Raw genomic sequence first — 288358 nt, 5'->3', positions numbered from 1 at the left:
GCCGGGTGACTTCGCCACCCCTGTCATTCCTCTCTGGCCCTCAGATAATGGGCTTCTATTATGTCGACCAGTGTGTAATCGCCCAGACTCACAGACCACTAAGATTGCTTTTCTTCCCCCCATCGTGGGCCTGTAATGCTCCACGCGCTGCACATCTCACATCTGTCTCTCACATCCGTCAGATTATACCGTACAGTTGGTCGTTGCTAATGCATACTGTGAGACAGCACAGAGAGGAAAACTTCTGGGTTTCCAACGTGTCTGAAGTAACTGTGACCTGTTGTGGTTACCCAGCTCTTTCCAATACTGTTTCTACTGTGCTAAAATTAAAGGGTGAGTCCAAGATGTGAGGAAACACAGTTCAACAGCTAATGAGAGGACTGATAATCATTTTCTTTCTGTGCATTCTGTAGCCTAGCCTGGTTCCAGACATCTGAATCGCTGCCCACATCTCAAGTAGTGTTTCAAGTAGGTCTGGTGCTCATTAACGGTTGTTTCCTTGCTTGGAAAAACAACAGAGCCAATCAGACTTTTGTAGGAATGGAGATGTTATCTCTCTGTGAAGGAGCCAGTAAAAAGGCAGCAGAAAATTGAAATGGAAACAGGTGGATGAGACCCAGTACAGGTTGTTGTAAAACTGACTGGCAGAAAATTCTTAAATTACTCTTGAACTGGCATATTTTCTCCAATTAACTACTGCTAACGACTGCTACAGCAACTTCCATGCCAACAGAAAATGATGCTGGTGGGAAGGATGCATCACCCACAGTAAATTGCATTCAAAGCTACATAGAGCTTAAAGAAATAGAAGATATAGCTCAGCTTAGCACATAGAGTAGAACCATGGAGAAAATGCTAGCTTTGCTTTATCAATATTAAAGGAAAATGCCTACAACTTCATATCCTGTAACCCAACATACACTCTTATTATTTTAGCTCTGTTTTGGTCTCCACCGACTCCTGAGAAAAACATATGAATCTTTAGTGGCTAAATGCTAGTTCCTACCCCTATTGACGTCTACAGCAACTTCCATGCCAACAACAAAAAATTATAATGGAGGAAATAATGCATCACCCACAATGACTTGGTTGAGACAAATGATAAAGTGAGTAGTAAATTGCATTTTAGTCTGATTATCAGGCTACACAGAGCCTAAAGAAATGTCAGAGATAAGCCTAGCTTAGCACACAGAGTGGAAGCATGCAGAAAAGGTTAGCCTAGCTGCATCAGCAATCAAACAATATATCCATATGACAACCCAGCTCAACAAACTTTCTTATTTTAATTGCATTTCTGGCAAGAAAAAACACAATGATCATTGTTAGCTATGACTATGAAGCCAACTGGGATCACCACAAAAACTGACCAAAAATTTAATTCCATGAAGCACCATCAAAGATTGTGTAAAGTAACAATAAATGTGTGCTCTGAGTTTGCCACACCACAGAAACATGGGTTATTAACCACCCGGCCATTTTTTTTTTAAATCTAAGTATAGAAAATAAGGTCTCATAATCATGAAAAAATTAGCAGTTTTCAAACATCAAATGTCAAACACCACTACGACCTGAAAACAACCTGAAACATGGACGCTCCGTCTAGCAGTTTTATTGGACATGTCCAGACATGTTTAAGCCACCAGAGCCAGAGGACGAAGACAGGATGTTATTTTTTTCTTCTGTGTCTGGTTGTTGGAACTGAAGTGAGCTAAAGTGAACTGCTGGACTGATTTGGACTGAGAGAGTCGCTGATGGTACATTTGTTACTGACCGTTATGGAAGGTGAAGGGAGGGGAGGCGGTTTTGTTCGTGTGTCAGTTTGTGGGCTTATGTAGTATTGTGGGATCATGGCTCTGGCACGTCACCAAGCCATGTTTCAGGTCCACCCAAAAAATGCTGAACACAGAAATCGGGAATAACTCTACAATTCAGTATCACACAGTTCTCAGTGATTTCCCATGTTTAACTGCTTGTTTACCTTACACAATCTTTAAAAGACATTTTAGTGACAACTGCAAGTGACAAATAATGAGCTGACATATGCTAAATATATACTAAATATGCTAAAAATCCTCCACAGAACCGAGGGGAACTCCAGCGCTGATGATAATTCTCTGTGGGTTCGTCACTATGAGCGACTCCTTTTACATTACACAAAGTAACTTGATCAATTGTTTATATAGAAAAATTGATTAGTGCAGCTTTAAGTTGTATCAGATTTTCGCGGTGATATACTGGGATCCAAAGTTCTACCAGACACCAAGCTGCACACTCGACAGGCAAATTTAATGGTTTCAGAATCCATCAGTTGATGGAGAACAGAGTTGCTGAGTCGACCCAGAACAATGTTTTGTCTTGATCAGTGGTAAAAAGTCTGAGTCAGTCTGTCTGCTCCGTCAGCTGAGAGGGTCTGATAGACACATTACAGACGTTCCTGACAAAAAAGGAAAAGTTCAAATGATCATTAAATTATGGGTGTCTTTCAAGTGTCAGGCCAAGAGAACTGCGTTTTATCCTCACTGTCTCTACACAGAGAACAGAGGCTGGGAGGAGAAAAGACTCAGCATATCGGAGGGCTGTGATTGGTCAGGAGTTTGCTGGGACCTGAGAGACATTGGAGACATATATTTTGGGGGTATATTGTTGTTCATAATGTTACAGCTTGGCTCAAAGTTGCAACAAAAGGAGGGAGTCAGCACACAGAAAGATCAATTATCTGGATATTTTATTGTAAACCCAAAGAAATGTGGGAAAAAAGGGGATGAATCTGTAATCAGTAATGTAATGCATGTGTGGGTGTATAGGAATGTATGTAAGAGTGCTGAAATAAGGATTCAAACCCAAAACTGAAAGGATGAGACGGCCATGAGGAATGGTGGCAGCAGCCCAGCCAGAGAGAAAGAATCAAAGGAGAGCAGCCCTTTTATGCCCTCTGGCTCCTCCCAGCTCTCAGGTGCAACCAGTCTCACTGACGACCCACCCAGTCTCTGGGTGAACAAAAAAAGACACATGGGTGGGCCGTCACAATAACAATGAATTGTAGGGGATCAGAAAGGCATTCAGAGTCTTTCTTTATCTTGAAAATGGTTAGCAGGTAAAACAGAGCTAAAAACTGGACAAGTTAAATCCTGACCGATGGTTTATGATCAGACTACACAAATATGAATCCTCTTTATTAGAGAGAATTATGAGACGGCTCCATAGCCACAACAATATCTCACACAGTGGATGTGTGGGGAAATGCAACCGTATCAATCATCTCGTATCATATTTCTCAGTCTGTAATATATTTTTTTCCCATGAGCCTTTGAGGTCTTGGTTGGGTTATGCTGGGTGTGAAAGTTCATTTTTGACTTTGTGAACAATAGATCAGTGGCCTTCACCAGTATATCAAGTTTGCATTCACTGATCAAGGCTTTGGGATGTTGCTGAAAGCCAGTAGGCCAAAGAAGAAAAGACGTTTTTATTCTGTTAAAAGTTTTTATTTTATATTGCAGCTCAGGGGAATCTGTGTAATTTCTTGCTGTATCTTGTCAAAGTCAGTCTGAAAACTCTTGAACATTTTACGTTGTTTTCTTTGTGTTTGTAAAAGAAGTGTATTTATATTTGGTCTGCCCAGTTCCCCAAAACCTATAGCTTTGCCACCACATTTAACTACTCTGAATATTATCAATAGTTTTTGCACTGCAACTACCTTTTGCTACTCAGCTATTGTGTGTAAATGAGTATGAAATGGGTATTTTGTAATGGAGTAACATTTATTACAAATGTTTTCCTCAACCCCATCACCAGACAACAAAACAACAAAAACACTGGACCATTCTGCAGGACCCCAGATTATATTCAGTACCACAGTTTTTAAAATGAAATTTTTCAAATGAAATGCATTTAATTTGTTTTCTAACTACTTGATCTTGCAATCAAATATCTATTTGTAGGCCACTACGACCTTTGGAAAAACATTATAGTCATTGTAAGTAAAATATAGGTATGATTAGCGTTCTGCACCCTAAAGAACTGATATTGGCTATAAAGTGCAACAGCTGGCACGCCTTTGGAACAGTGCTGCCTGTGCAACCAGGCAATCAAACGTGATTAACAGAGGAAAAAAATGGATTCATGCAGATGTTGAGCTCTGTCTCTCTCTCTTAAAAACAAGTAAATACATCAAACTATCATAACATGGGTGGCACAAGAGAGGAGCGCATGCAAGGTGCGCTGTACCCTAGGAAAGCAATGGTTTTGCAGGCAACAGATTCCTAGAAACGCTTCTTGGTGTGACTGCCTGCTAACACTTGTTTATGGTGAGGGAAATGTTTACATGTGATTAATAAAAACACAAACGTTAAGACCATAAGATATGATTGACAGGTGTAAATTCAATTTGAGAGATTTTTAGAGATTATGTTTGAGTTTTTTATTCATTCACTGTAATTTGTTATGTCATACAGCAGACTACTGCGATGTACAGTATGTGATAATGAATTTTATAGCATATTTTTTCATTTCAAGGTATCAGGTAGCTCCTTCAGATGGAGATATGCTTGGATTTCAGGCTAATCCAATCCTGGCTGATGTCCAGTTGGGAAAATACAGCGGATGAAATGGGACTCAACAGGGACGTGCTCCACCACAACAACACACATCAAGATGTCGCACTTGACAAGCAGACCAGGACGCAACATGCAAGACTCCAGCAGGATGTTTTATATTTTATCATTATCTTATTGTACTCTGATTTGCATATATATTGTATGTTGTGTGTGCATGTGTAGCATAAAGGAACTCTCATTTCATTGTGTAACAGTGTTGTGTAATGATAATAAATGACCTTAATGTTTCTTTTAACGCTAAGATACTGTTCCAATATTCCCAATTCAGCCAAGAAAGTCAAGAGTTCATCACTCTGACCATTACTTGCAGCACCCCCATAAGGCCTATCATCATTTTATCACATGCTTAAACACAGTGCCAAGTGCATCATCTCTGCAGGTTTCACATTTTACAGACAGTCCAGTGGTCTTCGTCCAAAATAACTGCTCCCTGTTAATTCCACCGAGGGAGACTGCATCTACATGTTCAACACGATTAAGGATTCATTTTTCATATGAATTGCTCCTAATCTGTGCGACTCCTCTGTTTAACATTAATTGGCTCATTAAATCACTGCCAGCAGGCTGACACCAGTGTGAGATTAATAAGCTCCATGTCTGTGGTGTGGAGAAATCCTCACAGGTTCGGTGCAGCAGCTGCAGTTTGGCCGTGGCGAAGGGTCGTGAGATAGATGAGGAACGCAGCTAAGAAGAACGCCTCCAAATTAAACAAAACTTTTAAGCACAATCACACACTTCTGGAGGAAGAAGAAAGAGTGAGGTCAGAGAAATATTCTTCTTTTCAACAAATGAATCCCTGGTTGGTGCTAAAAATAGCCAGGAGAGCAGCACATCAGTCTACAAGGAAGCAGATTAGCTGCTATATTAGTCACTGGGTCTCCACAACAGTCACACAAGTACCTCTGATTGCTTTGGTTTCCTCCCCCGGAAAATTACTGAAAGCCTGCAACAGTGAGTAGGAACACTGGATTACTTTACAGGGCTGCACAACATAAGCTGATGAAAGAGCACTGCTTCACTATCTTAAACTGTCACTCTTTCATATAGAGGACAAAATATTAAAATTATGATCCTCATTTATGACAATCTGTCAAGATGGGGTTTGCAATGTAAAAATTACTTTATAGAGATTGCTTTCATTGCATATTTTTTTTGCAGTTTTCTTAGCTTGAGACTTTGATCACATTGCAGAATTGCCTGTGTTAACATGTGGAGGCATGAAGTTGGAAAGAAGTTGGCAACAAAAGTCTGATGAGAGATGCTGTTGGTTGCATTGTGGGATATGTACGATTCTCCTCCTTTATAGTTTGACCCACAGAAGAGAAAACTGCAGTTAAGCCACTCTTGTCACTTCATTGCCTTTTTAAAATAACTTTCTGGCACAGTATTGGATCCTACTTAAAGGGGAGGGACTACTTTGTGTCTGCAGATAATTACTCATCTGTGCAGACAAAAATGACCTGTGGAGTTCCCCAAGGCTCCGTTCTGGGGCCTCTTCTGTTCAATAGTTCCATGCTCCCACAGGCTCAGATAATGGAAAACAACAATATATGGTACCATAAATATGCAGACAAAACACAAATTTACATGAGCATATCACTGCCAGAATTTTCTTCAAAACAAAGATCAGAGCAACACAACCCTGGGAAACTTGGCATACATTCATCTAGGGGCTTTCAGGGCTTGGTCGCACATGCATATACTAAACAACACAAAAACTGATGCTCCCAATAGCTAGCTAGCTATGGGAAACACCAATATATGGTACCACAGATATGGAGACAACACAGAAATTTACCTAACCACATCACCACCAGAATTTTTTTCAAATAAACAAAGATCAACACTACCACAGACAACTTGACATATACTCGTCTAGAGAGGGACTCTGCAATCTGCTGCTCTTTAGCTCTCCTCCAGTGGCTCCCTGTGGCTTTGAATAATGTTTTTTTTTACATTTTAATTTTAATTTATCATTTTCATTTATCAAAAAATTGAGAAAACTCAAAATTTTAAGGCAACATACTGCAATAGTTTTTTTTTAGTTTTGAGCCCAACTCAAACTCTTAAGTTTAGAGAAAGTTTTACCAACTACTAATCTTTTGTTGAGATACTTTACTGTTTTATTTAGATAAACTTAAATTTTCTAATTGAGTTTTAGAGGCACCCAAAAATTATATTTAAAACTGATTCCTCTTCTTAAACTCAAAGATTCAAGTTTATTCATTCATTCATTCATTTTCTGTAACCGCTTAGTCCGTAAGGGTCGCAGGGCTGCTGGAGCCTATCCCAGCTGACACTGGGCGAGAGGTGGGGTACACCCTGGACAAGTCGCCAGTTCATCGCAGGGCTCAAGTTTATCTAAAGAAAAAAAAACAAACATCGCAACTGAAGATGGTAGATCGGCAAAACTTTTTAAAGTTTATTTTAAAAGTTAAAAAGTTGGAGTTATGCTCAAAGATTTATTGCAGTACATTGCCTTGAAATTTTACATTGTCTGAACTGATTTTTTATGCTGTAAAGTGATTCTTGCATCCTCCAACTATAATAATATGTAGCTGATACAACAGACAGATCTTTTTTTGGTCAAAAATAGCTCCTCTGATCTCAAAGGTTGCAGGTTCCACTGGTCTAGGGACGTCCCATGCAAACATTAAATAACAAGAAAATTTAGTGTTTGGCTGCCAGGCCAAAACTAAAAGATAAAGTCTTCTCACTCTCATTGGTCTGTCACTGCTTTTCCTTACAACAATAACTCGAAACAAAACTTTTGGAAAATGGAAAAGGGGGAAAGTCAAGTCCTCTCCACAAAGCAACCAAACAAACAGGCCTCCTCCAGCTGCTCCCCATCCTCTCATTGTATTACATTAGTACACCCCTTTCAAACTACCACCTGCTGTGTGACCAGGTAAGCCCCACCCCGTAGCCTGACAGCCATACAGGACAGCCAATTGGGAGATGGTGTGCCTTGACAGGACCCAAGGAGAACGATTCAAAGTCAGTGTTAAATGGTAATATTAAAAACCAAAAACCAAGACAGAAATCTTGGCATAGACATGGATTCAGACATGAATTTCAACAGCCACATTAAATAGACAGTTCACCCAAAAATGAAAATTCAGTCATTATCTGCTCATCCTCATATAGATTGAATGTCAGGTTCATTTTGTTAGTCCACAAAACACTGCTGGAGTTTCACAGGAAAACACTGTTGCAGAATCTCTCAAACAATGGAAGTAAATGGTGACCAGTTTTCAAATGTAAAAAAACAACAGAATAAAAACATAAAATCCCTCCATACTGCTTGTCTGGCATAATCCAAGTCTCCCACAGTCCTGACATGCCAATTGCACACCGTCATAACACACACACACACACACACACAGTTCAGACAGTGTGCATGAGCGTGTTAATGTGTCTCCAAGCTAAGGATCTACAGTGAAGAATCAGGCTAAAAACATGATGTAAATAAGATTTTGTAATCAGTTTGGCATGTTGAGTTTTAGGAGACTTGGATTACATCAGATGAGCAGTATGGAGGCATTATATGTTTTTATTCTTTTGTTTTTTATGTTTGTAAACCAGTCACCATCCACTACCACTGTTTTCCTCTGAAAGTCAGCAGTGATTTGTGGACTAATAAATAAACCAGACCTTCAATCAACATGAAAATAAATGGATAATGGCTAAATTTTCATTTTGGGTGAACTATCTCTTAGAGATAGTTGTATAATCAGCCTACAACCACGTGAAGGATAGATCAAAAATTAAAGGACTGTTCTGTTCCCTGGAAAGGCTTCAACTCTAAAAGACACAGTAAATACTTTGTCCATGAGGAACAAACAGCTGGTTACAGCCAGCACTGCTTGAATGTTAGTGGCTGAAGGAGAATGCACTGTTTGGTCAGACATGAAGTGTTAGTGCGCAGTTAGAGTGGAATCACACTGGTAGAACCATCCCATAATTACTACTGTGCTCATAACCAATCTGTTTACTGTGATTACATTTGCATATTTCCATAATGGTGGCTGGTTTACAAAAACAAGACCAAACCGCCATCCAGTGCACTGCAAGAATAATGTGGTGCAAAATGCATTTGCATTTCTACTTTAGCATGAAGCACAATCATGTTTCTGGCTCAAATAATCTCTGATCAAAATCAGTGGAAATGTTTCTCTTTAGTGTCACGTGGGTGCTTTTAAAATCTTCTCTCTGTGGTTTAGTTTGTTCTGCTGCACGCTTCACATACATAGCACAGTGTGTTTTATACCAACATATTCATAATGCATAAATTAGCATCAAAACACACATCCTGAGGCAAGAAGGGAAAGTTTGGAATGGAGAAAGTGTGAGTGCCTGTTCTGTACATCGAACAAGTGTGACATTTACCATTTCCATTCAGAAATTCAGGTGTGGACCCCCATCTACTGTAGGTAATAGACTCACTATGAATTAGTACCATACAGTCCACTTCAAGTAATCAGAACTATCCCTTTAAGGTTAAGTGAGCCTTTGGGAAAATGCAGTGCTGCTTGAAGCAAAAAGCGTGTCAGTGATTGAGAGCTTTTAATCAGACAGTGACAGAAACACTTTCTCTAAGGGTTCTCCTGACAACCGCATGTCATTTATCATACTTTGCACTTCTAAGTGTACTTCATAGAGTGTATTTGAAATAGTTTTGTGAATAATGTCTTAATCAGAATGTTATGAATGGTAAGAAGCTGCTGCCTGTCCAATCCCAGTGAGACTGTTATTCCAAGAGTTTGATATTTAATCTGTTGAGTTTACAGACAAATAATTCCAGTTTAAATTGGGTTTAAGCCTGGATGATTTTTTTAAATGATTCCTGATATGTGGCATAAATAACAGATCTTTTGGAACCAATGTATTTTTAGTCATGTTAGTGTTTTGTCTCAAGGGATGACAATGTTGGTCCAGAGTAAAATAACTCCAAAACTATGGGATGGATTGGCACAAAATTGGCTATAAACATCCCTGGTTTCTAAATGATGAAGCCTACCAACTTTGGTGACAGCCTGACTTTTCATCCAGTGCTAAAAGCAGGTTGGAATTTATTTTTATTTTTTTTACGAAATACCTCTATTTTCCATAAATGCTATTGGACGCTTTTCACTGTTGTCACACCTAAAACCAAGCTGCCAGTAGTCCCTTCTATACGCTGGCCGACAAGGGCAAACGCGCTGCACATACAAAAACAAGTTACAGATACAGACACGCTCTGCTGAGCTTCCACCTGAGAGACGGACAATGGACAGATCAACCTATGTTATGGAGCAGATGAGGGAGTGAGTGAGAAGAAGAAAGATATGGTTGGAGGAAAGTTGGAGTCGGGAGAGGCCACATAAAAAGGCATGTATTCTTTTTTTTTCTTTCTTTTTTAAATTTATTTCTGTTTTTTGATACGTTTATTGTCTTTCAAAGTAATACATCACCACCAATGATCTAGAATTAAGACAACAAGGTATCTCAGCAGAAAGGTGGAGGATCGATGGAGTCACATTCAGCCTATCTGGCTAATGAAATACTAGTGTGGCCTGATGTGAACAGAGTGTGGATAAAACTGAAAAAAAGAGAACATGTTCTGATAGGTCTGGAAGAAAGCACCCAACACCTTTATGATCTACAGCTCCAAAGCTGCAGTTCAGACATGGTTAGAGTTGTCTCTGCTGCCATCACCCACCAAAGACATCAAGATAAAAACAGCTTGGTTGTGGAGCTGACATGCTGACATTGAGAGGAGCTGCAGGTCTGAAGCGGCCGTGCGGAGCTGCTGGCGTTGCGGCACAGCGATTGGACGTGCCTCCTTAAACCTGCTTCACTAATGTAGCTCCCTTAGTCTCGAGGAGCAGAGTGGAAAATCCAAAGTGACTGGAATTATGTAAAGTAACACACTACCAGCTTTTTATAGAAAGGGACCGCCTCCCGTCGGCATGGTAACGGGCCGCCATAATTGGTCCCCCCATTTCTGGTGGTGGTGAACCGAGGCATTCCTCCCTGCGCTGTCTTGCCTGTGTGGTTCTGGATAATCGAGGTGGTGACAGAGAGGTGAACAAATGTGGCTTGGGCTACACACAGGCTAATCAACAGACACACACACACACACACACACACACATTTGGCTTTCACCTACTCATTGTTAATAGCATCCTCTCCTTTATCCTCTCTGTTTCCACGTAGCTTTACCATTTGGCCTGCTTGTCTAATGGCATCAGCTGTAAATTGCCATTTATCCGGATAATTAGGATACAAAAAAAAATTGTATTCCATTATAGTTACAGAATAAAAATAATCAGATTACAGATACATTTAATAAAAAATACTACTGAACAAATGCTTCACTGGGTGGAAATGTCAACATTATTTTGTCTTTAAATCAGAAAACAGGAAGAACATCACAGCACAGCGACAGTTCTGCCTTCAGCTGTGAAAATACTTTTAAAGAAACATTTATAGGTAGGGATAACCGCTAACATTAGCTACACAGACCAACTGCTCATGTTAGCTTCACAGGCCAAATGCTAATGTTAGCTACACAGAGTTAACGTTAACTACACAGACCAACCATTAACACACTACACACACTACGTGCTAACTTTCGCTACACAGAAATCCAGTTAGCTAGCTAAACTGTCAATACCACTAATACTACTACTACTAATACTACTGAGAAATATTTTGGGACTGCAGGTGGTGATGCTGGCGACCAGGATGGTTTCTGGGTAAAAACAAACAAACTTTGAGTGCAGTTGTGCACAACAAAGGAAGTAGTATCTGGACAAACAGTTAATAAACCTAACAACAAACATAAATGTTATCCATCCATCATTCATAACTGTATTTCCTGATGGGTTGCTGGGGGCTGGAGTCTATCCCAGCTGACATAGGGTGAGAGGTGGGGTTCACCCTGGACAAGTCGCCAGTTCATTGCAGGGCTGACACATAGATCACTCACGCTCACATTCAAATTTACGGGTAATTTAGAGTTATCAATTAATCTATCATGCTGCATGTCTTTGGACAGTGGGGGGAAGCCGGTTTACCCGGGGAGAACCCACGAAGACACGAGGAGAACATGCAGACCACAAACAGAAAGGTCCTGCTCCTGCCACAAACTCTCTGAACTCAGAACCTACTTGCTGTGAGGCGACAGTGTGAACCACTGCACCACTGTGCTGCCCTAAATATTATATTAAGCTAAATAATGTCACCATATTTATTATTGAGGTAATCCAAAAGTAATGCAAAGTAGTACTGTGATACTTGGATTAGGTTATTGACAACAGTTTTTGACAGGTAATTAGTAATTCTGTCAGAATCTGTCCTTCCCAGCTCTCATAGTCTCCTTTTCATCCACCCGTGACATGTTTTTACTGCTCTTTGGAACAACTGGAAACCTCAAAGTGTCCCAAATTTCTTTTTCTGCCCTCACATGTGACACAAATTTGATGTTTTCTAACTGACTTGAGCATCAAAGTCTCTTTTCTGTGTGTTGATCTGGGCCACATCTTGGAAATCCTCACGTCAATGCGACTGACCCACATGTATTTTTAACACTCACATTGCACAGTGCATTTGTTGGCGTTGCCATGACGATAAGTAAATCTTTATCCACCTGAGACAGCTGTCGTAATGTTGGCTCCATGGAGGACGATGAGACGCGTGAATGGGATGAAAGGCAAACAGAGGTTTGATTGGTATTTGGGGAGACGTGCCAGCTCAGTTAAACTGGAAATGTGAAGGAGACGAGGGGGGAAGAGGCTGAGCCGCAGAAACAGATGTGATGTCTTCTGTTATTGTCACTCGCCGTTAGGACGCTGCTGTCAGGTTGAATTGTCACCAGATATGGATCACAACAGGAAATAGTGATGAATAAGGTGTGAGCACAGTCTTGTTCACGTTTACTCTCCTTCCACTGCACGTGCCTGAGTCTAACATTGATTTAAACAAAGGGAACAAAAACCTCCTCACACACACACACACACACACACACACACACACACACACACACACACACACACACACACACACACAGCCTATACATCAGAGGTACACACATTCTTTACTCAAGCAACAGTACAGATAAAGACCAGTCTGGTAAAAGGAGAAATACTGATTGAACTTCTATACTGAATTCACAGTAAAAAAAAAAAAAAAAAAAAGTAAAGGCTCTGAAATGTACTCAAAGTATAAAAGTAAAAAGTTTCTCTCTCAAGGTTTTGTTACCTCATTTTTCACCTTGTTACCTCTTTTTTTTGTCTTGTTACTGTTGTTACTGTTTCTGTCTTATGTCATGTTTTGGGGTTTTTTTGTAAATTTTGTGGGCCTTTTTCTTGTTACGTCTTTTTTGTCTTATGTCATTTTTTGTCTTGTTACCTAATTTTTCATTTTGTTCCTTTTTTTTGTTGTGTGATGTCATTTTTGTCTTGTCATTGTTTTGTTATGTCTTTTTCGAGTCATGCCATTTTTTGTTTTGTTGTAGCTTTTTCACTTGTTATGTCACCATTTGTTTCTTGTTACGTCATTTGTTTTCCTTCTTGTTATGTCATTTTTCATTTTGTTGTGTCTTTTAGTGTTGTTACATATTTTTTTTATTTTGTTACATCATTTCTTCCATCTTGTTACATACTTTTTCATTTTATTATGTAATTTTTTTGCCTTGTTACATTATTTTACTCTTGTTACGCCACTTTTGGTCATTACGTATTTTTCTTCTTGTTACGTTTTTTACATTGATTTTTGTGGTGTTACATCTTTTTCATCTTGTTATGTCTTTTTGTCCTGTTTTGTCTTTTACATTATTTTTCGTCTTGTTATGTCATTTCCCATTTTGTTCCATCTTTCTCATCTTGTTACAGATGTGTGTGACATGCCATTTTGGAAATATGAGGAGTAGAAAGTAGTAAGCAAGCATTTGTACTTAGTTACCTCCCACCTCTGATACACACACACACACACACACACACTCATGCAAGTGACAAGGATCTTGCTTCTTGTACATCCTGTACCTGAAAATTTCACACAAACGCTGTCGTCAAACCCTCATCGTCTCTTCAATCCCATCTGCCAGCAGCTCTGTGTCTGCACACGCTCATCACTGCTGCACAGAGCACTTGATAACTCAACACTGATACAACACAGTCTATTTATCTGCACTGACAAGATAATATGCAGGACTATGAAGCCTCAGAGTGTCATTCAGCATTTAAAAACAACAGTGTGTAAAGTGAGGTTCCAGACACTTCTGAATCATCGTGCTCCATCACTGACAGGTGGTGATTTGTTCATTTTTAACAGGAGGGACGCTCCAATGGGAGCAACAGCTGCCTGTACACACTGTCACTTTGATCATGACGGTGACACTATTCTACAGGGTATATAGACCGGCTTTAAAGTTTAAAATAAAATGTGTAAATCAAGATTTAAAATTAAGTAAAATTAAAAACTACTATTACTTCAGGAAATCCAGGTTTATTGTTGCAAACCAAAATGAAATTTAATCAACATGGAGTTTCTTACTTACCCAAATTAAAAAATAAAGAATAGAATTAAAATAAATAAATAAATAAATAAATAAATAAATAAATAAACTGAGTGCTGTTGGGACCTAGTGAGTATAAAAGAGGGGGAAAACCTGTTCTGTATTCCTTATCAAAATATTACATTGTCTGCTAAAAAGTTAACAAAAAAAAAAACCATTGTTTCCAGCTAGCCAAAAAGTAAACAAAACAATTTTTACTACCTAGCTAGAAAGTTAAGAAAACATTACTTTATTTACTAAATAGCTAATAAGTTATTAAAAAAAATAGAAATATTATTTGCTAGATAGCTACAAACTTTACAAAATGTTGTTTGCTAGCTACCTCAAAAGTTAAATAAACATTACATTGTTTGTTGCTTCCTAGTTAGCTAAACAATTAAAAAAAAAACATTAAATTGTTGTCTTGGAAGCAAAAAAGGAAAAAAACAACAACAAACAAACAAACAAAAAACCCCCACTAAATGATTTCCTAGCAAGCAAACAAGTTAAAAAACATTATTTGCGAGATCGCTACCAAAGTTTGCAGAATGTTACACTGTTTGCTAGCTACCTTGTTTGTTAACTAGCTAAAAAGTTAACAAAACATTACGTTGTTTGCTAGCTAGCCACTCATGATGGCTCCTTTGAGAAAAAAATCTGTTGGTTGAATTAATGGAGCAATGTGGCCAAATAATAGAAGATTAAACTTCTTTAACAAATCAGCTAGAGTGAAAGAAAGAAAAGACAACTAAAACAACTGGATTATGTTTTTCTCTTAAATTTGTTTGAGGAATTCACTTATTTTGCTTAGTCCATCTTAAAAAGTCAGTCATGTTAAAAGTTAAACCTCCTCAAGTATCAGTTTAAGTTAATAATGGATCACATTTTTAACTGGAGTTGCTGCAACAGAATTAAATCTGGGATTAGAATGAAAACTATACTAAGATGTTTAAATGTTCATTTTCTTACTCAATTTTAAGCCAATTTACAAGTTTGGTGAAACATAATTTAAAGTTAAAAAATGATTTTTATCAGGTTTAGTATAAAATTCAGTATTTATTGTACATAGTTTAGAGAATATTATAGATTGAACACAAAACTGACTGAGAGAAAAAGGTGCAATTACAAATCCATCTGCTGCTTCAGCACCATGGACAGCTCCATCATCAACACACAGCACAGTAAGGCTTCTGGTATTTCAGCTGCAGACTCTTAACTTGAACAGTCTCAGGAAACACTGAACAACCTCTCTGCTCCTGAACTCTCACTGCTTCTGAGGGATGAAGACGGGGGTGGCAGGTCAACAAAGCGGGATGAATTTGGACTTTTTTGCCAACAACAGGGATGGCATCCCTCCTCATTCGCCTTCAAATCACCTACTGGGAACAGTGATCCATGAGTGGAATTTTCAGAAGTATAAAAGGGGAAGCACTGCATTTTTTTTTTCACGCTCAGAGTTCAAGTATATACAGTATAGTGCACTTGGAAATATGGAGAAATTTATTCTGTTGGCCCGTCTCCACATGGCACAATCCTGCGTTGACCTGAAGTCTGAACAGTGCATGTTCTGGTCAAGTTCAGCAGTACTAAAACATCAACATAAAGAAATCTTTGGTGCAGATAAAATACAAATTAAAAATGTAAACACCTGCAACCAAACACCTTCGAAGGCTGCAGCCGAGCGCTCTATAATAATGGATTTATTCTAAGCAGGTGTTAAGCAGTGTTGTCAAAATACTAACTTAACTGTCAAGATTATTTCACACTTCAGATGAAGACCTTCTTCAATCCTCATTATATCACTGACTGGATGTTAAGCCTTCGCGCTGTATCAAATAAGTGAGAGCAGGCGTTACAGACGTCTTTACAAGTGACAGGAGAGCATGTGACCTACTGCAACAACCCAGGCTTTAAATAGCTGAATCTGTTTGTTGAGGTTACAGACGGGTTGACTTCACAGCCCACTTATGAGTTATTATTAAAAACTAGTGTTTTTATAGTTGATTTTCGGTTGTCAAGATGCAGTCAAAGGTTTGTTGTTGCATCTTAGTCGCCAAGGAATTTCTCCACTCTTACAATATATATATATATAGTTCGATAATAAAGATCTATAGTAAACAGAACTCCCTCTGCACAGCCAGTCTCAGTGATCAGGTGCTCAACATAAACCACCGCACATTGATTTTATTAGGAGGATTTATTGTTCGCTCCTAATAAAATCACAGTAACTCAGTTTGGTGTGTGGTGGTTCATGTTGATGTTTTTACCAAAGATATATAGTGTAAAAAAAAAAAAAAAGAAAGTTATGTTTGTCCATGCTAAACAGGTCCCTGTCAAGAGAACCCAACCTCCGCTGTTAGACCACCCAACATTACCCCCTCGCATCACCCGACTAAATCTGGTCTGTCATCGCCTTAAAATTAGGTAGCATTTAGTCTGCCCGATTTGGTCCAAATGTAGGCCAAAAATAGTTGGTGGAACAGACATTGAACATTGTTTTCACCTTTCACTTTCAACTAAAATCACACATAGATGGACGTCCTTAAATATTGTCTTTCCAATGACATGAAAAAGACATCTCTTGATTTTTCCCATTCAACCAAACTCAAACGTTTCTTAGATGACTGGCGCTGAATTTGGTGAAAGTGTATCACCATTATATGGAAAAAAAAAAAAAGTTTTCAGGTTTTCCCTCGGATGTCCTCTGGTGTTTATCACAGTTTCATTTAACAGTGCAGCTAACATTAGCGGCTCTGTTGCTGGTGTCTATTCCAGCACTGCTTCCCCCCAAAAACTCTGTAAATCACAGAGCAGGTGGAGGACATCAGGGGAGAAAATCAGGAAACATTTTCTCCATAAAATACGATCCACATTTCTTCTTCGGTTGAGTTTTATTGCAGCCGGCATCAAACAATAGGCCTATACCTGAACCATCTCTGCATCCAGTTTCCAGTCTGCTGCGGAGGTGCCTCCAATATTTATTTTCACAATCTAACATCTCAGGTTTTTACTGTTCTATTATCACCACTGCTAAGAAATGGGACAAAACTGTGTTTTGAGGGTTTTGATTATTACTCTTCAATTATTCTGGAAAATATATTTTAAAAGATCAAACTCTTGGCTATTAAACATTGTAACATGCCAGCCTCTTAGTGTTTTTTTTTTTATTTAAGTTGCTTATTTTTTGAAGTTGTTCAGAGTTCTTATCAAAATACAAATTTTTAAACCACAATTTTTATTTAGCTTTGATTTAGAAGGGCTACAGAGTTGACATGAGACACATCTGATAGAAATATTATTGAATGAATTTACAGAAAAATAAAAAAGTTTACCAGAGCTTGAGCTGTATTCGCACCTTTTTAAACCAGGAAGTGAGACAAGGTATACTTAGGGTATAGCTAACCCTTTTTATGCCTGATTAAATCATGTTTTTGTAAAAACTCTGACAGAATCTGACTCTGATGATTATGATAGCACATTTTTTTCTGTGTTTTCTGACACAGATCGAGTTTTGAAATGAAAAAAATTTAAGTGAACCAAAACATTTCATAAATCACATATATTTCACACATCTAAATCCTTAAAATCCTTTTTAGTAAGGCATAATTTGTCCCAATGCTCAAGAATAGGAGATAATCAAATTTCGAACTGTTGGCTGGCAGCCTTAAAACACATAAGATTTTCTTCTGTACGTGAAAAGTTAGCGGCTAAGCTCTGTGCTCAAGGTCAATCCAAGGCCAGCAGAGTTTGAATGAGATTTTCTATTTCAAGCATGAGTCCCAGTAAATGTCACTGTCTTCCAGGTGTCAGATGATGTCTTTTTGCTTCTTGCCTTTTCATTATTACCTTTTCAGACACCCTGAGTGCGACTGAGGGGTTGATGGTGCACAGCAGCAGCGGCGGCGCCGGCTGACGCTCGCTGAATGGAGCTGTGTGATAGCTGGAGTCATTTGGAGTTTAGCAGTGACAGTATCGTCACAGTCGACAAGCTCGCCGCCGATCATCCGGCAGACATCAAAGGCAGAAATGAACTGCGTTGACAGGCTGCTCACTGTCTTTCAGACTCTGCTGATTTGGAGGAGAGTGAAGAGCATTACAGCTTCGATTCTTATCAGCACCGCTGCCAGTCTGCAGACTTTATTGATAGGCGGACCTGTTTTCATTCCCACTCCTGGCAAAGGTCAAAGGTCAGGGTCAGTGTGACTTGCTTTTTTTCTGGTTTAATAATCAGATGACCTGTAACCTTCTTAATAAAAATCATTACATTGTATGAGCTGTTAAATGTAACACTGCTACAGGCTTTTCTCTGCTTTGTCAGGACCATCTTGTTGCTAGGAAACATCCAAATAGATTTTTGACCCTGTTCATCACTTTGTTGCTGCGAGCGTTTTCTTATCTGTATTGTCCAAAATGTGTCTGTCTGCTTTTGTTAAGCCTGTCTCACACGCTCCCTGCATCAGTGATAACTGATGTGTTCCTGGATTACCAACTGCCCCGAGTCCGCTGTGTGTCAGCTGGTTTGACATAATTCGATCAATTGCAAAAATATGTGTCATTAAAGCACCTGAAGTAGCCAAAGGGCCTGCATGATCTGGAGCGTGCTCTTGTAAAGATAGCCATCTAAAAATCTAGCTTTAAAGGTCCAATGTGTAAGATTTAAGGGGCTTTATTGGCAGTTTATGGAAGAAATGGAAAGTAACATTCATAAATATGTTTTAATTGGTGTATAACCACATGAAAATATGATTTGTTGTGTTTCATTACCTTAGATTTAGCTGTTTAAAGCTTCTCCTACATGCTTGGAGGGGAAATAAGTTGCTATCCTAAGTCCCACCCATTTTTGCTCTGTGCTTCAATTCAAGCTTGGTAACTGGTGGAACTGTCAACTGCCTGGTTTCCTGTTTTTCTTGGGCTGACTTTCTTAACACTAGCTAACCAGCTAGTTCATGACTGATGATGTAGATTAATTAGCTAGTCAGCTAGTGTTTTGCTAACATTCATGCTGTGTACAAATTGAATTTGTGGATGAATGTGGGTTGTGAATTATGACATAGTAAACTCAGATCTTACAGAAAATGCTGCTTTCACAATGTCATGAATACAACATGAGGAGGGTGTTTATGTGGACTCATGCCGCGAACACGGTCAACACGACCCCATTTGTACCAGTTGTAATTAGCTAACAAGCCATTGATGTAGATTAACTACCTAGTTATCTAGCATTTTGCTAAAATTAGCTATCAAATGTAGCTACGTAGCTAACCACTGATGTAGATGAGTTAGCTAGCTAGCTAGCATTTTGCTAAGACTAGCTAATTTAATATGTGATCTTTTTACAGGTCCCATCTTTAAACATCTTATATAACATGGCTTTGTTAAATACTGGTCTGTTATTCTGTATAACAGACTGTTGCTATGAACAACATTGCTATGGACATAGTTCTGGTCATTGACTCTGTAAGAGCAATAAATTTATTTTAAAAACCATACAATGATTTTAAAATCAATATTTTGTGTCAAATTATTTCTTTTTGGTACATAACCATGAAATATATCTGGGATAATGTACAGTGAATAGTTCATTATTATGAAATAAATCTCTTCAGGAAGATTCAGGACCCCTTTGCTTCTAATTGGGCTCCTGCATCACCTTGTCAGGGTTTATTTCTCAATTATTGTCCGCTTATACCTTATTTTACCATCTTCAAAATGTGTTCATTTCTTTAAACATGGACAAACCTAGCACATAGCATATCTAAGTGCAGGATAGATGAAAGGAGAAATCTGACCGAGGTTCTGCTGGATGCCAAGCTTGTTATTGGAGTACAAAGCAAAAGGGGCGGTACTTAGGAAAGTTCAGTTAATGAAGGTGCCAAGTGTATTCAATAGATCAAAGCAACTCATCCAGGTACTCTGCTCCTGTGTCATGATTCCACTCCTCTTTGGGTGAAAACAACTGCTCCAATTTGACTGGCGGTCAAAAAAAAATTCCTAAGTCTTTGCCAGTTTAAATATATGAAATAAGAAAACTGTATCAATTATGAGCTATTCCGAGCCTTTGCCGATAAACAATTAGGATCAATGTTGCATCAAAAAAAAAAAACTCCACCTGGTGGTCAGAGGAGGTAAAACCTGATATATTCAAGTATCTTACTGAATCTCCAGGTGATGTATTTCTAACATCTGTCACTTTTTAAGAAACTATTGTGTTGTTTTAGTTGTTTGTCCATTGTGGCATTATGGTAAACATTGCATTACATAACATTAACATGCATTTGAATAACACTTGTCTTCTTTATTTGGCGCTGACACTTTAACAGCACTTGTTTTCACGCAAAATGTGGCGCGTTTGAGAGAAGTGATGTGTTGCTGCTCTGATCCATGGTGTGCACTGCACCTGATAGATACTTGAGAGCGTATAGTGTTTCACAGCTTATTTTTACCCCGGGCCTCCAAGCATGTTAATTTGGCCATGGTTCTATATATTCTCTCTTACTCACACACAAAATTAGATTTGTTCTGTCACTGTATAATTAACCAGCCTTTATCTGTGTTAATGCTGTTTGTTTTACTGCAGGGATACAGGTGTTGTGCAACAAAGACTACAACATTTACATCCTTTTCTACATGCACTAATTTAAAATAACTGGGGCCTGATGTATAAATGTTGCATATGTGTTTCCATTTCCCACACATTAACTGGTATTTATTATAAAATAGCATATGGTCAGATTGTGCTCAACTGCAGGCACACACAGCTCTTTAGAAGCAGCTCAGTGTGATAATGGTGAAGTGGAAAAGAAAAAATAAGTTGAGAAGCTGAATCTAATATGTGGTGTTACTCTTCTAGGTCAATAGCGACTTTTTTTCCCTCAAAAAGAACAATAAAAGAACATTAACACAAGAGAAAAACATGCAAATATTGTCATAGAATAGAATTAACAAGCCGACTTAAACTCTGTGGTATCTTATTTCCTGTGTATGTGTATAAAAATCCAACACTTCCACCTACGAACATGAGCACACGTTAGGACGGTGACCTTGCTTCCCCTTCCCTCCTCCTCAGTCCTCTCCTCTCTCCTCTCCAGATTGTTTACCTCCTATCAGCGCCTTGCAAAACTGTAGAGTTGTAATCTCAGGTTTTTTTTTTTTTTTCATTTCCTATTTGGCTTGAAGGCTGCCGTTGCATGACTGATGAACGCCGACTCCGAGCAGCGCAATAAGGATGCATGATGCAAATGACACGGCTGCTCCAGAACGTCGTGACGTCTTAATGTCTTTACCTCGTGGCATTTTCCATCCCAACATGTTTTTGTGATTCTGCATGTGTTCCTTTACAGCTGTGTATTAACGACGTCTTAAGGTAATGGATTGAATTCAGGAGGAGAGACACTTTTCACAGCGACAGATCATTTGTATGGTTTCACTCCTGACCTTGTGGAGCAGGAATGAGGTGTGCCGCAGATCCTCCTTGGGGCTTCGTGCAGGGGCTCCATCACAGTCGTGTCCATAATTATGGTAAACATCACTCTGTCGTGCAATATCACAACATGACACTGAGTCACATCAGTGGCAGATGTATTATCTTTGCAGGATGGATGGCCTCTCAGCCTGCACCTCCAGCCAGCACACATATTTTTTAACACTTTCACTGATGAATCCACCACCGGAGCTGTTAACGCCCTCTGTGCCAGGGGCAAACTCAGGCTGTTCGAGGAACAGGGGCGAAAAAAATAATAAGGGCACCAGCTGTATGCAGCGGGCCACCAGCCCACAGTGGATTTAGGGCCTGTATATAATACATTTGAAAGAAAGATGCTAAATGGCCCAGTTTTGCTACTGTTATCGTGGTGAGGAGGTGACATAGGCACAATGAAAGATTTTTTTTGTACTCATGTTTACATTTTTGGAATAACAGAAGCAAAAATAATACAGATATACTGGTTCATATTTTCTATGTACGGTTTTAGTGCATACCCTCTACACCCCTTCCTCCTGACTCCTGTACTTAACCCCACTGACACATATTCACACAGAAAATATTGTGGAGTGAAGCTTTTTTGCACTGAAAAACATTCTGTTATTAGGAGCACAACATGTTGCAATGCATCATGGGATGGAGCATGATGCCATGGAAATGGAGGAGAATAACCTCTGGCCCTATGTGGGGCAACAATCTAATGCTGCAGGACTGCAGACATGCATCAATCTGATTCAAAGACATTTCTCATGAGCTGTTTGGGGTGTGCACTCATTTCATTTTCATTTTCATTTTCATTTTCATTCAATAACCACCATGAGACACTAAAATGTTTTATCCTAAACCAGACTGATAAAAGTCTTTCATGGTCAGCAATCCATCAAAGATTCATCACTCCCTTTGAATGAAGAAACTATTTTAAAGCAGTGAAAACAATTAATAACATGTGAAAACCTAACTAAATGTAAAAATGTAATGTTCTTGTGGTCAGGAGGAGGCTATATGAAGTTAGTATTTCAGTTAACACCAGTGTTTTATTCTAACTTTGGCTATGGCATCATCCGTTTTTCTAAAAGCCTGCAGGGAGACTTGAAGCTCTGGGACTATAATCCCTGCTCTTTGTGAATTTTAAAGAAGTTGTTGGGCTTGTGGAATATGAATCAATCAACATTTGCAAATGCTTTGATTTGATTTTTGGAATACTGTTTTCTTCTTTTAGTCTTCATTTTCAATACGAGTCTTGCTATGAGGTTTAGGTCTGGACTGGAGTCCACTGATGGCCCTTTTCCACCAAATTAGCTCTGGTTCTTGGACCGAATCCATTCAGGATTCTTGCTATCTAGCGAACCAGGCTGTGTTTACACCAGTTTTAAAAGGAACAATTGTAATGAGGGATTATCAACATTGGCCGGTAGCTATTTTCTGGGTTCCTGACCAATTGATTTTTGGTGGAATTCTCAGAACAGTTTAAAAATAGGTGCTTGCACCAGAACGGGACCAGTTCCAAGAGTGTTGTGTTGAGAGTTGGACCAACAATGAACTATAGGAAGATGGTACAGATAGAAAATGGACTTGCCACCAGTATTTGAAGCCACCACTAAAAAAAGAATATAGCACTGACAGTCCTCAATGGGGCCTTCGTCAAATGTAGCATAGAGTTAATCTGGAGGTAGAGTCCTGCACTGGGTCAGGTACAACAACAAAAACAGCCAGTAGAGAATATCTAATTGTGGATAATACATCATTGAAGGTCAAGTTGCACATTTGGGAAGATTTCGGTGCACTCAAAGACTGTAAGAATAATTTTGTCAGTGGCTTTGCAGCTTGTAAAAAGTTTCAGAAAGTATTTGCTTTTGATAGTTGTAAGCCAGGCTCATTGACACTAGAAACACGTCGAATAGCTGTAGGAGCTGCACCGAAACACAAGTGAGGATAAGAATAAGGATACTGACATAATTCACTCATCGGATATTGGAACCGATTGGTACTAATCAAATATAAAAGTATAGTATACAGTATTCTAATGATTTTCTTATTGTTTCATCTATAAATTGCCAGTCAAAATAAGAGACAATTTTTAATTTCCTCCGATTAACAGAATAACTGGATTAATTTTCTGTCTATTGACGGAATCATCACAGAAGATATGAGTTGAGGACAAAAAATGTCATCTCATCATCTACAATACAGCCTATTAAAAAAAAAAATCAAATCAAATGCCCTTTAGTCTTACCACACCATACCAGGAGAAATGAAAATTGTGAGATAGTATTAGAGGGCTGCTGTCTTTTCTTTTTTTCTCAAATCTGTGTCTCCCCTTTTATTGTCTTTTGTTTTTCTTAAAACAGTTTTATTAAAACCATTACTCACTTTTAGACCCTAGATAGAGTCTGGGTTAACGATTCTGCTCTCCATATTCCCCTGTTCCCTTTTAATGTTGTCTTCACCAGGCCGCACTCACAAAACACGTCCCTCATCTTCGACACAAGCAAAACAAATGAAGGAAAATTAAATCACTCAGAGAGTCACTGCATGAGGAACGAGTAACAACGGTGTGCATGTTGATATCCACCCTGTGGATGTCCTGCTGCTTGGCCTAAGTCTTCAACTCTGATGTGAGATCGGCGAGCAGAGTAATAGTGGAGGCAGCCGGTAGAACGGAGCGGCTGCTAAATGTTGTGAGGCGAACTGTTAGGGATAATAATGATCTATCGGGCTCGCTCGTCACATGGAAGCTCCAGGTAATGAAGCAGAGAGATTTAAAGAAGACCTTCAGATGACTTCCACAGCAGGAGACCTGCTGTAATGGAGCTAGATTGAGTAATAAAACAAAAGCCTGTGTGGTGGCGGCCATGGCGGCATTTGCAGTGTGTGTGTTGATTGTTTTTTCTGAGTAATGGCAGCTACTACACTTACTACACACAACATTCAGTACATTATCAACACTGCCATTACCTGCGGTGGTAAGATTGTTTTTAACTGTCTTTAACCTGCGCAGGAAGCTGCAGGTGTCTTTCACTGCGAGCGTAGAGGCAATAAAGACGAGCAGCGATGATACAAAACAATTATTAATATGACTGAAAAAAGCAGGCAAGCGCTATAAATGGAAGCGTTTGTACGTCAGAGCATTTGGAAACACCAGGGCTGTTTCTACAAGAAAGAAAAGGCTGGCAAGCTGGTAGATCATTACAGGTGGATTTTTACTGCCTCGTGAATCTAATATATCTACGAGGGGCATTAAGAAAGAATGATAAATACACCATGTGCTAGGCCTGAACAATCGATCGCTTTTAAAGTCCACATGAAACTGCCTCAGCATGTTTATGTGTTTCTTGTAAAAGCAGGCAGTTAGAGAGGGACTTGTTGCAGTTTTGAAGATGTAAGGAGTAGAGAGCGCAGATATCAGTGTTAAAATGTGCGTAAAAGTCAAAATTACTTAGGTACAGTAACTAAGTATTTGGAGTTCCCACCTCTGGCTAATGGCAGACAGCAGCTTTTTCCAAAAACATTTTCTCTATAAAACATGATTCAGTCATTGAGTTTATGCACATTATAAAGTTGTGCTTTTGTACAATAACATTAATCATACTGCTGCTAGCTAATTAACTGATGAATCTTAGCCTTAGCTATGCACTGCTAAAAGCTGAACACTGATTGACAGGTTGGTTCTAGCCTACATAAGCATGCATCATATTTTATTTCATAGGAAGAAAACATGACAGGATTTTCCATGATTGATATAAAAATACAAAGAAATGGCACAATGTGACTGGAGATGTAATGCAAAAGGGTAAAAAGACATTTTTCATTTTATCTAAACTTACTGTGTGTGATATTTTGAAATCACAGGAGTTATAATTACATTTATAACTATAGAATTATAATTTACATAATCAGCAGTGCATTCAACTGATGAAAGTCGAAGCCAGCAACTGTTGCTAACTAACTGAAATCTGCAAATTTCCTCAGCTCTAGTTAATTAACTGCAATAATGTGAGCAGGTACAGCAACAAAAAAGAAACTCTTTGCTGCTGACTGGGTAATTTGCTCTCCGCATGCTGGTGTCTGCAGCGATTTTCTCATTAGATCTGCTGACTTTTAAGACCTCTTCGGTGACTGTAGTTCAAAAAAGAGCCTTGTGACAAATCCAGTGACTTAGTGTGCAGACAAGTTACTCTCGCTTGAAGTGAGTCACCACTACTCCTCAGTAGATGTGCAGTGATCCTGCTCACTGTGGGAGCAGGTTTCTGGACTGTGTTCTGTTTCCAACACACCAGATCAGTTATAGAGCAAGAGTTAGTTTATTCCAGTTTGCTATAGCTATTGTAAAAAGTTTACCATATTAGAGCTGAAATCAGAGATAAGGACAGAAATCTGCATCTGCCCAGAATTGTGACTATAAGCCCCGCGGCCCCACGATTAAACACACATGATCACTCATTTGTCGCTCAGTTCTCAACTGGCTCAGCGCCTGTGCTGCTGTAGCTGTTGATGTGTTTCCATGGTGATGAGGCGCCTAGCATTGCCACTATTAAAAGTAATACTTTAAACTTACTAAAACTTTTTATGAGCGGCACTGAAGACATTTTTCTCAGTCTTATGCCCCAAAAAAGATAAAGAAGTGATGATAGTACAGAACATGCTTTAAATTCCTTAGATATAGTTATGCATCTGCATGAGAGACTTGAGATTTAACATGGACTTGCTAAAATGACTTGTGAGCATCTCTGCATGATACCAGCTTGAATATTTTTTTTTCTTGTTATCTATTATGAGACATCACTTTCTGTGCTGGTGTTTTGAGCCAGCAGGTAGCCTGGCAGTTGTCCGGTGTTTGATGACAGACAGCTCGTGAACACATGTTGTCAGAATCTCCCAGCTGAAGCGCGTCAATATCAACATTTTAGCTAATCTGCTTAAAAGCTCTTGATCAGAGCCTCCAGGATTCAGAGTCGTGAGGCAGTCTGTCCTGTCAGTGAGGCTAACTTTAACGTTAGCTTAAGCAGATCAAGCGGTCGTCAGTCCAACTTCAAATATTGTCACAACATATAAATAACAAATATTAGTAAGTGATATTAAGCCTGCCACTCATGTAACATCCTCATAAATGTGTCCTAAATTTGTCCAGTTTGATATGGAAATGTAGGCAGATTTTTCTGAGTGATCTGAACCATGGCAACAACAACTGAATATTTTGATCTCATTCGATTTATTTAAAAAATGATTATGCTTGATATAAACCTTATTAAAAATATGCAGACTACAAATACAGGCCTGGCGTTCAATTTATACAATAAAATCTCAATTTAATTCAATTATATCAAATCAGACATTTTCCCTCAAATCGGTCGGCCCTGCCTCGTGCTGAGATTTGTGGTACGAGTGTCACTTACAGGTCACTGTAGTTAAAGGGAGCAGCATGAAATGAGTTTAGAAATAGCATCGCTGGGCGTTAAGAACCCGGACAGGCGGGTAATCAGGTTATATTGCACGCACAAGGAGAAATTTCTTTGCTCCAGTGTAAAACAAAGTCACAGTACAAGATTATTAGATAATAACACAATTATCTCACACACCATATATAGCTTTCTCTGTCACACATGCAGATGGCTCTCTTTGACCTCTTTGTCCTTATGCAGAGGACACATTATAATAGGCCTTGTCCTTCTTGCGGATATTTCAAAGAGCTAGTCTCAATTGGACAACAGCTACCTCATTTTGTAGTTCCAATCAAAACCAACTGCTGACCTGATTGATATGTGGGGGCCCCTGCATCAGAGAGATGGGGAAGGAGGGGCCTCCCTGCACTGTATTATTAAAATATTCCGGCGGGACGGACATGGGAAAGCTGCTCAGTTTTCCACTGAGCCTGGACCAGATTTGAGGGCTGAATCAATGCTGCAGTCTGAGTTTGAATACTTCAGTAATCCAAAGTGCTGCGTCATGTTTTTTTCTGTCTCTGTTAGCGAACAACTGCACGTCCAGAAAGTTGATGCTGAGCAATGAATTACAATAAAATGCTAATGGATAATGCATTGTTATGAAGTTATGACTAAGAGAGCTTGAGCCCGGCTGCAACCAGAAAGACTCGAATAAATATTTTAAGCCACTTAGTGTCGGTTTCTTTGGTGCTTCCGCTTTCATAGCATCTTTCAAATTATTATGAGAGGATAATTTGGTTAAAAAGCTGGTGCTGCTATAATTTGACAAGACAACCAAGCTTATTTACCATGGCATTCTAACTATTTTCTTGTGTGTGTCCATCATATTAAGTGTTTTTTAACCTTTTACATGACACTAAAAAATACAGAGAGAATCCAGTACAGAGATATTATACTCTAAATGTCAAATACAAGAAAAGTGAAACTAGATTCATTTGAAAACAAATGACAGTGAGCCTTTTTCTATTCCTCCATCTGTGAGATTTCGTAGATGATTATTGCTTTACCACTCTGCCCAGTCACGAGCGACCCCTGTGATTCTATCTGTTTCCACTGGCTGCTGATAGAGGTCAACAGAGGTCAGACAGATAAGGTGGTGGTGAATACATTTGTCACAAATCTGAATTTTAATCCTGAGAGAGTATCTGCTGCTCCGACGAGGGCGGGAGGTCATTCTGGAGGACGGGGGGCGCTTTGCAACCGGCGTCCGCTCTTCACTCGTTCTCTTCGGGTATTCAAAGAGAATATCTCTGCCCAAACCTGACAGGACACTACCTGAATTTACACTGTTTCAGTCTGTGTCAAAGACAGACATGGTTCCACGAATAAGGGCAAGGAATCAAATTTATTTTGTTCAATTCAGGTTTGGTTTTTTTTGTTTTCGTTTTTTTTAAGTAGACAGTGTAAAATATTGGAGTGTACGTGGATCTTTCATTTTAGAAACTTGTAATCAATCCTTTCAGGATTTTGCTGCAGCTTTTCTAAGAACGTTGCAATGCAACTGCAATGTTTTTAGGTGTTTTTTACAAAAGAAAGTTGCGACTTTGTTTTGTATAATTCGTTAAAATCTTGTTTTTACAGGGAAAATAAAACCGCACTATTGTCTGAGTGTTCTAAGTAACCTTACCAAAAAGGCTCTGGATTACAAAAACTTTATTAAGACATATTTTATGTGTAGATGACAAAGTGAACCTGGGGTTACAAAATTGTTAAAGTGAACAGTATCTGATATAAATGCAAAAAAAAAAAAAAAAAAAGAATAATCAAAATAATACTGAGTTGGATAATTGAGACGTGCATATTTGCACGGAGGACTCACAGGAAGCTACGACGACCGGTCAAAAAAATACAACTTGTGTTTTGAATTTTTTCACCCGAGTTTGTGATGCACAGAGACACAGAGAGGGTTGTGTCTTGAAGGGAACCAAAGACCTGTGAAAGATCGCGAGAGTCATCTCATGAGAGTTTTGCAAATCCGCATAAATATATCAGCGATTGCCATTTGCTGGAACGATGGTGGCTGGCTGGTAAATCCTCCTTGACTACCAATAATCAGTATCAGCCCTGAAATAATAATAATAATAATAATAATAATAATAATAATAATAATAATATCACCTGACTGACTGCTTTGTCCAGATGGACAATAGTCATAATTACTATGGCCACTAGAGGGCTTTGTCACTTGAATATAAATGTTTTTAGCCATCTGTTGAACCCACTGATGTTATCTCGCTAATTTACTCTTTTGATTCACTGTGACCACTGTTACATTACCTTCCCAGCACTAAACAGCAGACATTAGAAATGACGAAAGAGTGAATTACATCCTGTGTGTTCACAAACTCGGCTCCAAATGAATGCTAATCTTGCTCCAAATCTGCAAAGACGTTTGGCAAGTGTTTGATCTGTAATTAATGCACAGAAATCATAAATCTAGTGAAACAGATGGATGTTGCTTCACAAAAGAGGCCAAATTCTTTTAGAAAATGTTTAAAAAGAGGTTAGAAATCCCGTGAAAACTCTTGGGCTTGGGTTTGGGCTTGATTTTCTTTTTGGTCACACTGAACCTCTAAGACCCAGATGGCCGAAATAAGATGGTGGAAAAGGTCACTGAGGCATTTGAAGTAACACAGAGACGTGTTATTATTTCAGCTTGGAGGGAAGAAATGAAAAAACAAACAAAACAAAAAAAACACCACTGATGACAGTGCCACAAAACCAGCCATTATCTCCACTAAATCCTCCCAGTGAGACCCGCTGTGCGTACTGGTCGTTACCATGCCAGCCACAGCAAGGAGGAGCAGTGACATCATCAGGTCGTCCATTTGCCTTGTGGGAAACCCCTGCAGCCCCCTCAACAGATCAATTTGGTTGGCCCCTTGAGGCACGGCTCACTGAGCGCACAACGCACCCACTCCCCGCCTCCACCTGTCATCATTTGCATTTTGATGGCTCTCCGCCTGTGATGACTACTGATTTCTATCAAGGTCAAAGCTGCAACACCTGAAGAAGACGGGGGCAGAGAGGAAGAGGAGAAATCGGCGCTGATGGTGATGGAAGAGGATGGGAGGGGACGCAGATAGGGCCGTGACGAGGCCGATTGGACGGGCGAAATCGAGAGCGAGCAGAGACGAGGAAAGATGAAACAGAGGGGTAAACGAGTGGGAGGGAGCACAGCCGCTGAACAATGGATCCACACCGTGTGCAGCGCCGACCCAATAATGGCATGTGATTGAAAAAGATGCCCGGTATAATAGCTGTTTTTGATGACTCAGACGATGGAGACAGCGACGCGATGTGTGAGGTGGTGTGTGGGTCATGGCTGGGGGTGCTGCCTTTTATTTTGCTCCAGTTAGAGAAATACTGCAACTTCAGAAAGTAACACCAACTCATACACTAAATAAATATTAACTTATCCATATTTATAATAATAAACACAGAAACTTTGAGGAGAAAGACTGTATGTTAACACTTATCAATGTAAATTCTGTCACCAATATCAGAGTTTGACATTAACCATGGCCAGATATAACCTGATACAACAGATGGTTTGTTACACAGAATCTGTAAAGTCATCCTCAGAAACTGTTTGGAAAAGGGCAAGCACTTTCAAAAACCACTTGGCAGGTGATTGGATGAACCATCTGTCTACCACGTCTAACATGAGCTAACTTCAACCAATCAGATCAAAAAACTGTGTGACGTAGTAGGGGAGTTACCTTGTGAGGCAGAGAGATTCACAAGATCACACAAGAATTCTTTGGTTCTGCGTAACAGACAATTCGGGATGTCCGGTTACTAAACTGCTAATGCAATCCGTACAGAAGAACCAGAAACACAAAGGATGGTGATTTGCGCCGTGCTGAGGTTACAGCATCTACTCCTTTTAGAAGATAATCTATGATTTCTCATGACTTAACAGACACAAACTCATTCTGCAAACATTTAACATAGTTCATTATTAGTTTTAGCTCCATGCAGAGTGAATAAACGTGAGGTTTCCCCAGGTAATGCTCGTCTGCCTTAACGACGCAGTTAACACATTTTTACTGCTGATTTGTTAAAACAGAGTTCAACTGAATGAAACGTGATGCTGAATTTAGCAGAAGACCTCAGTAAGATACAGAGTCTGTTTTACCAGCTAATAATGGTTTTCTGTGGTAGATGTTCTTACCAGGATGTGAGGAGATTCATTTCATTCAACCGTTTATTACGGGCCTGGGTCACACAACGTCCAAGACGAACAAAGTCAGATGAAGAACCTTCTGAGAGTACAACATATACTATAAAGGGTAAAGGAGTCTTAACATGTGCTACACATCAACCTGCCTATTTCCTAAGATATCTCTTGCTAGGGGTAACCTGAACCATTATCTGATCAGTGGGCTCTTCCTGACACCATGGCCCCCTACTACCTGGGTCCTAATCAATAATATAAGGCACATATGGTTTTACCTAAAAGCTAGCATAGAAAGAAAAACATTCTAACAACCAGGTATTAAACATGATCGGTATCTGACAAATAATAATGATGCATGTGACTTTTGCATTCATTCTTATATGATAGGGGAGACCTGGGATGGTAGTAACATTTTTTTTGTTTGTGCTAGATCTCTCACCCTTTGATACTGGCATATTTGTCTGCAACAAAGAAAACTCTACTGGACTTCTACTATACAATCACAGATTATATAGTTACAACCTACCCCACAACTGGGGTGTGTTGTAACACTAGCTGGGGAAAGATGAAACAAGGACAGGTAATTCGCTGATTTAAGATCCACACTAACCAAATTATGAAAGAACTTTAAGGATAATGAATAAATAGTTTTGAATAAACTGAACAATTAAAAGTGACCAAATAGAAGTGACGACTAAAATTAGAGACTAAAATTATGTCTAAAATCTACAATAATTAGTAGTTAACGTGACATTTTCTAATGAGTGTTGTGTAAGGGGGATAAATCAACATTTTTTATACTAACACTGTTCCAAAATGACCACATGCATACAGACGAACCTACAGAGGATTAGCACCAAACTCTGTAGCTCTGTGGTGATTTTAGCCTCTTTTAGCTTGTTGTTTTTGTCATTTCATAACCCCACAAATTTATAGTATGGTTCAGTTTTATTTTTCACATGCAGTGGGCAGGAGTAACAACTGAGTTACATTTGTTAGGTGGCTTGAACGGGATGACTGTTTTCTACCAGTATGTCAGGACTTGCTTGCTATGTCAGCTTGATTGAGTTTGAGTTCATGAATCTATATGAATATGTGAATAGACTTAAAGTACAATATAATAAGAACTCAGTTATAAAGTTATTTTGTAATACAGGGAAAAACGCAAAGGGCGTGAAATGAGAGAAGTCCATTGGCGTCATCAATGACCTTGATACAGAGTGAGAGTCCAGGAGGATCTGTCAACAGACGCAGGGAGTGAAAAATGGTCCTGTTCACATCATACACACACACACACACACACACACACACACATACAAACCCACACACACACACACATACACACACCACAACCTCCTGCATGTGTGTGATGCTATGGTGCACCGATGCACTTATCACCAAGAAACACACACATACAGCTGTCAGTGTGTGTCGTCTCTGGAGGATAACACTCACTGCTGTGATCAGCATCAAAGCATGTGAAGTTCAGAAGCACTGATAGGATGTGTTGGCCTGACATGTGACTGTTGTTGTTTACTATCCATTCTTTTTCTTTTACAATGGTAGTAGGAATCCAGGCAGCACAGTGGAAATAAAGTGTCATCTGCATAGAAGAGTATTTTCATCTGTCATTATTGATCTACTGTAAATTACTTTTGCTATGAAGTAGGGCTGCAACTAATGATTATTTTCATTGTTGATTAATCTATCAATTATCTTCTCGATTAATTGATTAACTGACTTTGTGACAAATTTGTCAAGTTACAAGATTTAAATCCAACATTCACTCCATCTAATTTTAATTTATTTAAAAAATAAATCTTTTGCACATTTATTTTATCTTTGTCAGTTTTTACCTAATGTAATTATTTTTTCTTTATTTTATTTTGAAAACTTAAAAAAAACGGCTTTATCAAATGATTTAGCAAACTTATCAAGTTGCTCCATGAATTTGGCCAAAATACGTTTTTAAATGGACAAGAAATTAGTTTCTCTGCTGAGACATCATGAGTAGCCTTAGTAGGCTAACTAACTTTTAGCTAGCTCAAAAATGACACTTTTGTTTTCTTTTTAGCAAATGTTAGCTACAAAACAATATAATGTTGTACCTTTTTAGCTACTTACAGTGGAACTTTTGGTTGACTTTTTTATCTAATCTTATATAGCAAACACTAATTTTTTAACCTTTTAGCAAACCTTAGCTAGCAAACAAGTAATCTTTTGTTAATTTTTAGCTAAAACAAACAAACACTGTAACTTTTGGCTAACTTTTTAACAAATGTTAGCTAGCAATTAATTTTAATTTATATATATGTGCACATATATATATATATATATATATAACTTTATTGTTGATAACATTATTTTTTAAGTCTTTCCTGATCCAAAGATGACTTCTTCAGAAAGAAGAAAACAGAAAATATTTATATTTAAGAAGCTAAAATCAGATAATTTACTTTTTTCTTAAAATATGACCCAAATGGATTAATCCATTACCAAAATAGTTGGTGATTAATTGAGTAATCGACTTTGCATTGATTACTGGATTAATCATTGCTCTACTCTGAAGACAAAGTTTGTTTCTGTTTCCTTCTCTACTAAAACTACTTCATTGTATTTTATAGAAGTGAACACTTTATTCCCCATTAATTTATTTTTCAGGATCTGAAAGTGAGGCCTGTGTTTTGAAGAGTGAGCCATCAAAACTACACTCCTACTATCCAACTCATATTTTCTCATAGCACCACAGACATTTAAAATACTCCAATACTTTATTTTTCTCTCCCTTTCCATCTTTGACAAATAGCCAGTAAAATGTTCAAACAGATGTGGCAGAGGGCACAAAGGCTCTTTTCTAGACACAAGACTGGACAGAACGGAGCTGAGGACAAGTCACTGAGCATAAGTGACGGTGATGTGTGGTGTCATCTTCTGTCCTGCTGTATTTCAGACAGATGTCAGCGTAAAAGCAAGGAACCCAGACCTCATGTCTCGGTTTGTATCCACTCAAGAGAAACAGACACAACCGCCGCAGAAATACAGACTGTTTGCTTGTACACCTGTCTACTTTACAACCAAGCTAAGTATGCTACAAATATGGTTTATAACAAGTTTCTGTGGCGTGATAATGGTAAAATGGTAAAATGCAGTCTGGAGGAAGGATCAGAATGAACCTAGGCACTACCTGTTTTATCCCTTTGAAAAGGGGTGTCGTCACACCCTGATTGGCCGACAGGGGAATGCACCAAGCTGCTCTCAATAACTAATTAGTAGCAGTCTCCACACCCTGCACAGAAGGTGTTTGGAATAACCCTCCAATCAACTGGGGGCAACTTTAACATTCATGAATTAGAGAAAAGGGAAAATGACAGCAAAAACCACGAAATCCTGTTGAGATCCTTCTTCATGCAACCAGAGTTGTGCAACAACACTATCATCTTGTAAATCTAAACTGAAAACATTCTTTTTTTTCTTGTACCTTTCAGTAGGTACAAGATCTTAACTTTCATTTCATTTTATTTCATTTTATTTTTTCATTTTAGTCACACTCTTCTATCCCAAATCCTTTTATATTCTTATTAATCAGCTGTTGGTTTAATCTATTTATTCTTTTCTTCCTTTTAAATGGTTTTAATTCTCATGTCTTGTTATTTTACTGGTGGATTGCTGGTCCTAATTTATTTTATTGTGTATCTTACCTAGTTTTAACTCCAGTATTTTATGCATCTGTTCTTGTGGTGGCAACTCTCTGTGCAGCACATTGTGCGTCCACCTTCGAGAGCCGCCATTGTTTGTTTCAAACAAGTCGCTTCCATGGACGCCTCTCGCTCGTCGTCACACCTAAAACCACGGCTGTAGCTGCCAGTAGCCCCTTGGATGAGAAGTGAAATGTCTTCAAGAGCCTGTCCAGGTCCAGCTGTCTACGATAACCCTGAGTGAACACCAAGTCCTGGATGACTGGATCAGTGAAAAATACTTAATATGTTCAAACTAAATTTATTTCTTTTATTTACCTGAGTCAATTGAACAATAAACATTTTTTTTATTCTTTGAGTTGATTAAATTGTTTGAGGCAATTTGTTTCCTCAAACAGTTTGAGTTGATCCAAGCCCACTCCATTATTTTCATCAGTTTAACACATACACACACACACATTAGGTGAGACGTCATCCACGTTGGTGTATCTGTGTGTTTTATTCTGCTGTTGCGTCTCCGGCGCTGCTGTTTAATCATTTATCGTTCCCTGTTGTACTCGATCGGAGACCCGCAATTATGTTTGTCAGTAGTGAATTTTAATACCAATCCTACTTTCATCTAAATTTCCCTTACGTAACCCTTTTCATATCCTCTGCTGCTTTGTCCTGAGAGTGTGCCCTGTTGCCATGGTGATCTATGAGGGGATGGATGCTGTTTGAAGGGCAAATGGGGGGCAAAGGCCCGGCAAACGGCCTGAATTAGGAACACAGCTGACTGTTTCCCTGTGGAGATCGACCCCGCAGCTCTCCTTCTGTCCTCCCCTTCCTCTCTCCTCATTCACACACACACACACAAACACACACTGAGTAGTCTAAAACTACACCTTCATGGTCCTAAAATAGAGACACCTACTTGGGCAATGGAGAAACAAAAAGAGGCATCTGAGGGCAGGTTTTCACCAAAGACGAATTGCCTTCCTCTGTGGAGAAAAAGGAGGCCAGGCGAGATTAGGACGAGGTAAGCCCGGTCATCCCCCCCCCACCTCCTCCCTCCTCTGTCCTCCCACAACTCGACTGAGGCTGGAGCTTCTCAATGGCACACAAAAAACTTCTCCTCCAGAATGGATCTTTGTGTCGCAGAAATTTTAGGTATTTGAAGTTTTTACAGGTCATCATTAACAGGGGTAAAAAAAAACCTTTTATAAATGAACTGTATAACATATCTCAGCAATATGTATGTTGGGAATTATCTTTAGTAAACTTGAACTGCATGGTCTGAAGAAATTATGGTGCTGACATGCTAACAGGGCGCAGAATTACTGTGGGACAGTGGACAATGACGACACCCTTGTCTTTTAAACCAGATCAAACTAATGTCCAACATAGCAAGTTATGAATAAGTCATATCTAGACTCTCAGGACACCAGGAGCCGAGTGCACCAGCTGGGCATACGCCTGCATGTAACATCACATCCTACTTAGATCGGAAAGTCACAACCAGTTTAAAATAAAGACGAGTGCACCAGTTAGACTTAAGCCCTGTGTGTGTTCCGCCTGGGTGTAACTTTTACGACTAGTGTGGAGCAGACGCAAGTTGGAAACACAGACTTGTATCCACGGTAATTTTAACGGAATCACACAGCCAGAAAAGAGAAACAAGGATAGCAGTGCATCTTATTTACAGGACGGTTAACAAGAGGGCATTCAGAAGAGGAAGAGTCATCCATGACAGGACAATTCTGCTTGATACATATTCAGAAAGTGATAGAGAGATTTCATTTTAGCAGACAAGCGCTGTTTAAGTTAATTAAAGTGCTCTCCCCTCAACTGCAGCATCTGTCTGACAGAAGCATGGAGCTGCAGGTGCTGACTGTGCTCAGTTTTATGCCAACAGAGCCTTTCAAAATACTATGGGAGACACGATAAATGCATGATAATGCTTTGTGTAGAAGTGTGTTGCTTGGCAACAATCATCAATTCACTTGTACTCATGTGGACGCGCATTGTAAGACCAGGCACAGCCATGACTGTCGTCAGTCAGGCTCAGTGCGCTTGATGTAAATTCGAATCACAACGTCGGACGTAGTTAAGTCCAGCGTAAGAGTCAAGACCTTCTTAGCTCCAGGATTCATTCTTGGATTCTTGGATGCCCAAGGACTGATCTCACACATCATGTAAAACTGCTGTTAATTTATGCATAAGTACATATGTTTTATTCTGTTTCTTTCTTTGGTGTTCTTGTTTCTCTATTCTTCTTTTCTTAATGTTTATTTATTTACTTTTTAAAATCTGTTATGCTGTCAATGTAGGCTGATGAATGTAAGCTTTGGTTCAGTTCTGTTGTATATTGATATCCTCACTGTCTTTTCCTTTTTTTGCCATGGAGATATATGGAGGGTTAGATGGGTGAGAGGTATTCACAGTATGAAAATGTCTTCAGAAATGTCCTGCAAAGTTCATGTTATTTAAAAAAAACAAAAAAGTTTTGACTGGACATCTCCTATTATTTGCTTTCTTTTCCAAATATACTTTACATGACTCAATCTGTGTTTCATTTTTGTATTTTTTGGTTTTTAGTTGTGTAAAAGAAGACATTACATTGCATTACATATATTATAATCACATTTGTGTAACTAAAAGAACTAGAATTTGGTTCCATGACACTTCATCACAGCAACTGGAACTTTTAATATTATAACAATATAAACTGCTCAATTATTTATGTCTAAGTAAACATTAAAAGTCATAGTTCAAGTCCATCTTAAAAGGACTGGAAAAAATCTGAATATAAGTCCACTGGTGGACAGATTACTCTCTCCTGTTTGCCAGCTGTGTTGACACACTTCAGCCATCCGTGACATTAAATTACAGACATCAGAGCCTACAAAATGTTGTTCGTGTCCTAGTTGTAATTACTTATAGGCCTTGTTTTTTTCCCAGTTGGCAGCTCGTATTAATGCTCAATCTGCCATGACTGGTATGCAGCATTAGTACAGAGCAACCACAGCTCTTGGTCCTGATTGGCTGACGGAAACAGGCAATCAGGATCAATTTAAAGGGCACAGTGTAGCCTTTAGCCAGCGTCACGACATTTGTTGTAATTGCTTCAGACCATGGTTGGACTAACCTGCATGGGGTGCAACGGGCCTTATGAACCATAGCAGTGGTTTTGGGGTCCAGGAACCAACAGGGTCCTTGAGTGAGCTGTAACGGGTCTCCTGCAAAATGAAGAGCAGAATATTTTAACTTTTATCACATTTTTTTGGAAGTTGGAATACAAAGGGAAGACATAGGATCGGCTGTTTTTATTGATTGTAATTTATAGTGATCTTATGATCCTGTATCATTAATTTTGTTGAGTTGTATACTTATATTATCCCTCATGTTACAATTGTCAAAGCCAGAGAAATCTGTAATTTATTCAAGGTAACAGTGCATTTCCCACTAGCCGCTAGTTGCTATGACTGCTGGGAAGACATGGGATATGTTGGAAACATCACATACAAAGGAAGGATGTTTGAGAACATCACTAAACATAACATGAATCAAACTTTAATTACATTATTATTGTAATTATAGTAATTATTCTATTGCGGGGTTCCTTGACATGAAAAAGTTTGGGAACCCCTGAACTATGGACCCCTAGTACAACCCTCTACCAACACTCTGTGTGTATTGTGTATGTGTGTGTATGTACTTTAAACTCGTTGATGCAGTGTGAGTGTGTCGTTTCTGTTGACCTGTTGAATGTGAGTCCAACACTCACTCTCCTTTTAGCTCTGGTTTTGGTCTCCGCCACCAAAATACCTGGGTCTTTTGCCACTAAAGGCTCCACATTGTTCACCAGCTAGTCGTTAACTTTGTCTGTCTGCTGTTTGCTGCTGATGAACAGGAAGTATAAAGTGGGTTTTTCGAGCCTCATCAGTAAAAACAGCTGAGCATGAGCGTAATGTTGTGGGCTGTAAAACCAAAACTGTGAGCTGAAAGACTGTGGACAGAGAAGAAGAAGTGAAGAGTCGAGGTATAATTCTCTGTTGGTTTGTCTCTACAAACAACCCCTTTTACATCACATATAGTGATCTGAGCCATAGTTGTTATAAAACTGATTGATTATAGCATCTTTAAACTACCAATCACATCTGTGCACACATCAGACACATTTTCTTCTCATCCCATCATGCTGGGATCTTCCCTGGCCCCAGGTTTATGGTGTATCAGTAATCTTGTGCTATTAGATTAAACAGTAATTCATTGAGCAATATAATCAGGTTCTTGAAATTAAATTTTGACACAGGGCTCCTCTACAAGACAAGGGCTCCAAATTAGGTAATGATGTAGGACCTACTGCACCTTAAGACCCTACAATTTCAGCTGATTGTGCATCAGTGGTGCGTATTTCCAAACAAATCTAAATTAATCAAACTACCATAATTCAGTTGCCATAAAGTGAACTGTAAGAACAAAAAAGTTGAGAAAACTCAAAATTTCAAGGCAAAACTACTTTGAGCCCAACTCAAAGTAGTTTTACCAGCTACTGAAATTTTGTTGAGATAATTTACTTTTCTTATTTAGATAAACTTAAAGTAAAGTAAATGTTAAAATGTATAAATTTCAATTATCATCATTTAATTTTTCTGGCACTAAAAAAGACAAATTAGGTAATCGGGTAAATCAGGTGACCAATTTTTGATGGTTTGCTTCTAAATCTTACAGATTCAAGTTTATCTAAAGTTTATTTCAAAACTTAAGAGTCTAAGTTTGGCTCAGAACTCAAAAATCTATTGCAGTGCGTTGCCTTGAAATTTTAAGTCGTCTCAACATGTTTTTTTCACAGTGTAAAACTTGGGCTTTTAGGACCACTTGGGCTCTGGGACCTGGGGCAGTTGCCCAGATGGTAATTCAGCTTTTTGCTCAGACTGCAGGTCCTCAAGTCCCAGGGCCAGTTGTTTTGTAAGAGGATCACATTTGAACCAGGACAAAAGAGACAAAATTCAAGCTTTAACAATTTTTATCTCAGTATATTATCTAACATCGGACAAAAAAGCAACATAAAATACCAGGATACCAGTAATAATTTATCATTATTGTAAATTAAATAGGATCGCAGAAGATATTGCCAATTGATGGGCTGATGATGGCCATTTGGAAAATTTTAACATATTGCCCAACTCTACCTGCAATTGCTACACATTAATCCTTTAAATGAGGGAATCTGCAACTTTCTTTTAAGGACAGTTCAAAATAGGGGATGCCAAACTGGCCATTTGGATAGTTAATTTTAGAGAGGGTATTACAGCCTCACTCTGGGGCATCTACTGCACAGGTCTTACGCTGTGGTATAACTCCTGCCCTGTATTCTAACCTAACTTGAATTCTTCAAACAGCCCTTTAAGTCCTGCAACAGGAGGAAGTACAGCTCAGTTGTGTTGGGGGGCGGACAAAACCAGCCATCAAAAACCATCTGCCAGGTTTTATTTTGCACACACTGACCAGGTGTGTGGGCTCCACTCAATAAGCACTGTGTTTACTCAGCAGTCATAAACACCAACTGCTCGGCTGGCGCTTAAAACAATTCTCCTCCCGATCAGACAGTGTTTCCATCAACTGATAAAAACAAAACTTTCTTCAATTCATTTGGGAAAAACTCTTTACAAAGTGATTTACAGTACACTCAGTAAAATTTGTCCAAATATGTACCTAAATCAGTGGGAGGAGACTTTTTTTTTACCGTTAAGAGTAAATACAGCAGCATGTGACCATTCTGACCAGTATAAAGGTCTACTCGCTGTTTATTTAATGGTTTATTTGTGCCAAATCTACTCTTAGAATTATATGTCAGGCATGGTCAACCATGTATGTAATAGAAAGGGTTTGAAGAAAATTGGGTCCAGCAGAATGAAGAGTGCAGCCTGAAGGTCATCCTAACCTCTGCTCACCATTCTTCTAACAGAGAAATGCATTTTAGCATGTGTGCAGGTGTGATTGTGTGTGAGTTTGAGGTAAAAAGCACTTCTGTGTTAGCTGGTATGAAGTGTTATTTTGTCATATGAACTCATACTTGGAGATGAGCGTCGTCTCAGACCCTGGTATGGTGCCAACGCACAGCCAGGGGTCCCGAGGCGAGATTAAGATGTTTGCTGGAGGGAAAAGGAGACCCTGAAGTAACACTCACATGGTGGAGGGGAGGAGATGTCTGAGTGTATGTGAGTGTATCCAAAGGAATTTACAAGTGAGCCTCCTCTGTCTCTGCTCTTTCTCTTTCTCCTATTACATCGTCTGTTTTTAATGTACAAATTATTGCTATTAATATTATAAATTACAACAGAAATGACCTGAATGCTGACTATATGATGCTGTCTCACACACATGCATATGATGCATTTCTTTCTTTATCATTATTGACATTTTGGGGTGCTCTACAGCCACATTTGTCTGTGGATTATGCGCAGGAAAACCAGAAATAGTGACTATTAACCCTCAAAACATAATGCCACTTTTGTCTCACTGATTTTTTTTTAAACATGTATTCCTAGTGGTGTTTTAAAAAAAAAGGGAGTGTGCATGAGAGTAAGTTCTGTTAAGACAAGGTGTGGAAGTTCAAACCGAGCATCAGAATGGGGAAGAAAGGTAATTTAAGTGGCATGGTAGTTGGTGCCAGACAGGCTGGTCTGAGTGTTTCAGAAACTGCTGATCTGCTGGGTTTTCAGGCACAGCCATCTCTACGGTTTACAGAGCATGGTCTGAAAAAGAGAAAATATCCAGTGAGCGGCAGTTCTCTGATGTCAGAGGTCAGAGTAGAACGGCCAGACTGGTTCGAGATAATAGAAAGGCAACAGTAACTCAAATAGCCACTTGTTACAGCCAAGATATGCAGAAGACCATCTCTGAACAATGTGTTGAACCATGAAGCAGATCCTGTCAGCTAAGAACAGGCTACAGTTCACACAGGCTCACCAAAACTGGACAATAGAAGATTGGAAAAACATTGCCTGGTCTGATGAGTCTTGATTTCTGCTGCGACATTCAGATGTTAGGGTCAGAATTTGGTGTAAACAACATGAAAGCATGGATCCATCCTGCCTTGTATCAACGGTTCAGGCTGCTGATGGTGTTGTAATGGTGTGAGGGATATTTTCTTGGCAAACTTTGAGCCCCTTACTACCAACTGACCATCGTTTAAACTCCAAAGCCTACCTGAGTATTGTTGCTGACCATGTCCATCCCTTTATGACCACAGTGTACCCATCTTCTGATGGCTACTTCCAGCAAGAAAATACAACATGTCATGTCTCAAATAGTCTTAAACTGGTTTCTTGAACATGACATGAGTTCACTGTGCTCCAGTGGCCTCCACAGTCACCAGATTTCAGTCCAGTAAAGCACCTTTGGGATGTGGTGGAACAGGAGATCCACATCATGGATGTGCAGCCAACAAATCTGCAACAGCTGTGTGATGTTATCATGTCAATATGGACTAAAATCTCTGAAAAACGTTTCCAGCACCTTGGTGAATCTATGCCATGAAGAATTAAGGCACTTCTGAAGGCAAAAGGGGGTCCAACCCAGTGCCTAATAGATGGCTGGTGAGTGTATAATTAATAGTCAAACTGTCAGCAGTAATGCACATGTACATAATATGTACTTAATAGGCTGCTACATGTACATGCAGGTACAGGTTCAGGTGGAGAGAAGTGGACAATAAAACAATGTTTCCCTCGGTATAAAAAGACCGTCTTGTGTACTGTAAATGTGAGGCTTGCCAGCAAACATTATGCCAGATGGCTTCCTCCTGAAGCATAGCTTACCCATATGTGAATCCACAGTAATGACTCCCATCAGGTTAGCAGAGAGGAGAAAGGTTACATGCTCAGACATAGGCTTCAACTGATCTGAGAGAAACTGATGAGATTTATGTGAAATATTTGGATTATTATGGCTTGGATTGTGTTATTTTGAGGTATTATGTCCTGAAACAGTGAAATGAATCAACATTTCCAGAAAGGGTGACACCAAATATAGAAATACTTGATTAATATTCACCAGCAGGTTGTCAAATGAGATGATGAATTATATTTCTTCTTTTTAAATGATAAATTATGAGGACTGACGCTGTCTTTTAATCTGATTGATCAGTTCAGGTCAAATGTTTGATTGTCTCATTCGTCATTTCTAGCGGCAGACAAGGACGGTCATTTGTCCCGTGTCCTATCTCGATCTGTACCAACCCTCCACCAAATCTGCCAGCAGCCGTTTGGCTTCAGAAAGTCCGATTTCCACTGTGAGCGTGTGTTTGCATGGCAGGATGACTGGAAGGACTTCCATCACTAGATGAAAAGGCAGTATTTTCTATGGCTGAAGTTCTGCTGAAAGCTCCAAGGACGAACCTTTGTGCTGTGAGAGAAAATCTCGCCACCTTCAACTAAAGGTTAACAACGCAAATTCAATATGTCACGGTCTCCATGGAGGCAAGATAAAGACTTTTTTCAGGCATACAGTAGGTTCACTTTGACTACTGCATATTTTTCAAGCGTCTTTTCATCCTGCTAGATTGTCAGTTTGAGCAGAAAAGAACTCAGTAACCTTGCATTAATTGTTTTGTGATGAGTCCTATTTTAATTCTCTTAGAGTAAGTGAATACAAAAAGTTGTCTATGAAAACATGTGATTTTTGATCTCTGGAAGTCAAAAGAAACTGGATGTGCTGTTTTAAAAGATGTTTCACCACTTATCCAGGCATTATCACTTTTACACAAACTGTAGAATTGATCAGTCATTTCATCAGTCCTGCAAAAACTGATAAATTAACCAGTTCTAAAGAAATGATTGATGGATCATATGATCAAAGCCAGAGTCTCTATTTTACATGATCATCAGCAGTGGTTTAAAATGTAGATGTGTGAACTTGAATCAGAATCTGAACTCATTCCACGAGTCTGATGAGTTCAGAGTCAATTTGAAAACTGAAACATTAAGTGAAAGACCTTTTGTTGACACACAGCAGTTTTCTATTGTGGATAATTCAGAACTCCACTCAGGCTGAGGATGTTTGCTACATTATTTTATTATCATTTTTTTGGATTAAAAACACAAATGCACTGCAAAATCAAAATACATAAACAATCTCCATTGTGTTCTTTGGATGTTAAGAAATGCATCCACTAGAGGGCACTGGAGGATGCAAAGTTAGCGAATATGCGAATGCGAATAGAAGGCTCCATCCCTATCCATATGCATATACAATGTTAAGTATGAGCCTTGACACATCATACATCATCAGTCACTCGTGCCTAACCCTAATCAAGTAGTTTTTGTGCCTAAAACTAACCAAGTCCTTTTTTTCTGCATAAACCTCACCTTGTTTCTTGTGCATAACCCTAACCAAACTGCAAAACTGCATCCAATTCTGTGCTGGTCACATTCGTGCACATGCTCTGCACGATGGTCACATGATGCATGCAGCAGACACCGACCATAACGTCACACCCACCACAGCGCTGATCACAACAGCACACACTCAGACACATGCTCACATGGAGTCAGTGTTAGCGACAAACTCCAAGAACAAAATTAAGAGAAGACAGACAGTCTACAAAAAGACAGAGCAGCTGACAGTGTCACCAAACAGTGGAAACCTTCTAGCTCTTCAGGCTAATGTTAGCCACCAGCAGACTGCTGTTCACTGACTGACGGTCTTCTCATCCAGACTCGGTTAACTTCTGCTTCTGTTTTTTTCACTTCAAAGTTTTACTAAAGCAAACTGTCGCACTGCTTCAGTCTCCAGTTTGTTTACATCTGCTTTCACACGAGATCACGAGAAATCACGTCCCACACAATTTCACAAGATCATGTTCCCTCTAGTACATAACATTAATATAATAATATAACAAGGCTCGACTGCAATCTGGAGTCATTTAATAGTCAGTGTTTTATTATGAACATCCAGTTTTGCAAGAAAATTTGCAAAAATGTTTGTGAATGCTGTCAATTATAGTTCGTAGAAAGACTGAAAATCAGAATCTGCCAAAATCAGATTCGGCAGGTCAGACCCTTAAAGAACAAAAAAAAAATCGGAATCGACAAAGAAAATTGGAAACAGCACATCTCTAGTTAAAAGGCTTTCTGGCCGCGTCAGTTACAGTCACTTAAGGCTATCTTGTGCTTCAGTATCAGACACCGTGGATCAGTGAGAAATCATTGGTATGTGACAAGTTGGGGGGAACACGTGTTGGAGTCACATATGTGCTTTACAGTCTGACTGTAGCAAAGCAATGGTTTCACTCCACCTCTGTATAAATGTATCATGTTTCAAAAACTTTGCCGTGCTTAATATATTCAAAACTCTCAACCCAAGCCAAAAAGCACATTTCCAGTCTGATTTAAGAAAACTAGATTAAACCTCCTTCATTCATCTTTCATTTGCTCTCAAAAGCCGGAACAATCTTTGCAGCATTCAGAGTGCAACTACCTCAGCGGTCAGTAGCCAGTTTGAGTTTCTGTTTTGTTTGTTTGTTTGTTTGTTTTTTTTCAAATCCTTCAGAGCAGAGTCATGATTGCGTACACAGAGGTTGGTTTCTCTGCTTTTGAGATGCCACCATTTTAGCACTGCAATTCACCTCTGTGCCTGTTGCCAAGCAACTCCTGACACTTTGGGGATGCGGAGTGAATGCAGGAGCTGCTGTGGTTATTTCCACGTTGTTTTGCACCGTGCACCTCGGGTTTTCATGCCATCCACACGCACTTAATTATGCTCAGCCTATAGAAATCCATAACAATTCACATGTTTGGGTGAATTTACCAGAAAACTGTGGGGATGAAATAGCTGGAGCTGCTTGAACATCACTGTAGAGATGATGCAGCAACAGACTTTTAGCAACCTCTTATGCATCCAATTTTTTATTTACGTCATACACATTCAGTTGAAAGTACACTTCTGATTCTCTATGCTCTGTGGCTACAACCGCAACCCTCACCGCATTAAATGAGTATACACAGTATTTCTCAGTGTATACCATATATCACTGGTAACAGCTACTACTATTATTTTGGTAGATTCGAATCATTATTTTGAGATTCCAAGACATTATTTTGAAAAAAATTCTAATTATAATGACTTACAGGATCTTCTTTTTTCCATCATTTTGGCAGAAATTGGCTACCATGCGGACAGATGTTTGGAGATGAGTGTGTAACATGGATCTATCTGTGTGGTTCTCACTGTTAACTGACTCCAGTCTGCAGTGTAGTTCATACACTTCACTGATACAAGAAAGAAATATAGAAAAACTTTGCAATCAAAGTTTTATATCACGTCAACACATCTGTCCATATTTGAACACACTCTCTGCTGCTGATGATGTGAATGCTGTCAGCTCCCGCTGAGTGAACAACACTCACCTTCGTAAACTGTTCACCGTTCACCGAAAACACAAGCATGTACAATGAATGCCGCTCTTTTTGGCGCGTTTATGCACAACACTACACCTCTGGTTATGAAGCGTCTGCAGTGGAGAGAAGTGGGTCATTTGATAAAGCTGGGAAAGAAAGGCAGAGTACATTTCCAGGTGGCCTGGAAATACATTTTTAAAAGGGTTTTTAAGGAGTCTCATTCAAATTCTCATTCTCCTTGTCTACTCCATAAAATACTTAAAGTTTAAAATATTCTACTCGACACGGTTGTCCAATCCACATCTGCACTGTCTCAAATCTAACATCCCTTTCCAGCCTCTTTCTCTGCATGAACATCCCTCAAAGGTCACTATTTTAACACTCATTATGTTCTGTTCCTCATGTTTCTGTGTCTCTTTCTCCACCTGCACTACAGGAGTGTTATTCCTGTTCAGGAGTCACTTGTTGGCCTGGCACAGCTTCACTCTGTAAAACACGGCTGCCTACGAGCTGCGTGCGTAGCGGCTGCATTTACCCTCTCTGGCAGCTTGATGGATGTAGCGCCGGCCCGCTGCCGCTTTAAATACTTCAACTACGTCTGCTCGAGAATTCTGCTGGAAAGGATGGACATGCTCCCCGCATGGTGTGCCTGAGGTGGAGGGGAGGGATCGCTGTGTGTACTACAGTTACGTTAGCTTTCTGTCTTTTTCTTGTTTTCCTTCTTACATTCTGTGAACTGACGGTTTTATCTCTGTTCAGACAAAAGCATTATGCAAGACTTCGCTGTAAAGATGCACCTGTTTATTCAGCCTGGATCTACAATAGATGAAAGGCCCACATGAGGAACCTTACTGAGAACTGCAGATTGACAATATTTGTTTACAGCAGCTTGATGTCAAACAGTATTTTTTATGTTCTCTTAAATACGAGCCTTCGAAACTCATTTTTTGACAACCAAGCTTGTGAATGCACACAACTTAAAGGATTAGTTAAATGTTTTGGGAAATGCTTATTCACTTCCCTGCTGAGAGTCAGATGAAAAGATTGATAACAATCTCATATCTGTACATCAAATAGAATCAATCCAGAAAGAAAACCCCTGCATCTTGTACAGTTTTCTTTTTTACAATGTTTTCGCAAAGTAGATCACTCATTCTTGAGAACTGGGACTGAACCATATATTTTTTTTCACAGCATAATCGCTAATCAAAATACACATTTTTAAACCATAATTCTTATTTACCATTGATTTATAAGGGCTATGGAGTTGACATGTTATAGTTGAGACACATCTGACAGAAATATGATTTAATGAATTTGTCTAAAAAATTAAATCTTACCAGTGCTTCAGCAGTATTCCCACCATTTTTCAACCAGGAAGTGAGACAGGGGTCCTTGGGGGATACCCTTTTTATGCCTGATTAAATCATTTTTTTTGCACAAATCTGACAGAGCTGACGAAAAATCTGCACACAACTTTAAACAAACAACATTTTCATAACTAAATTGATTGTAAAACAAAGATAATTATACAGCACATTTTTATACCTTTGTTGTCAGTAGATAACATTTAACAATTTTAAATAGTTTGAAGTTATGAAATTTTGTCTGGAACAAAGCTGTTTTCTGTATTACAGAGCAGGTTTAGAAATTAAAAATATTAAATCAAACCGAAACATTTCATAAATTACATATATGTCTTAAATATAAATCATTAAATAATACATTTTCACCAAAAAGTTGGAATTTGAGTGTTGCTGTTGTTGTAACTGTTGTTCAACATTTGTGTGTTCAGGATTTTTTCTGCTGACCTGAAACATCGGTGACGTGCCGGAGCCATGCTCCCCTGACACCACATAAACCCCATGAATTGACTCAGGAACATCCTGAACATCCTCTGTCTCTGGTGGCTCAAACATGTCTGGACGTGTTCAATAAAGCTGCTAGACGGAGCGTCCATGTTTCAGGCGGTTTTCAGGTCGTAGTGGCGTTTGACACTGAGACAGCGGAGTGGACACGAGGAGAGAAAACTTTGCGATTAAGAATTCTTCTCACGCTTTCTGCTCTCAAACTTTCCAAAATGATTTACTGATGTTAACAGGGAGGTTACTGACTCCACGGTGGTCACAAAGACACTAAATTCTTTTGACAATGTGTGTGTGGAGAGAATCAATGTGGAGGGTAAGAAGGTTATGAAGGAACCAGTTTTTTCTCTGGTGCATCAGATCCTGTTAAAGAGTAGTTGTAGTGAAAACCAATAAATGTGTGTTCTGAGTTTGTCACACCACAGAAACATGTGTTATTAACCACCAGCCAAATTTTAATGATTGCTAAAATTTACATAAAATTAGGTCTCAAAATTTTAAGAAAATGAGCAGTTTTTCCTGCTCTGAAATGCTAGGGGTGTGTTTGAGCCATCAGAGCCAGGGGACGGTGACAGGATAGTATTGTTTTTTCCTTCTCTGCTGGGTTGTTGGCACTGAAGTGAGCTGTAGTGAACTGCTGGGCTGGTTTGGACTGAGAGAGTCGCTGAAGATACGTTCGTAACTGACCATGTCAGTTTGTGGGACTTATAGAAGACCATGGCTCCAACACATCACAAAGTCATGTTTCAGGTCCAACCAAAAGACCCTGAACAACAGTATACTGGTCTAACTCCACAGTTCAGTAGTTTTAAGCAACTATTTTCTAACATGTATAATGTGTCTGGAAGGAAAACTCCTTTTCCTTTACAGAAGCTTTAATGTTGGCCACAAAGAGATTTTAATTCCTTAGACTTCTTGGTTTTGTGCTCTTTGCCAGATTAGTGCAGCTAACATCAAAATCACTGAAATATTGAAGAGTCTCTTCAGTTCTGTGGTATTTTTTAGGCTGGGTTCTTTTTTAAATGCCTGTTTGCAGAGAGGTTTAAATTTCAATCATTGCTCCTCTCTGCGTTGCTGTCCATGCTTAGCTGTTGTCACGATTTTTTAAACTGTCCTGTGAAATTATTCCTGTGATAATCCAGTGAGCTTTAAATGGGTTTGATTATCTTAAGAAGGAGCCTGATCCACAGAGGAGCATTTAATCATCCTTCAGGTTTTTTATGGCCAATTGACTCTCTGATGAATTAACTTTTCAGGTAGGTCAGAGGTCAAATATGTCATTAGATTTTTTGTCAAACACTGTACATGTTTCAGTATGATACAGTGTCAAAATGCTGAACTTAGAGTGAATAGTTTTACATTTAATGATGCACAACGTCTCTTTTCCTTCAGTCTCAACCAGACAGAAATACATCTGAAAAGGTCTTGGCCCTCAGGAGCATCTTTGTGAAGGAGGTGAAACCAAAGCTGACAGATTGAATTTAGGATTTCTCTGTACAAATAAGGCCTGTTTGACCCTGAAGGTAACAAAGGAAAATTGTCTCTCTGACTGTGGCAGGAAAGCAGGCAGAGCAGAAATGATCAGATCTGGTACTAAATGATTCAGAATCTTCTTAATGATAAAGACGAAAAGAAAGGTCAAGGGTCAACGAAGGATTTATTCTGTTAGGGATGTTACTGTCATTAAACTTATGAAGAGTCTCCTGGCTCCCAAAACTGCTCAGTTCCCTTTTTTACATGGTCACATCATTGGAAAATGAATATTTACTCACTTTATAGAGGCTTTGCAGTTACACCAGAAATCTCCTAGCAACTACATCTGGCATAAAGAAGGTCCAGCTAACAGCTGACTGTGAGAAATGAATGGAAAATTTTATAAGGTAGAGGCTCTGACTGTTTCTCACTCCTGTCTCAGTTAAGTCTTTTGCACAAACAGTTAGTCCAAAATCCATTATCTTATTTGTTGCTAAGATTCACAATACAAAACAAAATGCATTCATCGAGCAGTAAGGATGATTTTGTGGTCTTGAAAGTAGAGTTGATTCGATCCTGAGATCTCACCCACTGAAAGAGTGTGGCGTGACGCACAACAAATCTAACTTGAGCTGGCCTTAACTTTATTCAGCACTCATCGACAATGTAGTGGGCCACATTTGGCTTTTGTGGTGCTGTGTCCTTGGTAATGTGACCCTTCGCTAGTGCTTTAATCACGCCTGAAAAGTTGAGCCTGTCAAGTCCCAATGCAGACAAAATTCTCAGTCAAAAACTGACGCAAACCCAACCCTCATTAGCATATTTGAACCCAAACCCGATTACAGCCCAACATTTTTCTTTACAAGCTTCCCTTTGTGCCCCAAACAGTAGGAGCTGACAAGTATTGGTAGTGGTGGTGGAGGGGGGTTGTTAAAATAAATAAATAAGCATAGTACAGCCCAAACCCGATGTCAGTTTGTGAAATTTGTGAGAAATAAGGCCTAGCCCGACCCAACCCAAACCCCTCGGGTACTGTCATTACCCGTCAGGTCCTGTTAGGTTCAGGCACAGATTTCAAGCTCTAGCATATGCTAAGGTAGACACACACACACTTCATGAGTTTAATAGGTTGGAATGCAAAAAAATGCCTTTAGGGTATGGATTTGGGATTAAGATTAGGTTTAAATTAGGGTTAACATGAAATGTCTTTCTCTCGCTCTTCCAGATATAATGTAGTGTTTCCCCTACCATTGTTTTGGGGGTCCTTTGATCCTTTTTCAAGTAGGGAACAAAATGATGATTACAACTTTCTCATACTACAGCTAAATGGTACACTAAAATATGTTTCTGAAAACATTTTAAATGAGAAATAGGCAATGTAGTAACAGACACTTGATTAATTTCTGATCAGCGTTGCCTAGTTTGACAGTTTTATCTCAGTTTTGGGAGCCTGAGGCATCATGCTGGATGGATCTGCTGAGTGGACGCGACCGGATAAACCTACAAGCAATCAGAGCAGCTGAATGTGTGACATGTAACTTTTCAAATCTTGATCAGTAACACTCTTCCATCAATCATCGTAAAGAACCCACTCCATATTAAATGAACACTTGTGATCGGCTTGACTGGATACAAATGTGGTGGACTTCTGTCTGAGTGGAAGGGGGAGCGAGACGAACCTGCCAGGGCAAACGAAAACATGACCACGGTAGATTCGTCTGGTTCCAGGCAAGATCAAGACCCCAAGGTACACAAATTTCTTCAGCTGGGAAAGCGACTCACACCCTACGTGAACTGAGCAATCCAGTGTTTTCAGAAACACCCGTAGGTGCTCGCTCTCTTCCAAAAAAATTACCATGTAAAAATGAGTGTATTCATGCAGGCTTGAATTTGAATGTTTTCTATCACTGTATTATGCCACTGATGAGTCACATCCCTCTAACTCCAATTTGGTTGATTGCCATGTTTTCATTTCAACTGAACTGTTACATTCTCCTCTTGCAAAGTTGATGACCTCTTCTACACTCAAGCAGCCCTCTCAACCCCTCTCTGGATGAACTGAAAACACACTTGTGTTTCCCTTTGGCGCCTTAAAAGCTGACATTTTGAAGATAGGAGCCCCCCCCCCCCTTCCCTCCCCATCACCCAGACACCGGCAGGATGTGACGCCTGCCGAGATATTTCTGAGTTACATTCCTACCGCTATCATCCCACTCACACTCAGACGGACGCTTTCAGCTGTGAACGTGATGCCAGAGATACTCAGCACTCAGACGCTGGTAATCCAATGATGCTAATGAAACAAAGAGGCCTGCAGCACCTCAGGCCCAGAACCAGCCCCCCTCAGCTTATAGGAAATTGGGCGACCAAGTGGCCGTGGCAAAGATTTTGGATCTATTCATCTAATATTCATTTCCTTTCATTATGTGTTCAATCAAGCACAAAGGTTAAGACTTTGCTTTCCTTGCCTGCAGTGGTTCTATTACTCTTTTTTTTTAGCATGTTACTGGGCATTTTACCTGAATGAATTAAATCTAAAACTCAAGTTAAACAAGATGAAGCCATGAATCATCTGTTTGAGGGATCTCATTACACCAGTTGCCACTGCAGTTCAGCTGATTATCATTCAGAAAGGACAAACGCTGTGAACACAACAGGCAGGAATACACTCTGTTCTATGTGTCTAGTTTACCTGCAAGAGCACTGTGTATCTACATTGTTATGGGCCACATTTGATTAGTTATTACTCAAATGGAACCTACAATGTGTTTTTGCTGCTCTGGTGGTCACTTGTATGTCCAAAAAGATGACCAAAATGTGCAAAAGGTCTACAGGCAGCTTCTACTGGCTATCTTAAAATATCAATCAATTAAAAAACAAAAAAGTCACATTTTTGGAAACTCTTCTTGTCAAGACATATTAATCTATGATCTTAGGAGGTGCAGACTAGCTAACTAGCTGCTAGTTCTAGCTTTATATGCACTAAAGGTGGGAGAAAAAATGAATGGTTTTCTTTCTGCTAGAAAGAAAGTGGTTCCTACATGAAACTGCTCACAAAATCAATGAGTTATCTTGAGTAATAAGGAGTAATAAGGTGGGCTTAAGGCTTTTATCTCTTAAATTTACTACTTAACTTTCTCTTATTTAATTACAGTCAGGCTTGTTTCCTCCTTTGACTTAAAGTGAACAGTTTTCCTGAGCAGCAGCAACTGTGACCACAAGTGGCAATTACATGATAATGGCATATTGAATTTCCCTTAATTTCCCCAAATTCCCTTGAGTCAACTGCATTAAGGGCATCATCATTAGGGGATTTAACCGAGAGGCAGTGGGACCAGAAGAAGGAGACAACAAACATGTGTCTTGGTAAGGTACGTGTGTATTTAATTTAGTTTCTGTAGTAAAAAAAATACATTGAAATGTTTATGTCATATACTAAAACATAATTCAACATCAGCAAAAGAAGAGGACACTCATAATGTTCGCAAACTATTCCACCACACAGTTACATAGCAATATCTCACTAAAGTGTACTAACATGAGGCACAAAGTAAGGCTGCAGAAGCAAAACTCCAGAGTGCATTTTCTCAACTTTTTAGTCATAATCATGCTATTTCTTATTTCAGATGTTAAACAGTGTCGCATTAAAGATTTATTTAATGCAAAGTGCAAGACAGAGTGTCTCTTTTACTTTCAACTCAACAAACCTTTCCAGAGAAAATGTTCTGACCCTGACTCTTACTTCTACCTCTGATGGTAAATGATGACAACAAAGATGCTGAACCTTACTGAGGTTCAGATTAAATGCAGATGGAGTGTGTAAATGAGCTGCATGTTGTTTTAACGGGGTAAACCCGGGGTAAACGCACAACACCTCGGGCCGAGACCACAAACCTGATCTTCAACCTTCACACTTAAAATGGGTGTGTGTTGTCTGACAAAGCAGAACTTAAGTTTGGGAACCTCAAAGCGTTCTACGTCCAGATATGGTTTATTTTGTCTCACTAAGGTGGTCCAGCTTTGACTTTAATTTTAAAGTGTCTTGTTAATGCATTTATTATCATCATTAAAGACCCCCACTTCAAAAATCATGTTTTTAACCTTGTTAGCATCTCCATGTGGTGTTTTTCATGTGTTACAAGACATATCAGTAGCACAATAATCAGTAAACACCATGTCTGAGCATTGAAACTGCAGTGAGCAAGGGCAGGCTGGATATATGACATCATAAACCGAAGGAACCAATCCCATTAATGGAGGTTGTGGCGCTATACATACCATTAACGGCGATGCCCAGCCCACAGGAGATGCTGGGTGTAGCTAGTTACCATGATTAGCTAGCAAAACAGAGGAGAAGCCAGGTACAACTACTTAGGGGTTGGGGTGTGTGGAGAGGGTGGGAACTATTTGCATATTCATGAATCCTTGCATTACAAATGAAGGCAAGGTGTAGAGTTATGCGTAAGACATTTTAACAAGGTATTTTAACTTATTTGGCAAAAAAAGAGCATATCAGACACAATTTATTACTTATTACAAAGCATTTTTATATTGTTTCAAACATGACTGGAGGTGGACTTTAATTTAAGGCTTTTAAGACCAGATAGCAACCAGTGATTAAAAAAAACAATCAAACCATGAATGCAGGTAAAATTGCAAGGAGACTTTAAGTTGTGTGTGTATGTGTGAATCCTGCTGCATGCTCTGTAGGTACAGCTACACCCCTAGCTCTTCACAGACGCCCGTGTGAAAAATCCAGTGAGCGCTTTGAAGCTGAGAAATATCAACAGCAAAAATGCTAACCGGATTACCACCGGCCGACAACCGTGAGACGTGTAATACCGCAGGTGTTAGGCCTGGCATCTGCTTTAGCCACATACGTTAGTGGTTGAATACACGGAGTGAGGGGCTGATGCTGCAGGGGGTCAGGGATTCAGTTTTACACCAGAGACACCAATGCTGTAATACTGCTGTAAAGTGCTTTGGATTAAGGCGTTCTGTGCCTCTTGAAGAGCAGTATTTTGGAAGTGGGTGATGGAATTTGATTGCGTGTAAAAGACAGATTAAGATTAGAGTTGGCCAGCTATTTTAACATGGAGGCCGAGGAGAGATGGAAGCTGTACTGGTCAACCAATCAGAGAAATTCAGACTCAGGGAAGCTCAGGCAGGCTGCAGGATCACTGCAGGATCGCAAGACATGCCGAGATTGTAAACTGACAATAAAAAGCAGGGATGAGTCCTCCACCATAAATTGATCAGCTGATAATAACTGTCAGTTATCTGTCAATGTAAAGTTAAGCCTGTTGTCCTGAAAACAAAAGCCCACTGCTTTTAAAATACACACTCTGGAGGTTAGGTTTTATGATTCATAAACAGACACCATTACACCACACAAACAGACACTAATTCGGTGGACATCTGGCATTAACTGAACTCAAATTAACATGAAACAGGTAACCTGAAGCACTTACTCCATCTCAAAATAAAAATTTCAAAGGAGGACAACGCAGCTGTAGTTTAAGTAGTTTTAGTAATTTTGTGATTTATTATAGGTAAGTACAGATTTTTCCAATCCTGACTATAGCCCTGAAAAATATACTCAAAAGGAACAGTGCACCACTGGCCTGCAGTGCTATTTGTCCATCTTTATTTATTTATTTAATTATTTATTTATTTATTTTTACATTTTTTTGTTTGTATAGACCCTAGAGATGTCTAACCTGACACACCAGATGGTTTAACTGTTTGGAAAAGGGCACGCACATTCAAAAAACACAAGCTAACTTCACCTAATCAAACTATTGCCGTTCTCCTCAGGAGAAGACTGAAAACATCTTTTCCATGGAGAAAAGCCTCACCCTAACCCTCTTTTTTTCAATGAAGAAATACTCTGCAGTATCACAGTATCTACGCTAACCTCTTCAGGAGCTACCATTGACGAGTCGTTTCCATAGATGCTTTTCGCCGTCATCACACATATAAAACCACGCCCATAGCTGCCAGTAGTCCCTCCTAAGATGCTGACTGGCTGCACCACTTTTGGTACAGACACAAATGGATAACTTGAAGCCTGGATGATGTAATTTCGTGAATCCAGCTGCCTCGCAAGGTAAAGACATGTCTTTCCATTATAATGGGACTAAATGGCACTCTTGTGGTGCTCAAAGCATCAAAACAACACTTCTGAAAAATTCAAAACCAGTGTCTGTTGATGCCCTGGCACCTCAGTTGATAGAGCATTTGGCCAATGTACAGAGGCTGTGAGTCCTCACAAAAATATTAGAACTACTACTGGAAATACTTTAGAATTTAACAGAACTGCTTTCTTTCTGCTCGAAAGAAATAATTGAGATTATACAGGAGAGAGAGCAGACATCTCTACAGCTGTTAAGAAGAAAAGCTGTATTTTTGATTTAGGGGTGAACTGTCCCTTTAAGTAAAACAGTCCAACTGTCCATTTTTACTTTCCTAATTGAAACCAAACTTAGGAGGTTAATTAACTTTCCTTACACAAAAGAAAGTTCTCTCTAACTTGAGGCTAATTCGGGTGTCTGAGGGTGGCGACCCGTCTCACTATTCTTTTAAGGAAGTCAGAATACAGGGTCACGTTCAACGAAAGTCACCGGGCTGATAACGAGACAGGTGAAATTCCTTTTGTTAAGCAGGACCCCGGAGGTCCCCAGCTCTTAACTACATGTGGATTAATAAACTGATAAGCTTAATGAATCCTGACTATCGGAGCAGGTGAAAAGGGGCTAATGGAAGTAATTACCTTGCCTGATCTGTCCGTTGGAGGGCAAGCCGGTCCTAATTCAGACGATAAAACAAGGGATGAAACCCACTGGGAGGAATGGAAATGAAATTTGTCATTTGTAAAACATTATCCACACGGACACATTAGCTGCATGGATAAGTGAGCAGTTTATGAGGCGCTGAATGTAGATGAGCAATTTGACTTTGAGAACAACAAGGGTCAGGCTTTGTCTGCACTGTCCTGACTCTGAGCAGAGGATAGAGATCAGTACTGACCAGGCTGAGGGTGTAACAGATTACATGTAACAGGAGTATGTAATCTGGATACAAAAAAAGGTAACTGTATTCTACTAGTTACAGATACAAACGGCGTAATCAGATTACAGATGCATGAAGTAAAGATGGGTGTTATTAGTAGGATTACAATTCTAAAATAAAGAATTATATAGATATACTACCATGAACAGTGCACACAGCTGCTAATTCATTATCGTGGACTCTAGTGAAAAATGCTTCACTGGGTGGAAATTTCACCACAATAAACCTAACAAACATAAAACACTTAGAGCTGTAATGATGAATTTATTGTTAATAGATTATTGAATTAATCTGCATTTATTTTGACAGTCAATTAATCATTTTGAGGCATTTTTAATAAAAAAAAAAAGTCTAAATTCTCAGCTTTCAGTTTCTTAAATGTGAATATTTTCTGGTTTCTTTACTCCTCTCTGACAGTAAACTGAATATCTGACATTTGAGGATGTTATCTTCAACTTTGATCAACATTTTCACAATTTCTTGACATTTTGTGGACCAAATAACTAACACACTGATGGAGAAAATGGTCAACAGATTAATTGATGACAGGAAAGACGTACGTCCATGTGCTCCACATGTTTGGACCTGTTTTTCAGCTGACAAGACTGTGACAGGACTGAGTCAATTTTCAATTAAAAAAGTCAAAATTCTCTGATTTGAGCCTCTTAAATGTGAGTATTTTCTAATATTTTTCTTTCCTTTCCTCCTCTCTGACACTAAGCTGAATATATTTTATCTGTAGACAAAACAAGACATCTGAGGACGTCATTTTGAGCTTTAATCAATTTTTTTTTTTCATTCCCTGTCATTTCATGGACCAAACAACTAATTGATTAACTGAGAAAATAATCAACCAATTAATTGATGATGAAAATAATCATTAGCAGCAGTCCTAAATATTAAGCTAAACAATTTCACCATATTTTAAATTAAAGTAATCCGAAAGTAACAGAAAGTAATCAACTTACTTTGAAGATTTAAGATATTTATTGTCACACTGGTTATACAAAATAAAATATACAATACCAAATACAATAGTGACACATATACACCTAATATACAGCAAATAAATATCTTTAATATTGTGATACCTGGATTACATTACTGACTACATGTTTTAACAGGTAATTAGTGACTGTATTGGAATACATTTTTAAAGTAACCCTCCCAACACTGCCACTGACACACACACACATTACACATTTAGACAAAGCATTGACCGACTGCTTCGCCAATATTTTCTTGACCCATCTGAGTGTCACCGGTGTTCGTTTTGGATCAATACTGAGTCTCTATAGGACCTGTTAAATTGGGTGGCATGCTTGATTAACTCAAAGTGTCACTCAGAACAAAAGCCTAACCTACAAATGTGTGTGTGGTCAGTCCCTGTACAAATCAACACTGAATTCATTTTCCTTCAGGAACCATGTCCTTCACTGCCCTTCAGTCTCACTGTAATTGAAACACACGGGTGTAGCTCAGCCGAGCGCTAACACGCGGACCCGAGGGATTACGCGTTTACCTTCACCGGTTGGCTGATATTTGAAAGATGTGAAGGGTTGACAGCTTAACACCTCTGACATGAGCGGTGGCTGGTTGAACTAAATGGCTGGAGAGGCACTTCAGTCCCTGAACATGAAGACTGGAGTCTGCAGTGTCTCCGTGCATTATGCATAAAAGAGAAATGCACAGTAGTGCATCCAGTCACATGCTCTGAACTCTCAGACATACGGTACATGATGTTCTAATTAGACTTTGCAGCCTGAAGTTGCTGAGGCTCGTGTACGCACACACCAATTTGCATCATAATTGTCTCATCTGTCAGATCTATGAAGGCTCTGCCAGACCTCAGGCTGCAACTAACCATTATTGTCATAGTCGATTTATCAGCCAATTTTCTCAATTAAGTGGTTCATAGTTCTTTGCCTGTAAAATGTCAGAAAATGGTAAAAAAATGTCAATTAGTGTTTCCCAAATCTCAAAATGACCTGCTCACATGGCTTGTTTAGTCAAGATTTTTAGTTTACTGTCATGTAAAGAAGTAAAGAAGCCAAAATGTATTCAGGTTTAAGAAGATGGACTTGCAGAACTTTCACTTTTTCTTTCAAAATAAAAGTGTGTGAAATACGTCACTGATCACACTGTTTGTGACAATATTTTTTATCATTTGGACAACGCTGTGGATTCTTCCACACAGCATGGATGCAGGCAGGAAACCTGCATGAAGGCGACACAAACAAACATGGAGGAGAGTGAATCTGACACAGACACACAACACAGTAATTCTGAACAATTCAAAGACTCTGACCAGCCAAAACAAACAACGAGCTTGTACCTTGAAGTAGAGGCTACCTGCACTTTTTACTTCAGGTATGAAAACTCTGACATGGATCAGAAAACCACATATGCTGCTGATGAGTCAAACCATTAACCATCTTTTATATTTCATACATTGTTTTATTTTTTGTTACATGCTTTTTGCATCTGTGCACGAAATAAAATTTGTGTGATGTCGTCTATTTTTTCATTGAATTCATAGAAAATGTGATATATCGCAATATGTATGTATCTGGATATAAAATGTGCTACAGCCAGGTTCTTACATGGAAAACCAACAGAGGTTCCCAACCTCTCTACCTTTGACCCCCCCTACTTGTGCACACACACACACACACACACACAAACACCATTAGAATAAGTATTCATTCCAAAGCTTTCCAGTCAAAAAAATAAACTGAAAATAAAAGTAATTTGCCTCCATTCTTACCAGGTAAATATCTCTTCTCCAGTGAAAAGATTTTTAACAAACCAACAGAGCAGCTTACACACACTCATCCTCACCAAAAGAATATTAATGACTGATTATCACAGAAGTCATAGAGCAGGGTTTCTACAGGTCTTCAGAGAAAAAAAAATATTTATCATGGAAGAACTACAAAAAGAAACCAACATTGAACCAGTAAACGGTAATCAAAACTGTGCATATGCGTTTTTTGCCAGTGTGGATGTGAAACAGGCCTCAGAATTACATTCACAATAGTCTTAAAAAGTCTCGAACTTGATGAAACCTGCAGAAACCCTGCAGATGTGTGGCCAACTAAGTAAGTTGGTAGCCTTAGTAAATATTTTTGTACAGATTGTGATTTTAGTTCATGTGCAACTCTAATTTTGACATCCTCAGAGCAGACAAAGTCTTGGGATCCCCAAATGCAATGAGATCCAACACACTAGGATACACTGTGACGAAGAATAACGCAAACTATGGCAGCTAAAAGTCACTTGTTCATCTGGATAGAAATGCCAACACTGGTGTTAATAATGTAAAAGATTATAATACTGACTTTTTTTTCTGAAAATCTCAGATAAATACAGAATAAGTCTCACACTATTAGGCATTAAAGGGATGGCCAAATTAAGGTTGGGTTTAGTTTTGTGGTCCACAAAACACCGCTGGAATCTCCAAAACAAAACATAAAATGCCTCCTACATAAACCTGGTGTAATCCAGGTCTCCTAAAGCCCCAACATGCCATTCACTTGTGCATGTACACCATCATACCACAAACTTCAGTGCATGAACGTGAACGTGGCTCCAAGCTGAGGATGTACAGTGAAGATTCAGACTAAAAACATGGTGTTAATTGTTCAAGTCAACTTGACATGTCGGGGCTTTAGGAGACTTGGATTACACCAGATAAGCAGTATGGAGGCATTTTATGCAGTTGTTTCTTTTTTTACATTTTGAAACTGCTCACCTTTTACTTACTTACACAAAACTGAACCCAACCTTAAATAATAATAATAATAATAATTGACTTTTCATTTTTGGGTGACCTGCTCCTTTAAATTCCAACTTAAAAAAGTATTAAGTCACTTGATACCAAGAACATTCTAACTGTGGTGCTATCTTTTCCTCATTATTCACTCTCTCATTTTGATTTTTGATTCCATAACTTGTTTAACAGCTCCAGCGGCGGCGGAGGAAGAACTGAGGCGTGGAGCATCATTAACCATGCAAACTGCCTCACACTCACTTATGAAAGAAAAGCTGATGGAGCGTCCCTCTAACTGCGGCCGAATGTTATGGATAGCGGGCTGCTGGGGGGAAAATGAACGGCGGGCGTGGAGGTTGTTAAACACACAGACTGATTACTCTTTGACAACAACGTGACTAAAAGCACTTGATTCTCGGCTGCGTTAACAGCCCGTGTCGACAGGGCGGAGTGGATGGAGGGGGATTAAACTCAGATGGATGTTTTACAGCAAAGTACAGTACAGGGGCACGATTAGCTGCATTAAACTCGTAGTAACCAAGCAGGAAATCTCAGTGCGTGCAGGACATGATGGGGGTCATTATTGTATAGGTGTCAGGAATCGTTAAGAAAAGGTTGCACATTCAATTTATGACCCGCTGGTATGTCTGATTTTTGCAACAGAGAGACGGATGAATACACTTTCTCCACAGCTGGAGGACAAACAGTCATGTTTCATTCACAATGCAGCTCTGTAAGGAAAAGAAATATGTTTCCAGAGCGCTGCAGGTGAATAATGCTGCTTACTCAACCTGCAAAATTGTTTTCTGCCAAAGCAACCAGGCGGCAAAATGAAAAGTTTGACTCCAAAATCATTTGCATCTGTTTCAGGCAGGAAAAATAGCTACCTGACACTAATCAGTTGGTGTTGTCAAACTGCACATTATCTTCACAAAAGGCACAGCTCTCTGGATGAGTCTAATTTAAGTAGTAGGTGGATATTTCATTTTTGAATGGAACTGTTCATCCTGTAGTGCCTGCAAAGTCCAATTTTGTGTAATGTCACAGCCTCATCATGCTGTAAGTGCAGATGAAATTGCCCCACGATGAATTACACTCTGTGTTGACTCCGGAGACATTGTCATTGCTTTTTTTTCCCTGAGGGCCATGATGCTAATTCAGCCAAACATTTGTAACAGGAATATTCCCACATGAAAATCTGAATGACATACCTGCACTCACTCACCCGCCCTCTTTCCTCTTACACTTCAGCTCAGTCTGTAGGTGCTCAGTCTAAAATAGCACAGGTTATATAATGTCTTATGAGGGCTGTGGTCACATGTGACATTGTTTGTAGCGTACATGTTTGAGCTTTTCACTGGTGTGTTAGATTTCCTCAATGCCAAGATTTTGAGAACGTGGCAGCGCTCATGTTTTTTACAGTGCTGTATGTACTGGAGGTACAGGAGGTGCAATTCTTCAACATCGTCCTAGGTGATTGTTGACATAATAAACTTTTTGGTCAATAAATGTCAATAATTGTTTTAAGGATTATAGTGTAACTAATTATAAAGTGAGCAATCTCTATCTGTGTGACTGTCTGTATTTATGTTCTGCCAGATGGTGAGCTACAACAACTTTACTTTTTAGCTTGTGGCTTTTGAACCTCAAGTCTCAAAACAAAATTCTGTTATTTTCCTTGATATATTGTTCTCAAAATTTAAGAGATTAGAGTTTTCAATAAGATGTATGTTAGAATACACACACACACACACACACGTGCATGATTTTGTTACAGCTTGGCTCAAAGTTGCAACAAAAGGAGGGAGTCCACACACAAAAAGATCAATTATCTGGATATTTTATTGTAAAACCCAAAGAAATAATGTGGGGAAAGGGGATGAAGCTGTAATCAGTAATGTAATGCATGTGTGGGTGGATAGGGGTTTATGCATGAGTGCTGAAATAAGGATTCAAACCCAAACTAAAATGGTGAGACGGCCATGAGGAATGGTGGCAGCTGCCCAGCCAGAGAGACAGAAAGAGTCTAGGGAGAGCAGCCCTTTTTATGCCCTCTGACTCCTCCCAGCTCTCAGGTGCAACCAGTCTCACTGACGACCCACCCAGTCTCTGGGTGAACAAAACAAGACACATGGGTGGGCCGTCACAATATATATATTTGTCTTTATTTATTTTTCATTAACATTTGGGTGGGGACACACTTAATGTCCATGTCTGTGCTGAATGTGGTCACATGTTGCTGCAGTCGAGTGATTATATATAAGTTTATTCTGTCAGTCTACATTCAACATTATTGCCATTTTCTAGATTAAAACACTGAAAAACCAGTCATCTGACTGATTTAGCTGACAAAAACATCCGCAGTTTGCTCGAGCCATCAGGGTATACGCTCTTACAGGTCCTCAGAGCTCACTGCCCTGCATGCTTTAGATGTTTCTCTGCTCAAACACACCTGATTCACATGATCAGCTCGTCATGAAGCCTCTGCCTGAAGCCTGATAACGAGCTGATCACACTGGTATATGTAATTACTTCTCTGCATGATCAATTTATACTTCTCATTTCATGGTAATGCAACATATATTGATTTATTTCATGTTAAATTTTACATGCACAGAAGAAAATATTCTGTCCTTTAACCATAAATTCACTGATGTTCCCTTTAAGCCCACTTCACTGTGTTTCAATGGGGATTTTCACCCTTTTGACATTTGAACATTTTCCTCCCCTTCGTTTCCTCCCTGATTTTGACCTTAGCTGATAAATCAGCCACATTATTCAAATCATTTTAAGATTTTTCAACAAATAATGAAGTGGGCTTTTTTTTAGGACACCCATGGGCTTAAAGGGTAATTTTGATAATCCCATGACAGACTTTTGATACATTATGACAAAAAAACAATGATTGATTAGGCTTTCATTTTAAATAAAATGTTCTGTAAACTGGGGGCATTTTCCATACAGTTTTGCTCTAGCTGGCCCTCAAAGTGTGTTCAGATGCTGTAGGCAGGGCTTATATTTGTGTTACGGCAACTACATTTGGCAGTTGTCTAGATATGAAGTACTCTATTGGCATCAGTATCACTTTAAGGGTACAGGTATTGTAATTTTTTTTTTAAACGATACCCAGCCCTACTTGTCAACCAATCATGGGACGTATTCCTAACTTGTCATGTGTGGCAGCACTGATCCATAGATGTATTAACAGATTCATGTGCTGATCTAAAACACACCGAGATTGGAACTTCAAAATAAAACCTGCAGTGATGACAGTAAGGAGCTCAACCCCGCAGAAGGATCACATGACAGCGATACTGCGGTAATGTGGTTATCATCACAGCCCTGGTTCCAAATATCACGCTCATGATCTACAACCTTTTTAAACAGTTTAATTGAGGACTACCTTCTGCCAAAGCACACCTGCTAACTGTTAATGAAGTGAGGTGAAGAAACAGGGCTGGAAACAGGTGTTGATTATTATGAGTAACTGGGATATAATATATGGAAACAGATGTAGCTGTCAGGTTTGGGTGTTTTGAACACAACATTCAGGTCCATTCTAATGTGGTGAGTTAATGTCACTAAGTAAAAACATCAGTAAATCACACAGAAAACATCTGGATGGGAAACATGAACATCGTCTTTTGAGAAATAAATAAGTTTCTTATTTTGAGCTTACTGAAGTCTCATCCATTCTCCTAAACCAACCCCACCAAGATAAAAAAGGAGCAAAACCAAAGAAAAGCGGGACATCTTTTGCTCAGCTCATGTGTCTCAGATGTTTCTCCTTGACGACTGTATGGAGGAACATGACTTTAATTTAACCATGGAGACAAACAAGAGCTGATTATTTAAGACAAATTCAAGATCAGTGTAATCAGACAACAAAAAGGACATTTTAAGATCTTCAACTGGGCTCAAATTAGTCTCAGGCGGAGACAAGGCAAAGACTATTTCTCATTTATGTCTAAGAGACACAGGCTAGACAAAGACTTATTTTGAACTTTTCCTTTCCTCCACTCTAAAATACTCTAATATTTGTTTGTGTTTTTAGGTGAACTGCACCTTTACACCCACATTTACAAAGCACAATCTCTATCTTCATATTTTCCATTTTCACTTCTCAACAACATCATCTCTTTTTCACTTGTTAGCTGGCTAAACACTAATTAGATGTAGCTCGCAAGTTGTTGTTGAAGTTTGCGTTGCATAGCAACAACAGTGATGTAAGGCTCCTCGCAGCCTTTGAGCTCCTGCTCTCTGTGCTTCTAATGATGCTCACAGTTTTGCCTTGTGCTTGAGCAGAAAATAAAGCATCTGATCACAACACCAGCTTATCAGTAATGAGACCTGCCTATAAATGATGTGTATGAATTCATTTTTATTAGCAGAAAACAGACTAATCCCTCTCCTCTAATGGGGACTAAAAAGCAGCAAAAGCAGAGAATAGTTGCTGTTTATATATCAGATCAGATAAGCTTCCAGCCGTGCGTCCCTCGCTGTGCTCTGCTCCCCACCAGCAACAACAGAAGGCTAAAAGACTGCTAAATTGCCCAGTGATTGCTTTTTCGCTCCTCTGTCCTTTTCCATAAACGGGGTGTAAGTGTTCAGCGACACTCAGCTCTACCTGTCAGCTGTGGTCACTCCTCAGGCTCAAACTGGCTTTTTCTCTCCCTGCTTCCTGTTTGGCTGTTTGCTCAGACAGAAGCTGACAGGGAGAGTAAATGCCAGTCGGGCTAATATGTTAAAAGGTCTCTCACCCTGTGTCTCCGTCCCTCCCAGACTCTGAGGTCTTTGTTTGCTCGGGTTTCTCCTCCTCTGTCATTGTGTTTAGAGTTCCAGGACACCGTGGCCGGGGCACTGGAGGATTTACTAAATCAGGGGTTTGAAAGTTTTTGAAAATTAGCAGCTGTGTGGAGGGCAGAACAAAAAATGTGGCACAGATGCCAGGTGATCAGTAGAATCAATATGTAAAAGTTATGATTTTAAAACCATTATGTTGAATACTATTCATGCTATAATACCTTAGAGACAGTTTCAACAGACTCTGAGTCGCTCTGCAAAAGACAACTAAATATAACATAATGTTTGAGAGTTGATACCAGTCTTTCTTAAGCATATAAAGGTTGAATTTTTATGCTTATACTATTTTATTAATTATTGTGGTACATTTCTTTCTAAATGATCCTGGTGAAAACTGATCAGTGTGTTGCAGATGAGTTGAATATACACAGTTAACAGGTTAGTGATGTACACTAATGTCTGGAGGACGGTGTTTTTTGATGCTCGAGGTGCTTTAGTCAGGAATTTCAATTAAATTTTTAACACATAGTGGCTTTTAAGATCAACTTAACGCCAATTGAAAACCTTTATTTTGCTTAGTACCAGTGCTGTCAGACACACAACTAAATTATTTTCATTATCAAATGACTTAAAGATCATTTTCTCAATGAATAATGAATGTAAGAAAATAATGTAAAAGAAATATTCACTTTAATATTCAAGAATTAGCCAGTTAATGCCGGCTACTTTGATTACTGTTTCTGTCATTTTTCACACAAAAATGTCAAACGTTTGCTGGTCCGAGCTTCTTAAAATGTTAGGATTTACTGCTTCACTTTGTCATTATGACAGTGTATGAAGCATCTTTGAGTTTTGGACTGTTGGTTGGACAAAAGTGAAAAGGGAAGTGGCGATGAACTTTTTCACATTTTTTGGACATTTTATAAACTATTTGTAAATGAGGCCTAATTGTCACAATAATTTGCGGATTAATCAATAATGGAAATAACTGTTAGTTTACAGGTGCAACACAGAGAGACCAATAAAACACTGTTTTGTGTTTATCTTTAAGGGTCTGAAAAATCCACTTTACATTTCAGCACAACCAGAGGGATTTTAAACAAAACATCAAACAACACAAGTATCTTTTCCGTGTTTCTCCTGAAATCGACGAATCTCCTAACTTACCGGAAACCATTCATTCATTTAGAAAACAAACTTTCACTTCAGCGTTTTCACCACCTTCCTGCAAATAGATGTTAATTACTTTACTCACTTCCTCTGCGTTCACTTCTCTCGTTCTCCCCCTTACCCATCTTTATCCACGCACACAAACACATGAACAAAAAGCCTGACTCAGTGCCAGTTGGACAGAGCCCAGATCATTTGAAGGCTTTCTGTGAGGCAAAGTTGCCACTCTCAAAGCGATTATGTTTCATTACAGTGGAAATGGGAGAACAGGGTTTCCTGGCGCCTAAAGATCAATAATCCTACCTCCCCTCCTCCCCAGCATACACACACACACATACACACACTTAGAGCTGGTTTACTGTCGTGTCTGGATACTTGATATCTTCTTTATGAACACTGTGACTCTTCTCTGAGCTCAGAGGATGGTGATTATTGTTTATTCTTTGCTCTTTTCTTTAATCATTCATGTATTCGTCATCTCTTTTCATTATCATTACTCATGTGTTGATTTGATTTGTGCCTCCTGTGTATCCGTTGCGTTGTCATTAGGAGCTGGAGGCCTGAATGAGGAACAGCCTGGTTGGTCCAAAGGGCCACAGTGACTCAGGGTTTGTTTAGTTGCTGCTTGTGTCTCATTGTGTTTGTACTGATTGTAGGATGTAACCATCCTACATGTCCTACCAAAAAAAAACCCTGAAAAATGATTACAACTAACACTCTAATACTCTCACTGGTGACAGTTCATCCTTTTAGGATTTATATACATGAAACATGTAATTTATTACATGTTTTGATTTGTATTTTTTTTCTAAACTTTCTCTGTGCCAAATAAGAATTCACAACTACATGAAATTAAAAAATGCATTAAAAGCTTTCAAATTAAAAAATTAACAATACCTATTGAAAATCTATTCTTTATGAAAATGTTGGCCCTCTAAAGTTATGTCCCAGATTTCCATCAACTCATATCATAAATATGAGATTAAAAAAAGTTCAATATATGAGCTAAAAAGTCATAATTATATATAAAAAGTAGGGATGCACCAATGCCATTTTTTCAGACCGAGTACAAGTACATACAGTTGGGTTCTTGCTGATACTGAGTACCACAATGGTCACAATGGACTTTCAGAATTAAGTTTACTGTTACAAAATGGTGTCATATATGATGATTATTTCATTATCATTTACAGTTACTTTGACTAACATTTTAATCACACATTTAATTGTGTAATATTTAATTTTCTTCTTCATGTCCCTCTTGTATAAGAGCTAATTAGTTCCTACCTGTCATTGTTTAGGGAGGACAGGTATGAGTGTGGTACCATGTGTGCAACAGTATTGTTTACCTGCTGTGAATCCCAAAGAGTGAAGTTGCATGTCCTGTGCTGTCAGGACGTTTTGGTGAAGATTAAATACACATAGAGAAGTTGTAGCAGCTTATTATGGTATTGTGTTGGTATCAGGTGTGGGGTATTGGAGTAGTTTTATGAGTACAAGTACATGAGGACAGAATTGGGCTAATACCCGATGCTGGTATCGGTGTTGGTGCATCCCAAATAAAAAGTTATAATTACGAGCTAAAAAGTCAGAATTACGACATTAAAAGTCATAATTATGAGATAAAATCAAAATTATGAGATTAAAAGTCATATTTATAAGATAATATCTCAGTTTTTTTTACTTTTTTCTCAGCCCTGTCTCACTTCCTGGTTTTCAGAAAGGAAAACAAAATTCATTAACTAATATTGCTGAGATGTATCATAATAATGTTATGTAACATGACATGCTAACTCTGTAGCCCTTCTAAATCAAATTTAAATAAGAATTATGGTTTAAAAATGTGTAATTTCATTAGCATTAAGAGAACTCTGAGCAACTTTAAAAAATAAAAGAATTTTCCATCTGACAGAGTTAATAAAATTTAAATTTGATAATAAATGTCATCATTAGGAGGTAATAGCCTTAAGCCTTAACAGCATTAATATCAGTGTGGAAAACACATGTGCATAATGATGTTTTTATACAACATGAGTCATCAGATTTTCCATGAGATGAAGTGTTAACACATTATGTAATCTATAAAAACAATCTCTCTTAAAACAGCAGATTGTGCTCTGTGGTGTGGATCTGCAAGGTGAAAAAAGCGAGACAGTGAGACAACGAGGATAGAAAAACAAGGCACGTACTGTAACTTGGCCACATGATCAGGCTTCCAGTTAGTTTATGGCTGTTTGGCTGCATTTAAATCACAGCCATCTGAATTATTCACTGTTCCGGGGAGGGGGGAGAGGGGATGTGGGAGGCTTATCTGCTGTAATTAGTGCTGTTCTTTAACCCAGCATAAGGCTCCAACCACTATCGAGTACATTAGAATTTATCTCGCAAACCGCTCCTGGCAATAACCCAGCAGATAATTAAGAGCAGTAAAAATGGATTCTGTGAATTACAGCTCCCACACCTTTAATTCTATATTAAACAGCCATTTTCTAACCCGCTTTGCTCTTTATCTCCCAAACATGAGATGACTAATGCCGAGCTAGGAGCCTACAAAGTGTGTTCTGGTCCGATTGTTGAGAGCTGCATTTCATTATTAAAACACAAAGTGTAAAGAAACATGAATGTGGCATCTGTCATGTCGACAATAGGTTGCTGAAAGGATGTGCTGAAACTTTCATTTGGTTTAAGTGCTCGTCATCTTCTGCAGTTAGTGGAGACAAATTCTACTAAAGGTGACTGTGGCGGGATGACACACCTGTCAATCAAGCAAGAACACACCCAAATGTCATTATTATAATCAGCAGTAAGATGCACATTCAAAAATAATTAACTATAAGTAGATAACCAACAGTTCCATCAGAGATTCAGGTACGTTATGCTCAAGCAGAGATACAGAGCAGGCTACAGAGATTTAGTAAGTTCAGGGTTGCCAGGTCTGTGTGACAAACAGCTCAAATCAAGCCAATAACCAATAAAACACACCGGGAGCATAGAAGTATCATATGTGTGTGTTTATGTGAGCATGCAAGATTATTTTCATCCTTGAATAATCTGTCCATTATTTTCTCAACTACTGATACTCAATTAAAACTATTTCATTTTCAGCCACCATTCATCTCAACGATTAACGTTTGCCAAAACTCTGTTTGAGTTGGGTCCAAAACTCTGATCTATTGTAGTACTTTGCAATAAAATTTAGAGTCATCTCAGCTTTTCTTCACAGTGTAAAGTGATTCTTACATTTGCCGACTGTAAAAATATGTAGCCTATACACCAAATTTTAAGAAAAGTTTTAATATTTCATCAAATAAAATGTGCATTATTATTGCTCTAAATGTTGATGGTGACTGATGTTCTTGAGTCTCTATAAGCTACAGATACCAAATTATGGAAGCAAAACCTTTTATGGTAAAGAAAGAATTCAACAGCTGTGGCTCCAGGCATTTTTTTTTCTTCTTTGGCCAAAAATGTCTCTTTTGATTGTAAAGGTTGAAAACCCATCCCTGCACAGACACCAAAGGCTTTATAGACTTTTTCCACACAAGTGTTTTCCTCATGGATGATACACTGATTGCACCTGTTCAGTCCGACAGGAATTGCCGCCTGGCACAAACACAAAAAGAAAAAAATTCTACGGCATCTGGCTTTACAACCCGGCTGTGCAGCCCACTAAATATGTACAGTCTTGTTTCTCCTGCTGGCTCGGCCTGTGAATTCCTGCTTTACATTTGATGACATCACAGATGCTTAAATCATTTTTCTCATCTTAAGGAAAGTTTTTCAAATATAAAACTTCCATGGATCATAAATTCATAATAGAAGGAGTCATAATTGACCTTGTTTGTTGGTCAAAGTGTCCTTTCAACAGTTTTACAGACATCTCTTTCATAATTGTGGCTTATGGGAAAATGCTTTTTGAGTCTCAGGTCTACTTGGCCACTGGGGAAAAAAAAAAAAGGCAAAAGCAAAGCTGAGCAGCAGCGCCCTGTCTAGGTTTTCCCTCTCCGAAGGAAGAACCCTGTGCCAAAGCCTTCCAAAGGTTGGTACACTTCCTGTTTGTAAGAAACCCAAGTTTACAGGAAGAACTCGTGGAAGAACTTAAACCAGGAGCAGCTGAACCCCATTCATTCACATTCACTCTGTTCAGACTCTGGTTCTCCTTCTTTCTACCTGTTGTGTCGAGGGTTTCTGTCAGCCAACACTAATCCAGTCCTGCAGAGAAAAGACCACGCTTCAGAAATCTTTGTGAAAGAACACCAACCTCAAATGACACACAGGTTTAAATAAATGACACCAGGTCTGCAGAGTCAATGAACATACTACAGATTTCATAAAATTTCATCACACACCCAATTACAGTTGTCGAGTCTGGCGAAGGGAGAGCCGCCGACGCCGTGTTGGATTAACATTCATGTGCGGTCCATTACAGGAGCGCTGTGACAGCTTAATTGCCTGACACGGCTGAAAGGGTAGAATACCAAAACATGAAAAGAGTGAACTTGATAATTCAAAAATAATTCAATTCATTCAGTATTCATGCACGGTAAAAAGTGCCCAAACTGTATTTATTTACAATTTTTATAAATGCATCCACCCATAGCTGCGTCCCCCTGTGCATACAGATGAAGACTCCAACAGCCATTTTATTTATTTATAATGACACACAGCCCATTCTAGGTATTTGCTTTCTCATTTATTTGGAGTGTGCTGGATTTTAAATGTCTTCTGTTAATTACACGTCAGCTGAGAGTCAGTGACTGCGAGGAGATAAGCTGAGAATAGACGCTATCAGACACTTTCAGTGTTCTCTCAGTAATTTGGCGCCTGAATGCACCGCAGCACAAATAAACAACGAGAGGCAGAGACTCGTGGCGTTTAATGTTTTAGGCCAAATCCATTAAGAGGATGTCTGGCTACATTAGGACTTTACTTAAGCTGCAGCACAACAGTATTCAAACATACACTGGCTGTTAAATTTCAACAACTGGATGATAGAGAGGATTTCATGTTTTAGAAGATAAATAAACGTTTGTAGCCTTTAAACCATTTTTAGTTGCTTTTTGTGTCAGTTTTATTAATTTGAATAAATGAATGCATCTTCTGCAGATAGATAACAAAAATAAACATATGAAAGGAAATCTATAAAAGAACACAGAGACAGAACACTGTAAATACACTGTAGAAAACAGGTGAGATGACTTAAAATTTTAAGGCAACACATTGCAATAGATTTTATGAGTTTTGAGCCTAACTTCAAACTTCTGAAATAAATTTCAAAAGGTTTTACTGCCTATTATCGTTAGTTGAGATAATTTACTTTTTATCTTTTGATAAAGTTGAATCTTCACATTTTAGGACCTAAAAAAAAAAAAATCTAAATCTGGTCACAGTGAGCTGCAAACCAGATTCGTTCTTTTTCTTTTCAGTGCCTGAAAATTGAAGTAGTTTTATTGAAAATATTAAAATTTTAACATTTGCTTTCACTCACATGTTTTTTTTTTAAAATACAGTGTTTGAGTTTTGACAGATTTACGTTTATCTTACCTCAACTTTTTCCTTTTTTGCAGTGTAATCCTCATAACTAAAAAAAATGAACTGATGTAATCATTTATATGTTATCACTAATGATGGTCAGACAGTAGATGGTGACTGTCAGGCCTGCAGTCTGTAGCTCAGTTGTTGAATGTGGAATCAGTTCTTCTACTTTTATGAAAGTCTTTTTTTTTTTTTTTTTTTACATAAGTATCTCTACTTGTACTTGAACGTGTGTACTTCTGTCATGACATGAACCAGCAGGGAACACACAGGTGTTAGTGATGACACTAATTAAAGCTCTGCTACATGACATAGAAAGGAACCTGAATTAGAATCATTGATAACACCTGTGTTCACTATTTCATGTCAAAATGGCTGCTGTGAAAAAGGTCTACAGCAGTGTTTCCCAATCCTGGTCCTCAAGGACCCCTGTCCTGCATGTTTTAGATGTTTCTCTGCTCCAACACACCTGATTCAAATGATCAGGTTGTTGTCAGGCTTCTGCAGAGGCTTGATGATGAGCTGATCATTTGAATCAGGTGTGTTGGAGCAGAGAAACATCTAAAACAGTGAGCCCTGAGGACCAGGATTGGGAAACACTGGTCTACAGAGTCACAAGTAAGTATATGTATGACATAAAAATATCATTGTAGATACATTGATATGTCATAGCAGGAAATAACAAAAGTAATGACAGAATCAACAGCTCTGGATTCTTAAATAGGCTGATATTTACATCGAACTTGCAAACAAAGTAAACTCAGGTCCACCTGGGCTTTCCTTGCTATGACAAGTCAAATTCCTCCCTTGAATGTTTATAGTAACCAATAAAAAAATATTACAGCAGCTTCTACACACCTACAGTTGACCCACACAGGTGTTTTCAGTTATTAGCCTGACTGTCTCTCCTCCCCACTGTAGTTAGGGTCAAATAACTTTCACCTTCATCTTCATAGTATTACTTTAGTTTAGTTCCTGCTCCAAATGTCTGTAGTGACAAAGATCTATAGAAACAAATATGTCTCACCGTCACACACACAGTGATGACTTGTGTTTCCAAGTTAAAACAGCATTAAAATAAAGTTATCCAGTTCTTATAAGAAGGTCAAGCTGATTTACAAATGCTCCCAACAAGTGCAATCCAATCAGCAGCAGTGGACCCTGCATCTGTTGCTGCCAGATGTTGAGTGATGTCACCTTCATTGTACTGAGACAGCTGAGTCAGTCTTGGTGCCTGTTTGTCCTGGTGTCCAACCAAGCCTTCATCATAGACCGCCATTATACAAGAGACATCTGTAGAACCACTGACAGGACAACACCGACTGCAAACAAGGCCAGTTAAGATTCTTGTGGTGTGAATTTTTTAAATCATGAAAATTTTACATTTGTAAATATTCCAAGTTACATATGTCATTAGTTGTTAGAAGCCTGGTGAGGAACAAACATACAGTTTTTCACAAGAAACAACTAAACATTAAAGCTGCAAGCAGCGATGAACAGCCCTCACACCACTGGGTGCCTCAGGTGTGATCTTGTTACCAGTCGACCAATATTATCAATATCAATATACAGCATATACATGTGCCTATATGACAACTTTTTAAAATAGAGCTAATGCAGATTGTTTTTATTTGTTAGCTTCATATGCAGCATTTAATGTAAAGCGGGGTAGGCAACATATTTTTAGCATCACTGAGCAATAAATCCATAACAACCTCTCAGAATATTGTAGGTCAAGTGGTCTGAGAGAAAACTAGACTTTGACCAATCACAGATCATCTCAGAGACTGGGCGTTCCTATTGGTTCCTAAACTTTTGCTGCACAACACACTGCAGCTTTACTTCAGGTTTAATACATACATATATTTTGTTCCATTTGTGTTCTTTAGTTGTAGTGATTAAATCTGCAGTTTCAGTCACCTGATATCATTTTGGACAATAAATGTGTGTTTATATTCTATATTCTGTAAATTTCACAATAGCTGCAACAAATGATCGATTATTAAATTAATTGGCAACTATTTTGATAATTGATTAATCACTTTGAATCCTTTTTTATAAGAAAAAAATCCCACAATCTAATTCCAGCTCTTTAAATGTGAATATTTTCTGATTTCTTTAGAATAGAATTCATTTTGAATATAAAGCAAAACATGATATTTGAGGACGTCATCTTCAGCTGATCACCATTTTCTTTTTTAACATTTTGTGACATGTTATAGTCAAACAACTATTAACTGATTAATCAAGAAAATAATCAACAAAGTAACTGAAAATGACAATAACCATTAGTTGCAGTCCTAAATTAAATACCTAACTATAAAGAACTGATATTGTCTTTGTTTTTTACTCCTTAGTATCGCTACTGTCATTGGCACCAAACATCCAGTATTGATCAGCTCTGATCCCTAGTTTGAGCTTCTTCTCTATTATTTTTCAAACACTCACAAAACAGACAAAGCAGAAAGACAGAAAGGACAAATCTGAGTGTATTTTGGACAAGCGACTTCCATTGGAATTAGTGGGCGCCATCTGGAAGGGCATGTAGTTCTTCTAATAACAGAGTCATGATTGTGACCCTCTGCAGATTTACAGGCTCAGCTCGCCCCTTCAAAATTTAAAGTGTGCATAAACGCCTTTTTGGCTCAGATTTCCCTCCAGCCATTCTGAACAATATTAAAATATCAAGAGAGTAAAAAAGCTTGAGCGGTCAGGGGTTTGCTGGCTGCCGTGACGATGAGGGTAGAACTAGTCAACCTGTGCGAGATCACAAATCCACCGTGCTAAATTTAGTTTGCTGATGTGAGTGCTGCTCGCAACTCCTGATGCAACGGCGTGGACGGGCTTACCTTAGCCCGACTGGCTCATTAACACGCCGCTGGGTGCACGCAGCCTATGATCTCTCTCTGTGTAATGACACGGAGGCAGCTGAGCGGGATAAGAGGCTTCAGCTGATCAATGGGAATGTCTGACGTGAAATATTTAATACCCCCCTCTACCCCTGCTTATCAGCACCACTTTATGGCTCAGCATGCAGGGGGTTCACCTCCTCAGTACACTGGAAAGCTCCGGGTACCTGACATTGGAAACTGTCCAGTCTCTCTGCTCAATAAGCTGTAAATCTTTCACCGGTCGGTCAGCCAATGATATCACTTTCTGTTTAGCAGAGGCATTTAAAAGTGATTCTGGCAGCCGTACAGTATGCAAATCCTCTGAAAGTGAGAGGAGCTCCAGGAGGAGGTTCATGTTTGAATTACACACTGAGGTAATGATCTGACAGCTGACACACCCATCTTCACTGAACACACACTTCCCTGATCATAATGGTCTCATTCTGTCTCCGTCTATTTATTTCTCATCTGTGTTTATAGTCTCAGTGACACCTCGGTCAGCTGCTGGCAGGATCTGCTGCCAGCACAGCGCCGGTAAATTTATTTTATAGAATTTAAAATAAATTTGTGTTTGTGTTTGAGCCGCACTCTTTGGGAAATGAATGGGATGTGTCAAGGATCATACAACAGGGAGAAAAGATAATAATAATTACTGATCATTTTAATGACCTAGCAGCATGGAAGCTAAGCAATGTACTGCTGTGGACAGGGTCAGCAACAAAAGATGTTTTGGCCACTTTAAAGGGTCAACCTAAAAAAAAACATTGGTTTAACTGTACACTATATTTAGAATATTTTCACAACTTTACTTTGCTGTCAGACAGACTTTTCTGATGGAAACCGCCGTTATACAAGTCAAATATTGCTCCCTCCCAACTAACCAAACTCCATTGGCGAAATCAGTCATTTTACTTTGCAGAACACAGGAGTTGCTGTTCTACTGCTGCTGCAATCAGTTAGTTTTTTTGTGTTATTGTGTGACTTTGTTGAATCCGAACTACCCTTTTAAAACACCAAAGTGACACAATAACACAAACAGTTAACAGACTGAGGCAGCGGTAGTCTGGCATGTCCCGTGTTCTGCGAGGTAAAATTACTGATTTCACCTATGGAGTTTGGTTTGTATGCAGAGAGCTCTACCTGGTTTATATAACAGCAGTTTCCTATCAGAAAAGGCTGTCTGACTGCAAAGTAACGCAGTGAAAATACTGATATTGATCAGATTATGACCTTTGTCTTATAATAAATAAAGTAAAATAAAAAATTTTCATCGTTTTTTTGGCCCTTTTTAATGAATCAATTTCATCACTGACTGCATCATTTTCTCACTGTTGGGTCACATGTCGATAGTGCAACTGAACAACACACCTGTTAAATGACTTGCTTTTTGCATGTCACACTTCATTACAAAGGGATATGATGTTGATGTGTATGTATTTGTTAAGTGCTTTCATGGCTATTTGCATTAAAGCCATAAAATTTAGACTATTTACTTTTTATTTTATTAACAATTCTTTTATCGCAAATGTCAGTTGCCAATACACATCACTATTGTTTTATTGCTGAGGTCTAACTTGTTACTTGTTACAAAAGGAAACAGTTGTCATGGGGTGTAATGGCAATGGCTTCTGTGTGTTCGTGTTGGAGACAAAGGGCGCTCTCACAAATGTCCTACTCCATTAAGAAGAGTGTCCCCCTCTCTCTTGAAACACAAAGTCAGAACATTATTTCCACTTGACAATATGGTCAGCGGAGGTTCTGGCTCATTTAAGCCTCAGGGGCCACACTGGGGCCAGCTGTTCTTTTAGAGCGGACAATAAATTGACCCTGAAACTAAGCGCTCATTTAAGCAGTGGTGTGATGCAGGGAAAAAAAACTGGGAAAGCAAAGTCAAGCAGGTCATCTAAAAAAAAAGAAAAACTGATATATTACGGACTCTAAGGCAAGGAGACAAACATACACTACCAGACCTTCCAACGTTTTTATTACGTTCACAAATCGTACACGTTAGAGCTAAAGTTGAGATAACGTACCTCTCAAATTACAGCTGTTTAAAGAAACATCGTAATTGCTACAGCTAAAAACCGCAGACAGTGAGTGAGAGGACAGGTTGCAAATTTTATTTCTGTGGTGTGAAAAATGTGGCCACCACCGTGATGGAAAAAACTAGAATCATCTGTTTTGGCTCTCGCTTAACATGGGAGTGAATGCGACAGTTGGTTGGACTTGTTGTCTTTTTGGACCTCGGTCAGCCAAAACCATTTGTCCATTTGCTTCGGCGGTCACACCTCTGCGACCGGCATGACTTGTCCTACAATCTGATGTATAATTTGTGTATGTAGACTGAACACTGTGGCCGCGAGTTAAAGAGAAAATGTCTAGATGATTTTACAGCTCCTCTCCACTCTAGCGATGACATCACCCACTCTAGCTCTAATGACTGTATGCAATACACATCCATTATAAACTGAAAATCTCTCAAAACTAAAACTGTGATTTCATTAAAATTGTTGTAGCCATGAAAATGCCGTTTCCTGTGAATAAAGGCCACAGTCTGGTGAACCGTTCAAACTTTGAATGACTTTTCTATGTTAAAGTATGGTGAAGCCACATGGCATCAAAGAGGGGCGATTTTTGAGTGTCTTTCACAAAAATCCCATTCACTTTGAATGGGAAATTTTTCACAATTTTTTGCATTTTTTGTGGAAACAGTTTAAACGAATTGTTAACAAAAGTTATAGCACACTTGTCCTGAATTTTCCACGTTTTGATGTGCTTTTTGTGTACGTGCTCCCAACGGTGCGGGACTAGTTACGCGCCGAAACTCCGGCGGAAGAAAAATAATACTTAGAAAAAGTATGGAGGATTATATATAGTGTGGCTCCTCAGGCACACTGAATTATGAAACATCTTTAATGTGGCTGAAGAGAACATTTGCATAGCAGTTCCTCCCTCCATCCCTCCTCCTGCAGCTAAATAAAGGATGAAAACTTGAAGTATGGAGGAGTACACACCAGTATCCCACATACTTACAGCAGTGAAGTGTTGGACAGGATGGCTGAAGGGCCAGTTTCCTGTGTGTGTGTGTGTGTGTGTGTGTGTGTGTGTGTGTGTGGACTCACTTCCTGTTGCAGTGTGAGTGTCTTTACAGTCCAGTCCTCATCTCATCTCTGCTCTTTTGTTGTTTAATGATTATTTTGTTGTTGTCTCCCAGAGCTGATGCTTTTATTTACAGCCCTTGTGTGTCCCGCCACTTAGCGTACGCTACTACATGCTGCTCTCGTGGCTGTCAATAAGGGGCTCCATGTCAGCGTGTGAGTAATTTAGAGCGTTCTCGTGGCTTTTTGAGTACGCACCTGGAACAAAGCCTGTAAACGGAGCCCCCACTCTACTGCCTGACTCACCGTGGCCTCGTCAGCGACGCCAGCCTCATTACATGGCACTTATCAGGATTTAAATGCCACGCCGCAGTGTGACAGCTCCAGAGCCCAGCGTCTTGCTTACACACTTAGAGTGTGTATAAATATACAAAGACTGGTGATCATCAGTGTCAGGTGTGCTTTTCTCAAAACAGTCAGAGGAGGCATCACTGTGTTAGTATACACAATTGTCCCGTCCCTGTCTCATATTAGTAATCCCTGTATTTTCACTAAGTTGGGGTTTTTTTTCATGTAAAATTTTTTGATGTGTTTTCTGATGATGTGACCATCCTGGACCCACAGGAGGATCTACAGAGGAGGCGAAGACATTAACCAGCTGGTGCCAGGGCAACAACCAACCTCTTAACAGTCACATGATCATGGACTCAAGAGATGATTGTGGAGTAAAGAGATTATCATGGACTAAAGAAATCGCAGACTGAAGAGATCAGGGACTAAACAGATGATCATGGACTAAAAAGAACACACTAAAACCTATTAGAAAATAACAACATTTAAGAATAAATGAACAAATTAATTCATTAAAAATTGCCATCTTGTGGCTTAAAACATACTTTTGCATGTAAATTCTCCCTGAGAGATTTAAAGTTCTGGTGTCAGGTTTATATAAAGTACCTGCTTTAAGGTGTGTCACCCATTTTTCTTCACAAAACATCAACTATTTAAAAGTTTGTAAAAGACCAAAACCACACATTCAGCTTTTTACATCTCCAGTGGGGGAATGTAACTAAGTACATTTACCCAATTACTTTACCTAAGTCTAATTTCAAATGACATCCATATTATATTACTTTATAGTTTTCTCCACTACATTTACCTGACAGGTACAGTTACTAGTTACTGACAGGGAATATTTTACTGCACAGTGATTACTTTTACTTTTCATACTGATAACAGCTGATAATGTTTACATACTTTTAAGGTTTGCATACTTTTTAAGGTTTTAAATGCATTTTCACAGTGTGGTATTAGTGTTTTTACTGAACTAAAGGATGTGAATAGTAGGCGCAGGCTGTACAACTTACAGCGAGAGTAAATGGGCCAAAAAAAAAGGGCCCCAACCCGGAAACACGTGACCTACCCGTAACTTTGGACATCGTAAAACATTATTACCAACACATTTTAGTGCAGAGTACACATTTTATTTACTAACTACACTATATTATCGCTGCTCATTCAAAGAAATATACATGATACATTTTCAAGTAATTAAGTCTTCTTCACTGAAGTTTTAGGATGTGTAGAGAGGTGGTATAGTGGTGATGCTGAGGTTGAAAGGATCAGCAGTCTGATACATACTTTTACACCAACTTTCATATATTTAAACACAACAATTCTTATTTTCATGTGATTATACACTAATAAAAACATGAATATTGTGCAAATAAATCCCTGTAAATCATATGGACTGGACTTTTGAATCAATTAGGTATATTTTTCATAATAGTTGATGTGAACAGAATATCATAAATGCATAGCCAGCCAGCTGCTTTTGACCATCACTGCGTCGCACAACAGCACAATAGAATTCCTGAAATTCAGTTGTGACTTTTGGTTTTCATGTGTCAGCCCAAGATTTTCAGTGGCCACCCCTATGAAAAGATTTCTGGGGGTGCCATTGAAATGTCTTTCTAAAGATTAATTATCAAAGATACATATTTTTTGTTTTTAAAGATCTTTCTCTTCAGCATTCAGCTCTGAGACAAAACGGTGCAACAACAGTAAAAAAAAACAAGTGTTTTTGAGTTCTCAGTGACCTGATCTCTTCTTTCACAGTAAATTTTCACCAAATTCACTCAACACATTCTTGCTCCAAACAGGAGGTGAAATTATGATTTTTTTTTTATAATACAGTAATGAATCTATAGTATGTTAGTGAAGTCAGTAGAATGAAATAAAAATATTGATAAAAAATAAAAAAAAAAGATAAAAAATATTGATGCTGTTCTGTACAAACACCTGTTAGGTTGATCTGGGAGAAATCTAAGTGAGAACCAAGAAGTTTCAAACAGCCTCTGATGCAATATTCATGTCACGAATTTGGTATTTTGGATTTTTCAGCAGCTGGTACCGTGCACCCCGCCCCCTCCCCAGGCAGAGAGGTGGAGGGTGGGTGGGCGGATGGAGGAAGAGGGAGGGGTAAGGAGAGGAAGAGAGAAAGAGAGGGGTCCTGTCCTGAAAAACACACTCCCGGCTCTGGCTGTTTACATCTCTTTGGCACGTCTGTGGCTGTTTCCATGGCGACGGGAGTAAAGATAGTTGGGATGTGTCAGAGATACAGTGCGCCGAGTGGTGCTGATTGCTGGACGTGAGTTGAAGAATGAACAGGGTACACAGGAAGTGGGAGAGGAGGGCGCCGGCTCTCCATTATCTCAGCCTGAACCTGTGGGAGAAATCGACGGCACACAAATCTTCTGTTTTTCAGCTCCGGCTGCTCTGTTTGCCTTCACTCTCACTGGGAAATGACATTTACAGCTGCAGCAGGCATGATGCTCAGGTTTAAATACACCTGTGTTATTTGAGTCAGTGATAAAGTGCAGCTACAACAACCAATACTCCACTTAAAGCGTTTTACTGAATGACTTTCTAATGTTAGGTAGGGGAGACCGGGGGCAATTGTAACATTTTTTACATTTTCCTTCATAACTGACAGACTACTTGAAATACATGAGTCATTGTTTGATACAAGCAACATGCATACGCATGCTAATTCATAATACAGAGGTGAAGTCACGCCCCTTCCAATGTGCCCCATGGGACCTAACTTCGGAAAAAATATGAATGGTGGTCTATAGCGAGAGACAAATAAGTTTTTGTTCCTGTTTGAATGGTGCCACGAATTGCACATATATTGTTTGTTCATTTAAAAGGTAATTTTACAAGGCTATTTGTGATAGGTTTTGTCAAAGTATAGTTTAGTTTTATGTGAAACCGCTCAGTGAATGATATCTATGTCATCAATACCTACAGTGATGTCCCTTGTAACGTTATCTTACCTGAAGTGTTTTATCCAGTGACTCCTGGTCCTTTTATCAGGTGGGAAGAGAAACACACAGGCATCGTAGCTTCAGCAGCTAATGTTAGCTTTGGGAGGGAAAAAATCATAATGTTACTCATGCAACTTCTGGGTGTGTTGTCTTTCTAATCACATATCTTCTTTGTCTTTTAAATTGACAAACATCGTGTGTAATTCCTGGCACATTTAAACATTTGTGAACTGAAGATATGACCATATAGGTTACTTTTACATGAAAAGGAAAAAGTTGACTGTGGTACCAAGTTTGCTCAACTGTTATTGGAGCTCAGAGCAAAAAGGTGTAGAACTTAGGAGTTGCCATTTGATAGATTTTAACCAATAAGGACAAGACAATAATGGAAGTATTAAAGTTAATGCAAGAAGTCCCTTCGTGGGGGCAATGGTAACACTGAAAAAATAAGTAATCTTAAAAATAAAAGCACACCTCAAAGTAATCTAATAATCTAATAATGTAGCTGTTTTCGTATACGGTTCAAATTCTTGTAGATGTCAGGTTCAAAGCAAAGTCTCTTGAGTTATATGTATTTTTTCATTTTAATTTAGCTGAATGTGTTATTTTCTAACAGAAAACTAGTCAACACAGACAAATGATTATCCTCTCTGTCCACAGGCAAAGAGAGAATCCTAATGAGCATGTGCACAGTAAGTGTCATCACTCTAGCTACTTTCTGATTGATGGAATTAAGCATGTTACAATTCCCCCCTGTTACAATTGACCCTTGTCTCCCCTATAGCAAGGGTCATTGTCATGTATAACTCTGAAATGCAACGTTCAAAGTTTTCATCCCTAATTCAAATGTGATCTCTGAACAACAAGACAATCTCTGTTGCTCTGAAGCCTGATGTTCCAGCATCTGGTTTGTATCTGTTGCTATGGGTGACGACACCACCCAGAACTGTAAAACAGCACAGCACTTGAATTTGCACTTCTTTAAATAAAATATTCTGTAATGGCTCCTGCATGTGTCTTGTTTCCACTGCAGGGGTGAGCAGGCAGGATTTTCAGAATTTGGTGATGACGGATCAACCAGTTTCTCTTCTGGTTGAAGTTTGGCAGAACAGACAAACTGCCTGGTTCAACAATTTCTTATAATGTCCTCGATTATATGGCTCCATTTTCCCTATAACTGCATTATAGGAAAAATGGAGACAGTGCCCAACTGACCAGGACTAATTTCTATTAACTGCTATCCTAACATTTTGTTGCCTTTTAACAAGTGAAACACAGGCGAGCTTACAATTCAAATGTTTCTCATGAAACTTAGAAATTTAAGGCAAACTAAACCCAGATATTCACCTGTTTGCCCTAAAGTAGGTCTAATTATATCTAGGTTTTCTTTCCCATTAAAACTACTAGAAAATTATTTAAAATTTTGGTTTCAAATTAAGACTTAACCATGTCCACACTGTCTGCAGGTTAGAAATGTCACATTTTAGGATGTCTAGGACCTTGAGTTCCATTGTCACTGCCATTTGGGCATGCCAGTGTTCCCAAAACCTTTTAAAAGGGACATCTTACCCCAAAATCCAAAATATATATTTTCCCTCATACTTATATATATTTATCCGTCTAAATACTTTTGGTGTGAGATGCAGAGATTTGGAGATATCAGCTGTAGAGATGTCTGCAGTCTCTTTACTATAATGGAACTAGATGGCATTCAGCTTGTGGTGCATAAAGCAGCAAAAAAGTCAAAAGTAATGTCTTTTTCCAGAAGTCACGACTCAAGATGATCCACAGAACAGTTTCATCTAAGAACTATTTTCTTTCTATCGTACTACACCAGCCAAAATGTGCATCTACTCATGGATGAGAGGCTGTTCATGGCAACATGGGATGTAAACATTAACATCAAGGTCTGTGGATTATCTAACCAGGTCATGATTTCTGGAAAGAGGAATATCTGTTGAGTTCCATTTAGTTCAATTATATTGAGGAGAATATGGTTAGAGGAAAAATGTTTTGGGTTGAACTGTACCTTTAAAGTATGAGATCAAAGTCTGGATTAGGCCTTGAAGTTCAGTCTTGGCCTCTGCAACAGTAGTAGCTTATCCAAGAGCTGTCACCTGCATCTCAGCAGCGAGTGGAGTTTGCTCAGTCGTCATGGAGATGGCTCAGTTTTCACTGCATGACGCAGGTATGAAACTCTGAACCCCTTCCACTGAGGCTGGGTTGAAAGCTGCGGAAAAAGCTTGTATATGACAGGATTTTTTTGTGAACTCATATTCTGTCTGTGTTGTCAAGTCATCGGTGTCAGGAAGAAAAGAGGTGAGACGAAGCAAAGACACAAACAGATCAGTTAAAAGATAAATAGTTTATGTGAGTCTCTCACATATCATTTACCTTTACTCTATACACATTGTTTTGAACGTGATATACAGTATGTCATCTTATTCTTCTTTTTTTTTTTTTTTACAACTTGACATAATGGTTTTTTTCAGCATGCACTTTAGAATGCCAACAAAAGGCTCCACAAATACAGACTTCAAACTAGAATTTTCCTCACAGTAAAACATACAAAACATGAACTCGGATCAAAAGCCTGACAGTTTGAGGACACGATGGAGAAGCACAGCATCAGACTACCATGACTGTTACAGGTAAAGAGCAATGTACTCAACATTAAGACACAAAAATACATGTTCTGATTCAAAAAAATAAACACCTTTTTTTTTTTCAAGTTACAACGTCATCCTAAAAATACACAAAGAACGGTAGGTAGGTACCCCTTTGTCAATTCAAAGAGTAAAGCAGCGTGTCGTACTACACGAGGAGGATTGTGGGTACAGGGTGACACTTGACAGCTAGCCAACAACAACTGTGCAGGTCGCAACCAACATGACAACCTGCCAGTCCGTTCCGTCAGCCTTTTTAGAGCTGCGTTTGCAAACTTTTTGTTTTAACGGGCTGCTGAAATCACAGTGTGCATCGGCGCTTTTTGTTTTTCGGGTGCTTATTGCAAATCCGATCTGATTGTTTGGGTACACGGGGGTTTGCTACTGTGCAGATGTAGCCATTCTAGAAGTCCCGCTTTATAACTTCTTTTAAAACTTCTGCTACACTTTTGCTCCGCCCCCCGCAAGAGGGGAAAAGTTTGGAAGAATCAAGTTATGCAGTTTTTTTTTTTTAGCCACCAGGAGTTATGAGGAATATTCAGGTAATTTGGTTTGTGAGGAGACAAACATCTGCAGCACTGACGCAGGGTAGTTGCATGTTCAAATGCACAGCTGGAGGGACTTCTACAACGGCGACTGCATCACAGGGGAGCTCTGTCTTGTTTCACGTTTTGTGCTAAAACTAACTGGAAGAGTGTCCACTCACTGCTATCCGCTGACCTGGCCTTTCAAACTGCAGATCTTTACCCTGCTGGAGTTTAAGGATACACACACACACGTTAACACACAGCAGAGCAATTAACCTACTGAAAATTACCAAGGGAAACGAAAGCAGAGATGACCATAATGTCACATTTATTCAACTTAGCACGTTTGTCTCTCTATACTGTATATACTGTATGTAGAAGTTCATATATGAATACACTCCATTTTTAGAACACAAAGTGCCTCAACTGATACATCTTAATACACTTATTGCGAGGAGGGATACCACAGCAAGAAAAGTGATTGAGTGTCACGGCGCGACTTAGCAACCAACCACCTTGTTATACCTGACTCGCCATCAAAAGACAGATGTGTGGACGGGGCCGCTTGGCCCAGATGTGCTGTGTTGTCTTATTTACAGGAGCAGTATCTATACAGATAGTCTCTTTTTAAGGACGTGTCCAGTTTTTTCTTTTTTTTTTTTTTCTCCACAGTTCCAAAACAGAAAGAGAAATCAGGTAAATGCTTATCAAAGTCCTCCCAGGATCTCCTCAAGTTCCCGTCCTGCTCGCTCACTGAGCCATCGGCTGGCCGGCTGTCAGTCAATGGTTTTTTTTGCGTGCCTCCTCGTCCATATTGTCCCGTAGGAGTGGCCTTATGGCTCCAAATGGCATCCTCCCACTGCAATAGGGTCCTCATACTGATGACTTATCCCAGCGTCATTCAAATAGGAAATGAATTGTCTAAATAAAATATAAACACATCTCTAAATATCAGAAATGCATAATCTCTCTTTGTTGAACATCATTTCAGAAGAGCGTGCCATGCACAGACTGGATATTTATCAATATATGCACAAAAGAATGAGAACATAGTAGAAATCTATGGTGCTCTTTCAGCATATATCCAGAGTTAGAAAAGCTCTGCTGTATATTGCAGTGAGTTTAAGTGGGGGTGATTCAATAATTTGGTGCGCAGGCAAAGAGGAATGTTTGCAAGAGCTCTTCTTTTTTAATTGTTTGACTTTTTGCCGAGCTATGTGTAAGATGCATCTAGCTGTGAGCCAGTTGCTAAGCAACCATCTGCTACTGGTATAGACATAGTGTAGGGATGGGTGAGGCACATCGCTGCATGGTTATGTCTGCTGGCCCACACCTGTTGGTGCACAGAGGCGATTTCTGACTGAAAAAGTGAATGAATAAATGACAAAGCTTCAGTTAAACATGAGGACTGTTCAGAGGGCGTTCAGGTTCGTCTGTCTGCTGTGGGGATTTGAGAGCAGTTAGTAGCCCTTGGTGATGTCTGATATGAGGTGTGAACTCTGCTGCTAAAAGAGCAGAAGTGGAAAAAGTGATGCATCAGTTGCAAACAAAACAAATCTGCTCTTGGGGTGCAAATTTTGAGGAACACTTTACAGTAAGGGTTCATAAATTATCATGAATTCATACATGACTTACTGCATACAAAACATGGACAATAAATAAATAAATGTACAATAATTAACAGTATCCCATTCATAATTTAATGTAAGAGCAATAAAGTAATTAATGCAACAACTAAGGTAAATCAGCCATCATGATTTCTGTGTTATTAGTGATGTTTATGTCCTCTTCAGTGCTGAGTCTGCAGTTAAAGGGATGGAGAAAAGCTGATCAGTCAGTCCTTGTGTGTTCTGATAAATTCCCAGCGTTGTGATAATGGTTAACTAAACATTACTTTTTCATTACTTCATCATCTATAACATATAACATATGATTCATGGCAGCATAATAGTCCCTTCCTAAGCCCCGCCCCTTTTTGCTCTGTGCTCCAATGACAGCTGAGCAAGGTTGGTACCTTGTGGAACCTCAGTCAACTCCTTTCTTTCCTGTTTCCTGTACTTAGACTCACTATGTACTGTGCCCTTCTAACTTGAAAAGAAAACCTTTTTTTTTTTTTGAAAATGGTTAAAATATGTGAAGCAACATGTATTGTTAACATCTTAATTCAACAAATGTTAGCACAACTCTAGCTAACTAGCTATCTAATCTAGCTTACATCAATCGTTAGCTAGCTGCATAAAACATGAGCTAGCTAGTTATGTCTGATAGCTAATGTTAGCAAAACCTGGGTAACTAACTAGTTGCTCTGCATCAATCGTTAGTTAGCTAGTTAGCCTCAGCCAACATTAAACTTAACATTTTACATGTATGTGTATATATATATACAGTATGTATGTATGTATGTATGTATCACCCAGCCACATCACATCTTGTAACCATCTTCAAAATTAGTTTTTCTCTTCAACATAGACAAGACTAGCACATAGAATATCTAAGATGTTGCTGTAAATGAATCATGAACTCAGCTTTCAGAAAACAGTTTATGAGGTTGTGAATAACAAGTGACAGCGGGGCTCATATGGACTCTTCTCGGGAACACAGTAAATATGAAGTGTATTCACATCTAAAGATAGCTCATGTTAGCAAAACACCAGCTAGCTGATCTACATCATTACTGCATCACTGCTAACATTAGCTAGCAATTTAGCCAGCATTTTGATAACATTAGCAAAATTAAGGTGTGGCCCTGTCGATTTTGTTGCTTGTGTGCAAAAAATAAAGAGAAAGTTAACTGAGGTACCAATTTTGCTCAGCTGTTATTGGAACACAGAGCCAAAAGGAGTGGACATTAGGAATGGTCATGCTTCTGCATACATTTTAATTTCTTAATAACATAAATTCTAAATGTACAGGACAGCTGACTTTAATTGAAGGGTCACAAATGTAATGATTCCAACACTTGAACACATGAGCACTGCTGTGACTGGTCAGTATTTTGCGCTGTTCCTTTTTGCCCTGTAGACTTACCTATGAAGAAGACATGAAGATCATTAATAATCAAGAAATGATGATGTCTAAAATACCTTAGTTGTTACATTAATTCATTTATTGTTCTTGTATTAAGTCCTGCATGAGATACTGTTAATTCTTGTACATTCCTGATAGTTCATGAAATCATGCATGAATGAATTCATGCTTTTTAATGTATTAAATCATGTATGAATTCATGGCAATTAATGCTCCCAAACTACAAAGCCAAAATTTACTTACTGCTGTATGAAGTGTTGCCCAAGATTTGTGTGATGATATCTGGTGGCACATGATGCAAAATGCATTTCTGCTTCTCGATGATGTCGACATTTGTTTACACTAATTACACTTATGTCTCAATATTAATGTGGTAATTATCCACTGATTAAAATGCTACAAGCAGCACCTTTAATGGTGCCATCAAGAGTGCACGCTTGTTTACTCTCATCTCTGCAACCACAAACAGGCATCTCTTCTACGGATTATTGAATAACCCCCTTTTTAGTACACACACACACACACACACACACATGATAACACAATCTTAATTCATGACCACAAAGGGTGAGAGCACTGCAATGTGACCCCACATGCTCGTTCAGAAGGTTACCTTTCCACCATGGCGGTGCCTCCCCTCAAGCCATTAAGATAGAACGCTGCTCTCTGCTTGTGTGAAACCAGTAAAGACAACCTCTTTGCAGTTATCTGTGAGTAAACAACCAGAGACACAACAGCACTTTGGTGGCACTCCGTCAAAGAAATTAAAAAAACATAAAGGAAGTGGGGAGAAATAGCAGCATACATGCAGAGAGAAACGAACACCCAGCTGGCATTCTGTGGTTTTTTGTCTCCTATAGTGGACTGTTGGTGAAGCCAATGGCGAAATGAGACACGATACAGGTCGAGTGCAGCCCCCTAAACCCCAGCATAATAACATTAAATTAAAAAATACTCATTCTCATATATATATACTGTAGATATACAGCATATATACATTTCCTTAAGCTCTCCTCACTGTCTGCCTCGTCCCTTCTCCCCTCGCAACATTGCTCGCAGACGATGGTTACAGGATGATCCATGCAAAAACATGAGCAGGCCTCGCAGGCAGCAGGTGAAGACAAATCCTCCATCCCTCCCGTCTCCATCCCAAAAATAAAGTAGCAAACCAAAGACAAAAGTCACAGTCGTATGAGGTTAAAAATGAAGTGACATCTCTCTTTCTTTTTTTTTTCTTTTGGAAGCACGTCTTTTTCAAGGTATCTAAATATAGCAACATCTAATATCCCTGATTATTAATGTGTCCTTTATTAAATGTTATGGCTGCTACTTCTGAAGCCACCAGTCAGAGTTCTTTTATTGCAAGTCTCAAAGTAGGACAATATCCGACTAAAGGGAACTCCAAGTGACACAGGAGGACTGACTAGTTACTTAAGGATGTAAGCTAAGCACATGTACCTTCAAGGGAAAAGGGGGAAGTGAGGAGTTGCTCAGGTTGCCCAAGACGCTAACATTAGTCTTAGCTACAAAGTTAAGTACTTATCCACTAGTCACAATATCTAGAAGAGTTCAGAAAGAATACCAAAGGGAGGTGGTTTGTTTGGGGGTAAGGATGTGGGGCCGGACGTCTCACAGGATGGAGGGGATGGGGGAGCGAGAGCGCCGCAGCGGGCAGGGCGATCCGTAGGGCGAGGTCACAGGAGACAACCTCAGGGCGTTACCGGCCATGCCCGCTATGTTGTTTAAGCTCCGGGATTTCTCATAGCCTTCAGATGAGGGGGCGACAGAGAGGTGGTGGTGGTTGGTGGAGGTGGTGGTGGTGGTTGTGGTGGTTGTGCAGGAACAGGACATGAACACACACAGGCAGGCAGGCAGGCAGGCACGCGGGCAGGCACGCAGGCAACGATCCGAGTCCGAGCCAGCCGAGTGAACCGAGACAAGACAGGAGACAGGAGTGAGACAGAGCAACAGTAACATACTGTATGGTGAGTGCATGCACAGCACATTTCCTGACAGAGACTGGAAGGCAGACTGGAGTCTGAGAAAAAAACCTCATTGGCTGAGTTAATCCTCAGTGGGTGGAGCCAAAGAACCACAGTTTTTATAGTTTTAGATGCATTCAATCTACATCAGAAACCCTACCTAATCAGAAAAGATACAGTACACCCTCACATTCATGCTCAGGAATGAGTTTAGTAGTAGTTATATGTAGGTTATAAGATATTTAAAATAGCACAAAAACAGTAAGGTTTCTTATTCTCTGCTCTCGACTACTTAATCTGAAAATGAGACATTCACATCACATCAGTCAGTCAGACTGTAATTATGAGCAGCTGAGTAGGAAAAGTCGTCTGCATCAGCCTTCTAGTTGTAAGTGTGAGTCAAGCTATGACTCACACATCATTCAGCAAAAATGTCAAATCCAGTATAAATTCTTATTCAGTCAATTCAGCTAATCAAAAGGAGCAAAATATGCCATTTACTTGTATCTGGTTCATGACATTAACAATTAGTGGCATTAAAAGCACACCTGAATGTGATTTGTTGTTGTATCTTTTGTTACAACTACAATTAAAATGTCCACTGTAAGAAAGGTCTGATTCAACCCAACTTAAAATGTTAAAAAGATGGCTGTGTTGTTATCCAACCAGGCTTCAGGGACTGTTATGAGCATAATGGGCAGCTACATTTCCCAGTGTTCAATGATATCCATAAAAACAGCATGGCTACAGGCTTTGTGTTGCATTAATGCCATAAATGTTTGCAGAATCAGATAGAAATTCCTCCCATTATTCCATCTTGGGAGCTCTGGTTATTCAAAGATATTTCCTCTGCTAGGTTCATTTACATCAGGTAAAGGGGAAATTAGCTAATATGCTGTTTTTGTTGCATTATGTAGAGCTCATAAACAAGCCAAACCAGATACAAACAAACATAGTCTAGCTCCTTTTAGCTGATATGAGAGCATTAGTGCTAATATTGGATTTTAATCAGAGGAAACTGTCAGCTTTAAAGACATTTTGCCTCTGGTTTTGTTGACACTTTAGCTACAGTGTTATTGTACTAACAACATGTTTTTTGCAATATAACAAGATATTTTCATGTTATTACTACATTCACACTTATCACCGTATATCAAGAAGCCTCTTATAACAAAATACTATTTATCTTGTAAAATGAAAAGTTTCATGTTACAATGACATAACTTATATTGTTATAATATTATAACAAGAAACTTTTTTATAACAATATACTATGGTTCTATTAGTATTTCACGTTACAAAGTGATAACCTATGATTATAAAATAAAACTTTTCACACTATAATGTTAGAACTTTTATTGGTATAACATGATGTAATAATATGTAACAATGTAAGTCACTGTGATAAGATAGAAGAGAAGATAGAATGTAGAAAGTATATTGTTATATCAAGAAACTTGTCTTGTTTTAATGTGATAAGTTTCTATGTTGTAACAACATAAAAATAATATTGTGTTATGACATGAAAAACATGTTATTATAACAAGAACCTTCTTATGTTATGGTGCCATACTCATCTGTTTTACTTTTTCCAGCGGGGCAGCAATATGCTGCTGTACTTCTGCAGGTCTTCTCACAAAGTCAAAAATATCAATACCTCTGACTTGGAATCACAATTATGACATAAGTGTTTTTTCCCCACTCAGCAGCTTGCAATTGTGATTTGATCTGACATTAGCAGTACTAAAGAATCTGTTTGCCATTTAATTTAGTTTCAGGATAGCCATAGTGGCCTATAGCTAGCTAGGTAAGACAGTTAGCTAACATGCTGATGTTCAAAAATGAATTAAATGGTTATGAATGAATGAAATAGTGAAATCACTTCTATTTCTGTTTTGACCAATTTCTACTTTGCCATTCAGCTAAAAACTAATCTTTGGCTCCACCCACCCACTCACTGAACCAACCAACCAATCAGACTGATTAACCCTCTTCTTCACTTACGAAATGCCTGTGTGATTAAAACTCCAATCTGCCAGAGTTAAGTTTGGAAAACTCTTAGAACTCTAAGAAATATTGTTATTGTTAAACTACTAGTAGTATAATAGAATCATATATTAGCAGTCATTCATCTCATGGCATCATCATTAGTATTTTCTTTCTATAAATCTTACTAATGTCTTTGAATAATGGTAAGTTTAAGAATGTTTGTATAAACTGCTCATTCATGTTGAGGCACACAGTCCAAATATATAGAAGTGTCAAATACATTAAAACTACTAACATGCACATGATGTATCAAATATAACTGCCTGTTTAAGTGGATTCAGTTTGTACATACTGATGATGATGAAGATGATTAAAAATACCTTATCATTGTTTGAAGTATTTGTACAGATTCACACTTTATAACAGCTCAAACTTGTAAAAATGCAGCATGTGATGCACACTGGCAAATCTGCATTCGGTCACTTGGTGCAAAATAAACAAGCAAGCCAAAGCAGCCAGATCTTTAATGGAGCATGCCAATCAGCTGGCGTAAACACTGATGAGGAACAGCTAATGGAAACTTGGCCTCATTACCATACTGCATACGGCACCATTTGTTTCACTGAGGAGGAGGGTGTAAATTAAACTGCCGCTGTTTCAGAAACCAGCCGAGCAAGCGGAACAAAGGGCGGCCTGGGCCTATGCCAACAGGTAGCAGGGACTAGAAAGGACCCAATGTTTTATGCATCGGTGTCAGCGTGGCGGCAACTGCAACCGCCGACCGAAGCAGCACAGAAATGAAGGCACAGCTGCTTGTACGCCTACGTGGAAAAAAAAGACTGGCGAGGTGCCGTGCTGCAAGGGAGACGACAATGACGGTTCCCTGGAGGATCTGGACCACATGTTCACTCTTAAAAATAAGGGTTCCAAAAGAGTTCCTCCTGAAGGGCTGAGGTTGTATGCAGAACCATTTGCTTCTGGAAAAAGTGTTCATCAAGGGTTCTTTGTAAGACTTGGGGTTCCATTATGAAACCTTTTCATCCAAAGAATCCTTTTTGGAAGAAAGAGTTTTTCAAGGTTTGTTGAAACAATGTAAGTCCCGCCCCTTTAGCTCTGTGATTAACTCAACGTTCTTCTTGCGTGTTTCCTGTACTTAGATATGCTATGTACTAGGTTTGTTTATGTTCATCATAATTTCTTGGCTATATAGTTACATCTGGTGGCTAATGTTAGCAAAATACTAGCTAGATAGCTAACAATTAATGTAGATTAGTTAGCTAGTGTTTTGCTAACATGAACATATATATATGTAGATGTCAAGTTAGACAAGTCGAACACATAGCATATGTAAATACAGAAAACAGGAAAGGAGAAAGTTTTCTGAGGTTCCAGAGTGGGCAGGAGGAAGTATCAACTGTAAAATAGATAACAATGTTGGATAATGATTTTTGCCTCATGAGTAGAATACACTATGAAGCTTTGTAGAACCCTTGTAAGACAAGAGAGTTATGGGCAAAACCCTTGTAAAATGTCTTTTTAGATACCCCATGAAACCCCTGGAATATAAAAGGGCTCTGGGTAGAACACACTGGAGGGCATGTTCCACCAAAATAGCTGTGGCTCTTGAACTGGTTCCGTCCAAGATTCTTGGAACTTTGGTGCTACCATTGTGAATCAGCCCGCATTTTCAGCTATTTTGAGTCAAACCATTGTAGTCAAGGATGTCATCAACAGAGGGGGCTACAAAAAACACAATAACTTGTAGAATATGACACACCTACTCAGGTTTCACCAAAGTGGGTGTGTCATACTCCATGGTTGTTGTGCATTTTGCAGCACCCTCTGTTGATGACATCCTTAATTACAATATTTCCATTCAAAACTGGTGGAAACACAGGCTGGTTCACTAGAAAAAGCACCAGGTCCAAGAAAGGAAACAGTTCAAGAACCAGAGCTAATTTGGTGAAAAAGGGTCTATAGGGGTTTCTAGGTATAACCCTCTGAAAGGGTCCCAGGTGGAAAAAGGTTCTTCCAGCAACCAAAAAGGGTTCTCCTATGGGGGCAAAGTGAAGAAACCTATGTAGTTCCAGCCAGCACGTTTATTTCTAAGAGTGTACAGTGGTTGAAACTGCAGGTCTATCTCAATACCCAGCTTGAAAACCATCAACACATTAGGGTTTTTTGTCTCATTCCAGAATGATGTATTATCTCATTAGAATTTTTGGGAAATAGGAGCTGAAATTCAATTAAAGAAAATCTTCAATTACAGAGTAGCACTCTCATGGTATGATAGCATTGCTCTGCGTGCTATAGAGTGAGTACAGTAGCACTATGAGGCTATAGAGCAATAACATTGAGAGCAGGACATTTAGATAGCCTCCTGGAGAGGCAGTTAACTTCTGATAGAAGGCAATTAGCCAGGGCTTAACGCTTCCACATTACAGTACAGATTAACACAACATTAATGCCTTAAGATGCCTGAGATAAAATGGAGGAATTAATCTAACAAACATGCTTTAGGCCTCACGTGGAGTCTAAATATTATCTCAGTGTGGACAAAGGAGACTGTAGCTAAAAGTATTTTACAGAAATATTGTCTTGCTGCAGGCAACAGCTATCAAATCAGCTGCAGCGTGACCTCATTTCCACTGTGTGAACTGCTCACTTTATACATTTTAGTTCACGACCTTTTCTGCTTTTGAAATCACACTGGAACAGCAACAAGTCTTTCTGGTAATTCAGCAGATGTGAACTTCATGACGACCTTTAGCTTGGGTCAAAGTGTTTGGAAGGTCGAGCCCTTTCTGAGTCTGACCTTTCCACCGCTACACTGAAGGTGATGGACAAATCTCACAGCAAAATTTGAAGACAAATTTTGTTAATGATGTTTCTCATTGGAAACAATGTGCTGTTTCACTAGCTAGTCAAGCTTCAAGGTTAGTAAACTTTGCCGGCAAAGTTTCAACATTGTCCAATCAGAAACAAGAATCAAGTCATCCTGGTGGTGCAACTAAAGCCATGGTCAACTCATAATGTTTAACCTGGTCAAATTGACTTCTTCATTGATATGTAACATTTAAATTCACAGCTACAACATTATAGCCTATAAGGGCTTGGAAGTGATGGTTTGCTAAACCTTCCCAAGTGGCAAATGGTAAATTATAGTTTAGCAACTGTAAGTAGGCACAGCAGGTCTGTCAAGCTTTGCATTTCTTTGCATGCTACAGTGCTGTGCATGGGGCCATGAGCGAGACTGAGACTCAGTATCTACAGAGTTTAGAAGCTCATGTTGTTTTGATCGCCTTTCTAAAACCAAAAATACAAGAACAAAAGTTTAAGGAATTAATTAACCTGTGTGTTTGTCTGTTCAAACGTAATATGCTAATATTAGCATGCCTGGCTAATTAGTTATTGACAGACATATCCTAAGATTATTTTTATTAGCTAAAAATATTATTTTGTTGGCTTACAGGTAGCATTAGAAAAGCCCTCTTTCAAGGCTGACACACTCACTAATTGAGAACTGGGACAATAATGGTCCCAGATGCTACTAGATCAGTGTTTTAATGTTAGCGGCTATGTCATTCTTTGCATTGGATTTGGTGAAGTTTACCTTTTCTCATGTACAAATGAAACATATTGTTGAATATACAACAATAAATGATGCATCTAATGTAACTTATTGTGTATTTATTTAGTTAACATCTAAACGGTTTTAGAAACATTTATCCTGCAACACAAGGACATTGCTGGTCTTTTATTTTAATTTCCCTTACATATTTGAGAGTTAGTATTATATGACGTGTGTAGACATTAAAAGTATGTTTAACAGCCTTTTCAATGTCTTTTGTTTATACGCGAGTCAGCTAGAAACATTTAAGGGGGAATTTGTATCTCTGAAAGCTGAATTCAGGAGGTGTCAGGCTTATTATTTATCACAACAGGTGTAAGAATATTTCTTTTCTTGACATTTTTTGAGTTTAAGGTTATTTATCAAATAATCACAGCTAACGGGGGGGGGGGACTAGGAAGGGATACCTCTCGCTTGCTGGCTAGCATGCTAACTTCAGTAGATAAGTCTGCAACACAATACACAGACATTTTGACAAAATCATGACTGTTTCTGTATCATACACTTTTGATAATATTGGTTAATTCTTTTGGTTTTTTTTTGAACGTTTTAAATTAAAATTCTGGTCATGGCCAGAAAATGAGTTTCAACTAATTTACAATTTTAATGTGAACTAGTGAGCTAGCTCAGAAATTCTGAGAAGTAAATCTACCATTATCATAGCAAAGTACATATGTGCTGTGCAATAAAGGAAAGATTGACAGGTGTTACGAAGGGGGCGGAGCTCAGCAAAAGGTCAATTACAAGACTTTTGTTCTGAAGAAAACTAAGCTCTACACATATGCATGATTTGTGTCTTTTTGTGTGCTTATGAAACTATTAGAGTTAAATATCATAAAAGACAGAACATATGTCAGATTCAGCTCACATGTTCTAGAGGTTATTTTATTTATTTAGAATGTAATGTGTATTAACTGGTGTTTAGCTCCAACAGTCTTTTTGCTAAGTCTGTCGGTTGCCATGTTACAAATGAAGAAGTCAAAATGTTTATGAGTTGATAAGATTAAAATCTACTTGAACCATTTTATTTCCTCTGATTCTGAGATATCTAAGATATTTGCTGGTGTATCATCACCGTAGGGGCAGATGATACACTGGGCAATTTGTTCGGGAGCTGTACAATAGATGGGCAATGAACCTGGCAACAGCCAAAAAAGTGAGACACAGGGTCAGAAATTTATTCAAGTGTTTCCAGGCAACAAGAAAACATGAATAAATTGTGAAGAAAGCAACAGTTCTGAGTCAGCTGCATGGACACTGTTGCCCCTCAGAATTGCTAAAAAAAAAGTTGTGCCGCGTGTCACGGAGGCTGAGAGCCACGACAGCAGATCCACAGGTTACGTTACCTGAGCTGACTAGGCCTGAACAAACAGCCTTCCCCCCTCCAGGGATGTTGGTGTCCCAGTCACTAAGGATATGGATCAGCTGATGAGGAGACTGATTTCTGTGCTTTTAAAGGGACAGTTCACCCCAAAATCAAAAATATATATTTTCCCCATGGTTTGTAGCACTATTTATCCATCTAGTTCTTTTTGGTGTGAGATGCAGAGTTTTGGAGATATTGGCCTTAGAGATGTCTGACTTCTCTCCAGTATAATAGGACAATACATCTGAAAAAATACATTTGAAAAAGTCAAGGTAATCCACAGACCTTGTTGTGAGCAGTTTCATGTAGGGACTAACGTCTGTCTGCAGTAGAATCACCCAGAACTACTTCCTTTCTTTTCTACTAGACAGCTGGTTTTGAATTTTTCCAATTTATATTTTTTTGTGCTTTCAGCACCACAAGCCAAGTGCCATTTTTCCCCATCATATTGGAGAGAAGGCAGGAATCTTTACTGCTGATATCTCCAAAGTTCTGCAGCTCACACCAAAACTATCCAGATGGATAAACAGCACTACAAGACAGAGGAAATATGTATTTTTGATTTGGGGGTGAACTGTCCCTTTAGGTGTTCTAATATCTGTATTTTTCATGGTAAAACATATCTAAGATATGAACTGCTCTGACATATTGCACATATACTTAAGAATATAGCCAGTGGTCACGGTAAATCCCTTTGAGATGAAACTTAAACCAGACTTACAAGTGATGACTAATGAAACAGTATTGACACACAATAGCAAGCACGACAAGACAAGAACATATTGCATGGTTTTTAAAAGACTCTACTCTTATGAAATGACTAACAGAGCAAATTCAACAATTTTTTAAAATACTTATTTAAAGTTTAATTAAATCCTTTTGAAGAGCAGTTAAATTTCCATGTGCGGTTACCTGTTTTCCGTAGCCCTCCGTCTGTGGGGCAGCTGTAGTCACTAGCAGCGAGCAGGAAGCACGTGCCCCCGCTCCGGCGGTCCTGTTCCCGGGTGCTGGACCTTCGCATGGGGACCCTCTCCTCTGGAGACATGGTCAGGTCACTGCCCCCGCTGCAGTCTGCTGACAGCACTGTGAGACAACAAACAGGTCAAGCTGAAATACTTTAACAGAGTTTCTTCTATTTATACCGTTTAGTCTGAAAAAATACATTTCAAGATTTAAAACCTGATCTTAAAACAGTAGATTTAGTAATAAAGTAATAAATGCTATGAACTTACCATACCATTAAAGCTTCAGTAGTGGCATAAATAGTTCCCTGATTTTCAACAGAGGTACTAAAAAATTAGATAACATGATAGTTATAATCACATCCCTTCCTTCTAAGATACAAGTTGCTGGGCAACTAAAAGTACTTCCCCACAGTCTGGCTTTTAACCTCGTGCAACTTTCATGTCAGGAACATTTCTCTGCAGCAACCTTCCACTGGTGGAGTTGGAGTTTGAGCTCTTCTTTAGTGTAATATTTCCACAGTTAATTCAAGCATGAAATATGATTTCTTATCCAGTTCAATTTAGACAGATGGCTTTTACTGTGATTTATGATTTTGGACTTGACCTGGTTAGTGGAGCGTACTGTTTCATTGTTACAGAGTGAGTGAAAAAATACCTCTGAGTTTAATTTAAATTATTTATTATTGCTTGTTGTAAAGAAAGTGCACAATCTCCTGAAATATACTAAATCTAAGAGATTAATTCTGATTCAAAAGGAAAATCAGCTTTCATCTTGGTGAAAAATACATAGTATACCACTAAGGTCAAGGAGGGAGCTTAAAGGGACACCCCAAAATCATAAAATACATATTTCTTCCCTGGCCTGTAGTGCTATTTATCTATGTAGATGTTTTTGGTTTGAGTGGCAGACTTTTTGGCCATAGAGATGTCTGCCTTCTCTCCAAGATAATAGAACTAAAGGGCACTCAGCTTGTGGTGCTCAAAGAACCAAAAAAATATATTTGAAAAATTCAAAACCACCGTCTCTTTCCAAAAATCATGACCGGGCTACTCAAGATAATCCACAGAAATTGTTATGAGCAATGTATGAATTCTTTTCTTTCCAACAGAACAGAAAGTAGTTCTGGTAGATTCTACAGCAGAGAGAAAGTAGTTCCTACATGAAGTAAATGAATGAATTTAGTCCAATTATATTTCAGAGAATCTGAATCAGAAATATTTTATTGATGTAGAGAAGGCAGACTATTTTTGATTTTGGGATGAACTGTCACTTTAAGCTGATCATGTAGTGGAATTTTAACCCACATCTCATCATCCTGTACCTTCATTTTCATTTGCACTTGCTAAGAATGAAAGTAAAAGTAACAGTAACACTTGATGTCAAGGGGTCTGCATAAGACTGACATGACACTGTCATGAACATGTCCAGGTACAATATGCAGGATTTATTGATTGTGGTTTATAAACGCACCATTCAAAGTCCGCCCCTCCTCCCCGGCTCAACAAATAAGAGAGAGGGAGAGAGAGCAGCGGTGGTAGACAGAGCTAGAGAGTGAATGAAGTGAGTGAGCAGTGTTAGTGAGAATAATAAAAACATTATTAATAAAACATTTTTTCTCAGTTTTCACTATGCATTTTTGATGGAGTCCTGACTTCACAACCTGCATGCTGTATTGGCTGTGGGCTACACACCAGCGTTAGAGTCAGCAGACAGTGTCAAATTTGCATTAAAAATGACATAATTGACTGAATGCCACATAATGACAACAGCCATAAATATTCATTAAGACTATTCATGTTCGTGACAGTGCCATGTCAGTCTTTTGCTAAATGATCGTCATAAATTTAAAGCATCACCCTGTAATATTTCACTATTTCCAAACAAAACCTTTTCTAACAATCTGACAGCATATGTTAAACCTACCTGCCACTGCTATACATGGTCTCTGGAGAGCAATGAATGGGAATTGTGCTTCCCAGTGGTGTACTGTCAGAGGTATACAGCATAAGCAGAGAAAGAGGGTTTGTGCGTGAGGGAATAGGGGAATCTCCAGAGGGGGGTGGAGGAGAGGAGAATCATAGTCACAACAGACATCAAACAGCCTCGACATAAAAAGCCTGTGCCAAATGTCACAAACACCACCGTGCAGGTCAAAGGTCAGGCGGTGTGTGGAGCTCCAGTGGACAAGAGAGAAGCATTGTTTTTTTGTTTTTTTTTTATGAGCCAATGAAAGATTTTATGCCAATAAAAATGTGTCATACTTACAAAATATGATACATATTTAATCCTTATTAGGTTGATATTGACATATTGACATTATTCTCAACAAAGTTCATCAAAAGACCAAAACCAGCAATGAATTTGTCCGACTAACCAATATTGTTTAGCTTTGTCTCTGTCCAAAAAACCATTAAAAGCATATAAAGGAGGCATACTGCTGCATTTGGACGACAGACTTCATCATTACAGTGAAGGAGGCCAGTGTAATACTCTCCTCTCAGCAGCACCAGGTTACTCTCCAGAGATTGAAAATGCAGTGGCAGTTTATCAACCAGCAACGTCCATTGTAATGATGGAATATGTCATGAATTACATCAGGGTGGCTCTTTTATGTGCATTTAATAGTTTTTGGATGACAATGGAGGGCATTACACTCAGGAATAATAGCAGTAGTAGCTTTGGCTACACACACAACACTGGTCAATAGGATTTATTCATTTTTTCTTTGGCTTTGTCATAGGACTGGCTGATAAAAACATAAAGATAAAATAACAGGACTGGTTTTTAAAGCTATTTAAAGCTTAATATTTAAAGCTAAGTCTGTTTGACCTACTTATTTACTGTTGCTCTGTCAAGCTTTCTGTTCTCTCACAGCACAGTCCACTCACACTGATAACAGATTTACTATTGAAATTCTTGGTTATTTTTGAAACAATCAGCTCATGATTTAAGACAGAGGTAGAAAAAAAGCAGGCTTCCAATGCAATGTCCATGCCACCTTGAATTTCTAGGACCAAAGTGTCACATGTAAGGCAGATGAAATTTATTTGAATTTTAAATGTTTTAATAGTTTTCCTTTTGTTCCTTTTGTTTCACAGTTTGAGCATGATGTTTTTTAGATGGCTAGGTTAAGCAAAGTGTATCCAATAACAGCTACTAATACAATAAAGGTATTAATAACAGCTTAGTTGTTTGAAAGAGGGAAAAAATGTATCAGACTGGTATTGGTATCAGCAGATACTCAAGGTTGCAGTACCGATATTCATGATCCTAGAGGCATCCAAGACTTGAGCTGAACTAAGGGAGGTAAACTAATGGAGGGGCGCATTTTTCCTAGCCCTGTCTGAGGGGAGGCTCACAGTCTCAGACTGTGAAAACCCCTGGGTTACTATGGTTTTCAAATTAAAGGTTTCATGTTAGCCTTAGATCATTTAGTCCCACATATACTAGAAGCTGGCATGCACTCTACCATGTGACTGAACATACCAGATAGGTTAAAAGGAACCTTAGACACTGAAACGTAAAGCATGAACCAATCTACAGAACACTGAAGGGAAAAGGAACCTTGCAGGCTGTATATTTTAAATGACCTCTAAGGAAATCACACAGGCGACTAAACCAGATTGATTCTGTTTGTGCATTCAGTTGAGACATGAATTATTCTATGCTTATAAAATATAAGATTCTCAGACCTAATAAACAAATAGACTGTGAGGAGCCCAGAGAGCGCACCTAGCCTCAGGAACGTCTGCTCTAGAATTCAAAGAAAGTCAGTACACAGGGGTTGACACTAATTTCCATCAATATCAGATGTGTAAGAGTAAATTACTGACACAGGCCCAGAGGGATAAACAGCCACCTACGGTCTGAACAACAAATAAACAGTCAAGTCACTCCTGGAAGAAAGACTTTGACACAAGGACTCTGAATTCTTATCAGCATGAGCTGCTTCACACAAACGTCTCCTACTCTCAGTACCTTTCTTACTGGCTTCCTCATCACTGTGGCAACCAGAGATGAAGACTGCAAAGGAGCTCAGTCTTGTGTGCTCTCGAGTCTCTAGGGGGAAACCATTTCTAGTCTCAGGGGGGAGTCTGTCAAATGGCCGCTGCTTTCTACCTGAGACGAAGTCCCTTATGGATTCTCACTGCTGTCTCTACATTTGGTGAAACCTGAACTTTACTACTGTTGGTTGCTCATAAGTTGCTTTCCCATTGTCTCCTTACACAGAGCAGTGTGACATCTATCTGTTTTACTAGCTTCATGTCTGTTTACTTCTTGTCAACTCTATAGTAACGTTACCTTCGCCTACAAATTGATTGATTTTTCATTATTATTGATTCCATTCAAGTTGGTCACTTCACTTTCCACAGTTAGCTTGGTACATATCGTTAGCAACATTTCTGTTTGTTTTGCATCCAGTGTTTTTGGGCATTTTGATAATCACCTCAGTGTCTGGATAACTGTTAGCAATGTTAGCTATCTATCTATCTAACTTTGTCATCAGGGGGGTTTCATTTTTCCTCTTCAATTATGCTGGAAAATCAAACTCTTGGCTAATAAACCTTGTACAGGCTCTACCAAATGTAGATGCCAGCTTCATTATGGAGTTTCTCAGCATAGTTGTAGTTACTTGCCATTTCATTATTAATTTTAAAATAGCTAAGAGTTCTCTACTACTCTCTTCTACTAATCAACATACAAAAACCACATTTCTTATTTAGCTTTGATTTAGAAGGGATACAGAGTTGATATGTTATGGCTGAAAGCTGATAGCAATATTATTTTATGAATTTGTCTAAAAGTATCAAGTCTACCAGTGCTTGAACAGTATTCCTGCCTTTTTCAACCCAGGAAGTGAGACGGGGTCCTTAGAGTATGGCTAAATCATGTTTCTGTAAAAATCTGATGTAGTTGACATAAATCTGAGGGACAACTTTAAAAGATCAATATTTTCTTTAAAAAAAACAAAAAACAAAAAACAAAAAACGATAGTAAAACAAAGATAATTATAATAGCACACCTATGTTAATAGTAGATATCATTAGTTTTAGATTTTGAAGGCTTTTAACACATTTTAAATTGTTTGTTTGTTCTGAAACTTTGTGTGGGACAAGGGTTTGTCTGGCAAAGAGCAAGTTTAGTAATTACGAAAATGAAAGCAAAACAAAAACATTTCATAAATTACATATAATCCATATGTATTGATTTGTAAAAGCATACATTTTCATCAAAAAATTGGATTTAGGTTGTTTAAGTTTAAGTAACTAATTTGATTTAAAAAAAAATCACTAACGTTGTTGACAAAAATTACATTACCATAACCCTGACAGGAAGTAAACAGAGGCACCGATGGTAAAACAGATACACATCACACTATACTGAAAGACTACAGCCTTGGTTAGGTGATATGGTCTTACCTGAGCGGTTGCGTTCTAGTACCCTGCTCCCTTTGACGTGGCACAGGTCGCCTTGAGTGCTGTTGCAGGTGGTGTTGAGATCAGCTTTGCAGTAGGTGGGGGACCCTCCCTGCACCGCCTGAGGGATGTGTTTCTTCCTCTTCTTGGGCAGCTTCTGCTTGGCCATGGCCAGCGAGTAGTACATCCCAAAGTTATTGACGATAACGGGCACGGGCATGGCTATCGTCAGCACGCCGGCCAAGGCGCACAGCGCGCCCACGACCATGCCTGACCAGGTCTCTGGATACATGTCGCCATACCCCAGTGTTGTCATGGTTACCACGGCCCACCAGAAGCCAATGGGGATGTTCTTGAACTTGGTGTGCAGGCTAGCGGTGGGGTCATTGGGCTTAGCGCCGATTCGTTCGGCATAGTAGATCATGGTTGCAAAAATTAACACTCCCAACGCCAGGAAGATGATGAGCAGCAGGAATTCATTGGTGCTGGCCCGTAATGTGTGGCCCAGCACCCTTAGCCCCACAAAATGACGTGTTAGCTTGAAGATACGCAGGATACGAACAAAGCGCACCACCCTGAGGAAACCCAACACATCCTTGGCAGCCTTCGAAGAAAGGCCACTTAGCCCTACCTCCAAGTAGAAAGGCAAGATAGCCACGAAGTCGATGATGTTGAGAACGCTCTTAACAAACTCCAACTTGACCGGGCAGAAGGTCACACGCACCAGGAACTCAATGGTGAACCAGAAGACACAAACACCCTCCACATAGGTGAGCGCAGGGTCAGTTTCAATCTCGTACTGCGGGCCTGAGTCCGGCACGCTGCTGTTCCGCACCAGCTCAGTCTTGTTGATGATGGTGTTGAAAGCCTCATGGGTCTCCAAGCAGAAGGTGGTGATGGAGACCAAGATGAAGAACAAAGACGCAAAGGCAATAAACTACAGAAAAGGGAAAGAGAGAGACAGAAGAACATGTGTTACATTTCTAATTGTTTGAACCTTGACATTCTGTACACTGGGCTCCGGATACAGAACATACACTGAGATCAGTCACTCATTTTCTCTTGAGGAAGAGACTGAACTCACACAAGTTTAATTAACTCACATCAATTTGAATGGACTCCAGAGAGAGAAGCAATCTATTAGCAAGAGCAACAAATAAACACACGCTTCCCTCTTTCTCCTGGTGGGAATGTAGCACAGGGATGCAGATGCAGTCAGATTCAATTTAATGCTGCGAGTATGTTGGGCAGTTGGCAGTAAAGCAGGCAAGAAAGTGGTTAACCTGACCAGGCAAACATAAGACTTCAGAATCAGATGGGAATTAAAACAAGGTGTCTATTTTTGTTCACTGTGCTTATTTTGTGCTTTAGTTTAAATCTTTTATGTATGTCTTTTATAAGATATTAATTAATGCCACATCTCCCTGTAGTTGCATTGTATGTAATGTCAGTGCATTGAAGAATTTACTTGTTTTTTGAATGTCATGCATTAAATATGTGTGTGTGTGCATGTGTGGTCAAATCTTAAGTTAATTACTCTTAGCAAGATGCTAGCTAATGATTTATGTAGATAAGCTAGCTAGTTGCCAAGTGTTTTACTAACATTAGCTAACAGATACAAGCTAGCTCATGATTGATAGGCTAGATTAGCTAGCTAGTAAGATAGCATGTTGCTAACCTTAGCTGACTTAAGATGTTACTATATATAGGTTGCTTAATATCTTTTAAGAATTATCAACATTTGGTTTCTTTTCAACATAGTTGAGTTTAGCACATAGCATGATAATCCGAGAAATGAGGAAGTTCACTGAGGTTCTGCAAGTTCCAAACTTGCTCCATTGTTATTGGAGCACATATTGAACAGTGGTGGGACTTTAGGAAGGGTCAATTTTTCCTTTCTTCCGGGGATAGGTACATATGAATGTACGGACAAATAAGGTAGAACCTCTGCTGTCAGTAGATGTGTATGCAGTTATGTGCAGTTAAATGTTAATAGCCTGTCAATACATTGGTTTTAGTGATGCTTTGCAGCTCTTTTCCAAAATGATCAATCAAATGAACTGGTCAGACAGTTCATTTGATTGATCATTTAAAGAGCATCTAAATAGACAAAGTTGGAAGGTGGAACATGGAGGGGGAATTCACCGTCCACAACCTGGCAAGCCAACTTTTGTCCTTGCAAATGTCGCATTTCTGATCTATAAAGGGCTAAATTATTTCTTAACCATTACTTACAATTCATATACTCCTTATAACAGTCAGAAAAGTTATAACCGATTCTCAGGTAACATATCATCTCGCTTTTTCTTTATGGGGAGAGAATGTAACCCCTGCATCAGATGGTCTTTGGCAGCAGACGTGAATGGCCTTCATAATCTGTGACAACTCTATACATTATTAATGAAGCCCCAGGAAAAAAAATAGTAAGCGTACCTTGATTCAAGATTATTTTGTCAAAAATCTATTGCCAAGGTCAAGAATGAACTTTCACACTCTGCTTCTTAGGTATTCATTGATTAGCAAAGTTCTGTCTGAGTAGTGACAGTTGCACAGTTACATATTTTTTTGTTATGTCAATCAAACACAATCGATGACAACTGTCCATCTGGCATGTTTGGCAGGGAACTCTGCGTCAAAACTGTGAAGCCGACTAAACGTTGTAAACCAATGTGCTGATGCTCTCCTGCAGGATATGGATAGTTCTCACCAGTACTAGCAGCATTCTGTCATCTCCAGCACTGCCTGTGATCATTTTTTTCTGTGTCTCAAATTAGAACACAACACAGGTGCTATTGGCTCCAAATGAAAGCCGTCTGTTCTCACTCGTCCCCCTTGTGTCTGGGCAGCCATGTCCACAGGCAAAGTCAGGCAGGGACAGGGACACTTAAATGGTCCTCTTGGGTTCTATTTGGTAACCCATTCATTCATATTTACTGCCAACACGAAGGAATGCACAGAAATTAAGACTTTTATAAGGACCAAAGATACTCACCAGCTTTAGGCGAGGTGATAGAGAATTGACAAGGTGACATCATGGAATATTCAATTTGTTACAGTGTTATTGGCAACAAGGGAAAGCAAGAGATGTGGACATGTGAGTGGTAGTGAGCTCAGGGACACTGAGATAAACAGATTAGAAATAGTTTGCAAAGCAGATACAAAAACCAGTTGCTAACCACCAATAAACCATGAAGGAGAAGAAGAAAAAGAAGAGGAAATAAGAAGAATAAGAAGAAACAAAACCTGCTGCCTTGGCCATCCATGAGAGACTAACGGTGAAGTGCATTCAGGATTTTTATCCCCAATGGACCCCAATAAGTCCTGCCCCTTTTTTCTCCTTTCTTATAAAAGTATATAGTTACACCTTAAGATAGATAATATCATCAAAATGCTAGCTATAACTAGCTTTACTGTGGATTATCTAGCTAGCTATCTAATGTTTGCTAGCTAACTTTTGAGTATTACTTTCACACCTCCCCCACCAACATCTTTTAACCATCTTCAAAACTTAACTTTTTTTCCAATAAAGACAATCTTAGAACATAGCATATCGAAGTGCAGGAAACAGAAAAGAGAACGTTGATCACGGTACCACGCTTTATCAACTTTTATTGGAGGAAGAGGCAGGATTTGGAAAGGATCAGTTTGGGCTCTATTCACGGAAACAGCTTGTTCTTCTCTCAGAGCAGAAAAAGCTAATCTGAGTTAAATTTCACAATTGTTGGCAACTCTTGTTAAATGCATTAACTTTTTCAAAAAAGGCAAAAACCACCTAAAACGAATGTAAAAACTTTTTGGCGCCACTGAGGTTTGAAGTTTGTTTTTTTTTTATCCATCAACCCTTTTCAAATGTGATACAATAAAGCATGGATAGAAATATGTAAAAGAAAACATGGCTAATGACGTTGCTTATACAATGTGTGGTCCAGAATGCATCAGTATAATGCACTACCTTCTAAGCCTGTTATTAATAGAAAGGTCTATTCCCAAAATCATATTAATAAGTAACTTTGATCTCTGGCTGGCTAAATGATAACATGTTGACACAGTGCAGCTGAATCTGTACGCTAACAGTATGAGATGATGAGTCATACAGATCCTGTTTTGTTTTGGTCTTCTTCTGCAAACTGTTTATGGAACCACCTGTCAGATGCAGAGCTCACATCCAGCTTTTCCGCTGCCCTGGAAGAGGCTCAGGCTCGATCTGCAAACATCCACGGCTTTTCTCCGAGAGCTAGACGGAGCAGATTTCCACACACGCAGCCTACTATGCTCCTTCTCCACCTTCCTCCCACAATCCCTCCACTGGTGCGCTCTGCCTACTGAGCTCTGAAGAAATCGTTTCACACCCTGCCTCGTTTTTGGATTGCATGACTCACAAGCTCTGAAAATATCATTGCCACTATTTGGGTCGCCCTGCTCCTGAACTGTGTGTGTGCATTCACTCAACCGCTGTTAGCATGCACTCTCATCATATATTATACATATGTCTTTATGGTTTTATAAGTGTGTGGGTTGGTCCTGCTCATTCACTGGCACGGTTTTAAAGACACGGCATGTTGCAAAATGACACTTTGATGCAGTTACTTTGCATCATTCAACTGTTACTCAGCACCACCAACTCTCTACATTCAATTCAATGAACTACACAGCATATGATAACACTGAACATGTTCCTCAATCTCTGAGCATCCTGATAAGACATTTTCCTTTTCACAAAATGTTCACACCCACTTCCACTTTTGACAAAAGTTTTGTCTTACTTTGCATGTCTTTTATAACTTGTTGTTTTCTCTTATTTTATCTGCTTTTGTCTCGGTCTCATGTCTACTTGCACTTGATAGGCGACATACAATAGTGATGTACTGAAATTTAGAGCATTGCAAGAATAAGAGGTTTTCATGTTTCCAGCTCTAACTTGGCTGGTGACTGTGCTGTTTGCTCTATTGAGGCTGCTGTTAATATAGAAATTGGAATTTGCTTCCTTTGTCTGATTGTGGATAAGGTTGATTTCCGTTACATGTTCTGTCCAAAACTAGACTCTACTTTTTAGTTTCCTGCATCAAATTCTACTTTAACAGTTTCTTGTGTTTCAGAAGAAGTCATGGATTCCAAGTTTTGCAAATTTACAATCAAAATCTAGCAAGTAACTGGCAAGGGTTTAATAACTACACAGCGCTTTCACACCCATACTGAGGAGGTAGGTAAAAAAGATTATATTTTCACAAAGCCTTTGTCATAACACTTTCTCACATTCGCTTCTGAGCCTGAAGAACTTCCACAATTTCAAAGTCTACCTTTGGAGGGCTAGACTGCTGAGCGCAACCAGGCCAAGCATCTCTGCTTTCACTAAAAGTGAATATATGTTCACTATTACTGTGCCACTGCAGTAATAGAGGGCTCACTGGAGAGCACAATACATAAATCATCAGTCTATATCAGTGGGAAATAGCCATTGAAAGCTTTTATTCTGAAGAACTAATGCCGTCTTCAGGTTGTCAGTTACTTATTTTTACATAGTGTTTCCTCAACATTCAAGTCCCATTCATGACTGCAAAGCATGGGCTTTTCTGTAAACCTTGATATTTCCAAGTTGTTGCTTACTAAAATCAAAGTGCCTCAGAAGTGAAAAAATATGGATGCCTCAGATTTAAATGACCTGTGTGTGGGACTGAGTGCCACCCAGCAGTGAGCTCGGACAAACACCCTGCATAGGGGTGAGTGATACAACCTAGAACTTATATCAGCATTTTTTGTGTTTTTTATTATATCAAGGTATTATAAAAATAAGGAATACTCCACTCAAAATATGATACTGTCTCTTCACTCTATTGGCACAATGTCCCATAATGTAGGTTAATGGGTAAACATAATGTGATTCATTCTCAGAGTTAGATAAGAACTGGATTAGAAATATCACTTTCTCTTGACTGTCCCTAAGGATTACAACATTAGTCCAACATCACCCCAGCCTGTGGGAATACAAAAGATGCTAGCCACAGTTTTTTGTATTATCATTCCATATCAACTTTTAGATCTTCTATTATCTTTCTATATATACTTTGACTGTACATGGCAGCCTCCATGTAAGAGGACCCAGTCCCTCTATAGATATAAAGGGCTCTTTCAAAGATGAAAAAAAAAAATTCTTGTTTTCAAATGATTATACACTAATGAAAACATATTCCATCTCTGCCATATACTGCTAATATATCGCTGTAAACTTTACACACTAGAACTTTAATGGACATATTATTACATTTTCAATGCAAGGTTTTTAACCCTCAAACAACCATCTCTGTAGTAAAGCCATCTATGACGTGAACACTCAGGTCGTAAGCATGGGACTCTTACCCGTCTCTACCATCCATTCCAAATCATGTACATGCAGCAAGACCAAAATTTGGTACTACTTTGTGTAGTTATTGACAAGAAATAGAAAGATTATGCACCGCATGACAGCAAAATAATCCCTGAAATGTGAGGTACTGTTGACAGCTTTGATTACAGTATTAACGGTGTTTCAGGGTGGATTTTGCAATTCTCCTCCTACTGCTTGACTCAACGTCCTGTCTGTCTTACCCTCTCTCTCTCTGTCTTTATCGCTGCCTCCTCGTCATGACGCTGGCTGAAACGAACAGCTGGACTACCTGAGCTGCTTCCTTTGACTGCTCAGATGCTGCGCAAACTAATGACAACCGTCGTCTCGTGCTGAGCTGTAATTTTGTTGCGTTCACGTCTGCAGAGTGAAGATATATCATCTTCTGAGTGCACACCGGCCTGTAACAGCTGAATCATGTCACATTAAATGCACACAAATGCATAGACAGTACACTAACGTGCAGGCACACACACTGATACCCCTGTCTATACACACACACACACACACACACACACAGCCTCACAAGGTTATTTATGACAGACATTAAAAATGCAAAGGCGATACTCTACCATGTGATTGCAACAGGCACATGCTTCTCGACATCCTGATTTCCAGCACACACCCTTCGCATGCTAAATAAGTCCTGTACTTTTATAAATCGCTCTTTGAAGGCAGCGGAGGGCGGATGTAGCACAGACAGTCCATCTCTGAACAATGCAGATCTAATTTAGCCCGAGGACTCGCCCCATTCTTCAGCCATCTTTTTCAGTACATTTAAGACCTTCAGCTTTAGAGTTTCTCGCTCATTGGCGCACAGCTGATAATGGCCGAAGTGGCTGTTGCCGAGGTCGAATATGTGACCTCTGTGTCTGACTGTAAACACGAGCTGAGAGTTGTGGGTATACAGGTTTTCAACAGAAATCATTACAGAGGCTGATTTCACTGATGACCACATCATCGTACATCAGTGGGGACAGGGTGGAATAGTTGACAGACTGTGGGTCCTCAGAGACTGTCTGTTTTTGTCAGGTGTTCTGTAAGAGCCCTGGAAATATAACTAACACCAGTGACAGCACCAGCATTTTTAGGTGACAATTAGAGCTGCAATGGCATGGTGAAAAAAATGAAAGTTGTAGTTTGAAAACTCCCGTCCTGTAAAAATAATTACAGCCTTTTATATTGGACCTCATTCAAGTAGCACAGATCCTTTAAGGATTAGGGCAGTGTCTAAGTCATTTCTAGATGGGAACCCTGGACCTGCAAAAGATCTTGCAAAAGTGATCATTTTAACCAAAACTATACTCTTTCTCAAATCTAATTCTGTCATTTTTCATTTATAAAGTAAAATTCTTCATTTTCCTTTTTTCTTTGAACTTAAAGATGAAGATGTGACAAAGACAAAGGCATATAATCTGTGAACTCCTTAGCTGCTAGTATAACAAGATAACTTCAGCTTCAGCTTGTTGGCTGAAATGAGTCGTATCCAGTAACCTCAGACCCACAAAAAATCTTGTATCCATGGTGATAAATCCAGCCCTAAACGTCTTCTGTGATTATAATCCATTTCTCTGCGTTGAAAACAGTTGTTGTTGTTAGCCGTTCACTGTTAGTCCCATGATGCCTTGGGTTGAGTCTGTCAGCCAATCAGTGGCTGTGTTCCTGACTTGTCCCGACTAGACAGGCTGCCATATTGTGGTCATCGTCACAGCCCTGGCAACTATGTCAGATGACACTTGTTTTGGACTGAGCACATCGAAGTCACCCCTTAAATTTCAAAGACACATTACCTTTTGCTAAGGGAAAAGTGTACATTTTTAACAGGATTTGTTCTTTCCAAGACAGTTGAATTGCAGACTGTAAAGAACACTCAGTCTCCATGGGCAACTAGCGGGGCATTATACTTACTGTGATTGAAATATCAAGGTGATTTTTTCTCTCCTTACAAGAAAGCATTTGCTGTTGTTCATTCTTATTCTCTATACACAACAACTGGGTAGATGATTCACAGTAAACACAGCAAACATTAAACCTTCATTTTGTTTTGCCAGGCTCTCTTTTAGCGTTATTTTATTGTGCTCCAGTTAAATGTTTTCATATCTGTGCAGCATCACATTAAGCTCAGAGTCCTATCAGTCACTCGACACCCACAGGAAGAGCAGGAAGTCTCCTGCAGGAAAGAATCAATCATAAACATGTTTCCTTAAGCACGTTATTATCACATCCATGCTGTGTTAGTCCTTGTTAGCAAGACTGTGTATCTTTTTAGATGTACTGTACAAACAGAGTGATTTATTAAGACTTCACAGATTCAGTCAGGACTCCAAACACTGATGGGATGTGATTGCTGTCATAGTCCTCAAGCAGGGAGGCTTTCCTCATAATCACATCATTTTTCACAGGAGGTCTCTGCCACACCCTGAAACTCTGCCTGTCCACACACAAGGAAAATGCCAAATCAAACAGCTTCGATCACACGATACCCCGATGGATTAAATCTGCCACTTTGCCCCGAGGAGGCAGAGCCGGCGGGCAAGGGTGCTGACACTGGAGCTATGCGGCTTCAAGTTGTAAGCCGTAACTGATACACCAGCATGGACGTGACATTAGCACACTAATGGAAAGGGTAAACTTAGCGGTCTGCAGGTTACAGTGGATAAATGGGCCTGTCACTTATCAATGATGTAGTCACTGGTCAGTTCATGTATGCTTTTCCTATTTTCTCAAACCTACAGCACATTATACAATGTATTCCATAAATCAAAAAGTCGGGTAGATCAACAAAACCTCCATTCTAGCACTATTTTTGCTAATCAAAAACTGCAATGGCCATTGAGTATAAAAAACCCCAAAACACACCACACTGTCATCTTACCAGGCACACACTGTGATACACTGTGAAACAACATCATAACCCAGCAGGCAAAAACAATATGATTTCAGTAAATTAATAAAGAGATACAAGATTTGGTAAGAGATTTGTTAGCCCTGAAGCTTAACCAGTCCAGGTATTTTGCCAACCAGCAAATATATCTAAAATGGAATCGAATATCAGAAACAAACCCTACTACATCTAACCATAAACCTTAATTTTATACAAACTGTTGGATAAAATGCGTGTCCACATAGTGAAAATCAAACTAAGTTCAGCCTGGTGTCCACCTGGCAGGGTCAAAAGACTTTGTCCTCTCATATCCTCACCTGATTTGGTTGATTTTGGTTACTTTTGCCACTTGTAAAAACTCAAGCTCCTGTTATGTCTGACACTACGATACACTTCTGTAAAAAAATTTTGGAATGCAAATATACAATGTGATCCAATCAGCATCACCTGCTGAGCAGAATCACACACATCCTGACACATCTTATCTTATTATGAGCTTTGGTACAAGATGATGGTCTGAACAGCCAGCTCAGTCCTTAAATACTGTATGTGACCTTTGTTGTGTAAATTCACACAGGCGCTTGGTCAAATTTCATAAAATTCTAGTTATTTCTTCCATTAGCTTAGGTGTGCTTTCTTTATTTCAGGCAAGATGGGATGCCCTCACTATCATACACTGTACACAAATCTGATTGCGTTTTGTTTTTTTCCAGGGTGTATACAAATCAGACGCAGTTCCACTACTAATTCACAGTTCATTTTCAGTTTACAAGGGCCATTATCAACGCATGCAGACCAAAATGCCTCTATATGCAACTGGATACACCTACAAAAAAATCAGAACAGCAAAATGTGTGACATAGAGCTGAATGGCACATGCAATTTGGGGCAGCACTGGCAGGGAAAAATGGCGGCCTAGTCACAAACTTTTCAAATTTTTGTTTAACAATACACTAAAATGTATTTCTAAAACTATCTGAGGCATGAAAGAATCAATACACGGATAAAACATTGATCAAATTTGACAGTTTTATCTGAGTTTCGTGAGCCTGGTTGGTTGTGTTCAAAACGTGTAATATCAATGATGTGACTTTTCAAATGTGGACCAATGGCACTCCATTGTCAGCTGTCAGACATCGTATCAAACCTGCCCCAAATTAAAGCTATTACAAGGAGTTTCCAATTGCTTATGAGACAGTCTCAGGTCAGTGCTGATGTCTTTATATGGCCTTTATAAGTAAACGCCTATTTGCAAGAAAATTGGCTATTTGGAAATAGGTATTCTTGATGTCTGCCACCAGGTCAGATTCTCCTTGAAATCAGATGATATGAGCCTATAATTAACTTTCCCAGGCAAAGATACACTGAATAGTGTTAGCTAGTTGAAATGTGGGAGACTTTAATTAAGATATTTTTTACTTCATGTTTTGTGTTTTTTTTCCATAGGGGCCTCCAAAATCAACAACATATAAAAATTCCTTGTAGTAGCTTTAAATAAACGGTTGTGATTGGCCTACAGACATCGAGGACGTGTCCGAACAGGAGGGTGGCCAGATTATATAGATACTGTATCTTCCAGAGGAAATGAAACATGATCACAGATCTGTCTGGTTCACAGGTTAACTCTAGTCCAGAGGGCAGTAAATTAGTTACAAAAACAGCTTTGTTAGTTAGCTAAAAAACCATCCATGAACTAACTCAACACATAGACAGCTCACATAAATGGACTACGAGACAAAGGGTTCGCTCATCTACATGGGCTCTCACTCATGCTAGACCCTGATCCTGTTGACTCTATTTACAGAGGCAAATTACTGCCACAGTTACACTTAGAGGGAATAAAGATTCTGTCCATATTGTGGGGATGGATGCATCTGCGCCTTTCCAGCACCAGGCCAGAATGTGCCCCCTGGGTGGTTTCTTGGATGCATTTACACTTCAGACAGCTATCTGATCTGCTCACCACGCATGAAGTGGCTACGTTTAAAGGGGGTATCAGATTAGCCAGAATTCATCTTTAAAGTGCCAATTCACCCATGCAAATAGCTTTGATTTATGTCCCCAGGTTGGCAGATATCCGTCTCTGAGATTTGTACATGCCACCCCAAAAGGATGGAGGTGAATGGAATTTTGATTCTGAAGCACAGCACTGAAAAAGCAACATGTTTTTGTAGACACGGTGTACTTGTTTGTGGAATTTTGAACAGACTTTACACAGTTAAAAAGTCTTCAGGAATAGTATTTTTCAGTTGGGATATACAGTTTATTATAGAAAGGGAGATTAGCTGCCAAACTGGAAAGTGATTTGTCATCTTGTAACTGCCAGAATGAATCTTAAATGGAACACCACCAGTACTTGAAATATTCTGTGGTATATCCTGGTAGCTCCCGTGCTCACTCACAAAGCTAAAAACAGAACAAACCTCACGGGTCACACGTTTTTTCCGTACATCCCTTCGTCTGTTGGCGCAGCAACACATTGGATGGGCAAACCTTGGCATCCTCCCACTGAAATACCCCCCCACACACACTCACACACCACCAGGCAGTCCATCACTCTGCTCACGCACTGTTTCAGAAACCGCCCTGCTGCCTTGGCCAATCGGAGCACTCGATGCCCCCACCTCCTTGGGACCGCCACCATCTGTTTGACGCTACGGGTGGAGGCTGCTCGCCCCGATCATAGCCTGAGACCACCACCATGATGCTGCTACGGTCCTCCGTAAGCCGCTGTGACATCATCAAGCTGAGGGGACCCCGGAGGTGCTGCTAACACACTCCGAGAGAATCTCTCTCTCACTCACACACACACACACACACACACACACACACACACACACACACACACACACACATCTACACTGACATAATTAAACCTGTGGGGTTTGGGGGTTTGAGCTCGTATGTGCTTTGCCTTCTGTTTCTGCATGATTGCCCAGTTCTAATTTCAATCTGGATTTAGGGCTTTTCCACTGTGTACACACATGAAGTCTGCAGACGTGTTAAACTGCACGTCCACATCAAGTTCACCGTGACAGCAGACAGCATGTTACACGTCACATGTGTGGAGAGTTAACCCACATTGAGGCTGAACACCCATATTTTAGCTCAGGTAGATATTACAGCAACTCTTTTAAATACAGTTCATAATTGTTACTAATTACATTATTAATGATTATAAAATAATTTACTACAGCTTGATAGTGCAGTTAAAAAGCCATTATTATTAAAACTTCTTGGTTGCTTTAGCTGCTGTTTATTCTGCTCAGGTTGCCAGCTTCTTTGTCTTTTTATGTGCTCTTTAATCCATCCTCTAATGGGAAGATTGACCAATGACCAAAGGCTGCAGGGCAACTGGACCAAAACATAGTAAGCATTGACAGACTGAGCAGATTGTTGTAAAAACCCTTAATGAACTGTTAAGCTTTGTAATTGCAGAATCATTAACTTTAATGACTTTTTGTTAATGACCTGCTAGAAAATACAACTGCAGACTTAATAGAAAGTGAGAAACTTATGAGTGTTCAGCACCAACATTTTTGGCTGCATTATTGCCACATAGGAAGGTCACAAACAGTCATTAGTAATGATTTATAACTGTTCTGCAAAGCATTCATAAGATTATTCATTAACCATTAATTAAAGCTGTTCTCATCAGTATTTTATATTATTAGTGGATTAAATAACTATGTGTAATGTAAAAGGAGCTGCTTGCAGTGAGAAAATAATCACCTCACTCTGCACTTAGAATACATAGAACCAATCACAATGTTTGTTTACAATAAATCCCTGTGTCACCAACATATCCTCATAGCTAACTGTGAGAATAGGTCGACTGTCCATGACTCCCAAAATCTTAATGGTACAGAGTACCTGCAGCAACAGGCTTAACAGACCTTAACTACGCTATCCAAGTCACGTGATATAACTCACATGACATTACACACAGTGTTTATGTTGTACCACAGTCGCACATTGGTCAGGTTTAGACACAAATATTACTTGGTTAGGGTTAAAATAACTACGTTACATATGTAATGTGATGGAAGTGACACAATGGACATAACATCCATAAAAAAATTTAGTTTAAGTTACTCAAAACTGTAATTAACTCTATGTTGACTTTTTGTTTCACACAGGACTACAATCCCGGTCTCCTGGGTCAAAGTCCTGTGCTTGTTTAAGACATCTATCAACCCCACGTGCTCCAAATTGCCCTTTATACTTCTCCTGTTATACTTACTGTGTCCACTAGGGGGCACCGCCCAAAAATAAATGGACATATCTTTCAGAATAAGCTGCTTCTACTTTTGAACTTGCACGTTTTTTTTTTTTTTGGTGAGGATGGGCTGGTGTCACATGCATACAATTTAATGGCAGACTCTTCGAAGTTGGGTGCACAAAATAAACCAAATAAGGACAAAACTGAGAGCGTGTCATCGTTTGGTCCATGAATTCCGCCTGGATAGTGCCCGGTTTTAGAGATATCTTTAGGGTAAGGTTAGTCCAATTGGTGGTAAAATACCACTGCTGTGTGGTAGCAAGATGCTAGCAACACAACTCAGTACGTACACGTACATAAAATGAACACAGCAGGAACTTCAAGTAGGTCAGACCACTGGGTTTAACTACATATCTTTAAACACTACTATAAGGGATGAAAATGACAGAAATAAACAGAGGTATCTGTTTCTGTTAGCATGGCGTCATGGTGATTCTGGTCTATAGAAAGCATGTTAGCATCTTTGAGCTCATTGTTGTGGTTTGGCTCATCTGGAGACCAGCTGGTGAAGCTAGTGGAGCATTTAGCAGTTAGCGAGATAGATATTTTCTCAGGAAATCAAAAAAAAGGTGCTAGAAGTAGAGCATGTATTGGACTTGGTCTACAAAAATGTGACTCTAAATGAAGGTTAATGTTGCTCTGTGTGTTCGGGAAGTGAGAATAATTGTTTGATAACACCTTAGCCTTAGTGAGTTATTGAGGTGATAATGTACTGCATGTATAATAGGGGACAGTTTGTTCTGCTGCCCCCAAGTCACCCAAAAGTATCATTGAATGCAACCTGAAGCCATTAAAAGCAACATATAAACCTTCTTTTAAACGCTGCCTGATTACAAAGTGGTACCAATCTTATATTTATGATGCAACACACACAACTAATCTGCATTCTTATGTATGCAAATTACATCAAGTTAAAGTTTTTTAAGGTAATGAAATAAAAACAAAATCATTCTTTACTGGAAAGATGAATTCCTCAATGTTGCTTAAAGGCGACATTTAGCCCTTATTTTCCAGTAAATTACCACGACATGACTGGATGTAGTGTGTGCATAAATAAGTCTGCACAGAGCTGGAGCTGTCCTCTCCATCTCTCTGTTTGTGTCTCTGTCTCCCACAGACACAGAGCTCAGCTCCAGCTGGAAGCAGAGACCCCCTGCAAGAGATATCCCTCCGTCTGTTGCTCTCTGTCTGTCACTCAGTAGTGTTGTGTCTCTTCAAAGCAACCCTCCACCCCCGCCACCTCCCTCCCTCCACACCACCACCACCAACCCACATTACTGACAACACACCAGGGAGTGACACTGATCACCTACATAATGACAGGAGCATCTCTCTCCCTCCGTCTCTCTTTATAAATCCACCCCTCCCTCCCTTCCTCCTCCTCTCCCTCTCTTCATGTTGCCTAGTAACCAACAGACCAAGGCTTGTAAACAAAAGTCAAATAGACTCCACAGCTGATTGTTTATGAGTTTTGGCAACCTGTGATCCCACCAGGTCAGAGGTTTTGGCAGCTGAATGGAGCTGATAAAAAAAAAAAGAAAGAAAAAAGAACTCCAACCAGCTTTGCTAACTTTAGCAGAGCATTTTACCCTGGCATGATGCTGTTGTACTCAGCTATCCGAGCACATCAACAGCCTTCTCCCTATGAGTAAAACTTCTTTATAGCGACAGTGCTGCACATGAATCTACAACTCCTTCTTTATGTCCATGTATAAACAGATATGCTGCTCAGTATGCTGATACAGAAGGGTTGTTCATATTTACAAAATCTGCAACACAATTTTGCATCATGTACTGATGTTCAGGGACAATGCTGATAACTGGTTGTATAAAAACACTTAAGGTTGCCCTTATTTTTTTCTTAAAGCATCCTTAAAAAACTGAGTTGCATAAAATCGCCATAAGAATTTCCTTTAGATGTATTAAGGGAAATCTCTTTAATCTTTAAGTTTTTTTCCCCACAACTACAACTTAAATATCCCCTTATGTGTTGCTAGAATGTCCTTAGCGACCATTTTTGTCTTTTAATTTTGAAGGGACCCCTAACAATCTCTTATAGATGAAATAATTTGAGGATAATCAGACAATGGTTGAATTTGTGGTGAGATAAGACGCATTCATCCGGACAGTGAAAACCGGGAGCCCCATGTAACTTTGAAATTAGCATTTACACCTTTGTAGCTGGCTCGCCAAACATTGACATAACTGTCTCATACATTAACATTATTGTTTTATTGAAATTGACCAGTTTTATGTTGATGTGTCTCTGTAATTGTTTTATTAAGATTATTTTTTGGCTTTTTCGCCATTATTCATAGGACAACTTCAGGCAGACAGTAAATAGGTTAACGGAAGGGGGAGGAGGCATGCAACAAAGGGGCACAGGTGGGACTTGAACCCACGGCCACAGAGGACCATCCGCCTCTGCACACACTCCATAAACCAAGCCGCGGGGGCGTCCATGCTGGGTTAAATAATTAGATTATGTGCTTCAAGTATATTCTTCAAGCATACATTACTTTTGTGACATTATACAACTTTTCACACAGGACATGAACCTTGGTCTCCTGCTTTTAAGTTCGGTATTAATTTGACCTACATCCAACCTACTTGTTCCATGTACAGACTTTCTCACTCTTTATACTACAACAAAAGTGTCTCATACAGCTGCTGAAGTTTACCTGAGTAAAGTATGAGTCACAGAGGGGGGTGACAAAATGTCAGCATGTGATGACTTGGGAATGAGAGCGAGCTGCGCTGACTGTAGTACTTTCACATAAAACTGAGTGATCCAAAGTTCAGCCTAACCTTAACCTGTTAATTAAAATTGGACAATTTTTAACTAAATTAATATTTTTCAGCATGATTTTCATCATTAATCAATGAGGTTACATTGTTTGCTAGCTAGCTAAAAAGGATGACAAAAAAAATTGTTTTTCATCATGAATTGGCAAAGCAGATACAATATATATTTGGTCCTTATACAGAATATTTATTATGTTTTTCATCCTTGTTTAGATTAAATTAAGTTTATGTGTATAATTAAATTAAATCAAGCAAATAATGTAATATAAATAAATAGGGAGAAGTGTTACATTTACATTTGAATTTATACTAATTTCTAAGGCCAGCATTCACCCAGATAACTTCCCTGTGGTGTGGCACTTGGCTATAGTAAAAAAAAAAAAAAAGTATCACAACATTCTTTGAAGAAAATATCGCCACTGCACTTGCAGTAGTCCACGCAGCACTTATATTTCCAAAACTGTATTTGGCAAAATGAAGTAGTGATATATGAATGTAAAGTTTGAATAAAATGCTTCAAACATGCTTGGAGTTGAACATACAGTAGTCTCCTCCCACTCACTTAACACATAGAATCAGGCTGATATCTGTGGTCACATGTATACAAACAGCTCCTTCTGTTGTCTTTGTCACCTGCAAGATTCTTAGACTCGAAGGAGGAGAGGTGATGAAAGCCACATGCACGCACACAGGCACGCAGACATGCACGCACACAGGCACGCACACAGGCACGCACACACGCACGCTCACACACATTTTATTAATAGCTTTAATTCCCCTGGGGGCAACCACTACATACAGCACTACCTACACACCACTGTCATTCAGAATCATTCACCGATCACACAGGAGAAAAAAATAACATTTTCTCCGCCGACAGTGGCATCAATATACCACAATGCAATGCAGAAAGATGTGCTGGTTTGAAACAACGTTAATTTGGAAATCACGGCTGGAAATGACTCCCTTTTTGCTTTTTCACTGACTCGACCTAATGCAATGTAAGTGTAGACAAAATACCACAATAAACAAGTCAATAACAGCTTCTTATTTTCTTTTTCACTTGTTTGACCTTTGAAGCGTGAATGAAGGGGAAAGTGGCTGACAGGTCCTTATGTTTATTTATGCTATTTTCTACTGCTGCTCTCATTGTAATTCACTCTGAATAGGACAGTCTGCTAAATACATACAACAGAAATGAAGTGTACTGAGGAGGAGAGCATAGCAATTTGATTTTCTAACTGGGTTGCACCAACAACAATCAATTTAATCCAAGATTAGTTCTAATCTTTAGCAAAGTTTAGCTAAACTAGTTTTAAAAAGATTAAATCCTGATTTAAAATTAAGCAGAGCTCTGCTGCACATTTAAAAACTAATCTTAGTTTAGTAAATGCAAGTTTATTGATGTAAACTGAAATTAAATCAAGTTTAATCAGAATGGAGATGCTTGTTTACCCAAATTAAAATAAATTAAAGCTGCAAGCAGCACACTGAATGGGTCTTCACACTCCTTGCACAATGGGCGTAGTGGCAGCTGTGGTGTTGTTGCTGGAGGTCAGTTGAAACCGCTCTGAATTTTCAGACAACGTTAATGAGTAAAATCTTATTTACTCTGTAGAGTATGTGAGTGCCTTAAAGTTACTAGAGAACGATACTGAACAGATGTGCCACACCTTAGCTGAATTCCAAACGAAACATAAAATTTACTTGGTCATATATGGGTGCAATGTTTCGTAAAAAAAAAAAAAATGTAATTTTTGCACAAAATCCAATTTGTCAAGCAAATTTCTTGTAATATATTTCACATCTTTTACAAGAAATTTGCTTGACAAATTTCTTGTAAAAGATTTGAAATATATTATTTATGATGTGAGCAATGATCCCACAGAATTCTGTGAAGATCAAAGCAAATTTTAACCCAATCTTGGTCTGCGTTTTGGGGCGCTATGGAAACTGCTGACCACACCTGAGCCTAATCAGTACAGAACTTTGCAAATTTTACGAGTTTTGACATCTGTGCCAATTTCAAGTCTCATTAGGCCCTCAAAAATGTATTGAAGACGTAGAAAAATAATGTTCTGTACCAAAACAATAGGTTTGCATTGTTGTCTTGCTAGCTAAAAAGTTAATAAAAAGTCACATTGCTCACTAGTTAAAATGTTTATGTTTGCTAGCTAGCTAGATTGCTAGCACAACATTACATTGTTTGCTAGCTAAAAAGCTAGCTGGCTCAGCAGAGAAGCTCTGATTTCTCCTTGTTGGCTGAATTAATGGAGCAATATGGCAGAATAATATAAGATTAAAAAACAGATGACAGCACAATAAGAAAAATACAGACTGCCTGACTGCAACTGGCAGACTATTTTAACAGATCAACTAGAGGGAAAGACATACAAACCACAAACCTCCTCAAGTGCAAATTTAAAGTTAATCCCAGATCACAGTTTAGATTGGAGTTTAAAGTTTTGAGGCAAAAGAATGAAATTAAGTCTGGCTTTCCCAGTAAAAACTAAACTGAGTTTTAAAGAGAGGTTTAAATGTAATCTTTCTTAAAAGTTTGGTGAAACATACTCTCAAGTTAAACCATGATTTAATCAGATTTAAAAATGAATTCTTGCTGGTGGCTTAGTTTCATATGTTGTGCATCCTGCAGGCAAACATATAGTATGTTATGTTTATGAATGTTGAAATCCTGACTAGAGTTTCAAGTTAACTTTTGTGGCTTGGAGTAAAGTTGGTGTTTGAAACGATGGACCTCCTAACAGGCCCTGTGGGCTCACAGAACCTCTTGATGATGCCTTCTGAGGAGTCCGGGCCATTAGCTCTACACACACCCAGCAGATCTGCTCAGACACGCTGTGTGATAACTGAGCCAGCCTGTAGGAGGAGGACGGTGAAGGCTGGGAAACAAGACATGATGTCTGTATTCGCAAGTTCTGTCACATTGAGCGAGCTCCCCGTTCTAAAATTAAACAGTGGTTAAATCAACATTATGCAGTGTAGTCAGCTGAATGGCTCATTTAAAGACCATCGTAACGCATACATAATTAAACCGCCAAGTAATTGATTTCCATCTCGGCCTTATTCTATAGAGACAAGGCTGAATGATATTTCTTTTATTAAATAAAGCAGGATAAAAATAAAGTGAGTGCCTGGGAGGACAGTGATGAGTCCCAGGGAATATCAGAGACTGTGAAGAAGAGGAGGCTAGTAATGAAATGCCCTACATTACAATCAAGTCCCCAAACAAAAGCATGTTTTTGTCGTACATGGGGCTGCACTTTTTCCCTTGATCAGCCGCAGCCATGGTAACGGCACCTTTTCCTTTCTTTTTTTTTTTTTTTTTTTTTTTTTTTTTTTTGACAGTTCAAGATGGTGAATCGCAAAGGGGAAGAAGAATGGGAGGCGGAGGGGAAAATGAACACTTTGGCAGGGAGAAGGGTTTCCCCTCTTTTTCTCGCTCCCCATCTCCCTTTCCCTGAACGTGACAAAAGAAGTTATTTGTTGTTTTTTAGCACAGACAGATGACAAAACAAGAGCGGGCTTTGCTGTCACTCACTCAGCCAAAAGGATGGGTTTCAGTAAATTGTTTTTGTCGCTAATTTAGAATAAACAACTGACAGAGGAGCAGGCGTCGCCGAAAACACGCGCCTGACTCCTAAGCAAAGAAAGAACAAAAACACTGAAGCGTTTCCACATGACAGGAGGATTTGCTGTTCCCCTCGTTCTCTCCGTCACCGTCTCCCCCGCTCTCTCACACACACACACACACAAACACACACACACTTCCTCCCCGTCCTCATTATACAGCTCACTGTGACATGACAGCCAGCTCACTCGGGGAACCCTTCTAAACCCATAGCTTTTGGCAACCAACCAGATGCCTGGGCTAAAAATAGCCTATCAAAAATTTCCAGGCGTTCTAATTTGAATAATTCATTGTCACTTTAAGTCGGCGGAGTCAGCGTTGGAGGGGAGGGAGGGGGAGCTGAGGTGCAGACAAATGAATCCCTGCAAGCCACAAGCCTTCATTTACACACACACACACACACACACACACACACACACACACACACACACACACACACACACACACACACTCAAAGGGTCAAGAGAAAGGCAGATTTTAAAATCCTGTTTTCCATTTAGCACAAAGCCAAGATGATACTGATATCCAAACAATATGGTAACCTCCAGCATTTTAAAGGGATAGTTCACCCAAAAATGAATTGGTGAATGGGTGAATTATCCCTCAGATATTCCTTTAAGGGACTTTTAGTTAAATTTTCACCAGTGCAGTTGCATAAGTAACGTATCAATGTATCGTTATATGTGAAACACAAATGTTTGTATCATATCCTACAAACATCTTACTATGAATTAATATGTTAAAGGAAAAAATTGTAATATATTTATTGTAATAAGTCATAAAGTTACCATGATGTGTCATCAGAGATTAAGGAAACATGCTAAGTTGAAATATTGGCTTCTCTGACATCTATTCTGTCTGTAAGTTGTGCTATTGTTTGGCCGTATCATATTAATCAGAGTTCAAATTAAAGCTGGATGTTGGCTGAATGTTTGCAGTGTCTGTTTACGATTTGTAAAAAATTATTAGTAAACTTTTAGAAGGAGTAGATGTTTATAATGGTTAAATTGTGCAAAATGTTAATGGAGTTTGGCAGGCAGTGACACAGGCAGTCCCTGAACTCAAAGTCTCAAAGTGTGTGGGCTTTTGTTTTCAGAATAACTTTACATCAGCAGACGATTGACAGTTATAATCAGCTGATCAACTTAACGCACTTTTCGACATGCAATTGTTACATACTGCTCCTTTAAAGTCTCTATTTGTGACATCATGACGTGGTTTGACATGGGTGACAATATATATAATATATATGAGGTTTTTGGTGTAGTAGGTATGGACAAGGTTTTCATCATGAAATTTAGGGCTGACCCAAATACTTTGAAGCCTCTGCTGTTGCCATGGTAATTGATGCATTCTTGTTGTTGATGTTTTGAAGAGAGGAAGGAGACGTTGTGTTGGATGCACTGAAAAAGTGTCCAAAGACTAATGAAGAACAAGAAAAGGAGCTCCTCTGTGGTGTTTAATTAGTGTCAGATTTATTGGGTTGTTAACACTTTCTGAGTGTTTATCATCCTTGCTGTCAAAGAGCTTGTCAGCCTATTAAGGTGCATGATGTATACGAATGTGTATGGTTTCTATTATTCAAACAGTCTGACCTGACGAAGCAGCAAGTGAAATTTAAATTATTATTAAATTATTAAAATTATTAAACCTTTGCAGCGAGTAAATTTGTCAGCCTTACTTTTTTCTTTGATATTGTTTGTGATAGCCATGCACCTAAGTGACGTGCATCTGCACATAACAGAAAGAAGATTCCTGCTCTGTGTGCACAAATACGGTCCTGTGAGCAGGAAGCTGTGAGTGAACGCATGTTCAAACGTCCCCACATGCTCGCAACTGCTCAACACACACTCGCTTCTGAAGCCGACTTTTGAGACTTGGAGACAGATGGAATAGACAGTTGCTGATGTCTCCCCTCCTGTCCTTGTCTTTCATAATTACTCATAATTACAATAACAGCACAGTATATGAGTAAATAATGACTGGAAGTGTGATAGCTTTTGTTGTCCCCAACTTCTTGAAGCTTAGAATGTATTAGGTAATTTTCATTGAAACCTCGAAGCCCCGAAAACGGAATTCAGGACTAGGGCTGTATGATATGATAAAATTATCATATCGTGATTATTTTGGCAGATATTGCGATCATTTTTGCACCACAGTTTTCACTTTCACAGAATCAAAAGTCATTATAATCATGATGATGTGGCATTTGTTGGGGTCTGTTTCAAATAAACATGCTGCCTGCAGAACAAAAATTTCTAGTCCTACACATCTCTGCAGCACTACAGTACTTCATCATAATGCTGTTTTTTCTCACATTTTTTTCATCATCAAAAAATTGCAGCTTCTGCGATGTGGATATTGCACTTGGTTACATTGCAACAATATTCCGATTAATTGTGCAGCCCTGTCTGGGGCAGACTTGATATTGCCTCCTTCAAAGGGGCACTCCATTGATTTTACACACACCTGTGGGAATTAAACTTATGATGTCATTTACAACAGCAATCAAACTGGAGGACTGGAGACAAATGTGGATATGGGAGAAACTAATAAAACCTGTCTGTAGAGAAGTGCAGGATCCAGCATTTTTGGCTCATAATAGGGACTAAAAGTGCATCACCTGGTTAAACTGGTTGGTAAGAGCATTGGTGATAACAAGTTAGGAAATTGTGTCCACCTGCCAAAATCCAGATGAAAGATGCTCTGAGTAGATGATACTGCTTATGTGAGTTGCATTCACTTATCAAAAGTATAAAAGTGAACTGCAAACTTTTTTGTCCTGGGTTTTGCCTTGCAGGTGAGGTACAGGCTGCCTTATGCTTTTTGGTGGATGAAAAAGTTCCCAATTTGTGATGTATTTATTCACAGATAATTCCCATAATAAGACGTTAGAACTGATCAACAATCAAAGATACTGTAGCAAAGGACAGAACTCTTTATAAATATGATAGTAGGGGTGTCACGATTCTCCAGCTTTCAACTTTAAGGTCACGTTTCGATTTCATTTTTTCAATTAAAACATTTCTTTTAGCACAGAGAGCAAAACCATCGTTTGATTATCAAGTTTTGATTGATAAAGATCAACAGATTATTGGTTTTATGCCCTGACAACTGTCAGAATGATATAACTATAATACGCTACACTGTGTTGTGTTGTAGGCGGGGGTGGTGAGAAAAAAAAAAAGAAAAAAGACTGGTTTAACTGCTGATTTTAATTACTGAAATTGAGAGCTCATTTTGATATTTTTTTTTAATTTAATACTGAAATTGTCACACTGGCAAAATTTATATAGATTATTTTTTAAGTATTAATTAAGTGCATGACTTTTTTTTCAAACACTTATAAAACATGACAATATTGAGGAAACTAGTGGACATTATAGGGTTAAAGCAACAATGATACAGCTATTTTTGTTGGATTTTTCTTACATACAACAATTTTTATAAAAAGTATGATAACCAAATTTATCATGATAATTATATAAATGCAGGGCATATATGATGTACAGTATAGTATATAATTCTTTGCAAGTCCCCCAACAGCTGAAGTAGCCCTTTAACAAAGATGTTCCTAAAAGAAAAGGCTCAAACAGTACTACTGAGAGCAGGGGTTCACTTAGTTCTCACCTGAGACCTGAGCTACATCCAGAGGCATGTCTAAACATTTCAAGCTACATGCTCTTGCTTCATTAATAATTAAAGCCAACACTGAGAAGCAGAGGTGTCCTTTTAAAAATCACCAACATTAAAAATGTCACATCTTTTGTAATGTTTTGGCCAACAAGGATGAGTAACATTCCTACTGACACTCCAGAAAGTGTGTCTAAAATATTAAATAAATAGTTTCTTGTCACTGCCATGGTCCTGTATAATTAAAGTCAAAATATTCCTCAGCTGTTGTTGCCTGTCAAACTTGCCCCGAAAACATGCCTGGCAGAAAACAAAGAAGTTAAGATGAAGATTAAAGTGAGCAGCGGGCAGACAGCATGTGCGCGCTTATCGTAACATCACTCAAAATAAAACAAAAGCTGTATTCAACCTCTCCAGTCAGACAAAAATACACCCGCTTGAAGATCCCGGGGAGACTGCGATACTAAATATAACCAACACGCCTCGTCTCTGCCATTCTCTTTCATGTGCTCATCTGCCCATCAATATTTCAGCGCTTTGCCTATAGCTCAGGCGTGCCGTTGACTCATGAAAGCTGATGTTTATGTGAGAACGTCTACAGTATAGCAGCATACATATTAGCGATGACTGAGCTGATGTGTTCAGAGATCTAAACAGTGTATCACCACTAGAACACGACAGGGCTGAGCAGAGGGCTGACGTTGATCTGACGGGCTTTCTGATTATGGTGGTTGGAAGGCATGAGGAGGTCTGAAACTGACAAAATGTAGACAGTTAATCAGTCAGTTCAAAAAGAAATATAATGCTTTACAATATTCCTTTTACTGTACCTCAAATTAATGGTCAAAAAAGAAAAAATCTTTTTTTTTTCCTCTTAACCCCCAATAAAATAAACTTAATTAATGTTACTCTTCTATTATTCATTGCATTTTCCATCTCAATTTTCCTAGTTTGCTTTGGTTTTGACACTTATTTAATCATTTATCTGTGCCTTTTTCCATGCCACATTTTGTTTACCACATTTCCAATTAAACACAATAAGATGGGCGTATTTCCATTGTGGTCTTTGATGAAGACAAGAGGTATGGAGTGCACATTTAACAATTCCTGCTCTGGCTGGTGTAGTTTTGTGATGATAAGCTTCTGTTGGGTTGTTAGCTAAAAAAGGGTGGCACCATGGATGTATTATAAATTCCCGAACTCAAATGTGGTCCCTATTCAGTCCAATAAAAATTAATTTAAAAAATGCACAGGACAATCTGTCTTTCACTTGCTTATTGCAATTTTCCATCTCCGTCATTTTCTTTTTATCTTTAGTCATTCAGTCATTTATACGTACACCATTTCTCTCACCACATTTCCAGTTTTTCAACGACAGAGGTGTATTTCCATTCAAACATAAGACAGGAGACATGCACTTGAAGATGAGGATAATGTTACAAAGGTAGAAGAATGGCATCTGTAAGCTTCTGTAAGCTAGCTAATTTTGTTAGCATTACCTTGCTGACTAAAAAGGCTTGAGCTACTATTATAAGCATTCACAATATACAGTGATGCTACAGCAGTGTGCCATGCACAGTACATATTAACAATATGTGCAGTGGTTGGTGCAGTTTTATGTTGAAAGTTAGCTTCTAACTTAGATCCAACTTGGATCAAAACTTCATAATAGAGTATAATTCAACTTGTTGAATTATGAGCGGTAGGGGCCACTGGGCAAAATTGGAAGCAAGGCGAGTGATAGTGCTGTATCCAGGTCTTATTATACATCCATGTCTGTCACCCAGTACGTCTAAGGCTCAAACACCTGATCAGATCAAAATGCTTTGCACTGGCTGTCCATTGTTTTCCAGTGGAGAGAGCAGTGGCACTCAACTAAGCGGCACTGCTACCCTCTGCGTGGCACACCGCTCAGGCCGCTGACCGCTGTATTCAAAGTTCAAATTATTTTAACTTTGACCTCATTTGCTGCTGACCTTTCAAAATGCAACCAATGAGATAACAGGTGTATGTGACAATGCAACCAGAAGAGACCACAGATGTGTGGAAGTGACACAAGCAGAGGAAATAGAGACTGATGGTCAAGTCTACAGAAAAAATGCAAGAGTTTCGCAAATCAAGGGTTCCCTTCCAGAAACAACTGAAGAAAATTGTTTCAGGTTCCCCAAACTCTGTAACACAACATAAAAATCAGATTAGGCTCTCGCTGGTAAACGTTACGCATGGCGAAATTTGAACAGTCAGGTCGGGCTATAAGATTTGTAGTTTATGAATTTATCTAAATCTAGAGCTAAAGGTAGCTCAGCTGTTTGTATACCAGGCAGACAGGACATAGCAGCTGTAGCTCTGTGCTCTGCCTCTCTGTGATCTACCTCACAGTGAGTCAAATTATAAAATTTCTTATCACGTGGAGGCCCCTTTAGCCACCAGTGTTTTCTGTCAAGCTAGCCACACAGGCCTCGAGATTGGTCTTCTGATATTATGGAAACATTAGTACAAACTGATTCTTTTATAGATATATAGATGTACAGAAAAAGCATGGCAGCCTGACACAAACAAAATCTCTCAAGCTTCTCCCACCCACTCAGCTTTTACAAATTGATACTAACTGCCAGTGATCAAAATGAACACATACTGGCGTCAAACAGTGTTACAAACTGACTTGACTAAATGTTGTAATGGTGACAGTGGTTACTGACTGCTACACGTTTTCCTCTGGGGGTTTAATTTAGTTGTATGTGCTCACTGCTGAGACCATTCACTACTACAAACCCTATAACTGTGACTTCCCCAGGACACATGCCAAATTACAGCCTGTACCATGAAGAACACAGAGGAAAACATCTGGGGGCTTCAAGCAGTAGACTTAGTGCTTGATAATCTGCTAGCTAGACCTTATTCCTGTTGTCTGTACACTTTGTCAAGACAGCTACAGTTTGTCTGATAGCTCTTTGTACTAGCTGTTTGTAGCCCACTGCTTCATATTTTGGAGGGATAATAAATGATAACTGGAAAATAATGAAAGTTCAATAGAATACTGGACACAAGTACACTGAGGCAACACAAACTTCCCTACACCAGTACACACACACAAGCCCCTTAACTAATCACTGCTCTGGACACATGGACATGCTCATCTCATTATTTATGCATAAGAATATTGTGAATGTGGAGAGGAAAATGGGAAATGTTGCATGAGAAAACAGGGAACACATAAATGATGAATAAATGAAAAAAAAAAGGAAAATAAACGAATTGAAAATGAAATGAGCAAGTCAGAGATAAACGGAGGAGTAAAATGAATTTGCTTTTGATTAATTTTATCAACTGGAAAGTATAAAGCTTTTTATTATCTAATAATATTATTTATGATGTACTTTCTGAATGTCTGAGACTGTGTTAATCAATTTTAGTTTGTTTTGGGGATTAGTGGTTGGTTTATTTTAGAGGTTTCAGGCCCCTCACTTCAATAAAAAAAACTCTGCAGCCTGTAGAAGCTGAAATGAAAAGTATCAAACAGCTGCAAATGTTGGACATATTTTCTGGTGGACTGTATCAACATTTGAAACTTTGACACCAACAGACAGACAGACAAGTTGTATCTCTTATCTTTCTTAAATGTGACAGTAGGATTGTAGCATCCATCCCTCACCCAAAAGCCACCCCAGTCTCTGAAGAAAGTTGCCATGCAAATCATCGCTAATCTTAATAGCCCAAAAGATGCCGTTACATACACCCACTTCCCACTGAGGATACTGACGGCCCATATTCCCTGTAAAAGATGCGACGCCTTTGATTCCGCGTTCAAATCCCGCTCCCAAATCCTCAGAGACTAAATGTGACATTAATCACATTTCAAGGCTGGGACACATCTGAGAGTCCGACATGATAATCTGAAACGGACGAGGATCAGAAAGACAAAGCTCCAGCGGAAGACGAGTTGCCTCATTTGACTTAACAGCCTCGATATTTCACTGGCCCATGACGTGTCTGATTCGGTGTGGCACAAAGCGCTCGGAGCTCGGCTGTCTCTTAAGTTGAGGAAGCACGGTTTGACAACAGGATCAGGAGCCGTTGTGTCGGTGGAGGTGGAGGAAGGCGGACATGTGAGGTGGTGTTTGCTGGAAGTGTGTGAAGCAGAAGGGTTCGGTTATTTCATATTTGTGTGATGTGTGTTATTCTAGGCTGATTCAACACCGACTGCTTCTGTCAGGAAAAATATTGACAAGTCGAACATCCAGGTGGCTCAGACGCACACTGTGAAAATCAGACATCCAAGGGGAATGTTGCTGGCATAAAAATCCCATCGCTCACTACTTTGGCTCCCTCATAAAAGCAAAACAAACCAAAATAGCATTGACGGATCATAGCAAGTGTCTCAGAAAATTATGTGAAATATGTCTTAATATGCACAAATAGAGTTTCACTATTACAGATGCTCCAAAAACATTTTCCATTCTTTCTTCCTAATATCAGCTCTGACACCTGAAACTGTGTATCAGCTGATACCGAGCACCGTTCCAACATCAGTCTGTTAAAACAACTTCTATACAGACCCATGGATGTGATGTGATTGCGAGCACTGTGTAAGGCCTGGCTCAAGGTAAAGACACTGCAACGTGTTTATGAGACATGAGTCTTCTTTTGAGTAGAGAACAGTCTCTCCCCCAGTCATCTGCAGTCATATGTGTTTCAGGTATGTACACAATTCCCAATAGGAACATGCGGTATTGTAGGATTATGTGACGTAACCTGACGTGCCAGATGGTTTGTTACACAGAACCATCTGGGAAGTCGTCCTTGGAAACTGTTCCGAAAAACGCAGGCTCTTTCACCAATGGATAAAAACTCATCAATCATCAGATCAATGAACCATATGATCAACAACCTGCAGCCGGTCTGCAAAAGAGAAAAGCAATCAGTGCCATTTTTCTCTTCTTTTAATGAAAAAATACTCTTCAGATGTGATAAAACTGATGCTATAGCCACACCTACGCTAACCTCTTCTCACTGTGTCACACCTAGTGTTAAACCATGCCAGTAGCTGCCAGTAGTTCCCCATATGATTGGTCCTGATTTAACCACTGTAGTTCAGACACAAGTGCATACTGTAACTTGGAGATTGTCACTCATATCACTCGTGATCTTGAGATCTTGCAAATCCAGCTGCCTCACATGTGATGCTAACTGGCTCAAAAAGACATTTTCTCATGCGCAATCAAAACAAAACATAAACTAAAGCCTGGTCATGTGTATGGGGAGCCAGCAGGAAGTCACATGGCTCAGCTAGAGGAAGTCTATGTGGGAAAAAATATGAAGCCCACGGACAAGTGAAAAACTGAGAAGCTATTTTGGTTTATGTACCTATTAAGCCACTTTCACGTGAATGAATAGGCAGCTATCTTGGACATGGTATTAACTCACTTAATACATTTATGAATGTAGCCGATGTTTGCATTACCCTGGAGAACTCGGGGTCGGGATCAGGAATAAAATTTGACAGTACATGTCTAGGATAATCAGGTCAGGTCTTAAAGAGATCTGTATGAGTTGGGTTGGGGTCTTTGTTTCAGGCCTGCATAGAACTGCTGCTTGTCTTGACCAGTGTTGGGGGTAACACACTCCTAAGTAACTTGTTAGAGTTCTCAGTTCAGTTCTGTGTTGTAACAAGTAACGTAACACTTTAGATTTACAATTCAAATACTTCGTTATTTTAGTTACATTTTCAAATAAGCAATCCGTTGACTGTATTTCCACCTCTGTAAGAACTAGTGCTGTCTGTACCTGTCACTGGAGAAGACTGTCAGAGAGACTGTTCTTCATCTGAGACAGAGGACAGACATCACAGAGAAGGCTATCTCAAGCTGGGTGTCGAGATGGATGTATTGAACATTCCCCCTGATCAAATCTGTCTTTGAGACAAGTCCAACACCATCCAGTGCACCTGTGGAGAGGCTTTTTAGTCTTGGAAGTCTCGTCAGAGGAACTATCCAGGGTTTAACTTGTGTAATACTGAACAATATGATACAATATGATAATAAACAGAGAATCAAAACAAAATAACATTGTTGTTCAATAATTTTACAATATTGTTCCAATATCAATATCTGGTTAAAAATATTGTGTAATTGGATTTTGTCCAAAGAGGTTTTCATTTTGGCAATGCAGGCATGATCTTACAAATTACTTTACTCAGCAGGTAACTGAGTAGGTAAATCTTACAGTAAGTTACTTTTAAAGGTAATGCTACTCAACACTGGTCTTGACATTTCAGTTGTAGGACTCATCTCATTTGGGTTGAGATATGATTTGGACTTGAATAACAGAACATTCACTGACTAAAACACCAGCAAGGTTCTTTATGTGCCAACATTTGCCAGATTTTGTTTATTTGTTCCCATTCTACAAAATTTTGTGAGTGTGTGTTCTGTCATGGGTATTTGTAAAAGAACACACTGCATATTAGTGCATTCAGCTTGCTAAAACACAGACTGGAGTGCTCCTTCCTCCTGTCATCCATTTGTAGATAAGTGGAGAGGAACATATGATTTGTGTGTGTGTGTCTGCGCGAGTGTGCGCCTGTGTGTGTGTGTGTGCGTCTGCGTCCGTGCTCGAGTGTAAAAATTGATGTCAGTATCCGGGCTTTTTTCTGTTGTGATTAAAAGCGTAGTTGGCAGGCATTTGCTCAGCCCTCCCAAGCTTTCCTGAATACATGAATACATTATTGTCATTTAAAAGAAACAAACATGCAATTATATGGAGAGTAGGAATAAAGGAGAGAAACAAGCCTAGTCAAACCGCTATACATACCCCCTTTGTGTGTGACCCAGTGCACACATGAAGACTCTGAGCACATACACACCACCTCCTGCTGACTTTCGCAGCTATTCCCTTCAATCACAGCCTGCTAGAAACAACATGCGCCGTCTCCAATAAATGAGCCTGTTATCTGTCACTTTGCTATTATTTGTGTTCTGACGAGCCTGCTCCAGATTTCATCGGCTTAATTTAGCCGGCACCAAAGTGGGTCACACACAAATAGCTGGGCTGGCAGGGTCCGAGGCAGAGCAGCAGTCTGGGTAAAAAGTTCTCCTCCCTCGTCGCGGTGCAGGTAGCACCAGACTATTGTAATTCAACCCCAACGTGAGCTGTGGATATAAATTATCCCAGTTTGCCGTCTACCGAGTCAGTGGGGCAGAAGGTGTTGTTCACCTCTGGGCTCTGATAAATAAACTATGGGGTGTGACGTCTCGCACAATGGTTCAAGGTCAAAGCTGATGGCTCTGGAATGGGAACGTGGTTTCATGCAATTTTGCGGTAGACTCATGAATTTCAGTGAAATAGAGCAAAACCTTCACTGTGCAGGAGATGTGAGACAGGTGCGTTAACTTAAAATGAGGATTTACATGGGAGGGACATGACTAGAAACTGGAAACAGTGTGACTGGGAAGTAAAGGGAGGGGATGTAAGGAGAGTGGAGGTCAGCTGGGTGGAAACACTTACCAACAACCCTGACAGTTTAATTACTGATTCGTGTAAAGAATTTTAACAGTTTGCCTGCTGTTCACTATAAATTTTACTATAAATTTGATATTCTGCAATTTATGACTTAATTGTGTCAGTGCGAAGGAAGTGTGCTACGTTGGTCATGTTCTCCGTCCTTCTTGAAATGAATTTTATATAATTTCAACATTCAGTCTGACATCATGGTTTTGTTAGGCAAATGCTACCAATTAGTCAGTAGCAAACAATGCTATTTGTACCCAGGTTGGAATAGTCAACATTGCTATTTACACCCAGATGTATAAAGCCTAGCCTAACAGAGATGAGCATCCAGGCGTCCATAGCAACAAAGCTATATGTAAGCAGGGTGGAACAGCCAACGTTGCTATTTACACCTGAATGTATATAGCCTTACATAACAGAGAAAAGCACCCAGGTGTCTGTAGCAACAATACTACTTGCACGCCGGGTGGAATACGGCCACATTGGCTATTTACACTTCCATGAAAGAGACAAACCATGATCTTTCACAAAACCTAACCATGTGGCTCTGTTTGCTTAAACCTCTCTACAGAAGCTTTGTTGCTCTTTATGGCTAAAGTAGGGTAAATAGCAGCTGTGTGACTATTTTCATTGCATGCAAACAGACCCTTCATATTTTTATCAGCAGTGAGTGACGTATCAATGGCTCTGTCATCATTTTTCTGTCCACGTGGAAGCTGTGACAGCGGTTGCTAGGAGCAGCTAACTTGAAGAAACATCAAATATTTCTGTCGCTGATAAACCAGTCTAAACTCCATGTCTACTTGCTCACTTCTTCTGGCACTTTCAACCATATCACAGTCCTCATCAGGAGAATGAGTCTACTCAGTTGCCAGGGAACTACATGTGTTCACACTTTCCATGACTGAGCACCTCCAGGAAAGAAACAGTTGAGCTTGACTACACAGTCTTGAAACAACAGATAACAAACAATTTCACATCAAGATCCACTAAGATAAGGTTTTGATCTGCCAAACATCATGTGTAAAGCTGTTGTGATGCCACCCATTGGTGTGTGGACTACTGTTCAGATGCCTGGAATTTCACATTATGGCCATCTTTTTTATTTATTTGTTTTTTTAGAGCCAGAAGTGACCATATTTGGATAAGAGCTGAGGAGGATAAACAATACTATGCCTCTACCCTGACTGGATCTGACTGAGAACCTGAGGAAACACTGTGATAGGGACTTGTTGATCACAAAGTAGCAGTGCCATAAAACATACTCTGCTTTATCATCTATTTTACTATAAATAGGACCATAATTTACAAAATGAACATCATGCTGTGTTCATGAACACTTGAAACTAGCGATTGAGACCATAAACACATTAGAAAACTGTTAACTGAAGTAATAAACCAAGTGAGAAGTAGCATCATTTTTTCATAGGCTTACATACAACCAGTCTTCTTTTTGCAGCCAGAGTAACCCCCTCCTGGCTGTTTTTTATTGCTGAATTTTACTGTACTTTCCCATTGTCTTCACTTTTCAGACACGGAAGCTCCATGCACAATTTATACTTTCTGTGGTCTCACATATAATGTATAATGTAAGAATTTCATGGTGAATAATTTATTCTTGAAGCTGTCCAGGGATCAAACCTGTGACTTCATGGACACTCTGTGGTTTCCATAAGATATACACAAGAAAACCTGGATTCTGTCATGATATTTTAGACCTAAAGTCAAACTCTGAATCCCATATGAACCTGCACACAATTAAGCAACTGTTACTGTTACTACATGTTTATATACGGCAGTACTTTGGCTGCTTTTATTTAGGATTTACACATGCACATGCCCTTTTATCTGTGAAGAATAGTGATGTTCCTAAAATACTGTCTGTGATTATTCATAATGTGAACTTTATCACTTTGCATGCTAAAAATCCCAAGGATCCAATCTGTAGGTGCGTTATCATTTTCACAGCAAAGAGCTCCAATCACTTGCTGTGTCTGTGTCTGATGAATTGAATCATGTTGAACAGTGGATCTCTCATTCTGCAAGACAAACTCATCACGCTGTGTCTGCTCCATTCACCGATTCCCACAGCAGATCAGCATTATTCAACATCTTCAGGGCCGTGGCTCGCGCCGAGAGACGAGGTAGGGAAAACCACTGTTGCTATGGCGATGAGGAACGTGTAAGTGGCGGCTGAGGAGCGCTGTGACAAAAGACAAGGCCAGATCCGACAACGCCTGCACCGATCGGCCCTGAGCTGAATGCTGATGTGTTTTGACATCACGACGTTCTCGAACCAACATTCAACCACAGAACTCGTACCTGAGACTCTGTACTTTCATGTCTGGCAGCACTCAGAGCTCATAACACACACTGAATGCAGCAGGCATTTACATGTTTAGACACTAGACACAGGGTGATATGACAGCCTGCACCAAAGTCAAAGTAAAGACAACTTCTGCAGTCTGTTGTTGCTGCCTTCAGTGATCTGTTATGATATAAAACATTGATGTGCAGATTTCAATGCCTTTAAGTTCTACATTTACTTATTTTTGACTTTTATCCAAAAAGTCATCAAAATAGCTCACTTCCAAAAATTGATCCAAACCCAAAATGACTGTTTGTAAAAGTCTGGTTAAATTTAGGAAACTACTTGAAGGTTTGGTAAAGATCATGGTCATGAAACCCTCATGGAATGTCGCTGTTACGGGTGTCACTGTCAGACATGTATGCTCAGCCGCCCACCTCGACCTCCTGCTGCTTTTGCAAGATCACGCTATCTGTCTTTGCATCTGAGACGTAACAGTCACTACTCACACAACCGCAGGACATCGCCTGTCAAGAAATAGTAAACACTCCCCACTGTGAGCTCTAGAAGGGTCTGCTATGTGCTGTCGTCTTTTTGTGTCCAGCTAATGTAGCTCAAGTTACGTTAGCAAATACTGACAACAAGTGTACAGTCCAAATTCAAAATACTGAATTTCTTGTCCCCGGATTTGAAGCTCGGGCAGGTTGTCAGGGACATGGAACCTACATGAGCACAACATAAGCACATTATACTTTGACAATAACACGTAACAAGGAGTCCTACACTGTAAGTCGACCAGCTAATGCATATTTTTGCAATTAATTTATTGTTGCAAATTATTAACCAGGTCATGTGGATTTTTTTTTTAGAATTATGTAAATGATATGTCATTGTAAAGCTAAGTGTGCTATCCCTCATTTTGTGTAGGTTAAATTAGGTTAAGTATTTTTTTTAATTGACTAATCTGGGTTGCAGGCAAGAGTAAACAAGCTGTCATCACTAGCCATGTTTGCATCTAATTGTGAATCTAAAGCAAACTTTTAAAATGTCATGCATTAGGCATGCTTCCAACAACTTGTTTTAAACAATTAAACTAGGCTATGCAAAGCATAGTTTCGTCAGAAGTTGGTGATAGGCAACCTAATGCATTGCTGTAAAAAACAGAGAACCAACTGTCAGTTGTCTTGGTGATGTATGAAAGAAAAATGGAGAGAGGTCTTCAGGACATCAACATCATCAGTCATTTGAGTTAAATGTTCGCTATGTTAGTTTCCATCTTCCATTAAGCGCATTCACTCTTTTTCAAAAAAGGCAAAAACCACCAAAAGTAAGAGTTGAACTGTGCTGTTTCCATCAACTTTTCCTAATGTGATACTTCAAAATGTGGTGATGGTAACACGGATACTGAGAGCATAAACCTGTGCAATATATGCCCTTTCACAAAACCTTTGTCACCAAAATTTACAGAGGATTTTGTTTGTGTACATGTTACATGCTGAAAATTGAAACATTAAAATACCAAAAATAACAGCTATAATCTAAAAAAACCTTTGTCGATGTATAAGATTTTAAGACAGATGTCTTTTTACATGCAAATCACTTCAAACACACTTACTAGTCTTTGCTGCTACCAGCTGCTTTAACAATAAATGTCAACTTTGGCTCCAGACTCCATTAAATCACTCTGATGTTCTGTAAGTGTTCCTTTTAGTTACAATGCAAGAAGTCCTGGATTGCAAATTTACTGATTTAGAATCATAAAACTTGCAGTCAGTGCCAGCTGGGTTTTATTTATTTCACAGCACTTTCATATTTACACCTTTGAGGTTGGACAAAAGCATTATGTTAATGTCATTTTACCCACCAAAGCTTGAGTCATAATCAGTTGTTTGAGACTGGATAACTTTCACTTTAACGTACTTCCTTCATCTGTTGGAGAAAGCACCTGCCGACTGTTATCAACCTGAGGATCCATGTTTTCACTGTCAGTGAAAATGTGTTCAGTTTGTCTCTGCCACCTCAGTAATGGCAGAGTCGCCAGAGAGCACAGCACATAAATCTGCCGCTGGATTACTCTGCAACCATAAACCCTTAGTCCGAGTAGCTGACTGACTTCATACAACTGTGACCACGTGTGTCGCAAAAGACCCGAGTTTATCTGCAGTTTCCTCATGTGGTCAAATGAAACGAGCTAAAAGGAAGTGTTCTCTATAATAGTGTCCTTTCCCAATCAGACTGATGAAACCACTCCAGCAGGACCTCTGTTATCGCCCTGTTCCCCTGTGTATCTGTCCCCAGCTGGACAGCAGGGAGGCCCCTGCTCCAGTCTGATTGCAGGGCAGAGCTGGCTCCTCTGCAACCCTCTCTCCCCCCTCAGGCAACTTGAAATTGCAGGTCCCACTTTGCTATTATGCTCAGCAAGATGGACGCCCACGGGCAGACTGTGAGTGAGTACAGCAGCATGCCATATAGAGTAGTGCGGCCAGTGATATAATCCCTCGTGGGATTTACTGTTGACCCACTAAAGGTCACAGAGAATGTAATACAGGCTGGCTATAGAGTGTCATGATGGGCTTGAGTTTCAATATTGATGCCTGGATGAAAATAGTGAAACAACTTCCAACATTTCTGTGTGTGTGTTGTTTGATATGCCTGACTCCTCGAGCCACACAGTAACATGATGAAATTAGAACACCATTCACAAGCCAAACTAACAAATACACAAATCTGAATGAGAAAATAAGGACACAGATTTGTAATCTCTCTTTATACATCAAACAAGTGAGGGTCTGGTGAGAACAACTGCTCAAGCCCAACTGTTCCACTGACATGAAAACAGATTTGTTTATAGCTCATCCTAACGATTACATCATACACATATGTGAACATATACAGTAATTAACTGAAAATAAACTTCTTCTTTTGAGTATGTATATGACAATGGTCATTCCTATGTTGCCAGGGTCCTATGCGCCTCAGTTCTACATATGTGCTCTCCCAGGGTCCTGTATTAGCCCAGAACATATGACCCTGGAAACATGAGACCCTGGGAAAATAGGACCACAGAAGCATAGTGCCCCATAACATAAAACCCTGGGAACATAGGAACATGGGAACAGAAGACCTTGGGATTGTATGACCCTAGGACGACATGACCCTGGGAACATAGGACCCTGGGAACCGAGGACTGTGGAACATAGGCCATCCCTTGCTGAGGCAAACTTCTTTGCTGTTGGTCAAGGCAGTGACTCTGACCCCTCAAACCAAAGCTGAACTTGATGCAAATAGCAGATGCAAATTTGTTGCCATGCCCCTTAATTTGCATATGTGGGACTAGGCTGTAAGACAGTCAGAACATAGAACTGTGGGAACATAGGACTGTGGGAACATAGAACAGTGGGAACATAAGCCCCATTGGAACACAAGAGTGTGTGAACATAGGATGGTGGGAACATATGACTTCAGAACCTAGGACTCTGGGAAAATAGGACCATGGGTACTTCAAACCCTGGGAACATGGCTATATTCCTTTCCTATGGTGGCCCTGGGATTTCAACAGAGGACGCTAAATAATGATAGATGCTGGCTGGACACAACTGAGATATGCTTGTTGTCAAACAAAAAAAACAACAAAAAAAAAACAACGCAAAATTCATGGCAAAAAAGAGAAAAGGCTGTATCTAGAGCAAGTGTTTAGTCTGTTTGTTCTGGGCTACTGTAGAAACATGGCGGTGAAACATGGCGGACTACATGGAAGAGGACTTGCGCCCTCTATAGATAAAAAAAGGCTCATTCTAAGGTAACACCACAATTCTTATTTTCAGTTGATTATACACGAATACATACTAAAACATACTTTCTGACATATTCTGCCAATGAATCCCCGTAAATCTTACACATTTGAACCTTTAAGTTGCAGTGTGCATTGACAGCAACTGTATATTCCTTCTATATTAGTGAACACTAGTGGGCTGCTCCTGCTCTCAGTCTTCGTGCTAAGCCAACACATCCATGCAGTCTTTTCATAGCGATGAAGCTAATACTGACGCTTCAACAGACTCCCAGTAAGACAACAAACAAGCCGACCACCCACAATGTCAAAATGATAAAGCCTTATTAGTATTAATGACTCCTAAATTGCTTGAAGAAAGTCATCACGTTACTGTAACCCCCTCTGTAGGGGTTTACTTTCCAACACTGGAAAGGTCACTTCAAATACATCACCTACAGTGGTTTGAAGGTGAGATAACCATTAGTAAGACCTGAATTTGACTGTCGACCACTATCAATCATATTTCCACGAAATTGGAATTTGATGTCTGTGCCAAATGGAGAAGACCTGCACTGATTCTACAAGTCTCCCGGGCTTGACAACCTTAACAATGAATAAATTCATGTATGATGTAGTCGCAGTCACGCTCCCCTCTCACCTCTACCACCTCCGGGGACACACACACACACACACACACACACACACACACAGAGGCAGACAGGAAACCTAGAAACCTGAATGTTAATGCAAATGAAGGTCGAGGCAGTGGTTTTTTATCAGCCCTGTGCTGGTCTGGGATCTCAGCCTTGTGACTGATGAGTGTCCCGCGGCTAAATGTGAAACACCACCTTTTCAATCTGACACAACTCGTTTCCTGTGTCACAGGGAAATATAGCATTCAGTTAGTCTCCACCCATGGGAGCTATGTGCAAAATAATTGGCCAAGAGATGAATTATTTATCTGTTGTGGTGTCTTAAAGCCTTGCACTGGAGCTGGAAATAATCATTTTAAGATATGACGGTTTTCCACTGTTATTCACCAGTTCACCACCTCGTGTCCATTCAAGTGGAGCAAAATTTCTGATCGTAAAGATGGAGATAAATGGATGTGGATGACTCTCAGCCAGCAATAATCCGATAATATCACTGTGAGTACATGTTTGGAAGAAGAATGTTGACAGCACTTATCATCGAGAGGCACAAATCAAACCAGCTTTTTCTGGTGAGATGACCTCCACTCGACAGTGCTGCTAATCTGTAATACTGTTGGATGTCTGATGCAACAACCGGGAGGTTTTCGCAGCAGTTTATTCTTCAAAAAAGATCAAAGCCTCACGTCTGTTGCCACTACAGTAAATCTATTTGTGGCTCGCCTGCTGAATTATTCATATCAGATGTGTATTCTGGTCCTGACTGATCACTTAGGTAACAGTGTCATGTTGAAACTCTCACTCGATTGTAGAGGTGCAGAGGTGAGACTTTATTTCAGATGCGCTATACAGTAAAATATTAATTAAATATAAACCATTAGGAGGCTTCATAACCAACCATATTAAACTTCATTATACATTTGTCTGTCTGTTTAGTAGGAAATCTCAAACACTCAAATTTGATGCTAATTTTTCCAAGAGTCTGGGACCAGGTGATTACATTTTGGTACAGATATCTATGAACTGATTATTACACATGCCACAAGGAGTTTTTTAACTGGTTATGAAACTGTTTCAGTCCAACACTGATGTCTCTATATGACCTACATAAGCAAACGAGGCCATCAGTCAGAAGATTGGCTATTTCTATATAGTTATTCTTAAAGACTGCCACCAGGAAGGATTCTCCGTGAAATCAGACGAAATGACTTACAGCATGCAGACTGGTGGAGTCTGTGTTTACATCTTCCCAGGCAGAGTTACTGTGAGAAATGTTTAAGTCGGTTTAAATGGAGCAGGAGGAGATTTTTATGTGAAGAATTTCATTTTTGGTGTTATATTTTGTGGTTATGATGGTGGAAACTAGGCCTCCTGCTTTTGTCTGCAGGCATCTTCAAAGTCAACATGATATTAAAGTTTCTCATGTTTATGTTGAGGCACATACTTGCTCAACTTCAGCATCTGCTCATGTCTGCTGGGGTCTGTGCAGGACACTTGCTGTGGACTGTTCAGCTAACCCTGTCTCCTATAAATTCTGTATGTACATTACTAAATTTTTTGTGTTGTCTAAATGTTGTGTTGAGGTGGTTCGGGTAGATGGTGGGTGTACAAAGTGATTCTGATGCCACAGTTCAGAGTTTGCGTCCAGACTCCTGCAACAAAACACTGGTTAAGGTCAGAAAATAGTGTGATATCCGGTACATTTATGTTATGAAAACACTTTGGTTAGGATTAGGGGAAAAAAATGTTATTTAGGAACATTTATGTTTAAAAAACTCTGGTTAGGACTAGGTAAATTTTGGGTACATTTACACTATAAAAACACTTTAGTTAGGGTTATGGAAATATCGTGATTTTGGGTAGGTTTAGGCAACAAAAGCACTTTGATTAAGTTGAAAGAAGAATCATCTTCTCGCTTCAATAAAATAATAAATAAATCTCATGTCTCTGACTTTTGAAGAATACTGTAGTCACAACAAATGGGAAGTGTATTGCCTGTTTTGGAGGAAAACAAATGAAATACATTCAGGGAACACTTTATTGACAACTTCAATTAATAGTTAACAATATATCCTAATTATGTTATAGAAAAATAATTCACGCATTATGTTTCCATAACAATGTATTAGTTGTATGTAAACACACTCTGTAGAAGACAGGGGTGACACCATTGTACTACAGACTACCATGCTGTTATTCTGAGGGCTCATTATATCCCGAAACCCCAATAATGCAAAAACTGTCCCACTGAACAGAAAGACCATTTGTCTGACAGTATGTTATCCTGATCAAATGGCTTTGAAGACCCATTGCTCCAAAAAAATATCTAATAGCTAGTTTCAAACATGTCAGATTGTTGATTTTGTTGGAACAGTCAAGACAACAAAAAGAATTTAGGTTCTTAAGATAACTAAGAGTTTTTGATCATCCAACTAAAACTCTCATTTTTAGTCTGACATTGGAAATTTGTTCGTGACATTTTAATCGCTTGAAATGTTGTACGATGTAAGGCCAGAAAGAGAGCCTATTAAGGGCAAAACCCCAAAAATTCAGTACCACGCACAGGGCCGGTGGTCGCTGAACTAACAACCACAGGGAGAGTGTGTAACACTGATGTGAGTGTATTAATCACCACACCCCCTGATCTATATTTGATTTCACCCGGCTCTTTTGCACTTCACACTGCTGAACCAAAATAGTCGGTGGAGATGCCCACACAGCCCGTGCGCCCAACAACGACCACTTTGCACTTGTTCGCTTGCACGATTAAAATAGGGCCCTTACTTATTTTACACTAGATCTAAATTTGGAATAACTCTCCATGGTTACAACTTATTTATGCTTAGGTGGCATGGCAGTGTGCCAGGAAGCTCTCTGGAATAAAATATACCATTAGTGCAATAATTATATTTCTGTCAGAAGGCTGATTAGATACAAATCCTCCGGGAGACAGAGACAGAGATAAAGAGACAGCGAGTGCAGGACAACTCGTGATGCTAAGAGGGAGGCATAAAGAATAGAACAGTGAAGGAAAAACAAGATAACAGAAATTATGAAAGAGGGGAGAGACAGAGACAGAGAAAGACGGGGAGTGCCGATAATGAATGTGGCTACTCGCTGTGGCTCACACGCTACAATCCTGACCATCCATCGTCCAACCATTCCTCGTTAAATAATACAGATAAGATGGAAAAGCTCTCATCGTCTACATCCATTTAGCCAAATCGCACTCTATTGTAGAAAAAAACGTGCTTAATGATTCATGAAGCAGCTCCCATTACTATCACACCAACTTCCAGAGAAATTGTGAGCAATGGAGAGGAGGCAGAGGAGTGGCTCCAAAGATCTGACTTTGATTAGAAGAAGACAAACAGAAAGCGGAGCAGGGCTGGAGTTCTGGTGGACAGGTGGACAAAAGTCCACACACCTAGTACGTGCCAGGTCACGGACTTGAATCATATTTTTGACCTTCAGTTTTCTTCTCTGCTGTGCCGTCCAACAGAGACACAGCGACAACCACACTCGCTGTGTTTTAAAGGTCGGAGGTCGGTCCCAAGCTTCAAATGTAATGTCACTGAAGTTTCTGGGCAGCATGGTGTCAGCGGTTCACCTGTGTGAGTAGAAGGGCGCTTCACACCGTGGTGAAACATTTGGAGTTTCTGATTGGTGGACATGTTGGGGGTACAAACAGCACAGTTACAGTAAAATCCCAACAGAGCTATGATGTATAGCTTAAGTCAGTGGTGCCCAACCCTGGTCCTCAGGGACCCCTGTCCTGCATGTTTTAGATGTTTCCCTGCTCCAACACACCTGATTCAAATCATCAGGTTGTTGTCAGCCTTCTGCAGAGGCTTGATGATGAGCTGATCATTTGAATCAGGTGTGTTGGAGCAGAGAAACATCTAAAACACGCAGGACAGAGGTCCTTGAGGACCAGGGTTGGGCACCACTGGCTTAAGTGTTTTAAACATTCAAACATTTCAAACATTTGAAAACATACATTTTCCATGTTCCCTCAGATTTGCTTGATGAAGACAGTTAATTAATATCTCTTGTTGCCACCTCAACCACCTCTGCTTCAGTTTAAAACCAACATTTTGTTTAATTTTGGCTGGGATGGAGGTGACCCTGGTTTCCCCTGTTTTAGGGGGTTTTACAAGCTAACAAAGCGAACTTCCTCTTAGGAGTAACATGAAACTGATACGCTCTTAGTAACGACACAAACTGATTTCAACATCACTTTAAGCTATTTCAGTGCCTCAACTCAAATACAATATTTCACATGCAAACAATTAACATTTACACTTGCAATTTCCAGCATAATCAGAGCACACTTAAATTTTCCTGACCAAGTGCAGCCCTTTCTAGTTTAACACCTACTGTGCTATATTGGGCAAAATCAAGAAAAACGACAAATAAAAAGCCAGAATTTCACATTTGAATAGATATGTTAAGACAGCATTGTGTTTCTCTTCAATTTTCTGTCAGCAGCTGGATGAAAATATTAATTTATCTGCAGGCTGATTGATCTCATTGGTGAGCACAGAATGCTGCAAACTTTTTCTAACACAGCAAAGCCCACAGAATCTTTAAAAAGCTATAAAAGGAAGGTGTCGGCTCCTCTCTGACTGACATTAACCTTTTCATGGCGATCATGCCAAACAGCCGACTGAGACAGCTTCCAGAGTGCAGCAATCACAATAATGGGATTTACTATTTCCAATATTAATCTTACATAATAAGGTTTGAAATTATGATAATCTGGATAAACAGTGAGCAAATCTGCATCAATTTCACTACAATGTGGCTCCTCATCAAATTAGCGTGTTCGCTCAACCTCATCATGCTGCCAGGCAACCTGCGCAGCACAAAGTGACATTTGGGAACAGCCAGTGTTCGGTGTGTGTTAGCGCTGTACCATGCAGACAGTCTGGCACGCACTTGTAGACAGACACACACGCCACCAGTAAGCACACACACGCACACAGTCTAGTACACTAAGCAGACGTGCATCCCACTGCTATACCCCGACTCACCCCCTCACTACCCAAACACGCACTGTCTCTGTCTCACACAAACACACACACACAGTCTGTGAGCTGCTTTTGCTGAAACACAGAGGAGCAGCCCCCAGCGGATAGATATCAACGCTAGGCATTATGGGTGAACCTATCTGCCGTTTCAGATCGAGTTAGGGCCAATTAGCCTGTAGGGAGTGAGAGGAGCCATCGCATAAGAAGCTGCTGAGAAGAACAGCACACAGAGGACGGAAGACGCCCTGCAGCAGTGATTAGAACAGAGACTACTTCACCACACCAACAACCCACCATAAAACTCAAACCCCCATCTTCTAACCTAAAAAACTGCAACTGAAAATAAAGATGTTACCCTGGAAAACTGTCATATAATGTCGATTTTGCTCACTGAGTATTACACCTCACAGAATCATAAATCTACCAACATGTAGAGCTGATCAAGGTTTGCATTTCCACCCTAAAACATGCTTTTCCATTAGACTTTAACTCCCTGCCTTTGTGCAAAACCTTCTGAAACCAACAATCTGACCAGCACACACAATCCATGCAGTCATGAGAAAGAATCTCTCTCAAGTCTCTTCTCTCTTGTTGACTGTACTGGTACGGTTTCTATCGATTGTTGTCATGCTATTGATTCTGTGCATCATAACAGCTGTATCTTTTGTCTCTGTAGTGCAGGCTCTGCTTGTATTCTCAAGGCTTTCATCACTGATTGTATTTTAAAAGCTTTTATTATTTTTAACGTCTGTACTGCCAGCCATCATCTGCCCTGGGGACCACAGATGAAAATTAGACTTTCTGGCTAATTCTGGCATATTTTCAGATATGTAAAAATGCACCGTCCCTGTCGAATAAAGTAATAAACTAAACTAAGCATCTAATTTAAAACACCTACTTCTGTCACTTTACCTGTGAATAGATGAGTGCAACACTATGAACACCTTAAGGGAGAGACTCATGCGCTCTTATCAACATTTGAAAGATCGTCACATCTCGTCCCTCTCTGTTAGAGAGGAGAAATTTCAAATGTGTAGAAACACTTTTGCCTGAGGACACTGTTGGATGACGCTTTGTACAAACTGGTTTCTCTAAAGCAGTCATAGTACGCAAATAGTTGAAACAGTTTGAGTCTTATCCTGGTTTTAATCATATCCAGGATTTGACATCTACATGGAACATGAGAAACCTGATTATTAATATCCCTGTTTGCATGATTCTAATATTATCCACGTTTGCCTATAGCAATGTTTGCTCCAGACCTTTCACCCGCTTCATTAGCAGATACAGTTTACTCACATGTCATACAGATGGTTTAGTGATTATCACTTGACCCAAGTATGGAACTTTACTCATGTCATGGCAGTAACTACTGTCTCTGTTCTAGGTTGGTGCAAGGACTGAACCAATGAAAGCCAAAGATGCAGCTGAAGGTTTTGGAAATTTAAAGGAGCTACATGTTTGAATTTTAGTTTTAATTATTCAAAAATTAGAAAAAATGTTCACAAGTTAATGTGACAAAACACCAGTTTTTACCACTGTGTTACAGAGCTATGAACTAGCATGCTAACTAGCTGGCCTCAGCCAGCCCAGTCCTGTAATACCATTTTGTGCCTCAAGATGTAGTAGTGAGCCTCTGTAGCGTCCAGTCTGCTCTTAATTCAGCATGACAGGATGAAGAGGTAGCGCCGGCCCCTAACCTCCTGTCAATCATGTTGAAGGTACTGCCCTCTGTTAGTCGATGAATGGAACATTAAATGCAGCGATGGCTGAAGATCTTGGCAAGCGGCCATCATCAGCACCACCAACAACCACTCCTGACAAGAAACCATGGCCGCAAAGAAAATATGTCAAAGAAACAGAAGTAAAACCTGAGATAACGTTGTTCCTTTTCACAGCTGGTGACTGCTCTTGACAATTAAAGGGGATGAAGTTTGATGCTGAACCCACAATGTTTCCTCTAGACTGATAAGTAAACATCTAATGTTGAATATTTAGCATTAAACAGGGGAGATATTCACAAAGCTTCATGGTACTTAGATTTGCTCCTAGTGATGAAATTCTGTTACCCTTCAAGTTAAGACCAAATCCTTTTTTCCTGCAGCATCTTATCCCTTAAGAGAGCTCCTATGGTGAAAAACTGTCTTTCAGCCACTTTCTCCTCTGCCTAGGAAACTCCTCAGCATATTAAATATCCCTGCTCCTTACAAAGAGAAAGGAGAAATACACTCCAAACACTGCATGTCAGCGAGTTAATGAGACACTACAGATTTGATCATGTGGGGATGATGTTTGTGGTCCATCTCATTAGAGATATGCTCACATAAAGATAATAATAAACTATATGTACATGCACTTTTCTTCATAAATTTACATAAAGTTTTACTTAAGGAAATAAAACCAGACAAGGCAGATAAATCGCCTTCCTGATGTGATAATGCATCAGAAATGAAAGTGATGACAACACCAAGATATTTTTTGAAAAATGCAGCAGTGATGACTTGGGTCTGTCCCAACCTTCATCAGCAGAGGGATCACACAAACAATTACAATATTCTGACACACTTCATATTCACTGGATGTCCACAACTCACAGGGTAACAAAAGGACATTCATGGACACAGTGGGCTTCCCCCATTAATAGCAAATATATTAACTACTAAAATTACCATCGTGTGTTACTAAAGACCAAATATCACCAATTTCACTGTCCATTCTATGACCATTATGACTTTTTTCTATTTTTCAACCAATCACACCTGTTGATAGCATGAGTCATACCTAGCAACGAGGTCAACCATACCTCCTTACTGAGATAAAAGTTCTTGTCCCTTCTTAGCTCAGAGTTGCTCTGAGAGTCACTCCAAAGCCAGGAGTCCATGCTAGAATTTTTCAGGCCAACTGTGGCTGTGGCTTTTTTCTTGCTACTATGGTCTTACTAAAACTGAGCTAAGCAAGCTAAAACATAAACTATATGCTGATACCACAAAAGATAGCAGTGTGTGCAGCTGCAGTTTGGTCAGATTTTGCATAGTTAGTAGTCGCTTCAATTGTAAAGACCCAGTAGTACTTCAACTGAATACATTCTATGCATATTCTGGTGATATTTTGTACCTTATTTTTTGAAGTATGAATGCTACAGGTGGCCAAAGCTCCTTTAAGTTGAAGACTGAATTAGTAAATGGACTTGGTAAGTAAATGGTAAATGGTTGTCTTTTAGTCTTGTCTTCACTGATTAATTATAACCTCACTTGAGATGAGGACAGACAGTTGTATCACAGTTTCTATCAGAGCACTAGCGCTAATATATTTAGGATGCTCAAAGCTGAGAGAGTGGCTTATCCAGCTATCTGAAACCAAAACATGACTGACTTTTAAATGTCCAGACAGGCGAATTTATTTTTAAGAGTGCGCTCCTCATGTTATGTGATAGTAAAGTATGTGTGTTTAATATGTTACGTCTTTCTGTGTAATATGGCAATATGTTGCTGTGTGGAAATAAAGCTTTGATTGAGGAGGAAAAAAACATGCTTGGTATTGTTTGGTGCAAGCAAAATTTGTATGTTTTTAAAATAACGATTGATCGATTAATTGATCATTAATGTCACCAGGAAAGTGCTCACAATTTCCAGACCTATTCTCACCTCTCTAACCAAACTCTCTAGCCTAAACTAGGCTAAACAAAATCTAATCTTTGTACTATATTTAAGTCGTGTGGTATCTCTTCTTTGCAGCTAAAATGCTACAATGTCCTTCAAATAAAAGAGTCATTTTTTCCACGTGGCCCCTTCAGAGTTCAGGATGAGGGAAGTGTGTTGCTCAGTAACACTTCAGCAGGACTGATACTGTACTGTAGTGTATCATGAACCAGCCAACGTCGGTGCAGTGTGTAGGGATCCACGCACACACAGCGAGGTGGAGGTGATCTAAGCAGCGAGGCAGGATGGATATAAACATCATTTGTTTTCCCTGAAGGTGACTGAGATAAGCAGCGCAGCGATGGATGGATGTGTGGAGTGAGAGGGCAGCCCTGTGGATTGATGTTGTGTTAACATGAAATGAATTGCCGGAGGGAGGGAAACTGTATGGTGTTCTGGGATGTGATAAGAGATCAAGCAGAGATGGAAGTTGAGGGCGCGTGTGTCAGCGTTTGTACGTATGTGTGTGGGTACACTTTATTGTTTGTGAATGAGCAGCTGGGAGAGTGAGTGGCGTGCTGTCACGGAGTATCTGAATGTGTCTCTGCTGCATTTATGTGGAAGTCAAGGGAGAGAAAGTAGTGACAGAGGAAGAAGTTAGAGAAAGAAAAAGTGAAAGAGAGTCAGAAAGAGAATGGCAAAAGAAGAAGTATTCTCACATTACCCAGCTTCCATCTGGGATCGTGGAGCTTTTTCTTTTTTTGCCTTTGACTCTCTCTCCCTGTCTAATCTTTCCCCCTCTGTCTGACTGTCTCTCCCTCCAGTGGGTCTGGGTATCACCTTCTGTAATGAAAGCACACACTTCCCCTGCTCCCCACTCCCCAACTTCTAAATGAGGCCTGGGATCTGCCAAGAAAACCATCGACATCCAACCCTCCCTCGACTCTCCGACTGGTTTGTGATTTCCAAATTCTCCGCTGCATCAAGGTCACTGCCATCCACGGCCAGAGACGGAGAGGGAGGGGGTGACAGAGGTCTGTGTGTGTGTGGCGTTACAATGACTGAGGAGATGCAAGACTGAGCAAGATAGACAGGACTTAATTGGCTTTTACTCATCTATTCTCCAGATCCATCCAGATCAGGGTGAAGGCTCTATCTCCAGTGGAGGCAGGGTTGAGGATAGAAAGAGCAGTATGCACATTTTACTTCACTTTATTTTATTAAACCTTTTTCATAACAAATTTCCATGTAACCCATTTACAAGAAAAATTCCTGTTGTTCTGACCAGACTTCACAGAACACAAAGACTTTGTTGAGACTGCAGACAAATCAGATCTGTTTCTCAAGTCAGATCTTTAAGACAGACTGTTCAGACTGTTACTTGCAAGTGATCCTCTCAAATTTGTGTCCAGACATCACAAACCTACGTGGGTTTCTGTGGTAACGATGTTCACTGGTCACACGGCTTTCTAACATGAAAGTCTGAACAGCCTGTGTAGAAGCCCTCCCCAAAATTGCCAGCACACACCACGGACTATTTTCTGTCTGTTGTTGTTTTTGTGTGTCACAGTTCAAGTGACGCAAAAGACACTTTGAAATCTAGCTCGAGCAGCCAGAGCATCCAGACTAAGACACACTGTCCAGGCTTTCGATAAAAAATGTGGATACAATAAGGATATGCCAAAAATGGATTTGGACTGGCAGTGTGAACAAGAAGTCTACACCTCTGTGAAGCTGTACCTTGACAAAGCAGAGCTTTGAGATAAATGCTAACATCCACATGTTAACACTACTCACAATGACAAGGAATGTCGTACAATCACCAGTGTTAACTGGCTTTGCTCTCTGGAAAACATGAATGGCATAGTGGTGGACTGGTCATCAGACCAATATCCAACATCCCTAAAGCCACACTGCTAGCATTACTAAAAAGCCATATGTTTATGTACGTTATGTAAAGCAGACTTCAACTTAATTTTCCCACAACACTGAGACACTGTGTCCAGCTAATGAGTCACAGATTGGGGAAATAGCACAGTAAATGGAAACAGGAGTGTTAGTAGTAACACAAGTTGGATCACATCCATGTGTAGTATAGCCAACAGTAGTGGGAATACTTGCAGTACTGGTAGTGGGTGCAGTGGTAGTTATCACAGAAAAAGTAGTAGTATTGATGGCACTAGTCATACTATTAGAAGTACATCCAACTTTGGCAGTACTAGCAGTATAGTCTGAATCAGCAGATGCTCACAGCAGGTAAGTCTGCCATTGGTCGCTTGACTCAAGCAGCTTCATGGCATCTGCCATCTATATTTTATATATATATATATAGATAGATAGATATAAAATTATATATATATGATATATATATAGATATATAATAATCTTAATGCCTACCTGAGCTCACCTACCGACGTGCAAATGTTCCACCAAAACAAGTTTCTCTCTCGACAGTATTTTGCAGCAGCACCGTTGCTGCATCCTGGGCTTAGGTCCACCCAAGAGGATTGATTAGTTTAAATAAATGCAAACAAGGCAGGACATTTTTCCTCTCTAGCAAAATGTGTATGTGTGGAGCCATATGAAGATCATGAGATGACACTGAAAGCCTGGTAAGTTGACCTTGAGTTCATAATGCTTTGTTCCAAGGTCAAGAAAACCTTTCAGGATCATGTCTTCCTTTACATCCGAAAAAAAATTGTCTAATGTATTGTATACTGGTAAATGTGTCATAGTGATATTTATTACAAATGATATCACCCATTGCTTGTAGAAGTAGTAGTAGTAGTAACAACACAAGGCAGAGTAGAAATCATAGTAGCACTACTTAGACTAATAGCAGTGAGTCACAGCAGTGGTAACAGTAAAACTAACAATTACAACAGCAGTAATGGTAGTAGTGGTGGCAGTCATAATTAGAGTATTTGAGCAGTAATAAAGGTGGTAGAACTAGGAGAAGGAGCAGTAATTGCAGTAGTGATAGTAGAAGTACTAGTTGTCAAAGCAGTGGTAACAGTAGTATATGTATAGTGCTTTGTAGCAGTAGCAGTAACAGGAGTGGTATGAGAGGACTCTGTTATAGAAAGTGATATTGCACCAGGTTCTATAGCAGTTCATAACATGATAAATGACCAGAGACGAATGGACTTTTTCATGTGTAAATGGTGACCAATGGGGCTGTCTGTCGGTGTGGAGTGGACGCTACGCTTCACCGCACCTGGAGTGAAAAACACCTCACACATCATTCACCTCCACCTCCCCTTGGTGTTCCTTCAATCACAGACAGTTCTTTAAAGCAGCCCCAGAGGGAGACGAGGGTTTGTTGTCACAGTGGCGGGTTAACAAAAGAGACAGGCTTTTCGATTGACTTGAAGAGTCCTGTGCTGTTTTAAATGAGTAGCATTATTGTGCTGCCCTTTAACGTTTGACCCACAGGGGCCTGAACTTCCTGAGGCAGAAAATTGGTCCGTGACTAAACAGTTACCCATAGCAACCGGGAGCTACGTTAGCAGGCACAGTGCTGCGCCTCACAAACATTTTAATTTGAACATTTTAATTAACAATGCACTCCGGTCCTAATGAGGAGAGCTGTATTTCATCCTGGTGAGAAGTGTTCCAGGTGGCGTGCATGCAGATATTTTCATCACAACACGTCATGATGCCAAACTCTATTATGATTGGTTAAGAACTCTGCATCCAACTCTTTAAACTTTTTGCAGTTTAATTGGAGTTTGCAGCCCATGTAAGTGCAACAGAGTATGATTTTCTAAATCTAAATCACTAAAACATAAATGTCAGATTTTAATATCAGTCCATTGGAGTCAAAGGGCCAAGCTTCCTCTCTATTTGCTCTAATGTGTTCATAATACTGACTAATTCTGTGGAAGATTTTTTTCCTTCTATAGCAGAGGCTAATGAACATAGACAGAATGAACAGTAAGTAAGCTCAGTGGTGTGAGCCAGGTACAGTAAGTTAAAAATCAATGAGAGGTATGCAGTAAGCAAGGCTAATGTCCTGGTCTGCCCCTCAGAGGGCCGTTTGAACTCCATTAACTCTCACTGCAATTACATTTGTACTTTTAATGATGTCAATAGATGTGGATTGTGGATTCATTACATTCAAATTGTTTTTCAAGTTAGAATTTTCCATCTCTAGTCATTAGAGCAACTGCATCTTAAAAGAATAGTTTAGTCTTTCGAGAAATGTTTATTTACTTTCTTGGTAACAGTTAGATGACAAGATCAATAATACTCTCATATTTGTCTGTTAAAGGTCCAGTTTATAAGATTTGGGGGGAGTTATTGCCAAAATATGGCAGAAATCAAATAAAATATTCCTAAGTGTGTTTTCATTAGTGTATAATTACCAGAAAATAAAAATGTTGTGTTTCCGTTACCTTAGAATTAACCCACTCCAATTAACACTTCCAAACACTGTGTCGTTTAGAGACGGCCTTTTGTGAGTTTTGTTTGCCACCATAGTTGTGTAGAAGAGGGTGAGCGGAGGTGTCTGCAAGCTCCAAGTGTCACTAAATCCCACACACTCCAATATGTAACTAAAGCTAGGAGAGACTTAGCTTAGCTTAGCATAACAAGCATAGCATGGCTATTAAAAAAAATCCACTTAACTAGCACCTCGAAAATCTCGACATGTTGCATTTTGTTTGGTGAATCTGTACAAAACAAAAGTGTTAAAAAAAAAAAAAACAAATTATGATTTTACAGGGTTTATCTGCTGTACTGTTTCTTGGCTGGTGACTTGTGGGAGTCTTTATGTTGTGCTTATTCTAAGTTAGCCCACAGTCTCCTGTCACCATCTAACAATATCTCACCTGACATGGGTGACAAGCTAGCAGGTGAATCCACAGGGTTCTTGTTGTTGTCGAGTAAGATGGCTACTTTGTACAACGTCAGCTAACAGCTTTGTGAAACCAAAAATATGTTTATACAATGCTTCTCAGATACTTTGGTGTCATGATTGTCCGCTCAAGAAGGCTTTGCTTGTGTGTGATCCACTTTTGTAGGAAACAAGATAACAAGCTTAGTTTACTGACATGTCAATAGGAAATGTAATAGGTCAAAATTACAAGGCTAATTATTTCAAATAATCTGTTGCACATTTAGACTGTAAATTTTGAATTTGAATCATTTGAACAGTTCGAATATTAACTTTCTTCCCCAGCATTATCTAGTTTGCGATGAAAATGCAAAGAAAAACACAAACATTTTGTTCCTTGAAAGGAAAATTTGGATCGAAATGCAGCTTAAGTGAATTTCTCAGTCCAAGGTGGCTTAAACGTTCAGCTTTAATAGTTGGTGTCACTAAAAGGGAGTACTTTCCATTGAGGTCAGAGTCCTGTGGAAACTTTTGATGGTGAGGTCAGCTGTCGTCAGTGTGTTATGTGGGTTATCCAGAATAATGGAGACACTGTTTCAACAAAGAGATGTCTTGTTTAAATACTGTGAGCTCCACAAACACTCCACAAAAATATCTGCACCAGAAAAGAAAAGATGTTTTTTTATATAAATTTAATTGTAATGCAACTTATAGTGCAAAAGTCCTTCCATCATCAAACTGTAAAGATTCTGTGGAACTGGAATAAATCATCAAAGTTACAAAAATAAATAAATAAAAATAAAAAATCTAGTGGAATACCTGCAAATTGTGGGACAAAAAGGAGAACATTTTCTGCCGGAGGCTCCTCATTCACCGTGGGGACTGAAGCCATTTTTATATACACTACTGTGCAATGCTCACAGGCACTATTAGACAGTTGGGAGAGCCATGTTCCTATGGTGGGGGATATTTATGTCTTTGTGTTTGGCGGACAATGCCTTAGGGCCATGTGTGGCAGGAAAAGATGAAGGAGACTCTGGAAGAAACGGAGAGCCTGGCTCCCCAATCTGGCCTGCGAAATAGTGGGCCCTCTGGTTCCAGTAGATTGGCTTGAGATGACTTGGCACTCCAAACAAAGCTATTTCCGTCTTTCAAGCTCGCTTACTTCATCCCGATGACAAATGACCAGCGCCTGACCTCCCGTGGCAGCCATTTTACACCTTAACTCAATTCATTAATGTTCTAAAAATACCTGCATTCAAACAACAGCGCACCTCCAGGGGTGTGAAGGTGGGGAAAACAGAGAAGCCACGTGAGCTGCACAACAAACACCTGAAAAAAGAGGATTTCTGGATATACATCCAGAACTCATGCTGTGTGTAGCAGGAAAACATAGCCAAACAGGCGCTCTCACAGGGATCTTTGGTGTTTCATGCGCCTGTGTGGCCGGGGAAGCAGAGCCACACTGTCTCGTTAAAAAGTGTGCAAAAGCTTTTCCCCTCAAAGGAGACTAAAGAACAGACTCTGCCAGCAGGATCAATGCCAGCCAGACTTGGAGCAAGACGGCCACACATCTCGTCTTACCCTGCTTAGTGAGGGGATATGTACCATTTCAGTGGGGATTATATGGGAGATAAAGAACACGGGGAGAGAATAATGAGGAGAGGAGGAAGCACAGAGGAGACAGCACAAACAAAGTGAATTTACACATCTGCCAGAACAGCTCAGTGGAAGTTTAAGATTGGTTTTGAATAATATGCTACAAACAAAGATAATAATGTGCTTACAGATGCTTGCAGGAGAAAATTGTCTAAATGACCCTTAATCTTAGAAAGGTTTCAGATGTTTCAATACACAAAATGACCATCACACATATAGTCTCAAGATACCAGACAATCTGAGATCGCACTGCTGACCGCAACCAAGTGTCCAGGTTCATCACTTTCTCATTGAACAAATACTCCCCAAGACAATGCTGAGGAAGGCAGGAAGATATTGCCTCTCGATACCCGCCAACTGGAGATCTTGCTGCTCACCGTCATCAGGTATCCAGCTTAATCATTTATTCACTGAGCAAATAATCTCCAAGACAACGCTGAGAAAGGTGGGAAGATATAATCTTGAGATAGCAAACAATCAGAGATCTCGCTTCTGACCAATTATCTCAGGAATTCTTGACTACCTTGCAAGGTAGTTGCTTTAGAGGTGGTGTGTACAGCCGCTAACAAACCTACACCCCTTACATTTTTTCACCTTACAGGAAACGATGCTTTACCCCTGCTGTCCTCAGTAGTAAACACACAATATCAATGCCTCAATATGTAGGGCCACTCTAAAGCCTTTGATAGAGTGCTGCAGGGATGACATATTTTTGTAGGCCAACCCGAAGTTAGCATCGCTCTGGTTCCTTCCATAGAAAGCCAATGGCATCTTTCAGTTGGACACTGGATTCGTTGAAAATAAGCTGTGTGGCATGACGTGGTCAGCGAGATAATCTTTACAAACCACTTGAATGATTTTGGAAGTGCAACTGCATATGGCAGAAAAAACAGCTATGCCATGATAAGCTAGGATTTTAACAAACTACACCTTGATGGCATGACTTCAGCATCCCCACCGCTCAGTTGCAAATGTTTGGTGTGACATTTAATGTCCCAGACATTCCATGTAGTCTCATTTAGCCACTTGCTAGCAACCTTTTTTAAGATACATATCTTCCAAATTCACAAGTGGGGCATTTACTGACATATTTTATGCTGTAGGATAAAACACATGACCCCTTATAGGTTATATTAACTACAGACCTTATTTCAAGCAAAAAAAACAAACTTCCTTAAGACTTCAAGACTCCTTCAACTCCTTTCTGGGTTTTAGGACTCATTCCTGCAGCACTCTATTGATTTGACAGTGGAGTTTTTTTAAACTCTGGGAGAGGCTGGGAGAATGCCCTCTGTTTCTGTTGAGTGAGGTGTTCAGAAATTGACTTGTGAGTTTTGGGAAGATACAGAAGAGAAGGTTCTAAAAAGTTCACAAGTGCTTAAGAGAAGTTGAAACTGTAATTATACTTGCGGTAAAATTGGGTCCACTTTATCCCAATGAGGCACCACCATCGCCCCAAAGACGGATGTTCTATGTATAGTCGTGCTGATAGAATATCCTGCTTATGGAAAAAGGTTGTGAATGTAGGCCAAAGTCAGGGAGACACAGAGCGTAGAGAGAACACCGGGAGACTTGCCTAGGCTTGAGCTGGTCCCCAGTGTGCCTGTGTTTTCCGCCCCGGTGTTCTTCCTGTTCCTGACTGATCACCCCTGCTTCCTCTACAGGTGAGACTGCCTGCCTGCTCTGCTGCTCTCTCCGGTACCTGAGCTGGGAATACGTGCTGACTGCAGAGCCGGGGAGCGGAGCGAGTTCCGAGAAATACGACTCAGACAACATGTGGCTGCAGCAGGGTATTAGAGAGCAATTCCGCACACAGTCATGGGTGAAACTAGTGGAACTAAACGAGATGGGACAGTTGCAGAGCGAGACAGGTCCTCTCTCCAGCCAATTTCCTCCTGAACTTTAACTTCCCATCTTCCCCCATTACCCTGACAGTTCTGACAAATCACTTTGCTAAAGGGCTACTTATGTCTTGCTTGCTTATAATAATTTACGTACATCTTGATTCAACTTTATCCTTTAATGTTCATACCAATTAAAAAGACCATGTTTTGCAGGTTTTAGTCCATTAATGTTAAATTAGGTTTTATTTCCACTACCGCAGTCCATTTTCCAAAGATGTCCTAAGTTTTCAGAGAGCTTCTCTACCTTGCAGAAAAAAGAAAATTACAGCAACTTAAAAGAAAATCATTTGAGATCAAAGACAGTAAGTATGAATTTGATTTGTTTCAAGCATACTGACTTTCATACTGCACTGAAATGGATTGACACCAATTGTACTGATAAAACTGTGACTGTCCAAACACATTCCAACAATACTAAGCATCACAGGCCTGTCATGTTTTGACATCTCAACTCAAAGATGGGCTGTAACAAGAGTGATGTAAATCCCTATACACAGATCTGCATATGAATGCATAATTTGTAAGGAAGCAAGATTTTGTTACCAGAAGTGTTCTGGTTTCCAATTGTTTTACTGTTTTGCTTTTTTCCCTAAATTCATCTGCATTCATATGCAGATATCTGTTTATAGAGATTAGGTGGCAACAGACAAACAATCTCAATTTGCTTATCGGACTGTAAGCGATGACTGGTGCACGGAAGAGGAGGTCTTGGCCCTGAAATCCTTCCTTCAGATATCTGCTGCCTACATCAGAAGTAGCCTTGGGCAGTATCAAGGCATTACGATATACCACGGTATTTAGAAATCTCAAAGGTATGATTTTCAGTCATTGTGAATAAAGTTATCTAAACATACTGTAAAAGTTGCAACTGTTTTTATTGGTGGAAAATAAAAATATAAAATGAAATGAATTTATTGAAACAGGGAACGTAGGGAACTTACTTAACTTACTTACTTAACTACAGTATTTTACAGGGTTACAGGTTGTCATGTACAATGCCAACAAATGCATTTTAAAGATACAGGTTTTGGATTTTCACATGGGCTGGTTGGTATTTTTAAAAGTCAGTAGGAGACAGCTAGCTCATGGAGTTATTGTTAGTTTGCTAGCTATCCAGACTTGACTGGGATTAGAGCATTGTCAGTTTAAGTAAATAGAGGTTTTGGAGTCAGTGTCTATCAATGCTGGTTTCAAAACACTTTGCACCTACATGCAATGTGTGTCTAACTATGTTCCCAATAAAGCTTGCTAGTTAGCAACAGCTAATAAATTCTGCCAGTAACAGTTGCTATTTCAGCTGGAAAAGCACCAGTCTAGAACTAAAATGAGAAGTCTGTTTTTGTCCTTGCCTGTCTTTAGTCAAGGATCCATCATTCCAAAAACTTTGGGAAAACAAACTTGTATTTGATGGACAAAAATGCAAAAGCTCTGTATTGTTTTAGGGGTTTCAGAAATAGAATTTTTGTCTATAATGAGTACCCGTTGGGGTAAGACCTTTAATTTTTGAGTTGCTTTTTATAGCTGATATGGTTTTGCAGCAACAAACTGCACTACAGTTTTCATTGGAAGAGGGCCAATATATGCTTTGCAATGTGTCTTAGTGACAGTTATTGGTGGCCAAACAACCTGGATGAAAGTCACAAGAATTCCATAAACTGAATAATCTGCTCTGAACATGCTTGATGCCAATAACAGACAGAAATTGCTCCATTAGATGAGCTTTTAGTTGCATCAAGGTTTGACCAAGTCTGTTTTCCAGGGGCATCAGAATTCCCTAGTGGCATCCCCACAGTTATTAATACTCACATTCACATACAGAAAGAGGACATCCCAGAATGCCTGGAATGCACCCAGCCTCCTCAATCCCAGACAAATTCATCCGTCTTGTCACAGCAGCGTACATTATTCTACCATTACGTGGCGACGGGTGCCTGTCCCAAATAAAAATTGATCCCACTGATGAGTAATCATCTTAGGCTTGTGGCTTTCTCCGTGTGACCGCTCAGCCCTTCTCCTGCTTTACTGAGGGCAATGCGTCCCCGGAAACTGCGGGGAGGGAATAATAGACACTGTCTTCCTTTTGTTCTTCCCCGGTTCCAGGCCTGTAGTTGACTACAAAGACAGGTGCCGCTGCACCAAGTGGAATCATTTGCGCTCTGTTGCCATTCAAAGCACTTAAACATGAGACTTTCCACTTTAACAGATATTGATTCAAACCTTTTTATTCATACAACTTTGGAAGGTGTGGAGGATCCACTCTTTACCTTAGGTTTGCTGAAACTTTGCTGAATTTTTATGCCCACAGAATCTGGATTGCTTTTGGATTGAAATGCCTAATGTGTTAGGAAACACTGACGGTTTGATTCCGGTAGATACCTAATTAGCTCTACTTAGCTAACTTATATCACTAGAATGACAAGACTTGTTTTTGTCACTTACAGGCCACCACATCAGAGTCCTGCACGAGGACCAGAACCAACCTGTTCCATGCAATAATCTCTTAGTTAAATCTGAACCAGCCTGGAACCATGAATAAAAGCCCTGTGACCCAACCTGCACCTGTGATTAAACACACATACAGTCACTCATTTGTGTCCACTTGTGCCAACACTTGTGTCCTGCAGCTGTTGATATGTTTCCATAGTGACAACAAGTAGCAAAGCCACAGACAATATTATTCTCACAGTGATTGCACAAAAATACTCCCAAACATCCGACTTGGCCTTCAATGATATATTGTCCACAATTTAGTATTCTCTACTGGCTATTTTTTGCTTTTATATCATCCATTTGAGCCAACAACGAGCCCTCATCGCTATCAGATCAAACAGGATGTAGAGTCAAAGGTTGTGTCGTAGGCTTTCACAATAAAATCCAATTTTCGTTTCGGATTTATAGAAATATATTTTTTTATCTGTTGCACAATGTTTTGCTGGTCACCCATTGGGTACCTTACTAACTACATGACTCTGCACAACATCTGATTGTGTTGTTCTGTTTTCAGTTCTTAATGGCTGTCAACACAGGTCAGTAAATCACTCATGGTTAACCCAACACCACTTTACAGTAATGTGCTTCTATTGTTTGACCTATAGGAGAATCTGACCCGCAGTACTGACACAGGCTAAATGCTGCCAAGGTGGGATTAAACAGAAAATGACCCTGAATGTAGTGGAAAGGCCAGAGAGCGAGTTTAGAAGCAGCTGACAGATGAGGATTCCAGGCATGAGATCGGGGTGAAGAAAGAAGTGTTACTTTGTAGTAGCACTTTGTACTTGGCACAAGTACACAGTGGCTCAGATGTGGTTCAGATCCGAGCCCTGTGGCTATCTCTCTCTGTCCCAATGACAAGAGCTCCTTGTGCCCCCATCCCTTCTCAAGCTTAAACTCCAAACCTATCCTCTCTATTGTATCCTCCTTTAAATAGAAAATCGAACTGAACTTGACCTCTAAGATAACTCTTGTGTTCACAGAGAGTTTGGTTTCAACGTGAAACATCCACTACTTGAGAAAATGATTACACAGTGGATATTCTTTTACAGAAAGTGAACGATGAGGGTAAGAAAATGATCATATTTTGCTTCCAATACCAAAGAGCTGAGTTCAAATATCAGGTAAGCTCAAAAAGTACAAATGCATTTAGCACTAACTGGCAAAAACTTAAGATTTTGATCCATCAATCTAATATGAATCCCACTTATTGAAAATCTCTATCTTTGAGCACAAATGGCTTTCAGTTGCAGATATCAACTCCAAACTTGAGGAAAGTGAAAGAAAACACTGGTTCAAATTTCCTGTCAGATCCAAAACGTAATCTCTGCTTGCCGTCCAACATGCCAGACAGGCTAATTGCAATGCGCCTCAAGCACTGATGCACTGATATCAATTCCTGCTTCCAACCAGATCTGATAACAAAACAAAACAAGTTGTCAAGAACAGGTGCGTCACTTGTCTCGTCACCAAACGTCTTGCAGATATTTCAAAACTGAGGGCCGTGGACGGTGTTATACATTTGAGAGCCATGTCTGCGTGACTGTGATCATGGGAACATCAGGTTGAGAGGGAACACAAGGCACCGTGGCAGCACATCGGGTCACTGGATTTGCGCCCTCCTCCATAATCACCTCTATTTGGAGGGGTTAAAAGAAGGGCCCATAAAACATGACCTTTTCCGAGGTTCTAATCGCTCTCCTCGTGGGCCAGGCGCCTTCCATTCCCAACATGACAGTTTTACAAGTCCCTTCTGACACCATCGCCTGTGTTCAGGGACACTAAACACGCATAAGTACAGAATAGCAAGTGATGGGGGAAAAAAAGGACGGAGAAGGATGAAGGGCGAGAGGAGTGTGCCCTGGAACATTGTCCAAGTCAGTATCAAGGAAGATCAAGAAGGACAGAGAGACGTCGATTAGAATCAAGTGTGCTTTAGTTAGTGAAAGGCTAGAGCAGATGTTGAAAGAACAACCTGCACCAACAGCAAAACATACTTTATATAGCCATTAATGGTTGTTTCTTAAATCCTCTTGTGAAACCGAGACTTTAATGTATCTAAAACAGGAAAAGCTGTCATAGCTTCTTAACCATATTGCACTATCCAATTGTATTTAACCCTCCTCTGTCAGAGTATGGATTGTGTTTTAGGCAGGCTGAAGGAAGGGTCACCACTGGTATCACACTTGGGTTAGGGTTTCTAGGGTCGTGATTGCTAGGCGTTTGGTTTTGAGTTGGACTGGACACGCCACAACAAAGACGCTGCAGGCAAAAGATTTTGAAGACAAAGACAGACAGAGAAAGTGAAGGTTATCTGCTACACCACCACACAACTGTTTGTGCTCACTTTTTAACTGAACATTCACAGGAAAGATCAAGCTGGCCGACTGTACCAACAGAGCCATGCCTGAGGCTCGCCTGGCAAGTTTGCCTCGTCTGCGTGAGCTGGTCGCAGGAGGCAAGAATGGTGACATGGCGGTGAGTCAACTACACACACATGCACACTAAAGATTAGGTAAAGTTACATTCAGCAAGCCAAGTTTAGATCACATTGTCACATTTAATGCAACACCCAGGGAGAGGCTCTGGGTTACAGCCTTTCTAGCCTTAGATTTACTTTTACCATGAGCTGGGTTAGCATCGCAGCCTAACACTGTGTGAACATAGTTTCATTTCATTCATTCACTGACGAGCCCGAACATGTTCCCGGCTGGCTAGCATGTTAGCAGTTGGCTCACTGACTACTATCTTACACCAAATAGCTCTGTGAGTATTCACTACATCACCAAGCCTCTAGAGGCACATATTTGTCGAAGACATACAGTTGATGTTTGCTGGTGACACTAATATTTTCAAGCACTGTCACCAAGGGCCACCAGAACCCTAAATTTGGTGGCTAAAGTACATTTCTGGTGCTCCAAAATGCAACTTAAAGTCTTATGTTGTCCACTTTTCCCATGAGCTGTGATTGTTTCCAATGAAAAACATGCCAGATTTTAGAGCTACTTGGGGAACCTGGTGGTACACACAGCAGTACATTATGTTCTTAAATGTGTCATTTTGGCCGCTTGCTAGTGGCTGCTTATATTCACTAAATATTTGTTGGTGTTTTGCTTTTTTCATAGTCTGTGTTTTGTGTTTCTGGTCAGTTTGAGTAGGCTTTAAACCTGTACTTAAGTAACAGTAACTAGCCAACGAATACTGTTTGCTGGAGGGGCCACCTACATAGAATATTGGGTGGCTCCAGAGTAACTTTTTGGGGCCACATGTATTTTACAAAGTTCTTGAACAATTTTGTGGAAAAGGTTTTGAGCATCTTGGGACCTTGAGTTTGAACAGGTGATGTCCTTAAGAAAGGCAGAGATGGATTTGATGGGCAGTATTTGAAGCACAGTAACTCCAAATCAGAGATCGATAGTAAAAAGCCCAAAAACAAAATGCGCCTTGGTGAAATAGAGAAAATGATGAGGTAAATGTCACAGAGGTTGAAGCAGAGAGGATTTTGCCTTGAGGACTTAGCTCTACTCGGGCCTAACTGGGTCTGTGGGTCCTCTTTTCTTACATTAGAGAGATGTTCCGATTCATCCCCGCTGCGTTCTCCCTGTCCTCTTGTACTACTTTACCATAACCTTTTAGACCTGCTCCCAGAATAGGTTCTTTATAAATAGCTCCCTGCCACACACACATACACACACCTGTGACCACACACATATTAGTCTATCATACTGTCTGAAGGACGTTATGCCCTGAGGAAGAAAACTTCATCCACATGCTTTGCTGATACATATACATATACATATACATATACACATACAGCTGCTATGACCTGATATGCATGGTGTTAAAGCAGAAGGCAGCTCAAGGCTTCTGCAAACCCGTCGGTCACAATGATTGACAGCTTCAACAGCAGCGTGAATGACACTAAAAAGCACATTTCCTCTGAGGAAAACCAGTAATATCTATGCAAATTCAGTGGTATTTTGATACACACGAGTAAGCCCATTAGCATGAATTCTACTGGAGTCTCACCTCAGCACTGGTATTACTTTAGCTCAGAGCAAGAACGTAACCTACATTTAAAATGCATGCACTCACAAGAAAACAGTTGGTTTTGTTTTGCACGACTGAGTGCAGCAGGTTTGGAAACTGGTCAACCTCAGGGTGAAATAAGAGGCCATTCGTTAGGTTGGAGCATCAACTGGACTCTTATATAAAATAATCTACCAAGAGTTGGAGTGTTTCAGATTGAAACCACTGATGAAACTACGGTAAGTTTCCTCAGATCCAATGAATTGCTTTAATATCTGCACTGATACTGACCTAAGTAAGCAGCTACTATGCGACTTCCCAATAATTACATTTTTTAAAACACGTGTACTGTGAAACTGTAAATTTTCTAATCTTTCTTGCTAAGAATTACTCTGTGGCTTCTGTGGTTGTTCTGATCCAATACCAGTATCAGAAATGCCTCTGACGCAGCCTAAAATGCTGGATCTGTTATCATCAAGTATGGGAGTCTAGCACCCAGCATGCCAGTTTTTTAAACCTGAGTCAAAAATGATAGGATTCATACAGTAGTATGCAGCTTTTTTAACATGCAGGTATTGAACTGGTATTCAGTATCATTTGAGACCCAAAATGTATTTTTTTTTTTTTTTTTTTTTTTTTTTTTAAACAAGAGGCCATTTTAAAATATTCTGCAAACAAAATTCTTAATTTTTAGGATACTATTAACAAAGATTAATGACAGAGAACAGTCCAGCGAACAAACTGTCAATACATCACATTAACAACTGTCTTTTTTACAACTTTTTGGGAAGTTAAAAAACTCTATGGTATTGTTTAGCATGTTGTTTGTGAGAAAAAAAAACAGGAATATGGATAGGTGAAGCAGTGAAGTTTGGCAAAAAAGTATGTAATTATTAGAGAAATTATGAGACTTTAAATTTTGGGGGAAAAGCACTGCTATGGAATCAGTACTCTGCACATGAACTACACACATGATACAATAACTATAGCAAATAAAAATGAGGTACAGCACTGAAGTGCTTAGCCAGACTTTGCTGCTTGTCCAGTGTTCTAAGGCTTGCATCTCATTGGTGGAGCTCAGAAGGTTAAATGGTGTTAGAGCTGGGGGATGCTGTGAAACAGTTGCTGGGCAAACACCCTTCATTTCTGGTCCTGGTCCTTTAACACTTGAGTATGTGGGCTGTTGGGTGTTAAGGGCGCTCAGGGCACTTCATTATATCCATTTTCTCCTGAGTAACTTTACATGTCACAACCCATAAACAACTCCATTATGCACAAATTTCAGAAAGCCTGGACTTTTCTGTGACTGTTGCCCTGAGAAACCTTTGGGGTTGAGTGTCTTACATAAGCAAACGAGCTATAAGGGGTTTTGAGAAGATTTAAAAAAGGGCAAACTGGGCAACAACGTGTTGACTTGGGAGTGTGTCCTCCTTTTGTTTCCTTTGGAGAACATTGTCAGTCAATCTCCTCAAAAAGTCTACAAGTCATGGTTAGGGTTGTTCTGATACTGATACCAGAATCAGAATATGCCTCAGATACAGTCTAAAATACTGGACTGGTTGTCGGCAAGTATGCAAGTCTATGCACCTGAAACGGGGCTGCTCCCCGGCAGCATCTCATATGGCCGATACACAAAGTTCAAGTATCAGAATCATATCAGGAAGGAAAAAAAATATATCAGAACATCTCCAGTGATACTCTTTTCCAAGAACTTTGGTACCCTTTGTTAGCTACACCAACAAACCAGGAATAACCACAGAAACGCCTTCCAAATGCCAGGGTTTACGGGCTCAAGGAGAGAGATGTTTACATGTGACAGCCTGCAGTTTCTCACAGTTGGAAAGCCGAGCATGACAAAATGGGCCGAGGTCAAACTGTAGATTGGACTGATGCACAAAATTAGAACAAAGGAGGCAGGAAGTCCATGATTTATTACAGAATCAAAGGTCTGTCTAATTTTAGACGCTTGCAAGTTTATGCACTGTATAAATGTTTAAGAGCCCTTATTGACATGTAATTGGACAGTGTAATTGTAATAAACCAGATGGAAAACAACTAAAATTGTTTAACTATGGATTACACCAAGACATTGATTGATAACCAGCAATATCATCAATGAAAACTGCACTAAAACACACAGTAATTCCATTATATCCATGTTATACTTCATACAGACCAGACTGAATCCAGAAAAACGGGATCTGGTCTGACAGATTCAACCGAACCCTTAGCTCTGGACTATAGTGACACTTCCATGACCACGTCTTAGCATTTGGGGGAAAAGAAGATTAATTAATTTAAATAAATAATTTATTTATTCCTCTTTTGTCTCAAAGGAAGTGTAACAAATAATGTGTGATCATTCAAAGGGTAATATTGACATTTTAAGATTTAAATTGCTGACAGTCATCTTAATATTCAAGCAGTTAGTGTTTCCCACAGAATTATATTCTTGCCAAGGTGGAAACACCTCCAAGACAACCTTTTGACTATAATGGGAAACTCAAACTGAGTCATACTTTGAGAGTTGGTAAGGCACTGATGACTCACCCCTCATACTCACTGGTAGGGAAACTCTGGGATAGATTTCACCTTTCAACAAACAAATATTGGCGACATTTTCAAAAAAACAAAGAAAAAACTTTCATTGCTTGTTTTGCTTATTGTCTGTTGGATTTGGACAGCCCTATCATGTCAGCAGCGAATGGACAACATCCAGTTTTTACTTAAATAAATGATCATTTACAAGGCAGTAGAGTTACTGAGATATGACACAGTAAGAAAAATCTATAAACCATGATACAAAGGGGAGAAATGTAGTAATCCATGAATGATTTATTATTTATAACAGCAGGACTCAGGAGGGATTATCTCATCTAAGGTCTCAATGTGATTCATCACCGTGTGATGTGTCGTCTGGCCACATTTAAAAGCAAAAGAGTGTTTCGGACAGTCTCTCCTTGAAGTCATTCATAGTGTTGCACTTGGCTGTGCACATGAAAAATGGCAAAAGTAGTTGTGAGAGCTTCAAAAGGAACTTCTTTCCACCATACTGTCGTTAGAAACAGGCTTTCAGATGCTTTTAAACAATCCCACATGCATTTTGTTTGAAGCATTCTGAAGCTTTTACACACCGGCTAGTCTTTGATCAAAATAAGAATGAGTATTGTTTTGATCTATTTTGGAGTTATTTCTTTTAGTTCTTCAAATACAAATGTTTTTTAGTTCATTAAGACTGGGCTGAGAACTGTGATAGGGCTACAATGTCAGAGCAGTGAGATTATCTGAACAAAAGTCACATCTGAGTCAGTCTTTCCAAGAGTGGAGGTAAAACCTATGGCCACTGCAGAATGTGTGAAACATGTGAAAGGCCATATCTAGAGCCAGCGTTTGACTTGTCTGTTCTGGGCCACTGTAGAAATATGGCAGTGCAACATGGCAGCCTCTGTGGAAGAGGACCCGCACCCTCCGTTACCTTTTCATGCTAAGTTAACAAAAACACAATGATTCTTATCTTCAGATGGTTATACGCTAATCAAAACAATATTTATGAGGATTATAATTGATATCTGACATATTCTCCAAACAAACCCCCATAAATCTTACACACTGGACATTTACAGAATACTCCACTGACTTAGCATTGCTCCGAAAACATTGTTGGACTCAAGATGGAGAGTTTTAAAAAAGGATCAAAATCAAAGCAGCTAAACCAGAGACATTTTTTATTCCATACATTTCTGGGACTACATTATCCACAATGCAACTTGAGCACTGACAGGTATATTATGCTAGTAGGGATTGACTGAGTCTTAAGCACAGATGAGGAGCAGGCAACCAATCATACATCAGATGGGGACTCATCACCCTAGTAACCAAGAATCCCCCAAACAAAAAAAAGGGAACCCAAAAAACAAAAGGGTAATGGCAGTCATAGGCTTTTTTAAGATACACTGCATAGATGCTTCATCCCAGTGCTTTGCAGTGCCCTGCCATCACCTTTCTGCCTGAAAACACAGGCCATGTCTGAAGATGTGTAACATAAATGGAGTTCCGCTTTAATATCCAGCTCTACAAAGAGTTCTGACTCAAAACAGACCTGTAAAAAACCCTGGCATGCATTAAAAATGAGCAACCTAACCCAAAAATGACCAAAGGACATTCAGACTCAGTCCAAATAGATCCCGAATACGATTAGGACTGACCCAAACACACCTAAATGTAGAGAAAACACAAACGCTGGTAGCAACACGATCAATCTGTCAATTAATGGGCAGTTGCAGTCATAAAAAGTAGCGAAACATGTAGCGTCTCCTGCCATTCAGTTCACAGTCTCCGTCTCGCATCTAAAAACATATTTTCTCCTGTTGTAATTAGGACACACCATGTTATCAGAGCTGATAGCCAGTCTGCTCAGATCCAGCGGGGGTTCATGAGAAATAATCTTGTTAGAACATCTCTGTATGGCAGCACCTTCACATTTACAGTCAACTGTCTACAGTATCTTTACTTGAACTGAGTGCTGTTTTAATCATTCATGCTAAGTCACTCTGGAAGTTAGTTTATATAAGAGCATCTGCCAAGTGTTGTTAATGTAAATGGAGTGTATATCTACTGTAAATGTGTGTGTGTAGCGGATATGCATGCCTACATGTCTGTCTGTTGCCGCGGGCGGTGCATTGACGTCGGTGTCATCATGTGATGGTGAGCGTGGAGAGCCAGAGCTGCACAGATGGTGTCAAGGCAGGGCTCCTCCAGTGTCACGGCCCCTGTGCCGTCTGCACTCACAGACAGGGAGCAAAAGATCAAAAGGGAGAGCAGAGACTCTTTGCATGATGGAGACAATGACTGGACTTACAAACACGTCTTTATTACACAAGGGTAGTGATGCAGAATCAGTCATAGTAAAGATACCATCTGCTGATTTGAAATTCTTTGTGTCAAAATAAAAAATGACTTCTCGGGATTTTTGACAAAGCTGTCATCACGATCAACTTAAGCAGCTCCATGTTACTTTCAGGATCTGATTGACTTGAATTAAAATAAAAATCTTCTTTAAAGCTATAATATGTATATGAGATACATCAGATAGTGAGGAAGGAAGTCAGCGAACGTCACTAAACGTAATGTGAATGAAACCTTATATTGATATTACCTCGTCAATAACAGGATTACTGCCTGACTCATGTCAAAGACTTTCATTGGTACTGGTGGTTCTTTAACAATAAAGACAACAACTCCCATGATCCCACACTATTTCACAATGTCATCAAAATATGTCTTTTAAAACACACATTATACTACACCCTTAGAAATAAGGGTTCCTGAAGGGCTCAGGTTCTATCCAGAACCATTTACTTCCAAAGAACTTTGTTTTTGAAGAAATGATTTGTCAAGGGTTCTTTGTAAGACTAAGACTTATTAAGTACACTTTTCATTCAAACAACCCTTTTTGGAAGAAAGAGCTCTTATGAATAATTGAAATCCTTAAAGAACTCTTGGGACCAGCCTCAGAATATAGAAAGGTTTTCAGCTGGACATTCAGGTGTGTTCTTGACAAACCCCCTGGAAAATAAAAAGGTCCTGGTGGGTATAGATGGATTCTCTTCAGAACATCTCATAGGAGTTTCTCAGTGGAATCTTTCACAGATGGTTCTGGGTATAATATATTGGGTTCTAGGTAGAACAATCTGTGAAAGGGTTCCAAGAGAAACCTTTCTAACCAGAGACAAAAAGGGTTCTCCTATGAGGACAAGAACCATTTGCGATTCTAGTTAGCACCTTTATTTCTAAGAGCATATGGAGGCCCTTAAAAACAAAAGTAGATGTTGAATTCTGTACTTTATTCTTCAGAGTTTATAGGATTTTTCTTTGCTCCTCTAATGTGCAAACAAAGATTTGAGGATCATCGTATGAGAGCTTTCTGAAGCTGAAATCTCTTGTTTCCAGCAATGAGCAGAAATTATGGAAAGCTTTTAATCACAAAGGTTTTTGTTTAGTAAAATATGGTCCCAAGTTTCTTGCAGGCATAAAATGCACTTCTGCACGTCCACACCACCTGTTTGTGCCAGAGCGTTGGCAGACCTTCTTGACTTAAGAACACCCACACAACACAGGCATCATCATCATCATCATCAATTCTGGCTCTCTCCAGCCTGTCAGAGAAGACATTAGCCATCACCGGGTCATCTGGTCTGTGCTTCAAAAACTGCTCAGGGAATACGTCACATATAGCATTATTTTTCTTACCCGGTAATGAAAATATCACCAGCTTTGATATTCGGCCTGCTGTGTGATGAAGCAGTAGGTTTAAAACATAATCAGGAGTAAAAGCATGCAAGGAGCCCTACTGATCCAAATTAATTTGACCTTTCAGGAAGTATACACATTGGCTACTGGCCTAGCAGCTGCTTTTGCAACATGTCTGCAGCTGTCAAAGGCACCAAAATTTAAAAAACATGAAACGAGGGTTTAACGAAACATAGCTTTCATTGACTCACTCAAGAGCGGGGGCTCAGTGATTTAAAAAAGGAGGGGCGTTTTGAGCTATTTCCAACCCATAAAATGCCAATTTTAAAATGAACTCCAGCAGTGATGTGTGTCATCACAGTACACAGATATATTTTAGTTTACAGCTCAAAAAAGATGTTTAAGTGTGAAGTAAAAGTTCATTCTTGATCTTGGGAAATTTGACAAAAAATAACTAAATAAATAAAAAATTAAAAAAATAACAACAACAACAACAAAGAACTCATGGTCCACTTACAAGGTTTTCCCAAAAGCTCTCAAGCTCTCACATCTCACAGTCATCTTTAGCAGAGTTTGCTAGGTTGTCATGGAGATGAATCTGCCATGAGGGACCTTAGGGGCTTGTAATTTTTTGCCCTCTCCGTTTTAAGACCCCCTCTAGTGAAAATCACATTTCTAACCTTGTTAACATGTCCATGTGGTATTTTTCATGTGTTATGAGACATATCAGGTATAAAAATAAGCAGTAAACACCATATCTGAACATCTGTTGCTTTGAAACTGCAGTGAGCAGGGTCAGACTAAAAAAACAGATTTGGTCAGGCTGGGTATATGACGTCATAAAGTAGTAGCCAATCCCATTTATTGATATAATATCATTAGTGGCAATGTCCAGCTGGACGTAGCTAGTTACCGTGATTAGCTTGCAAAACAGAGGAGAAGCCAGGCGCAGCTACTTAGGGATGAGGGTGGGAGTTGAGGTGTGTGGGGTGTGTGGAAAGAGTGGGGGTTATTTGCATATTCATGAATCACTGGATATTAAATTAAGGCAAGGTATATGTAAGCCATTTTAACAAGGTATTTGTACTTATTTTGCAAAAGAAAAATCGCAAACACATCAGACAATTTATTAGTTCTTGCAGAGCATTTTATGTGGTTTAAAACATGACTGGAGATTGACTTCAAAATGTATGTATCTGAAGATAAATAGCAAAAACAACAATGCTTGTGATTTTGTGATTGGCATTTAGCTGTTGTTTCAGGACCATGGACAGCGCTGTGCTTTTTGCTGTGACAGGGAAGAGAAGGGACGGTCAACAAGAGAGAGAGCTGTAAGTCACAAACAGCTGGGTTGTTGCACCTCCACCTTCTGATTTTGAAAGAGAATTGTTCATAAATTCAATAAATATTTAGTGCTCTCATAGTGCTATGTTCTTATGCGAGGGCTCTGATCAATAAATGCATTCTTAGATTTTGCAACACAAGCCTTGTGTTCTTGCTGCTACCTAGCAATTGTGATGCCTTTGCATCGTTAAATCAATTCATTTAATTTTCTGAAAATAATTGGTGCCAGGCTGGATGTAAATGGTTCATCATGTGATCCAATCATGGAATTTTGGTCACAACATGTGACATATACAAACATCTAAATGACGATATGATGACAATGAAAAAAAAATAACAGCAAGGGGACACAGTTAAAATTATTTTGTGAAACAGGTCATTTAAATGATATAAAAGACGTCTTCCTCCATTAATACACACAAGCGTTCTTACCAGTGAAGAGTATCAGTATCAATGCAGGCATCTGCAACACACTGGTGCTGTATTGGATTGAAACCAAAATGTGTATCACCCACCACTAACCAGCACAGGTCTGAGTCATCAGAGATGTGTCAATGCTGAGACTGGAGTCTGCAAGACTGTGTCAAAGAAGCAATGCCTTCACTCATGCAGAGTAAAAACATTTCTATTTGGATTATTTTGAAGTATTTTCGCCTTGTTTCCTTTTTTATATATAAATCTCATGAAGTTCTTGCTGCATTTACATCAAATTTACCTTTACTGTCAGAGAAAGGAAGCAGACAGGTCCGAAAGTTTCTAACCAGGTGCTGAGAGCTGAAGTGAGGGAGGAGAATGATAAGAAGAAGAAGATGGAACTTCTTTTCCCCTCACTCACATTAAGATTTCACAGTTTGGAAAGCCACTTATGCACACTACTATAAGTGTGTGTGCGATTGCTTATGCAAAAGAGACCCTCTCTACAACTCCACTAGCCTCCTCCAGCATGCTGCTTAAGTGACGTCTAATAGAAAGAGAGTCATGGTTGGAGGCAGAGCTTGGCAGAGAGTGAATAGCATAATTGCCTGTGTCTGAGGAGGGCGGGAATACGAGGGTGCTACAGAAGAGAGGGTTATATTTACATGCTGGGTTGTGAGCGCGAGCAGACACACCACGGCATTTAAATGTGACACTGCAGCCGGCGGTGAACCTGCAGATCTCACGCAGCGCCTGATTGTTTTTACTCTGATAAACGCTTGTTGCATAAATAGTGGAATGACATTGCGGCATATAGAAGGTACTTTGCATGCAGCACCAGTCTAATGAAGAAGAACATGCAGTTTCATATCACTTATTCGTGGCATCAAGCTAAATGAGCTCATTTTTAGCCAAAGCATAAACACTTGAAGGTTTGGCCTCATTTTTATAGTACCATGATATTTCATTTACAGAGCTGACCATCAGATTTTAACAAAAAAGAATACCTTCGAAACTTAGGAAAGACAGAAGATCATTTAGACCAGTGTGTAGGATTTAGTGGCATGTAGTGGTGATCATAAGGTTTGCAACCAACTCAACCAACAAAAAAACAACTTTTTTTAAATCCTAATAGTGGCAAGAGTCTTTAAAAGGGATAGTTCACCCAAAAATTAAAGTTCAGTCACCTATCTACTCACCCTCATGCTGACTGATGGTTGGGTTTAGTTTTTTAGTCCTGGAGTTTCACAGGAGAACAGTGTTGCAGAATCTCCCAAATAATGGAAGTAAATGGTGACCAGTTTTCAAGCATCTGGTGTAATCCAAGTCTCCTAAAGCCCTGACATGCCAAGATGACTGAAAGACGGGATTTACGAAATGTTTTTAGCCTCAGTCTTCACTGTAGATCCTTAGCTTGGAGCCACGTTCACATGTACACGCACACCGTCTGTACTGGGTGTGGGTGGTGCGAGCATACAAATCAACAGATGTCGGGGCTTTAAGAGACTTAGACGAGCAGTATGGAGGCATTTTCTGTTTTTTTCAGTTGTTTATTCTGTCTGAAAACTGGTCACCATTCACTTTGTTGTTAGGGGGATTCTGCAACGCTGTTTTCCTATGAAACTCAGGAAGCGATTTGTGGACTAAAAAACTAAACCCAACCCTCAGCTGGCACAAGGGTGAGCAGATGATGACTGAATTTTCATTTCTTGTGTGAACTATGCAAAGGTTTTGTATCTTGGACTGTGTACATACAAATTTGCAATCATAAAAAAAGAAAAAAAAAGAATCTATATATATTTATTTCCATGTTGTGAAACCACACCCTACCACCAGAGGGCAGCAATTTTAAAATTTGACTGACCAGGCCATGGATGATTAAAGAGAAACCTGAATACAGTGTTTCCACTCAGCACTGCTTCCAATTTTTCCCAGTGGCCACTTGCGGTATTGCAGCAAAAAAATTCCTGTGCAGACCAAAAATCATTTTCCCTGTTGGCCACCATTTTTAAAGAGATGTCCATAAAACTGCTGACAGCACACCTGTAACTGCAAACAAGGTCAATTATAACAGTTTCTATTATCATTTTTTGATCCATGGAGGTTTATATTTGTGAAACTTTCCTTGAGTCTGGAAAAGTGATTTAAAATCTGTGACATCATCATCATCAAGTGTAAATCAATGCCATGTGGGCTTGTTCAAAAAAGGGAAAAAAAACATCCTGTAATAATATTTGATGTTCCGCGGACAGCAGCATACTGCAGAATTCGACAGTATTCCTCTTAGCAAAACTAACTCTTACAGAGATTTCGGAGGTGTCGGCCGCTGCCATGGAACACCCACTCAGAGGCTTGTAGCTTAGTTTCCACAAGTATGGCTGTAACGTCTTTTGAAAAAAACTTGAAGTTTCAGTCTGACTTTAAGGCCATTCAGAGGGGTGTCTTTCTGTCACTGAACACTAGATTATGTCATTATTTTTCCACATGGAACATAAGTTCTTAAGAGCTCTGATGGTGTGAAGTGTATGACCTTTTAACTTTGATTTCTGAGCAGTAGCTGTCTAAATATCCCCACGTCCTTGAGCTCCAGTCTCAGTGACTGACACTTGAGTATGTTTTAGTCCTGCAAGAGTTCTGTCTTTTTGCTACTGCAAGCTCAAAGTGTAATCCTCCCAAAGTCAAGCTGTTTACCTCAAAATCAGACCCAGTTCAGCATCTGGGCGAACATGATATCTGAGGTCATTGAGATAAAAGTCAAGACGCACAGTGACTTTGCTCTTTTTCTTTTGACAGCAGCTCCCTCTCCTGCTATCCGTCTTTCATGCCCCCCCGAACCTCTCTGCTCTCCTTCAGCGCTCATAAAATAAGCAGGAGGCTGCAGGTATTTTAGGGTGGTGCTTTAGTAAACTAAGCCCACTCTGAGTTGACTTTGTTCGTGAAATATGTTCCAAATAAAGGCGGCACCTCTGGCTGATGGATCACCACGGCAACAAGCGAGACTCTTGTCTGAGAGAGCACAGATTTCTGCATCGCAGTCAAAACTAAGTGTCAACGCTTCTAAGACAGACCTCGGCTGTCATGAAAATTGTAATTTGTGATATTAATAATGTTAATTATATCATTAATCAGGTTTTTCCTTGCATGGCTGAATGTTAAAACCAGACTGTTTCAACTGCAGTTACTGCTGCTCGCATTTCAATATGATCATTTATATGATTGTCAGATCAAGTATGATTGTAAGGGAGGCTTCTAACCTTTACATACTCTAATAAATAATGGTTGACATGCACTGTAAAGCAGTACCATCAATACTTCGGCTGCCCCATAAAAGTCCGACTCAGTCAACAAGTCCAAACCTCATTTTGTCAGTTCATTTTTGCTGCATCATTGTACACAGATAACAGCATGGCAGACTGTAAACTTTTACAAAATGAGTCAGAATTACCTAACTACAAAACAGTGAGGGAGACAAAGAGGAGTAATGGAGACAGAGCACATCGTGACACAGAGCAGTGCGACTGTTTGCCATTCTGACGGTCTGGTGTTGACAGAATCAGGTTTTTCCCAAGTAGTAGTAGTAGTAGTAGGAATTTAGGAAAGAAACAGAGGAATTTGCCTCAGTGTTTTGCTGCATAGCAATAAACATAGTTAATAGAAGAATAATAGAATAATAAAAGAAGGATAAAAGGCAAGAGTCCGTGACATATAAGGATTTTCAACTGGCTGATTTTAAAATATAAAAATTAAAAATATTTAGAAACAAAGCATCTGCATTTCTTTTGCAGTTTTGTCAATCATGATGTCAGATGTTCTTGCTTATTTTTATTTTTATTTAAGAGGTAGCATGAATGAACACCTTATATTGTTAAAAATCAATTTCGAAGAGATCAATAAACAGTAAATTCCTAAAAGAAATCCTGCACGTCAAGAAGAGACAACCGATTTTCTCTGTGTAAAGCTGCGATGGTCACTACATAAATAAACAAATACACCCAAAAAAATTCAACAGATGTCCAAATCAGACATTTTACATTTGAACTATAGCCTACATCATAGGTTGGTCTGCTTTTATTAGTAGGGTTAGTGGTACACCATCACATCCATTTTCCTATGAACTATGGTCCTCCTAGCAGAGTCTGCACTCCAAGATAACAGTTTACAGAAGTTTACAGAAAGTGTTCTTGAGCTCTAGACATTTAGATTCAGCTCAGGGTTTTGAGGATGAGAAAAACTGAAAAGTGCTTTTTTCTTCAACTGCAGTAGTGAAAACTTTTAAAGGCTTTAGGTCAGTCTGCCTTTATTAAACAGCACCCTCACCTTTTCAGAAGAATTTCACAGAGGTACTGCTCAGTGAAAACGATTTTACAACAACTTTTCTGACTCGAAAGGAGCTTTGTGAGGGAAATTATTCACATGACATCATTCAGGTATGTCAACTTGGTCTTGAGAACTTAACTAATTAATAGCAAGCAAATGTTCTGCACTTGACTCATTGAGTCCGCAAGAGTCTAATCAAAGACACTTGCATCATGGGACCTGTGTGATCCAGGGTTTTTGGAGCTTGAAACAATGCCGATGGCTAAATGTCAGAATGTCTCAGTTTCTGTTGTGTTGATTTGGACTTCTTTTTAAAAGTGGAAATGTAATTTCTGGAGTAGGTCTTACAGTAATTCAGCAGATTTTTTTAACCAAGTATAAGATGTGATCATATGTTCTTTTATGTTCTCAGTGATGGTCTTTTTGTTTATGCTAATTTTCCCAGTGTCTCATAACTCATTGATGTTCAAATGCAGCTGTAATTACAGATGACATGTTATCCTCATTTTTGTGTTTTTTATTTATTCTTATATATTTGTGGATTTTAATAGAATGACCTGGTTTACAAACTTTAATGTTCATGTTGTACACATTATTTTCCCCCAGTTTGATCATTGCTGTAGCACTTCTATTCAGCCTCTGTCTGAAACATCCTCTTTTCACTCCTGTCCCCCTCTCAAAAACCACAGTCTGCTCTGATTGGTCAGCTCCCTGGTCAGGGGAGCAGGATCTGCCTGCTGTGATTCACTGGGTATTCAGTGGGTGTGAGGGTCACATATGTAGAGGTGGTGTTAAGCCCTTCATGACATCATAATGGGAGGCAAATCTTGCTGTTTTTTGTTTTTTTTTTGGAACTTACATTTTCTGAAAGGGACAGCAAGTCACCTGTCTCCTCCAGAGTCAGGTACTAGACTTTATCTTTCAATCATAGACTCTCTAAATAGTAGACAAAGCTTCTGTGTCTGAAAGGTGAAAACAAAACCAAAGTGCCTTAAAGATGCACTTTTTCTAATGTCCAGCAAGGGCCGACTCCACTGGTTACAAAAAGAAGATGAATTGTGTAAGTGCTTATAAGAAAATCACCCTATTCTCACTTGATTTTTGACCTCAGTAAACTGTTTCCTAACACATTTGTGGTCTCAATCTCTAGTCTCTATTCTTCAATACAGCATGACGTTTAATTATGGTGCAATTTAGAGTAAAATAGATAAAGCATGCTACCCTTCAGGGCGTGGCTACCTTGTGATTGACAAGTCAATACCATGGTGTGTCCATGGGTTCTCAGTTATAACCAATCACATATTAAATACGGTCAGTTGTGGCTCCAAAAGACACAAAATGGCAACAACTGTAATGCCAAAAGGTTTGAGAATAGTAGTCCACAAACCAATGGGTGATTTATTTCAGTGTTTCACAATTGTTGTCAAGTATCATTTTGATTCATTTCCACTTACTCTTGTTTCAATTGTGCTTTTACCACAAGGAACTATCCTCCACAGCTGTGTGGTGGAGAACCAGTCGAGTTGTGAAGCTTGGTGGTGGATTAAACAACCATTTAGCAGAGACACGTACTGACTTAAAACACTCCTCTTCCCTTCTGACAGCAAGCAGCAGTGGTAATTTAAGATATATCACATGCCAGGAGGCATTAGCGGCTGGCACACAGTGGCATGCATCTGCTCAGACTCTCACCCTCACGGGAGAGTATCCTCCCTCGCCACGACCGAGCCTGAGAGAGACACACAGTCGTCCTTGGATAACAGCAGGCGCACCGCTGAGAGGCTGCATTTCTCGCGCTCGATCAGCGCTGAAGTCAAGCTCTTAAAATGGCTCCTCAGCCTGCGGGAGCAGATGCTTGGTTACCCTCTACGCCGAGCCGATCTGATTCCCACAGAATTCAGGTTAACTGTCACAGAGCTGCATTCAAGGAACAGGTGGGAGAGCTCAGACTGGAAGTCAGCTTCACACTGATGTGAGTGGTGAGAAATGATATGTTTGTATTCATTCATCATTTTAAGCATTACAGTAACTAATGTGGAGTATCTTAGAACTACAATTTTTAAAAGCTTAAATTCTTACTATAGTATCAGTATCATGTTGTGTGGAGGCTGATGGCCTCACCTTCACAGGGTCCATATGCTCTAAAAAATAAGGAAAGTTACAAAAGTAGGTAAAAAAAATATGAACAATTTTAATCTGTATCTTTGGGATTGACGCTTGAGACAATCACCAATTACTTATGCCTCTGCTAATTCTAAAGGAACAAAATCAAAGATGCATATTCCCCCTGGCCTGTAGTGACATTTATTTAGATTTTGGTGTGAGCTGCAGAGTTTTGGAGATGGCTGCCCTCTCTCTAATATAATGGCACTAAATGGCACTAAGCTTGTGGTGCTGCAGAAAGAACTAACTGTTTTCTGCAGCAGAATCAACAAGAACTACTGGAACTACTGTCTTCCTACTAGAAATAAAATATTGCCTACATGAAACTGCTCACAACAAGGTCTGTGTTATATAAGATATAGATATAGAATTCTACATTTTTGGAGAAATTACAGGTAAAAGGAAAAATATGTATGTTTGATTTTGGGGTGACCTGACCCTTTAAATTCATAGCTAGGTGAACACAGGACGCTTGGTTACAATACCATTACACTATGATATTAATCTTAAAGAAAGCTGAGACTACACTATACAAAAGCACTTCCCCTACATTTAGATAAGAAAACTTCCAACATACTATACAAAAAAACTTTATTCAAAACTTTGCGGTGGCTTTGCAGCAGGTGCTTCACCATCTGTTGCCTGGTGGAGATCTGCACTCCTCTAGTTTGCAGTAAAACTAGAATATAATATAAAACAAAGCTCTGCTTCCCACAAAATAATAAGCGAGCAAACAAACACATGTGTCTCGTCTGCGGTTAAACATTTTCTGTGTAGGAAGGTGATTCAGTGATTATAAAACCTTCAGTCAGGCGGGACCAATCAGCAATATGACCTGCAGCAGCTTGGATGTCTCAGTGGGACATGGTGAGACGTCACTGGGTTAGATGGAGATATTTGTACCGTAAATGACTTTTGGAGTGTTATCAGATTAAATTAATTTTGGAGTCGTTTATGGAAAGGGCTCGGGGTAATGTTCTCATCCCGGCTAGATTCCACTGAAGATGTGTGAGTCAATGACAAAATTGCTCATGTGGGAGTGAATCAGCATTGTACTTTGACACACATGCAAAAAGGCTCTCTGCTCTACTTCCCGTCACTTTGAGTTGAAAAATATTTACACTAAGATTAAGGTACATTCAAAAGAGCAGTTTTCATAAACTGAAGTAATTCAGGCTACGTGTTTCTCCCACTCATGTTTTGAAATGAATGATTGTACTCAACACCCACAGAGGGTTTTCACCAGCGAAGGCTGATATTAAGGATGATATTCATTTTACAGACTAATATGAGTCATAACTGCACATAAACAGGACAGATGTGAGAGCTAATAAAGAACAGAATCACTATTTGGACAGTTTAATGTTGATACTGATCTATTAAAAGGCAGACAATGTTAGTGTTTCATTCACTTTTTTGCTGATTTTCCACACTCTAACCCTGACTTAACATTAATGTTAATCCAGTTACACACTGCTTTTGTCAATAATGTGAGTAAATTCTTGTTTGTACCACTTTCTAATCACTTTTTCTGGGTGGCTTGCTCCAGTAACAGGTCTTAAAGAAGAAGCAGGTCACTTTTGATCACACATAAACGAACACTGGCCCAGTAATCTGAGCTATTTCAGTCGTGGGTTTGTGCAGTACTGGCTCACAAAATGTAGGCATGAACTCGCATGGATTTATGGATCACAAATACTTTGAAATGAGAGATTTTGTCGCACAAAAGCCCCACTTTAATGTGTCACAAATCCATCTGTAGCTAGAGGTCAATCTTCTGTCAGTCTGTCAGTCCACCACTGTGGTCCAGACTGAAATATTTCATCAACTATGGGACAAACTGCCATGAACTTCTGTACAGACATTCATGTCTCACTTGCAATGAATTGTACAAACTTCACTTTTCACCCCCAATACTTATGACCTGCAAAAATAATGACATTCCTCCCAGCCTCAGCTGTACTTTGTGTTTAGTGCCAATAAGAAAATGTTAGCATGCTAACACACTAAACCAAAATGGTTATATATACTACTTATAATACTTGCAAGGTGTTAAGTAATTGGTTTGGCTCCACCCACTGAGGTTTAACAAAATCAGTGGAATATTTTCTTTCTGGTAAATATCTGTATAATACTTTAAAGGCTCTGTGTGTTCCAATTTAACTAGCCAAAAGTACAAAAGAGCACTCGCTGGCTATTTTGTCCCACATAATGTCCCCAAAGAAAAGGAGTTAACTTCCACGCTCAGATGCCTATTCAATTTCTTTTTTGAAATCTTATCAAAAATGATAAGTACATTCCCTTAAAAAAAGTAAAAGAGAGAATGAATTTTTCAGCACACTGAAATGAGAGACAAGACTATGTATGATTGATTCATTCTGTCCCTGCAAAGTTTTGTAGGTCATAGGAGCTCACATGAACTAGAATAATCTGATCCTACTGAAATGCAATGAATATTGTTTGGACCTCAAAATTTTACCAACAATTTTATGTTCATCTATTGCCATGAAACATTAATCTGCCCTAAAATCCAATAAATAGTTTGAATGACTCATGGATGAAGTCAAGGTTACAGAGTTTACCACCATTCTTGTTATCATAAACTAACAAGACATTGTAAAAATGTTGGAAAAGTTCAAGTCCCACATGTTTTACTGCAGTTTACTTGCTTTACCTACAAACTAAACATGTGCATCAGTTTGAAATAAGCATGTTGTATTTACTTGCTTAAAAGAATCAACTCAACTACTCATGAAGGTCTTCATAACACACAAGGTTACTGATAAACACAGAGTTTTCTGAGAATCATTCAGTCATTACTTTGCTATAAAGGTCTGCTGATGTCGTTAGCCAGATTCACCAGTGTTAGTAAGTGTTGATTTTGGTGACACTTACTGCAAGTTGACAAGTGTAAACTGCAGAGTCAGTTGTTGGCTGATGTAGCTCTGGGGCAGTTAAAATAACTGATAGGTGCAAACTTGTGAATACTGACACATTTTGTTTGTTAATTATTTTAAATGAACTCTTAAAAAAAATCAGTTAAAGGAGAAATCTTTAATATATTTACTGTACATGTACATACTGTACATTACTGGACATGAACGCTGCAGCTGCAGTGTCCACCTTTGCAGTTTCAATTTCGGACCAAAATAACTGTTTTATATGCCTGTTTCTCATTAATAAGAGTTCAAATTAATGCAGTTTTTTTTTTTTGCTGAAAGAGTAAGCATCTGATTATGAGCTGTAAAAAATCATTAATAAACTAGATGATGTAGATGTTAGTAAGCTGTAAATTGAGCTAAATGTTAATGGAGTCTGGCAGGCAGAGAGACAGGCAGCTATTTAACTCAAAGTCCAGAGTGTGTTATTTCAGAGCAGTGGACTTTTGTTTTCAGGATAACTTTACATTGACAGACAACTAACAGTTATAAACAGCTGATCAACTTACAGCAGAGGACTTGTCCTCGCTTGTTATTGTCAATTTATGAGGTTGCACACATCCCGCGCTCCTGTGATCCTGCAGCCTGTCTGTTTCTGTTGTGTCTGGGGAGGAGGGGGTGGGAGGAAACAACTTGCTTCAATACAATCCATTTTTCTATACAGTCAATGGCGCCAAGTTACTATCTGGACTGCAGTACTCATTTTTGCACATGCACTGGCTACACATAGTTGCTTAAAGAGTTGAAATGCTGCCTTTGCAGTACAATTATCCAAAGTAAAAAAAAAAGTCATAAAAATTGTAACACATCCACAATGTTTTGCAGACGAAAACACTCTGTTTCCAAGTCCAGGCTAATGCAAATCTGTCCTGCTAAGGCACAATTCAAATGTAGCCTATGGGAGCTAAGACAAATTGAGACAAACCTCCATAAATTCATTCTCTCCTGAGGTAGTTCATGAATGCCAAAGGTAAGAAACTGATCAATGTGGAGAAACAGGGATTTGTAAAAAGAAAAAGGAAAACTTCTGACATCCTATCAAGGGCAGGTGAATAATGAATCATATCGGACCAGCACTGACTGGTCCTGTGGGAACCTCAAGGTTTTTTCTTTTTATCCGAGTAAAAGACACCTGGGGCCAAACGATCCAGGATAATTTAATTGCATATCTATTTCAGAACCTGCACAGGAGCTGTTTAAGAAATGATTTGCTGATTTGCATTAATTGATATGATTTTCCACAGCAGGCTGTGAGATTGATCAGTGTGCTCAACTGAGAACAAGTGAAATTCTTTGTCATGTTCATACCCAGTGACAGGGCATAATGTTTCAAAAGACTCTCAGCTACTGAAGGCATCATATTAAAGCATTAAATACTAAAGAAGCACAAAGTATCTTTTTTTGCTGTTACACTTCAGACCAGCACAATTCTGAGACTGTTCTCAACAGAAAAATGACAGCATTTGACCTTTGGTCAAAAGCTTAGAACAACCTATTCTTACACTTGTCTTCAAAATCTCAAAAAACATCTATTAATGTGAAGACTGAGTGTCCTTTGTCAATAGTTAAGGCAGAAACAGAGTGTTGTTAGCTAATATCTTTCAGCTAAAATCTCTTGGACTTACAAAGTGTGATTTTTACAGCGCAGACCACAGTTTGCTTCCCATGTCCTACCAACATGATGAAGACTGGTTTCTTTCAGTCATGATAGCAATTTTTCTCCAAGTAGTCTTATTGCCAGGGTACACTTGAAACAAAGTAGCTTAGGCTGGGTGATCAATCGTAAAAGTAGAGATAACGCTGCACACTTTCGGACAGTTTCTCCAAAGGTATTCATTGGGTTTCACTTGAACGAAAATGAGAGAATTAAAAGTGAGCTTAAGAGAGAAGATACAATCCTGTCTGCTTTCTTGCCTCCTAACATTTCTAGAAGTTATAAAAATCATCAGAAGTAGCTTCCCCAATCCAGTGTCATAAAGGTGCTGGGGTGACGGTGTTTGTCAAAGATCCAACAAGAACTTCATTTGAAGCATGTGCTGTCTTTGACCATACTTTGACCATTGTGATGGTAGATGACATGATCTTGGCTGAGTCCAGCAAACCGTTTTTTTTTTGTTTTTTTTTTGTTTTTTCCAGCTGAAATTCCCAGCTGCAGAATGTCCAAGAAAGTTTGAAGAACATAAGTTTGTGTTATTAACAAATACTGAATGTAAAAGCAGTGGTACACGGTAGAGTACTTGCCCTGGATGAAGGGAGGGCTAAAGCACTCTGGGAGAGAGGATGGGCCCACTTGTTTATGTGGGTTTTTAAGAGTCTGTGTGTGAGGAAACACCACCATCGTTTTGGTTCAAGAGATGAAGTTGGATGGAATTCAGTTCAAGGAGTAGGCCCACAGTATGAACAGGACCAAGTTTGTCACTTCTTACTCAGTTGTCCAATACCACAGTGACCAGGGCAGTGTTTCACCCAAAACTGAACATTTTTTAACTTTTGAGAACCTAGGGAAAAAAAGCCAAAGGTACAACATTCAGCACACAATAAACACTCAGCGCCCTGTCACACTACTGCCATTTATAGGATTGTGTAAATGCCCAACACTCCCATTGCCAAACAATTCAAAAAAATATGCTGGCCCTAGATAAAAACGCTTTGGTGGACACAACGCTGTACAGTTTTAGGTCAGCTGACAAATGATTTATATTTTATATTGTAAGTTGTGTGAAACAAAAGCTTTTTCTCAGATGCTTCAAACTGACAAGCACCTAAATTACCAACAGGATCATCCAAGTTCTTGTTAAAACAATTTCTTGATGTGATTTTCTCGAGACCTCTGTGACCTTAATGAGACAGAGAAATTCACTTGAGTAGTTGAGAACTCTATTGATTGACCCCCCAGAGGCACTTTCTGTCTTGCCTCCAGGCATCATTTGTCCTGTCAGAGTCCTAATAGTTGGAGAGAGGAGCCACACAACTTCCTAAAATCCTGACATTAATTTGTTCTGGGAAGAAACATGGAGAGCTAGTGTATCTCTTGGCAATAAGAAAGTGGATTAAAGCCTCTTTGGCCAAATGGATTGGTTCCTGTGTGGCAAACATGGGGCACTTCAGCGTAAAGTTCAGTGGATTAAACTTTTGCCCCCCACTTTTTCCGACACTGGGTGCTTGATGTGCACTACAGGCTATCCCATGTGCGATGATGCACATTTCTCACTTCTAATATAAAAAGCATGAAGGAGGAATTGGACAGATGGAAAATCATGTTCAGTGGGACTTCTCCATCAGTCACCATGGATAAGTATGTAAGGTAAATGTCTAAAGAATCTGTCTGCCTTAAACAGCTTTGAGAGTTGTTGCAAACATACAGCGAGAAGAAAAAGAGACCTCCTCGGGCGTGGGCCCTTTAACCTCTTCCTTCAGAGACGGGACTCTGTCTTTGTACCAGCAAACCCCTTGTGGTTCTTACTGAAGAGCAAACGCACCCAGGCGTGAATATCCTGCTCTGTCTGCAAGCCTGCCGAAGAGGAGGGGGTTGCAGGAGCGGAGGGCTCCTCTGGGTCCCCAGGAGCCTGAATCCAGTAGAGAATTACTAATAGGATTGGTTCTGCCAGGTTGGTATCAGTGAACCAGAGAAGAAGACTCAGACAGACAAAGACTCTTGCGCCGCACTGACGGGTTGGGGTCAGCTCGCTTTCACTTCAGTCAGTCCATGAAGGCAATTCAACAGAACAAGAAATTAATCGTTTCCTTCCAAACCATTTAATGTTGAATGTTGGCATTGAAATAAAAGTCTTCACCCCTATTCATATTAAAGTCATCTTAGGACAATTGAAAAGTTAAAATAACCATCAAGAGCTTGAAAACTAGCTGAAGGGGTGAGGTGACTGTTTCTCTTTTAGAGTGTTTGTCTGCTGTTGAAACATTCCCAGCTGAAACCAAAGGGAGTGTTGTACAGCAGCCCCATACCACAGCTTGGTTTCCCCAGACTTGTAGGGATAGAGAACCATGTCAAGCTTGTATTAAAAATAAATCTGAAGTATATTCTTTATTCAATATGTTCAGCACACGCTGTCCTCTTCTGCAGACCCTGATCCCCACATGAAGAATTCAACTTCTTCACTGATGTAGCCTACTTTTACTTACTTCATAATATGAAGATTTAAAGCCAGGATGAGATATCCATCATTTGAAAAACTGTAACACCCACCTTAATTCTTGCTGGTTCATAAACTACTTTTTTTTCATTCTGCAGACAAAATACACTGTCTGGATTGAGACATGTTAGGTTTGTCAACTGGCTGAATGACTGATCAATTTATAGAACAAGCTATAAAGCACAAAACTGACATTTTATCACCTTGATATTTATGGCAGCTGTGTTAACAAATAACAGCCAATTAGATTAGCAATCATTTGCAGTTATGTTACTGGCTACCCAACAAATTTAAGACAAATATTCACACAGGACAAAGCAGTAAGGATTGTCTGATTATCTAGGGCAAGTAAAATGTCAAGTTAGGCTCGTAAATCTTGCAACTCACTTGCTTGAGTAATAAAAAAATAACTGCATAAATGCAACAAATGCATCTTTTTTTTCCCTGAGGATGTGATAAAGTAGCTAAAGTGTGAGCCATCTCGCAACCTTCTCAACTCTGTTGAGAGCTGCTCATGTGCAGTACTACTCAGGCGATCGCAAGAAAATGGTGGTGGGCAAAGACAAACTCCCTAAGCTGAAGTGCAAGTGAACATTTGAATCATCCTGGAAACAGGAGTTTGGTTGGGTGGCATTAGAGCATGTGAGGGAAACTCCAATTATGTATTGTGCAGTCTGTTTGAGAACAAGGTGGGTCAAATGGGATCATTTTTCAAAGGCATGTCAAGTCTCTGAAAAATTGTCAGCAGTTATGTGAAACAAATGCTGAGGTAAATCAGGTAATTGCAAAACTGTGTACCTTAAGCACCTACCATGCTTAAAAAACTCTTCACTGCATCCTCTGGTGCGACTGCTTTTCACAGAAGAATGGGTTTCAAGTGAGTACATTCTGATTAATGTTGAACCCTTGTTCACACTCTGTTTTGGTCTCCACCAACTCCCTGTAGCTTCTAAATGCTCCACTGTTTTCACCAGGTATTTCCGAACTTTTTCTGTCTGTTTGGTGCTGAGCAGGTAGCATTCAGAGGGTCAATTTTCACCGAAGACAGCTGCCTACTGTGGAAATCAGGTTGATTGAGTGCTGAGACTGAGCCAAAGCAATGACCCGAAAGGCACTTAACAGCCCCGTAGCTGACAGGAACTGCAGAGTTGGAGATAATTTTGTCATTTGTCACTACAAGCCATCACTTTCACATTGGGCATAGTCATTCAACCCTCTATTAATACAAAAATATTGATTAGTGCAGCTTTAAAAAGGTACAAAAAAGCCACAAGGCATATTTATGGAGTCTAAGTAGGCAGCTTTCATTCTGATGAAAAGCATAATAGATGTTTTAAGATAGACTTGTTAAAATGTGCATATTAATTACTGTGTTCCAAAAGTGTCTCTTTCTATTTTAATAAGATTTTTCAATGCTTTTTAAGTACAAAAAGCATACTGCATGACATAAGCTAATCTTTATGAAACTCCACCCACCAGCTAGTTGCCAACTTTTCCTGACTGCTGTTTGGTGCTGAGCAGGTTGCATTCAGTGGGTCCTGAGACTGAACTAAAAGGCACTACGAGTTACCACTTTCATATTTTGTACAGTCTTTTAAGAAAAAAATATTGATTAGTGCAGCTTTAAAAATGTACAAAAAGCCAAGCAATCAGCTGTCATTCTGATGAATAACAGATGTTTGAAGATAGTTTTGTTAAAATGTGCATATTAATTACTGTGTTCCAAAAGTGTCCATCTCTCATGCTTTTTCACTGCTTTCAAGAACAAATGCCCTAAAAAATGGAAAAGCTACTAGTCTTACTGGGATCTATGCAATTCTAAGCTGTTCCCTTGATGAAAGGGTGACAACACAGGGGGGTCATCTGCATGACTTGAAAATGAATAACTTGGTGCAATGTTTTTCAAAATGTATACAGTGCAGAACTATACAGTTAGACAATAAACTCTCGATACAGTACACTGTATACCACAACCAACTGCACGTCATTGTGTGAAGGGAGTTTGAAGGGAGTGGAGGACTGTTCAGCAGAGCATGAAGTCTAGAAGTCAACAATATTCTCTGCTTCAAATCAAACAAGCTGCAAGTCCCACGAGGAAGACTGTGAAGCAGACCTGACTAGAAGAGGTTCACAGTTTGTTATAGGTTCATCAGCAAAGGCAACTGATGTTGACAACATCTGAAAGTGGAGAAAGTCTCCTGACCGCTGTGATTCATACAGAGATTTAAGTCTTAGCTCTACATCGGAGTGGGTATTCACACTTTTGCAGTGGTGTGGGTTTTAATTAAATCCCCTCTTATCCTCAGTGGCAGAAAAAAAAAACAAGTCTACATCTTGTACAAATTTCCACCCTGAAGAAATCTGCACAGCTACAGAAACAAACGCTTTCCAGAGCTACACTTAATGTCAGAGTGCATTTTTGTGCCAGAGGGCGGATGCAGTGCAACGACCCCTCATACAGTTAACTTTTCTTTCAAGATACAACCTCCTGGGAGGTTTCCGTTACTGACTGCAGTCGATATCAGGCTGGCAGCGCCTGCATTACCATATGTCATCATCCTGAGCCAGAGAGACCCCTGACAGTTCTGAGAGAAGTTAACAGTATTTACAATCACAGGTCCATAGGAAAGAGGTTGTGGTACTTGAGTCAAGTCTCCAAGGTGCCTTGGAGAGCTTTGAATTTTTTATGTAGTTTCTCTCTGAGCCACATCTTTGATGTACAGTAAAAAGCAAAAGTCAATGATGAAAACACATTTGAGTGAGGACAAATAAATACAGAGAAGCAGACAGAGAGTAAAAAAAAACTGAACAATGCACAGCAAATCTAAATCTAAGCAGAACATTTAACAATACACATGGTGAGTTTGGCTCAGATTAGGATTGGGCCTATAGATATTTGGGCTGCACTGAATATTTCAAAGCTCCGTTCATAACGTTGACATTCGAATTTTAAATCAATGTTCGAGTGCTGCACAGCCTCTTTTTGCATGTCTAGTCATTCTGTTTAAACCTGGTATTTCTGCACAGTTGCAGATAAAGTCTAATTCACACATTATCATAACAGAAGCAAAAGAAACAAATGAAAAGAATAAAACTATACTGAGCGTTCTCTACAATGTTTTGCCTCCGCTGCGAGTTTGATCGAGGGCGGGGCTCATCTTAAAGACACACAAAGCAAACAGCAGTGCAGAGAGGTCTGTGGTGGAGACAGCGGACAGTGTTAATGTTTTGCTTGAGTTCATGACAACTATAAAGTATAAAAAGTTCCCAGTTGTCATTTTAAGGCTCATTCATGTGTCCGAAAATAGATTTGTCCATCAAACAATATAAATGACACTGTCCATACTTCCATGCATCCTTTACGTTGGCATGGAGGTTAAGCAATGCATGCATCAGAGGCACTGCTAAGGGGTCAAAAGTTACCCCAAAGAAGAAAAAGTTTCTGAAAAGTTTCTGACAACAACAACCATGGTGATGCTAGAGGAGGATGTAATAATGTACCTCTTAAAGAACTGACAACAGTAGCAAGATGTGGATGGAGAAATCTTTTCATTTACTGATCAATGCTTTTGGATTTTTAAAACTTTCTTTACCATGTCCTGTGGTCATGCCTTGCTTGAACTATTGGTTACACTGCTACACTGCTCCCACAACTATCAGAAGTGCTGCTTTATGCCATCCACGTTCAGAAGCTTTCAGAAAATGTGCAGTAATACGGCCGAAATGAACGCAGAGTATGGACGGAAGGCGCCGTCTGTCCGTCTATCTGATGTTTAGCATAAACAAGCTTTTGCCCAGCTACAGCACCCTTGTTAAGCTAATAGTGGAAGGTCAGAAATTTTCAAGATATTGTTGTCATAGAGACAAACACAAGCACTTCATCCCAGCACTCCCCAACATCTTGCCAGAGCTTTTCTGCCAGAGAAAATGCTATATGGACAGAAGCCCTTTACTCATTTAATCAAATGAATCACTTTATTTCAAATTGAGGATTTTGTTTGTGGATTTCTTTTGTTGGGGTGATGGTGTCATTACATGTGACAGCAGACATTCAAAGCTTCCTTTGAAAACCTTTAAAAGTCTCTTAAAAAACATTTATAAATATTAAAAAAAGACATTTGGTACAGCCCTCACATTTTGCAATTTCTCTCCGTGTCCAAACATATGAGTATTAAAACCTAATCTTTGTTAGGTTATGAAGCACTTTTAACAGGGTTTCTGCTTGTTTCAACAAGGTAAATCTTGGACTTTTTAAGACCATTATGAAAGCAATTTCATGGATATGAAGGCAAATCAGAATTGCAGAATTACAACATTAAGCTGAACATGACAACACAGAACTATGTGTACATAAGAGTAATAGTAATATTGATTATTGGTTCCATGTTGTTTTTGTTTTTTGCAGTTGTTACAGCATGATCAGTTCAAAATTTTCCCCCAAAACACATTTGAAAATGAGACTGAAGTTGAAGGAGGGAATCTGTAATATGAAATATATTTACCGAAAAAAATCATAAAATGGCCATGATATTTAATGAGCTACCTAAAAAACATGTTAAGTTGAAATACTCGCTTCACTTGACATGAACTCCACACCCATGGTGTCCTTTGAAATTTCCATTCTGGACCGGAATAGCAGTTTTTTATGTCCATTTTTGTGTTAGTTGGAGTTAAAATTAATGCAGAATTTTATCGTTGAATGAGTGTCTGTTTATGAGTCATGAGAACTCATTAATAATCCTGTAAAAGGCATAGATTATAATTGTTAAATTGAGCAAAATGTTAATGGGGTTTAGCAGGCAGTGAGACAGGCACCCACTGAACTCAATGTCCAGAATGTGTTATTTCAGAGCAGTGGGCTTTTGTTTTCAGGGCAACAGACTTAACTACACTGACAGACAACTGACAGTTATAAACAGCTGATCAACTTACAGTGGAGTACTTGTCAACGCTTGTCATTTTCAATTTACAAGGTTGCGTGCATCCTGTGCTCCTGCAGAGCTCCTGCATCCTGCTTGTCTTTCCTGTGTCTGAAGAAGAGGGGGTAGGAGGAAACAATTCTCTTCAACCACAGAAGTGTACATTAAACAGGATTACAACCTATTTAATATACCGTTTATGGTGCTACTTGGACTGCTGTACTGCTGTATTTTTGCACTCACAATGCCTACATATTGCTTCTTTAATGTAACTGTATGAAAGTAACATTAACCTTATGATCCAATCATTTTTTTAAGACCTGTCAAAATCATATTTAAGACATTTTAAGAGATTTCAAGGCTAAAAATTCTGATTGTTGTATTTTAGACTTTATAGAGAGCAACAGAAGTCCTTTTTAATGGCGTGTAGACTCTAGAGCATTGCTAGATACAGTGCAGTTGAAGCTAACGGGCTCCTGTGTGATGAACTGGTTGAACTCTCCCACAGCAGCACCATGGGACTCTACATTTCTTGTTTGTTATCTGACTTGAACTGTATCTACTCCGCTTCGCACTTGAAGTCGCTCTGTCTGACTGCCTCCCGGTCCGTCCACCTCTGTTGTGTTGATTTGGCACCGCATGTCCTCTAATTGAGCCCTGCTCGCTCAGATGCGGCTGCACTAAACAGTGGATCCTCTTTAAAGCCTCTGGCTTTGAACCAGTGTAAATGATCAGTGGACGGAGCTGAAAGCCAGGGGTTGATCCAGCGGGGTAACCAGGCGCTCAATTAGCATCAGACAAAGTTTCCAAGAAAACGACGGCATCCAGTTCATTACCATGCCAAGCTTTGTAGGAACAGAAAAATCGACACATTTTACAGCTTCAATCATGACCAAAGCTGTTGAGCAGGGTCAGCCCGCAACTACTCACCATTATTATGAGATGACAACTCTTTGTGGGCATATCACGCTTCTGTCGTCTCCTAGCTGGTGTGACATTTTCAGCCTCACCCTCAGCTGTGTCTACGAGTGCTATAAATGTGACCGTAAAATAAGATGGTGGTGAGGATACAGTAAACACCTCTCTGAATATGCAGCCTGACCTTTGCCTGTGAAGTCTGGAAGGCTCTGTGGGTGCATTCCTACCAAATGTGAGTTAATCTAAGCAGTGGGAAAGAGTTTCTTTAACACTTACTCTGTGGCTTAAAGGGAAAAAGGTTTGAAGGCTGTGCAGCTTATTAGATTGCATCAGCCTTCAGTTGCTAAGTGACGGGATATCAAACTCCAGACAGAGGAGGTAGACAGGAATACTTTTTAATCTAAGAGCATCACTTCAACATCTATAGAATGTAACTTTTTACTGTATTAACAAAGATAGATATTTGGTTTTATGACATTTTTATATTTTATAAATCATTTTCAATCACCTTAGAGATGATTTTCATACTTTAGGTACAGTTAAGATCACCAAAATTTGGTTTTCACACAACAGTGTTATGTTAATGCAAATTTGTCATGCGAAACTCAAATACTGAGCCCTGAGTTCAATCAATTAAGCATTTATCTGGTGAATTGCAGGTCAAAAGACTAAACTCAAAAAAACAGGTTAAACTGTTAAACTGTTTTGGTTCAGGCACAGTCTCAGTCACAACTGAATCCACCCTGTTTTCAGCTGTGACAGGCAGCTTTTTCCAGCAAAAAACCTCTGGGGGGGTGCCCCTGTAGCGCAGTTGGTAGAGTGTGCACCCCATGTACTGAGGCGGCTGCTCGCTCAACTCCTGGCTGCAGTCCATTTGCTGGGTGTCATACCCTCTCTCTCTCTACCCCCTTTACTGTCATATCTTCAGCTGTCCCCATCGAACAAAGGCAATAAAGCCAAAAAAAACTATCTTTAGCTGGTGGAACATACCAGCTCATTATCAGCTACAAAGCCATAGTTTCCTCAGAGGTTGGTAGAGACCAAAACAGAGCTAAAAGTAGAGTGACTAATGGACTTACATTCATGATGTGGCCAGAACCAGTGTAAACCCACAGTGATATTACCAGCTGGTTTATGAAGTACTGTTTTGAAGCCTTGAGTTTGGCATTAATTTACTATCTTGTAGAATTTAGTTAGAAGTGACCATATTCGGAGAAGAGGGTAGAGCTAGGAATGATTACTACGCCTCTATCCTGATTGGATCTTACTGAGAACCCGCTGTGGTAGTAACTTCAGAAGAAGACTTGAAACTACTGACTGACACCGTTTGCTAAAAGGTTAGCTATATCATCTTTATAAGGTGATAATATATCAGTACTGTGTTTACAACTTGTTGTGTTACCCCAAAGTGGCAAAGTTAAGAAAATACACCAAGTTCTCAAATGGTAAATACCTAAACACAAAAATTTTGTCCAAACAGAGTAATTCAAAATTGGAAAAATTATTTTTCAAATCAGGGACTACTGTATGTGATTGAAAAAAAAAACAAAAAAAAAAAAACAAGATAAACAGATCCCAGCAGACATTTGATGCATATTTTTGCTGGCTGGCAGTTATGCAAACTCAGTTCTTTGTACACATTTCCTTCTCAGGGTTGAAACCAAACTCTGTAAAGCTTTGACACTGTTGAGGTGTTCGACCACTCATTCTTTACCTTGGAACCAGCAGTGGATCAAAGATCTTAATTCAAAATCAATTTTCATCAAAAGTGACTTCTGAGCAAAGTCAATCTGCTGTTGAGGAAAGTGTGATATGATCAGTCGCGCTGCAACAAGCAAGTAAGAGGACCTTGGGTTAAAATTTTTTAGGTGTCTGTTTAATAGATAAATCACAAAGAAAAACAGTATTTAGATGGAAAATCTTGTCAAACACATGTAAATAATAGAATCATGACATATACTTTTCTTACACTGCAGCACAATTCAGAAAGACATTGAACAATGTAGAAAAAAGTTATTTAAGAGATTTAAGGAAAATACTGGAAACATGGGGGTTCAGTTGGTTTAACTCATACTTAACCTGCTCTCATTCAACTCACACTGTGTTCTGTAAGACTCTGTAAGCCAACAGGGGCACAAAGTCAAGAAAGACAAATCAGCCTTAAAGTCTGATTTATTAATTACCTTTTAATGCATGAGTTGTGCAAATGGTGCCAGACAAAAGAACTTTGAGTAAATCCATTGTCCTTGGAAAGCGCTCAATCTTTTAGAGTGATTGGATGAGCATTAATTATTCAGCATTAAGCCCAAACAAACAGCACGTCAGTTACGGCTCCCGTAGCTCCTGGCGGTTGACGGGCAGTGCACGGTAGGCGGGTGGATCACACCTTTAGCATGCATGCCATCACATCCATAAATGCATGATACATAACTCATATCTAACCCATTCCTAAGTGCACTCCTGACTGTGAAGCCTATCTATCTACTGCATAATCCAGTATCTGGCAGGGTGTTCTCCTGCTGAGATGGACATCAAAGAACAAGACCTGTCTCCTTCTCTTTGATCTGTTCCAGTTTCGGCAGCACTCCTCGCAGTCTCTGCTTGCGGTAACATTCATTTCTGTTTGCAAATTGAGCAATAAAGCTCGTCCAATTTGGCTAACACGGAGTTGTATGCATATTGTGAAAACCACCACCATGTCTTACATTTTGAGGGGACTGTCATGAAGAAGCGCTGTACCAAATGCCTGTTTGTTTGTTTTTTTACATTGGAAGCTTCTGTTGAGGTTTTTGAATGAACCTATGAATGTTTGTCATTTTGATGACAGCTGCCTAAAATATATGAAAATAAAAATACTCAAACAAAAAAATTAGCGATTAATCTGATTAAATGCGTTGGTCCTTTTTTTCATTAACTTTCTGTCATGTCATCAGTTTTGTCAACATAAATGTAATCTATGATGCTGTTAGTTTGCTGCTAGGTCTTTGCCTCCTTTGGTATGCAGCAAGTGGTACAACAAACAGATTTTTCATTGGAGTGAAAATGTTCTTTTTAAAAGGCTAAATGCCAAGAAATATGGATTGAAGCAGAATATTTTGTTAGATAGATTTTGTAAATGACTACATCTATGTTTTTTCAATATATTTTGAGTTATTGAAAAAGTCTGGATCACAGACGTTTGGATTAAAGAAGCTGGAAACCATCCTATGTAGTCACCATTGGAAGTATAATACTGATAAGATTAGTGTAGCCTAATTTTTTCTGCAACTGTGCAGAAATTCTCGAAAAAAAAATTGTTACAACTATTTTACAAATATTAATATTTTATTTAAGCACAATTGTTGCCTCTAAGATGTTATGCAGTTGCCTTCCACTGGCATGCTTGGGGCCCAGATATTGTTGTAATCAGCAAAGTGTAAAACCAGTACTGTTTGTCAGTAATGAAAAATAAAATGAAAATAAAGTTGTGCGTAGGCTGTGGCAGAATAAACTGGTACACAATCACTGGATAAATGTGTAACCACATTCAGCACAGACCTGTGGATGTTCACTTACAAGGAGAGCACACAGCTGCTGCTAACATTGGCCACACTGTGTGGCAGATATTTTACAATGACATGACATCGTTTACCTGCAGATACTGTGATCCTGCTTGATCTCAGAAGTTAACACATTTAGTGAGTTGTTCCAAATGTTTTGTAGGATAATGTGCAATGTTCATCATGCATTCCAGCTGCATTTAATACACCATTTTGTTACTGAATAATGTGATTAGTGGCTTCAAATGGCTCTTAAAACATGAAATTTTAACTGCTTTCTGGCTGTTTCCTTACTTTTAGACTAGTCGACTAGTCTAAATTAAAATTTCATCCCAAACCATTTGGTACAGCCCTAACGAGAAGTCTCTCCTCGCATATTTCCACAGCATACACACAACATTTAACACCTAACATGATCTGATGACTAACCCATGTCCTGCTTTTTTCCTGGCATGCACCTGTAGAAGCCCAGCTTGGATAATGAAGGAAGAAGGTGGGCGGGAGTTGACAAATGCATCACCCGTGTCAGATGCTCTGTTGAATTAGCACTTGTGGAAACCTGTAAAAACAAGACAAAGAGGAGCACTGCCGTCCTGGAAAGTCGCACATGCACTCATGCTTCAAAATGCTTCATTCATAATCAAATGCACATCATGCTGACTGGTGTCCACAGTCATCTCAAATTGCAAAACTGAGCTTTCTGAAAGCAAAGATCATCTTTTTCTCTGCCTGTTCCATCAAGGACGAAGAGATCTCCATGGCAATGGTTACCCACAATCCATTACTCTTTTATCCTGAAAGGTGTTGGTACGTCATCCCTCCTGACTCTCTTCGTTTATACAGTCTAACTGAAGAAACAACAATGATTTGTCCATTTATAACCCAAAGATGTAGTGCAGACGTCAAAGATTTTGAGCTAAAAATTGAAAACGCTTGAAAGCAAATGTGATAAAAGACACTGAAAGAACATTATTCTTTCTTCAAACAGATTTCTAATTGCCCTATGAATATTCTACAACTATTACAAAGATTCAAAATGGCCACACAAAGGGAAGGAATCAGTCACAGAGACACAGTTTAAGGTCTTAGAGTAACACCATCATCATGTATGCCAAATCTGGCACTTTAATCTACTGCGTAATAATTTAAAAGTCCCTTTCCGAGAGAGAGAGAGTGAGCATGTTCTTCATATCGAGTGTGTATGTGTGTGGGAGAGAAAGGGTGAGACCGACAGACAGATAGAGAGAGCAAGGCCTGATGGGATGCCGTATATAGCCAACAACTGGGAGGCAAGAGGTCCAATCATGCATACTGAACGAGTCTTCTTCATTAACTATCCAACAGGCCTCTCTCTGTCTCTTTTGTATGCACACAAAGACACATTCCTGCACTTTATCATTTTTGTGGGTGATGGATGCTCGCTATATCCTCATATGAATAAAGATCCTCTTTGTGATCACTGCTAATAAATTCCACTTTTAATTTGTAAGAGGAAGTTTGTATTATTTCTTCTTTCAAAAATCACAGTCTTGCTTTAACAGCCAATATGATACTGTATCTCTCTGTCTAATTATAATCTCAGAGATGATTTTTTTTTATATCTGTTGCGTCTCATGTGTTTGTAAACTGAACAATCATTGTTCCATAAGGGAATATAAAGTTTAAACAGGAGTATGTTCTGGCAGGTGTTTGCATGATTGACAGCTATTTAAGGCTTGGTTACTGCTTATACCACTTCATTTCTTCACAGGCTTTCCTATGACCGACCACAATCTGATTTTGTAGCTATAGTAACTTCTAAGAGCACTCATTCTACAGTCAGTATGCCTACAGGGAAAATTTTGCACTTTTAATGTGGATGTCCAATCAGTGTTGAGGGTAAATGTGGTCATTTCAAGTAACACATTCCTCAGAGTTTGCCATATGAACTAAGACAGCTGAGTTCTTCTGCTGCAAAATCTTTTTGTCTTCCTGCTAGAGATGTGAATTCCACTTGTTTTCAGTTTTAAGCTGTTGCTTGAACATGGATATCTGTTGATACTGATACTATACTAATATCAGCACTCTTTTTTATCATGTGTAAGATTAGGTGAAGCAGAAACTGAAGTTCAGTTTAGTGCTGAAAAGTTCTGTCAGTTGATGTTGATGCATCCAGTCAGAGTTTTCACCATCTGGAAAGTTTTGTTTAGTTTGTGTAATACAGCCTAACATTACCCACATTAGCCCACATTACCAAGCCTAACACGTGGTAATGTGGGATTTAGATCAGAATGCAGATCAGAATGCAAGTTTGATGAATGACATATTTCAGTACTGGACTTTTCAGTCTCATCTCTACTTCCTACATCAGTGATGTCACAGTGATGCCGTTGTTGTTAAAGCAGAACCACAGACTATTTCAGCTTGGATTTCTAGTCTCCACCTCTGGGTTATCAGGGGGTGTGCTAGATGAGTATTATTATTATCACCCAATGCCTAAGTTTTAGCCAACTTTGAGACCTCAAAAATGGGGAAGATTTCAAAAACCAAGGTGGGGAGTCTTCGGGTTCTCACCCAGATAATTTAAATGTCATAGACTTTTTAAGAATGAAAGTAACTAAATCATAAGTATACATCTTTTATAAACAAAGGCCAACAGATGACCTTATTCGGTGGAAAACACAAAAGGTCAACAGCATTCAGCCTAGAACAATTTAAAATTTGATTACAATAAAACAGAAAAGGAATATTTTACAAATGTTTTCTATAACATTTTTTTTCTTTCCAAGACATCTGAAATTTACTTGAGTATTTCCTTCTATTATTACTCTCTATTGCTCTCTCCATCTGTCACTCACTGAGGAGGTTGAGGTGCAGGGTTGTGATAACAAAAAGGCAAAAAAAAGGTGTAAAAATTCGTCATAAATCCGGAGTAATACAGGAGAAATATAAGAGAAAGCAAAGAAAATGGGGGTCAACCAGAAAAATAAGGAGAGTTGGAAAGTATATTTATGTGAGCAGGAGAACTCAGCTTTCTTGGTCAATAAAGCAGCCCTGAGGATTTTTTTTTAACTGGCGACATTTACCAACAACACTGACTGGACATCCTCATGAAAAGTGTAAAATTTTCCCTTTAAGAAACTAAGTAAAGAGGTCCAAGTGCACTTATCAGTGAAGAAGACGTCACAGACACCACACTGCACAGCTGACAGGTGATAAAGGCAAACTGCAGTGCATGAACACCACAGTGATGAGCGCTTAGCAACAAATGCACCACGAAATGCTGAAAAAAGCAGCATCTCATCATCTCACACCTTTAACAGAACCAAAGCTGTTCAAAGTCTTCCTCGTACTAACCTCTCTCTCCTAATTACCATACCCGCAGCCCTCCACACTACTCCTGTGCACGGAGCTATTATCGTCAACCACAGCAGCACAGGATGATGATTGGCGGGGCAGATTAACGTGACTGGCAGCGGCTACAAACATGCCCAGCGGCGTGCCGTCACCGCCCACGCTCGGGCAGCCATTTGCCCTGCTCTCCTACCCAGCGTCAGGTCTGCTGCTGTTTACACGTCAGACTCTATTTACTCAGTGAGGCCTTGCCGTCTGTTTGCAGTGGATCAGCCGCATTTCCTGGCCTCCTACAACCTCAGACTCTGCACAATATGATTCAACGGGGCTCTCACATGAGGCGGGCAGGCCCTCGCACACCTGTGGCTCTGGTTAGACAAGCACAAGAAGTGAAGATGCTGAAGCACATCACCATGTGTCACCTCTGACAGCAATAAGAAAGCATTTAAAGAGACATGCACACACGGATCAGTCGTGATGCTCCAACACCCTTTTTCTGCATCGCCGCCCCAAAACTAACAAGCTAGCACGCAAGGGGTTACTGAGCAATAAGGGTTCATGGTCGAGCAGGTTTCTGAAATCAATCAGTTTCACAGACCGGACAGATCTGAATGAAAACAGGCCGTGGTGATGAGCGATGATGTTGCCATGACAACAGGCAGGCTGAGCGTGCAGCCTGGCTTTGGTATCTTCAGGCGTGCGGCAGGCGGCACCCAGACGGTTTGGGTTTTTAACCTCTTAAGTGGAAAAAAGCAAGCTGCAGTCTCAGATGGAATCATGGGAGGATGGGGGGAGATGCGTGGGTGAGGGTGAGGTGTGGGGAAGGGGGGACTACAAAGTCAGGCATCAGCTAAACCTCTGCCTCAGAGCGCAGACATGGGAAATGAAAAAGGTGGTGGGTGTTAGTTCTTTTTTTGTTACCATCCCAATCCAGCAATGGCCAACTACAGAGACATGAGAGGGACAAACAAACAGATTAACACATAGAGAACACAAACACCTACACACACGTACACAGAAAACAGCCACGTATTCTCTACACAATCATAAACATACAGCAGAATCAAGCAGAAACTCTCTGTCTTTCCGTCTCACACAGACATTTGAACACACCGCAGTTAAAACACACTGCATGCAGATTAAAGAGGCAGCATTGAGAGTGAGGAGAGAACAGGATGGCTACAACAATAGAAACAGCGTGGGGAGCCCAGAGAAACACGCCTGCTACCGCTGACTGCTGGCACATGAACACTCAGAGATGAGTTGGTTAAAGGGACAGAGGAGACTTTTGGGTTGTTTAGTAAACCTGCAGAAACAGACTGATGAAAGGCTCTCTGACAGCCACAGACAGCTGAGATCACGGCAGTTATTATGCTGTTATTGGAGCTGCTGTTTATGGAGAATTAGCTGGGATATACTGTAATTACTGGAAACAAATGAGACCACGATGGAGAGGATTGATGCTCTGTCAGGCTGTTAGTGCTACTGCCTCCAAAAATTAAGACCACATATCCCATAAACCCTGTCACTCCTGTTGCAAAGCTCTCTTGCTTTTACTAAACCCACCATTAGCTTGCAGTAGAAACTTTTAGCTTACAATGAGATAGTTGTTTTCAGTGATACAATACAAATAATAATACAATGATAAAATAAAGGTTTAGGTGAATCAGACTTAAAACTGCAGTTGTATCCTGTGGAGTTTTGACCTCTGCTATTGCTATGGGGCAGTTTTAGGATGTTTTTCTAATGTATGCATGCAGAGACACTCACACACGCAGATGGCGCAATACACAGTTCAGCCAATGTTTTCACGCAACTCCAGTGATCAACAGGTGGCAGTAATGCTCCAACAAACACAACAATGCTCTAGACAAGTAAAAAAAAGATGTATAAGGATGTAAAAGAGGTATGTCTGTTGCACAGAACATTTTATGAATGGAGTTTGTTTATTGGAGCACCGTTTGCACCTGTGTATTGCTATTTTTTTGGAGCTTATGTACATGATGTAAGTTAAGTATGTTATGTAGTTAACATTACATTGTGAAACAGTAACAGTCTGGTTAGAGTTAGGCAATTTGGCAAAGCCTAAAAATAAAGACAATGCCAGCAATGTTTTACTTTACTTGGAACACAATATTGTTTCAGTTAGTTTTCTAGTGCCAAGTTTAACAAGTGAAGCCAGTTTTCAAATGGTAAATGTTATGCATACTACTTTGTTTGGACAAAGTACTTGTGTGCATGTTTAAATATTTAGATAACATTTACCATTTGAAAACTGGTAGCCAGGTTTCAATGTAAATGATAACATTTACCAGTTTTCAAATGGTAAATGTTATCTGAATATTTAAACATGTACACAAGTACTTTGTCCAAACAAAGTAGTCTAAAAGTGCCTGAATTGTTATTTAAACCAGGAACTGTGTGATGGGAGAGTAAGTAAATAAGACAACAGCTCTCACCAGACATTTGATATATGCATTTGTTGTCACAGGGTTAGGCACTGACCTCTTGTTTAAATGTAGGGAAAGATCATGGTTTGGGTTACGTGAGTACATAAGACCCACTAAGCAGAGGAAAAACAGTATAAAGAATGATGAAGTCAGCATAGGGCAGAGGTCAGGGTGGCTGGATCAAACACAGAAGACTGGTGTTCTTTTATCATGTGACACCAAGTTATTTTAACCCAAACCATGGTTTCTTTCTCTTGTCTACCATTTTTAAATATCCTGTGATTGTCATAGGAAACAAATATATGAATGCACTGTGTGTAGAACCAAACACAATGCAATCTTTTGCATACTACCAAGGTAAAGTTAACATGTTCTTGCCCTGGAACAAGGCCACAACCATAGCACAAATTGACTGTTAAACCTGAGGAAGACACACAATGTGATTTGATGAGTAACACTGAATGTAAACATAGCTTTTGTTACTTTATAAGAAAACTCCACAGGGCACCTTTAATGTTTCTGACCTTTTGTCCTCATCAAAAGAAACTACTGTGGTCAGTGACTCCTTCTGAATATATGAGAATCCAGATATACAATCCAGATATAAAGTGGATGCTTAACCTGCGTGCTCAATCCTACACATGTGAGTATAGGACGCCCCTGTGGCTTAGGGCAGCCATTCCCAAACATAAGAATGCCACGGCCCAATCTGAAAACAGAAAATCGTATGAGGCCCACATAAACCTTTAATCAGAACTCTGATCAACACATGGACTAAGATATGTTCCGATCACCATATACAGTGTAACATCTGCTAAATTAGATCAGATAAATGAAGAATAACATGTCATTTAATTTTTTTTTAAATAAATAAAAAATATATCTTTTTTTTCATGACCTCTCAAGGACCACCTGTAAGGCCTACACTTTGGGAATCACTTGCTTAGGGCTTAAGATGCTGTGAAAGTCAGTGTCCCTAGTTTGGACTACAGCTGGGGACCTTTGTTGCATCTCCCTATCTTATCGCTATCTAATCAAGCCAAGCAATGCAACCGATAACTCTTTCAATGTACATATGGAATGCAAGTAAAGTATTAAGATACAGTAGACAAGAAATGGTACATAACCCATACTCAGAGCAAATCTCTTCATGTTGTTTTCTGTATATATTTTATATTTATCTGTGTACTTCTGCTATCTACTTGACATGATATTTTTAACTTCAACTGCAATGAATGATTTGGCATTAATCATTTCCTGTATATAGAGCAGAATAACCCACCTACAGAGAGTTAACGTTTGACTTGCAGAATAGAGTTTGGGTTTCTTATTTCTGGCTAACATAAACCGCAACAATGTCATAAGCACATGTCATAGTAGGTATGATAATTCTTTCTGCAAATGCTGATCACTACTGTAAGGTTAATGTCATTTCTGCTGTTAAAGAGCACTTTACAGTTAATACCGTCCCTTCTGTGGTGTCGGGGTCAAAGGTGAACTGCGTGAGAGTTTTGAGCGCTCCACTGGCATGGGTTACCAGCCTGAAATCACACCTTTCATTTCCATGGAGGATAATTCCACATTACTCTCTCCTAACGCCTTGTCAGGGGGCGGATTAGTGCCCCTGAGGGCCTTCTTTTAGACACACACACACTGGCTTTCACACGACACATCACCTCTCTCTCACACACACATACACCGAGCCTTTCTCTGTGTATGGGAGTTATATTAAAGGTTAACCGAAAGCCAGCTGGCCTTTAGTAACAGAGAAAACATTTGAGTGTCACGGAGGAGCAGCATCTCTGCATGCTGCCACCATGACACCAAACTGAGGCCCAACATGGCTGCAGGTGGAGCATCATCACCATCACACGCACAAGACACTTATAGAAACAGATGCTTCTGTGTGGTGCTGTTGGAAGGGAAATGTGGCGTGACTTCATTTCTGTGTGTGCATACTGGGTGCAGGGAGACAGATGTATGCGTGTTGTAAACACAAGCATTCAGCTCCATCGACTCCCTTCTGCCAGTGAAGCGTCGCTGAAACTAACTCAATATTTACCTCTGATACATCCCTGCTAGTTCCTCTGTCAGCAGAGTCATTGCCAAAAAACATTTCCAAGAAATTATCATTTTGTGGAAGAGTACGAGGAACAACACAATTTAGTGGTCGTCCTCAGTTTCCCTTTGGTGATGAATTATTTTGAGCAATGGCTGAAAAATAGCTGTAATAGTCGTCTCCAGGACTGCACCTTATGATTATGGATTAATCTGCTGATTATTTTCATGAATAACAGTTTAATCTAAGGCTGCACCATTTGATAAAAGTCATAGTGTGATTACTGGGACAGAAATTGTGATTGCAAGATGTAAATTTTCATGTTCACTGAAAAAAAACAAAACAAAAAAACACTATTAAAGTCATGATGATGTGATATTTATTGTGGTCTGTACAAAACAAAGATGTTTTCTTTCTTCAACAAGATTTTTAGGCCAGGTCATCCATACACCACTATAGTACCTCATTATAATGCGGTTTTCTCACACATTTTTACTTTCTCTAAAAACTGCAATTTGGTTCTGCGATTTGGACATTGCATTTGGCCATAATGCAATTTTATTGCAGTTGCAATTGATTATGCAGCCCTAGTTTAATTTATAAAATGGTACAAAAAAAGTCCAAAACACAAATACACTTCATTTACAATCATAACAGACAAACCTTCACATTGAAGATGCTGGAACCAGCAAATATTTGACATTTTTGCTTAATTCTTCATCAAAATAGCTGGTGATTAATTTTCTTTTGATTGACTAATCAATTTATTGTTGCAGCCTTAGCTGTTACAATAACAGAATTTTAAACTTTGATACATTACTAGCATAAAAAAACAGTACTCCATAACTCTTTTGCAAGTCCTAAACACATAATAGGATATTCTTTCCTTTTTTTTATGATTAACAGCCTACATACAGTGCTAGTACAGAAAAAGTCTCAATGCTGTCTGGTTTTGCTGCAAGCCCAATTTCAGGACAACAACTGATGTCTTACATGAGCACTTACATAATCTCTTAACACTTTTGTACTTTTAATGCTATAATTATGGATACTGTATCACTTTAAACGTATTATAAATAAAGTATCAATACTTTTGACAACCTTAGTAATAGAGTGCAGCAGGGATGACACATTTCTGTTGGCCAACCTCTAAGTTAACACTGATTTTTTTCCAATGATTTCCAATTATTTTTAAAGTGTAAATGCAAATACAAAGCTAACATTGGACTATAAATTACCTATATATACTACCACTACAACTATACTACATATAAAATAGAAATGCATTCAAAAGCCCATTGATTTCAAAATGAGGGAACTGGAGATGCTAATATGCTAACTCATTTCAAAGTTTTGGGATTCATTCCTGCAGCACTCTGTATAATATTACCTCAGATTTAGTTTTGGTGTAACATGAAGTTGAAGTATTAGACTGTAAAAGTACCTTCTTATAAAAGAACACATCCTGTATCAGTATTTCTGTCACACATATACACAAATCCCTGTCCTCATCCTTACTGAAAGTTTGCTGATGGATTGTGAGAGGAGGACAAGTGATATGGGGCAAGGTCAAAGCCAACACACACACACACACACACACACACACGCATGCACACACACACACCCCTCCATCCCAGCCCTCCCCTTTAGTTTAAAAATCTAGATAGGAAACAGACTCTGGATTTGGGCAATGGAGGGAACAATTAAATATTGATTGAATCAACAGGCCAAACTGATGCTAGTCACAGATTCATCACAACACTAAATCTGGATGGTAACTTTTATAAAGGGGCTAGTTTAAAGGTCAATTCAATTCTTCCTAAAATACACAGTATATTAAACCCACAGAAATATACTGTATGATGAAGAGTCATCTTCTCTCCAACACTGCCTCCCTTCCTCAAACATCCATATCTCATATAAAAGTCCACATAGTGCAGTTCAAACAGCTACGTGCAGACAATGAAGAGGAGGAATGATGTAACCACAGCAGAAATGAAACCAATGCTCTTTCTGCTGCTAAATTACATTATGCTCTCTGTTAACTGTTGAGGTCTGCTGGTATTTAACAGTTGAGAAACAGAGTTTGGATTGACAAGAAGTTTGATTCTACCTAAATAAAGAATTATTGGAAGTAATTATATTTGTCTGAGCCAGGTTACTTTCAATAACTGGGAACTTCAGCTTAAACGGTATTTAGCACTAATGCAAGACAAATGCAGAATAAAAGCAAACGTGACATTTATGATAGCAGCTGATGGGGAGATAAATAAAGAATTAAAAGTGGCTGGCATTTTGTATTGTTCTGCTTTGATCAAATATGAACATGTTTGCTAGAATTATTTTTAAGTAGTTTAGAAGCTATCATTTCAAAGTAAATGCTGAAGAGAAGCCTACCATGAATATTTATATATATTAATATAATGGACTAACATCAGCTTCTGTCATGAATTCAGAAATCAGCTCATAAGATGATACCTTCACTCTAAAGCTTCGGGTATGATAGCCAGATAAGAGCCTGTAACTAAACCTTAACCAGGCTTTGGTCCTTTATAAGAATGTTCCTAATGACTAATGTCATATTGATTTGCCAAGTTGGCTAACATTAGTAGTGCTAAAACCAGCAGCCTGCTCTCCTTGCATGTTAACGTCCACATGCCCTGCTGAATGTGGTTCCACATTCCTCCAGTCAAGAGGTCATACACCAGTTTATTCTGACACAGCCTACAAAAAGCCTTATTTTCATTTACTAGACCAAAATACTAACACATCATGTTGGTTTTACAAGATGTCAACTTTGTTGCACTTTCCACCTCGCTGGTTAACATTTGCGCATTAACGCAGGGATCTGCCACTTCTGCCAACCAGCAAAGATAGCAACATTTCATCGACTAGTTGACTAATCCTTTGTGATTTAGGATGTGTTCAGACTGTTGAGAGCACTTTGACAAAAACTTGCTGCAGAGAAGCAACAGGTGGTCAAAAATTGGAACTGTACAATTTTGAAAAAGCTCTTCACAGCAGTAATAATTTTCTACTAAAGAGGACATTAGCACAATGCTAAGTGGCACAATACACATTATTCTAACTGGTATGTGCACTTATTTAGCAGTGAGTCTTAACCTTCAGGTTGCCAAGCAACCAGCAGGGACTCCCTGCTTCCAGTATTTATGCTAAGCTAACCATCTCCATATCTTCATATTTAAAGTGGAAGTGGACAGCGTTTTTGCTTTAACTCATTATTATCAAGTAAATGTTGATTGCACAGTATAATGACTGTGGAATAATGACACCATCTGCTGTTCCCCTATATGCCTCGCTCTAACATTTCAAATTTGTCTGCCACTGGGCATGAATTTAAGTCTCCATTATAGACTAAATGAATGCACAAGTTCACACTTTTTCTCCTAGTGTTTTCTTCTAACGTTGTCCCACCCTCTACCCAACACCAACCCCTGCTGTAGTTACTTGTTTGTGCAAAATAATAAGCCAATATTAAAATAAAATAATAAATAAACATTGATGGACATTATTACAACAGCTTTCAATGCACTGCTTTAGTGAACCTGCTTTCCTCTCTTATTTCCAACCTGTTGTAGATCATTTGAGCATGGAGCTACGCTCTGAGGAAACAGAAAGTGATCTGGTTTGTGTGAAGGTGTTGTCTTTGGGACAGAAGCAGAAATAATGATATCACTTGGAAACTGAGGGGAGAGTTAAAAAGTTGCCTGTTTCCACTTTAACAGATTGATATGAGAGTGGCATGCATCCTTTATCTAACTCCCAGCAGGAAAAAGGCACACAAAATGCAGATTTATTCCTTTAAATGTTGTTTTGGAAGCTTCCGAGGCTTTAAATAACAAGCATACAGCAAGGCAAACATTAATATTTTGTTTTCTGACATGAAAATGTCATATTTAAACATATAATGAATAACTGCAAATTATCAGCTATCAGAAAATATAGTAAAAATTCCAATTCCAAATGCTGCTTTGATATACTGGCCCTTGAAAGGGTTAAACTCATTAAATGACATAAACTGTGCAGCAGAAAGCTGCTGCAGTGCTGCTCTCTTTTAAACCATGTCACCTCTGGCCACACCCCAATGAGTGATGTCACAGCAGGTGCTGTGCTATTGTCAGCAGATATTGTGATTTGTGACTACGTATTTAATTATTTAAAAAAAACATCAGTCAAACCTGAACTAATCAAAGGATGTTGCGTCAACAGTTGTTACGCTGCCTGTGACATCATGAGGGCATTCATGTGGCTGTTTTGAATTCATTTCTATTCACACAACATGACGTCACAGCCAGCAGTCATTCACTCCTGTGACGCGTAGGCCTGCCAATGAGGGATCGATTTGCTGTCCATTACCCAGAATTCACCTGATCCCTAAGGCGAGCTTAGCAGAGTGCCTGTCCTTCACCGATAGTGGGGATCTAAAATGAAAGGTGGTTTGATCTAAAGAGACCTGTTGTTGTCAGATGTGGCATCCTTTGCTAATGCTGATATTAAGTCTTTTCAACACCCTGCATTTTGACAATTTCAAAACTTATGATGAACAGCTGACTGACATCCTGGTGTTAAAGATTCAAAAAGAAAACCTAGTCTCTCATCCCAGCATGCATTCACTCCATCCATCCATAAAACTTCAACACTCACACATATTTGTCACACTTTATCATTGTGTCTGAGTGTAAAAAAATGTAATGATGATCAAAAAGGAATGACAAAGATGCCACATGCGGCCTATAAGTTTACATCTCTGTATTCCCAGCATGAGGCACTGCGCTAATTTTGGAAAAGATAAAAGTCCCACACATTTCTTTTGTGTTGATCAGAAATTGAAGACTTCTGGGATACAGTTTGGAGCAGAGGAGATTGAATAAGATCCAAACGGCTATAACTACCACCTGCTGTGAGTGTTGAGATGACATTTCTAGAGCTGTAACCCAATAAACAAAACCCCATACACAGATATAGGATGCACCGCTGAGATAAACAGCATCAGAGTGCAACAAATGTAGGCTATAGCCTGTGTTTGGCACAGGCCTACACAGCTAAAATACACTGCTGCTAAGAATATCCATCCTGAGAGAGTGTTAACACCTTGTTTGCTTATGACAAGTGGAAAAATCTGCTGTTTTTTTGAAGTGATAATTGCACCTGGGCCCAAATCAGGCTCTAAAACAAGCATTACTGTATTGAAATGTGTCAAAATAAGGCAGAATACTTAAGTAGTGAAATAAAATAGCCTATATGAAAATCACTCAAACAAAATGAGAGGCTGGAATGAATGATCTCACTAGGGCTGCAGCTAGGGATTTTTTTTTAAGGTTAGGTTAATTTGTTGATCATTTTCTTTATTAGTCAGTTAGTTCGTTGGTCTATAAAATATCTGAAAATAGTGAAAAATGTTGATCAGTGTTTCTCAAATGTCTTGTTTTGTCCACAACTCAAAGATATTCAGTTTACTGTCAGAGGAGTAAAGTAACCAGAAAATATTTAGATTTAAGAGGCTGAAATCAGAGATTTTTTTTTCTTTAAAAATGATTCAAAACAATTAGCCCATTATGAAAAACAGTTCAGGACTAATTTAGTTGACAAGTAGTCTACCTCACATCACTGAGACATGACAGTTTTTAGAGGAAAGGAAGTTTTTGAGACTTTATACCAACTTCTAAATGACTTTCTTTGCTCTTTCAGGGAGATTTTTGGTGAAAATCACAAGTGAAGGAGTGTATCTGTGTGAATGAATAGGTGATATGAAGTAGTGGTTATTGTGTATGTTTGGAGAGCTCCAGACGCAGCGGTGCGTCCTTACCCTCGCTGCCCTGGATGAGTAGGGATCCTCGAATAGATTCCAGATCACCGGCTGCCACTTCTTCCACAGGCTCACATTCCCGTCGGCAGCCACATCCTCAATGCCAAGCCTCTTCCCTATCTCGTCGTCCTCGTCCCCGTTGTCCACGTTGAGCTCGAACACGTCCAGAGCCTCCTCCGCGTCCCGGTGCTGCCGGTATGTCATCCAGCAGCAGGGCTCCACGTCCGTCTCATCGATGCCCCAGAAGGAGAGCTCCTCCTCGAACAGCGGTCCGCACACATCCGCCGGGCAGTGGAGCTTCCCGGTGCGATAATAGTTGAGCACGTAGGCGAAGACGCCCGGGTGGCGGTCAAAGAAGTACTCGTTGGTCCGCGCGTTGTACTCGATGAAGCCGGGGACTTGTTGCAGCTGATCCAGCACGGAGTCGATGTCCGAGTCGGAGGCGAGCAGGGCCAGTCGCGTCCCCGGCAGGGTCTTCAGGGTGGTCTTGTAGGTTTCGTGCCTGGTGCCCCCGACGTTGAGGATTATCCTCTCGTTGTCGTCAAACTTGCCCATCGCTCTGTATCAGACATGACTTGATGGAAAGCGGGGGAAGTTGGCGAGTGCAGTCCGGAGGTAACGGCGAGCCCGACGCGCACACACCCACAGTCCTGTTCAAAGGAGCTCCAGGATTTTGGTGCGCAGCATCTCCGATTACACTCATCCGACGCTTTCGTGGCTATTTAGAGGACCAAGGAGGATGTCCATCGTCTGTTCAGGGAGATTTCAGAGAGGCGGCGGTCGTCGATTTGTATCCCACAGTCCGTTCAAACAGTCAGTCAGCTCTGGGAGTGTTGAATGATCTCAACCGGTGGCTCCAAACAGACTGCGCTGCTGCTGTTGCTGCTGCCGTTGCGCGTCTCCGGCGTCCCTGCCCTCTCCAAGACGCACAACCGCTCGTCAGCGTCGGTCTCGTTACTCCAAGTAACGCTCCTTTCGAAAAAAGTAATGTCGGTGGTTTTACTCATCACTCCACGGGAAAAGTCATCTATTACCGGTTGTTTAGATACACTTAAGTAAATCAGGAGAAGTTGGCTGCAGGGAGATGAATCAGCGCTCATCTCCTGCTGCTGTCGTGACTTTATCTCCACAAAACAAACTAGAGGAGACAATTGCATCCTGAGACGATGATTTTCCTATTTTAAGGTGCTTTAATTACCTGCAACAACCAATCAGGAACCCGATTTTGGGTCCTTATAAATAATATGTGGGACCCACAGTAATGCTGGCATATTAATGGACACTAGACACCCCCATATCTAATATATTATTTTAATTGTTGTGGTTTATTATTTTGTCCATTCATAAGCTGATATATCTTCATTGGCAATTGTAATTTTAATGCTTTGGTAGAGTCATTTGTGGTTATATCGAGTAAAGCTCACACTGTCACTTGGGGCAGGTCCAGGATACAAGGAGACACTTGAGTTATTCAGTGTCTGTAGCATGCAGCCACGTTACTCTCATGTGTTTGTGTTTATGTATTTCCAGTGAGAGAGGGAGAATAAAGGGATTAATTTAAACTTATGCAAGCCTGGAAGTCTGTTCTGTGTCCACGTGTGCAACAAAAATGTTCATTTTAATCAGAACAGACCATTTAATTATTTAAAAAAAACTCATCTGATTAAAAAAATCAAAGCAGATATATGAAGAATCACGGTCTTTTAGTGTGATTTAAGCCTCATTTTCTAACTTGAGGACTTTTGAATTAATGAGTTAAATGAATGTAGTGAGTTCAATCAATTCATTAAATTAAGTTTCTACAGAAACATGATCAACATATTAGTAGATTTCCCAGCAGACATTCTTTAGTCATTATTCCTTTGCAAAAGTCACACAGTACACGTCTTTTCAGTTATACTTTAGATATAAATGAATCAGTGCTCATCTTCAGAGCTGCTGTCAAAATAAAACAGAGGAGACAGATGTATCCTCAGATGGCGATTTTTCTCCCTTTAAACTGCTTTAGTTAACTGCATCAACTAATCAGGAAACAGACTTTGGGTGCTGGGAAATAATGACTGAAAATGTTCATTTGAATCAGAACAGATAATTTAACAACAAACTCAACTGATTTGGAAATTAAAAGCAGGGATTCCAAGAATGACTGCAAATTATACAGGAATTTAGGGGAATTAACTTATCTTTTTCCATTAGCGTAAATATACAAATTGTCATATTTATTCCGGTTAATTAAACCTAAATTTTTTACCATTTAATTTCAGAACTTATAAACGTGATTTCTTCCAACTTGAAGTCTTTTGATGAGGCACAGGCTGTCCATTTGTATCCCACAATATATTCAAACAGTCAGTCATCTCTCGGAGTGTTGAATGATCTCAACCGGTGGCTCCAAACCACTGCGTGCCTCCAGCATCCCTGCCCTCTCCAAGATGCACAACTGACTCGCTACTCCAAAATATGAAATGTTCCTTTCACAAAAAGTAACGTCAGTGGTTTTATTCATCACTTCATCAGAAAAGTCAACCATTAAACTTCTTTTTATTTAAACTGTTGTTTCCTTGCTTTGGAAAATCATGAAGTTGGCTACAGTGAAATGAATCAGCGCTCATCTCCAGAGCTGCTGTCTTGAGTTTAGCTCCACAAAACAAACAATTGCATCTTGAAACGGTGATTTTTCTTGTTGCTTCAGTTAACTGCAACAACCCATGAAGACATTCATTTGCTGAGAAATGATAAGACTGAATATGTTCAATTGAATTAGAACAAATAAATTTAAATTTATACAACAAACAACTGACATAGAAATTGAAAAACAGGGATAGCAAGAATAACTTTTTTTGTTTTGTCTTTCATCCTTCAACAGGTCATGTGAAGACATGCAGCTTATAGCATCTGTTGCACTTTTAAAAAATCATATAGGAATTTAGTAGAATCAACGTTTTCTCATTAACATAACCTAAATGTAAATTAATGTAAAGATTTTTTTAGTATTCACTTTGAGATTTAACATGAGTTCCTCTACCTTGAAGTCTTTCAACTTGAATGAATGTACTGTACAGAGTTCAATCAAGTTTCTGAAGAAACATGATCAGCATATTAGCAGATTTCCCAGCATGCACTGTTTAGTCACCCAGTACAAGTCTTTTTAGTAACACTCTGTTGTGTCATGGCTTTAGTAAATGAGGAGTAGTTGGCTTCAGGGAAATGAATCAGCGCTCATCTCTTGAGCTGTTGTCGTGAGTTTGGCTCCACAAAACAAACTGGAGGAGGCAGATGTGTCCTGAGACTCTCTCTCTTTTTAAGATGCTTTAGTTAACCAGCAACAACTAATCAGCAAACCAATTTTGGGTAGTGAGAAATAATGGCAACAACTGGCAACAATGTTCATTTTAATCCCAAGAAATCATTTAATTATGAACAATAAACTCTGAACTGACTTAATTACTATTGGTATCCCTGCTTTTAATGTCTGCCTTTTATTGTGATTCAAGCCTTTCATCCCTCAACAGGTCATATTAAGACAAGTAGCTTATAGCATCATTTGCACTGTAGAAATACAGGAATTTAGTGGAAACAACTAATATTTTCTTATTAACTTAATGTAAATGTACATTTTTTATGTAAATTCAGATTAATTAAACTTAGAATTTCTTGTATTTACTTTCAGAACATCGAAATATGAGTTCTTCTAACTTGAGGTCTTTTTACTGAAATGCACATAATAAAGCAGCCTTGGGCCCGTACACAGACCAAGCGCAAACTGAAAGGAAGAAATAAGTTCATATATCAAAGTAAAATTAGGATAGAACAATTAATTTCATACAAAGCCTGTAAAATTCAAGTAAAATTCAAGTAAGGTAACTACATAAACTATATGTGAGTTAAGGTATCATGTACTGTACCTCATACAAGGCTGATACAACACTCATAAAAGAACATTTAAAGAGCATTTTGAGCAGGTGACTGACAGCACATCAAAACGTGACTAGAACACTAGAGGGGCAGCGCCAGAAATGATGCTCCAGGGGTAGCTACGGTCATACTTTGAAGCATAGGAGCACTGACCAACACACTGGGGAATGAGAAGGGGCTGGCGTGTACTCGCAGGGATCTTGAAAGTCAAAGGTTTTGTGGGTGAGAGTAGTGAGGCAGCTGTCTACCAGAAGGCCCGCCATTCGACAGTCTCCGCTCACCACAGTGTTCAAGGAGGAAAGAGTGACATCTTTAGGGAATCTAAGCACAGCTCAATCAACGAGGAGACGCGGCAGGCAGCTCGCCTATAATTACATGCATCATTATTCCCTGATGTAAGGCTGCTTTGTAAAACTGCAACCTCTGAGTAACCTAATTACTCATTAGTTGTCTTGATCAAATCAGCTGAGAATGAGATCCATTTCTGCTTTTAAAGTATGCCTTTAAAATTAAATAAATAATTTATCCAATTTGTTGGTTAATTGGTATCATTTTTTTAAATGATCATTTTTATTTCAGTATGAGCTCTGCTGACATATGTTGGTGCAAATTTTAATGGTTCCTCAGTATTTTGCTCTGAATTAATTAGGCCGAAACTGGCAGAGGGAACTGGTTTACAATCCAAACTGGAATAAAGTTAATTAGTTTGTCTGTCTACTAATTGCCTCACACTATACTGTCAGATACAGAGGAGATTTCCATTTAGTGACAGCTGGTCAACAATGTCACTTACACAGTGATTTGACTGTAGATGCAGTGACATGCGAGATACACCTTGTGCCTTTAAAATATGAGTAGATAGGCAATGCATCAATTTCCAGGTCCCATAATTTCTTGGTAAATAGGTGGCAATCAGAGTAATATATTTTTAATTTTTAAAATTTCTTTGAAATTACCTACAAATAACCCCAAAAAAATTCATGGTTAAGTATGTGCCATTATTAGCCAGTACCATTTTCATGTGATAATTACAGAGCAACATACTTGAAATTTTTGAATTTACACTCATATTCCCCCAAAAATGTATAATTATAATATAATGTAGTGATAATTCGCAAATGTCACTTTCATACAAGAACGTGGTAATTGCCATTTCACATATTTGAACGTTATTTGACATTAACTGCAAAATTACCCAAAGTTTCACAGTTAATATGTGATACTTAGAAGGTACTTGCATGAAAATGACACTTGCAAATGATCACATACTTGCCATGAAATTTGGGGGGAATTTGTGGGTAAATTCAGAGACATTTCAAATATGTTGCTTTATAATTATCACCAACTATGAAAATGGTACTTGCTAATTATTGCATAACTTTGTGGGTAATCTTGAGATCATTTGTGGGTAATTCCTAAGAAAGTTCAAATATATTATTTGGTAATTGTCACCTATTTACATGAAATTATGGGACCTGGAAAATGATATAGAAATAAACATGACCTCATCTCTGAGAGTGGTTCAACATTTTGATCAGCTAATACCTGCACTTTCTTGTTATTTGTACCTTCAGTGCAACATTTAACAAGAAACAGGATAAAAGAACAAAAGGAGGATTATAATTAAGTCAGATTTACTAGACTTCTGTGTGCATGCAGTTAACGGCACTAGCTAGTTATCTTTCCTCTGTTCTGATAATGTGTCAAATGTAAGCTTGTTTAATGTATAAGGAGGGGAGGAGTGGTGAGATGATAAGTTGCCGTTGAACTGAATGCTAGTATGGAAACAGACAGGACTGCTGGACAGCTGGACTGACAAATGATTTTAGTAACAGTCAGGGCTTATTTATTCAAGTTCAATTTAACTACAATCAAACATCATGGGAACAAGCAGCAACTGCTGCAGCTCCATGGCTGTTTCATATGAACACAAATTGCTTGTTCATATGATCAGCAACAGTTGAGTTTTAAAGGGAAAATCCATCACTTTATGACGATGTCCAGTCAGCATTGATGGGAAATGTAGTCCATTGAAGCAATAATTCTGCATTGCTGCTATAGTGACTGAGAAACCTGAGGTCTCCAGCTGTTCCTCTTCCTCACATCCAATTAAATAACTGTGACATCACAGGTACGGGAAGAACTACAGGCTATTTTAGCTTGGATCTCTAGTCTCCTCCTCTGAGTAGGGAGCATGTTCGTTGAGTATTTTAATCACCTAACGCTATGTTTTGCCCAACTACGTATAGCTAACCCATTTACATCATATTAAGGCTTCAAGCTCTGCAGGTTCATTCGCTAACTTATACAAAATAACTGTCCTATATTTAAAATATCATATCGTGACAATAGTATATTGGACAGATAATATGTGAAAATCAGGTTTCTCCAGTTCCTCCTCGTGCCCCTAATGGCATTTGAAGGAATTCATCATGCATGCATAAAAACAACCAATCAGAACCAGCTTCCAACCCAAAACACTGATATTTGATGACCTGTGAATGAGACTCATCTTTCCACAGAATCATTTACCCCAGCTTTAAGGGCATACCAGCTTTGATTGACAGGTGGGTGCCGTCACAAAGTCCTAGCAGGTATGTAGCCACTTCATTCAGCATTTATTCATTCTACTGCACCCATGTTAGTCCCATTAGCTGGGAGTTAGTCGAGTTGGACACTGCCAAGATGGTGACAGCCACAGCCAACATACCCTGAGCTTCACAAAGGCTTGTCAGAAAACTTGGGGGACATCACTGAGACTCTGTCCACATTTTCTAAACAGTCTATGATGCAGTCAAACTAGCTACATTTCAACAATAACAGAGAAGTTCTCAACAGTGGTTAACCACAATCACTTAAAGGACATTAAGAGGAAATCATTTAAACTTAATTGACATTCAGGGACTTTTTAAGCCACCAGTATTTAGACTGGTGCCTGACAGATACTGGATTTTTGGGGCCAATGCCAATACCAATATTAGGGAGTAAAGAAAAAACAATCAGGTTTCAATGTATCTGATGATATTTTTTGTACAGAATATGGAATATTTATATAAAAACTTTTTGTTTTGCAATGATCCCTCAAAAGTGGTTAACACTTGTGACAAATGTTATCATCCAAAATGCTTTCAGGGCACTGAAACAGTGACCTGTTACCAGTTATTTTTAACAATCATAAGTAACTAGAAATAAAAACACAAACAAGGCAAAATATATGCATATATTAAATATGATTTAAGAAAAATGATAAAATATAAAATATTTTCATATAGGGGCATATCATAACATGTGTGGATACTGATATAGACCAATAGAGTAGTGATAGGTCAATATTGGCCCAATAATGTCAGCAGGGCTGCAACTAACTATTATTTTAATTGTCAATTATTTTCTCGATAAATCAATTAGTTGTTTGGTCTATAAAATGTCAGAAAAAGGTGAAAATTTTTGATCAGTGTTTCTAAAAACCCAAGATGATGTCCTAAAATGTCTTGTTTTGTCCTCCACCCAAAGATATGCAGTTTACTGTCATAAAGGAGCAAAGAAACCAGTAAATATTCACATTATAGAGGCTGGAATCAAAGAAGTTTGAGCTTTTCTTCCTTCAAAAATTACTCAAACCGATTAACAGATAATCAAAATAGTTGGTGTTTAATTTAATAATTGACTAATAAGCGATTACTTGATTAAATGTTGTAGCTCAAAATATCAGTCAACCAAAATCGGTAGGGCTCTAACTTACATACATACACACACACACAAAGAGTTGCTGTACTATGTGTTTTTTTGACCCATTAAATTTCACCATATTTGAAGAAAAAATCCAGTCAATTTGTCACATTAAACAAACAAAAAATAAAATAACAGGCTGTTTTAGAGATGATTGAAATGCCCATAACATACGTTAAATGACCCTTACAACCTCAACTAGGAGCACCACAGCAGCTGCCCTGATGTTCCACATCAAAATAACAACATGTTCAGTACTCTAGAAAAACTGCACTTATTGCAACTGGATGGAGTGATGTGATTGTCTATGCACCTGAAGGACCTGTTGTAAAGTCAGCCATTAAACATCATCACATTTTCAGTGTAGTTTGAGGACAGGGACAACCTCACTGCAGTTCTTACTGATAAACACAACAGAGGTCAATTTAGGTCATATGCTGCATGAATTCTTTGAAAAACATTTACTGTGGTGACATTACTCATTTTCCACGACCTGCTGCGTCCCATTTCAATTTAAAATGAACCAGCTGGTGAGTTTTGAAATTGGGGTGTTGAGGCCTTTTAATGTTTTAATGAGGCTGTTCATCACAGAAGATGAAGTATTTGGGGCTATAGCGGGTCAAGATGGCCCTCGCCTATAAACAGCCATCCTTGCACTGACCGATCCAGGAAGCAAATAGGATTCAGAGTCTCCTTCTCCCCCTCTTCTCCCTCCCTGTAATATCTTCACTAAAAATAGAGCAGCCAGTTTGCTGATCTTTATCGGGAACTGGAGAGTAAAAAAAAAAAAAAAAAAAAAAAGAGAGAAAGAGAGAGAGAGAGAGGGAGAGGGAGAGGGAGAGGGAGAGGGAGAGGGAGAGAGAGAGAGAGAGAGAGAGAGAGAGAGAGAGAGAGAGAGAGAGAGAGAGAGAGAGAGAGAGAGGTCTATTGGAAAGCCAAGGTCCTTGGCCAGTCCATTTTCCCCAAGTAGAGCCACAGGATCAGTCCCACAGAGGGCTGAAGGCTAGACAGCCAGCCTTGGCTGCTTCACAATAACATCAATCTGAAATGCAAGAATAGGCTATAATAGAATTATGTTCAATGTTTTCTTAGAAGAGGATTTTGTGAAAAGAAAAGTCATAATGCTTGATAAAAGAAAACCCTAATCAAGACCACAGTCGGGGACAGGATTCTCCATATTCATTCAAGAAGCTGGTATTGATAGAGAAAAAAAAAGGCAGTGGCACAAAATAAATTTCTGTCAATAGAATGAAGACAACAAGAAAATGATTGTATCATGGGTTGAGTTTCAGAGAAATTAATTGGATGATGATGAATATTACTCAAATGTATTTGTTTCATTGAACTGCAGAGCAGCGACCTTGTCAGACTGAGGTGGGGAGAGTTTTCTGCCCTTTCAGTCTGAACTTTCTGTACCGTCCTGCTCAGACTGTCTGCTGGGTTTATATCTGATGAAGCACAATACCTCTGTCTCGCTCCCAGAGGTCTGACAACACAATCCTGCTGACTTTGAAGACATCCAGGAAGGAAAAGGACAGTCTGTAACCTAAAATAAAAACTCTGCTATTTCAAATGCCTCTTCAAATAATGGCAAAAATGAAATGCTTACATGTTGATACCTTATTTCTCCAATAAGAGGGCAACATGGCTCCATACAAACACCCAACAAGCTCTGTGTGCCCTCTTAGTTGCTCTTAAAGGGGCAGTTCACCCCAAAATCAAAAATAAATAATTTTCTTCTGGCTTGCAGCGCTATATCACCATCTCCATCTGTGCTCAGAGAGAAATGTAATTATACTGAATGGCTATTTTGCCTTCATTTTCTGAATCAACTATCATGAACACTATTCATGTTACTGAGCTCCGGTTGGAAAAGCTGATATCAATGATCAGTGCCTTCGCATAAAAAACTATGCAGCGGTCAACAAAAAAAATAACAGCAGTATGCAAAATGTGTTGGTTGAAAATTACAGATGGACACAACAACTTCCAACTTCACTCGAAATTTGACGTTAAACAAGAAAAGTTAAGTCAAAGCTCTGTTGTTAAAATGGCATTACATTTGGTGAATAGCACATCATGACTTGTTTTGGACTTGAAAATCAAAGCTCAGGACTTGGAACTTGACTTGGACCATGCCTACCTTGACTTGGGGATTCAACACCAAGACTTGAGATGTGACTTGCAAAACAATGACTTGGTCCCACCTCTGGCTGTTGCCGAAAAAATGTCGACCTAAAACACAAAAACAAAAGCAGGGTTTGATCTTGTGAAAATCTTCAGTGTCATAATCTGAATATCTCTGTTTGCTAGTTAGCCGTCCTCTTGCTTGTCCTTTGCCTGTGCATTTCTACATTTCTTGGCATGCATTACTGCCACTACATGTGAACCACTGGAATAGAATGATATTATTGACAGTACTTGCTAGAAGCTGTCAAATTCTTGACAGGTTAACTTTAATGAGATGATGGTACCACAAAAAACTACCATGGCTGAGTCCATATAATCTGACATTTTATTCTCTTAACTCTTCTCCAGCTAAACCTGCTATAATCTGCAACGCTTACATTTAAATTGCCCTGATAAAAGCAAGATAACCAAGAATGTTTGGGATTAAAGCATGGTATAAGTCCATCACAGGGGCAATTACTGCACTTAACAATTACAGCCAAGTCAACAAAGAGCATGTTAACTGTGTCAATAAGCACATGAAACACTTCAGTCCTTCCACATAAACACTTTATAAACACTTTAATTCCCTTAAGAATGTTTTTGGTGTGATTAGAAGTCCAGTGCAGCCCTCAAGTAAGTGGTGGAGGGAATGTGTTATTTATTTATTTAAGCTCGACTAACAAGCATGGAGTAAAATAAAAAAAAAACACACATTATCCTGCTAACCACAGGCCCTTGGATGGAATTAGGCAGAAATCCCAGTGGAACAAAACTGAGCTGATTAAATGTTGCTTTCCTAATTGAAAGAGCCAAGCTAATTTGCGATGAATCCCAGATCTTCTTCCTCCACTGCATGAGAGGAAGTCATTAATAAACTCTGTATGCCTAATTATAAGTTATGACAAGAGGAGGTGGTTTATTTCACCAGGATACTTTGGAGAAGTTCTCAAAAAATTAACATTTTGTTGGAAATAATTAGGAGCTTGTACTTCAGTTTGATGTTAACTACATAACATTTTGATGATTTTCTAGATAATTATTCAATCAATCTATTTCTATCTATTGTGTATCTAAAATAAATGAAAACTGAGTACTTAATATTAAGTAGGTATATCGATATACCGTCTAATGATACACTGTAGCCACTTGGTGCTCAGTGTTACACCTCTCTTACCTGATTGCCTTTGCTGTAACTGTGTTCCTGTGGTGCCATCTGCAGGATACAAAGGGAGCATCAACACTTCCTTCAGCTTGACTCCAGTGCCAGGATCACATACTGTAGCTGAGTGTCAGTCTGCAAGTGCAAAGTTAGACATGTGACAGTATCCACACGGAATATGGTGACACTTATTCATAAGAACAGAGTATGAGAATAGAATCAGACATAATACACCGGGTGGCATACTTGCCAATACAGATGACCATATCTGCAGAAAGTGGCAGGACTGACATTATTTTAGAGCCCCTAACTATTGAAACTAATGTACTGTGATACTAGTTTTATATATAGTATACTATACTATAATTTGAAGGGGGTGAACCATTCCTGGAGACACAGCAACACCAGGTTGACATGTGGAGTGAAGAAGCAAATCCTCTTCCATCTCTCAATTGCAAAAGTCAGTTATATATATATATATATATATATATATATATATATATATATATATATATATATATATATATATATATATATATATATATATATATATATATATATACATATACATATACATACGTATGTATGTATGTATGTATGTGTATATGTGTATATGTGTATATGTGTATATGTGTGTATATGTGTGTGTGTGTGTGTGTGTGTGTGTGTGTGTGTGTGTGTGTGTGTGTGTGTGTGTGTATATATATATATATATATATATATATATATATATATATATATATATATATATATATATATATATATATATATATATATATATATATATCTCAATATATATTATATACACACACACACACACACACACACACACACACACACACACATATATATGTATACATATATACACATACATGGTCAGGAGGAACAGGATCCATCAAAGATACAACTGTTAAATTTAACTTGAAGTAGAGACAGGACACATACATTTGTCTGCACAGCACAGTTATATTGGGCTGTATGGGTATTGGCACATACGCTGACCTGTACATGTGTTTAGTGCGTTGGGGGTAGGTGGCCTCTGAGGCAATACGCTCACTAACATAAGTTTAAGTAGATTGTGATCAGTGTTCCTGTTCTTCACACTAACTGCAATTTTCTTGCGTAAGCTGCAGTCACTGTATGGAAAAAAACAGGTTTCACCATGAGTGAAGTTAGCTGCACAGTTGATGACATCCTGTTTAGACACATGCACATGGTCATATGATGTACAGGTTACAAAGGCTACTACTGAACTGGAATTATGTCTCTGCCTGAGGATTTCACACTGACATTCCTGGGATAATACAGTATTTGTCAGGCTCTCTTAGGCTCTTCTGCACAAAGTGTCCTCCTACCATACATAGTGCAGTCGAGATTCCCATATTTGGGGAATTCATAAGAGGTCAGCACAGTTTGATTGTAATGGCTGACCCTCGCCCTGGGTGCACCATCTACTAGATCATGATATCTCCCCCCGGCAGGAAAGTACGAGTTAAAAAATTAAGAGACAAAGGAGTCACAGACATACATGGTGCTGACAAGCTATACAGAAGCTGTAGAAGTATATGTGAATCCACAGGAATTTAAGAGAGTTTTGTACTAAGGTTGACAAAGATTATTTACAGCATGAAAAGGTTGACTCCTCTTCCATCAAGAAGCCAGTCAGGGTCCTCCTTTTGTTATTTTTGAATTCTGATATGCCCTAACTCAGGCGTTCTCAAGGTCCACTCATGATTGCAAAAAAATTCAGAGGACCATCCTCCCAAATAAATTAGACAAAAAACATAACATGACAAAAAAGATGAAACCATAAACTGGACCGTGACAGGATTTTACCATTTTCAAAACACTGTGCTTCTGATTCAGCATCACTGCCTGCTATTATGATCCAAATTGATAGTTTCCTGAGAGGGTTTGCACCAGTGCCTCCTCATGCTTCTTCTGTGGACAGATTAGACCAAACTGACAAAGACTAAAACAAAGACATTTCCTGTATATTATTATTTTACTTTTGGTAGTTTTGTATTTACACACATATTGTTCCCATTTCCTTTTTTTTCCTCATAAAGTGTAGTTTTTAATTTTATTTCAGTTAACTAAAATGTTTTTCAAACCTAGTTTTAGTTATGTAGTTATGCTGGTTAACAGTAAGAAAAAATAAAGCACACAAATATACCACATTCTTCAGGATGTGAAACCACTGTTTCAAAGTATACAGTCAGGACTTTTACTTTTTGGAAAAAAGCAGAACTTGACAGCAATGAACTCTAACAACTGGCCCTTTTGTAAAAATGTGCCAACGACAGCGGACATAGCACATTTCTTTTGCAATCTTGTCTCACCCAACCCCACCTTCACAGATGTTAAGAGAGAAAAAGTCAATTATGCAATAAAAAGTCATAATTATGACTCATCATAATAATAAGATAAAACATTGAAATTAGCAGGTAAAAAGTCATAATTATTAGATTTAAAAAGTAATTTAATGTCTGATGACCATTTAATAGATTTTTTTGGGACAGATTTATTTATTATAGGATGATGCATAAGACGATATGAGATGACACTCGCATTTCTCAATTTTTTGACTTGTGGTGTCCATAAGATAAAATGTATATTTAAGATTTATTGTGATCTAGTGAGTTTTTTCAGCCCTATTGTCTGGCTGATGACACATGAATCTGTATCAGGTGTTGATCAATATCAGCAGTCCTCTGATTGGCTGATTGAAAATGGAGACAGTCTCTATGTCTGTATATGTGTGGAAGTTTGGATGCTGCCAGTATACCTGATGAAGGTCGTTTAGACTGACATCTGATAAATATATCAGCAGAAAGTGAGACAGTGTGCAAGAAATCTTCCTCCGATGCACCTGTCACACATTCAGGTGTGCAGAAATCTTTTTTCAATATTTTTGAGATTTTAAAAGTAAAAAATATGCAATTAAGAGTCTAAATTATGAGGTAAAAAGTCAAAATTATGAGCTAAAAGTCAAAATTATGAAGTAGAAACAAGAGTACCCGTCTGCAGGGAAGATGGTAGACAAGGGCGCCGCCATAGCTCTACTCCATACCAGAAGTCACAACTGGAAGTTGGTCTTCTTTCGTGTATATTATTCGCCATTCGCCGCTCCATACTGCATAATTTAACAGTTAATCGACTCCAAGTCTTTTCATGACTTTATACAGTATGTAAAACTGAGATGTTAGCACATATCACCCATATCATTCATGCTAGAACTGAAAAATAACAATCACCTTCACATTAGCATGGTTAATTGTAATTTATGTTGAGTGTAAAAAAGGAGGCCAGCACTGGTTAATAAATAATTAAAGTCATAGTAATAAGAAAATAAAGTTGTATAAAATATATAACAGAAAAGGTCCATAAATAAATAAAAGAAATAAAAGAAATTCAGTAGGGAACAAGAGCATAGAGTTAGGGGTTCTCTGTAAGGTTAAGATCCTCTGCTAACTTGCCTTACCTTTTTTTTTTTTTTTTTTTTTTTATTGTGCGATCTTACATACAGACACAAACCAATACAAACTTACAAGCACACAGGGGGTACTGTGCATAACAAACAGCAAACTAACAACCAAAGGAAAAGGATTTTACAGATCACTTCCACAAAATTTCTCCATGATAGCGTATGTTTTGGCAGCTTTCCTATTTCTAATGTCCTTGATTGTAGCAGCATAGCAGAGCAGTTGTTTTCTAAATAGTACAATGTTTGGTTTAGAATTGGCCCATTTGGTTTCTTTTCCCCCCCAAACTCAAGATCAACTGACAGAAAAAAAAAAAAAAAGTCTTTGTCTACAGTCCAGTCATCAAAATAAATTAAAATGTTTTTTTCCTGAAAACTGATCGTTCTTCCCGTTTTTTCTTGTACAAAATGCTTAACATCTTTCTAAAAACTTCTACTGTAAGTGCATTGATACAATAAGTGAGCGATTGTTTCATCCTCAAGTCCACAGAAATCGCACAAATATTCAATGTCTGGACGTACAGTAAAGATGGAGCGCCGGGTAAGTAACAAGATACACAAAGAAGCCCAACTTCCGGTTTGCACTGTCCATTGAAATTACGTGATAAGAAATCATTCTTATTACACAAAAAGTCATAATTATGAGATAATAAGTAGAGACGATGATTTTAAACAAATCGAAATTATTAGATTAAAAAAAAGTCATGATTACGAGATTAAAAGTAGAAATTATGATAAAGTTTTACTTGCGAGATAAAAAGTGAAATTGTGAGAAAAAGTCAATTATACAATAATAATATCAGCTTTTTAATCTCATAAATATGACTCTCAATTTTGACTTTTTATGTCACAATCATGACCCTTTATCTCAAATCTCGACTTTTATCTCACAATGATGACTAATTTTTACCATAATTTCAATTTTCTTATCTCAAAATTATGATTTTCCTTGAGGATATTTTTTCTTCCACTGACTGAAATGGGCTTCCATTGGTATTTTAGCATCTTTCAATTCATTACTTGACAGTTTGGGTTTATCGTTCTAATTAATCTCACGGCGTTGTTTTCAGTGGAAACATGTAGCTAATACAAACAAAAAAGACCTTTAAAAAGACCATACCTGCTTATCAAACATGTCCGCACGTTAGCAACTAGCATGTGAGGATACTCGGGGGATACTTGAGGGGGACAAAATATAGGTTAGTTAGCTAACAGGAAATTAAGTATTGGACTTACATTTGTCAGGTTGCCAGAAACATGACTCCAAATGAATGCTAAGGTTGTTCACTGTCTGCTAGATATGTAAATAAGCAACTGTTTGCTAACACGTTAGCCAAATCAACTTAAAATGTGCTAATAGGTCGCTACGAGTTGTGTCTACTGCCGCCTGTACGTCATCACGGCAGCCATGTTTATATGAAATAGTACAATAAACACAGGTGTTACCAATATTACTAATTAAGGTCCTGTTGCATTCAGTGCAGCAGAGCCAGTGACTCTGACGGAACCGTAATTAGTGTCATTGTTAACACCTGTTGACACTACTAATCCATGTCAAATGGCTGCTGTGGGAAAGGTCTCTTGCTATGTGATATTTGGTGACCTCATGTGACTTGCGGCAGTGCTCGGCTTAATGTTGTACTACTGACATATTGGGTGGATGGTACAAACAGGAAAGACTCACTTCTGTATTATTTCGGGCCAACTTGGGTATACCACAACTATTTATTTCTGTTGGAATCACGTAATTGTGTAAAATCCTACATCACTTGAATGCAGCATTAAAATAAGTCCAAGCAATGGTTTAATCAATCAGAAAAACTGAAATCACCAGTGTGTCCACAAGTTGACATTTCTTTCTAGTATTATTGCTTCCACAATGTTTATGAAAGTCAGTTTTTCATTTAAAAGAATGGAACTTACCCCAGGTGTCACATTTAAACAGAGTTCCAAATGATATCTGTTGTTTTGGTATCAGGTTTCAGTTTCACAAACCCATTCTGACATCTGTTTAAACATCATGCAAACCATCACTTTTTTTTAGCCATTTTATTTTCTACTAAGGCGAGCTGAGTGTCCTCACTCAACCCCCACATGAAACCACAACAACCAGCACAGAAACATAATGTGTATAAAGGAGAACTGATAGAACATTTACAAAATAAATTAAGGCAAAAATTTGTGATTTCCAGAATGTGGCAATACATTTTGTGTCAGAACTCAGGAAAACAAACTAATATGGCAATGATTTGTGGCCTTCACAATAATAAGAATTCATACTCTGCTTTTAGATTATGACACAGTAAATGCAAAACCACTAGGGCATCTCATTTTGGCGAACATGATAATTACTACAACTTTAATCTGATTTTTACCAAACTTTTAGCACATTTTATTACATCAACATTTGGGCTACTATTAGTTCATACACAGCAAAGTTAAATGAAATGACTGGCCTCAGCTGTGCAGTAACAGACATGGACATATGTTTAAAAAAAGGTCATACACACTGAGATTAATGACTAATGCCACCTATTAATGCAGTCATGAATACACTGTTGGGTATGAACTGACACCAGCACAAATTACTATAAGATTTATTTTCATCTTTAAAAAAAATCATGACCTAAACTCAGGGTTCATATAGTTTTCGGGGAGTAAAATGTTTTCAAGCACGTTCATGGTACGTGATCCAAACCTTTCCAGACTCTTGAAGCCTTTATCATCACATCTAAACTGTTGCTGTAAATGCAACTCCAAATTCCTTCACACCCACAGCAATCAGGTTTATTTTACCAGCTGTTCATGATTATTTAATGCTCGCTAATTTTCAGAGTAAAGCATCAGTGGAGGACTTGTATAGCTATGAATATGACGACAAGATTGTTTCATTTCAATTAATAAAAAATGTTTGGTTTACAACAGTGGCCAGATTATTTTGAAAATCAAACATTTTGCAAGGAGTATATTCAAAGTCATACATTTTCCTCACCTTGGAAACATAATGGTTAAAATTAAGCATTTTCCAAGCTTTGAAGCACCCTGATGTATGTTACCCAACAACACCACTAGACCTGCAACGATTAATCAATTAAATTAATCACCAACTATTTTGAGTCTTTTTTTTAAGGGAAAAAAGTCAAAATTCTCTGATTTCAGCTTCTTAAAAGTGAATATTTTCTGGTTTCTTTTATAAGTGAACATCTAAAACAAGACATTTGAGGACATCATCTTGGACTTTTGGAAACACTGATCAATACTTTTCACCATTTTCTGACATTTTAAAACAAACAATTAATAATCAATTAAATAATCATTAGTTGCAGCCCTAAACACATCAGCCTCCTCAGTGTCCTCTCGAGATTTCCAAATCACAATTTCAAAAAAATATTTGAAATATAAGGCAAGAGATCACAGATTCCTTTCAAGGATATTGGCATCAAACAAAACATAAATACACACAAAACAACGCTGGATTTAAAGTGGTATAAGAGTGTAACAGCAGGAAAATTGAATGTGAGTTCATGTGTTTCAAATGATTGTCATTTTCCTCTTGAATAAATAAATTAAAACATGCAGTCACAATGTGCAGTCAAAAAAGAATCATAAAAAAGAAAAACATGCAGAGTTGTGTTTTGATGTATAAATAACATGCCAAAAGCCTGAGTTCACACGTCTACGATGTACATAATAATATTCTGCAGACTGAGTAGGCTCATCACATCCAGCAGCATTAGTGTCAATCTCTTTATGATTAACAAAACTGTAAATATTAACAATATAGGAGAGTTATGTCGTTTATGGTAAGACTTCTATGGATTTTATGACATCGTCCGTTACATGCCTAACAGGGTCGAGGGTGGCAGAACAGGATGGCGCAGGGTTATGATGCAACAATGAAAGCACACGTTCTCCAGACTAACAGACGGGGAGGCTGGCTCTTCTCATTGTGAATTAATGACATCAAAACAGCTTCGTCATTTCAGACATTTTTACTCACTGTAGCAGAGCTAGTAAAACTAAATATGTATAGAAATTTCATTCCAAAATCAGGCAAGTTTAAAAAGGTGATAATTAGTGTTAAAAAATTACTGACAACAGGACAGTAAAGGACACTTGAGGCTCTATTTTCAAGTCGGCACAAAGACGAGAACGAGCAGGTCGATGATGTGTTGGAATTTCCTCAAACTGAATTTCTCCCACGCTCAACTGAATTGCTCACATCATACGACACTCATTTACATTGCTGAGCTGTGCAGAGTCGCGCCTGACTGCTTTCATGGGGGCTGTGGTGACATCTGGCAGATTGCAACCAACCGGTGACAATTCCCCCTCTCCTCCTCAAACAAGCGTGTTATGCAAGAATCAACTCGTGTTCAGCTCTCATCACAGTTTATCTCATAATTTCAATCTCGTAATTGCGACTTTATTTTACCGATTCATGTCAGTTTCAGCTGGATGAGAGTTGTGATAAGTTACAGCTGATCAAAACTCGTCATTTCCTGACTTTGTTGCTTCATAATAAAAGCTTTTAAGAAACTTTTATTGTGAAGAATTCATAAGAGAGTTTTTTTCCTCAATTTCTAGCAGGCAGCCATGTTGTAATGCAGATGTAAATCCCTGCCGTGCTGGGCTGACACGCAGAAACAAACCAAGCCAGAATGTAAATGGAAAAGACCTGTGAGAGGTCCTCACTGCACCTATATGAGAAATAATAGCAGATGTGTTTTGATATGCACCTTGTGCAAGTTTGTCTGGTCTCTGAGAGTGCAGCAGGAAAATAGAGCCCAGTGTGTTTACTGTTTCTTTCATTATGCGGTTAATGATTCCTATGAACGCGATATGTGTTCTGATGAATATGTAGACAGCCTTTTGGAATGAAAGCCTTTCAGATAATAAATATTCATAATAATCTGTCACATTTCTGTACAGTGCAGCAGTCCTGCGGTGAGTTCATTCAGGCCTGTTGCGTCGTCTGAGGCCTGACGCAGCAGGCTGCTCTGCCCCAACCTCCTCAATGTTTGTCTCGTACGAGTCCTCTAGTGAAGGCATGAGCTCAGAGTCCTCCAATCCTTCCTCCTCCTCCTCCTCCTCCACCTCTTTATCGTCCTCCTCCTCCTCCTCCACGTTGTCTTCGTCCTCTGCCTCCCCGTCAGATTCCTCTGGTATGAGCTCCTTCATCTCTTCACCTTCTGTCGCAGCTTCGTCTTTAGCCTCCAAGCGCTTTTGGTAGACTTTTTCAGAGGCCTCCGCTGTTCCTGCTGAGCTCTGCGTTTCCACCAGAGAAGCTTCCGCTGCAGAGGTGTCGTTGGCTCCGAGGGACTCAATGAGGTCGTCCAGATTACGCCCACAGGACGCCTCTGAAAGTCACAAAACAGTGAATGCTAGATTTGATTGTTAATCAACAGTAAGCAGTTAGCATTTCTGTACTTACATAGAGTAAATTCAAAGTCTTAAAGCTGGACACAAACAAATGAAGGTCAGATGAAAAAAACAACTCTGACTCTGTACCATAATGACTCACTTAATAAATTCAGAATAATATAATTAATATACATTTCCACGTCACTAATGCCATCAGGACAAGAGTTTCTCTTTTTTTTAAAAATCAGGAATAGTGTTCTAAATCATTTATTTCAGTCACTTCTGTTCTACTGTTTTTCAAGTTCATTTACCATCAATAAAACTTAAAATTTTGTGGTGAATTGAGGAACTTGTATCGTTTGGACTGCTAAAACTGCAGGAAGTGCTGAGTTGAAGGGGAAGGGAAACAACAGGAAAACAATGGTTCTGTCAGAGAGGAGAAACTCAGAGCAGCAGAGTGAAAGTATGGCACAGTGTCCCCACTACTAGGGCTGGGCGCTTATAATCGAATTTCAATTACGGTTTTGGCTTCCCACGATCAGTAAAACAAGATAATGGAAATAAAACGATTATTGTGCAACATGCTTTGTTGCAGTGTGTTGCGTTTTGTCTTGTGTTTTAAATGCAGCGCACCGTTTCTTTCCAGACAGTTTTGCTTTCAGCTCGTGGAAGTGTGGAGTTTGCATAAAACAGAATCAACAGCAGCATACAGTATACTATAATAAATACATATAAAATTGGGAAAATCAGGAATAAAGGCCTGTCTCTAATATAGTCCTGATTTACATGATGGCCTATTCCTCTCTACATGCACTACATGTCAATCAAGGCCACTACTGGAAAAATTTCCAGTACGTTTGAAAATGTGCAGCACTACATTCAGCTGAACTGCAGCAAAAAGAAAATTTGCATCCACTGAAACCAAAAACTTCAACAGCCGTTGGCTTGTTTCTGGTTCAAGGTGCGATAATAACATCAGTAGTGTTCGCAATGAAAACCTGCAGATTCTGAAAGAAAAACAGACAAGTCCCACAGCACACAGCATAAGAACTAACATAAATCTGACTGCAAAATGGAATAAAAATGTTTTTCAAAGTATCTACAATACTTGCAGCAGACTTATTTTTATGAGCTTGTCATACATATATCTGTATATTGTCTGTAACATAACCATAACAGAAAATAGCAGCACAGAAATGTGGCAGCAGGACTTCAGAAACATTTGGAAAGATTGTTGCCATCACAGTTTAACATATCAGCTTGAACTACAGGTAAGACAGCAAAGTGAATGTAAACCTGCGTGCAGTCAGTGATCGGACACTGCCGTTCTGATCTTTTTGCAAATTAGGCTGTAGCCACATTCATAAGTGTAAAACCAGATGCAAAACGCTTTTGTAGAGAAGTGTCTCGATGTGGCAGCCCAAGTTGAATTTCAAATTGTGGTTTATCGCACGCAACACAGTTTGCCGGCTGTGACTGCAGAACTGAGGCACGGCTGCACCATCGATATCCTGTTTCCCAGCTTGCTTTTTGCAGTTTGGGATTTTCACTGGAAAAACGCACCATCTGCTAGCATACTGTATGATCGCATGCTAACATTGTTACAGCTGGACCACTGGCACGCTGTGAAAATTAATTCCTAAAATCAGATTTGACAAAAATCAGCCGCTCAGCCCACCGTTGACGTTCAGGGGTGGACAGTCCATCCCTCTCTTCTTCATCAGGTACCGGATGGTCTGGAGCTGAGACATGATCTCGTTCTTCTGCTCCTGGGCCACTGACTTCACACTGAGGAGACATGAGGAGTGAAAACTACATGAGGATGAAAACAAACTGATCCCAGAGGAGAAGAACAACACTGATCTTTCACTGGAGGAGAAAGAAATTGGAATTACAAGTTGGTGGCTGAGGCAGTATGCTGGTTGGCTTAGCACAATGTCAGTGTGCTAGCTAGCTTAGGGGGCTAGTTAGTTTAACAGGTTGTTTGGCTCATTTGGTGGCTCATATCATTAGCATGCTAGTTAGTTTGTGGTTCAAGGGAGTGTATGTTTTTTTAGCAACATGCTGGCTAGCTTGACATGATGTTAGCTGGTTCCAGTTGGGTTAACCAACCAATTTGATTAGCATGGTGCTAACTGTGTGAGTTCTGTTACTGAGAGGGTGTCGACCTGATGAACTGATGGACATGTCTGCACTCACACACTCAAGTTCAGTTCAATACCACGTAGGACAGGTCGAGGGACATTATTCAAAAAGTTTCTAATTGCAGAGTGGTGGCTAATTAGTGGCTATTCACAGAGATTCAGCAGGTCATGGCTTTCAGATGATAGCTGCCTATCAAGCCAGTGGGAGCAGCCACTACATCTTAACCTCTGGGTTAAGTTAGATCCTGACCCAGTAAACCTTTGACAGCAGAACTCGATATCCACTGTAGAGCCTAATGATAGGTCAAAACATCATTTTAGAGCTGCAATAATTAGTCAGTTAATCGATTATTAAAGTAATCGCCAAATATGTTGATAATCGATTAATCGGTTTGAGTAACTTTCAAAGAAAAAAGCCAAAAGTCTCAGCTTCTTAAATGTAGTTTCTTTAGTCCTCTCTGTCAGTAAACTGAATATCTTTGAGTTGTGGACAAAACAAGACAGTTGAGGACGTCATCTTGAGCTTCATAGCTGTTCAACTGTTAATCAAGAAAGTAATCAACTGATTAATCGACTATGAAAATAATCATTAGTTGCAGCCCTACATCATTTAACAAAAAAAATGCACTTCCAGTATGGAAGGTAATACGCCTAAAACCAGTGAAATCTAAATGAAACACAACTTTCATATGTACATCTTAGAAAACAACAACAACAACAACACTGCAGTTGTGTTTCACCACCATCAGGGATCAAACAATCCCAAGGGGTATTATATTTTTTAATGTTTTTAAAATTTGAGCTTTCAGATTTTATTCTTCATTCATTCAAAAAAAAACAAAACGTTATATTGCTGTTATTTTTGACTGAAACTGTGATTGTGATAGGATTAGTGGAAATGGTCTGTTTTGCATTTCAATATTCATGTTAACTGAAAATAAATAAATAAAAAAAATAATAAAATGGCGATGATATGATATTTACTGATATCTGCATCCAAACAAACATTTCTGTCATCTGGAGAATAAGATTTTTAGACCAGGTCTTCTGTGCAGCACTACAGTACCTCATTGTAAAGCTATTTTGCCACACATCCTTCCTTTTTCAAAGAAAAAAATCCATTTCATCTTTTTTGATGATTTCTAAGCAGATTCGAGGAGGACTGTTCACAATGCACATCAGAGATACTGATATCTCAGACAAGTGCAAGTAACATTGAATCTAAAAATATGTGCATCAAGTTTTTGTGTTGAGATCTGACTGTGCTGTTACAGCTGTTGATTGTTTGTAAGTAACTAGCAACTATGCAATAACTTCCTGCTGTTGTTACATGGACCACCAGTATCTTTCACATCCTGCGTCATGTTTTTCTCTGCGCCCCTGCCTTCATTTCCTCCACGCCCTTTCCTGTGTTTCATTTACGACACAGTTCAGATCTCTGCAGCAGCGCCGTACATACAAGACAAGAGAAACAGCAAGGAGAGCGAGTGAACACACAACATCAGCTGTTTGAAGCTGTCACAGTACACACAACCAGGACTCATCGACCACCAGCTACTATATGATGAACGAAACTATCTACATGACAACTGATTAACTTCATCCACAAGGAAAAATCCAAGGGAAGTGGCTGAAAGCTCCGGAAACAAGTAGGTTGGACATTGCACTGTATTGAAGGATGTCTTTGTGAAACTTTTTTAAAATTAATTTTCAAGTTAGTTCAGTTATTAGACATGTTTGTTTTTTTTTATACTTTTTATTTTGTCTTTTTCAAGTTTCACAGGAAGGAAAGAGAAAAAATAGAAATGAAAATAAATGAAAATAAAGAATGATTATAACAATTATAACATCATAACATCCTGGGGGAGATGAAGTATATTGCCATTCTTTTCTTTCCCTTCTTCTTTAAGGGCATGGCTGGGATTTGACCTTAAATGCAGTCCATTTTTGCCACTTTTGAGCAAAATCCCTTCCTCTAATTCTCAAACAGAAAGTCAATTTTTCCATGGCGTATATTTCTTCAACAATGTCTAGCCATTGTCTCAGCCCTGGGGGATCGCTTCTCATCCAGAGTCTTGTCAGGGCCTTTTTAGCGGCAACAGTTAATATTTTAAAGAGGTAGATGTCTCTCTTCTCAATTACTTCAACAGGGATAAGTCCCAGGTATACAGTACATGGGTCTTTGGGTACTCTTAGATTTAAAATTTCCTCCATTGTTTGGATAACATTATGCCAGAATAATTGTATTTTTGGACATGTCCAAAAGATATGAGAATGATTGACCCTCTCCAACAATTCTGTTGTTGTTGTGTTTGTTTAGTCTTAATGTGTGGAGTGATAAAAAAGCGTATGAGATTTTTCCATCCGAATTCTCGCCATCTTCTCGAACTAGTTGAAGATTGCTGTGTGTTGCACATGGAAAGCCAATCACTCTCTGACAATACAACATTGAATTCTTGTTCCCATTTTGATTTGATATATAATGAGTTTCTTCCATTACATTTTTGGAGACTGCTATACAGTTTTGATACAATCTTTGAGGGGGTTCTTTTATATGCATCCATCAAAAATACAATCGTCTCATTAGTCTCCGCTGATAAGTGCCTATTCACTTCCTTGTCATAAAAGTTACGTAGCTGTAAATAACGGTACAAATCTCTGTTTTCAAGTTTAAACTCCCGTTTGAGTTTATCAAAGTTCTTAAAAGTTTTTCCTTCAACAAGTGTACATATTGCTGTTATGCCCCTCTCTGTCCACCTAATAAATGTGTCATCTAATAACCTGGGGCCAAAGTCGGGTGAATGAGAGGGCCATATTAATAATTTACTGTCCCCCTCCATTTTGTTTTTCTTAACAATCTCAAACCATGTTTTCAAAGTGTTTCTCAAGATTGTATTATCTTCCTTATAATCTATACATTCTTTCCCCCCTAATCTAGCAGCGGGTGGCACTTTATCTAAATGAAGTTCAATATTTTTCCATTTGGCTTGATATTCTGGGGAACACCAGTAGACAATGTATTGCAGCTGAGCTGCGTAGTAGTACTGTTTAAAGTCAGGCAGGGCAAGACCTCCTCGCTCTTTATCTAGCTGGAGCGTTCTGAGTTTTATCCTAGGTTTTGCACCTCCCCAAATGAATCTAGATATTAACTTGTTCCATGCAGAGAACTGAAATTCTGGGATCCTAATGGGGAGTGAGAGGAAGACATATAATAACCTGGGCAGTACATTCATTTTTATCACCTCTATCCTCGAACTGAAATCTAAAATTAATGTTGACCAGCGTGTTATATCTTTCTGAATTTTGTTGGTCAAAGTACGATAATTAAATTCAAACAGGTCATTTAAATTCTGTGTAATTATCACACCTAGATACTTTATCCATTTTGTATCCCACTTTAGTTTATATTTACCCCTAATTTTACTATTTGGTAGGTAATTTAAGCAAAGTACCTGTGTTTTTTTGATGTTCAGTTTGTATCCTGACATCGTGCCATAATTTTCCAAGGTGGTTAAAAGTCTGGGGATTGTTACGTTTGGGTTTTTTAGATAGGTGATAATGTCATCAGCAAACAGGCCTATTTTATGCTCCTCGGTTGCTATGTTAATCCCTTCCAGTTCATCATTTTGTCTGATGTCTTGAGCAAGCGGCTCAATAAATAACGCGAAGAGGGAGGGGCTGAGGCAGCATCCCTGCCTTGTACCTCTGTTAAGATTAAATTTGTCTGTCAGAGAGCCATTGATCCTCAGCCTGGCAGTAGGACTACTATAGAGAGCTTTTATGCAACTAATAAATTGGTCATTAAAGCCAAATCTCTCCAGAACTTTATATAGGAAAGGCCAACTAACTCTATCGAATGCCTTCTCGGCATCGAGGCTAATCAAGGCTGTACTGAGTTATCTTTTATTAATATATTCTATAATATGTAGTGTGCGTCTGACATTTTCCTGCGTTTGTCTGCCCTTTATAAACCCAGTTTGGTCTTCATCTATTAAGTAAGGAAGAAGATGTTCCAGCCTTCTAGAAATGATGGACCTGAATATTTTATAGTCTACGTTTAATATGGAAATCGGTCTGTAAGATTCACACAACTCTTTGTCTTTGCCTTCCTTTAGTATCACTGAAATCACTGCTTCCTTCCATGATGGAGGTATTTTGCCATGTTTAAGAGTCCAATTCAGAGATTTAAGTAATGTAGGTGCAAGGTCCTCCCCAAAAATCTTGTACCACTCATTTGGGAAGCCATCACTTCCTGGGCACTTATTAATTAGACATGTTTTTAGTGCTGAATTCTTATAACTAATGTCCAGGTTTAGGGAGTAACGGATTACATGTGACTGGTTTACATACAAGGATTTCCAACACTACACTTATTTGTTAACTTTTGGGCCTACATGTAACCATCAAAGCCTGAGACCACATGTTGGCGCCCAAACGAACAAAGGAATCAGTCAACCCTGTCAGTGCCCAATCCGTATCCGGAGCACGAACACAGATACTAGCTAGTGTGTGTTTTCTTTTTAAGTTTTGTAAAGGGCTTGTGTGATACGGACCGCCGCGTCCGTTTTTGGCTGCATCAATATTGTAACAATATTGTCTGTGTTGCTGCTGCCTGTTATTCTCCTGCTCGTTTGTGTCTGCTTGTGTTATATAGTGATCCGACCTCATCGGACCGCTATTGTGTCGCCCCGCACGCGGGATTGGTCAGTACTTCGGCTGTGTTGGTTCAATGTCCAGATTCACGCCGCTCACCAGCTGAGCCGAGCGCATCTCTGCGTAACACAGACGGGTTACTGCACCTCAATACCGCCTGCGTGACCACACTCCTGAGTGCTTCACCTTCTCTCTCTCTCACTACTAACCTACACTTGGAGCCGAGTAATTTGAACTTCCCTTGCTACCAGCTCCCCTCCTTTGTGTGAGTCATGTGTTTTCTTGGCGAGCCGCCATTACGTGACGTGACGTGACGTGACCAGTGAACCTCGCGTGACCCCGGCTCACACACCCCTCTCTCTCTCACACACACCCACTCACTCACTCACTCATACACACACACACACACACACACACACACACACACACACACACACACACACACACACACACACACACCCTTCTTGATGCTTGCTGATTTTGTAACTTGTTATAGTTGATAGGGTGTGTAGAACAATGTTGATGTTAGTTGTACATTAATGTCATCAGTGTGAATAAACCCTGTTATACTGCAAAGAGAAGTTGCCCTGGTTTTTCGTTGTATACTGTGATAAAGCTGGTTGACAAAGTCAGTGCCTGAGCTCCACTCCTTCCTGTTCATCTTATAGTTGCTGATATCTCCCTAGAATCAGCTTCCTAAGTGAACACTTTGAGACTGAATTTACACCTGATCATTGGTCCAGGTTTTCCTGGTGGAGCCCCGTTGTAAGCTAATTCAATTATTATGCTTATGTAATGATTAATTAATTATTAATTAATTAATCAAATATTTTAATAATCAATAATTAATATTGTTAATTATTGCCAATGATCATATGTAGCTCCTCCACTTCCCAACATTACTAATCGACAAATCAATTTATCTGCATTCATTTTGATAATCCATTAGTTGTTATGAGCCTTTTTTTTAAATGTCCAAATTCTCTGATTTCAGCTTCTTATATGTGAACATTTTCTAGTTTCTTTAATCCTCTCTGACAGTAAACTGCATATTTTTGAGTTGTGGACAAAACAAGATATTTGAGGATGTCATCTGGGACTTTGGAAAAACACTGATCAACATTTTTCACACATTAATCAATAATGAAAACAATCATGACACGAAAGACTCGAAAAATAGGTCTTAACACATGGAGCGCATGGATGTTATGTGCATGGACAAAAAAAAAGATATTTGATGTCATCTTGAACACCAAACAACTAATCAATTATTTTAGAAAATAATTGACAGATTAATCAATGATGAAACTAGCTAATGAAGTTAGTTTAAGCCGTAAAAACACTATATCAGGCTAAACAGTTTCCTGGTATTTTATATTGAGGTAATCCAAAAGCAACAGAAAGTAATGAAGTTACATTACTTTAATATTGTGATCCTTGGATTAGGTTACTGACTACATTTCTTAACAGGTAATCAGTAATTGTATTGGAATACATTTTTAAAGGAACCCTTCCCAACCATGCTAATATCTATACCTTATCAATTACTCCTTAAAGGAAAAGTTGGATGTTTAAAAGAACATTTTTTTCTTGATGTTATGACTTTACAAACTCTAACTTCTCATGCAGGTGTTTTAAGTTTCTCTTTATGCATGAGAGCAGGCATGTGTCACGTCCCTATCTTGAGAATGACCACACACGCCTTTGGGTGAAAAGACAAGCTGTAAAAGTGCAGGCGTCAAATTGAAAAAAACTGTGGCACTACGCCTAAAAGCTGCTGTGTCGCATTTTGCATGTCAGCAAACAAAGATTTTCTTTACTTCCCCGAAGGAGGGAAGGACAGTAAAAGAAGCTGAAGAAGATTGTGTCTATCCTTGTTGTTGTCTGTGGGATCTAAGGTTTTTTTTATCCCCCCAAACAGGGGCGCGGCCACAGCGTTATAGTGAAGTACCCTCATGTTGACCTGGCTGGTCAGAGGATTTGGGCTCCTAATAGCTCAAAACAACACAGTATTTGTGTAAAGCATGAGCTTCATCACAATACAATATTATACCGATTCTTCAATGATACAGTATTTGCTGATATTACGAAGTCTGCCACAACACAAATTCAATTCAGGGGCCTACGATCAATATCAAGCGTCCATTTAATACAATCAGTCACATTTATGTCAATTACCACAGAGCAGCCAAATTAGAATTCAACAGCTTTATGACTGAGAACACAGACATGTCATGGGAATTTCAAAATAAAGGCGTATGTCAAAGATGCTGATATAGATCAGTGTTTTTTTTTTTTTTATTTGCATCGACAATGCTGGATAGTTGAACATTAAATCATTATATCAATCCAGATCGAAGTAACTACTATTTTCTGCTATCTCAAACACTGAAAACAGTGGAAGATCGTATTTCTGAAATTAAAACAAATCATAGATAATCTCATTTATACTGCAGGTCTATTAGAAGAAAAGAGGTAGAAACTTTAAGGGACAGTGAGGTAAGAATCAAATTTCAGAATCATCTATAAATATAAATTATAAATATAAAGTGTGAGAATGAGATGTGGTGTACGTGGAGGCCACGGCGATGTCAGATCGTGTGCAAACTGTCAGTGATCATCACTCACCAGTTAGTGAGCGGGTCCAGCTGGGTGAGGATGGAATTGAGCATCCTCTCTGTCTGCGCGAGCCTTTGTTCCAGCTCGTTCAACTGGTTCTCTGCACAAACACACAACCGCAGGGAATAAAAACATCATACGTGAAGTACTCGCGGTAACCAAATAAACGTCAATGCAAAAAAAAAAAAAAAGAAAACACAGGTATGCAAACAGACATCCCAGCGCACGTGACACACACCTGCCTCAACTGACTTTTTGGCTCCTTTTGCAAATTTGTCCTTCTGTGCCTGATCGTCTGCAGACTTGATCTGTGAGTTGAGGAGAACAAAGCGACACACATTTTGCACGTGCCTTTTAAAACTGTGCATTTTCTCAATATGATTTGGCGCCGCAGGTATCTTACCTTCAAAAACTTGTAGGCTGCGAACACTCCGACTCCGATGGCGTAGAGCGGCATCAGCGTGAACACGTAGCCCTTGTTGTTGTTGGATTTGTACTTGTCGCTCTTCAGCTCCTGCTCCATCAGCTTCTTCATCTGCTGCATGTTCTCGGGGCTCTGAGGTGACCCGGGGGCGTTCATATTGATGGGCTGACCCCTCACTGCGCCCGGGCCCGGACCTGCTGCAAAAAACACAGCATCATGAAGGGGACAGGTTGTGAGGTTTCTGTGAAAAATTAGGACAGACTGTGAGGTGTTATGTATGCTAAAGGAGGTTTAAATAAGTCTGACCTATCCCTTCAGACCTATCTGGTCCAGGCCAGGCTCAGCTTCTCTTTAGGCTAAATCAGTGTCAATCTTCTCAGCTGAAACTGTTCAGTTGCGTTGAGATTTAAGGGGAACTCCGAGAACTTTCCCTCTTCAGCTGATGTATGTGAGAAAACAGGCTTAGTCTAGTCAAGTCATTTTGAGACTTTAAATGTGAGGGTGGAATAAACGGTGGCCACAGCGCTCATTTGCATAATTTCCCATGTTATATAGTTGAGAGTTTTGCTATTTTATGTTCTAAAATGCAAATGTTACTTTTTGTTAGTGTTGGGAATGTACAACCCAAATTCAAAAAAATGTTTGGTGTAAAAAATAAATAAAAACAGAATGCAATGATTTCAAACACTTTTTAAAAAAAAATATATACCGATTCTGAGTTTGATGCCTGCAAGACGTTCCATAAAAGTTTGGACAGGAGCATATTTATCACTGTGTTACATCCCTATTGCTTTGAACAGAACTCGGGACACTAATTGTTGAAGTTCTGAGAGTAAAATTGTTTCTCATTCTTGCTTGATCTACAACTTCAGTTGCTCAACAGTCCGGGGTCTCTGTTGTTGTATTCTGTGCTTCATAATGCACCACACATTTTCACTGGGAGACAGGTCTGGACTGCAGGCAGGTCAGTCTAGTACCTGAACTCTTTTACTACAAAGCCACTCTGTTGGAACACGTGCACGATGTGTCTTGGCATCATCTTGCTGAAATAAGCAGGGACGTCTCTGAAAAAACGTTATCTTGATGGCAGCAGATGTTGCTCCAAAACTTGTTTGTACCTTTCAGCATTAATGAAGCCTTCACAGATGTGACAGTTACCCACGATGCCATGGGTGACATCCATGATTTCCAAAAACAATCTGAAGTGTGGACTTCAGAGAAGTCTGCAGTGTTTCCGGATGTCTTTCTCTTTGCTTGGCAGAGTCTGAACTTGCATTTGTAGATGCAGCGACACACTGCGATTACTGACAATAGTTTTCCTAAGTGTTCTTGAGCCCATGTGGTATCCTTTACACAATGATGTGGGTTTTTAATGCAGTCTTTAATGCAGTGCACATTATGCACATTCAGTGTCAGTTTTCAGCCTTGCCCCTAACATGCAGAGACTTCTCTGGATTATCTGAATCTTTTAAGGATATTATGGATTGTAAATGGTAAAATCTCTAAATTCCTTGCAACTATTTCTCCATGCAGTTTTTCACAAAGTGGTGAGCCTCGCTCCATCTATGCTTGTGAACGACAGAGCATTTCAACATGTTATCCAGTCAACGGTCCAGTCCGACAATGATTTTCTACTAATCCATACAACACTGCTCCGTAATTTGAATGGGGTGGCCCCCAGTTTGACATCAGGCAACAGATGACCCACAGCTGATAACCCACTCCTGACTGAGAGGAACAGACCCATAGCAGTTGTAAGACTCCTCTTTGCTAAACCCCCCAGAGTGGAGCTAAATAGAACAGATAATCTAAAACGTACAACACAAGTGACAGTTCATCCCAAAATCAAAAATTCATATTTTCCCCAGGCCTGCTCTTTTTTTTGTATGTGTTGCAGAATTGTGGAGTGTCGGCCATAGAGATGTCTGTCTCCTCCCCAGTATAATGGAACTAAATGGCTCTCAGCTTATGGAGTTCAAAGCACCAAAACAATAGATTTCAAAAATTCAAAACTAGCATCTCTTTTGAAATATCATGACTGAATTAATCATGATAATCCTCAGACCAGTTTCATGTTGGAACTACTTTCTTTCTGCTGTAAAAATCTATCACAACTACTTTCTTTCAATGAGAGAGAAAGTAGTTCCTACATGAAACTGCTCACAACAAGGTCTGTGGATTATTCTGAGCAGCCGGGTCATGATTTCTGGAAAGAGACAGTGGTTTGTAATTTTTCAGACCTATTTTTTGGGTGGTTTGGACGCCAAAAGCCGAGTGCCATTTAGAGCCATTATACTGGAGAAAAGGCAGACATGTCTACAGCTGCTGCCTTCAAAACTCCGCAACGCACAGCAAAACTAGATGAATAAATAGCACTACAGGCCAGAGGTAAATGCGTATTTTTGATTTTAGGGTGAACTATTCCTTTAAAGTAAGAGTACTTGTCACTGCACACGATAGCAAAAGTGGAGAGACTAGTGCACTCCAGGCTACATGACATAGCCTACAGGAGCCATATTGCTGCTGTATGTCGTTTCCTGCAACCACAAAAGTGACATTTCTTACCTTTTCTGGTGTAACGGGAGTCAAATCTCGGTTCCTTCGCCCCGGTCCCGCCGCCGACGCCGAACAGCCTGGGCAGGACGACAAACGTGAAAAGCACGGCCGTGAACGCCAGTGCGACTTGTTGTGATGTTGACAAAACCATCCTATGCTGGACACACAAACGGCACGAAAACACCCCCCGAAACACAACACCAGCCGCCGGTAGACGACGAGACGGGAGACAGTTACGCTGTCAGACTGATATACAATGAAATAAAGTGATATTTGAGACCTAAAAGCAGGCTGTTACGCTCAGAACAGCTGTGCTCTGCTCCGCTGCGATAACAAGAACAGGACTTCCGGGGGAGGTGTTTTCAGAATAAAAGCATCAACTGAAAAACTTCCCAGGTGCTGCGTTGATTCACAAAATTGAAACGGTTTGTGATTGGAATTTTTGTTGAAAGCAGCTTTTTACGGGATTATTAATTAATATCGTTCTTCTTTTTTATTGTATTATGTATTTGGGAGGTTTGGGGAGCAACGGATATGTGTTATGTAATCTGGATACCAAAAAAGTAACTGTATTTCATTGCATTATGTAATCAGATTACAGATATATTTACTAAATCGGTGATTATTGATAGGATCATGGTCTCATGGGTTGAAATTTCACCATTGTTTGTCTCTAAATCAACCAATCAAAATACATTCCACACAACAAAGGACACAACAGCTGGACAAACTGATAGGCCTAACAATGAGCATAAAACACTAACAGCTGCAATGATTACTCTATTATTAATCAACTATTAAATTAATCTACATCTATTTTGATAATCAATAATCATGTCTTTTTAAAATACTTTTTATTTTAAAAAAGTAAAAATTCTCTGATTTCAGCTTCTTAAATGTGAATATTTTCTGGTTGCTTTACCCGTCCTCGACAGTATAGGGAATATCTTTGAGTTGTGGACAAAACAAGACATTTGGAGACAGCATCTTGAGCTTCGATCATCATTTTTTACCATCTTATAACGTTCCATGGACCAAACAACTAATCGATCAACTGAGAAAATAATCATGGACATCAAATTTATCATGGATGCTGAGACATTGTATCCACATAATACTGTTACCACTGCAACAAATCTTTGCCTCTGTCACAATATCACAATGAAGAATTGAATGAGAATTGATACAGTATCACAAAACATAATATTATGATACTCAACTTTTCTAAAGTCTAAATCTAGCATTTTTTATTGATTTCCATAGGACAGAACAGTGGTTGTGTGACTAAAACACCCCAAAAAGGTAAGCCAAAATCTCAAAGCCCACCTGTATTCATATCCATGCAAAATAGCCTCTATAATCAACTTAATTGACAAAGGCAACAAGTAAGAGCCAATCAGAAGCAGCGTTTCCAGAGTGCAGATGGGAAAAAATAAGGCATCAGTCAATCAGGTCCTTTGATGTGTCACACCCCAATAGTTTCTATCATCCAGCAACTACAGGAACACTGAAAACCAGGGTTCTTTGACAGAAGGATTTTAAAGGATTTTTTTTTTTTTAGGATATAGACTTTGCCTCTGTTTTATAAAATGAAAGCATGCAAATTACAGAAATAGTAAATTAAAAATTCATTCAGAAGTTTTTGTATATTTGTATACTGCAAAAATAATGTGTTTAAAAAAAAATCTCTCAGCACACCATTCAGGAGCCTCTGAGGTACAGGAACGAACAGCGTTCTCCATCAGTAGTGGTTTCTGTTAATGTCACCTAAAAGGTGGAGGATGTGGTTGTGTGGTTTACGCCCACAGCTGGTCCAACATGCATGTCATACTGTTTCGAAATAATTTAGTTTTGTGGTGGCTGCTGAGAGGGTCAGATCAACCATCTGTCATCTTAGGAAGTGAAGGACGCTGCAGGAGGGGGTATGTTAACATATGATTTACAAGTCCTTTAACAGACCATGCACTCTATGTCTGTGGTTTTGAGTTTAAAAAAGTCATTAATGTTTTTTCTTTCAGTTTTTATGGTGCTGGGGACTAGGTTGCTAGCAGAGCACCACTTTTGGTTCTGATGTGTTTCTCTGTGTGTCTGATGCACTTTCAGTAGAGATCAGTCCTATGCTGGGAGGAGTGCCTGCAACCACTCACTTCTGTTTTTGCTGAGAGATAGGCGAAGACATCTGCACCACTTTCAAATCAGTAAAATATGAAGCTACAGCTTTGGTGATGAGGCCGACAGACAGTTTAAAAAACTACTGCAGCATTAATTAATCTTTTGTTGGGTGTGATGATTTAATTAAGACATTCTGAATACATTTGAACAAGGGCTTTTATTTTGAATGTTACATACCCAAACTCCTGGAATCACAACCCCTCTTGTAGTAACACAAGGAATGATTGTGACTGCCCCCTGCTGTTTTTAAAAGATATTCTACATTTCTGTTTTGATATTGAATCTCAGTGTGTCTTCTAGTCTCCCACAGCCAGACTTATCTCTACACTTTATTTTAAAGAAAGGAGAAAGATCTGGCTGATCTCACTGTCGTTCTGGTATGTGGGGAAAAACACTCTGGCTTGTTTGTATTTCTAAACTACATCTCAACTATTTTATTGAAGCTGTCGGGAAACCAGAATTCGGACAAAACCAATTAAAACGTTGACCAAATAGTGAATGGATTTGTTAAAGCCTCAAAATAATTGTGCAAAACAAAAACCTTAGTCTCTTAAGTTTTATCTATCCACACACAAGCCATGACAATTGCAATCACAAGGGACAGTTCACCCCAGAATCAAAAGTGGGATGCAGAATTTTGGAGATATCAGCCGTAGAGATGTCTGTCAGTATGACTGAACTACATGGCGTGGTGCTCAAAGCACCACAAGCCGAGTGCCATTTACTCCCACTACACTGAAGACAAGACAGACATCTCCAAAACTCTGCAACTCTCACCAAAAAAAATCTAGATGGATAAACAGCACTACAAGGCAAGGGGAAAGTATTTTTGATTTTGGGTTGAACTGTCCTTTTAATATAAAAGATCACTCTTAAAGGTGCCATAATTTAAAAAAAAAGAAGAAAAAAAAACTGTTTTATTCTTGCGCTTTTTAAAAAGGAGATCAATGCTCTATGTTAACAGTTTGTTATTGCCCAACACTGCATGCCATGACCTAACAAAAACTGCCTATTTTGAATAGTCAATGGAAACATTTTTCTTAGTTACTGAAAGTTCAGGTTGCAAAACTTTGAAAGAAGTTACAAAACTTTGAAAGAAGTCATATTTTGTACGACGCAACTTTTCCATTTTGTTGCTCAGGACTATAATGTACCATGTAACCACTGCAAGTGGGTTCAAACTCAAGTGTGACCAAATAAAACAGTGCATACAAATCAAAATGAAGGCACCAAAAGTCAGCCTGAAATATTAACATATATATCAATTAATATTAATACATTCATATCAGTGTAATTTATTATAATGTATTATCATTACACAACACAGGGTTACACAACAAAATAAGAGTTGTGGTTTCTTCACACACTCAACAGCATATAGATAATAATTCAGTAGAGTACGACAAAATATAAAACAAAATAAAACAATAGCTATAGCTGTTTGCCTATATATTTATTCGTGTATACACCCAGGAATTTATGTCAGGTTGAATATAAACCACAGCAATAAGATGGTGATGATAATATGGTCAGCATCTTCACTTAAAAAGTTTGGCATTTGTCATCGATGTAAACCTCGGCCTTTGTTCTAATGGAGTCTATCATGTTGCGTTCTGTCAACTCAAAACTTGTCCACCCATCAAGTGCAACAACTTGAGCTGGGATGTTTTGAGATGTCCGTTTTATTTTCCTGATCCAGGAGCAGCCTTAAATCCAAGCTTGGTTAGCACGACTCTCTTCCTCCCCTCCTGGGTGGTCAGTGTCGGTGCGTCCAGGTGATCTGGCTGAATTTATTTCTGTCAAAAGTGATAGATGTTTGAGCGGGACAGCTGTAAAAACAACATTTAAGGCAGCTGGATTTATGAGATAATCCATTTTGTCGGGCTTCAAATTATCCGTTTGTGTCTGCACCAAATGTGGTGCCACCAGTGAGCATCCCAAGAGGGACTACTGGCAGCTACAGGTGTGGTTTTAGGTGTGACGGTGTCTCAAACAAACAATGGCGACTCCTGAAGAGGTTAGCACAGAAGAAGAGCAAACAACGGCACTGAGGGCTTTCTTTTTTTTCAACCAGCTTCGCCAAAAGTTTGATTTACCAACTGGCTCCACTGGATGATGTGATTGTTTGACGTAGATCTGATAGACAGATGCTTCATTCAATCACCTGCCAAGTGTTTTTTTTTTTAAGTGCATGCCCTTTTCCAAACAGTTTCTAAAGACGACTTCCAAGATGGTTCAAACCATCTTTTATACTTGAAAGAATTCTGAGAGAGCTTAACTTCAAAACACCAGGTCTTAGAACATTTCATAAAATCACCCAAAGTCCTTTTTCTGTCTGTCATCAAAAGAAACAAATTCTTCACATCTTTTTAAGGTCTGCAAGACAAGGTCGAGTTTAGCCTGACATAAAACCGGATGGTTCAGTTGACCCTGTCCAATTGCGGACTTGAGTCGCCAGAGATCACTGAAGATTTGTCCAGCTTCTGTTGATCCAACAGGGCCTGAATTCGTCCAGCCCAGTAGTTCTCGCTGGATGTTTGGATTTTGTAGGAGTTTTTGCCGGTCCCTGTAGTGCACTGGCTCCACCGAAGCAGCTTTGGTCTCAATGTCAGTCTACCTTTGCTTTGGGTGTAAGATGCAGTACCATCTACAGTCATAGCATGGCAGCAGCAGCCCATATCTAGTTGTCCATTTTCTTTGCCTACTACTTCAGCTGCATTCTCCCTGCCACCTGTCTTTGTCTTCTTTTCCACTTTTCTTTAAAGTCTCTATTAGCTTCCTCTTTTATCAAGGCGCTGCAGGTTATCTGCATATTTGTCCTCCCTGTATTTGAGCTGTATGCCTGAAGAAATGACCAGTCTAGACCATAGAACTGCACAAAAATGTATGACAGGGAAATATATTTTTGAGGTTTTTAGAACAAAGTTAAAGCTATGAATGCTACTAGAAAGTCTGTCAGTGTTTTTAAAATAAGTTAGTTTAAAATAAGTTCAAATAAGTCAGCTGCTGAGCTAAGAGACAGGTGACAGGTGGTGGCAGCTGCAGGCCCCGGTGGGGCAGAATGAACCAGATGACCTTCCTCAATTTTCCCTTTTCTTGCTCATTCTTTAAAGGTGTGGAAGTGTACTTTGTCACTAACTTCCCTCAGTCAAATAAACAGTGCTTTTTAATGTCTGTGTGTGCATTTGTAAAGGTTCAATGTGAGATTAATAGTCAGAATAGAGCAAAGACTGTAAAGAATATTCATGCATATATGAAAACATACTTATTATATTCCATTTCTGCCATATTCTGCGAGCAAATACATGTAAATCTTGCACGCTGGACCTTTAAATCACTTTTATTGAAATGAAGAACTAATCCATAATCTTTCAGTGGACACACTGACGTTCACACAGCCCCTTTCAACAGATGTATTTGATAATCAATCTAATTCCAATTAGCCCTCTGGATTTATAACACTGATTTAGTTAATTTTTCCTCTTACATAAACTCTCATAGTCTTCTGAAGACGTCTCAGAACCAGTAATGGTTCCTGTGAACATTTACGATTGAAATGTCATCAATATGCCAGGCGGGTGAAATTCAACTGAGTGTTGCATGTTGGGCAATTTACAGGATTACCATGATAATTAGCTCATTATGAAATATAAGAAAACATTTCTAGCCTCATTGGCATACCCTTATGAGCATATTAATTAATAATAACAAATCAGGTTCACACCTCACTGTGTCCAATTGTTTAATACACATTTCTTTAATTTCTAAAACTCAGACCTTCTAGTTTATCTAAAGAGGAAAGGGAAATCATCTCAACTAAAGATTATAGTTTGGCAAAAGTTTATTCCAAAAATTAAAAACTTTGTGTTGGGGCAAAGAAAAAAAACATCTATTGCAGTGTGCTGCTTTGAAATTTTGAATTGTCTCAACTATTCTTTTGTTTGTTTGTTTGTTTGTTTGTTTTGTACAGTGTGAAGTGGCTCTTAGATTCACCAGCTGTAAAATATGTAGCCTAAACATTCCTCTAAATTTTGGTGGTGGCTCATCTTCTTGAGTCTCTATAAGCAAAAATGCCACCTTTTCTGTTATGTGATGAAGCATTTATCTCTGTTTTTAAAGCAGAATACAGAGACTTTATTTATGGTGTGTGGACCCTCTCACTGCTTTGCTTTTAATGTACTATTATCAGTGGTAAAAACTTTGTGACATCACATATAATTGCATCAGTGTTATAAATCCCAAGGGCTAATCTGAATTGGACCAATTACCAGATACACTATCACTATGTTGAGAGGAGCCGTGGAAACATCAGTGTTCTATGAGAGATTATAGGTTAGTTTATTATTTTAATATCTGGAATTTATTTGCAGGCAAGCTGGCCTCTTGTTCAGTTTTTAGGGACATTTGAAATGTTGCTTTTGAGTGAAAGTGTGAAATTTTTTGAATACCATGATGTTTTACTTAAATTTCTAGGTGACTGAATGAACAGAGGTGATATATGGAGATGTACAAGCTTACTCCACATTATCCTGTTTGTACCAAGCCGTCTCCTGCAGTCCAAAGACTGATAAAAGCACTACATAACGCATAGTTTGACCCTCTTCAGACCTGCTCACACAGACATGAGAAGGTGCTGCTAATTTCACTCTGATAACGTGGAAACAAAGTACAAATACACACACCTTTTAAAGAATGAGGAAGAAAAGAGAACGTCAATAACAGAAGGGCAAACAGAGCTCGACAGTTGGTGCGGGAGTTTCAAAAACACATTTCCTCATTTATATTTTTTGTTATGTTCAATTTCAACTTGCTTTGCAGGGGCCACTTTTGCATAATGGCTGGAGGCCAGGGGCCAGTTAATAAAAAATAAATAAATAAAACAAAACAAACAATTTTTATTACAGAGGTGTACTAGTTGTTGTACTTTAAGTCACATAATAAAAACATTTAGATTGGAACTGTTTTGAATGGAATTCTATTTCTGCCGGTGAAAGAAGAAAACATCCCCATGGTAAATCATAATTATGAAATAAAAATCGAAATTATGAGAAAAAAGTCCTATTATTATTTTATTACGAAATAAAATGTCATAAAAAGTCGCAATTTTGACATAAAAGTCAGAATTATGACATAAAACAAGTCAAAATTATGAGATAAAAAGACATAATCAGTTAAAAAGTCGAAATTATGAGATGAAATGTCAGAATTTTTATCTTATCATTTTGACTTTTTAATCTCATAATTTCGATTTTTTTTAATCTCATGATTTCAATGTTTTTATCTTATAAATATGACTTTTTTTCATGTCATAATTATGACTTTTTTCTGATAATTTCGACTTTCTAAAAAATCTCACAATTCTGACTTTTTCCTCTCATAATTTCAACTTTTTAAAAATCTCATAATTGTGATTTTTTTTGGTTTGTATCTCATACTTTTGACTTTTTGATCTCATCATCATGTTTTACCATGGAGATATTTTTTTCTTTCACAGATAGAAATGGTCCTCCGTAGTTTCACCATAAACACCTCCCTTCACGCAGCTCAGTCTGTCACCAATCACAAAAACCATGATGTAGTTTGCATTTAGGAAGTAACTATCTGGGTGTGGTTAAGAGGATGTTGTGTTGTGTGAGCACATGCTGATGCTTCAGTTCAGAACTGGTTTTGTAGCGTTTGACAGACTTGAGCTTGACTTCGGACGTCAGCTCGTTCTCTGTTGGGATAAAGCCACATCTTTTTGGAGGTGAGTTAATTACCCTGTTAATTCATTCAACCTTTATTTTAACTCGGATACTCTGAGATAAAAACTTAATATACAAATCAGCCGAGTAAAACAATTAAAAAAAAAAAAACTCCAAGACTATTAAAAATAAACGAAAAGCAGTTGAAATTTAAAACGTATGAATCAGCTAAAACAGGAAGACCTGGAGGTAAAATGTGGTACAGTTAAAGGTTTTAATTGCTCTATGTATAAAATGAGGAAAGCTTTCAGGGGTCCCTAACAGGCGGACCGCGGTCCGAGTCCGGACCCAGACGCCTTCCTTTACGGACCAGGACCTATAACCAATAAATTATTAAGAGATTTTAAATTTTGACGGGATGCTTCTATTTTAATTATTTTAATTATTTTCTTGGCGCAATTTTTCTAGTCTTTGCGGCGCTGGTTTAGCTGATCAGGAAACACACAGACCAGCTGCAGAGAAGCTGCACGTGGAGGAGACTGTTGTTAATGACGGAGTTTATTACAACAGAAACTAACGTGATGGTTAATGACATCATCACCAACCAGATGCACTTATAAAATGAAACAACTGTATAAGGAGGCCTATATGTAAAACAGGAGAGTCTGTGTTTCTCTGTGAGAAACTTTCAGACCTTCTCACAGCAGAGTGAACAGGTGAGGGAGGAGAGGAGGGCAGACTGATCACTAATCAATCACTGATACCGTCGTCCTCTCAGACTGATTAAAAAAATAAAAATGCCAAAGTTGGTGACAAACCAAACCTGGATGTCCACACAAATAAAGTCTTTGTGTGAAACACTGCAGAGTGTAACATCGTGCTGTTTACAGACAGTCTGCTGTCTGTAGTTTGACAGAGAGACAGAGAGGGTCGTGTCTAGAAGGGAACCCTAGACCCGCGAAAGATCGCGCGAGTTTGATTATTTTAGTAGAAATAACGAACACAAATCTCGCGAGAGATATGCAAATAAAGAGTTACCTTCTAGACACGAGCGAAAAAGGTGCGCAGCTCAAAAAATATAAAATCATGTCATGGTGCCGATGTTTTTAATGTGGCGGGCCGCCATAAATAAAACTATTCACTGATCCACAGAGAGTCACTGAAACACTGATCACTGACCTGCTGTGATGGAAAAATACTCACAGTCTTTACTTAGGTATTTTTACATTGTGGTATTAGTGTTTTTACTTAATTACAATTTAAAAATTGTGCATGTTATTGTTTCCTTTTTTGAAAAATCAACAATTTTATTGCTGTTGTTGTACTTTAATGGTATTCTTGTTGGTATTTTTTGATGACTAAATACAGACCTGCAAACTCATAAGAGGAGAAAAAGGTAGCATGTTGGTAAACCAGTCCCCTGTCCCCTGTCCCCTGTCCTCTGTCCCCTGTCCTCTGGGGGTCTGGGAGCGTCTGTCCTGCTCCAGAAGAAAAATGTTGTGATTTTAACATGTGAACAAAACATTCTGGTAACTGTTTCAGTTAAAAGAGTTAGTAACATCTTCTGTTTGTGGTTTTTGCAGACATTATTGCCTTTACCTTTGTACTTGAAAAAAAAAAGTAGAAAGTAAAGTAAAAACAGTAAAAGTAAATCTACATTAAAAGTAAAGTTACTTTATTGAGTAGTTTTACTTTAGCAATTTATAGTTGTTAATTTAATAGACCTGTCTTATCTTCTCTTTTGTATATTACCATTGTTCTTAAATAAAGCAAAAGTAATGTCATAAGAAAAAATGCAGAACACGCAATATTTCTTATCTGATTACTCGATTAATCACCAGAATAACTATAAATTTACATATAATGCCTATCATCATTCATTCAATGACCTATTATTACCTGCTGTCAGGTGTTTTTTTCTCTACACTAATTTTCATATCGAGACATTTCATCTTTATCTCAGTTGCAGCCTGATCCTCAGGTAACACGGCATTAACAGCACTCGCTTTTTCCATTTCTGTGCTTTAACAGGTCTTTTAATTCCACTGCTGACTCGCTTTGATGTCATTTTCGTGAATGTAAACACTTCCTGACATATGGAGCAGCACAGCATATTATAGGGACATTTACCTACAAGTCTCATGCATGTGCACTCAAATATGTACTGATGGATAAGTTACATGGTTTTCTGAAGTTATGAGCATTTGTTGAATATGACATGGCGTGTTTGTACGAGCACTTTCTACAAAAACAGTAAGAGAAATTTAAGACAAGAATACAAAAATGTTCCTGCAAGAGACCCAATGATTCTCTATGCACAATTACAAGGAATTTAAAGATTTTACCATCTACAAACCATAATATCATTAAAAGATTCAAAGAATGCAGACATGAAAGGGACAAGGCTGAAAACCAATATTGACTGCCTGTGGCCTTTGATTCCTCAGGCAGCACTGCAATAATAATAAAAAAGCAATAAATACCAACTTTCCCTGTATAAAGGACACTACATGGGCTCAGGAACACTTTCTTGTTGCCTGTTATTTTCTGGGCTAAATTATTAAACACAAAACTAAATCATCTGGTCGGGCTCCTGTACACTCTGTAGTTTCATACACCTAAATGTTAAATGAAATTTGTGGAATTAAATGGAAAGTTTCAGTTTTTACATCTTTCTTGTGTATATGTGTAATAACAATGATAGGCTACTCTCTCTCTCTTCCTTTCTAAATTACTTTTAAAAATGCATAATCAATACTGGGGCATCTAAATTATTGGCTGATAAAGGGAATATATTATTGTTATTACTACTACTACTACTACTAAATTACAGTTGAAAGGCAAAACTGATTATGTCAAATAATTAATTTGTATTTTTGTTAAATTATTTGAATTCTCTAAATGCTCTATAAAGTTTTCTGATGAGGTTTATTAGAAAAAAGAGCTATCAGAACTATAGTGATGTCAGTTAGATTTGGTTCAGTCAGAGCTGTGGAATATTAAATCATCCATCTTTGCTCACTATATTTTAGACTTTCTTACCCTCAGGTGTGCTTAAACTACAGTTTATGTTAACTACTTTTTAAAATACAAAAATTTTGTCTCGCTTACTGGTCTTATACTTACAGTATGTCACAAAAGTGACCCCTCATGTTTCAGCAACCATTTTATTATATCTTCTCAAGGGACAATAATATAGAAATGAAACTTTGGGTACAATTCTCTCATATTGGCCACTGGATGTTCATTGGATTCCAGTAACAACCTGTGCAGCTCTGGTGAATTTCATGCCCAAGAGGGTTAAGGCAGTGCGAGATAACAATGGTGCTCACACAAAGTATTGACACTTTGGGCACGACTTGGACATGTTCACTGTGAGGTCACTTGCTCCAGCAGTTACATAAAAAAAAAAAAAAAAACATCTAAAAACACTGCCACATGCATCGCAGTTTTTTAGAACAGCTACTGTAAAATCAGGCATTTTAGGCTGCAACAATCCCAACTATAACCTGCAAAATCCTGGAGGTACTGAAAAGTATGACTATGAAACATAAAGTTCCTCTCTGAACACTTTCTTAACAAAGTTACAAGTAACTTTGAAATAACATTTTCTCCTCAAGAAAAAATAGAATGTGACAAAAAATATGGTAAAATCCAGGGAGGTTAGAGGAACTGGAGAGCACAGAATAACTGATACAGAATTAAACTTTAACCAGGAGCTAAATATTAACAACAGCAACACCCATATTATAACCTGACTTAAGTGTGAAATGTGACGACACATAGTTAAATATGGTCTTGTTTTTGTTGTGGGACTTTTTGGTGTCCAAAATAAGATGTTGGCCCTAGTAGTTCCTGTTTTCTTGCCCTTTCTGATTGTGAGAGTGTTTTAAACACACTTAAACATGTGAAAACAGCTTGTTCATCCATGCATTATCTGCACCTGCTTTTCCTTTAGAGGGTGGGCCTCCCAGCAGACAACCACATTGACACCTACGGGCAGTTTAGAGTCAAGTAGCACCTGATTGTATGACGAAACCGGAGAACCTACAGAAAACACACAGAGAAATGGAGAGAATATGTGTGAATAACTTCACACAGACAGGCCCGTGCCTGCCGGCCTCTAGGTACAAACCTGGATACTTGTTGCTTTGGCATGACAGTGCCAACGGCTGATAATGATTTATACATTTGAGTTGCTACTACTGGATTGAGGAAATGAATGTGTGAAAGCCTTAACTTTGAAACAAGACAGAATATCAGTAACAGTGTAACATGATGCACTCCTGCCACACTTTGCACAGATGGTTAGGGTTAGGGTAACACTTACAGGACTGGATGCATTTTTAAGTTGAGGTGAAATGAAAAATGCCCTTTTAAGGCTTTTATAACAGATCCCCAGTCATACTGTGCACCTATTTAAGATAATATGCAAATATGCTTGTCAAAATCAAAATCCAATCATGTTTTATTCCTATAAAACAAAATATGACATGTGCTCATGTAGGCTTGAACCAACCTCCAATCACTTTATCTTCAACTTTTAGCCCCACAGAGCTAAGATTCATTTGTTAGTTAGCTAGCAGCAGCATGGTAAGTCAGGCTATGATGGTTATGTTACACTACTTTAAAACAATTATAAAAGACACTGATTTGGCGAGCTTAGGAAATGGAATAATGAAATATATCCCACAAAAGCTTTACTCCAAAGAGAGAGCCCTTATGACAATCCTGCTGACTGCTGTAGCCCCAGGTTTAAAGCAGTGTCCAATAGAATCATCTTTTCTTTACCGCCTCAAAATCTCTACAACCACTTGCATTGCAAATAAATGAGACAAATGAATCAATAAAAGAAATAAAAACAATAAATGAGACAAACAGGAACAAATCAAATATAAAAATAGAATGAAATTTCCCAACTATGTACAGCACAAAACAAGGCAGCTGGGAGGAATGGTAATATTCAAGTTATACACACGTCTCACGTAAAGTCTTGTCTCAGGGTCCAGATAAAGTCAATCCACCTTGACCATATACTTGTACATTTATCTTGTTGTAGTCTGAGGGAATGTGTTGTATGTCCTCAAACAAGGGGGTCAGGGGTTTCAGCCACTTATGAGTTAAGAGCATTTTTACACGCAGTGTGGTGGAAAATCTGAAAATGAAAACAGGCACGAAGACTATCTTTGTGGTGTTTTAATAGAGCTCTGCAAAGGATCAGTACACAGTCACACAGAGTGTAAAAGGAACTGACAAAGAATCACAAGTGTACTTCTGTCTTATGGAATAAGGAAAACAAGTAAGGGTTGAGACAGGATGATTATGAAGTGCTTATCAAAAGGGTCAGGATGTGCTCGTTATAAGTGTCTGAGTGTCTGACAAATCAGGAGAACTGAAAACGGACTATAAGGAATAAAATATAGTTCAGCACATATTTTACCACTACAGTATGCAGAGGTGTGATCAGAATAGAATGGTAGTGACACAACATGAGGAAGGTGCCGTCAACCTGTCCTCCTATAGTAAGAAAAGGGACAGAGTAAGTCATAAACGCTTGGTAAACAGAACTATATTGCATGGTTGTAGAACATTTCCCTTAAGTTGGCTTCTTATTTACAGGATGATCACCAGTGTTTTCTGACACTAAGCTAAAAATTAAGCTCTTTAATTAAATATTTCCACCAGGTCATAACACAAAGTGTTGATGGGAGTCTACAGAAGTTCCCTGTGCACAGGCACCAGTCACAGCTTTTAATAAGTCATTGTCATGATGTGCCACGAGGCAAAGATGATTAAAGTGACAGTTCACCACAAAAATGTAAAAGAGGCTTTGGTTAAGGTTAAGGAAGAAGCCTGGTCTTGGTTAAATAATAAAAAAACATTAAAAGTGACTTTGAGTACAAAACAGGACATTTGCACCATCTCTCTCTCTCTCTGACCTTAATCAAAGTGCTTTTCTTGCCCAAACATAACCCTATGTGGGAAACACCAGTAAACAGCTTCCAGTGTATGAAAAACACGAAACAAGCAGTTTATTTTCCCAGTCTTAATAAAATTTCACGACTCTGTAGGTTGTAATTGATAGAAATATGAATGACAGTAATGTTCTCCTGTATCTCTTCCATATCCCTATTCGCACAGGACTAGTATTACTCGGGGAACTCTAGTAATTTGTAATAAATATTTTTTTTTTTTAAATGGTCCACTGCAAATTACCTACATATCTCACAGAACACAGAGATCCTGTGATGTTACTAGTCCTCTATGATTTTTAGGTCATTATTTCTTTGTACATCTGTTTTCTGTTGTCAGACAACTGAACAAGTATGAGATTTGATTGTACGATGATGATACTAATACTGTGCAAATAGGGCTTAAATATGTGGCTCTCAGACTGGGGTCTGGGACCTCTGCAAGTGGTCAAATGATTATTACCCTGATCACATGTTGATCTCCATGCTGCCAAACAAAATTGAATTTTAAAATGGTGTTTTGGACTTTTCGCCAGGGCTGTTTATGTAGTACAAAGAGGGAGAAAGTCCACATATGGAGGCAGGGGGGTGGATGGATGGCTCAAACAAAACACAGGACTTTCATCAAGGGGGTCCACGTGAAACCAAAAGTTGTAACGTTACAACATGACTTTTGTGTTGTTCATCGCTTCAGTGACACATGACTTTTATAGTTATGGTAACCTCAAACGCTTTCTTTGTCATCAGATAAACCTAAGCAAGTAGTTAACAAAACCACAACCCTTTTTAGCATTATTGTCAGATACAGCAGCCAAATGGTACTTTCTGAGAGGCCTCAAGAAGACACTGTTAGTCATTGAAGGGTCATGAACAGAAAAGTTTGTGGAGCACTGCCATATGCACATTTGGCAGTTTGTCAAAGCAAGAATCTTGTGGTTACAACTTCTCTGTGCTAAAATTGAATTTTTATTTGATCTGGTGTATAATTTCAGGTAAAATGAACCCTCAAAGAGCACAGGTGTTGCTGTCACTGGACGCTAACGCAGTCAGCTCACTCAAAGAGGGGATCAACTTAAAGAAAAACCCAGAGGACGGTAAATGTTACATCATATACAAGAGCAACGATGGCCTTAAAGCATGCAAGAACCAGTGCAAACACCAAGGAGGGTTGTTCATCAAAGACATCGAGGACCTGGACGGCAGGTGAGACGTTCTGAGTGACGCACATACCAAGACATTATCAAACCTTTCATTACAACTGACAGGCTGCTCTGTTCTCACAGGACAGTTAAATGCACCAAACACAACTGGAAGTTAAACGTCTCAACAATGAAATATGTGAATCCACCAGACAGCTTCTTGCAGGATGAGCTCGGTAAGCCTGCGTCTGGAGTGCGGTGGTGTTGATGTTTGGTCTGAAGCAGAGTTCAGGTGTGGGTGTGCATGACAACCATCTGGGGCCATTGTCTTCCTGGATCACTGGAACTGGCAGGTTTATTAAACAACAGCAATAGACAGTTAGCAGATGTATAAAACTTAAACAGACACTGGCCACTGCAGCACTATTTTTGGTCTGTCCTGTTGGTTTTGCTGCTGGCAGCAGTGTTGTGTGTGAGGGAAAACAGAGGAAAGTTACAGATCATTTATTCCAAGAATGAAACTTATACGCGTCCGAATGAGATGCATCAATACACTCGTGCTGCATTGAGTTTTCTGATTCACATTCAGCTTTTTACTGATACAGGCTGTCTGAACCGATGCACTTGTATCTTACACATTAAATTCTAGTGCATCGGATGCATGAGTGAATTGTTATACCCCTATTATTTATTGTCCATGTTGGATTACGTGTGGTCTAGCACACTCTTCAATTTTGATCTTACCTAAGAACAAAGGAGGGAAGTATGAAATTATTGATTAATGCCACAAAAGTCCTTAAATTGTTCACACTCACAACTAAAGATCAAATCTGTACGATTAATGCATAAGGCACATTGTGTTTTCTTCTTGTGTGAATAAACAATTTGTAAAGCTTCCTCATTTGTTAGTTAATATTCTTTGGTGCAAACTATTTTTAGAAAAAAAAATGCTTTTAAAACATGACTAAAAGTTGTGCAGACATGTCCCCAGTGTATATGACACCTATGTTATTTCAATTCACTACCTGAAAAGCACTATATTATTATTATTATTATTATTATTATTATTATTATTATTATTATTATTATTATTATTATCATGTGATTATTAGGAGTTGATTCATCCAGAGCAATAGGTGGCACCAATTTCCCAGTCAGAAAACCATGTAGTATTATAGAGTGAATTGACCAGAGTAAGTCAGAGACACTAAGTAAACAAAACTCAACACTCCCATTGGTGCAGAGCGTAGCGAGGACACAGCCTATTGACCATTTGTCTGTGTAAATATATTTCCAGAGGGAACAGGAAGAGTTGGTGTTTGTTCACCTGGAATAGTTCCCAAGCTGAAGTCCTCCTCCTCATGTTTCACTGATGTCATGGCTGCATTTGCTCACTGCATCACCAAACACATTAAAATATGTTGTTTTTTTTTATATTAGGGCCACAGTTCAATTTGACACTTCTGTGATTCACACAGCCTCTTGTATTATAAATCCTGTGCTACAGACAGCAGCTAATCTGTGATGTCTTACAGATACCAAGAAGTGACAATCTGTCACATCCTTTCATCATCATCGCAACTTTATCATCATAATTGTCCACATAATAATGATAATAATTATAATAGTAGTAAAATAAAACATTAATTGCAACTATGTAATGGCACTACACAGTATTCATTAAGTTAATTAAAATTAAAAAAAAACTAGTGCTTATTTTCAGAATACTTCAGAAACATGAGTTCTTCTAACTTGAAGTCTTATGATTTGAAATGATGAGTTGAATGAATATACTGCACAGTTCAATCGATTCATTAATTTAAGTTTCTAAAGAAACATGATCAGCATAATAGCAGACTTCCCAGCATGCATTGTTTGACAGTTAAAACTCTCTTGAGACCCTTATTTTTAATAATTTGAAAAAAAGAACAAAACATATAAAATGACAACTTGCTGTGTGTCTCTACTACACTTTAAGATGAGTCTCGGTTGTTTGTTTTCACAATAATGATAAAACCTGCGAACCATGAAGAAGCTTAGTATTGAATTCAGTTCCTGCCTCCTTACAATTAATATTTAATTGACTGGGAACAGTTTCACATATTGTCTTTCCAGTAGGAGCAGCTGCAGCTCTAAGTTCATTATGTGACACAACAAAGCAACTCTTTAAAATGAAGGAATTGAAAAGGAAATTAAATGTGTCTGTCATGTTTGTTAGTGTGACTGAAGAGATGTTAGTTCAACTTCATCAAGCGTCATGAAGCCTTCATAACTTCTTAAAGCCTCTGTGCACCTGCACAGGTGTTTTCAGTTCATCTGTCTGATTAGACTTCTCTGGACTGTGGGCGTGTACAGATAGAATTGATTGGCATCCTCCTGAGTCTCCTGTTAGCTTTGTTGCACCTGGTAGGGCGGGACAAAACGCACATTTATCATTCTTATTTGTAGATGAGATTTGTCCAATCAGCCACCTCTGTCGAAACACCTCTGTGGGTGGACAGAGAATTAAAGCTTATTGAACCTGTTTTCTCAAGCGCAACTGAATTAATATCAAGTTTGTCTAGAAAAGTTTTTTTGTTTGGAATTATTAAAAACACTTGACCTCAAATTGACTCAACTTAAAATGTATTTTTTTTTAGGTAAAACTTTTTTTTTAACATTGTCTTATAATCATCAGTTGCAACTGTATAATAGCCATACAAATAATGTTTGTAAACTTTTAAAAACTAATTAATAATGATTTACAATCTAATTATTAAGTATTAATAAAGTGTACAACTATTTGGTCCATCTCTGTATGTAATATTTCTTAAAGGTTTACAAATGATTTGGTAATCATTAACAAACATTTACTATAGTATAGAAAATGTTAGGATGTGTGCAACAATCAACTCACTAATTTAATCACAATTTAATTATGATTGTCTCTCATCAGCTGTGATACAGTTAATTATTTTGTATGACACATTTTAATTATAAAATTAGAAATTATAGGGGGGGGAATGTGAACTAATTGTATTTTTAATTTATTCTGTGAAGTGTGTTTTGTTGGAGTTTTTCTGTCCTCAAGGCAATCTGAGATGTGTGTGTTCTTGATTAATTCTGTAGAACTGGGAGCTGTAAGTCAAAATAATAATGCCATGTTATTTTATCTATTTAAAACATTCAGAACAATGTAACTGACATCTGCAAATCCAAATGAGCTTGTGTGTGTGTGTGTGTGTGTTATGTCTCACACAGAGGTAGAGATTTTGGATGATGGGGGGCTTCAGTTGGTCGAGCTGAGCCCCATCGACCCCTGGCTGACTGACCCATGGGAGCCTCTGGAGCTCCGGGAAGGAGAAGTCAAAGTAAGTATCCTGATGTTTACACAGGAAAGTTTTTTACACCACACCCCACATTACAGTTATACAATGTAATTCCTCTACAAAAATACAGAGTTTAGAAAAAGTTTACATTTTGAAGGATTTGAACGTTAAATTTTGTGGAACATGGAGCAATAGTGCATGCAAAAAATGAGTACTGCAGTCCAGATAGTGAGTTGGACCCACAGACTGTATATTATTTATTGTATATTAAATAGGTTGAGATCATTTTTGATATGATCTTTTGTTGAAGCAAGTTGTTTCTCCCCACCCCATCTTCCCCAGACTTGGGGAAGCTCTGTAGGCTGCAGGAGTACAAACACATCAGTCCAACACCGTAAAGTGACAATAACAAGCGAGGAGATGGGTCCTCCACTGTAAGGTGATCAGGTGCTTATTACTGGCTGCCTGTCTCACAGCTGCAAAACTCCATTAACATTTTGCTCAATTTAACTACTATAAACATCTTATCCTTCTGAAATATTATTAATGCTTTCTTGAGACTCATAAGCAGACACTAACTCATTCAGTGAAGATTCAACATGAATTTGAAGTCTAATTTATTTGAAACAGGCACACAAAAACAGTTATTCCAGCCTGGAAGGGAAATTTCAAGCAGGGACACCACAGCTGCAGCTCCGCTGTCAGAGAAGTGACAGCAGCGCTTCATCTCAGATGACATATCATAATCATTTTATGATTTATTACAACAAATATATTACTTATTTGTCCTTTAAGGATTACAGCAGAAAACACATTTAAATAAATTTGTATTAATCTTCAATTTATTTGTGTTGTAATATCTGTCTATTTTGGCAATTGAATCATCAAAATAATAATGTGACATCTGCCAACTGTAAAAGTGCAAACTTTCCTTCAAGGTGACTTACTTGACCCACGCCTGCATGGAGCTGCAGCTGGGACAGAGACGGTTCATGTTCGACCCGTGGTTGAAGGGTCCTGCATTTGCCAGAGGCTGGTGGCTACTCCATGAGCCTCCAGCTGACGCCCTGGACAAACTGTGTGCAGCGGATCTCATCTACATCAGCCACATGCACTCTGATCACCTCAGGTAAAACCTGTCAATGCTGTTAAAGAGATACCCACTTTAATGCCTTTTTATCTTGCTATCCACGCCATCTTTTCTTTTATCAAGACTCAGTAGCCACATGGGAACTGAGGACAGCAATTGTTCAAGTTTTGAAAGTGAAATTCTTTCTCTGTTGTCGGATTTTGTGCTTCATAATACAGCAAAGTATGATAAAAATAGAACACGCACATCCCGGAGGCCCACTGGGTTGGGTGCTGGATCACAAAAGTATCAAAGGCATGAAAAAGAGAAAAATTATCCACACACCAAAAGAGCCCCTGTATACAATTTATTTAGCGTGATGTTTCGAGCTAGAACGCTCTTCCTCAGACTGCTTCATAATGCACCACACATTTTCAATGGGAGACAGTTTTGGACTGCAGGCTGGTCAGTCTAGTACCTGGACTCTTTTACTAAAAGCCACACTGTTATAACACATGCAGAATATGTCTCGGCACTCTCACTGAAATAAGCAGGGACATCTCTGGAAAAGACATTTGGATGGCAGCATATGTTGCTCCAAAAGCTGTATGTAACTTTCAGCATGAATGGGTCACAGATGTGACAGTTAGTCATGCAGTGGACCATGCATTGTGTGCAAAACACCTCCATACCTTCACAGACACTAGCTTTTGAATGTCATTTTAGACCATTTATCTCAAAGAAGTGCAGCAATTACTTTAAAAAATAATAATACATAATAATAGACAATAGTTATATTTTTATTTTTACCTATCTTTGTTCAGATGTCAGAACAGTGTTAGGGAGGGACTTTCTGAAGCTATTCAACCATTCAACAAGCACTTCTTAAAAAGCATTCTTGCGGTTTTAGGCCTACGGCATTACTGTCAAAGGGGGTTTCACAGTCTGACATGTGCATCTGCAAACCTCCATACAGCTGTTGATGACTGGCTCATTGCTCCTCTGGTGCCCCCGAGCCATACAGTTCCATTCATACCTCCTTCAAAGACGCACCAGAAATAAGATAGCCAATGTATTTTTAAAGAAGAAGAGAAGGGTGAGGATGACGTGAGGTTGTTTACATAGAGACATTACCCTTTACTGCCTGCCAGGCTCCATTCACATATTGTTCAATTTGCCCCGTATAACAATTACAGCTCATAAAAGATGACCTGACAATGAAAATGATTTCTTATGACTCATAAACAGACACTAACTCGTACGGCCAATGTTCGTTCTATAAAATGAGCATACAAAAACAGATGTTCTGCACCAGAAGTTAGTATTGTAGCTGCATGTTTCCTCAATCTGTGATGACATATCATGGTCATTTTATGATTTACAGACAGAATTTGCCTGCAACTACTGTAGCAAAGGCTGGTAAACACGTACACTGAGCATTGTGAGGGTCTTCTATCAGATCCTATACAAGTGTAATACAGACTGACAAACGTAGCAACGCTAATCTTTGCTGTTCTCTGGTGGTCAGGAGTATTAATAACTCCTGTCTGAGATAATGGGTACATGACAAATAAAAATTTGTCAGTTGTCCTGAACCAAACTGTGCCACAGAAACAATAATATAATAGAGTAAACTCTCAAAGTAAACCACCTAACTTAATTGTGACTTAAAAGCAAATACAAAGTTTAAACTGTGGCTCCTTTGGGTTCATTTAGCAGTGATCAACCCCAGTGACAATGTGATGGTGGCTTACTGTGAGATTTTACTTCCTACGACTGACCAGCACCTGATTCCTTATACTGGCTGTGCAGGGGGAGTTGTCATTACTAAATTAATATAGCTTTTAGCTATGCCAAAAGTTCCTATGTATGCTGTTAATGTTTTTAATGGTAAATATTCAAATGCAAATCTGCAGAGCTCTTTATCCTGCAAGAAATGGAATCTTTTTTTGTAAGATAAAGATCTATACTAACAGGTATTCCATTACTGCACTGAGGTGAAGATTATGATGAACCGATCATGGTTTGGGAAGTCAAGTTACTTATATAGTTCAGTGCTTCTACATTTAGGCTGTTTGTAAAATAAAGTATAATTCCATGTAGGGATCTGACCTGTCCTGTATTTTTCCTAGTTATCCCACACTTAAGGTCTTGTCAGAGAGGAGGCCAGATGTCCCCATTTTTGTCGGAGACACATCAAGACCAGTCTTCTGGTTAGTAAAATGATAGAACTGATGAAACTGAAAGAACCCACTTGAATACATTACCAATCAATTGAAATTGAACATATATCATATTTTTTAAGTAACCATTATTCAATTATTCACATGCCTCTGTCTCTGTTTTGATGCAACAGGTATCTAGAGCAAAGTAAAGTCAAGCTGACCAACATTAACATTGTTCCTTTTGGTGTCTGGCAAAATGTAAGCTGTCTTTTGAAATATAAACTGCTATAATGAAACAGAAATGAAAACACTCTGCTATAACGAAAATAGCACAACAGTAATTAGTCACTAATCTGTCCCTTGATCTCTGTCAGATTGACGAACACCTAAGATTCATGATCCTGATGGATGGTGTACATCCTGAAATGGATACCTGCATCATTGTTGAATATAAAGGTGCATAATTTTCAATGACTTTTACCCTATATTTTGAATACCATCACTGGAGCTGCAGAGTAAAAACAAAAATATATTTGCAGGTCATATGATCCTGAACACTGTGGACTGCACCAGGCCAAACGGAGGCAGGCTACCCGAGAAAGTGGACTTAATGATGACTGACTTTGCAGGGGGGGCATCAGGATTCCCCATGACCTTCTGTGGAGGGAAATACAGCGGTGAGGCCCATTTTGCACCAGCAAAATTTAGAGGAAAGTGCTGAGCCCTATACAGTTTCAGTTCATGAAATACTAAGTCCTTTTTTATGTATAGGCTACACATTTGTACAATTAGAGAGGGGCAAAAGAGCTGCATACATCTCCAGAGCTGCAGGAGCTAGTTAGGTAGCGTTTTGCTAACATAAGCTATCAGTTGTAACTAGCTAGCTAAAAAACGATGTAGATTAGCTAGCAAGCAAGCTAGTGTTTTTCTACAGAACAAAACACTAGCTCACTACCTAGCTAAAGGAGTACTGACGGAGGTTACAAAAGGGGTGGGACTTAGAAAGGGTCAATTTCAGCTCACTGCACATCGCAGTGTATTTAAGTTTGAATGTTTTAGATATATCTAAGATATATTTAACCCCATTTTAATGAGAAGAATTAAGCCTTGCACTGACCTAAAATGAGATGGTCAGATATATTTGGTGTGTGCTACACATGACTTGCATAAGGGTGATGGTTTATGTCCGAACCCAGATTCCTGGAAGGCAGACTTTATCAAGAATGAGAGGAAGAAGCTGCTGAATTACAAAGCTCAGCTGGTGAAGTCCCTGCAGCCCAGGATCTACTGTCCCTTTGCTGGCTATTTTGTGGAGGCTCATCCATCAGACAGGTAGAGTTTATACAGAGGGTTTGGCTGTGATCTGTACAATGTGAATGGATAATAAATCCATTTAGCCAAGGAGAAATTACTTTGAATGGCCTTTATACTTCCTTGACGATACAGCTAATATCTTTAGTTCTATTTCAGACTTAGTTAAGAGCTGATATGCAATTCATGCTTATGCGTTTGTCTGTGTCTCTACCATCTATGTCTGTCTGTGTGCAGATACATTAAGGATACAAATGTTAAAAATAGTGCAGAGGACCTCAATGCACTCATCAATAGGCTCACACCAGATATCAAGACATGGACGCCCAAGCCAGGTGCCGTGCTGGACCTCGGCCTCGCTTTGAGAGACACCTCTAACAGGTTGACAACAACTCAAGCACTGTGTGTGTGTTTATATGTGTGTGTCTGTATGTGTGTTTAATCATGTGTTATTTGACTATGAGAAAAGACAAGGACTGTTTGTTCAGTCAGCAAATTACACCTAGATAATTTCCAACACAAATGTCAGTGTTCCAACAGAGTGTTTAGTTTTGGCCATCATTTCTTCTGGGTGTAATAATGCTGTAACCAGACCTGGAATACAATGACATAGCCACAATTAAGACACACAAGCAGTGAAACAGCTTGCAAAGAAGCCAGCAGTTCATCCAGATTATCTAAACCACTTTATTTAGTGGTAAAACCATGACAAGCAACATTTGCAATAACAGGGTCTTGCCAGGATGCCTAATTTTCCCTGTAACATGCAGCTTTAGCCTCGATGTAATGTCTGTAGCCACTGATTGCATCATTAAGACCCTTTTACATGGTTATCATCTCAGAATGAGACAGTGTTTCCAAACCAACGTGCATTATTTATGGAGCTAATGGTAAAATTTTCCAGTGCCAGCTTTCATTCATCCAACAAAAATTGGCCTTTGCTGGCTATTAATGAAAAGCTGCTAATGCATTATGCATCAATACATTTTATACAACTTACTTTTGGAATATACAGTATACTGTGAGAATTCTGAGTGGTAAAATCTGCCACTGTTAGCTGCATAAGTGCCATGTGAGGAAGGAAAAGCTTGATAGATGTTGCAACAATAACTAAAGTGTGTTTTGGTGAGCAATACTGTTATTATTACCAAAGGGAATGATGGCTAAACTACAAGGTAACACTTGATTTGAAGGAATATGCATAAAACTGTCATTACACTGTCATAACCATGTCATAACACCTGTCATGTACAGAAGACAACTTGACATTAACCAAGACAAAAATGAAGATGGCCAGTTGGACAAGATGGAGTACAGTACTGAGGTGGTTTTAATTTAATGCCAAGTTGTCATAACACAGATATCAACAGGTTATGTTGTCTTGGTTAATGACATGTTGCCATATCAAAGACATCTCAAACAATGTCACCTTTCCATTAAAAATTACATAATTGCCTGAATGATACTTAACCTTAATGATACTTAACAGTCATAAACATTAATAAAGACTGTCATGTTCATAACAGGGGTCATGACTTAGTTATGACAGTGTAAGTACACATATGCACACATCCTCAAAACCAGAGTTACCAACCACCAAAATTCCAAAATTGTAATATAATTTAGACCTCTAAATTGAAGCTTATTTTTGTGAATATGTACTTTATTACTTTATTAAACATAGTGAAGCCATCACCAATCCCCCAGCCAGTGCAAAAATCTACAAGGACAATTGGGATTTCGACTCATATGTGGATGAACTGAACAGCGCCATCAGCAGTGAGATATTTAAACATCAACGCTGGATCCAGTTTTATTACACCTGGGCAGGCTTTCAAAACTACAACCTTGTCGTGCGGGTAAATAACAAAAGCCAGACCCTCTCCATGTCACTTTTGGCTCTTCCTTTGCATAAGCTTTTTCTGAGCACTGTAGCATATTAATTATGTGTGGGACCTATTTTGTATCCAGGGCTTTGTTCTTCTTAATGGTCAGGGAGTGAAAGAGTCTCGGGGTCAACCGTTCTGTAAATATCCTAAATCAAATTCCAGCCAGTGATCTTTATTGCATGCCATCCCTCCTCTCTCCTCACATTTCCTGTCACCTGGCTTCCTGCTATCAAAAAAAGATTATAAAAGTCATACGGTGCAATTGAAACCTAACAGTTCCATTTTAGAGGGCCAGCTCACCCAAATTAGAAAAAAGATGTTTTTTGTTCTACTTAAACTTTTTCTGCCATCCATGTGAGAACTTTTGGCATTTCAGGTGCCACACACAATAAAATGGTGCCTAAACACACACAATGAAATTTCTTCTGCAAGGGATCTCTCAGTCAAAGCAATGACAAAAGACAGACTTATCAGACTTAGTCATATCGTGAAGTAGCGTGGGATCACGGGAGTTGTTGTCTTTGTTATTAAACAACCACCATTACAGATGAAAATTTATCTGGTGTTACTCAGACAGAAATCTTGTTCATGGACGAGGGAATGTATTAAAGTTTTATTCACACTGTTAGCCACGTTCACCGACTTCCTTCCAAACTGACATAACATGGAGCACATTCAATCTGAAAACACTGCACAATGTTTTGCTGCGGTTTCTGGGTTGAAGGTGTTTACTTGAAATGATGTGCAATGAACTTTGAGGTATGTTTTTCTTATTTGGGGTACTGTACCAGAGCAGTTTTGTGTATATAAAAACACAGTGTTAAAAATCATTTCTGATTGTTGGAAACACTGGGGATAAAATAAGTACACTACTGAACAAAATATATAACGTAGGAATAGTCATTTTTAGATCATTTCATACAAAACGTTGCATATTATACCTTTAAAAAAATGTAAAAACTATAATAAACACAAACTTTCTATGGATATGTGGTCCCTATGATAACTGGTGGTTTTAAGAGGAACAAACAAAATTGAATTCACCCATGTAGTACTAGGTCGGGCAGGACTCTACAGATATGCTGGAGGCTCTGTGAGGCTGTAAAGTGGTAAACAACAGCATGCTAATATGCTCACAGTAACAGGGCTAACATGCTGAGGTTTAGCAGGTATGGTTACCACATTCACCATTTTAACTTGGCATATAAACATGCTAACATTTGCTAATTAACATTAAACATAAGCCTAAATTACAACTAAGGCTGATGGGAATGTCATTGATTCTGCACATTCTGGACACTGAAATTTTAAACTCAGGGTGGTGCAAGACGACAAATCTGGGAATCACCAATGTTACGAGGATTGTGTGCAAAGTTTTGTGGCAATCTATTAGTTGTTGAGATATTTTATCCTGGACCAAAGTGGTGGATGGACTGACTGACTGACTGACCAACATTACTACCCCTAACAAAAAATAAACTATCTGAGATAACTTTTTTATGACTAAGTTTAGTGGCATTTTTCAGTTTTTATACACATAATACTCTATATAGTTCTGAGAGACAAAAATAAATATAATAAAATTAAATACTAATAATAATTCAATAAAATGTAATACGACAACCAAACTAAACAAGAAAAATATGACTAGATACAAAAAACAAATAAAATAACTAAATTGATCAATAGTGAAACAATTATAACATAAGGAAAGACACACCAAAGGCACTTGGGTAGCACACAATATTATTTAAATTAAATATGTTCAATGAAATGAAGAGATAGCTCATTTTAAAATGAACATCAATGGTTTTGTGAGGGACGCCACAGATTAGAAGCAGGTGCTTAGTTTTTTCATATGACAGCAGCCCCTGCTGTCACTCACATCAACATGGGACATGCAAGAACACGTGGAGCTTATTTCATGTGTCCTCAACACCTCTTTTCCTTTCCTTCCAGCTTTGCATGGTCCTCCTGGGCTGTTGTCTTTCAAAAAACCTGGTCTGTTCCCCTGAGTATTGAGCTTATTATTGAACTGAAAACTGGTCCTACTTTCTTTCTCGCTGTTGCTTTCTTTCTGTTGCCAACTTATTCAAAGCGGTTGTCTGTTTGATGAAATGCATATGTCCCAACTTGTATATCCATTCAAGGTGATTGAAACAGATGACAACTTTGAACCTCTTACTGATGGCTACAACTATTTAGTGGACTTCATGGATCTGTCGTTCCCCACCAAGAGGCCTGACAGAGAGCACTCCTACATAGAGGTGAGACATCTTCAACACACAGCAACATAGAGCTCTGGCATAGAAATGTTTTTTTTTTCTTTTTTAATATTCAAAAAATGGATGTCGAGTCTTTGTACAGGGAGGGGAGATCGTATGGCTGTCTGATCACAATATATATGGTAAATCAAATGTCATATTGGCCATGGAAATGATGCTTTCTCATAACCACAATATAGTTTTTGACATTTGACCAGGACAATTGGTCAGGGACATGACATCACTACCCACTGTTTGCGGGGAACTACTGAACAATCATGTATTAGAAGATACCAGTGGAAGGCTTTATGTTAAGCCAAACTACCACTTTCTCCTGGCTATAGAGCTTTTGGCCATTTACTGGAATGGTGAAATGTCTCTGCCTTTCCATATCCATAGATGTCTGCAACGATATAAAGTTCTTAAATCCAGAATAGTATCCTCAAAAATGCTGTAAAAGATGTGGCACAGTTTATTGTCTGCCACATAATGTATATACAAAACCCTGTGCTTTAAATGCCAGTGTCCTGATAATCCAAAGGTAAAAGACGGTATAATGTTCATGGCCACTTCCAGTCCCAAAAAAGGATTACTTATGAAGAACTGGTCCAACAAAGAGTTCAGAATAAAAAACAATTGAACAATTCAGGCTGTGACATCATTGAGTTGGAGCCTTGGCTGTGTCCCCAGGACTTCTCAGTCTTTGGTATCTATCCATTGTTTGTTTGAGTGAGACCGCTTGCTCCTCAAGTGGCTTATTAGTCTTTTGTAAGCATTCGTTAGCATCTTTCAAGCAGTCTTTGGCCTCTGTCAAGTGGTCATTGGCCTCTTTCAAGGTGTCACGCTCTTCTCCTAGCTGAGACTTTACTGCTATATCTCCGTTTGGATTCTCTCGGTCTCAAATGTCTCAACAAATGAGCTGAAATGAAAGTAGCTTGCTGTTAACACAGCCGGTGCTGGTATCGATACTGATTGAGATTCAGTCAGTTGGTCTTGTGGAGTACCCTGATCATGTCCAAGTAGTGATTGTGGCAATTGTTCGTGTAAAAACATCCTGGATCAGTAACAATACTTGGATGTGGTGGGGATGAGTCTGGGGAGTCAGTGGAGGAAGTGACAGACTTCAGCACATACCTGGAATGTGTAGGTCCATGTGTCTGAGTTTGCGTGGGGTCTCAGAGCAGCAGATGTGAAATTGGAGTGGAAAAGGGAGATGGACCTGGGTGTGACCTGGGTTGGATCTCTGGTCTGGTTAGCTGTTGGTCTAGGCATGGTGGTCCCATAACAACTGGGATGGGAGTGAAGCCCACTGTGTGCTGGGTGTGTGAAGACCATGAAGGACCCTGGGCTGCTGGGTAGTCATCTGGAGGACCTGGGCGCCATTTCTTCTCAGTGGAAGTCATCTTGGCATGGCTGGCAAACAGGCAGGGGGTGGCTGGTTGGGACACATAGGACTGGCATGGCAGATCATCTGCATGCGGGCCCAATTCTCCAATGGCTGCTGGGTTGGATAGGATGATGGTGGTATTCTGTAGGGATGAGAGCCTCCCCATCTGCATCCTGTGTTGTGTGTCATAGTTCTAATTAAACAACACAAGAGCAGAGGGTTAGTGCAGCAGTATTGTCTAAACTGCTGAGCCTGTACAATGCCCAATTCCTAAGGATGGGGCGCTATTTCCCTCGGTCCAGGGAAAATCCCCACAAACCCCTCCTTATAGAGGTAGGCTACCTGTTAATTTAGTTGTTCTTGAGGGAGGAGAATGAATGCCTCAGCAAGAGTTTGTAACCCATCATCCCGACCCCGTGATCTGCACGCGACCACAGATGCACTCACCCCGTCCTCTCCAATGTCACAAATACGTCTAGTGGTGCAAAACAAAACATCATGCAGCCAATGAATGGTAATTATCTCCTTATATGCTTTAATATGAAGTGGCATGTTCCACAATGAAGCCCTGCACTGTTCCCGACGCACCTCACACACATATTCGATGCCCATTAGGATTCTCTCCATGACAAACCCATTTGGCAAAGTATGCTCTTCACTATGCCATTGTAACAAATCCATAGCAGGTACTAAATAAGGTGGCGGTGGCAAAGAATGTTGAATAAAGCAAAATGGATTTAATTTGCTGAAGTCATTGGTGATTTCTTGCTCTATGTCAATGTCTGCGTCGTGAAGGGGGCTTATGCGGCGTTTGCATTATGTCTTGCTCCCGTCAACGTTACCCAGAACACACAAATATATAATTTTCGTTGATGAATATTTTGAAATGTTTACCTATTTTAATGCAACTACTACAAACAATTTTTAATACTTAACTATAACGTATTTTATATAACTTTATTTACACGCAGGGCCAATGGGGAATAGTGACACCAGAGTTTCAGTCTTCATTAACAGTCCTCATACAGGTGGCTTGGGGGTGGCTCAAATATTGCATTATGGTACACTGGTCCTGATATCACTTTAACATTAACATTGTTCTTTGTCATCAATGGAAACTGTCCCGTTATGACACTCGCCATTCTTTTGATCAACAGCTGAACCAATGGCGGAATGCAGCAAGTCAGTGCAAGAAGTATTAACAAAATTGACCCAAGGACTATTCCTATGTTCTCAAGGATTCTCATGGGAGATAAGTTCTGCAACCACTGGGATAAAGAGGTTAAGTGTGTATTCCAGTTGGAAGCTTGTACATATTGATCTCTCATCTTTTTCATGTTTTCTAAGACTTTGTTCAAATCCCCTTCCTCGCCTTTATGCATGGGAATGACAGTAAAACAATCTTCACCAAACAAATCACATACTCCTTGATCTTCGGCCAACATGGTCTCTATTACCATTCTATTTTGCAGGGTCATGAATGAGGTGGCATGTAGCTGTTCACTTACTTCCTCTAGGGCTTTTATGGTCCAATTTATGAACCTTTGTTGGTTATACCACAAATAGTTAACCCATCTACTGTTACATGCTATCTACTGAGCATTTACCACAGATCCACACAGTGGGATTGAACCAGCTATTCTACCTGAAATAATCCAATCACTTCCCACAGCTTCATGTTCAGAGGGCACACCCAGAGGTAACTGATCCCATGTAATATAGACATTAGTATCCTCCTTTCCACTCCTGGAAAGGGAGTCTCTATGTGTCTCTACTTCTCTTTGGTGTCTTGTATTAGTCTGGTTGTGTGTGTTGTTTTGTGAAAGTTGTTTATCAATCTGTGTGTCATCACCAAGAAGGCTAAAGATAATTATTGGTCCCGTTAACATAATTGGAGTTAACTAGTTCTTACTTGTGTGTCTTTATCACACAGCCAAAAAAGGTCAGCTAGGGGCTCTGTACCACTCCCAGTGTTGTATACCACAGCCCATCTTGCATGTGCTGGGTTTTGACGCAATATGAATCCTCCCTTTCCATTAATTCCTTGTGCACATTGCAAGCATGCCTCTGTGGTGGTGTTGAAAATCTTCATATCATGTGTTGTGGTAGGATTGGCAAATGTATAGTTGTCACGCCTACACTGAAGGGAGTGCTCAGCATCCAGTGTGCTGTTAATTGCTGTGTTGTTGTTCAATCTCTGAGTTATGTTTCCTTTTGCAACACAGAATGGGAATACAGTCCCTTCTATCAGTTGAACTACAGGCGGGACTCGATACTCTTCTTTTTGGGTTGAATTTTCAGTTTTTCATAGTTTCACTGGACAAATTTGCATGTCATTACTGTGTCCTGGTCCCCCAACAGCTGCCATCTTCATAACACAATCAATAAAACATGCGGTTCAGTTTTTACATTTTTCTACTCCGGAGAGAGGTTTAATGTGTGGTATCCCTCTCCTTCTACAGAAGGCTATACAGGAGCTATTACATACCTGTCTAGCTGAATACTCCAGCCATTGAAAAAACATATTGTCTTTCCATGCAGTTGCAGTGGTCTCAGCCCTATATGTAGTTAAGGCATGTATATCTCTTTTAATCTTGTAATAAGCCAAGCCAGCCATGTGTAAGCAACTTTGACAGTTAGCGCTCTTTGAGAATGTTCATCTTTATACCCTCTATATGTGCACTGTACTCTGGTTGTCACCATTCCCCCATATTTGCATCGCACACTTACAGAAATTCCCAGTAACCTCTCCCCATTTGGTCCTCACATTATCATACGACTGTTTACAGCAGTTTTAACATAAGTCAGATTCATGGACTCTGTAACTGGCAGTTTCCCTCTCGTCGGGGCTGATCCCATCTCCGTTTGAAAACCTTAACATACATCAGGTCACCAGGATGTACACGCTGCCCCTCAGCAGAAACTTCCCCTGTACAAGTCTTAGTGGCACCCTTCACCTGCTGAAAGATGACCTTGTGGATATGAGATAAATGTCTTAAATAGTCAGACAATTCATTTTCAAGTGGTGCTAGTGAGGATTCCTCCGTGGAACCCCTAAGATAAGGCAATGGCATGGGTCTACCCATGAGCATTTCATGCAGTGTTACATGTGTGACTCTGTTAGCCTGTGAGTGCAAACCCATTAGTGCTAGAGGTAAAGCATCAACCCATGTTAGTCTGTCACCACTGTCACACGCAATTTTAATGATTTTAACTTTCACAACTCCATTAGCTCTCTCAACAGAACCCTGTGACTATGGGTGATTCACACTCCCAAACTTTTGTTTAATACCTTGCTCTTTAATGGCTTCTTGTACCACCTTGGACACAAAGCTTGGACCATTGTCAGAAACGTCCTACTTGATCTTCAGCCAACATGGTCTCTATTACCAGTCTATTTTGCAAGGTCATTAATGAGGTGGCATGTAGTTCTTTACTTACTTCCTCTAGGGCTTCCATGGTCCAATTTATGAACCTTTGTTAGTTATACCACAAATAGTTAACCCATCTACTGTTACATGCTACCTACTGAGCATTTACCACAGATCCATACAGTGGGATTGAACCACCTATTCTACCTGAAATAATACAATCATTTTTCACAGCTTCATGTTCAGAGGGCACACCCAGAGGTAACTGATCCCATGTAATATAGACATTAGTCCTCCTAATCCTCCTTACACTCCCGGAAAGGGAGTCTCTACATGTCTCTACTTCTCTTTGGTGTCTTGTATTAGTCTAGTTGTGTGTGTTGTTTTGTGAAAGATGTGTTTCAATCTGTGTGTCATCACCAAGAAGGCTAAAGATAGTTATTGGTCCTGTTAACATAACTAGAGCACATATCCCAGGCCAGTTAGCTGCTAGCACAGTTCTTACTTGTGTGTGTCTTTATCACACAGCCAAAAAATGTCAGCTAGGGGCTCTGTACCACTCTTAATGTTGTATACCACAGCCCATCTGGTATGTGTTTTGATTTTGACGCAATATGAATCCTCCCTTCCCATTAATTACTTGTGCACATTGCAAGCATGCCTCTGTGGTGGCGTTGAAAATCTTCATATCCTTTGTTGTGGTAGGATTGGCAAATGTATAGTTGTCACGCCTACACTGAAGGGAGTGCTCAGCATCCAGTGTGCTGTTAATTGCTGTGTTGTTGTTGTTGTTCAATCTCTGAGTTATGTTTCCTTTTGCAACACAGAATGGGAATACAGTCCCTTCTATCAGTTGAACTACAGGCGGGACTCGATACTCTTCTTTTTGGGTTGAATTTTCAGTTTTTCATAGTTTCACTGGACAAATTTGCATGTCATTACTGTGTCCTGGTCCCCCAACAGCTGCCATCTTCATAACACAATCAACAAAACATGCGGTTCAGTTTTTACATTTTTCTACTCCGGAGAGAGGTTTAATGTGTGGTATCCCTCTCCTTCTACAGAAGGCTATACAGGAGCTATTACATACCTGTCTAGCTGAATACTCCAGCCATTGAAAAAACATATTGTCTTTCCATGCAGTTGTCTTTATGGTCTCAGCCTTATATGTAGTTAGGGCATGTATATCTCTTTTAATCTTGTAATAAGCCAACATCAGCCATGTGTACGCAACTTCTCACCATTTGGTCCTCACATTACCATTCGATTATTTACAGCAGTTTTAACATAAGTTAGATTCATGGACTCTGTAACTGGTAGTTTCCTGTGTTTGGCAACCACAGCTCCCGTGGCTAACGTGCAGTCAATCAGTTGTTCGTGATAGTTTTCCGGTATTACATCTACATCTTCAAACTTTTGAGAATTATTCAGAGTAAGGACTGCAAGGACTAGTAGTGTCAAAGTGAACAGTGTAAAGGTTAGTGGCATCAAGAGGACTGTTTTACTTGTCTTCTGATGATTCTTCTTCTCCATATTGACTGTAGGTTTCTACTCCTTCCTGCAAAACTTGTGAAGGCCCTTCCCCAGGGCTTGGAGTTAGTTCTGGAGTTGAAGTTAGTTCTGGTTCATCTTGACCTCCCCCTTGATCACTGTGTGCTGAACTAGGGGAACTAGGGGTTCTGACTTCCTCAACTCTTTCCCCCAGTGACCCACTACTTTCTATCTCTGTCTCTGGTTCTGGTTCAGTTTCTGATACAGGTTCCTGTTCAGTGCATCATCTGGTGGCTAATCGTGCAGATTGTCTTATCACTTGTGGCTGGTGTCGTGGGGCAGTTGTTGCACCTGCCCCTTGGTGTGGTAGCAGTAGGGAGGTTCCGCCTTCCCCGGTCGGCCCAGAGGGAGCTGCGCTCTACCACATTCATCGTGGAGGTGCAGTTCCCGCTGGGTTGTATACCCTACAGCAGTGATTAAGGTGGAACCAAATGTCCTTACTGTCCACTTTGACAGCGGTAGGAGTTTCTAAGGTAATTCTAAAGGGTTCCTCTAATCGGGGCTGATCCCACCTCCGTTTGAAAACCTTAACGCACACCAGGCCACCAGTACGTACACGCTGTCCCTCAGCAGAGACTTCCCCTGTACAATTCTCAGTGGCACCCTTCATCTGTTGAAAGATGACCTTGCAGATATGAGACAAATGTCTTAAATAATCCGACAATTCATTTTCAAGTGGTGCTAGTGAGGATCCCTCTGTGGGACCCCTAAGATAAGGCAATGGCTCAACAGAACCCTGTGACTGGGGGTGATTCACACTCCCAAACTTTTGTTTAATACCTTGCTGTTTAATGGTTTCTTGTACCACCTTGGACACAAAACTTGGGCCACTGTCAGAAGAAACAGTATCTGGCATTCCTAATCTGGAGAAAACCTTCCTGTACAAAACTTAACCACTGTTTTATGATCCTATTTTGCTGTAGGAGCAGCCTCAACCGATCTGCTGAATCTACAGACAACAAGAAAAAGATATCTATATCTGCCTACACATTGTTCAATTCCCATATCAGCACAATCCATGATAATATGTCTAAAAGGGCCATCAGGAACTGGAATATGAGCTTTCCTGACCTTATACTGTGCACATATCTCACATTCACTCAAGACTATCAACAGTTGCTGCCATATAAGGTGACCACCATACCTGTTGGAGTTTACTCAAAATTTCACCTCCTGAGCAATGATCAATTATGTGTAGACATAATTGCATGACACAACAGTGAAATTGGTAACAAAATGACCATGAGAGAGAAAATGACCATGCTGGCCCTTGCTTCTGATACTCAATTTTGAGGTATTACCAATGATTCTAAAGTAGTGATAGGAGCCATATCTTCTTCAACCAAAATAGGAGCCATTATATTACCCACTGCTGCTTGTTTTGCGGCTTCATCGGCAAGATTATTTCCTTTGGCAATGACATTATTAGCCCTTTGGTGAGCTGGGCATTTTATAATTGCCACAGCTATGGGTAGACATAGGGCTTACAATAATTGTGAAATGGCTTCTCCATGTGCTAGAGGTGTTCCATCAGCTCTAAGAAAACCTCTTTGTTTCCAAATGTTAGCATGTACATGACATACACCATTGGCATATGTTGAGTCTGTGTATACATTTACTCGCTTACCTGCAGCCATTTTACATGCAACTGTCAAAGCTTTAATGTCAGCTAATTGGGCAGAGCACGGTTGATCAATCTTTTGTGATTGTGGGTATTGTCATCAGCATTTAATTGCATGATACTATCCCACTTCTCTATCTGTTTCATGTATACAATCATGATGTGTTCCATCTACTGGAAGTAGCATTTTAGTAGCTGGATTTATCACATTACAACGTTGAATGGTCAGTTCAGGAGTAGCTAAAATTACTTCATACCCTGTACACCTGGTTTGAGTTGGAACAAAACATGGGCTTGTAAGCAGAGCATATAACTGGTGGGATGTGTACAAAGTTACTGGATGTCCTATAGTCAAAGATGATGCCTTCTGAAATCCAAAAACTGCTGCAGCCAGTCCCTGATAAAAGGGTGGCAGCCCTGCTGTCCATTGTCCAGTTTTGTACTATAAATAGACTATATATATATGTGTGTGTATATATATATATATATATATATATATATATATATATATATATATATATATATATATATGTATATATATAAACACTGCACAGACATAGCCTGCTTTCTCTGCAACATAGAGATGGAAATGTTTAGTATAGTCTGGATTTCTCAAAGCTGGAGCAGACTGCATGTCACTTTCCAATGAGAGAAATGCACCTTCTGCAGCCTAGGTCAAGGACAACTGAACATTATTGTTTGTTTGCCCTGTGGCTTTTATTAAGGCTCTCAATGGAGCAGTATTAATGGCATAATCACATATCCAAGGTCTACTGAACCCTGTCATTCCCAAAAGGATAACATTTGCCCCACAGTTTGTGGTTTTGGAGCTTTTGAGACTGCCGCAAGCTGTGAGAGGGCTATGCGTCTCTTATCCCCACAAAGTTGTCTACCCAAATACTCAACTTGTTGTTGGCAGAACTGTTGTTTGTCTCTACTTACTTTATGGCCAGCAAGGGAGTCTTTTTCACACTGTGACTTAGAAGAACTTCAAATCAACAAATCATCTGCATACTGTAATACAGTACTTGGGACATCTAAGCCCTGCAGATGTGATACAGATTTTATTTTGACATGAACAGGCTGAGCTTATTTCACCAACCCCACATCTGTCTTATGTTAAGAGCACAACTGTTCAGGGATTTAACAGTTTTTCCTGCTGTGTTGTCACTGTCATAACTTTGCAAGCTCTCTCTTCCACCATAACTTTATTTGCTATGGAGCCCTGTGCCTTCTTTTCCAATGCATGAGTATGTTGCACCTGTATCCATCATAAATGGATATAGTGGGCTCATCCTGTGGCTGTGATGAAATGACTGGTGACATTATCTCCCCTCAGGCTTTTCTAGGCATCCCTATTGCCAGTCCGCTGCTGGACCCATCCAGGGATTGGTCGGCAACGATGGCCTGGCTGTTCACATACCAAACAAACATCCTCTCTTGGAGGTGGTGATGATGCAAGCTGTGGTGTGGATTGTGAATGTCCGTAGTTTTGTTGAGGCAGGATTCCTCTTCCCCTGTAGCGGCCTCCTCTTCCTCTCATCCCTGGCTGTCCTCTTGGGCGATAATTGCCTTCCATTGTATTGTACTGAGGTGGCTGATTAACATGCACATGGATGGGAGGCATTGTTGTGGCTGCAGGCCTCTCTGGCCTGGACTCTGAGGTGGCTGTCTTGGAGCGTTGGGTGTGGAATATTTGGGAGGAGGTGTAATGGGCAGGATCATGTCTCCAACAGGTGTGACAGGCTGATCTAAGCTGCTCTCTCTTATCATCATGGAGTTCTGAGTCCAAATAATTTCTGGCTCTGTAGTTAGGCACAGTGGGCAGCTCATCCTGCTCACTATCCTCCCATGATCCTTAGCTTGCCTGCCTTGTTCTTTTCTGCCTTGACCCATGTGTATATTCCACACGAGCTCCACTCACTTTTTGCTGTTGTTTCTTCAACCGCTCCAATTCTCGTTTTTCTTTCTTTATTATTTCCTTGAGTGCTTTTCGTCTCTCCTGTTCCTGCAGTTTTAAATCTTTGTTCTCGAGCTGCTGCCATCCTAGTCTCTCTCCTATTTCTGACCAAGGATCTTTCACTTAGTTCCTCTTCTTCCTCTAGTTCATCCTCTAATTCCTCTTCAGTCTCCTCTTCCACCTCACAGTCATTGGCACTGGCAGCATAGTTTCTCCCTCTTTCACATGTTCATTCAAGGTCAAAGTGAATGTGCCCTTTAATTCATCTTCCACTTCTTGGCCCCTTGACTTGAATGCAAGTCTCTTACTGGATATAATCCTACACTAGGGGCCTGTTCTGATTCATATAAAGGTGGGGCAGTTGATAATGTAGGTGCAGTGTGTGTTGTTTTTGCTTCTCTCCCTCTCTCTTCCTGAAGGAGCATTTGTCTATGATATCCTTTCTTAAACCATCCCAGCACCTCCCTCTCTTTATTTGTCTTAGTTTTCTTCTTCAGCCTGGACATGGCATCTTTTGCTTCAACATCTCAGTCTAGTTTCCACCTCTTCACAGCACAACAATCATTTACTATAACAGCTATTTTCAGTTTTACCCCCTATTTTATATACATGTCAAGTATCCTTACTCTATTTACACAATTAGCATACAGTAATATATTATTCACCACTACTTCACTTTCCTACATTAATTTTATATACTATTTCAAATTTCATTCAGCATTATTTACAAGCACTATTCACACTGTGATCACTATTGCACACCTCTGCCTCTCTTAGGCAATTCTATTTCTGGCTCACGACCCATGCAACCCTTCCCTTCAATGAAACACACCAGCACTCAGCTGAAACAATTCAGTAACAAGTGGTGGTATTGCCATAGTCATATGTTGCTTTATCTCTAAATTCTTTAACTCCTTCCTACCTCGGATCTGGAAACTCAACAGACCAAATTTTCCTCAGATACATTTCTCCAACACTGAGAAATGCAGGAGCCCCCAGATACACTTCCCCAACATTAAAGGCTTTTAGGAGTGGAGCCTTGCCTCCACACTCTCACACAACCATTTATTTTCCTTCTAGTTCAATTCTTATCTTTTACTCTCTTATTAGTCCCCATAAGTCAACCATTATCTTTGAAATTGTACACACTCTACAAACCTCTACTCTGTTTTAACACACATAACTCACAAACATTACCAGAGTGCTCAAACACAATTGTTGCTCTCTTACTATGTTTAAATCATTTTTTTGGCATTTGCCTTGACAGGAAAGGGGGTAGAGAGAGGGGGAATGACATGCAGCAAATGAGTTAGCTAGGTTCTTTGCAATTAAAATAATTAAATACCTGAAATCTGGGAGGAAATCTGCACCTCAGACACACTCAGATTGTTGCAGAATTGCAGAGGCTCTGCTTACCTAGTTAAAAATACCCCAATGGAAAGTGCCAACATCACCAAAGACTATGCAAACAGGATGATTAGAAATTTTCCACTACAAACTCTTTTACTACGAAGCCACGCTGTTGGAACATGTGCACAATGTGTCTTGGCATTGCCTTGGCACTGAAATAAGCAGGGATGTCTCTGAAAAAGACGTCATCTGTTGCTCCAAAACCTGTATGTACCTTTAAGCATTAATGGGGCCTTCACAGATATGACAGTTACCCATGATGCCATTGGCACTAACACACCCAAATACCATCACAGATGCTGTCTTTTCAAGTTAGCACTGGTAACAATCTGGTCCTTTTCCTCTTTAGCCCGGAGGACACGACGTCCGACGTCCACAAAAACTGTGTTTACTGACAATGGTTTTCTAAAGTGTATCTGAGCCCATGTAGTATCCTTTATACAACGATGTGGATTTTTAATGCAGTTTTTAATGCAGTGCTGCCTGAGGGGTCAGAGGTCACGGGCCGTTACATGCAGAGATTTCTCTGGATCATTATATTATAGATTGTAGATGGTGAAATCCCTGAATTCCTGCAGGTTTGTGTTGTCCCATCTTTTTTGGAATTGGGTTTGTATTAAGTATCTGTATAACTTTGCTTTCATCTTATCAATCTGAGTTTTCTTTGTACTTATTATTCTTTTCAAATGAAGACACTCTTACCTTCTGTTTTTGTCTTTTATTGTAGTAGTTCTGATTATTATTAGCAGTTGTTCAGAAGTTTAGGAGTTTAGGACAGGCAGTCATGTCATCATCGAAACATTCCCAGTCCTTCCCTGACGAAGTGACAAGTAAATATACTGTCTGGGAAAGTATACATTAGGTATACTAAGGTGGGCTGTGCAACATGTGTACAGTATGTAGTGTAAGTATATCATAGGTGCTATTCAAAGTACAGTCATGCCTTGAGGAAGTTATGCAAAGAATGCCAGACGCCTGAAGTTTAGTGTCTTGCTTTGTCAGAGCATGTTTCTTGGTTTCTTTCCTACAGATTAAAAACAGGATTGGGGTGATGAGATACGTGGTGCTACACGGCCGCCTCTGGGATGATTTGTACATCGGCTTCCAGAACCGCATAAGCCGAAACCCGGACATCTACCACCACAAGTACGCACACATCTCATTTATCAAAAATTCCTTTATTTATGTTCAGGGTTTGGTTGTAATAAAATGTTAAGCAATCTGTCATCATGGTGAGGGACTGGCGACAGGGAAAGGACCCACAGTTGAGGCAGACAGGAAGCTTTTTCAACCAAATTAGCTCTGGTTCATGAACCAGTTCTGTTTAACATTCATGAAACTGTGTTGCTATCTAGCGAACCAACCCATATTTCCTTCATTTTTGAGTGGGATCATTGTCATCAAAGATGTTATCATAAAGAGGTCTGCACAACCTATAGTTCCACTTTGGTTCCCAAGGAGAACATGTTGTTTTTTGCTTCCTGCTGAGAACCAACTTTTGGTGGAAATGCTCAGAATGGTTCAAAATTAGGTGCTTGGACCAGAACAGGGCTGGGACCATGGTGGTGGAAAAGACCTAAGGGTGATTTTAGTGATTTAGTGATGAAGAGGGCCTTTCAGGCAGGGATTGGTAAGCAGGCAGGCAGAGGCAGGCAGACAGACAGGCAGATATAAATGCAGGTAGGCAGACGGGCAGGCAGGTTCAGCTTTTCCTTGACCTGCGGCAAGTAACATTAGTTCAGATCAGAACTACCTAAGTCATAAAATAACACAAACTAACAGATCAAGGTAATTTACCCTAACCTTTTGTCAAAGGAGTCTTGATTGTTTTAAAGACAGCATGGCCAGCGGCTTCAGTTTGCCCTTGGAAAACCCTGTCTGACAGCAAAGTTAAGCAGCAAAAATATTCTAAATATAGTGTACACTTAGACTGATTTTTATTTTTTAGGTTTTGCTGTTGACCCCATCTATGAAACAGTGTATAGCCGTACAATGTTTAGCTTCCATGCTGGGACTCCTGAGAGATGTGTCAATCAAAATGTGATCTGCCATGCCTATACAATCTGGAGAAATGGTCTAAATGTGCTATTTTTTAAACCAGGTTTTCTAATGGTTATGAACGTTTATTTTCACTCTGATCTTCGTGGATGCCTAATGAGAAACTACACTTTGATATCATATTCTTTATTTTTACGAGTTAAATCCATAGACTTTAAGTATTTACAGGACAGGTGAGAAAATGAGACATAGATGAGTTTTCAAATCATTCACTTCCTCCTGGATCCCAAAGTGCAGCAGGCTGAATCTCCACACACTGACGTCCCTACAAAGTTATGGTCACACCCTGTGGTGGTAGTAACCATAGCAACAACATGTAAAACTAAAATGTAAACAAGGGTACTCTCTGGTAGCTGTCTGACTGGTATGATTTGATTCCAATGTTTCAGTTGTGGTCTAACCAGACTCAGCGTTGCCTGCTTGTGTAGCATTGGCATTAGTATGCTGATGAAGCATTTTCATTATTTTTGCTTCATCCTACGAGGCAATTCCACTGCTTTCAGTGATTACACATACTTACTCTTCAACTGCCTTTTCATACTGTTCAGCTGACAAAGCAATGCCTCACAGTGTGTTGACTTAAACTGACACAGCATTTTCAGCATTTTCACTTTAACTTCACTCAGTGCTAACACTTGAACTTCAACATACTCCAACTAAAACGTCCAGTTGATTTTGAATTGAATTTTGACTATGAGCACAAAGGCTAGATGTAGTTTAAAAAGAAAAATCATGATACCAGTATGAGTACCAGTACCCTTAAAATTCAGTACGTCATTTGATACCTTTTTTTTTTTTTTTTTAAAGTTCTTCTTTATGAAGAATGCTTGCAGTGATTTGCTGCGAGCAAAACCATATGAATGTTAGTTTTTCTAGATCTGGGTACCAAAAGAATTGAATGCAAGCATCATTTGACACAAGTTTCAGTACTGCTTGGTACTGGGTTATTTTAATCAATACTTTATCAGTACTGAGCTCCGATACCCAGCCCTGGTGAGCACAGTTAAGTGTTTTTCTTCATCCTGTCAAAAATATTTCAGAAAACATCATGTAATCTTTTTAGCCTTGTTATATTTAGGGTACGGGTTTTTATCTGATTAGATTAAGCTAAATCAGTCTTCAGTAATGTAGAACACATTGCACAAAATGTTTACTGTTGCTTTGATTCACTGTGATGCCCACTTATTTGTAAATGTCCTAAACTTCAGTCTGTCCTGTCGGTCTCCAGGTTTTGGAACCACTTCCAGACAGAGCTGCCAGTTTGCAAGCCAGAGTGGGACAACTTCCTGCAGCAGGAGACTGACATTCAGGAGCCTGAAACAACGCAAGATGAGCCGCGGGGATGGAACTGTGTAGTTTTATGAATATGGACTATTTGTTTGTGAAGAAAAAGTAGGGGAGGTCCCCTGTATAAGCCTGTGCCTTTTCTGACCATTCATTCATTTATTTTTATTCATGTGAAGATCAAGTGACTGATTTTTGTTTAAGTTTAATTTACATACATTTCATGCTGGCCAGGTAATTTCAACTTAACTACTGAAGCATGGGACTGAAAGAAGAGCTAAAAACACTACAGTCAAGTCAAGATCATCACGTCTGTAGCAACATTTATGAAGATATTGGTGTTTAACTGCCATTACTGAACCACTTTGATGATATTATGACTGTTCACTACTACTAGCATGTCACAGAAAAACATTTCAACTTTTTTTCCTACAAAGAAATGAACACAGCATACTTCACAATAGGATTTAGGGTTATTAAGGTAACTTCACATTTAACCCTGGGTTTTTCATTGTTGGTAACTCGGTAACTTATGCACTTATACACTCAGCCTGCTTCAGAGCAGGTTATGATTGAGATAACAGATCAACACATCAACATTATAATTATTTATTATTAAGCACTTTGAATTATGTTTATATATATTTATATATATATATATATATATATGTGTGTGTGTGTGTGTGTATATGTGTGTATATATATATATATATATATATATATATATATATATATATATATATATATATTTACTTTGCTTTGTTTGTAGCACAGTGGCCTCAGCCCCTGATGGCGAAAAAATGATGCCAGACATGGAAAATGTAACACTGGCTTTAACAGCCACCTTTGTGTGACCGCTTAGTGTGATTGTGGATATTTAGGGTCAGTGAAGGATCACAGTATACCATTGTTCAATGCTGCATTAGTTGTGTATTAATCATTACTCAGTCATTTATTATTAATAATCAGTGGATACACTTTAAAATAGATAGTGGCATAGTGGTAAAATGATTTGTGGTGTACCATATAAAGAACTTAACAGCTTGATCAAAGCTTGTTAGTCTATGACCACAGAGTGTGAATTTTGTGTGTTGGTCAAGTGACCTAATTAGAAGTCAGTACATTTGACTTCTACAGTCAGCTGTCAGTTTCTGAAGTAATCTGTTCTATATTTTCAGTTTTGAGTCATAGTTTGGTTAGGTTTAGGAAAAGATCATCTTGCAGATGAAAATAATCACATTGGCTATTTACACCCCAGGTGCAAATAGCATAGTTGGCTGTGCACACCTGGGAGCTTGTATCTGCCATGGTAGACTATTTACACCTTGGTGTAAATAGCCACATTGGCTATTGATAGTTTTCACAGTTATGTGACGTGTGGTGACCTGGAGGGCAAAAACAGTGGGCCAACATGGCGACTCCCACCAGACTCTCTGTAGAGAATTCCACCCTGGGTACAAATAGCTTTGTTGGCCACTGATGTTTGAGTGCTAACAGCATCTATCAAATTATAATGTGCTGCTGTGAATTTTTATTTGTTTCCAGACCACTTCTTCATCTCTCCCTACAACTAGCACTTATTTCTTGTGAATTAAATATAATGTAACTGAATTGTTTCTTCTGTGAGTTTACTCAATAATATGTATTTCTTTAAAACTGAATTAACTGGGTTTGTTGTGTGATTTATGGCCATTTTATAAATTTGATATACTGAACATTTTAGCTTATTTACTCATGTAACACACACAGAGTTGTTTCTGGTTAATATTTACTCACACTTTAGCTCTCTTTATTTGAGAAGGTTGGGCTCTTTAGCAGCTAAATGTTCTGTGTTCATCAGTTAGTTGTTAATTTTGTGGTTTTGTCGACCAGGTTGTGAATGGTCGGTTTATCTGAGCATTTTTGCTGAAAAACAGCTGGTTGCCAGGCTGATAAATGCAGAGTTATGGGTAAAAAATATAGATATACATGAGGAGAACTTGGTTTCATCACTGCACGGTCCCCCCTCACATTACTATGTGTACATAGTCATTTGATCCAGAGTATATAAAAAATATACAAAAACATAAAAATAAAAAAAACATTTGACATTGTAGAGAATTTTGAGTCCTGAGTCAAACTCAGTTGTGGTGTAAATTATCTAGATATAAGGATTCACACCTCATATCTGGTGGTTTTAAAAACTTGCATTTTATGAAAATACACTTTACTCTCTGGCTGCAAAAGGATCTAGTTGAAAAGAGTTATGGCTGTACTGTCACATTACAAGACATAATGTTCTGTGCCAAAACATCAGGAATTGATATTATAACTCAATTTAAAAGCCCTCTACTTTGCCTGCTCTGTGTAGCACTATTAATCAGCTATAAAGTAAGATTAGTGATTGTCCCCAATGAATAATTATCATTCTCATAGCACTAATGCTGAAACTGACTCTGAAATGCATTTAGTCAAAGTAACACCAGAAGAAAGAAGGATGAAAGCTGAGATTGAGTTAATTCCCACGATTTATGTGTTTTCCAGCTCATCATGATATACTGTGACAGAGCAACAATACAATTATTAAGGATCTATTTAGCATCATCAGGAAAATTTAATGTCACTTATTTATTTACCTTTATTTAACCAGAGAAGTCAGCTAAGAACCAATGATGATTTACAATGTAAATACTAAGCAAACAGGTCCAAATGCAAAATGTGACTGGAGGCAGGCTCAGTTTGAACAGTAGTTTAGAATGTGACTGAGGACACCTGCTGGTAACTTTTAGAGAGACAGTACTGGGTGAGCATCATCATCAAACAAGATATCTGTCACTGTGTACCTTGGATTCACAAACAAATTAAATTTGTTCTGGCTGAGGATTAAAAATGTTTTATTATTTGTTAAAATGACTCTACGGCAACCAATTTGAGTTAAATGCAAAAAAAAAAAAAAAAGGACTGGCTTCTTTTGGAGATTTGTTTCAATATTGGCCAAATTTGGCCACAAAAAAGAACAGACTTTTTTCTAAAACTGTACTTCAAATTCAAAATGTCATTGCCAAACCAGGAAATGATGCCAGGATTTAGTCATAAAAGACAAACGGCACACCAGAAACCAGGTCAGCATGAGTAAAAATCCAACTTAATGATGTTGTTTTTGCCCACTCCTAATTAAACTTGATACTACAGTTTAAGAAAGACTGGACTTTAGTACAATGCTAAACCAGTAGAAATGAAAGAAAGAAATGGTCTTCTAACATTTTGGTCCAGTCTGAATGCATACAGCACAGTCAACTGCAGTTAGCTGTCTGCCTCTATGATTTCTTTGGACTAAGCCTTGTGGAAAGGAAAGGGTAAGGGATGACATATCTGGCTATTAGTGAAGGAAGTAGTCTAGTTGTGGTAATGTAGTCCTAAGTGGAAGGTGGAGAATCCCCTTTTGGTCAAGAGAAGATTCCAGCAAGTGTGGTGTAAAAGCACTCTCAGCAGCTGGGGAGGTAGTAGTAGCAGTACTCTGGAACCTCTCAGTTTTTTTTTCTACTTCCAAGTAGCATTATCAGTGGGCGCAGACCAAAATGCTCCTGGGTGCAAATGGAGAAACGTACAACCAATCAGTGCAACGAAATGTGAGACATACTGCTGGGCAACACATGCAAGTTGTGGCAGTGCTTCATCAGCCTACAAGAAGAAATGGTGGCCTGGTTACAATCTTTCTCAAATTATAACTAAACATCACATGTTAAAGTTACACCACTAGTCTGGGTAGCCAGAGGGTGTGCTAAACAAGTATTTTTATCTCTTAATGCTCTGTTTTGACAAATAAAGTACAATCCAAATTCCAAAAAAGTTGTGATTTGCCTAAAACATAAATGAAAACAGAATGCATTGATTTACAAATCCTTTTCAATCTCCTGTATATTAAATTGAATACAGTACAAATCTTCATACACAACAGTCAGGGGTCTCTGTTGTCTTATTTTGTACCTCATAATGATAAACAGATTTTCAGCAGGAGGCGGCTCAGTCTAGTACCTGAACTCTTTACCAATGAAGCTACACTGTTGTAACACATGCAGAATGTGTCTTGGCATCGTCTTGATGAAATAAGCAGGGACGTCCCAGAAGAAGATGTCTAGATGTCAGCATATGTTGCTCCAGCACCTGATGATGCTGTGGGCACTAACACACCCCCATACCATGACTTTGAACTTTGCAATGTAAACAATCTGGATGGTCCTCTTTTCCACTTTAGCCTTTACCTATAGACTAAGGTGATGATACATGGCAACATGGGCATCAGAAGCTTGCGTGCGATGCACTCGGATACATGTTGGCACTTTTGCCACGGCTCTATGAGCAGGAAAACACAGCTCTCTTGGTCAGTGCAGCACAGACTGAGGAACATATTGCTTCACTTGAATATATTTACCATTCATACTGACTGGACACAGAAGTGGTGAACTTTCGCTTTATAATGATCTTGTGTGAAACTTGACACCACAGTTTCAGAAAAACTGAACCCACTCTGGTTCGTTCTGAATGCCTACAACACAGTTAATTGCTGAGAGCTTTCTGATGTTTGCTTCTAATATTTCTTTGGCATTAGCAGAAGCCATTAGACCAAGCCTTGTAGAAAGGAAAGGGTAAGAGATGACATAAATTCAACTATCAATGAAGGAAGTGCAGTGTAGTCTAGTAGTAGGAATGTAGTCCCAAGAGGAATGTTGGGATTGTGGTTACTTTGAGAATCCACTTTTGGTCAAGAGCAGATTAGAGCAAATGCATAGTGAAAGCACTCTCAGCTGCTGGGTAAGTTAATGGATGAGTTACCAGTGCTAAATAGCCAGGCATCACCACACTAATTCACAAATGTCTATTAGTCTGGAACCTCTCAGTTAATTTTTATTTGCAAGTAGTTTTATCAACAGGCATGGACCAAAATGCTTCTAGACAATAAGATAAACCTATGATCAAACATGACAAAGCACAGAGCAGCACATGTAAGTTAGGCGGTGCTTTGACAGTTTTCAAACAAACATGTCGGCCTGGTCACAGCTTTCTCAAATTATAGCTAGACTGTACAATAAAATGTGTTTCTGAAAACTTCTGAGGTGAGAAATAGGCAGTAACAGAATCTTGATTCACATTTGATCAGCACTGAGTCTTGTGAGCCTTGTTCGTCCAAACGTGTGACTTTTCAAATCTGGACCGTGATGGTCTGCTGTCAGTCAATGTATCTAAACCAGCCCGTATTGAATGCTGTGACTGACCCAACAAGGGCCAGGAAATTGTAAAGGGTGGAAAAAAATTTCTAGTCTCCACCTCTGGGTAGCCAAGGGGCATGCTAGATCGTATTTTTGTCACCTAATGCCATGCTTTGACAAATAAAGTAGTACCTATAAGCTAGGGAGGTGATTAGATCCCAACAAACCAAGTGTGGGACGAAGAGTATGTTTGTGTGGGACATGTTACCAATGCTGGGAGGTAGCCCAAAATTTCAATATGAAAAAATAAACATTTCTTTTCTGCACCTTGGCTTTTAACATCTCT

General features: G+C 39.2%; 3 protein-coding genes across 7 annotated transcripts; 1 reads left to right on the top strand and 2 right to left on the bottom strand.

Annotated features, from left to right (window-relative positions):
* Window positions 1-83691: 83691 nt before the first annotated feature.
* Window positions 83692-210042, bottom strand: kcnc2 (potassium voltage-gated channel, Shaw-related subfamily, member 2). 5 transcript variants are annotated; one of them, XM_084710607.1, is made up of 6 exons: window positions 208993-210040; window positions 102916-103849; window positions 97442-97612; window positions 88559-89327; window positions 88175-88269; window positions 83692-85455 (listed from the first exon to the last, which is right to left on the bottom strand). In XM_084710607.1, exons 1-4 carry the CDS (start codon window positions 209545-209547, stop codon window positions 89191-89193), a joined length of 1797 nt encoding a protein of 598 aa, XP_084566733.1. In that variant the 5' UTR covers window positions 209548-210040; the 3' UTR covers window positions 83692-85455; window positions 88175-88269; window positions 88559-89190. The 5 variants fall into 5 exon arrangements, with proteins under 5 accessions (XP_084566733.1, XP_084566734.1, XP_084566732.1 ...); XM_084710608.1 differs by having other exon boundaries at window positions 89144-89327; XM_084710606.1 differs by having other exon boundaries at window positions 88175-89327.
* Window positions 210043-227290: 17248 nt separating this feature from the next.
* Window positions 227291-241564, bottom strand: LOC146306559 (uncharacterized). Its single transcript, XM_084711451.1, has 6 exons — window positions 241221-241564; window positions 238635-238852; window positions 238470-238539; window positions 238241-238331; window positions 230494-230603; window positions 227291-228811 (listed from the first exon to the last, which is right to left on the bottom strand). Exons 1-6 carry the CDS (start codon window positions 241360-241362, stop codon window positions 228405-228407), a joined length of 1038 nt encoding a protein of 345 aa, XP_084567577.1. The 5' UTR covers window positions 241363-241564; the 3' UTR covers window positions 227291-228404.
* Window positions 241565-248992: 7428 nt separating this feature from the next.
* On the top strand, window positions 248993-282933 carry cmah (cytidine monophospho-N-acetylneuraminic acid hydroxylase). The gene is made up of 15 exons (XM_084711217.1): window positions 248993-249129; window positions 256032-256242; window positions 256323-256414; window positions 259419-259528; window positions 260425-260615; window positions 262688-262768; window positions 262912-262978; window positions 263095-263176; window positions 263260-263397; window positions 263917-264052; window positions 264269-264412; window positions 265716-265890; window positions 268071-268187; window positions 280515-280630; window positions 282771-282933. The coding sequence occupies exons 2-15, from the start codon at window positions 256037-256039 to the stop codon at window positions 282904-282906; spliced, it is 1791 nt and encodes a 596-aa protein (XP_084567343.1). The 5' UTR covers window positions 248993-249129; window positions 256032-256036; the 3' UTR covers window positions 282907-282933.
* The last annotated feature ends 5425 nt before the right edge of the window (window positions 282934-288358 follow it).

The sequence above is a fragment of the Lutjanus erythropterus genome, chromosome 22 (assembly GCF_056507025.1).
Source record: "Lutjanus erythropterus isolate fLutEry1 chromosome 22, fLutEry1.hap2, whole genome shotgun sequence".
NCBI lineage: Eukaryota > Metazoa > Chordata > Actinopteri > Lutjaniformes > Lutjanidae > Lutjanus > Lutjanus erythropterus.
This window is presented reverse-complemented; position numbering and strand designations above follow the sequence as displayed.

What these genes read in the sequence shown, in the direction of transcription:
- cmah (XM_084711217.1), top strand. Translation starts at nt 256,037, where the DNA reads ATGAACCCTCAAAGAGCACAGGTGTTGCTGTCACTGGACGCTAACGCA. An exon ending in CTTTTGGTGTCTGGCAAAAT is followed by an intron (nt 262,979 to 263,094) that starts GTAAGCTGTCTT and finishes GATCTCTGTCAG; the next exon opens with ATTGACGAACACCTAAGATT. An exon ending in CCGGACATCTACCACCACAA is followed by an intron (nt 280,631 to 282,770) that starts GTACGCACACAT and finishes GTCGGTCTCCAG; the next exon opens with GTTTTGGAACCACTTCCAGA.
- kcnc2 (XM_084710606.1), bottom strand. Translation starts at nt 209,547, where the DNA reads ATGGGCAAGTTTGACGACAACGAGAGGATAATCCTCAACGTCGGGGGC. An exon ending in ACTCATCCAGGGCAGCGAGG is followed by an intron (nt 103,850 to 208,992) that starts GTAAGGACGCAC and finishes CCTTTTCTGTAG; the next exon opens with TTTATTGCCTTTGCGTCTTT. An exon ending in ACTAGAACGCAACCGCTCAG is followed by an intron (nt 97,613 to 102,915) that starts GTAAGACCATAT and finishes GTTGTCTCACAG; the next exon opens with TGCTGTCAGCAGACTGCAGC.
- LOC146306559 (XM_084711451.1), bottom strand. Translation starts at nt 241,362, where the DNA reads ATGGTTTTGTCAACATCACAACAAGTCGCACTGGCGTTCACGGCCGTG. An exon ending in CAGCCTACAAGTTTTTGAAG is followed by an intron (nt 238,540 to 238,634) that starts GTAAGATACCTG and finishes CTCAACTCACAG; the next exon opens with ATCAAGTCTGCAGACGATCA. An exon ending in CTGGACCCGCTCACTAACTG is followed by an intron (nt 230,604 to 238,240) that starts GTGAGTGATGAT and finishes ATGTCTCCTCAG; the next exon opens with TGTGAAGTCAGTGGCCCAGG.